General features: G+C 46.1%; 7 protein-coding genes and 1 non-coding gene across 16 annotated transcripts; 4 read left to right on the forward strand and 4 right to left on the reverse strand.

Annotated features, from left to right (window-relative positions):
- Positions 1-40,715: 40,715 nt before the first annotated feature.
- LOC113907569 (hydroxycarboxylic acid receptor 2-like) lies at positions 40,716-43,674 on the reverse strand. The gene has a single exon (XM_027566915.1). It carries the CDS (start codon positions 42,697-42,699, stop codon positions 41,608-41,610), a length of 1,092 nt encoding a protein of 363 aa, XP_027422716.1. The 5' UTR covers positions 42,700-43,674; the 3' UTR covers positions 40,716-41,607.
- A 1,166-nt stretch (positions 43,675-44,840) lies between these two features.
- On the reverse strand, positions 44,841-45,181 carry LOC113907570 (ubiquitin). Its single transcript, XM_027566916.1, has one exon. The coding sequence runs from the start codon at positions 45,087-45,089 to the stop codon at positions 44,856-44,858; it is 234 nt and encodes a 77-aa protein (XP_027422717.1). The 5' UTR covers positions 45,090-45,181; the 3' UTR covers positions 44,841-44,855.
- Positions 45,182-58,387: 13,206 nt separating this feature from the next.
- On the reverse strand, positions 58,388-61,474 carry HCAR1 (hydroxycarboxylic acid receptor 1). The gene has a single exon (XM_027566917.1). It carries the CDS (start codon positions 60,660-60,662, stop codon positions 59,655-59,657), a length of 1,008 nt encoding a protein of 335 aa, XP_027422718.1. The 5' UTR covers positions 60,663-61,474; the 3' UTR covers positions 58,388-59,654.
- Positions 61,475-89,012: 27,538 nt separating this feature from the next.
- DENR (density regulated re-initiation and release factor) lies at positions 89,013-101,902 on the forward strand. The gene is made up of 8 exons (XM_027566919.1): positions 89,013-89,145; positions 89,946-90,059; positions 93,668-93,687; positions 94,370-94,454; positions 96,327-96,410; positions 99,212-99,328; positions 100,062-100,201; positions 100,309-101,902. Exons 2-8 carry the CDS (start codon positions 89,954-89,956, stop codon positions 100,351-100,353), a joined length of 597 nt encoding a protein of 198 aa, XP_027422720.1. The 5' UTR covers positions 89,013-89,145; positions 89,946-89,953; the 3' UTR covers positions 100,354-101,902.
- LOC113875216 lies at positions 98,118-98,248 on the forward strand. Its single transcript, XR_003506212.1, has one exon. It is a non-coding gene; the product is annotated as a small nucleolar RNA SNORA70 (small nucleolar RNA).
- Positions 101,903-105,492: 3,590 nt separating the features above from the next.
- On the forward strand, positions 105,493-147,698 carry CCDC62 (coiled-coil domain containing 62). Of its 5 annotated transcripts, XM_027566923.1 has the most exons (14): positions 105,493-105,660; positions 106,890-106,944; positions 107,946-108,138; positions 110,738-110,904; positions 113,655-113,756; positions 116,132-116,303; positions 118,481-118,582; positions 123,775-123,863; positions 124,209-124,324; positions 126,148-126,873; positions 129,804-129,960; positions 135,474-135,596; positions 146,124-146,217; positions 146,909-147,698. In XM_027566923.1, exons 3-13 carry the CDS (start codon positions 108,048-108,050, stop codon positions 146,175-146,177), a joined length of 1,899 nt encoding a protein of 632 aa, XP_027422724.1. In that variant the 5' UTR covers positions 105,493-105,660; positions 106,890-106,944; positions 107,946-108,047; the 3' UTR covers positions 146,178-146,217; positions 146,909-147,698. The 5 variants fall into 5 exon arrangements, with proteins under 5 accessions (XP_027422724.1, XP_027422721.1, XP_027422722.1 ...); XM_027566920.1 differs by lacking the exon at positions 106,890-106,944 and having other exon boundaries at positions 105,494-105,660; XM_027566921.1 differs by lacking the exon at positions 106,890-106,944 and having other exon boundaries at positions 105,494-105,660; positions 123,778-123,863.
- Positions 147,699-153,762: 6,064 nt separating this feature from the next.
- On the forward strand, positions 153,763-180,693 carry HIP1R (huntingtin interacting protein 1 related). 4 transcript variants are annotated; one of them, XM_027566925.1, is made up of 32 exons: positions 153,763-153,972; positions 168,390-168,453; positions 168,853-168,995; positions 169,266-169,322; positions 170,318-170,398; positions 170,718-170,794; positions 171,034-171,095; positions 172,731-172,871; positions 173,576-173,633; positions 173,753-173,828; positions 173,992-174,132; positions 174,221-174,282; positions 174,495-174,567; positions 174,654-174,837; positions 174,927-175,015; positions 175,098-175,214; positions 175,313-175,414; positions 175,639-175,833; positions 176,046-176,193; positions 176,308-176,394; positions 176,687-176,794; positions 176,929-177,065; positions 177,292-177,402; positions 177,601-177,659; positions 177,920-177,950; positions 178,036-178,098; positions 178,474-178,574; positions 178,706-178,811; positions 178,909-179,032; positions 179,112-179,173; positions 179,286-179,489; positions 179,714-180,693. In XM_027566925.1, exons 1-32 carry the CDS (start codon positions 153,880-153,882, stop codon positions 179,756-179,758), a joined length of 3,201 nt encoding a protein of 1,066 aa, XP_027422726.1. In that variant the 5' UTR covers positions 153,763-153,879; the 3' UTR covers positions 179,759-180,693. The 4 variants fall into 4 exon arrangements, with proteins under 4 accessions (XP_027422726.1, XP_027422727.1, XP_027422728.1 ...); XM_027566926.1 differs by having other exon boundaries at positions 153,771-153,972; positions 179,286-179,476; positions 179,714-180,025; XM_027566927.1 differs by lacking the exon at positions 153,763-153,972 and adding an exon at positions 153,983-154,293 and having other exon boundaries at positions 179,714-180,025.
- Positions 180,694-182,445: 1,752 nt separating this feature from the next.
- VPS37B (VPS37B, ESCRT-I subunit) lies at positions 182,446-213,949 on the reverse strand. Of its 2 annotated transcripts, none has more exons than XM_027566929.1 (4): positions 213,694-213,949; positions 187,051-187,182; positions 185,359-185,441; positions 182,446-184,659 (listed from the first exon to the last, which is right to left on the reverse strand). In XM_027566929.1, the coding sequence occupies exons 1-4, from the start codon at positions 213,932-213,934 to the stop codon at positions 184,156-184,158; spliced, it is 960 nt and encodes a 319-aa protein (XP_027422730.1). In that variant the 5' UTR covers positions 213,935-213,949; the 3' UTR covers positions 182,446-184,155. The 2 variants fall into 2 exon arrangements, with proteins under 2 accessions (XP_027422730.1, XP_027422731.1); XM_027566930.1 differs by having other exon boundaries at positions 187,011-187,182; positions 213,694-213,863.
- Between the last annotated feature and the right edge of the window lie 10,101 nt (positions 213,950-224,050).

Genomic DNA, 224,050 nt, shown 5'->3' on the forward strand with positions numbered 1-224,050 from the left:
AAATACCTCCCAAACCTTGATTGCAATTAAGACTGAAAGAAAGGAGTTATAAAATGAATGATGCCCACCGTCCAGTTCTACAAAAATCAAGTCATTAACTGCTGTAGTCACTGACCTACAACACACCCTGAAAGGAATTCAGGGTGAAGATCAAGCTGAGGCACTTTGTGCTCTGGGAAAAGCAGAACTGGCCCTCAGATTGTTAGATATTTTCAGGAGAGAATTTTGTAAACCCAGTTTCTTGCATCTTCCTGTACTTGGAAAGGCACCAAACCCACTATGGTGTCTGTTCCTGTAACTAACCTCAACCTTCTACCAATATGTCTGATAGATTTCATGTCCCCCTTCACTGAAATCACATTGGAATAGCCCTCAGAGCTCTCTGAGTCACCGTCTCCCAACCTATAATCCTTAGATTGGTTGGAGTAAAAGTTTTCATTTCTTTCTTATACTATTGATTTTTTTCATCAATACTCTCTAGGAAGATTTTCTATTTAAAAAAAGGTTCTTTAAGACTTCCCTGGCAGTTCAATGGTTAAGACTGTGCTTCCACTGCAGGAGGTATGGGTCTGATCCCTGGTCAGGAAATTAAGATCCTGCAGGCTGCTTGATACAGCCAAAAATTAAAAAAAAACAGTTCTCTCAGTAGATCTACCAGGAAAAGGCACCCTTCTTTGGAGGGTCGAATTCTTTTTTCTTAATTTGGCTGTACCAGGTCTTCGCTATGGCATGCAGGATCTTTAGTTGCAGCATGTGAACCCTTAGCGATGTAGTTCCCTGACGAGGGGTGGAACCCAGGCCCCCTGCCTTGGGAGCACAGAGTCCCACCAGGGACTCCAGGTGGACTCTGTACCACCAAGGAAGTCCAGGGTCACATTTTTTAAAGCACAGTGTTTAAAAACTAGATCTCAGTTGCAGCCCAGTATTTCCTGCCCATATACACCAGGACTTACAAGTGGATCCAGTCTACCTGCCTTTCTAGCCTCAATGTTCCCACTCTTCCCTTTTCTCTGGCCAGCCTCTCCCCTTCCCCAGTCACTTACTAGGCCATAACCATATTTACTTCCTTCCCAAAACTATTAAAAGTTACCTTTGTCGCCTTCTCTATTGATCATCTCATATTCATTAATTTGTCTCCAAACCTTAGAACTGTGCCTCATGTAGGAGACTTTTAATATGTTTGTATGAGATAAGTAAATTTTGGCTACCCATTTTTCAGGGTAAAATTCCTTCCTTGAATGTTTCATGGTCACATGCACACATGAAGGCACCTCATTACACATAACAAAAAGAGAAATTTAGCAACAACTAAATAAGTAAAGACACTATATTTAATTTTCGTGACTCATGCACAGTCTTTCATCATCTCTAGCTTTGCATGAAGTGGCTCATTGCCAATCCTTTGACTAGTTGGAGTAAAGAATCTAATTAGTGGGGCACTCTGCTTGCCCTTTTTAAGGATGGAAAAGCTGGTCTGACAAGATGGAAGATATTCAGTCTTTGTACTGTTTCTTCTGGGGCCCAGAGATTTGGAATCTACTTGCTGTGCTTATGTAAGCACATTGGCTCCCTCCCCTGGGTAGTTTTTGACAGAGCTTTAAGAGAATAAGACCAAAGAGTTTGGGTGAAAACGTCCATCCAGATGGGAGTAGCCAAGTAAGCATACAGATGTGCTTAAGATAACCAACGGGTTCTTTTTAGTTGTTGAATGCTGGTGCCCTAGATATAATAGGCTAGTGATCCCCAAACTTTTCTATGGCATGCCCTTCAGTTAAAAATGTTTGAATATGTACTCCCAATGTATATTCCTTTAGTAGAGATTTTGAAAAGAGGAAATATGAACACATTTAGTATCTTCTAATAACCTATCATGGGAAAAAACCTAAAGCTATATACCTGAAACTAACACAATATTGTAAGTCAACTATAGTTAAATTTTAAAAAAGAAGACAAAGAGGGACTTCCCTACTGATCCAGTGGCCAAGACTCCTCACTCCCAATGCAGGGGGCCTAGGTTTGATTCCTGGTCAGGGAACTAGATCTTGTGTGTGACAACTCAGGCCCAACACAGCCAAAAAAATAAATATTTTTTAAAAGAAAAATAAAAAATTGAGATTTTAATACTTTCTGCCTATATCCAATGGGTTGTCCTGCACACTTCATGTTGGAAACCTCTGGCATAGACAACTTTACTTTGCAATACTCTTAATATTGAGGTGTAATTTACGTATGATAAAGCACACAAATCAAAGTTGGGTTACCTTTTCCCTATGTCTACAGCTGTACAATGATAATCCTTATCAAAATGTAGAACATTCTAACACCCCAGAAGACTACCTGGTGCCCCCTCCTAGATAGAGCATATTTCCCCCATTAATAACCATTGTTCTGACCTCTACCATCATAGATTATTAGTTTGACCTGGTTTTGAACCTTCTTCAAGTGGACTGTTACAGCATCTACTCTAGAGTCTGACTTCATTCCTCAACATTTTAAGAGTCACCTATATTATTTTGTATAGCAATATCAGTAGTTCATTCTTTTCCATCCTTGTGAGTATCGTATTGTATTAATGTACCTTAATTTATCTATTCTCTCTCTCTTTTTTTTTTTTTTTGGCCAGACAGCATGTGGGATCTTAGTTCCCCAACCAGGGATCAAACCCGGTCCCCCTTCATTGGAAGCTTGGCGTCTTAGCCACTGGACTGCCAAGGACATCCCTACCCATTCTACTTGCTTTTTTCTTGTTTGTGCTGGGTCTTCATAGCTGTGCGTGGGCTGTCTCTGGTTTGGTGAGCAGGGGCTACTCTTCACTGAAGTGCACGGGCTTCTCATTTCATGGCTTCTAAGGAAACGGCAGCCCACTCCAGTATTCTTGCCTGGAGAATCACATGGACAGAGGACCTGGCAGGCTATAGTCCATGGGGTCGCAAGAGTCAGACATGACTTAGCAACTAAACCTTGTTGTAAAACACAGGCTCTAGGCTCACAGGCTTCAGTAGTTGCAACGTGTAGGCTCCAGGGTGCGTAGGCTTCCATAGTTGCAGCATGCAGGCTCAGCAGCTGCAGCTCTTGGACTCCAGAGCACAGGCTTGGTAGTTGTGGCACACAGGCTTGGTTGCTCCATGGCATGTGGGATCTTCCCGGACCAGGGATCAAACCAGTATCTCCTGAACTGGCAGGTGAATTGTTATCCAGTGTACCACTAGGAAAGTTCCCCATTCTACTCTTGACAGATATCTGGGTTATTACCAGTTTTTGACAATGATGAATGAAGCTGCTCTGAGCACTCCTGTACATGTCTTTGATGGACAGAAGCCCTCATTCAGAGTTTCCCTAATGGCTAGAGAGTAACCCCCACTTGCCACAACTAGAGAAAAGCCCAAGCAGCAATGAAGACCCAGCACAGCCAAAAAATAAATAACATTAAAAAAAGAAGAAGAAGAACACTCACTGATTGTGGGTGTGTTTCCGGGAGTGGAAGTGCTTTAGTAAACATTGCCAAACAGTCTTGCCAAAGTAGTTATACCATCTACACTCCCTCCAGCCATGTGTGAGAGATTACCCCACATCCATGACAAGACTTTGAATCATCAGTCCTTTTAATTTTATTATTTTTATGTATTTTTAAAATGTGTATTGGAGTTTAGTTGATTTACATTGTTGAGTTAGTTTCAGGTGTACAGCAAAGTGTTTCAGTTATACATATGTGCATATTCATTTTTTTCAGATTCTTTTCTCATATACGGTATCAAAGATATTGAATAGAGTTCCCTGAGGTATACAGTAGGTCCTTGTTGGTTATCTATCTTATATATATATATAGTAATGTGTATAGGTTAATCTCAAGCTCCTGATTTATCCCTCTCCTCCCCATTTCCCCTTTGGTAACCAGAAGTTTGGTTTTGATATCTGCTAAGTCTGTTTCTGTTTTGTAAATAAGCTCATTTGTATCATTTTTAAAAATTAGATTCCACATATGGTATCATATATTGTTATTTCTCTGTCTGACTTCACTCTGTATGATAATCTCTAAGTCATCCATCTTGCTACAAATGGCATTATTTTGATCTTTTTTATGGTTGAGTAGTATTCCATTGTGTATCTGTACCATATCTTCTTTATCCATTCATTTGTTGATTGGCATTTAGGTTGCTTCTATGTCTTGGCTGTTGTAAATAGTACTGCAATGAACACTGGGGAGCATGTATATCAGTCCTTTTAATTTTAGCCATCCTGGTGGGAGACCTTACAATACTCTTGATGAAGTGGGAGAAAATGCCAGGACAAACATCTTGTCTTCCAATCTGGTTTATCTCCTCTCACTTTTCCACTTGGGATTTATGGATGAGTTAAATCCACAGTGTATCTGTACATCTCAGAGTCCAGTGGCCATCATTCTATATGATCTCAACTGGGAAGCATGACAAGATTCTAAATCTGAATTCACAACAGCTAAGTCTTACCATAAACTTTAGCAAAGATTAAAGAGCTACTCAGTGGGTTTTTGTTTTATTTCTGGCACTCTTTAAACATCCCAAAGCAACCAGAAAACAAGGGTTTGTGCTTTTCGAACAACCAAGGCTTAGTGTTTTTCAGAGGGAATAAAGACATTCCTAGAGCAATTTCTCATTTTGAATTCTCCTTCCGACATCCATAGGACCAAAGAATACAACCTCTAAACTGACTTTCCCTTGGTAAGTAGTCCTACAGCTTGAGAAAAAAAAGGCTTTTTTGAGATATGGTTCACATACCATACAATTCACCTATTTAAAGTGTACAATCCAACACTTTTGAGTACATCACAAATATGTACAACTATCACTACAGTCTTCCCTGGTGGCTCAGATGGTAAAGAATCTGCCTGCAATGTGGGAGACCTGGCTTCAACCCCTGGGTTGGGAAGATTCCCTGAAAGAGGACATGGCAACCAACTCTAGTATTATTGCCTGGAGAATCCCCATAGACAGAGGAGCCTGGTGGGCTACAATCCATGGGGTTGCAGAGTTGGACATGGCTGAGCAACTAAGCACACATATCACCAACCAATTGTTGAACATTTTCATCACCTCTAAAAGAAACTGCATACCCTTTAGCTATGATCTCTCTATCCCCCTTCCCAATCCACACCTCCCAACCAACTGCTAATCTACCCTATGGGTTTGCCTCTTCTGGACATGTGAATATGTAAATAGAATCATATGATATGTGGCCTTTGCAACCACAAGCTTCAGTCATGTTGTAGCAGATGTATCAATACTTTATTCCTTTTTATGGTGGAATAATATTCCATTGCATAGATAGGTCATGCATGCCTGCTAAGTCGCTTCAGTTGTGAGTCTGACTCTTTGTGACCCAATGGACAGTAGCCTGCCAGGCTCCTCTGTCCATGGGATTCTCTAGGCAAGAATACTGGTGTGGATTGCCATGCAATCTCCTCCAGGGGATCTTCCTGACCCAGGGATCAAACCTGCCTCTCTTACATCTCCTGCATTGGCAGGCGGATTCCTTACCACTAGTGCCACCCGGGAAGCCCTGTAGATAGACCACACTTAGTTTATCCATTGATGGAAATTTGGGTTGTTTCCACCTTTTGGCTATTATAAAACTACTGCTATATTCTGTAGCTTTTTAGTCACCTTGATACTTTTAGGAGCTTTCGTTGTTGTTATTTTCAATATGTACACATATTGACTTACTCATCCTTAAGATATCAGTTAAGACTCTGTGATCAAGAAAAAATCAAAATATGCATAGAAACGAATGAAAATGAAAACGCAACAACCCAAAACCTCTGGGATTCAGTAAAAGCTGTGCTAAGGGGAAGGTTCATAGCAATACAAGCTTACCTCAAGAAACAGTAGAAAAATCAAATAAATAACCTAACTTTATACCTAAAGCAACTAGAAAAAGAAGAAATGAAGAATCCCAGGGTTAGTAGAAGGACAGAAATCATAAAAATTAGGGCAGAAATAAATGAAAAAGAAACAAAGGAGACTGTGGCAAAAATCAACAAAACTAAAAGCTGGTTCTTTTAGGAGATAAATAAAATAGACAAACCATTAGCCAAACTCATCAAGAAAAAAAGGGAGAAGAATCAAATCAACAAAATTAGAAATGAAAATGGAGAAATCACAAGACAAAACAGAAATACAAAGGATCATAAGAGACTACTATCAGCAACTATATGCTAATAAAATGGACAACTTGGAAGAAATGGACGAATTCTTAGAAAAGTATAACCTTCCAAAACTGAACCAGGAAGAAATAGAAAATCTTAACAGACCCATCACAAACATGGAAATTGAAACTGTAATAAAAAATCTTCCAACAAAAAAAAGCCCAGGACCAGATGGCTTCACGGGTGAATTCTACCAAAAATTTAGAGAAAAGCTAATACCTATCCTACTCAAACTCTTCCAGAAAATTGCAGAGAAAGGTAAACTGCCAAATTCATTCTATGAGGCTACCATCACCCTAATACCAAAACCAGACAAAGATGCCATAAAAAAGGAAATCAGGCCAGTATCACTGATGAACATAGATGCAAAAATCCTTAACAAAATTCTAGCAAACAGAATCCAACAACATATTAAAAAAGATCATACATCATGACCAAGTGGCTTTGTCGCAGGGATGCAAGGATTCTTTAGTATTTGCAAATCAGTTAATGTGGTGTGATACACCACATTAACAAATTGAAAGATAAAAAACATGACTATCTCAATAGATGCAGAGAAAGCCTTTGACAAAATTGAACATCCATTTATGATAAAAAGCCCTCCAGAAAGCAGGCATAGAAGGAACATACCTCAACATAATAAAAGCCATATATGATAAACCCACAGCAAACATTATCCTCAATAGTGAAAATTGAAAGCATGTCCCCTAAAGTCAGCAAAAAGACAAGGGTGCCCACTCTCACCACTACCATTCAACATAGTTTTGGCCACAGCAATCAGAAAAGAAAAAGAAATAAAAGGAATCCAGATTGGAAAAGAAGTAAAACTCACTGTTTGCAGATGACATGATCCTTTACATAGAAAACCCTAAAGACACCACCAGAAAATTACTAGAGCTAACCAATGACTATAGTAAATTTGCAGGATATAAAATTAACACACGGAAATTCCTTGCATTCCTATACACTAATAATGAGAAAACAGAAAGAGAAATTAAGGAAACAATTCCATTCACCATTGCAACAAAAAGAATAAAATACTTAGGAATAAATCCACCTAAAGAAACAAAAGACCTATATATAGGAAACTATGAAACACTGCTGAAAGAAATCAAAGGTGACACAAATAGATGGAGAAATATACCATGTTCATGGATTGGAAGAATCAATATAGTGAAAATGAGAATACTACCCAAAGCAATCTATAGATTCAATGCAATCCCTATCAAGCTGCCAACATTATTTTTCAGAGAACTAGAACAAATAATTTCAAAATTTGTATGGAAATACAAAAAAACCTCAAACAGCCAAAGCAATCTTGAGAAAGAAGAATGGAACTGGAGGAATCAACCTACTTGACTTCAGAGTATACTACAAAGCTACAGTCATTAAGACAGTATGGTACTGGCACAAAGACAGAAATATAGATCAATGGAACAAAATAGAAAGCCCAGAGATAAATCTATACACCTATGGACACCTTATCTTTGACAAAGGACACAAGATATATAATAGAGAAATGACAATCTCTAAAAAGTGATGCTTGGAAAACTGGTCAACCACTTGTAAAAGAATGAAACTAGAACACTTTCTAACACCATACACAAAAATAAAATGGATTAAAGATCTAAATGTAAGACCAGAAACTATAAAACTCCTAGAGGAAAACATAGGCAAAACACTCTCTGACATAAATCACAGCAGGATCCTCTATGACCCACCTCCCAGAGTAATGGAAATAAAAGCAAAAATAAACAAATGGGACCTAATTAAAAGCTTTTGCACAATGAAGGAAACTATAAGCAAGGTGAAAAGACAGCCTTCAGAATAGGAGAAAATAATGGCAAATGAAGCAACTGACAAATAATCTCAAAAATATACAAGCAGTTCATGCAGCTCAATTCCAGAAAAATAAACGACCCAACCAAAAAATGGGCCAAAGACCTAAACAGACATTTCTCCAAAGAAGACATACAAATGGCTAACAAACACATGAAAAGATGCTCAACATCACTCATTATCAGAGAAATGCAAATTAAAACCATGAGGTACCATCTCACGCTGATCAGAATGGCTGCTATCAAAAAGTCTACAAACAATAAATGCTGGAGAGGGTGTGGAAAAAAGGGAACCCTCTTACACTGTTGGTGGGAATGCAAACTAGTACAGGCACTATGGAGAACAGTGTGGAGATTCCTTAAAAAACTGGAAACAGAACTCCCATACGGCCCAGCAATCCCACTGCTGGGCATACACACCAAGGAAACCAGAATTGAAAGAGACACGTGTACCCCAATGTTCATCACAGCACTGTTTGCAGTAGCTAGAACATGGAAGCAACCTAGATGTCCATCAGCAGAGAAATGGATAAGAAAGTTGTGGTACATATACACAATGCAATACTACTCAGCTAGTAAAAAGAATGCATTTGGATCAGTTCTGAAGAGGTGGATGAAACTGGAGCCTATTATACAGAGTGAAGTAAGTCAGAAAGAAAAACACCAATACAGTATATTAATGCATACATGTGGAATTTAGAAAGATGGTAATGATGACCCTATGTACAAGACAGCAAAAGAGACACAGATGTAAAGAACAGACTTTTGGACTCTGTGGGAGAAGGCTAGGGTGGGATGATTTGAGAGAATAGCACTGAAACATGTATATTACCTTATGTGAAACAGATAGTCTAGGTTTGATGCATGAGACAGGGTGCTCAGGGCCAGTGCACTGGGATGACCCTGAGGGATGGGATGGGGAGGGAGGTGGGAGGGGGGTTCAGGATGGGGGACACATGTACACCCATGGCTGATTCATGTCAATATATGGCAAAAACCACTACAATATTGTAATTAGCCTCCAATTAAAATAATTAATTAAAAAAAAAAATAAGACTCTGTGATCAGGGAACTTCCCTGGTGGTCCAGTGACTGGGACTTGAGTTCCCAATGCAGGGGGTCAGGGTGTGATCCCTGGTCAAAGAACTAGATCCCACATGCCACAACTAAGACCTGCTGCAGCCAATTAAATAAATATTTTTTAAAATATATGAACAGATTTTTTTCCACTCCCACTCTTATCTCTGGCAGCAATTCTCTACACATACCATGGTATTTCAAGCCGTTGCTCTCATCCCCTCTTTGCCTAGCTAGTTCCCACTCATTTTTATTTTATTATTATTGTTTTTACTTTCTGGTCACACCTTGAGACATGTGGGATCTTTTGTTCTCCAACCAAGGATTGAACCTGCACCCCTGCAATGGAAGTGTGGAGTCTTAACCACTGGACCGCCAGGGAAGTCCCCTTACTCATTCTTTATTCTGTGATGTTTACTCAGTATCCAAGTTCACTGGAACTTCTTCAGAGAATATCTTGTTTATATGACTATGCATCTATGTATGAAGCATTAGGATATTCCTTGCATTCAAATAAATAATACAGTGAACCAGGAGAAATGGCATGTCACCAGGACTATTGCCGACTTATTTTTTTCCAACGTTCTTTATATAGACTTGATTTTTTAAGTCTACAGAGGATGTTACTCATAACCCATACTCTGTTTCATACCTCAGAAGAAGAAGTGGTAATTTACAAAATTTCTTCCTCTTCTTTCCACCTTGTAATACATGCCCTGTGGTTGGTGATTTTTTTGGTCATATGGAGCCAGAATATCTAGGAAAACTTTTGTCATGAAATGATATGAATGCATATGCTGGTGCTTCGATCTCTCTTTCTAAGATGACTCTTAACCAGCCACAGTATACAACATTGATTGTAATAGTTCAATCATACATAGGTTTGCCATGTAAAGATAAGAACTCTGGGGACTTCCCTGATGGTCCTGTGGTTAGGACCCCACACTCTCACTGACAAGGGCCCAGGTCCAATCCTTGGTCAGGGAATTAAGATCCCACAATCTTTAGTGGGATCTTAGTTCCCATGATCTTTTACAGTGTTGTCCCCCCCTAAAAAAAGAAAAAAAAAAGAATTCTACCTGCTAGTATTTTAATGGGTGGCCTTTTCTTGGCAAGTTCCACGCTTTTGGTTCAACCTAGATTACTGGTGGGATTTTTCTATATTTTCATTTTTATTTCTGGGCTTAGCAAGAATAAAAAGAAAATGTGAGTGGTGAGGGTTGAATGGAAGAGGGAAAGGAAGAAAGAACCAGAAGGATGAAAGCCAGTGGCTAAGCTATACCATCACATCATCTTCATCGAGCCTGCTTAGTTAGGTCTCTCGAAAGGCATCGAGAGAATACTCAAGTTTCTCTCCAATTTGCCCCAAATATCTCTATATTCATTTTCTAGGGCTGCCATACCCAATGATCACTAACTGGGTGCATCAGAAACCTATTCTCTCACAGTCCTGGAGGCCAGAGGTCCAAAATAATAGTGTCAGCAGGACCACTCCCTCCAAAGTCTCTAATGGAAAATCCCTCCTTATCTCTTGCAGCTTTTGGTGGTGCTAGGTGTTCTTTGGCTTTGTCAGCATCACTCCAATGTCTGTCTCCATTGTTGCATGGCCCTCACTACGTGTCTCTCTGTCCTTTTATTTTACTTGTTTTATTTGGCCTAACTGTGGCTTGTGAGACCTCAGTTTCATGACCAGGGCCCCTGGCAGTGAATATCGAGTCCTAACCACTGCACTGCCAGGGAATTCCCCTTTTCTGTCTTTCATATGGACACTTGTCATTGGATTTAGGGCCTATCCTATTCTGTAGGATCTTATCTTAGTTCTGACCTTAATTACAAATGCAAAGACACCATTTCCAAGGAAGGTCATGTTCTGAGGTTCCTGGTAGACATGAATATTGTGGTGGGGAGACTATTCAACCCACTCCAAACTCCTTCAAATTCTACTGCTTCTGCCTTTGGATATAGTATATACACCTTGAAGTGACAGTGAGCTGTCTACTTCGCTACTAATAAGAAACAGTTGTCTTACAAATTTAGCAGAAGTAAACTAATGTACTGGGAGCCTTCCTGGTGGCTCAGACGGTAGAGAATCTGCCTGCAATGCAGGAGACGTGGGATTGATCCCTGGGTCAGGAAGATGGCCTGAAGAAGGGAATGGATATCCACTCCAGTATTCTTGCCTGGAGAATCCTATGGTCAGAGGAGCCTGGTGGGCTACAGTCCATGGGGTTGCAAAACACTGGACATGACTGACCAACTAACACACACACAAACTAACAACAGAAGAGTATGGAAATTGCAATGGATTTTTCACAAAGACAACATGCCCATGTAGTGAAACACTCAAATCAAGACATAGAACATTCCTAGTATAGATTAGGAACAATATTCTTTCTTTTTTTTCCATTAAAGAAAAAATTTTAATTGTGGTAAAACACAACAAAATATACCACCTTAACCACTCTAAAGTACAGTTCAGGGACTTCCCTGGTAGTCCAGCAGTTGAGAATTCACCTTGCAATGTAGGAGACTCAGGTTTGATCCCTGGTGGGGGAACTAAGATCCCACATACATTGGAGCTACTAAGTCTGCAAGCCACAACTAGAGAGTCTGAGCGTTGCAATGAAATATTCCCACATGACGCAACAAAGATACCATGTGCTGTAACTAAGACTGGAGGCAGCCAAATAAATAAACATTAAAAATAAACTATACAATTCAGCGGCCTTAAATACATTCACATTGTTGGGCAACCATCCCCACCATCCAGTTTCAGAATTTTCTCTCATGTGAACTAAAGCTCTGTCCCCATTACTCAATAATTCCCCATTTCCGCAGCCCCGGGTAACCACAATTCTTCTTCTGTCTCTCTGAATTTGACTACTCTAGGGACCTCATGGAAGTGGAATCATACAGTATTTGTTGCTTTGTGACTGGCTTATTTCACTCAACATAATGTCCTCTAGGTTCCTCCGTGTTGTAACAAGTCAGAATTTCCTTCCTTTTAGGGCTGAGTACTATAGGAACCATATTCTTCTGAAAGGTGATGAAAACCTCCTCTGGATTTTAATGGCTAAGTCTTTACTTATTTTCATCCCTGATTCTAATTGGTAAATGATGTATGTTTCATTTATGTTTTCCTCTTTGGTGATTATAGGTTTTCAGGGGTTTAAACCAGAACCTAGAGCCCTTTGCTCTGGATCCTGTGGCTTTGACCAAGTTACCCAATCTCATGTGCATTTTAAGGATCTCACTGAATTTATAGAAAAGCTAGAAGAATCAATGGCATCACCGACTCTATGGACAGGAGTTTGAGTAAGCTCCGGGACTTGGTGATGGACAGGGAAGCCTGGTGAGCTGCAGTCCATGGGGTCACAAAGAGTCAGACACAACTGAGCAACTAAACTGAACTGAAAAGAATCAACAGCTTTCAAAAGTGGATGCATGGGTGCTGAGTTGCTTCAGTCATGTCCAACTTTTTGTGACCCTATAGACCGTAGCCTCTGTCCATGGCTCCATCCCGTGGCTCCTCTGTCTGTGGGATTCTCTAGGCAAAAATAGTGGAGTGGATTGCCATGCCCTCCTCCAGGGGATCTTCCCAACTCGGATCAAACCCGTGTCTCTTATGTCTCTTGCATTGGCAGGTGGGTTCTTTACCACTAGCGCCACCTGGGAAGCCCTCAAAAGTAGAGACAAGTAACCCAAAGGGCAAGTCTCAAAACAATTTTTCATTCCTCTTTCCTTTCCCTTTCTTTGCAGTTGGCTCCTAGGCATAGCCCAAAGGACCTTGGCAGTGGTTTAGTCCTCATCCTTCCGCCCATCTGAAAGTCAGTGGGAGTCTGTGTTTTGTTTCCTTTTATTTAAGCACACTCACTCATTGTTTTGGAAATACCTCACATTCCAGGCAATTCAAGACTTTTGGAATAAACAAGTCACCTCTTAAGAGATTAAGACCCATTGAACATACGAATCCCTAGCTGAATGGGAAAAATGAAACAACCAAGATGTGGAGACTGAGGGGAAGGTCATTCTGTATCTTTGTTAGAGATTCTCAGAGGGATAGTTTAAATTCACTTCCGTCATGGCTAAGGCCCTGCTGCATTCACAGACAAATGCAGCACCTTAATTAGCATGGGCCAGGACCTAGCTCTTTCAATCCATCAACTGTGAAACAGGTTTTTTCTGTAGGCGATGTAAGTCATTTATTTTCATAGTTTACACTTTACACAATGACTTAGGACTAAGTGCCGAGAAGTATATAGTAAGAGCAAGATCAAATCCAAACACACTTCAAGTATTAATCTCTAAGGGGGATGTGTGTGTGTCTTAGTTGTTCAGTCATGTCCAGTTCTTTTGCATCCCTGCAGACTGTAGCTCTCCAGGCTCCTCTGTCCATGGAATTCTCCAGACAAGAATACTGGAGTGGGTTTCCATTCCCTTCTCCAGGGGCTCTTCCCAACCCGGGGATCAAACCTGGGTCTCCTGCATTGCAGGAAGATTCTTCACTCTCTGAGCCATCGGGGAAGCCCTTTTAATCTCTAATACTAGCCTTTATATGCCCTTATAAAAGCCCACCCAGTTGCATTATCCTTTTCCTGAAAGCTTTCTATCTGTGGAGTAAAGCAGGAAACATATAGGGTTGTGTATAGTCGGGCCACTCAAGATGGCTGACCTCTTGCTCTTTGTCCATCTCTTGCCTGATGAGCACCTGCTTCACTTAAACTCTACACACAGGACTGACCTTCCTACATACCTGCCCCAGCTGTTGATTGTTCTCATCAAAATGCTGCAGGAAGGAGGACCCCTTCCAGGGTTCTAAAGTGGGCTCTTGTCTAACTCTCAGAAATGAATTGTCTGGGGAGACTCATGTGCTGACAAAGCAGGAGATTTTATTGAGAAGGGGGCACCCAGGTGGAGAGCAGGAGGGCAAGGGAACCCAGGAGGACTGCTCTGCCACCTGGCTCACAGTCTCAGGTTTTATGGTGATGTGAATAATTTCTGGGTTGTCCCTGGCCAATCCCTCTGACTCAGGTTTCTTCCTGGTGGTGCAGGCATGGCTCAGCCAAGATGGATTCCAGCGAGAAGGATTCTGGGAGGGGTGGGACACACGGCGTCTCTTTTTGACTTTTCCCGAATTCTTCCAGTTTGTGGTAACTTGTTAGTTCCGTGTTCCTTACCGTGTTCCTCCTGTCATAAAATGACTCATGAAAATGGTTAGTATTGGTGCCTGGCAAGAGTGGGCAGTTTCAGTCACTGTTTCTTTTAACAAAAGGGGCGGTGAGGGGCGTGTCTCTCTGCTGGTTTCCCTGGTAACTAGTGAACTCTTCTGACCTCAATTCCCCTACAACTGGCAGTCTCCCCTCCCTCTCAGGAGCAAAGACTGTCACCATGTCCCGCCCGCCGTCTACTGCACGTGGTGGGATGTTGCTCCAGGACCGTGCTTCAGACATGTAAGTTCCCTCATCCATTAAACCGTGGATGTCTCTGCTGCTGACTCTGGGCTCTTGAAACTGGGGAAGCATGGGCCTTATTGACCTGTGGAGAGCAGTCCAACAGGTGGCCATTCCAGAACTTTCCAGAACCACAGAGAAGTGAGGGAAAGGGCATGGAGAGGGATCCACTTATCTTCCTCTGCTTTCCCCCAGTCACAGCCTAGTGATGCAAAAGTTCAACTTGACTTTGAAGCGAAAAGTGCTCACCTTTACCATGTAGAATTGACATTTCACACATCCGCAGTGTTCGGGCATGTTTCAGGGTTCAATGCTAATCTGTCAAATCTCAAGAGAAGCCGCACAAACTCAGTGGTGTGCCTAGCAATTCCGTATCGCCAGCAGTACTCAGAGCTGACAACTCTATAATTATTTAAATATTGTACCTAAAGCTAGTCCATCTGGTTTTTGAAATATTCAGTGCTAAGACTGGCTAGAGACAGGGAATATGAGACTGGGGTTCGTCTTTGGGGATCACACACTGACCTGCCTCTTGAGAAATTTGTATGCAGGTCAGGAAGCAACAGTTAGAACTGGACATGGAACAACAGACTGGTTCCAAATAGGAAAAGGAGTACGTCAAGGCTGTATATTGTCACCCCGTTTATTTAACTTATATGCAGAGTACATCATGAGAAACGCTGGACTGGAAGAAACACAAGCTGGAATCAAGATTGCCGGGAGAAATATCAATCACCTCAGATATGCAGATGACACCACCCTTATGGCAGAAAGTGAAGAGGAACTCAAAAGCCTCTTGATGAAAGTGAAAGTGGAGAGTGAAAAAGTTGGCTTAAAGCTCAACATTCAGAAAACGAAGATCATGGCATCCGGTCCCATCACTTCATGGGAAATAGATGGGGAAACAGTGGAAACAGTGTCAGACTTTATTTTTGGGGGCTCCAAAATCACTGCAGATGGTGACTGCCGCCATGAAATTAAAAGACCCTTACTCCTTGGAAGGAAAGTTATGACCAACCTAGATAGCATATTCAAAAGCAGAGATATTACTTTGCCAACAAAGGTTCGTCTAGTCAAGGCTATGGTTTTTCCTGTGGTCATGTATGGGTGAGAGTTGGACTGTGAAGAAGGCTGAGCACCAAAGAATTGATGCTTTTGAACTGTGGTGTTGGAGAAGACTCTTGAGAGTCCCTTGGACTGCAAGGAGATCCAACCAGTCCATTCTGAAGGAGATCAGCCCTGGGATTTCTTTGGAAGGAATGATGCTAAAGCTGAAACTCCAGTCAACTCCAGAGTTGACTCACTGGAAAAGACTGTGATGCTGGGAGGGATTGGGGACAGGAGGAGAAGGGGACAACAGAGGATGAGATGGCTGGATGACATCACTGACTCGATGGACGTGAGTCTGAGTGAACTTTGGGAGTTGGTGATGGACAGGGAGGCCTGGTGTGCTGCGATTCATGGGGTCGCAAAGAGTCGGATATGACTGAACGACTGAACTGAACTGAACTGATACACACACACACTCCTTGCCCAGCTGTGAGACTGACTGCGTTTGAAAATTCTTTTGCTTTTAAGATTTTTTTGATGGGAAAGTGAGTCACTCAGTCGTGTCCTCTTTGTGACCCCATGGATTGTAGCCCACCAGGCTCCTCTCTCCATGGGATTCTCCAGGCAAGAATACTGGAGTGGATTGCCATTTCCTTCTCCAGGGGATCTTCCCAATCCAAGGATCGAACCCAGGTTTCCCACATTGCAGGCAGACTCTTTACTGACTGAACCACCAGGGAAATCATTTTTTGATGTGGACCATTTTAAAAATCTTTATTGAATTTGTTAAAACTCTGCTTATGTTTTCTGAGTTTCGGGCCACGAGGCATGTGGGGTCTTAGTTCCATGACCAGGGATCAAAACTGCACCTCCTGCATTGGAAGGTGAAGCCTTAACCACTGGACAACCAGGGAAGTCCCGAAAATTCTTTGTCATTAGCTATCTACCTACAAGCTGAAAGGGTTTCTTTCTTTCCTTTTAGCTGAGCCACTCATGAGGGTATGTTTTTGCTCCGGGGAGAGACACATGAACATGGTTACCATTAGTCTTGCAATTCTTGCTCCCGGTTGGATAAAATCAATACCTTTGCCTTGTTTTTTCAGAACCTTCCTTGGGGGTTTTGGGGTAGCAAATAATAAAAACCTTGCTGCCAAAACTAGAAATGGCTTTAAGAGGGCATTTACTATCTTGCGTAACCTGAAGTTCAGATACTGAGTTCCCAGAACTTGCCGACGATGTAATCGAACCCACGTTCTTTCCATCTTTCCACTCGGCCATCCTTTACTGTGCTGGTTTGGCCTTCGCTTGTCATCTCACAAAAGGGCTCAGCTGCTCCAAACATTACATCCTTAGGCAAGAATTTCCAAAGTTCCTTTTTTTTTTTTTAAATTGAGGTAAAATTCGCATGACATAAAATCAACATGTTAAAAGTGAGCAACTCAAAGCAACTCATATACTAAAGCATATATATGGAATCTAGAAAGATGGTACTAAAGAGTTTATTTGCAGGGCAGCAATGGAGAAACAGACATAGAGAACAGACTTACGGACATGGGAGAGGGGAGGAGAGGGTGAGATGTATGGAGAGAGTAACAGGGAAACTTACATTACCGTATGTAAAATAGATAGCCAACGGGAATTTGCTGTACGTTTCAGGGAAGTCAAACAGGGGTTCTCTATCAGCCGAGAGGGGTGGGATGGGGAGGAGGGAGGGGAAATATGTATACATATGGCTGATTCATGCTGAGGTTTGACAGAAAGCAACAAAATTCTGTAAAGCAATTATCCTTCAATTAAAAGGATAATAAATAAATAATAAATAAAATATAATAAATAAATAAATAAAATATAAAAAATAATAAATAAATTTTTAAAAGAAAAAAAAGTGAGCAACTCAGTGGCACCTAATCCCTTCACAATGTTGGCAAGCTATCACCTCTACTGAGTTCTAAAATATTTGCATAACCCCCAAAATACTCACTAAACAGGGGCTAACTGCTTATTCCCTCCTCTCCAATTCCTGGGAAACTACTAATATTTCTGCCTCTAAGGATTTGCCTATTCTGGACATTTCATATAGTTGGAATCATATAATACAGGCTTTTCCACTCAGTCTGGTGTGTTTGAGATCCATCCACATTGGAGCATGCAGTAGCCCTTCATTCCTTTTTCTGATAGTCCGTTGCCCGAATATGCCACCTTTTGTTTGTCCATGCAGCTGCTGATGGATATTGGGGTTGTTTCTGTCTTTTGGCTGTTGTGAATAGTGCTGCTGTGAACACGCCTGTGTGTGTATTTATTTGGGTAGCGGATCTTCAGTTCTTTGGGGAATATACCTAGGAATGGAAGTACTAGGAGATTTTCTTTTTTTAATTTTCTTTTTTTTTTTTTGGTGGGGGCACGGGGTGGAGCACTGTGCGTAGCGTGTGGGATCTTAGTTCCCTGACCAGGGATCAAACCCATGTCCCCTGCAGTGGAAGTGCATGGACCACCAGGGAAGTCCCTACCAGGAAATTTTCTGAAAAACATCCCCAGACTTCCCCTCACATCCTATAGATCAGAACTGTGTTATATCTCCATGCCTACAGCAATGTCTTGGCAAGGAGAGTGAGACCACCACTATTGTCCAAAACTAATTGAGACTGACACCATGTAGCTGGGTTGGAACCCAGTCACCTCTGAAGGACACGGTCACTTGGAAGAGGGCCATTTTCAGAAGGTGGTGACCTTGAGCATGAACGCTGCGACACAGGTATGCAAATCCTCTGTCAACCATCCCTCCCCATATTGTTAGAGCAATTTGCTTTGTGTTCAAGGGTGTAAACTTGACTATTCTACCTGGCAAGCAGCCTTTCCTTTGGGGATTATTCATCCTGCAAACATCTGTCTTAAGGAAGAAGTGTGGGGACTAGGGTCTTGACAAACAGCATGTCAGACAATGAAACCTAGGTGAAATGGAAACTCTTAAAAAATACTAGAGGAAGGACCCTGGTGGATTCAGGGTGTGCCTGCTTTGTAGAGACACTGGGAATGTGTTTCAAAGAACTTCCATTAATTATTTATTTTTTAAATTGGAGTGTAATTGCTTTACAATGTTGTATTAGTTACTGCTGTACAACAATGGGAATCACCATAGGTAGATATATATCTCCTCCTTCTTGTGCCTCCCTCCCACCACCCCAACCCACCCCTCTTCAAAGAACTCCCATGAATTTAATATCATCTAGACTCTTCTTTACGTATCCAGATTTGCCTTTCCCTCCACCACCAAGCCATATGGAGTTCATTTTTCGTCTATTTCACAAACATTCCTTGTGCATCTACTATGTGCCAGGCACTGGGAAAGACAGTGGAGAGAGTGTGGTAAGGCAGAGAGCTTAGCTCCTATCCTCATGGAGCTATTACTAACAGTGCGGTAGAGGAGGCTGAGGTTAAATAAATAATTCTGGAGAACATTTTTAAAATTATTTGCCTGTCAGTAATTACTTTTTTCTTTAATTGAAGTATGTTTGCTGTAAGTTACATGTGTACAATATAGTGATTCACAATTTTTAAAGGTTATACTCCTTTTATAGTTATTATCAGATATTGGCAATATTCCCTGTGATGTACAGTATATCCTTGTAGCTTATTTTATACCTAATGTGTGTGTGCTCAGTTGCTTCAGTCAAGTCCGACTCTTTGCAACCCTACAGACTGTAGCCTGCCAGGCTCCTCTGTCCATGGGATTCTCCAGGCAAGGATACTGGAGTGAGTTGCCATGCCATCCTCCAGGAGATCTTCCCAACCCAAGAACTGAGCCGATGTTTCTGCGGCTCCTGCACTGCAGGCAGATTCTTTACTGCTGAGCCACCGGGGAAGCCCTTATACCTAATAGCTTGTACCTTTTGCTACCCTACCCCATATTTCCCCTCCCCTAGGTAACCTCTACTTTGTTCTCTGTATCTGTGGGCCTGCATTATTTTTGTTATATTCACTACTTTGTTGTATTTCTTAGATTTCACATTTAAGTGATACACAGTATTTTTCCCCATCTGACTTATTTCACCTAGAATAGTGCCGTTTAAGTCCATCCATGTGGCTGCAAATAGCAAAATATTGTTCTCTTTATGGCTGAGTAGTATTATGCTGTATCTATATATGCATATATATAGATATGCATATATAAATATGCAGTGGACAGACCATATCTTCTTTATCTGTTCATCTGTTGATGGTCACTTATGTTGCTTCCCTTTCTTTACATTTGTAAGTAATGCTGCTATGAACATTGAGATTATGCAAATTGTTTAAAAACTAATATTGTGATAGATGTGACAAAGAAATGAAAAACCCAGGGCACAGTGAAAGTGTGGAAGAGAGGAAGTATTCTGATTAGACCCTCCCTGACAACAGACACAAGGAAAGATTGCAGACTTCCTGTACTGAGTGGTTAAGGGAAAGCAGTGACTCCAGCCAATGTCACTGAGGTCCCTCAATTAGCCAGCAAGGCCAAGTCCAGGCTCTAGGGACACTACTTAGAGTATAATGGGGACCCATTTGTTTCCAACAGGATGTTTATGGGAAAAATAATACTAGGTTTGAAAATGAAGGATTGTTTAGACCCATAAAGGCCAGAGTGGGGATGTTTCGAAAAATTGAAATGCAATGCCCGTGTCCCTCTGTGCTGTGCTGTAAGAGAAGCCCACGGCCCAGGTGCCATGTCATGTCACCATTTGGGCTTCAGTTGACTAGACCAGCCCAGGGGAGTCATCCATTGGTTGACTGACAGCTGTAATCTGGCCGGGCTCATAAGCTTTGCTCAAAAAGGCACTCTGTATTGTATGTCAGTTTCTTGGGGCTGCTGTAACAAATTACCACCACACTTGGTGCTTTAAAACCATAGAAATTTATTCTCTGACAGTTCTGGGGACCAGACATCTAAAGTCAAGGTGTTGACAGGGCCACATTCCCTGTGAAGGCTCAAGGGGGGACCCTTTCCTGTGGCTTGCAACTCTGGGGGCCCCCCGTGTTCCTTGACCTGTGGCCACCTCACTCCGTTCTCTTCTGTCTCCACATGGTTTTCTCCTCTCTGTGTGTCTCTTATAAGGAGACACTCTTGTCACTGGATTTAGAGCTTATCCAGATAATCCAGGATGATCTTATCTTGGGATCCTAAATTTAATTATATCTGTGAAGAGCCTTTTTCCATATAAGGTAACATTCACCAGTTAAGGTTCTGGGATTAAGCCATGGACATTGAATGGGTTGAGGATCATCATTCAACTCACTCCCATAGGATAGTGACTATTTAGACACGATCATATAGGGGAAGACGCTGAACAGTGACGATCCAGATAGGTCCTCTCTTTATAGAAGTCTGAACATAAGACTCCAGTACTTTTGCCAGGAAAATCCCATGGACAGAGGAGCCTGCTAGGCTACAGTCCATGGGGCTGCTAAGATTCGGACTCGACTGAGCAACTTCACTTTCACTTTTCACTTTCATGCATTGGAGAAGGAAATGGCAACCCACTCCAGTGTTCTTGCCTGGAGAATCCCAGGGACAGGGGAGCCTGGTGGGCTGCCATCTCTGGGGTCGCACAGAGTCAGACACGACTGACGCGACTTAGCAGCAGCAGAACATAAGATATGCAAGAAACAGACACTTTTGTTGGAGTTGGGCACAAGCCAAGAGACCCCGAAAAAAGACAATCAGAAGTCAGAACAATGACCTACTGAGGCCACATCCTAAGAATGGAGATAATTCTAGAGCTTCTTTCTCCTGTCATACCGTTTTCATTGATGTAAACTAAAATGTAGGGCTTCCCTGGTGGCTCAGTGGTAATGAACCCACCTGCCAATGCAGGAGACGTGGGTGTGTTCGATTTCTGGGTCAGGAAGATCCCCTGGAGTAGGAAGTGGCAACCCACTCCAGTATTCTTGTCTGGGAAATCCTATGGACAGAGAAACCTGGAGGGCTTAGTCCATGGGGTCGCAAAAGAGTTGGACACGACTTAGCAACTAAATAACAACAAGCTAAAATGTATCTTTTGTTTTTCATCACATTTTAACATCTTGGGATGTGCCTAACAATAGCTGGCATTTTTTCTTTTTTTTCTTTTGGCTGCACCTGGTGGCAGTTCCCTGATCAGTGATTGAACCACTTAACCACTGGTGTCTTAATTGTTGTGTTTGTGGAGGCAGCAGTCCTGAAGTGATGGACATTGTCTGCCTGCAGGTGAGCACCAAGAGCATGGGGATCGAAAGGCCCACGATGGGTGTCAGTGCCTCAGGGACAGACTCTTCTCGCTCCTGTGAGCCCAGGTGTTGGAGGAGGGGTGAGGCAGGAAGAGGATCAGACACATTTAGCAACATTCCCATTGGAAGATTCAGAAGGAGGCTCCCTGCATGATCCCTGAGTTGGCAGAAGAGCCCAGTGCCAATTGTGGTTCAGTCTGTTAAGAAATGCCGCATCATCAGCATTCTTGAGTCACGGAGGACGATGCTCAGTGAAAAACACAGACCTCAGTGTGACTGTGTTGAAGACTGATCAGAAGAGTCAAATGCTAAAGGAAGGCATTGTATGTGTACCGTCACCAGTTTATTTTCATTTTCCTTTTTAATATATGCTCAAGAGTGACATAGGAAATTAAAAAACCGGGCACTAAAATAATATAAAAAATCCAAGACAAAATACCAGTCGAACATTTTCAAAATGATGTTTTCAAAATTATTTTGCCACAGTGGGTGTACATTCATTTCCGGTCTTCATGGCACATAAAGTAATGATGTGTCTTCTATCAGACGGTATTCAGATGTAACCTGAGACAGTATTATCCAGGGACCTCTCTGGTGGTCCAGAGGTTAAGACCTCACTTTCCAGTGCAGGGGGTGCAAGTCTGATCCATGGTCAGGGAGCTAAGATCCCGCACGTCTCGTGGCCAAAAACCCAAAGCATGAAACAAGAAACATCGTAACACATTCCATAAAGATTTTAAAAATGGTCCACATTGAAAAAATAATCTTAAAAAAAAAAAAAAGACAGTGTGGTCCCAGAGCTCCACAAGGCTTGACGGTTTCCCTAGCAAGCTCATTTCAGGTGCTTATGTAACATTCATTACCTCAGGTAACCCAGAAGTTCCCAAGTAACACAGTTGGCCAAAAGTTGAGCAAGGAACAATGCTTAAACTCAAAGCCTTGTGGGCTGTTAAAGAACACACCCCAAATCCTGGATTAGAAAGAGAAAAGGAGGCTGGCTTACTGCAAGGACTTACAAGATCTCTCACTGTTTTATTTATTTATTTGGTTGTGCTGAGCGTCTTGTGGGATCTTAACTCCCTGTCAGGGACTGAACCTAGGCTACAGCGTGAAAGTTTGGAGTCCTAACCACTGGACTGCAAGGGAAGCCCCTCTCACTGTTTTGTTTTGTTTTGTTTTGTTTTTTAAGGTGAACTGTTTAGGTTTTCCTTGAGGCTGATGATCTTTACTATGCTGAAGCACAGCTGCTGCTGCTAAGTCGCTTCAGTCGTGTCCGACTCTGTGCGACCCCATGGACTGCAGCCTACCAGGCTTCTCCGTCCCTGGGATTCTCCAGGCAAGAACACTGGAGTGGGTTGCCATTTCCTTCTCCAATGCATGAAAGTGAAAAGTGAAAGTGAAGTTGCTCAGTCGTGTCTGACTCTTAGCGACCCCATGGACTGCAGCCCACCAGGCTCCTCCATCCATGGGATTTTCCGGGCAACAGTACTGCAGTGGGGTGCCATTGCCTTCTCCCTGCTGAAGCACAGACTAGTCTCTATTTATTTATTTGGCTGTGCTGGGTCTTAGTTGTGGCCCATGGGATCTTCAGTCTTTGTTGTGGCATGCCAGCAACTCTCAGTTGTGGCTGTGGGATCTAGTTCCCTGACCAGGGATCAAACCCAAGTGCCCACAGTGGGAGCGCAGTCTTAGCCACTGAACCACCAGGGAAGTCCCCGTAGACTAGTCTTTATTCCAGTATTTCTCAACCCCTTTTCCTTTATTGCCCCTTCCCTGGTTACCTTTTCAGACTTTAAAAAATGTTTTTATTAATTGTCCTGCTCTGTGAATTTTTTCTTATTGTGATAAAATATATGTATTTTATTGTGCGCTTGCTCAATTGCTTCAGTTGTCCTATTCTTTGTGATCCTATGAACTGTAGCCCACTAGGCTCCTTTGGCCATGGAATTCTCCAGGCAGGAATACTGGAGTGGGTGGCCATGCCCTTCTCCAGGAGATCTTCTCGACCCAGGGATTGAACCCATGTCTCTTATGTCTCCTGCATGGACAGGCAGGTTCTTTACCGCTAGCACCACCTGGGAAACCCACTTTAACTATTTTAAAACTGCATTAACTGCATTCACAATGTTGTGCAACCAATACCACGATCTCATTCCAGAATTTTTTCATCACCCCAGACAAAAACCCCAAACCCATTTATTAAGCAGGCCTATTGATTGGAAAAGAACCTGATGCTGGGAAAGATTGAAGGCAGGAGGAGAAGGGGACGACAGAGGATGAGATGGCTGGATGGCATCACTGACTCAATGGACATGAGTTTGGGTGAACTCTGGGAGTTGGTGATGGACAGGGAGGCCTGGCGTGCTGCGATTCATGGGGTCTCAAAGAGTTGAACACGACTGAGTGACTGAACTGAACTGAACTGACTGGTCTTTTATGTCTGGCCTCTACCACTCATCATAACCTTTTAAGAAATATTTTACCCATTTATTTTTGGCTGCACTGGGTCTTAGTTGCTGGGTGCAGACTTCTTCTAGTTGTGGGGAGAAGAGGCTACTCTATGGTTGTGGTGCATGGGCTTCTCTTGTTTCAGAGCACAGGCTCTAGGGTGTGAGAGCCTCAGTAGTTGTGGTATACCAGCTGCCCCACGGAATGTACGATCTTCCCAGACCAGGGATAGAACACATGTCCTCTGCTGTGGAAACATGGAACCTTAACAAGAGGACTGCCAGGGAAGTCCCACTTTATTCCTTTTTTATGGCTGAATAATATTCTATTGTATGTTCAGATGGATGGACCACATTTGTTTATCCATTCATCTGCTGATGGACTTTTGAGTTGTTTCCACATTTTGAATACTGTGAATAGTGTTGCTATGACCATTTGTGTTCAAGTGCTTGTTTGAACGTCCATTCAGTTCGTTTGGATATAGTCATAGGAGTGGAATTGCTGGGTTCCTATAGTAACTCTACGTTTAACTTATCAAAGACCCATGAAACTGCTCTCCACAGTGGTAGCACATTTTACATTCATACCAGCAGTATATGAGGGCTCCAGTTTCTCCACATCCTCACCAAGACCTGCCCCCCGGCTTCGCCCCTTAAAAGGGTAATACCTCACATATACCACGCATTTATTTGTGTACTGTGGCCCTTTTAAGGACAGGCTTTGTGTCTAGTGAAAACATTTGCAGGGGGTCCTAGACTCAGAAGCCCGCAGGAGTTTATAAAAACATTGCTGGCTCACCAAAAACACATCTGCCAGGCCTCGGGCCTTGCAGGCTGCCAGGTTGCAGACACTGATCAATTTTATTACAATATATATAGGGTGGGTAGAGCATCATTTATTCCATCATTTCCCTTTTCCTTTTGTGGCCAGTTTCCTACCACACACACAAAAAAACCCCACAATGCTCTAATAAACATCCTTGTCCCTAAGTTTTGGTATTTTTATTTCTTTGGGATGGATTCCCATGAGTGGGATTAATGGGTCAAAGGGTTTAGTTTCCATCTTAACAGATGTTGCCAGATTGCTTTCCCAAATGGTCACGAAACTCTACATGTACCCTTTTCTCCATATTCCTGCCAGCACTTGACAGCATTGCTTGTTTTAGTTACATCAATCCGTCTGATGGATGCACTGTTTCATTGCTTCTTTAATTTCCACTCTTCTGACCACTGTGCAATTTAAAGAGCTTCATATTCATTTGTTGACCGTTTGGTTTTGCTCCTCTATAAGTAATCTGTTCATAATCTAAAGTCCATTTCCGTCTTTGTTGTTTGTCTTGTTCAGGTCAATTTGTAAAAGCTCTTTTTTAAAAAAACATTAATCAATTTAATTTGTACAGAATTGGCTTGCTTTCTTTTTGTAAGATGATGTATCTAGGGACTTCCCTGGCAGTCCAGTGGTTAAGACTTCACCTTCCAATGCAGGGGGTGTGGATTTGGTCCCTGGTCAGGGAACTAAGATCCCACATGCCTTTCCATCAAAAAAAAACAAAACATAACACAGAAGTAGTACTGTAACAAATTCAATAAAGACTTAAAAAATGGCCCACATTAAAAAAATATATATATCTCTGAAAAAAAAAAAAGACGGTGTGTCTAACAGGAGAAAGCAATGGGTATTTATTTATTTGGCTACCCCAGGTCTTAGATGAAGCACACGGGATCCTCTGTCTTTGTTGCAGCAAGTGGGATGTTTCGTTGTATCATGTGGGATCTAGTTTCCTGACCAGGGATCCAACCTGGGCCCCCTGCAGTGGAAGCCCAGATTTTAACCACTGGACCACCAAGGAAGTCTCCATGAAAGCTTTTTAGATAGTATCCATTTGATCTTTGGCTTAATTGCAGAGAAGTGATTAAGACCATCCTTCTCTGGGGCAGGCTGCCAAGGGTCACATCAGAACTTAGCCCCTGACTGGCTGTGTGACCTCTACAAGTCATTCAACTTTGTTATGCCCCAGTTTTCTCATCTATAAAGTAGCAATCATCATCAATATCATAATTCCTACCTCCCACTGTTGTTCTAGACACAAAGGGTCAATACAGGTCAATAAGATGGTGCGTGGCACCCAGTAAGTTAGGCAACCATGGTTGGTGACTATTATTTGTATTACAAATATTTTTCCAGCTCCATCATTTGCACTGGCTTTATTTTTGGTGTCCCTTGTCACATAAAACATTTTAATGTTTACATAATCAAATACCCTTCTTTTCTTTCTTCTGTTCTGAGTTCCCAGGCTTGGTTAAGGAGAGCTCCCCATTTCCTTCATGTGAATTTCCTTGATGTGATCATCAGAGACATATAATTCACCATGTCCCACACTGAGGGGCATGGTCCTCCCAGCTCCTAATCTGTCTCCTCTTCTTCTCCCTCAGCCCTCCCAGATGAGACCTGTAGACCACTTCACTTCCTGTCTTTCCTCCTCTCCTTCTCCATGTTCCCCACTGAGACCTGTGAAACACTTCCCCGCCCACCCCCCCCCCCCACTACTCGCCAATCTCTGAAATTTGGTTGAAATAATTTAGTATTTCTTAGAGTTCCCTTGGGCTTCCCTGGTGGCTCAGTGGTAAAGAATCTGCCTGCCAACGTAGGAGCCACAGGAGACATGAGTTCAAACCTTGGATCAGGAAGATCCCCTGGAGAAGGAAATGGCAATCCACTCCAGGATTTTTGCCTGGAAAATCCATGGACAGAGGAGCCTGGCAGGCTACAGTCCATGGGGTTGCAAAGAGTTGGACACAACTTAGCAACTAAACAACAGAACCCATAGGGGATGTCCATTTGGTTTCAAGAGTCCTTTTCTGTTACACAAATCCCTCTCTGGATCCCCTTAATCTTTTAAGTTTTTTTCTTTTTTTAACATGAACCATTTTTTAAAAATCTATTGAATTTGTTATAATATTGCTTCTGTTTTATGTTTATTTGGTTTTTCGGCCATGAAGCATATTGGATCTTAGCTCCCTGACCAGGGATCAGTCCTTCACCCTCTGCATTAGAAGGTGAATCTTTACCACTGGACCACCAGGGAAGTCCCAGGATCCACTTAGATGTAAGATATCCCATGCCTACGTTCTTAACATTGTTTTCTCTCTTTTTTTTTTCAATTTTCCTTTCAGGTTCAGTTGTAGTTTGGTTAGTCTTTTCTCAAGTTGTTTCCACAGACAGAATCCTGGGAGTTAAAGTCTCTGAATCCTTGACTATTCTCCTTTTGCCACAATAGATGGAAAGTATTTTGGAAACTAGATAGAGGATTCTTGGGTTGACGTCCTTTCTCTCTCTTCTCTGTCATCTTTCCATAGCTTAGATAAAAATCCAATTCCAGTCTGATTTCTTTCTTTCATGAATATCTTCTGCTTTTCACTTGACACTTATCTTTAAGATTTGGGAATTTTACCAGAATGTGACCACATTAGATTTTATCTCATTAGACCAGTCTGGAACTCAGTGAACCTTTTTATAATTACTTTATTTATTATTTACTTATTTTGGCCATGCCACACAGCATACGGGATCTTAGTTCCCGCACCAGAGATCGAACCGGAGCCCCCTGAAATGGATGGGTGGCGTGGTGGTGTTTGTACAAGTTTGTGGATATTCCAAAAAATAGTTGAACTGTACTTTAACAGAATGAATTTATCATTTTGTGGCCTCTTGGCTAAGATCGAGCATCAGTATCTGTTTTTAGTCAATGTCCCTGGTTGAACTGTGGTTGAGGGCTGGAGGGCAGAGACCTCAGGGAGTTGCATGTGCCTTGGTTGGGTGGCTGGGAATCCAGTCTGTGTCAGGAGCCAGCCTATGACCCAGGACACCACGGTCACCACTGCCAGCATGCAGCCACTGACCATGCAGCCAGGGGACCTGCTGAGGCTGCCAGAATCAGCTGCAGACAGTCTCTCTTGGAAGTTTCTCAGGCTTCCCTCTGCCAGCTGGTTCTTTCTCCTAGATTCCATTTTATTTCACTCTATCAGGACTGATCACTACGCTGTTGAGATAGAGGGAAAGTGCTGGCTTTTTCCTCAATGGGAAAGACAGTTGAAGGGTCTGGACAGGAGCTTGAATCATGTGTTCTTGCTGTCCTGTCATTCTCAGGCCTTTTAGGAATGTGTCTGAAAGACAGTCTCTTGACTGTAAGAATATAAGAAAGTACACGAGCTAGTCCACAAAATGTTGGTGGTGGTTTAGTCACTCAATCATGTCTCACTCTTGCGACCCTAAAAACTAACCTTCCAGACTTCTGTCCGTGAGATTTCCCAGGCAAGAATAGTGGAGTGAGTTGCCATTTCCTTAAATGACCTAAAAAAAGAAAAGACTAATTTTATAGCATGAGAAGTATATCTCAGTATAAAATGTATCCATATCTGTAAGGGTTCTAGGCCCAGGACTTCTTTCATGCTCTGCATCCCTAGCACCTAGCCGATGAGTGGGAAAGCTGGAGTGTCAATCCAGGAGCATCTGATTCCAAAGGCTGTTCTCTTTCACCTCCACCTCCAACCTTGTTGGTACCAGGTTGCCTGGCAGCAAAGACTGTGCTGAGTTGAAACTTTATTCTTTTTTTTTTTTTGGCTGTGCCGGGTCTTAGTTGTGGCACACAGGATCTTCATTGCAGCGTGGGGGGATCTAGTTCCTTAACCGAGGATGGAACCCAGCCCCCCTGAATTGGGAGTCTTAGTCACTGGATCACCAGAGAAGCTCCAAACCCTCTTCTTTTGATAATTGAAGACTTTTAAGGTAGGAAAAGAAGGACGATTCAGTTTTTGTTTTAGAAGGATAATTTTTAGGAGTTTTATGTGAATACTCTGTTAGAAATAATAGCAGTAGATAAGACTATTCAGCAGTTTTTTTTCTGGGTGGACTATAGTTATTTTAGTAGCTTTTTAAAAAAATTTTGTGTTTGAAATCATGAATTAAATGTCAGCTTTTATGGGAACCCTAGAGGACAGTGTGATTTTTTTATCTCATTCATTTTTTTAAAAAACATGCATTTTAATGAATTTTGAGATTGGTTTCCATCATTAAACAAAAGATATGTATTAAGACAAAGCAGTTGGATCATGTTTGCCTATGAAAAGTCAACCTGTCTTTAATGCTATTGTTCTGCTTTCTCTATAGTTGAATTTGTCTGCTTTGTAGCACAGCAGGTCTTATGTGAAATCCTATTCAAATTAATAGGAGATAAGCGGTTTTAAATAAACACCTAAGGCATTCCAGCCAAGTTCCAAAACCACTGGCCAACTGAGGCATAGGACAAAGATAATCAGATGCTATGAGCTTGTTTGGGCCACTATAAAACAAAGTTTGTTTGTTTTTTTTAACATTTAAAAAAGGGTTTTTTAAAAAATGTTTCTCACAGTTCTGATGGCCAGAAGTCCAAGGCATTGACAGGGTTATTTGTTCTGAGGCCTCTCCCTAGCTTTGCAGATGGCCATCGTCCCCCAGGTGCTCACATGGTCTTCCCTCTATGCATGTCTGTGTCATAATCTCTTTTTATTTTTTTTTTAATTTTTAAATTTTTTCGCCTACTGGTTATTTATTTTAAATATAGCAATGTGTGCATGTTAATCCCAAACTCTTTATCCCTTCCCCCCATCCTTCCCAGCTGGTAACCATATGTTCATTCTCTAAGTCTGTGAGTATATTTCTGTTTTATAAATAAGTTCACTTGTGTCTTTTTAGATCCTACAGAAGTTGTGGTGCTACGTATATACAGTGGAATGTTACTCAGCCATTAGGAAGAACGAAATAATGCCATTTGCAGCAACACGGATGGACCTGGAGATGATCACACTATGTGAAGTCAGACAGAGAAAGACATATGTGGCATCTCTTAGATGTGGGATCTAAAAACCAAAAGCCTCCCCTTTTTATAAAGACACCAGTCCTATCTGATTAGGGCCCCACCCCTAAAGACCTCCCTTTAATTACCACTTTGAAGACCCCTTGTTCAAATGCAGTCACATTATGAGGTACTGGAGGCTAGGACTTCAACATGGGAATTTGAAGGGGACACAAATCAGCTCATAACAGACACCAGGGTTTGTGTGCTGTCTTGTTTCCTCTTAAGCTTGCTTTGACTCCAGTGTGGTTCACTGAAGGGCCTGAAACAAAACTGGCTTGGCTCTGGAAAGAGGTTGGGATAAGAACAGACTGGAGACAGGAGCTCCCCAGCCAGAGGGACCAGGATTCCCCAGAGATATCACCAGCAAGTTAGAAGCTGCTTGGGAGGCAGTGGGACCACTGGGTTGTTTCTAGGGTGTGAGGACGTCAGCTCCCATCAGTGACAAGGAAAGATGAGGAAATAAAACATGTCCCCTCCAAGCTCTCCGAAAGTCAGAGTCAGAAATTACTCAGTTTTCATTTCAAACACAAAAATGACTCCGAATTTTTCAAATATTCTTTTATGGCATCTCTGAGATCTTGTAAGCAATAACTTCAATGTACAACCATTTTCAGTTTGTGGAAGAGACTTCATTTCAACCTGACAACCACCCTCAAACATGCTTCAAACAGCAGCTGGTGATCTTTCTCCACGGGGTTTTAAGAGTGAGGAAAATGTTTATATGAGAACTACCCAGGCTACAAATGATAAGAAATCACAAAGGATGCTGGCTCAGACCTTGTGTGTGTGTGTGTGTGTGTGTGTGTGTGTTAGCCACTCAGTCGTGTCCAATTCTTTGCAACCCCATGGACTGTGGTTCACCAGGCTTCTCTGTCCGTGGGCTTCTCCAGGCAAGAATACTGGAGTGGGTTGACATACCCTTCTCTGGGGGATCTTCCTGAGCCAGGGATCGAACCTGCGCCTCCCGCATTGCAGGCAGACTCTTTACCATCTGAGTCACCAGGGATGCCCCTCAGACATAGTATCCCACCCTAATTCCATTCTCAGATCACTGCTCCTGGGGTAGGGATCTTGCCTGACCCAAGAGAGGACTGGGGACAGAGAATGACGGATAGGAGACAGGGTGAGCTACAGAAGAGGGACAGTTACTCTATAGATTTGCAGCAGTTCTTCTTTTTTTTAATCACATGAAACTCATATAACATGAAATGAACCATTTTAAAGTGAAAAGTTTAGTGGCATTTAGTACATTTTCAGTGTTGTACAACCAACACCTCTCTCTAATTCCCAAACATTTTCATCGCCCAAAAAAGAAACTACAGGCTGTTTAGCCATTCCGCCTTTGAAGGACATTTGCAGATTGTTCTTCTAAAAAAAATGTAAAACATTACAGAAACAGTTGAGGCCTCCCCTCCATCAAATCTCCCTCCTTCCTTCTACAGAGGTCATCTGTATCCTGCAGTTGCTATGCATCCTCATCCATGATTTTTGTTTTATTACATATCAATGCTTCCAAAATCCATGTTATTTTGTTCAGCATGTTTTAAACATTTACAACAATGTTATCACACTGTACAAATCTTTTGGCAGCTTGCTTTAGGCTCTAGATGTTCTGCTCTAGGTTTAGCTCTGTTGATGAAAGTAACTCTTGTCCACTTTTTTCCTTCCCTGCTATGTAGTATTCTGATGGGTGCCTGTATTGGTGTTTATCTGTTCCCCTCCTAATGGACACTTGGGTTGTCTCCTGCTTTCCACTATTCCAAACGCTGTTGCACTGAACATCCTTGACCTGCCTCCTTGTGAGATGGTACCTTTATTAGAAAGACAAGAAGAATCTTCAACAAGGAAGAAAGAACGCAATGACGTTCTTTCCAACGCTTTGGAAGAAGGGAAACTAATTTATTGATCCCTTTAGTGCCAGGTACTGTGCCTGAAAGCTTAAGTACATGAGCTCAGTCTGGACATGGGAGATCCCTCTTGGTAGGACAACTTGAAAAATTCCAGAAATATTGAGCCCTAATGGGCCAAAGCATTCACCCTACTTTTTACAGTTTATATTGCTCATCTCTCACTTTGTGTTTTTCTAGAACTTTTAAAGGCAAAGACTCTGAAGTCAGATTGCCTACATTTGTTCCCTCAAACATTGTGCCCTCACACATGCCTACGTTTGGCTCATCTCTTACAGGTTGTATGACCATGGGCAAATTATTCAGACTCCCTGGGCCTCAGTTCCCTTATCTGTGAAATGAAATAGCACCTACCCTATGAAGTTATTGAAAGAATGAAATGAGATCATCCATGGAAAATAGAGTAGTGTCTGGCAGACGGCATGGAGCAAATCTTAGATATAATAATTTATGGCGATCAAATGATGATGAATGGGGGACTTACCTGGTGGTCCAGTGGTAAAGGCTTCATGCTGCCAATGCAAGAGGTGTGGGTTCGATCCCTGGTCAGGGAACTAAAACCCCTCTCTGACTGAGTCTCTTTGCCTTGTGTTCTTTGACTGAAATAAAAAATTGAATCAATACCATTTTCCTGACCGAAGCGTTGTATTCCAAAGAAGGGATGTTCTGTAAGCTTGCTGAAAAGAAACCCTCTGTTTTTCAATCTGTTAACATCAGTCCAGTTCAGTTCAGTTCAGTTCAGTCGCTCAGTCGTGTCCGACTTTTTGCGACCCCATGGACTGCAGCATGCCAGGCCTCCCTGTCCATCACCAACTCCCAGAGAGTTTACCCAAACTCATGTCCATTGAGTTGGTGATGCCATCCAACCATCTCATCTTCTGTCATCCCCTTCTCCTCCCGCCTTCAATCTTTCCCAGCATCAGGGTCTTTTCCAGTGAGTCAGTTCTTCACACAGGTGGCCAAAGTGTTGGAGTTTCAGCTTCAGCATCAGTCCTCCCAATGATTTCCTCCCTGATTTCCTTCAGGATGGACTGGTTGGATCTCTTTGCAGTCCAAGGGACTCTCAAGAGTCTTATTCAACACCACAGCTCAAAAACATCAATTCTTTGGCACTCAGCTTTCTTTATAGTCCAACTCTCACATCCATACATGACTACTAGAAAAACCTTAGCTTTGACTAGATGGACCTTTGTTGGCAAAGTAATGTCTCTGCTTTTTAATATGCTATCTAGATTGGTCATAACTTTTCTTCCAAGGAGCAAGCATCTTTTAATTTCATGGCTGCACTCACCATCTGCAGTGATTTTGGAATCCCCAAAAATAAAGTCTGTCACTGTTTCCATTGTTTCCCCATCTATTTGCCATGAAGTGATGGGACCAGATGCCATGATCTTAGTTTTCTGAAAGTTGAGTTTTAAGCCAACTTTTTCACTCTCCTCTTTCACTTTCATCAAGAAGCTCTTTAGTTCTTCTTCACTTTGTGCCATGAGGGTGATGTCATCTGTATATCTGAGGTGATTGATATTTCTCCCGGCAATCTTAATTCCAGCTTGTGCTTAACCCAGCCCAGCATTTCTCATGATGTTAACATCAGTATGCAATTGTTTTCTCTTCTTTGCAGTTGCATTGGGAATGTCATGTACTGTTCCCAATGCCCACTCATGCCTGTGAATCCCTCTCAGGGTGTGGCCAGAACACCCAGTATATCAATATTTGTTAAGAGCCTAGAAGTGCTTGCCTTTCATAGGACAGGATCGTGAGATTGTGATCAGGCCTGATGTTTGTAATGCCACATGCAAACCTCTTCTCACTGAAGAGACAGAGAATGACCAAGTCTTAAATTTGAGCCCCAAGAGAAGCCAGCACTGGCTGCACAATAGCCACATTTCAGCTGTCATGGAAGATGCAAAACAGTGAACAGAGTGTCACGGCCAGGTATTCACCACAGCTGAGCCTGCCAAAGGATATTTCTTGGACTTAAGTTTATTAAGTAACATATAACATTACAAAGATTTTAAATTTCTGGGAAGGCCTTAAGAAAGGCTCTAGAACTCATCTGGATATCCGTATCTGTTTGGGTTTGGGACAATGTGAACTGTTATTTCTTCCTCAAGGTTGGCTGATTACCTCTGTGTTCCCCAGAAATTTTGGAAGCAAGAGAACCGAGATCGACTTTGCTGAAGGCATAAACATGCTTTTTAAATGAGTGACCTAGATGGCGGTCTGAAATGTTATTGTAGGAACAGTTGCCAAAAACCATGTCTTAACATAAACAGTAGTTTTAAAATACCCCTTTGGGCCTTCCCAGGTGGTCCAGCGACTAAGACGCCATGCTCCCAATGCACAGGTCCTGGGTCCCATCCCTGGTCAAGGAACTAGGTCCTACATGTTTTAACTACAAGTTCACATGCCACAACTAAAGATCCTGCGTGCTGCAGGTGGGACCTGGCGCAGCCAAATAAATAAATAAAAATATTTTTCAGCAATAATGATAAATAAAAATACCCTTTAGTGGTTACTAGAGGTAGGGGTCGGAGAAGGCAATGGCACCCCACTCCAGTACTCATGCCTGGAAAATCCCATGGATGGAGGGGCCTGGTGGGCTGCAGTCCATGGGGTCGCTAGGAGTCAGACACAACTGAGCGACTTCACTTTATTTTTTCACTTTCCTGCATTGGAGAAGGAAATGGCAACCAACTCCAGTGTTCTTGCCTGGAGAATCCCAGGGACAGGGGAGCCTGGTGGGCTGCCATCTCTGGGGTCGCACAGAGTTGGACACGACTGAAGAGACTTAGCAAACATAGTAAATAAGTAGTTTGTATCTGATAATCCCAAATTCCTAGTTTATCCCTCCCCCATCTCTTTTCTGCCTTGGTAACTATACGTTTGTTTGCTATGTCTGTGAGTCTGTTTCTGTTTCATAAATAAGTTCATCTGTGTCATATTTCAGACTCCACATATGTTATCCACAGTATCTGTCTTTCTCACTTCACTTCATATAATAATCTCTAGGTCCATCCATGTTGCTGCAGGTGGCATTATTTCGTTATTTTTTATGGCTGAGTAATATAAATCAAATCCCTTATGATTATACAGTGGAAGTGAGAAATAGATTTAAGGGACTAGATCTGATAGACAGAGTGCCTGATGAACTATGGAATGAGGTTCATGACATTGTACAGGAGACAGGGATCAGGACCGTTCCCATAGAAAAGAAATGCAAAAAAGCAAAATGGCTGTCTGGGGAGGCCTTACAAATAGCTGTGAAAAGAAGAGAAGTGAAAAGCAAAGGAGAAAAGGAAAGATATAAACATCTGAATGCAGAGTTCCAAAGAATAGCAAGAAGAGATAAGAAAGCCTTCTTCAGCGATCAGTGCAAAGAAATAGAGGAAAACAACAGAATGGGAAAGACTAGGGATTTCTTCAAGAAAATCAGAGATACCAAAGGAACATTTCATGCAAAGATGAGCTCGATAAAGGACAGAAATGGTAGGGACCTAACAGAAGCAGAAAATATTAAGAAGAGATGGCAACAATACACAGAAGAACTGTACAAAAAAGATCTTCACGACCCAGATAATCATGATGATGTGATCACTGACCTAGAGCCAGACATCCTGGAATGTGAAGTCAAGTGGGCCTTAGAAAGCATCACTACAAACAAAGCTAGTGGAGGTGATGGAATTCCAGTTGAGCTATTCCAAATCCTGAAAGATGATGCTGTGAAAGTGCTGCACTCAATATGCCAGCAAATTTGGAAAACAGTGGCCACAGGACTGGAAAAGGTCCGTTTTCATTCCAATCCCAAAGAAAGGCAATGCCAAAGAATGCTCAAACTACTGCACAATTGCACTCATCTCAAATGCTAGTAAAGTAATGCTCAAAATTCTCCAAACCAGGCTTCAGCAATATATGAACCATGAACTTCTTGATGTTCAAGCTGGTTTTAGAAACGGCAGAGGAACCAGAGATCAAATTGTCAACATCCACTGGATCATCAAAAAAGCAAGAGAGTTCCAGAAAAACATCTATTTCTGCTTTATCGACTATGCCGAAGCCTTTGACTGTGTGGATCACAATAAACTGTGGAAAATTCTGAAAGAGATGGGAATACCAGACCACCTGACCTGCCTCTTGAGAAATCTGTATGCAGGTCAGGAAGCAACAGTTAGAACTGGACATGGAACAACAGACTGGTTCCAAATAGGAAAAGGAGTACGTCAAGGCTGTATATTGTCACCCCGTTTATTTAACTTATATGCAGAGTACATCATGAGAAACGCTGGACTGGAAGAAACACAAGCTGGAATCAAGATTGCCGGGAGAAATATCAATCACCTCAGATATGCAGATGACACCACCCTTATGGCAGAAAGTGAAGAGGAACTCAAAAGCCTCTTGATGAAAGTGAAAGTGGAGAGTGAAAAAGTTGGCTTAAAGCTCAACATTCAGAAAACGAAGATCATGGCATCTGGTCCCACCACTTCATGGGAAATAGATGGGGAAAGAGTGGAAACAGTGTCAGACTTTATTTTTCTGGGCTCCAAAATCACTACAGATGGTGATTGCAGCCATGAAATTAAAAGACCCTTACTCCTTGGAAGGAAAGTTATGACCAACCTAGATAGCATATTAAAAAGCAGAGACATTACTTTGCCAGCAAAGGTTCGTCTAGTCAAGGCTATGCTTTTTCCTGTGGTCATGCATGGATGTGAGAGTTGGACTGTGAAGAAGGCTGAGCACCAAAGAATTGATGCTTTTGAACTGTGGTGTTGGAGAAGACTCTTGAGAGTCCCTTGGACTGCAAGGAGATCCAAGCAGTCCATTCTGAAGGAGATCAGCCCTGGGATTTCTTTGGAAGGAATGATGCTAAAGCTGAAACTCCAGTACTTTGGCCACCTCATGCGAAGAGTTGATTCATTGGAAAAGACTCTGATGCTGGGAGGGATTGGGGGCAGGAGGAGAAGGGGATGACAGAGGATGAGATGGCTGGATGGCATCACTGACTCGATGGACGTGGGTCTGAGTGAACTCCGGGAGTTGGTGATGGACAGGGAGGCCTGGTGTGCTGGGATTCATGGGGTTGCAAAGAGTCGGACACGACTGAGCAACTGATCTGATCTGAATATTCCATTGTATACAGCACATTGAATTGTATATTCATCTGTGGGTGGACACTTAGATTGCTTCCATGTCTTAGCTATTGTGAATAGTGGTGAACATTAGGGTGCATGTGTCTTTCCAAATTTGAGTCTCCTCCGATATATGCCGAGAGTGGGATATTTTAGTTCCTCTTCACTTTCTGCCATAAGGGTGGTGTCATCTGCATATCTGAGGTGATTGATATTTCTCCCGGCAATCTTGATTCCAGCTTGTGTTTCTTCCAGTCCAGCGTTTCTCATGATGTACTCTGCATAGAAGTTAAATAAGCAGGGTGACAATATACAGCCTTGACGTACTCCTTTTCCTATTTGGAACCAGTCTGTTCCGTGTCCAGTTCTAACTGTTGCTTCCTGACCTGCACATAGGTTTCTCAAGATGCAGGTCAGGTGGTCTGGTATTCCCATCTCTTTCAGAATTTTCCACAGTTTATTGTGATCCACACAGTCAAAGGCTTTGGCATAGTCAATAAAGCAGAAATAGATGTTTTTCTGGAACTCTCTTGCTTTTTCGATGATCCAGCGGATGTTGGCAATTTGATCTCTGGTTCCTCTGCCGTTTCTAAAACCAGCTTGAACATCAGGAAGTTCACGGTTCATATATTGCTGAAGCCCAGCTTGGAGAATTTTGAGCATTACTTTACTAGTGTTTGGGATGAGTGCAATTGTGCGGTAGTTTGAGCATTCTTTGGCATTGGCTTTCTTAGGTATTGGAATGAAAACGGACCTTTTCCAGTCCTGTGGCCACTGCTGAGTTTTCCAAATTTGCTGGCATATTGAGTGCAGCACTTTCACAGCATCATCTTTCAGGATTTGGAATAGCTCAACTGGAATTCCATCACCTCCAATAGCTTTGTTCTTAGTGATGCTTTCTAAGGCATCTTCTGAAGAGGTGGGATCAAAAGCAGGGTGCTGTGCATGCCCCCTGCACACATCACCATGAAAGGGATTGCAAACCATCTAAGCCACTCCTCTGGAATGACCCCTGATCACACCCTACCTTCACCCCATATAAGGAACAAGGTCACCCCTCTTCAAGGAGCAAGCCAGCAAGAGAACCTGTTACTTGCTCTCACTCCCCACCTTGTGCCACAAGGGCCCTCATAAAGCCTTGCCTGAATTTCTTGTCTGGCCACTTATCAATTTCTGTTGATTAAGAAGGCCAAGAATCCTGGTCCGTAACAATGTGAAGATGGAGGCAGAGACTGGAGTGATGTGTCTGCAGACCCAGGAATGTTAAGGACATTCCTGATAGCCCATAGAAGCTAGGAGTGAGGCATGAGGTGGATTCTCCTCGGAGCATCCAGAAGTAATCAATCCTGCTGACCCCCTGATGTGGACTCCCGGGCTCCAGAACTGTCTGAGAATGCTATTTTGCCTTTTTTCCCCAAGTATTTATCTATTTTCATTTTCAGCTGTGTCGGGTCTTAGTTGTGGTGCACGGGCTTCTCTCTAGTTGCAGAGTGTGGGCTTAGTTGCCCGGTGGCACATGGGATCTTACTTTCCCAACCAGGAATTAAATCCTTCATGTCCCCTGAATTGGACGGTGGATTCTTAACAACTGGACCACCAGGGAAATCTCAAGTTTTTTTTTTTTTTAAGCCACCAAATTTGTGTTACTTTGTTATGGCAGTTCTGGGAGACTAGCAGACTCACACACTGAGGGCCTCTGCATTTACCATCCCCTCTGCCTAGAATGCCCTTCCTCCAGATTCTCACGTTGTTTGCTCCGTCTCATCATTCATGGCTCAGCTCTTGGTCACGTCCCAGTCATCCCAGCACCACGCCTTTTTTAGCCTTTCATCCTGCTTTTTTGGCTTCGTGGTCCTCACAGTCATCCCAGGCTTCCTTTCCATTTATTTGTTCACCTCTTGTCTGGCCACCTCCCCAGTGCAAATGTAAGTTCTAGGAGAAGAGGGTCCCAGGGAACGTGTTCCTTGCTCTGTTTCCACAACCACTCAGAATGCCACAGCACACTGTTGGTGCTTAATACATAAAAATTTGATGCCAAGCAGGGCCCTCTGGGGCTCCTGGGCACAAGGACTTTCTGTTTCCCCCATTTCCTTGATTATAGAAAACAGCTTTCATTCAGCCTCCACAAACTTCCCTGAGTTCCGATGAGCAGACTCAAGCAGTTGTTAACTAGAGAAGGAAGGAGATGCCACACCAGGCAGAAACAGTCAAGAGCAGCCTTGGGGCAAGGTCCTGTTTCCCCATCGCAGAAACACATGACAATATCTTTGAGCCATTTTGCTGATACTGAGACCCCCTCCAGGTGGGAGAAGTTAACGATTAATGATGTTATGGTGCCCACCATCATGTAGACACCATACTTGAAGGCTGATGGTGCTGACTCCCACTTACTTCACCACCAACCCATCAGAAGAATGTCCACAAGCTGATCACGCCCTCCTCTTTGAATAATTACTGTAAAACTTCTCACTATCTTCCCCAAGTGGGGACACACAGTTTTGAAATCATTAGCCCGCTTTTAGCCCCCTTTGCCCAGCAAAACAATAAAGCTATTCTTTTCTTCTTCACCCAAATCTCTGTCTCCAAGATTTGATTCGGCACTGGTGTACAGAGAAACTGAGCTTTCAGCATCAAGCTGATGGGATGAATGAACAAAAGGACAAATGTGAGTTGTTTGGTTGTTCTGAACAAATAGGAGTTTCACAAACGGGTTCCCTGCTGACTCATGCATCTGAGGCTGGGGGAATCCCTGCTTTCCTCTGAGCTTCTCTGATCATCTCTTCCTCTTTAAGAAAGATGATCTCTGCTTTTAACTTTCAGTCTCTAGGAGTTAATTGAAAAATCAGACAAGCAAACTGCTCAGAAAGCACTTCAGAACCTCAAAATATCCATCTTTCTTCCTTTTCTGCCATTCCACTGGGGCCAGGAGTCTGAGTATCTGCCTTCCTTATCGGCATCCAAGTCACTATGTCAAAGCAAGCCTCATCTTGCTAAAGAACAATGAGTGGAAATGAGCATATAACAGAAACTTGAACTGATCACCACCTCAAACCAGTACATCTCCTTTCCTTCCCAGCATTGGGAACTGAAACTATTCTATAGGAAGGTCTCTCTTCCCACTCCTATGCAAAAATCCCAGCCTGGCCAGATTCCTTTATTTGATACACAAATACTAATAGCAGCATTCACCATACCATTAGCAGTATTCGCCACCCCCTAAATAAAAGCAAAGTGCTCTTGCAATCCTGTCTGTACTGCCCTTCCAGGTTAAATCACTTCTATTTATTCCCAACTCTTTCCCATCCTTGTTCTAACGCATATGTAATTTTTGACTTAACTACCTCATGTTGCGGCTCAGATTCCACATCCCTTTCTTACACTTTACAGTATGTGGTATTTTTTTTTTCTTCCAGGGCACAGTTAACAACCCATAAAGGTCTCCGCTTAAGTAAGAAGTCCGTGTCTGTGAACCATCACCCAGACACATGCAACACCAGACTGTGTGTCTCATATCAAAGTTTATTGAAGGGGTAGATTTCTTATAAGAACAGAAACACAAGCAAATGAACCAGAAGAAAATCTTTCCCCCCTCTAACCATAGGGCAGCGTTTCCCTTTGAGTGATAAAAGCAAACAGAGGTGGGAAGCTGCTTTCTCCCTGGAGCCTTTTTAACTGCTCAGCCTTCAAATTAGTGTAAACAGAAGAGGAATGGATTGGCTGAAGGTTGTAACATAAATGCCATTTCCTTTTGCTTAGTAACACTGTTCTGCTCAGACCCTCCTGGGGCGAAGCCCCTTCTTACCACCACCGGAAACTCAGATACTAACGGAAGCTCATGAATCTCTCTATCTGGTCCGTTTCTGCCAAATCATGGCTGAAAGAAGGATTGGTTCCACCGAACCCAGGTGACCTGGGTTGTTTCATGATGCCTGGGCTCCCTTCAGATGTAATAATTCCTCTCCAGTCACAGCTTTCCTTATCCCAGTGGGAGCCCACAAGAAGCTAGACATTGCCCCAGGAGCTGAGAACCAAACAAGTCTCAGGCAGGTGACAGGAAGAGGCCAGCTGAGTCCCAGGTGCCAGTGGGCCTCTCTGTGGCTCCAACACTCCAGCAGCAGAAATGTGGACAGTTTTGCCATCTTCAGTTCTGCAAGTGTCCAAGATTGAACAGAAGTCTTAGACACCTGGAAGCTTCATTCCCCAAGGTTCCTGTGGAGACACTCTATAGGCAAACAGCCCACACTGCCACACCGATGCCCTAAATCTGCTTCTCCGAATCTGCAAGTTCTGGGAAACCACAGACCAAGGCTCTGTTACTCCGTGCACCAGCCAAACGGCTTCTCCAGAGATCCTGGTGCTTGATGATCATCTCCCTTCTTTGCTTGGCTTTTTTAACTGGAGACTGGATTCAGATAAGAGGGGCTCTGCGGCTCACTGGGATTGGCCATCAAAGCCTCGGGAACGTTCTTGGTAGTGCTCAGATCCCCAGTGAGCTCGACGCTGGTGCTGCGGTTGTTATCCGACTCATCCGGCCCCTTCCTCTTCAGGCAGCGGTTGATCAAGGTGGAGAAGAAGTTGGGGAAAGATGGGCTGGAGAAGTAGTACACCAAAGGGTCCAGCATGCTGTTCATGTAGGTGAAGCTGAGGGTGATGTAAAACGCCAGGTCCACTGAACGATAGATGTCACAGTTTTCCGTGCCAGCCTTGCGCAAGAGCCAGAAAATATGTATGCGCACGGCCACGCTGGGCAGGAAGCAGATGATGAAGACAATGGCTACCACCATGATGAAGTTGATAGCCCGCTTGATCTTGGCGTGTTTGTTCATTTGCCGCTGCCGCAGGCTCCAGACAATTCTGACTGAGCAGAACAGGATGATGCCCAGGGGCACGAAGAACTCCAGGAGGAACATGGCATCATGCCAGCGGAAGGCATCACAGATGCTGAAGCTGCTGCACAGTTTCGAACCCTGATTCTCGATCAACCTCGTTCTGTGTAGGAGATGGACCGTCAGGCCGATGGTGATGCCCCACAAGAGGCAGGAGATGATGCCCGCTGTCCGATTGGAGATCTTGTTCAGGGTGTGGTGGGGATGGACCACCCGGAAGTACCTATCCACGGCCACCACGGTGAGGAAAATGATGCTGCCCTGGCGGTTCATGGCCAACATGAAGAGCATGAGCCGGCAGGGGATCTCCCCAAACTTCCAGTCCCACCTCCGCACGTAGTTGTCCGCCAGGAACGGCAGGCAGATGATCAGGAGAAAGTCAGCCACGGCCAAGTTGAACAGGAAAACCCGGCTGGCTTTCCAGGACTTGAGGTGGAAGCAGAAGATCCACAGGGCAAGGCCATTGCCCAGGAGCCCGAACACGAACTCCAGCCCCACGACCGGCGGCAGCACTTTGGCAATGAAGTCATCGCGGAACACACAGCAGTTCTTCTCGCCTATTTTCAGAAAATGATTCTGCAGTTGGGAAGGGTTCATGAGTGAATCGCGTTGGCGCCAGGGAGCAGCTCACCTAGCCAAGGTTCGGGGAACGAGGTGCGGCTCTGAGTGGCGAACCCGTGGTTCAGCGCTCGCCTTTATGTCATGTCAGAGTGTTGAAACAGATGACTGAATGGTTACCAGGAAACTACGAAATCACTTTAAGAAAAAAAAAAAGAAGCCAGCAAGGCTCTTGTGCAACCTGCTGTTTGCATAAACAAGTAATAATAAAAAAAAAATCCCCCGGGGAGACAGGAACCCACAAAATTTTCTAAATGTAAAGAATATGCTTGGGCAAGCCAACTGTCATTGTGAATTACTGAAATGTGTAAGCCTGCGTGCCCGTATACTGAATACTTAGCACAGGAGAATTAATTCACAGTCATGTGGTTGCCTTGCATAATGAACAAAACAACAACAGCAATATTAACTTACTGTGCTCAACAGAAACATGAAGAATCTGCGTGCAATATCTGCAGGCGTGTGTTTTAAGAAACGGTAGTGTGTGTGTGTGATTTTTGAAGGGGGACAGAAGGCCAAGAGAATAGTAATTGTCTAGTATCTCATGGGCTGCTGTCTATGGGGTCGCACAGAGTTGGACACGACTAAAGCGACTTAGCAGCAGCAGCAGTATTTTATGAGAACAGATGTGTTGCATTTGATGTTTCCAGGCCATCTTCTCCGTATAAGCGTGGATTGCCTTTCTACACCAGAATGCTGCAATTAATTCCCAGCTAAGGGGGGTGGGGGGAAGCTATTTGAGAGCAGCATGCCATTTCATAAGATGCTTGAAAACTTGAACCCAGTTTGGGTTGCCAGTGGTATGTTACAATAAGTTGGGTTTTTCCTTTGTTTATGTTAGATTTTGAGATGCCTCCATGCTCAAGTAAGTAATCGTTAAGGATGTGATTTATTAAAATTAATAAGCTTTATTTTTTAGAGCAGTTTTAAATTCCCAGCAAAACTGAGCAGAAAGTACAGCGAGTTCCTGTTTACCAGCTGTCCCCACATACAACCTCCCTCACAATGTGCATGATATTTTCGATTTATTTTGTTTTATTTATTTATAGATTTATTTTTTAATACATTTTACTTAATTTTAGCTGCGCTGGGTCTTCATTGCTGCTCTGGCTTCTGAGTGCGGGCCGCTCTCTGGTTGTGGTCCTCAGGCTTCTTCTTGCAGTGGCTTCTCTTGTTGCAGAACACAGGCTTTAGGGCACCAGGTTCAGTAGTTGCGGTTCCCAGGCTCTAGTGCACAGGCTCAGTAGTTGTGGCCCATGGGCTTAGTTGGTCTACAGGAAATGGGATCTTCCCAGATCAGAGATCGAATCCACGTCTCCTTCATCGGCAAGCAGATTCTTTACCACTGAGCCACCAGCGAAGCCCAATGTGCGTAATATTTTAAAAACCTCCATTTTTACCAAATTAAACTTTGAGGACCTAAGAAGACTTTGAACTCTGCCTTGCAGGAGGTCACCATTTCACACATCATTTTCTTGCTTTTCAGTATAATTGGGTATATAAATCCTAACAGAACATTTCTACCCTGGAATATTTTGGTCCAATGAATTCTTGCTGTGCAAGAGGTTCTCAGTTGTGTTGCTTGTTTATTTCATCTTTGAAAATTTGGCCACATCATGTGGCATGAGGGATCTTAGTTCCTGGACCAGGGATTGAACCTGCTCCCTCTGCGGTGGAAGTGTAGAGTCTTAATCACTGGACTGCCAGGGAAGTCCCAGACATTTGTTTCTTTAGTTTCACACCCAGGTTCTGCCATAGGGGTTTGTAGACTCCTCCCAGTAAACAGGAGTCAAGATGATCTAATGTTGGGCTCACGCAGGGAGCAGTGAACTTGATGATGAAGACGGTGATGAAGAGGATGTGGGCAGTCATGCTAGGGAGAGCTGCCTGCATGTCGGGTGGCAGTCTCAGCGCTGTAAATATATTCGCTTGTTTTCCCCTGACTTCAGTCCATGCGGGAGGGACTACTACTGGCTTTTATTTCTTTTTTTTTTTTTTTGCAACAAAACTTTTATTAACATTTTGAACAGGTTCAGCTATTACTGGAACTGGTAATTTCTAAACTTAAATTGGGGTAAATAGCTAGAGTGCAGAAGGATGTCATCATTGAACATTATGAATAGAAGACTGAAGAATTAACAGCCACCCCTCAGACGGAGGACCAGGTGCAGGGTCAACTCTTTCTGGATGTTGTAATCAAAAAGAGTGCGGCCGTCTTCCAGCTGCTTGCCGGCAAAGATGAGCCTCTGCTGGTCAGGGGGAATGCCTTCCTTATCCTGGATCTTGGCCTTCACGTTCTCGATGGTGTCACTGGGCTCCACCTCCAGGGTGATGGTCTTGCCGGTCAGGGTTTTCACGAAGATCTGCATTTTGACCTGTGAGTGAATGCGAAGATGCCGAAAATTCAATCACGCTGAGTCACCTCCAAGACGACACAGGAACCCAACAATGCCAGCCGCGTCTAAGTGGCTTTTATTTCAAAATGAGGCAAGTGAAGCTCACAGAAGTTGGCCGTATATATAGTCAAGGCTACACAGGTCATAAGATTTGAATCTGGCACTGGCTTCAAAGCCTGCATCCCTAACCAATACACTATACTGCCTCTTATTATATTATTGCCCCATCTGTAAGGCTGCACCAGATTGAGGTCACATTGTGTGGGTGTGGTGAGACTCAAGTGAAATGACTAGCATTTGTTTCCTATCCTTGATGCCTGTCAATACCCTGCTCCCTTCTCAGATGAATGTGGACTTGTCAGTGACATTTAGAAAGTAACCCTAAGGGCCTGTATTAGCTAAGAGTCAGAAAATCCAACTATTCACAATAGTTATTTCCGGGAACTGAAATTTGCAAGTGATCTTCCCTTTGTAAGGTTTTCTTTCTGTTTTGTTTTTAATTTTTGGCAACCCACTCCAGTACTCTTGCCTAGAATATCCCATGGATGGAGGAGCCTGGTGCTCCTCCGTCCATGGGGTCGCAAAGAGTCGGACACGACTGAGCAATTTCACTTCACTTCATAGTTACTTTACAATGTTGTGGTACTTTCTACTGTACAGCAAACTGAATCAGCTATCAAGACGTATATATCCCCTCTGTTTTGGATTTCCTTCGCATTTAGATCACCACAGAGCACTGAGTAGAGTTCTCTGTGCTCTACAGTAGGTTCTCATTAGTTACCTATTTTATACATAGTGTGTATATGCCTTGACTTCCCTGGTGGCTCAGATGGTAAAGCGTCTGCCTACAATGCGGGAGACCTGGGTTCGATCCCTGGGTCGGGAAGATCCCCTGGAGAAGGAAATGGCAACCCACTCCAGTATTCTTGCCTGGAAAATCCCATGGATGGAGGAGCCTGGTTGGCTACACTGTCCATGGTGTCACAAAGAGTTGGACACGACTGAGCAACTTCACTATCTGTCTATATGTCAATTCCAATCCCCTAATTCTTCTTTCCCCTCATAAACTGTTATTTGTTTATTTTTATTTATTACTTAAAAAAATTTTAACTGGAGGCTGATTGCTTTACAAGCTGTGTTAGTTTCTGCTGTACAGCAGTGTGAATCAGCTGTAAGTATAAATATATCCCCTCCCTCTTGAGCCTTCCTCTCGCCCCTCTAGGTCATCACAGAGAACCGAGCTGAGCTCCCTGTGCTTTACAGTGGCTTTTGACCAGCTATCTCCCTCACACTTGGTAGTGTATATATGTTAATGCTACTCTCCCAATTCGTCCCACCCTCCCCTTCCCCAACTCTGTCCACCTTTGAAAGTTTTATAATTTCATAATATTTGGATAAAATTAGGAAAAAACAAGAATAGGAATTGTTTCATTTGGAAAAAAAGAGAGAGAGAAGTTGGAGGCCCTGGATGGTTTTTTCTGGCTCCATCATTGCCCATGAAACCTCTTAACCCCTGAACTTCCCATCTGTAATGTGGAAGATGGGACCATCTTCCAGATCCCTTCCAGCTCTCACATCCTAGGATTCTAAACCCAAGTTCACCACTGCTCAGAAAGAGTGTTAATCCCGGCCTCCCTGGCTCCTGGCCCTGCTGTGGAATTCCCAGTCTTACTACTGTGTCATGGGCATGTTTTATCTTGCTCCTGTCTTCCTTTTATGCATTTTTTTTTCTTACTAGTACATGAGTTGTACAGAAACTTGTTTTAGTGATTCATTTCAACAGCTCAGGCAGTGATTCCACCAAGTTTGGGGGAACTCCACTTAGCATTTATGACTTTCACCATTAACTCAAAGCTCCCTTCTTAGTTCTCTTATCACAACTGGAATGTGCCCCAGAGCAGGATGGAACTACTTTTTAAAATTAAAAATAACAATAGCTTTCATTTATCAACTGCTTGCTTTGTGCCAGGCATGCGGTTAAGAGCTGTACAAACATGATCTCATTTAATCCTCTCAGAAATCCATGAGGAGTTGCCCTGTTATGATCACAGACCAGAAACCTGAGGCTTAGAGAGGTTAAGTAATTCATGGTTTGTCTTTTTTTTTTTTAATTTTTATTGAAGTATAGTTTATTTACAATGTTGTGTTTGGTGTGGCGGTTTAGTCGCTCAGTCGTGTCTGACCCTTTGCGACCCCTCTATCCACGAGATTCTCCAGGCAAGAGTACTGGAACAGGTTGCCACTTCCGTCTCCAGAGGATTTTCCTGACCCAGAGATCGAGCCTGGGTCTCCTGCATTGGCGGGCAGACTCTTTACCGACTGAGCTATGAGGGAAACCCAATGTTGTGTTTAATTTTTGCTGTGTAGCAAAATGACTCAGCTATACATTTACATATACATATATATTCTTCATATTCTCTTCCATTCTGATTGATCACAAGACATTGGGTCTATTCCCCTGTACTGTGCAATAGGGCTTGTTTTATTCATCTGCCCCTGGTGGTCTAGTGCTTAGACTTAGGCACTCTCACTGTGTGTCGTTGAACGTAGCTGAGGTTTCTGTTTCAGTGATCTATTGCTATTTCAAAAACCACCACAAAATTTAGTGGCTTAAAACAGTCACTGTTAAAAAAAAAAAAAGAGTCACCATTGTATTATCATGGCTTGACTGAACTTAGCTAGTCAGTCCTTGTTTGGGGTCTCTTAGATGGCAGGCAGGCTCACGCATGCCACTTGGGATGCCTGGGCATCTCTTCCTCTTCATATGGTCTGGGTCTCTCTCTATGGCATCTGTACACAGCCTCTTCACATATTCTTTCCACTGAGTAGGCTGGACTTCTTCAAGGCTACTCAACATTTCCAAAAGCACACAAGCAGACTCTCTTTATCTCTCTCTCCCTTCTTTCTTCCCTTCCTTCCACAGCACCAGGCTTTAGTTACAGTATGTCAACACCCAGCTGTGACATGTGGGGTCTAGTTCCCTGACCAGGGATCGAACCCGGGCCCCTGGCACTGGGAGCACAGAGATGCAGACCTTCTTAATGCCATGGCTTGGAAATCCCAGAACATCACCTCCACCGCATTCTACTGGCCAGGGCGAGTCGCTGAGTCAGTCCATGTTTTGCAGGGAGGGGCCGCATAAGGGAGGGGCTTCAGGAAGCAGAGTTCACTGGTACTGTTTGGGGGGACCTGGACTCTGTAGGTAGTAAATGACATTGAGTTGGGACATTTGGGAAATGAGAGACCTTTGTACCTCCCGTGAAGAGGATACAGTAGGAGAAATCGAAAGTTAGTGGGCAGAGGAAACTGGCGATACTGACTAGCAGAGACATTAAAAGAAAGAAGAAGGATATTTCAGAGTTTTGAAACCCAGTGTTAAATTTAACTTAAAAAGTCTGAGGGCAAACCAGAATAACCAAATAATCTTGAAAAAGAAGAACAAAGTTGGAGGACTCACATTTTGCAATTAAAAACTTAACTGCAAATCTATAATAATCAAGACAGTGTGATTCTGGCATAAGAATAGATGTATAGATCAATAGAGCAGGATTATTGAGAGTTCAAAAATAAACTCTTGCATTTATGGTCAGATGATTTTCTTCATCTTTTTTTTTTTTTTTTTTTTAGTATCTATTTATTTATTTGGCTGTGCTGAACCTTAGTTGTGGTGCTGGAATTTTCAATCTTCACTGCGGCATGTGGAAACTTTAGTTGTGATGCCTGACCTCTTGGTTGATGCATGTGGGATCTAGTCCCCTGACCAGGAATTGAACCCAGGCCCTCTGCATTAGCCACTGGACCACCAAGGAAGTCCTGTGGTCAGCTGATTCTCAACAAGGGTGCTAAGACAAATCCATGGGAGAAAGAACCATCTGTTCAATAAGTGCTGCTGCTGCTACGTCACTCAGTCGTGTCCGACTCTGTGCAACCCCATAGACGGCAGCCCACCAGGCTCCCCCGTCCCTGGGATTCTCCAGGCAAGAACACTGGAGTGGGTTGCCATTTCTACTAGATGACTAAACAGGCAAATGAATGAAGTTGGGTCCTTTCCTTGAACTGGACACAGAAATGAACTCAAAATGGATTACAAACCTAAACATAAGGCATAAAACTCTTATGAAATCCTAAGAGTAATTCAGCATGACTGTGGCTTAGGCAGAGCCTTTCTAGGTACAACATCAAACACACACACAAACAAAGCTGATAAGCCAGACTTTATCACTTTAAAGAAGTGAAAGTTTTTGTTTGGTTTTTACAAAAAGAAGAAAAAAATATGCTTGTTAAACAAACCAACCAAACAAGGGCCCATTGGCGAGAGTGTGGAAGAAGGCTTTTTCATACACTATCAGGGGAGTCTAAGTTGGTTCAGCCTTTTTGTTGAGTAATTTGGTGGTATCTATCAAGGTTTTTAATAAGAGCTAATACAATATAATAATAAGGATTAATAGAAGTAGAGCTACTCCAGGGACTTCCCTGGTGGTCCAGCGGATAGGACTCTACATTTCTAATGCAGGGGGCGTGGAATTGATCCCTGGTCAGGGCACTACTGTACAGCATGGTCAAAAAGTAAAATAATAATAATAACTTAAAAAAAAAAATAGAGCTACTTCATGTTGGTCGCTCCACCCATCAACAGAAAATTGGATTAAAGAGTTACTGAGCATGGTCCCACCCATCAGATCAAGACCCAGTTTCCCTCTCAGTCAGTCTCTCCCATCAGGAAACTTCCATAAGCCTCTATCCTTCTCCATCAGAGGGCAGACAGACTGAAAACCACAATCACAGAAAACCAACCAATCTGATCACATGGACCACAGCCTTGTCTAACTCAGTGAAACTATGAACCATGCCATATAGGGCCACCCAAGACTGACAGGTCATGGTGGAGAGTTCTGACAAAACGTGGTCCACTGGAGAAGGGAATGGCAAACCACTTCAGTATTCTTGCCTTGAGAACCCCATGACAGTATGAAAAGGCAAAAAGATAGGACACGGAAAGATGAACTCCCCAGGTTGGTAGGTGCCCAATATGCTACTGGAGATCAGTGGAGAAATAACTCCAGAAAGAAAGAAAAGACAGAGGCAAAGCAAAAACAACACCCAGTTGTGGATGTGACTGGTGATAGAAGTAAAGTTCGATGCTGTAAAGAGCAATATTGCATAGGAACCTGAAATGTTAGGTCCATGAATCAAGGCAAATTGAAAGTGGTCAAACAAGAGATGGCAAGAGTGAACATCGGCATTCTAGGAATCAGCGAACTAAAATGGACTGGACTGGGTGAATTTAACTCAGATGACCATTATATCTACTACTGTGGGCAAGAATCCCTTAGAAGAAATGGAGTAGCCATCACAGTCAACAAAAGAGTCTAAAATGCAGTACTTGGATGCAGTCTCAAAAACGACAGAATGATCTCTGTTCGTTTCCAAGGCAAACCATTCAGTATCACGGTAACCCAAGTCTATGCCCCAACCAGTAATGCTGAAGAAAATGAAGTTGAATGGTTCTATGAAGACCTACAAGATCTTCTAGAACTAACACCCCAAAAAACACGTCCTTTTCATTATAGGGGACTGGAATGCAAAAGTAGGAAGTCAAGAAACACCTGGAGTAACAGGCAAATTTGGCCTTGGAATACGGAATGAAGCAGGGCAAAGACTAATAGAGTTTTGCCAAGAGAACACACTGGTCATAGCAAACACCCTCTTCCAACAACACAAGAGAAGACACTACACATGGACATCACCAGATGGTCAATACCGAAATCAGATTGATTATATTCTTTGCAGCCAAAGATGGAGAAGCTCTATACAGTCAGCAAAAACAAGACCGAGAGCTGACTATGGCTCAGGTCATGGACTCCTTATTGCCAAATTCAGACTCAAATTGAAGAAAGTAGAGAAAACCACTAGACCATTCAGGTATGACCTAAATCAAATCCCTTACAATTATACAATGGAAGTGACAAATAGATTCAAGGGATTAGATCTGATAGACAGAGTGCCTGAGGAGCTATGGACAGAGGTTCGTGATATTATATGGAAGACAGAAATCAAGACCATCCCCAAGAAAGAGAAATGCAAAAAGGCAAAATGGCAGTCTGGGGAGGCCTTACAAATAGCTGAGAAAAGAAGCAAAGCAAAAAGCAAAGGAGAAAAGGAAAGACATACCCATCTGAATGCAGAGTTCCAAGGAATAGCAAGGAGAGATAAGAAAGCCTTCCTCAGTCATCAGGGCAAAGAAATAGAGGAAAACAATAGAATGGGAAAGACTAGAGATCTCTTCAAGAAAATTAGAGATACCAAGGGGACATTTCATGCAAAGATAGGCTCAATAAAGGACAGAAATGGTATGGACCTAACAGAAGCAGAAGATAAGAAGAGGTGGCAAGAATACACAGAAGAACTGTACAAAAAAGATCTTCAGGACCCAGATAATCATGATAGTGTGATCACTCACCCAGATGTGATCACATCCTGGAATGTGAAGTCAAGTGGGCCTTAGGAAGCATCACTAGGAACAAAGCTAGTGGAGGTGATGGAATTCCAACTGAACTATTTCAAATAGGAAAAGATGATGCTGCGAAGATGCCAGCAAATTTGGAAAACTCAGCAGTGGCCACAGGATTGCAAAAGGTCAGTTTTCATTCCAATCCCAAAGAATAGCAATGCCAAAGAATGCTCAAACTACCACACAATAACACTCATCTCACACGCTAGTCAAGTAATGCTCAAAATTCTCCAAGCTGGGCTTCAACAGTATGTAAACTGTGAACTTCCAGATGATCAAGCTGGTTTTAGAAAAGGCAGAGGAACCAGAGATCAAATTGCCAACATCTGCTGGATCATCGAAAAAGCAAGATAGTTCCAGAAAAACATCTACTTCTGGTTTCTTGACTATGCCAAAGCCATTGACTGTGTGGATCACAATAAACTGTGGAAAATTCTTCAAGAGATGGGAATACCAGACCACCTGACCTGCCTCTTGAGAAACCTATATGCAGGTCAGGAAGCAACAGTTAGAACTGGACATGGAACAACAGACTGGTTCCAAACCAGGAAAGAAGTACATCAAGGCTGTATATTGTCACCCTGCTAATTTAACTTATATTCAGAGTACATTATGCTAAATGCCGGGCTGGATGAAGCACAAGCTAGAATCAAGATTGCCAGGAGAAATATCAGTAACCTTAGATACGCAGATGACACCACTCTTATGGCAGAAAGTGAAGAAGAACTAAAGAGCCTCTTGATGAAAATGAAAGAGGAGAGTGAAAAAGTTGGCTTAAAATTCAACATTCAGAAAACGAAGATCATGGCATCTGATCCCATCACTTCATAGCAAATAGATGGGGAAACAGTGGAAACAGTGACAGACTTTATTTTTGGGGGCTCCAAAATCACTGCAGATGGTGACTGCAGCCATGAAATTAAAAGATGCTTGCTCCTTGGAAGGAAAGTTACGACCAACCTAGATAGCATATTCAAAAGCAGAGACATTACTTTGCCAACAAAGGTTCGTCTAGGCAAGGCTATGGTTTTTCCTGTGGTCATGTATGGATGTGAGAGTTGGACTGTGAAGAAGGCTGAGCGCCAAAGAATTGATGCTTTTGAACTGTGGTGTTGGAGAAGACTCTTGAGAGTCCCTTGGACTGCAAGGAGATCCAAGCAGTCCATTCTGAAGGAGATCAGCCCTGGGATTTCTTTGGAAGGAATGATGCTAAAGCTGAAACTCCAATACTTTGGCCACCTCATGCAAAGAGTTGACTCATTGGAAAAGACTCTGATGCTGAGGGGGATTGGGGGCAAGAGGAGAAGGGGACGACAGAGGATGAGATGGCTGGATGGCATCACTGATTCGAAGAACGTGAGTATGAGTGAACTCTGGGAGTTGGTGATGGACAGGGAGGCCTGGCGTGCTGGGATTCATGGGGTCGCAAAGAGTTGGACACGACTGAGCAACTGATCTGATCTGATCTGATTGGAGAAGACTCTTGAGAGTCCCTTAGACTGTAAGGAGATCCAACCAGTCCATCCTAAAGGAAGTCAGCCCTCAATATTCATTGGAAGGACTGATGCTGAAGCTGAAACTCCAATACTTTGGCCACCTGATGAGAAGAACTAACTCATTGGAAAAGATCCTGATGCTGGGAAAGATTGAGGGCAGGAGGAGAAGGGGACGACAGAGGATGAGATGGTTGGATGGTATCACCGACTCAATGGACATGAGTTTGAGCAAGCTCCGGGAGCTGGTGATGGACAGGGAGGCCTGGCATGCTGCAGTCCATGGGGTCGCAAAGAGTCGGACACGACTGAGCAACTGAACTGAACTGAATGTTGGTTACTATTGTAGGGGCTTTATACAGCTAAACTCATTTAGTGCTCAGAACAGCTTTAAGAGATAGGTAGTATACATAGGTACTATTCTTTTACAGACAAGGAAAATAAAGCAGTGAGAGGTTAAGTAATTTTCTCAAGGTCACACAGCTAGTAAAAAAAGGAGATAAGATTGGAACGCACAAGATGTAACTCCAAGGGTTCTCCTCTCAGCCACTGTGCACTCGACCTCACCCAGTGTGCCTTTGACTCAGCAATTCCATGTCTAAGAATCTATCTTCCAAAGTCTTTGACACAAACCAAAGATAAATCATTCAGTATGTTCACCATAGCATCCTGACAATAGAGGAAAATTAGAAATAAATGTCTCTTAGTTGAATAAACTACATGTGGCTCATTTACACAATAAGATATAATTTCAAAAAGGAAATTGATCTCTATTCTGACAGGAAGGGCTTCCCAGGTGGCTCAGTGGTGAAGAACCTGCCTGCCAATGCAGAAGATGCAGGAAACCTGGGTTCGATCCCTGAGTCAGGAAGATTCCCTGGAGGAGGGCATGGCACCCTAGGTTGGGAAGATCCCCTGGAGAAGGGCATGGCAACCCACTCCGTTATTCTTGCCTGGGAAATCCCATGGACAGAGGAACCTGGCAGGCTATAGTCCATAGGGTCACAGAGTCAGGCACGACTGAGCATGCGCACACTGATGTAGGAACCTGTCCATGATAAAATATCTTGCAAAACTCTATCTTTCTATCTTCCTTTAACAAGATGAAAGATTCATTACCTTTGTGCAAGTATGTTTGTATTCCAAATGTTAAAAGTCACCACCTCTAGAAATCAGATTAAAGAAAGGAAGACCTTTACTTCTTACTTTATATATCTGTGTGTTCCTTGATTTCTGAATGAAAACATAACATGCTTCTGTAATGAAATACATTGAATTTTTGTCTAAAAAGAAAGAGATCTGCAAGTCTACTCATGACTCTTCTGTCAGGACAGATTGTGAGCAGACCCTTCTCACCCAGGGGGATCTCACAGCTTCCCCTCTTATCAGGTTGTCGTGGCCCAGCCTAGACTTTCCGTTCCGGTCCCATTGATCTTCATGCAGTTCCCTCAACCAGGATTAAGGGCCCCTGGCTTCTCCTGTAGAACCCCAAGTTGACCAGTTTCACTGCAGTTACCCTGGATGGTAAATTTAGTTTTTCCTTGGTTTCTACATTGGAACCCACGGGGTGAGGGCTATGTTTTTCGCTTGGGTTTTCACTGTGCCTGGTACAGAGCTGGTACCTAATGAATGTTCCTTGAAAGAGGGAATGAATGAATGAAACCATATCATCACTGGAAGCTGAATACAGAGTAAGCCCATCTCTGAGCCCATCTGTTTATGCTGCTCCATCACAAACTCTGTCTATATAAAATGTAGGGCCCCAGACTTCCCTTGGAGAAGGAAATGGCAACCCACTCCAGTATTCTTGCCTGGAGAACCCCAGGGACAGAGGAGCCTGATGGGCTGCCATCTATGGGGTTGACACGACTGAAGCAACTTAGCAGCAGCAGACTTCCCTGGTGGTCCAGTGGTTAAAAATACACCTGCCAATGCAGGGGGACATGGATTCAATCCCCAGTCCGGGAAGATCCCACCCATGTCAGCTAAGCCTGTGTGCCAACTACTAAGCCAGTACATTGCCAAAACTCAATCAATCAATTAATTAGTTTTGAAAATGTAGGGCTCCAGCTTCATGGATGAGTTCAGAAGGGTTCTGTGTTTAGTTTATGCCTTGCTGTCACTATCTTGAAATGCTTTATGCTTTTTGAATGAGGGACCTTGCATTTTCTCTTTGCACTGGCCTTTCAAATGAGATAGCTAATCCTGAAGCCATTTATGGACTCACTGAGATGGTGGGGTATGGCGTCATATTGGAAAACTGCGAATGAGAAGGCCCAGGAGGCAGCAAGCTGAGAGTGTGCATCGCAGTGTGTCCACCTCCCACCTCAGAGTTCTAATCCCACCCAGCAGCCCCTGCACTCTGGTGACCTCAGACACCATCCTAACCATGGCAGTTGTAGGAAAGGGTAAGGAAACCCATTCTGAGAATAGTCCAGAATCTTTATTTTCATAGTCAGCACCAATAAAAGGTACTTCTTTTTTTCCATAGAATTTGTGAACAATAATGGTTTACTATCCCTTCTCACTTTTATGTGACTTTTCCTGAAAGACCCTGAGTCAAAGGAGACAACATTTTCTTCTACATCAATGACATTTCCCTATTCCAGGTAGTTTAAACAAAATTTCATCAACAGAGCTATACATCGGTTCCTTACAATTTCTGAAGAAGGCTTCTTGATAACATTTATGTTTCACCACATCCTGTGAATTTGAAAGAAGCAAAATCAGAATCAAGACTGTGGTTGGGGTCTGGATCTGTCTTTTGGTTTGTTCTTGCTGTTTTTTAATGAGAACCTCAGCCTACTAGGGCTTCCCTGGTGGCTCAGATGGGAAAGAATCTGCCTGCAATGCAGGAGACCCAGTTTCTATCCCTGGGTCAGTAAGATCCCCTGGAGAAGGGAAGGGCTACCCACTCCTGTATTCTTGCCTGGAAAATCTCACGGCCAGAGAAGCCTGGTGGGCTCCAGTCCATGGGGTCTGAAAGAGTTGGATAAACACAACTGAGCGACTAACACTTTCAGCCTACCATGAGCTCCTGGATTTTTTGGACTTTTTTTCTCTTGGAGGGTAAAGTCTCATGACTCTTTTGGTATAGGATGACACACAGGATACAGGCTTTGTTTTGGAATCTGTTTTTATTAAGATGGAGCAACAGGGGGGCAGCCCAGGAAAGAGTGAACTAAGAATAAAGTTTAAAGCAGAAGTGCAGGTTTTTCACAGATTTCTGTCTAGAGTTCTTTGAAGCTGATAAGAATCCTTACTTTCACTTCTGCCCTGGAAGCAGGGGAACTAACAGAGTGACAGCAGAGTAGCTCCTTACGGGCTTTGAACGCCAGGGGAAATTGCTTCTGTGCCTCGGTTTCTTTATGTGTAAAGTGTGTTGACATAATACCTCAGAACATTGAGCATGACTGCCAGGCAATGCACTTAATGCTTTACATACACTTCCTCATTCATTCAATTTACTGAGCACCTACGGTGTGCATTCACACTTCTAGACTCCAAGGATTTACGAGTAAACAAAGTACCTGTGCTTCAGGATCTTACATTCAGTGAATTCACCCAACGACCTTCTTTTTTCCTTTTAACCATCTTTTATTTGTCTGCGCCGGGTCTTGGTTGCTTTGCGCAGGGTTTGTCTAGTTGCAGTGAGCAGAGGCTCCTCTCCTTGTGGTGCGCAGGCTTCTCATCGCAGAGGCTTCTCTTGTTGTGAAGCACAGGCTGTAGGCACACAGGCCTCAGTAGTTGCAGCGCACGGGCTCAGTAGTTGTGGTGTGCGGGCTTAGCTGCTCCATGGCATGTGGGATCTTCCCAGATCAGGGATCGAACCCATGTGCCCTGCATTAGCAGGCAGATTCTTTACCAGTACCACTAAGCCACCAATGGAGTCCGCCAAAGACCTTCTGATGTCAATGTTATTGTTACCCCTGTTTGACACATGAGGAAATTAAAGCTAAACATGGTTAAATAAAATCCGCCCCCGGGTCACACGTCTAGTAAGTGGCTAAGCTGGCATTTGAACTTAGATTGATCTACTTTGTACAACCCATATTTTCCATCTCTGGGCTGTGCAGTGCTCCTTAAAAATGAGTTAATAGGAACAATATATATACATATGTGCATAATTAGTCATGTCCAACTCTTTGTGACCCCATGGACCGTAGCCCGCCAGGCTTCTGTCCATGGGATTTCCCAAGCAACAATACTGGAGTGGGTTGCCATTTCCTTCTCCAAGGTCTTCATGACCCAGGGATGGAATCTGGTTCTCCTGCATTGCAGGCAGATTCTTTACCTCTGCGCCATCTGGGAAGGCCAGGGACAGCCTAGATGGGTGTTTTGAGGCCAAAGAATGCAGCACTGGTATCAACATTCAGAAAACGAAGATTATGGCATCCAGTCCCATCACTTCATGGGAAATAGATGGGGAAACAGTGGAAACAGTGTCAGATTTTATTTTTCTGGGCTCCAAAATCACTACAGATGGTGACTGCAGCCATGAAATTAAAAGACCCTTACTCCTTGGAAGGAAAGTTATGACCAACCTAGATAGCATATTCAAAAGCAGAGACATTACTTTGCCAACAAAGGTTCGTCTAGTCAAGGCTATGGTTTTTCCTGTGGTCATGTATGGATATGAGAGTTGGACTGTGAAGAAGGCTGAGCGCCAAAGAATTGATGCTTTTGAACTGTGGTGTTGGAGAAGACTCTTGAGAGTCCCTTGGACTGCAAGGAGATCCAAGCAGTCCATTCTGAAGGAGATCAGCCCTGGGATTTCTTTGGAAGGAATGATGCTAAAGCTGAAACTCCAGTACTTTGGCCACCTCATGCGAAGAGTTGACTCATTGGAAAAGACTCTGATGCTGGGAGGGATTGGGGGCAAGAGGAGGAGGGGACGACAGAGGATGAGATGGCTGGATGGCATCACTGACTCGATGGACGTGAGTCTGAGTGAACTCCGGGAGTTGGTGATGGACTAGGGAGGCCTGGTGTGCTGCGATTCATGGGGTCGCAAAGAGTCAGACACGACTGAGTGACTGATCTGATCTGATCTGAAGGGTCTTAATGGGCTTCCCCAGCGGAAAAGAGTCTGCCTGCAATGCACAAGCCATAGGAGGTACAGGTTCGATCCCTGGGTCAGGAAGATCTCCTGGAGGAGGGCATGGTAGCCCCCTCCAGTATTCTTACCTGGAGACTCCCCATGGACAGAGAAGCCAGGTGAGATACAGACCATAGGATCACAAAGAGTCGGACACAACTGAAGCGACTTAGCATGCATGCAAGGGTTTTAATTGGAGAGAATCCCCTGGGGATTTGAGAACGTGTAAAGAGAGGAGCCAAGAACGTTTTCACTGCTTTGTGACTTGAGAATGGAGCTGAGATCAGCTTGGCATCTCTCCCCCTAATCCAGGGCAGAAGCAGCATGTCATTTCATACAATCGTCTCATTCTGAGACCCCATGGGCATATTGGGAAATTCATGTACGCAAGGCCTACTACCTTTCCCACACTTTGGTGTTTGTATAGAATCCTACAGTAAAAGGAAAACAGCAGTGTTTGTAGAGAACAGGTCTAGAAACTATAGTTATCATAAGGGTGAAGGTCATTAACTTCTCTGTTTGTCCCCTCCCCCAAAACACACAAGTTGACTAAGGACCCTCCAGGTCAAAGGGACACTAGCAAAGTACCTGGCACAGAATATTAATTCAGTAAATACATAGAAAACGAATGAGTGAATAATTTAAACTCGTAGTCACATTACAAGCAGCCAAAGCAATTTCGCTGGACTCAGCACTTCCCAAAGGCTAATAGGACTTTTTCAGGACTTTTCCAGCTTCCACTGGAAAAATCAGGACAGGTAAACATATCCTTCAGTGCCTTCTTTGAAATGCAAATACTTGCAGAACAGCATGGAGCTCCGAAACTCTGGCAGCATATTGTTTTTGCTGTCATTCTTCTTAGGCTCCTAAGAAGTCAGAAAAGTAGAGGGACCCTGGGAAGATGAAAATCTTCAGGGCCAAGACATCCCACTCTAAAGAGCCTCCCTCTGCCTGAAATAAAAATATTGACTTACCCCAGTTTCTATCTTCCAAGAAAAGCAAGGATTTAAGATCAGAGGATGGGTCATTAAATTCACTGACTCCCCCAGGGAGAGAACATGACAGAATGACAGATTCAAACATTAGTACATTTCACCTGAGCCATTTAAAATTTCTCAGGGGCCAAGCTCTTCCCAACACACACACACACACACACACACACACACACACACACACGCACACACACGCACACACACGCCTCTGTCATTAGAATCAAACTATATAAATGCAACCGACTCACTTCTCAAGTGGAACCTTCCAAAAAGGCATAGTGATCCGCATTTCATATCCAACAGAGTGAGGCGTATACAGCTAATAAAGAATGGCATTTTCAAGGCTCACCACCCCTCAGCATGGAGTATTTCTAAGTCACCAATCCATCCTCCTTGATTTTGTCCGTCTGTCTGTCCTGGTGCCATCCGTTACATTTGGAGATCTCACTGCCCCTCAGACTGGCTTTGGAAGCTATTTGCAACACTGATGCAACTCTTGCAACAAAGGTTGGAAGTGGGCATCCCCTCTGGCCTCTTGAAGCATCCCGGACACCTAGGTCTCACACTGCAGATTTTGAGCTTGGTGTAGAATTTGGGGAATGAGGGACTTGAAAAATAATATACCAGGGGGTCCAGCATGCTGTTTATGTAGGTGAAGCTGAGGGTGACGTGGAGGGCCACATGGACAGATGGATTGCAGGCGCTGGAGGGCACCGTCCAGAGGAAATACAGTCTGGCCAACGCGCTGGGCAGGTAGCAGGCAATAAACACCACCGCCACCATCATGATGAAACGAACAGGCTTCTTCATCCGGCTCTGCCTGGCCAGACGCTGCCTCTGCTTGAGGCTCCAAATGATCTTGAAGGAGCAGAACAAGATGATGCCAAGGGGCAGAAAGAACTCCAGCTGGAACATGACATCATGCCAGCCATTGGCCGATACCATGATGAAGCTCTCACAAGCTATGATCTTCTCTTGCACACACAGATGGTTCTCCAACAGAAGATACAGAGTCCCCAAGATGACCAGGGTCCAAAGGACACAGACAATGCCAACCGCAGTCCAGTTGGAGATGGTGTTCACCATGTGGTGGGGGTGGACCACTTTAAAATACCGGTCCACAGCCACCACTGTGAGGAAGACAATGCTCCCCGCCCTGTTCATGGCCAGCATGAAGAGCACCACCCGACAAGGAATATCCTCAAACGCCCATTGCCTCTGTCTGAGGTAGTAGTCTGTCCGAAAGGGCAGGCAGATCATCAGAAGGAAGTCGGCCACGGCCAAGTTGAACAGGTAAATAGTGCTCGGCTTCCAGGTCTTCATGTGAAAGCAGAAACCACAGAGGGCGACGCCGTTGCCCAGGATGCCGAGCACAAAGGCGAGGATTAGCAGCGACGGCATCACCTCGGGCATGTGGTACCCCTGGATGAGACAGCACGACCTGTTGGCCATGGTGGACAGAGGACCAGTGCTCCGTGTGCCGGGCTGTGCCGTTTCCAACTTCTTCACCGTGGGAGGCAGGTACCGCACATGTACGTGGATGCAGGCGCCCCCCGGAGAACAGAAACTTCAGCCAGGAAATGCAGCGCTGCGGTGGAGGCTGGATCACAAGCGGTCCCTCTCCAGCCCCCACCCCCCACCTCCGGGCCCAAGAGCTGAAGCCGGTAGCACCCCAGGGCCTGGAAACACAGGTGACTTCACCAAGTTGTCATTTCTGGGAAGCAGCTGGCTGGTCCAAGGAAATCCATGCGGGAGAGGAGTTGTTGGGACCTGCCCCAGAATGAAATTTTCTTTCCAGCCTCTCTCTTTCTCTTCAGAGCCTCTCCTAGCTGGAGGATTAAGCGAAGCTACCCAAAAGGCACAAAAAACAAAAAAAAAAGCTTGTTTTTCCTCCCTCCCCAGTGGAGAAACACAAACATTTCCTGGAGCTGTTCTGGGTCTCTTCTCGCTAACCTTTGCCTGACTGCCCCAACCTCACCCTCATCCCGTGGGGGCTCTCCCAGGCGGTGCCAGAGAGGGGAGGCTTGGCTCTGCCGCTCCTCAGGGCCACTTCCTGCGCCCAGACCCAAAAATACAGCACTTCAAAATCAGAAGGATCTATGGAGGGGAAAAAAAAAATCCCTAAAATAGCACTTGTTTGGTTGTTTGAAAAATTCTCTGAAGTGAGTCGCCCTTCCTCTCCTTCTCTGGCACCTCCTACCCTGGGCATCCTTCCCTGGACCCCGTGACCAGCTGCACCACTGAGACCATGAAATGAATCTGAAGCCACTTCTCATGTCCCTCTTCATGAAACAGCCTCTCTGGGAGCCGGGTTCTCCCTCTGCTGTTAGCAAAAGAGGATTGGGCTCTGAGTTTCTCAAATCCGCCTGCTTAAAAGAGTGGAGCACCAAGGTCTGTATGTTTTTCATTTTACTTATGTGTTCAGCCCATGGGTGGCGGCAGTTGGTCAAGGAGTTTATCTCCAAAACTGTCATGGGTAAAGTTAGTCTGCTCCAAAGACCTGTGTGTGCTAAGTCGCTTCAGTCATGTCCAACTGTTTGCAACCCCATGGACTGTAGTCCACCAGGCTCCTCCGTCTGTAGGATTTCTCCAGGCAAGAACACTGGAGTAGGTTGCCATGCCCTCCTCTAGGGGATCTTCCCAACCCAGGGGTTGAATCTGGGTCTCCTGCTTTGGCAGGTGGGTTCATAAACTTCCCTGTCCTTTGGGCTTTAGAGATCATCTGTCCACCCTTCAGCTTTCAGTTTAGGGAAGGGTGAGGGGAGAGAGTGTGTGGAAAGGATACATGTGGGGACCTCCTGGGTGGTCTAGTGGTTAAGACTCCAAACTTCCACTGCAAGGGGCCCAGGTTTGATCCCTGGTCAGTGAACTAAAATCCCACATGCCATAAGGTGTGGCCAAACACACACACACACACCCACCTCTGGATTTCCAGCCTCTCTGGGAAACTGGAAGATCTGGCCACACTGGGCCAACCATCCCACCTGATGACCATCTGCTGGACGTGAGACTAGCTTCACCCTTAAGACACAGCAGGAATGCTCCATTTTGCCTCCGTCTGCACTTACCTGGTCAGCTTCACTCATCGACAGGCCTGGTCTCTGTGGGATTTTGAGTTCGTCACTTCTGCTCTAGGTTTGCCAGTTCTGTCCTTCCCAGGTGGCGCAGTGGTAAAGAATCTGCCTCTCAATACAGGAGATGCAGGTTCGATCCCTGGGGTCGGGAAGATTTCCTGGAGGAAGAAATGGCAAGCCACTCCAATATTCCTGCCTGGAGGATCCTATGGACAAAGGAGCCTGGAGGGCTACAGTCCATGGGGTCGCAAAGAGTCAGATATGACTGAAGCGACTTAGCATGCACGCACGCTCCAGGTTAAAGATCACATTCCCTGGATTGGTCTACAAGGCCCTTCACAGATGATTCCCAAACCAGCTTTCCAAGGTCATTCTCCTCTCACTTTCCTCCCCACACCCTACTTGTTAGTCTCCGAACTTCTAATCAATAAGTGTATCCACCAAACATCTACACTTAGCTCCCTCACTAACCTCACTAACCAACAGGTCCTTGAATGTAAAGTCCATGTTCTTGGCAGGAAGGGCCTATAAGAAGGATCTGATGATTAGCTCCTACTTTTCATGAGAGCACGTATCTGCCAGTTACACTCTGTGGATCTTTGTGATTATTATTATTATTTTTTGACCACGCCTTGTGGCAAGTGGGATCTTAGTTCCCCAACCAGGGATTGAACCCAGGCCCCCTGCATTAGAAAGCGTGGAGTCTTAATCACTGGACCACCAAGCAAGTTCCTACTTTGTGATTTTATAAGAAGTTAACTGGCAGGGGGTACCTATGTAGGCTGGAATGCCCCAGGGTGAGGTGGGTGAACCTGAGCACCTTGATATGGTCAGGCTGGATTTTTCAACAAATGGAAAAATTCTTCCTTCTGTGTTAGCAGAGACTATCGAGATTCTCATAAGTACGAAGATGACTGTTTCCCTTTTCCCAAATGACTAATACTTGCCTTTCTTTTTTTAAAAATAATTTTATTGGTTTATTTGGTTTTTGGCTGTGCTGGGTCTTTGTGGCTGCACGCAGGTTTTCTCTCATCGCTTCTCTCTTGTTGAGGAGCTCTAGTAGTCGTAGCTTGTGGGCTCAGAAGCGGCAGCTCCCAGGCTCTAGAGCACAGACTCAGTGTTGTGGGCTTCCGTGTGACACATGTGTGACACATGGGCTTAGTTGCTCCAAGGCTTGTGAGAAACTTCCTGGATCCGGGATCAAACCCATGTCTCCTGTATTGGCAGGCAGGTTCTTTACCACTGAGCCACCGGGAAAGCCCTAACACTTATCCTTCTTTTCCACATCCTTTCAGTTCAGCTTAGTCATGTCTGACTCTTTGTGACCACATGGACTGCAGCATGCCAGGCCTCCCTGTCTGTCACCAACTCCTGGAGTTTACTCAAACTCATGTCCATTGAATCAGTCATGCCATCCAACCATCTCATCCTCTGTCGTCCCCTTCTCCTCCCACCTTCAATCTTTCCCAGCATCAGAATCTTCCAATGAGTCAGTTCTTCACATCATGTGGCCAAAGTATTGGAGTTTCAGCTTCAACATCAGTCCTTCCAATGAATATACAGGACTGATTTCCTTTAGGAAGTACTGATTGAACTCCTCGCAGTCCAAGGGACTCTCAAGAGTCTTCTCCAACACCACAGTTTAAAAGCATCAATTCTTCAGCTCTCAGCTTTCTTTACAGTCCAGCTCTCACATCCATACATGACTACTGGAAAACCATAGCTTTGACTAGACGGACCATTGTCAGCAAAGTAAGTCTCTGCTTTTTAATATGCTGTCTAGGTTGGTCATAACTTTCCTTCCAAGGAGTAAGCGTCTTTTAATTTCATGGCTGCCGTCACCATCTGCAGTGATTTTGAAGTGCCCCAAAATAAAGTCTGTCACTGTTTCCATTGTTTCTCCATCTATTTGGCATGAAGTGATGGGACCGGATGCCATGATCTTCATTTTCTGAATGTTGAACTTTAAGCCAACCTTTTGACTCTCCTCTTTCACTTTGATCAAAAGGCTCTTTAGTTCTTCGCTTTCTGCCATAAGGGTGATGTCATCTGCATATCTGATGTTACTGATATTTCTCCTGGCAATCTTGATTCCAGCTTGTGCTTTATTCAGCCCAGCGTTTCTCATGATGTACTCTGCATAGAAGTTAAATAAACAGGGTGACAGTATACAGCCTTGACATACTCCTTTCCTGATTTGGAACCAGTCTGTTGTTCAGTGTCCAGTTCTAACTGTTGCTTCCTGACCTACATACAGAATTCTCAAGAGGCAGGTCAGGTGGTCTGGTATTCCCATCTCTTGAAGAATTTTCCACAGTTTATTGTGATCCTCACAGTCAAAGGCTTTGGCATAGTCAATAAAGCAGAAGTAGATGTTTTTCAGGAACTCTCTTGCTTTTTCGATGATCCAGCGGATGTTGGCAATTTGATCTCTGGTTCCTCTGCCTTTTCTAAAACCAGCTGGAACATCTGGGAGTTCACAGTTCACGTACTGTTGAAGCCTGGCTTGGAGAATTTTGAGTATTACTTTACTAGCATATGAGATGAGTACAATTGTGTGGTAGTTTGAGCATTCTTTGGCATTGCCTTTCTTTGGGACTGGAATGAAAACTGACATTTTCCAGTCCTGTGGCCAGTGCTGAGTTTTCCAAATTTGCTGGCATCTTGAGTGCAGCACTTTCACAGCATCATATTTTCTGATTTGAAATAGTTCAGCTGGAATTCCATCACCTCCACTAGCTTTGTTCCTAGTGATACTTCCTAAGGCCCACTTGACTTCACATTCCAGGATGTCTGGCTCTAGGTGAGTGGTCACACCATTGTGATTGTCTGGGTGGTCAAGATCTTTTTTGTACATTTCTTCTGTGTATTCTTGCCACCTCTTAATATCTTCTGCTTCTGTCAGATCCATACCATTTATGTCCTTTATTGTGCCCATCTTTACATGAAATGTTCCCTAGATATCTCTAATGTTCTTGAAGAGACCTCTAGTCTTTCCCATTCCCACCCTAAATCTATTCTCAGACCACTGCCAGAAACTGAACGTGCGTTTCTTTCATCTCCTGCATTGGCAGGTGGATTCTTTACCACTGTGCCGCCTGGGAAACTCACCAAATAGCTCATAAGCTTGGTTGCCTCTCCTTTGCTTGCACAATCCCCCATCTACTGATGATTTGCCCTAGATCTCCCTCCACCCACACTGCTACCACTTTGGCTGGCCCAGTCTCTAGAGGAATGCAGCCACCTCATGACTGGGCCTGCTCTCATGCTCCTCCTCCAATCCATTCCCCCAAAACTCAAATCTGATGTCACCCATCACCCACCCAGTTGAATGCTCCAGTGGTTCCCTGTTGTCCTTAGCAGGGAGTTCAAGACACCATAGGAACTGGCCTTGATGCCTTCCGCAGGAACCATAGTAGTGCTTAGTGTCCAAAGCCTGTCTTATACGGACTGCTGAGGACACTGTTCCTTCCCTCCTGGTCATGGATAACCCCTCTTTTTTTGGCTTTAGCATCTTCCACTAGAACTTTCCACAGTGATGGAAATCTTCTGTAATGTACATGTAGCTCCAGAGCACTTGAAACTGGGTCTAGTGGGCACTGAATTTTCAATGTTATTTAATTTTAATTTCCATTCTGAAAGCCACATAGCCACATGTGGATTGTGACTTCCATATAGGCAACCCAGGGGATACCTCTTCCTTCAACCCCCAAGCCTCCAGTGCATCTCCCACACTAGTCTGGGTTAAACCCTCCTCTCTGCCCATATCCACCATGCCCACACTGATTACACAGTATTGTCATGATTTCCCTGTGTGTCTTCCCCTAATCCCCTGTCTTTGTGAAGCCTAGCACTGGCTCTGATTCAGCAATGCATGCCCAGACTGTAGCCTGGCACCAAGGGAAAACTCAGGATAAATGAATGAACTAGTGTCTTGGATAAATGAATGACTCTAGATCTCTGTAGTTTACTTTTCCCCCTGGCTGCGAGGAGACACAGGAAGGGCAGGGCTTTTTTGTTTATTTGTTTTGGGGTTTTGTTTATTTTTTTATTAAAAAATATTGATTCATTTGGCTGTGTCAGGTCTCAGTTGTGGCACACGGGATCTTTGTTGCATGATGTGGGAGCTTTCATTACAGAGCACAGATTCTCTAGTTGTGGCTCACAGGCTTAGTTGCTCCACAGCATGTGGGATCTTAGTTCACCAATCAGGAATCGAACCCATGTCCCCTGCACTGCAAGGCAGATTCTTCACCATTGGACCACCAGGAAAGTCCCTGTTTTTCTTTTTTTTTTTTTTTTAATATGTATTTATTTATTTGGCTATGCCAGGTCTTAGTTTCGACTTGTAGGATATTTAGTTGTGGCATGTGGGATCCAGTTCCCTGACCAGAGATCAAACCCAGGCCCCCTGTGTTGGGAGCTTGGAGTCTTAGCCCCTGGATCACTGAGAAGTCCTAGAAAGGGCAGACTGAAAAGACTAGCAGTCATATCTGCCAGGCTGATCTGGTGTGAGCTTGGAGCTCTTAGGCCCCACAATACCACTTTCCCTGAGGCTTTGAGATAACACGTCACTTTACACGTGACGGGGCAGGCGGTAGACATTTGAGGCAGGAGGAGAGACTGTCCCCGTGGCAGTGTATTGGGAAGGTACTCTCCTCCTGGAGTGTCTTCATTCCTGCACTTTCACCACACTCAAAACACTTCCAATGCCAAGCATGTGGGATTTTTTTCCCCCACACACCACACAGTTCTCTGTGACACCAATTGGGTGTCCTACAATTTGATTCAACGCTGACAGTAACCAGAGTTGGCACAGATGCATTCCGCCCCCCGTTCCCCTGCACCAGGTTAAAGGCTCAGTTCCACGAGACTACCTCCCACTTTGGTTGCTAATTGTGGATTCCCTGGATATCTACAACTTTATGTCTGACGAGGCTGCAGTTTGAGGTGCCCATAACACCGCTCCTCAGATTTGAGCATATGCTAGAACAGCTCACAGAGCTCAGGAAAACAGTTATGTTTTTGTTATTCATTTGTTAAGTCGTGTCTGACTCTTTTTGACCCCATGGACTGTAATACACTAGGTTCCAAGGGATTCTTCAAGCAAGAAAACTGAAGTGGGTTGCCATTTCCTTCTCCAAGGAATCTTTCTGGACCAGGGAATCAAATCTGCATCTCCTGCATAGGCAGGTGGATTCTTTACCACTGAGCCACCAGGGAAGCCCTAGTTATGTTTACCAGTTTATTCTATAATGAAGGGTGTGATAAAGGATAGAGGAAAGCAGCCAGATAAAAGGTATGTAGGACAAGGTCTGGAAGGGTGCATGGGGTTGTGGACCCATGGGGTCTTCATGGGTTTGGGGACCTCCTGATTCATGAAAGTGATCACCAATCCAGAAGCTCCCCAAACCACATAGCACTGGGATTTTTGTGGAGGATTCATCATGTAAGCACAATCACTCATTAACTCCATTTCCAGCCCCTCTCCCTTCTCTGAAGAATAGGAGATTGGGGCTGAAAATTCCAAGCTTCTAATGATGGCTTGGTCTTTGTGGTAACCAGTCCCCAGTAAGCAGTCCATTAAGAGTTGACCTCATTAGAATACAAGACAGAGATTTCCCTAGTGATTTAGTGCCTAAGACTCAGCTCCCAATGCAAGGGGCCCAGGTGTCATCCCTAGTCAGGGAACTACATCCTGCGTGCTGCAACTCAGAGTTTGCACACTGCAACTAAAGATTATACATGCTGCAATGAAGATCAAAGATCCCACGTGCCAAAACTAAGACCTGTTGCAGCTCAATAATACATATTTTTTAAAAATTATTTATTTTTTAATAGAAGGATAATTGCTTTACAGAATTTTGTTGTTTTCTGTCAAACCTCAATATGAACCAGCCATTGGTATACATATGTCCCCTCCTTCTTGAACCTCCCTCCCATCTCCCTCCCCATCCCACCCCTCTAGGTTGACACAGAGCCCCTGTTTGAGTTCCTGGGCCATACAGCAAATTCCCATTGGCTATCTATTTTACATATGCTAATGTAAGTACAGATATGCAGATGACACCACCCTTAGGCAGAAAGTGAAGAACTAAATAACCTCTTGATGAAAGTGAAAGAAGAGAGTGAAAAAGTTGGCTTAAAGCTCAACATTCAGAAAACTAAGATCATGGCATCTGGTCCCATCACTTCATGGCAAATAGATGGGGAAACAGTGGAAACAGTGGCTGACTTTATTTTTGGGGGCTCCAAAATCACTGCAGATGGTGATTGCAGCCATGAAATTAAAAGACACTTACTCTATGGAAGGAAGTTATGACCAACCTAGACAGCATATTAAAAAGCAGAGACATTCCTTTGCCACCAAAGGTCCATCTAGTCAAGGCTATGGTTTTTCCAGTAGTCATGTATGGATGGGAGAGTTGGACTATAAACAAAGCTGAGTACCGAAGAATTGATGCTTTTGAACTGTGGTGTTGGAGAAGACTCTTGAGAGTCCCTTGGACTGCAAGGAGATCCAACCAGTCCACCCTAAAGGAGATCAGTCCTGGGTGTTCATTGGAAGGACTGATGTTGAAGCTGAAACTCCAATACTTTGGCCACCTGATGCAAAGAGCTGACATATTTGAAAAGACTCTGTTGCTAGGAAAGATAGAGAGCAGGAGGAGAAGGGGATGACAGAGGATGAGATGGTTGGATGGCATCACCAACTCAATGGACGTGAGTTTGGGTAAACTCCGGGAGTTGGTAATGGACAGGGAGGCCTGGCGTGCTGCGGTTCATGGGATCACAAAGAGCTGGACAAGACTGAGCAACTAAACTGAATGTAAGTTTCACATTACTCTCTCCATACGTCTCACCCTCTCCTCCCCTCTCCCCATGTCCATAAGTCTGTTCTCTATATCTGTTTATATGTCTATATATAAAAAAAAAGAAAACAAAAAACAAAAAATGAACACAAAACAATCCTATCACCCTAGAAGTTCTGTGTCAGGAACCAGGGGCAGAGACCAACATCTATATTTCTTATTATGTCACAGGTAGAAAGCCAGAGCTCTCCTCCAGATTGCCTTTCCCAGCCAGGGACCTGAGAATATGACTTTATTAGCTTCCTGTGGCTGCTGGAACAAATTACCACCAGCGTGGTGGCTTAAAACAACTGGAATGTGTTCTCTGAGAGTTCTGGAAACTGAAACTGGGATGAAGGTGTCAGGAGGGCTGTGCTCCCACCAGAGGCCCTAGGGAAGAGTTTGTTCCCCACATCTCCCGCTTCTGGGAACTGCTAGCAGTTCTTGGCTTGTAGCCACGTCAGTCTCCGTGTCCTTGGTCACATAGGCTTCCCCTCTGTGTGCCTCTAATATGCACACTTGTCCCTGGATTTAGGGCCCAGATAAGCCAGAATGATCTCAGGATCACTAACTTAATTACTGCAAAGACTCTTTTTCCAAATAGGATCATACTTAATAGTTTTGGGGGATGATGATGTGAGCATATCTTCTTTTTGGAAGGGGGGATATAACCACTCTTCCCACTACAGTGAGCTTTCTTTTTTTTTTAAGGGTCATTTGTTTTCCTTTTCTTCTTAACTTTTTATTTTATATTGGAGTATAGCCAATAAACAACGTTGTGATAGTTTCAGGTGGGCAGCAAAGGGACTCAGCCATACATATACATGTATCCACTCTCCCCCAAACTCCCCTCCCATCCAGGCTGCCAAATAACATTGAGCAGAGCTCCCTGTGCTGTACAGGAGGTCCTTACTGGTTATCCATTTTAAATATAGCCGTGTGTGTGTGTGTCCATCCCAAACTCCCTAACTATCCCTTCCTCCCATCCTTCCTCCTGGCAACCGTAAGTTTGTTTTCTGAATCTAAAAGTCTGTTTCTGTTTTGCAAATAAGTTTGTTTGTGTCGTTTAAAAAGTCCTTTATTTTGGCTACACAGTGCAGCTTGCAGGATCTTAGTTCCCCAACCAGGGATTGAAGCTGGGCCCTTGGCAGTGAAAGCAGAGTCCCAACCACTGGGCTGCCAAGGAAGTCCACACAGTGACATTTTCAACGTCAGTATTTGAGTCCAGAGTTCCTTTCTCTACCGAACTATTTCAAAACACCTTCCCTGGAAGGGAGGAGGAATTACTGACTGAATGGAAGGTGTCAGTGATCTATTGTGTGTTTGATTTTGTTTCCTGCTACAGCCCAGGAGAGAGCTGGGGCCAAAAGTTTACAGGGAGGTTGGAGGATTGCTTCACAGGGTGACCAACAAGGAGGGAGGTTACTCTGACCTCACACAGGATGACAAGGAAGTTCCTTGGCATTTCAACATGACTCTTAAAAATGGCAAACAATGTGCGTTTTTTCCCCCTACGTATAAAGTATAAGAAAAATTAAAAAGGAGGGGGGGAAACAATATATTTAAAGAAATTTAAGAGATATATTCACCAATTGTTTGTACTCTGACAATTCCGGCTGTTAAAAAGCACCAGACAGGGACTCCCCTGGTGGTCCAGTGGTTAAGGTTTGGCCTTCCAATGCAGGCGGTGGGATTTTGATCCCTGGTTGGGGAGCTAAGGTACCTTGCAACCAAAAAAAAAAAAACCCAAAAAGTAAAACAGAAGCCATATTGTAACAAATTCAACAAAGCCTTTAAAAATGGTCCACATAAAAAAAAAAAAAATTTTTTTTTTAAGTACAAGGCATTAGGAGAACTCTGAACATGAACTGGCTAATTATTGTGGGGTGATAATGGGTAATTGTGATTGTTTAAAGAAAGAGCTATTATCTTTTGGAAATAAATTCTGAAATATGTGTAGATGAATTACATATTATTTGGGATGTGATTCAAAGGAGTCCAACAGGAGAAGGGAAAGAAATAGAAAAAGAGAAGTTAGAATTTTTTATTATTGTGGCTGGATTATGAAAACAGGGACCTTCATTGTCCTATTCTGGTTTATGTATATTTTTCATAATAAAAAGTTAAAGTTGAAAGCAGCTTAAATCTTTACCAGTGGGGAATGAGATAAGTGGTGGTGACTCCTTACATACTTAGGGATTCCCTGTTAGTCCAGTGGTTAGGATTCTACCCTTTCACTGCCAAGGGCATGGGTTCAATCCCTGGTTGGAGAACTAAGTTCCCACAAGTTGCATGGAATGGCCAAAACCAACTATATGCTTATTAAAAAGCATTCACTTGCAGGACTTCCCTGGTGGTCTAGTGGCTAAGAGTCTGTGCTCCCAATATAGGGGCCTGGGTGTGATTCCTGGTCAGGGAACAAGATCCCATATCCCACAACTAAGACCTGGGGTAGCCAAATAATTTTTTTTTAAAGCATTCACTTGCATAACACTTTCTTTGGGTCAGGCTCCCAAAACACACAAACATACTGGAGTTTGTGTAGAATAATCCCATTTTTGGAAGCTAAAAGTCTATATACATACATAGTCTTCTATATCACTGGGTGGAAACGTAAAATGGTTCATCCGCTGTGGAAAACGGTTTGGCAGCTCCTCAAAAACTTAAACATAGAATTGCCACATGACCCAGCAACGCCACTCCCAAGTGTATATACCCAAAAGAACTGAAAACAGGACTCAAAAAATACTTGTACACAAATGCTCCTAGCAGCACTAGTCACAGCAGTCAGAGGATGGTATGAAGGTTTATTTCACGTGTCATCACAGCTGGGCCTCGGTGCCCAGACATGTGGTCAACCATTCTTCTGACTGTGTCTCTGAAGGCGTCTATTGGATGAGAGTAACATTTACATTGGTAGACTCTGAGTAAAGCAGAGTGCCCTCTACTTATTTAGTTAGTTATGGCTGCTCTGGGTCTTCTTTGCTGTTCATAGTCTTTCTCTAGTTACAACAAGCAGGGGTTGTTCTTCCCCCTGTCTCCAGCCTGCCAGCCTAACCTGCAGATTTCAACTTACCAGTCTTATGGTCACATATGGTCATCTCTCTGTATACATACACACCCTATCAGTTCTGTTTCTCTGAAGAACCCTAATAGAGATAGAAACAATTCAAATGTTCATCAGTACATGAATGAATAAAAAATTGTGGTAAAAACACACAATGGAGTATATTCCATCATAAAAAGAAGGGAGCACTGATTGATGGTGTAGAATACGTGAGCTTCAAACCCTAAGTGAAAGAAGAGGTATCATTGTGTTGTTCCCTTTATAGGAAACATTCAGAACATATAAGTTATAGAGACAGTGGATTAGCATTTTTCAAAGACTGGAGCTAGAGGAGAAAGGGGAGTGACTGCTTAATGTGTACAGGATTGTTTTGCGGGGGATAATATTTTGGAACTAGACAGATGTGTTTGCACAACAGTGTACCATGCCACTGAATCGAACACTCTAAATGGTCACTTTATGTAAACTGTAACTCAATGAAAAAAAAAAACAAGTATGCATTTTAAAAATCTAGAAGGTAAGACTGTATACTCTGGAGCTCAGTTGTCTGGGCTTAAAGTTAATTCTCTCAATTATTGGCTATGAGATTTTAGGCCATCTTTTTAAAAAATTAATTAATTAATTAATTAGGCTGTGCCAGGTCTTCATTAGCTGCATGCGGGAGCTTTAGTTGTGGCACGTGGGATCTGGTTCCCTGACCAGGGTTCTTGGAGTCTTAGCCACTGGATCATCAGGTAAGTCCCTTTAGGCAATCTCTGTTTTCTTTTAACTTTTATTTTGTATTGGAGGATAGCCAATTAACAATGTTGAGAGAGTTTCAGGTGGACAGTGAAGGGACTCAGCCCTGCATATGCATGTATCCGTTCTCCCCCAAACTCCCCTTCCATCCAGACGGCCACAAGACATTGAGCAGAGTTCCATGTGCTTTGTTGGTTATCCATTTTAAATATAGCAGTGTATATGTGTCCATCCCAAACTCCCTACCTTTAGCGGTCTTTAAAGGTTCAATTTCCTCATGGGTAAAATGGAAATGATATTGCCCCTGTCATTCTAATACGATGGTAAAATTGTAAGAGGAAAGAACCTTTATATTCTACTACAAATCAATCACTAAAGGGATGTTCGCCTATAAACTTAAATTATACATAATCGCCCATCTCTAGGAACCCTGCCTCACACATAAGGAGCATTCAGCTAAAATACCTTTGTTTAGATTGCAGGAAACATCCTGGCCAGGCTTGCCTGTGAACAGCTGCAGGAAGAAAGAAATTAACACATCCCCTCAGGAGTCTGACCCCCATCTAGGATCTAGGACTTTATTCCCTTGTTTAAAAGCAGACTGGGGGGAACTTGCCTGTTGGTCCAGTGGCTAAGACTGTGCACTCCCAATGCAGGGGGCCCAGGTTCTATCCTTGGTTGCAGAACTAGATCCCACATGCCCACTATACCAGTGCAGCCAAATAAATAAAAAATAATAAATATTAAAAAACAAAAAAACCCAACTTAGGAAACATGGCTCTTTGGGACTCTAGTCCACCATCTTCTTGATTGGCTGGCTTTCAGATTAAAATCACTATTCTCTGCCCCCACAACTCATCTTTGATTTATTGGCCTGTTTCGTGGCAAGGAGTACAAGATTGGACATGGTAACAAAATGAATTAATCTATAGAAAGTGCTTAGAGCAGTATGCAAGACAGAGTAAATGGTATCTGTGTTTTAGTTAATATTCCTATTCTTATCACTATATGCACCAAACTGTTAATAGTACTCTGGAGAGGGGGAAATTTTTGTTTTTTATAATAAAAGAGAGAGATGTACTTCAATGTATTATAATAAGACTCTCAGAATATCAGGGGGCTGAGCCCCTTGTACAAGGGCTAAACAAAGACAAGTTTCACTGCAAGCTTAAGTTCCTGCCCCATTAAAATAAAGCATCATCTTTGTAAATCCTCTTCTGTATTTAATATTTATGAGCCTCTGTGGCAGAACTGGTTGTGTCCCTCGTTAGTCCTGTGTGGCAGGTAGAGCAAATGACCTTATGAAACGTCAAGCTCTTCGGAGAAGCAGAACAGGTTGGTTTCCATTAACCACTGTCACGTCTGCTCCTTGCCTATCGTCTCATTGCCCCATCCTTCTTCCTTTGAGTAGGGCTTCTGGGGTCAAGAGCTTGGATGGTCTTGGTGGTCCAGTGGTTAAGAATCTGCCTTGCAAAGCAAGGGACACCAGTTCAATCGCTGGTCTGGGAAGATCCCACATGCGGTGGAGGAACTAAGCTCGTGCGTCACAACTACTGAGCCCACGCTCCACAACAAGAGAAGTCACTGCAGTGAGAAGCCCTCACACCACTAGAGAATAGTCCCTGCTCTCTGCAACTAGAGAAAGCCCAAGTGCAGTGATGAAGACCCACTGCAGCCAAAAATAACATAAATTTAAAAAAAAAAAAAAAGAAAACAACTCAGATGATGGTGTCTTGGTCTTCCCAGTATTTACATGCCCTCTGGTTGGCACTGACACCCTGATTTCCTTCTCTGACTAATCCATCTCTGAGTTATGACCATCTCTGAGGTTTGGGAGGATTTGGCTCCACCCCTGGGCTCTAGGAATGACCATCTGGCAAATCAGATCTTTTCATCCCTACAGCCACTGTGACAGGCTCAGGTAGGCACAGGACTCCAAGGATGAATTTGAGTTCATTTGGGTTGCACTAGCAAAATACCACAACCAGGGCAACTTATAAACAACAGGAACTTATTTCTCACAGTTTAGGAGGCTAGGAAGTCAGAGATCAAGGTGCCAGCAGAATCACTGGTGAGGGGCTGCTTCCTGACTGTTATCTGCTCTTGGTGTCCTCACGTGGCAGAAGGGAAAGGGCACTTTCTGGGGTCTCTCTCTCTTTTTTCTTGCAGTGTGGTGGGGGGAGGGGCAGGCACACCTTGTAGCGTGTGGGAATCTTAGCTCCCCAACCTGGGATCTAACCAGTGCCCCTGCAGGGGAAGCACAGAGCCTTAACCACTAGGCTGCCAGGGAAGTCCCCGATTTGGTTATACATATACATCTTGGTGTGCCATTGCAAGGGACATCAACACAGCAGCCAAGTTCATCAGAATTGAGGTAGGGGTGGCTAGCTCTGGGCTGGAATTCAGGACTGTGTTTGGGAGCCTCATCATCCATTATGCCAAGAACCCTTCTTTGAAGCAACATCTCTCTCCTACACCATTCTGGACTTGGCTCGCTCAGGATCGATGGGGGTCCTCTGGCCTGATAGTGCTCTTTCTCATCCTTTCACCATGAGAAGGGTCTGTCTCCACTTCCCATAGTTCTTTCCCCCATGTCTCTCTGCCCTATTTGTTCCTTTTCCCATGCCTCCCCAGGCAGCCTAGAGAAAGTGCTTGGCTCAGGGTTTGACAGAGACAAGACAAATACTGTATTGATTTAAAAATATATGGGGCTTCCCTGGTGACTCGTTGGTAAAGAGTCCAGTTGCCAATGCAAGTGACATGGGTTCGATCCCTGAGGTGGAAAGATCCCACACACTTCAGAGCAACTAAGCCCATGGATCACAACTACTGAGCCATGCTCTAGAGCCTGGGAGCTGCAAGTACTGAGCCCATGTGCTGCAACTACTGAAGCCTGAGTACCCTGGAGCCTGTATTTCACAAGAGAAGCCCAAGCGCCACACCAAAGAATAGTCCCCACTCACCACAACTAGAGAAAGCCTGCGCAGCCACAAAGACCGAGCACAACAAAAATAGATAAATAAAAAGATACTTTTTTCTCTAAACCAATATGAACATCAAAGATCCAAGAGACATGTACCATCTTCCCCATGAAAAAATAATTCTCGAAGGATATCCATCCTTCAAGAGAGAAAGATGACGAATATAAACTCTTTTCAGAAAAGAATAAATGTTTTTCAATTTAGACCAGAGGTAACAGATGAAAAATATATTCATTTTGAAGATAGCTCATGTAGCTTGGGAGTTAATTGGACCCAGTTCAGTTAGTGGGAGAAGACAATGGCACCCCACTCCAGTACTCTTGCCTGGAAAATCCCATGGACCGAGGAGCCTGGTGGGCTGCAGTCCATGGGGTTGCGAACAGTCGGACACGACTGAGCAAATTCACTTTCACTTTTCATTTTCATGCATTGGAGAAGGAAATGGCAACCCACTCCAGTGTTCTTGCCTGGGGAATCCCAGGGACGGGGGAGCCTGGGGGGCTGCCGTCTATGGGGTCGCACAGAGTCAGACACGACTGAAGCGACGCAGCAGCAGCAGCAGCAGCAGCAGTTCAGTTAGCAGTTCTCACCCATGTGTGTCTCGATCCACCAGTATGTTGAAATCAGTTTTTGTTGGCTTGTTTGTTTGCTTTGGCTGCACCATGCTGCTTGTGGGATCTTAGTTCCCCAAGTGGGGCCCTCTTGCAATGAAAGCACAGAGTCTTAACCATTGGACCACCAGGGAATTCCCAGAATTCAGTTTTATGTATGGCATGTGCTTGGTAATTTATTGCTAATATGAAACTATTAGAGTTTGAAATTTTACTTAGTTAAGCAAATGAGACAGTTTGAAGGTTAGCCCTATGTTTCTCTTTAGACCAGGACTTGTTCTAAGGACTCCAAAATACCTTCTTCTGGGGGGAGAAAGGACTCCAGTGATAACCCATTTAATCTGCCATAGTCCGTGGCCACCTTCCTTATGTGTGCATTGTAATTAATTGCAAAAACTGCAAATCACTGGGACTTCCCTAGTGGTCCAGTGGTTAAGAATCCACCTTCCAATGCAGGGGACAGGGGTTCGATCTCTGGTTGGGGAACTAAGATCCCACATGCCTTGGGGCAACTAAGCCTGTGTGCTGCAACTACTGAGCCCACCAACCACAGCTAGAGTCCATGCAACACAAGGAAAGATCCCGCATGACTCAACAAAGACCCCGAGTGCCACAGGTAAGGCCCTATACGGTCAAATAAATACACATTTTAAAAAAATTACCAAGTATCATAACGCTTTACATCCTTGCAGTGATTTGGAGATGTCATCAAACTGTAGATGTGTTTATGAAATCATGCTCTGCAAAGGCAAAAGATCCACTGGGTATATCACAGTAGGGAGAAAATGTTAGGAAACATTGGGTACAACAGGGCTTAACAAATCCCTGTCAGGGCTGCAGTAGTGCTAACTCCTATGTGTTCATCAGAACTAATTTGCAAATGACATTCCAGGTCAAACTGACTTGAGCAAAAACTGGGAATTTGTTGACTTTTATACAGAATAGTTGGCGTTTGAGGCTGACCTCAGATGTGGCTGGAATCAGGGGTCAAATATTCTCTATTTCTCTGCTCTCCTTCACACTGACTTTATTCTCAAACCACATGTGACATGATGGCTGCCAGCAACTCTAATGTGAATGTCCTGAGACTCAAGTCCAGCAGGAAAGAGAGAGCCTCTTTTCTAGAAGCTCCTTCAAAAGTGTGCTGGCATTCACTCTGACTGATCTACCCTTGAATCAATTAATGGCTGTTACCAGGAGGACTCTATGTACTGATTGCCTTAGACCTGGGTCATATGCTCCATCTCTGAATGAGTTGTAACAGTTCTGTTGAACCACATGGGATAAGTGTGGGGGAGAGATGAACCCTTCCAGTCCAAAATGAACCTGTTACAGAGAGGGGATGCGAGAAAGGCAAACAACAAATATCCACTCAGCCCCAAGTCTCCGTCTTAAAAAATGCCCAGAAAGAACCAGAGGAAGGAACATGTCTGGCCAAGTGCAAAGCCAGCCCCAAGAGTGTAAAAATAAAATCCATAATTTCTTTAAAAAAAAATAGATTGTGTTATGACAAAGTATCGTGTGTGGTAAGACGTCACTTCTCATTCAAGGAGCCCAGGGCAAATGCTTTCATTTTCTTTGACAGAAGTCTTCTCAGAAAGTGACAGAACGATTCTTCCTCCAGGCTTCATCCGAATGACAGGTCTTGCAGTGTTACTTCCCCATCGCCTCTTAGCCACCTCTCACCTTTGTCCCCTTCCTTCACACATGCTTTACTTGAACATCGGTTCCCCTCTTGTGTTAAAGGAAATGACACTGACCAGGGTTCTTGGCCTTCCCCAATCAATAGAAATTGACTAGAGACCAGACAAGAAATTCAGGCAAGGCTTTATTGGGGTCCCTGCTGCAGCAGAGGGAGTGGGAACAAGTAACAGATTCCCTTGCTTGCTCATTTCCTGAGAGAGGGGGGCGATCTGGTTCCTTATGCGTGATGAGGGTAACGGTGTGGTCTGTCCAGAGAGGTACCCGGGGTGTTTTGCTCACCCTTTAGGTGGTGTTGTGTGTAGGGGGCATATGTAGTACCCTATTTTTGCTTCCAACACCCTGTTTTTGCTCCCAGCTATTCAGATGTGGCAATTGGATTTTTTTTGGCCTTTTTGTATCTTTTGTCCAGAATTTGCCCCAACTGCATATGTGCACAGTTATTTTTTAGTCTCTTACAGGTTCTTTGTATTTCATTGTTGGAGGAAAGGTTTGTCCAGGTGCAAACACCCCAGCAGTGCAGCAAAGGGTCCCAAGTTCCAGGCTTGTCTCAGAAATGCTGGGCTTCCTGATAGTATCATTTAGGAATGCATAGAAAACTCTACTGTAGTAAACAGTTGGTGGGGGGGGGGGGTGTGGGGAGGCGGGGAGGCTGTAGGGATGGGGAGTGTTTGTCTTTCATAATAGGAAGCTCTCTAGAGGACAGTCAAAAGCTGATACAATGACTCAACAATGCTATCCAGAACATAGGCTGTTCATATTTCCAGTCCAAGATCTTTTGCCGGGAGCCGGAGAGACATTCCACTCGTGACAAAGGTCATGAGGAAGGAGGCTCGGCATACGCAAAGGCGGGATGGAGCCTCAGGAGTCCCCCTGGATATTCTCGAGCATCTACCCCCAAAAAACCAGAGTCTGCCTGCTTTATTGCTTTGTGCTCTCACCTCTGACTTTACTGGGGGCTGTCCCCTACCACCATCTCGCTCTCTCTGACAAAGAGTTAGCTTACAGCTCCAATTAATAAAGTTCCTGGGCAATTAGGAGTGTTTAACTCCAAACCCCTCAGATGGCTCTCTAACTCGCCTGACAAATTTACCCAGACTCCTACAGCTATGCATACGATTGTTTACAGTCTCCCAGCCTTGAGAGGCACAGGAAGCTTAAGATATTCAAATAGCTTAGAGCCTCTCAGAGAGTTAGAAACTGTCAGAATAAAAGTAGTAAAAGATTTCATTGATGAGCCAATGCTTGCTGCCAAGTTTCCACATCCTCTGTATTGTATCCTTGAATATGTATTAATTAAAATAGTTGGTATGTAGAAAAAATAAGTAGTGGCCTTGATGTTAGTAACTTTAGACCCTTAAGGTAATAAATTCTTTCCTTTGTTGTAAACCCATTACACATCCGCCCTATAGGAATGCAACTTTATCTTCGAAAAATGGTGCCAAACCTTAAAATAATTACTCTTAGGGAAAATAAGTCTTTGTTGATAAGTCTTTGTCAAGAGTCATAAAATGTTAATAAGCCTTCTGGCCAGAAGATGATGTAAATCACCTAAACCATTTGTATACAATAAATTTGCAGGAAAGAAACCCTGGTTTTTGATAAGGATCAAAGACTGCTGACTTTGCATCCCCTATTATCCTCTATGTGTAACTTAGGGTATAAAAGCCCCTGTTGAAAATAAAGCTACGGGCCTTGCTCACCAACGCTTGGTCTCCCCATGTCATTCTTCCCCTTAACTTCCAGCTGAGTCTCCATCTGGAGCGTGGATATCCTCTGCGACCATTTATTTGCCTGGGCTTCTAAGACCCACTCGAGAAGGTGTCTAAGGTGGGGCACCTTCCGCTATTCGAGAGGGCGCCTGCGGCCTCCGTGGTCAGAGCTAACCTGGTGTCACGGGTTATATTGATTTTCCATGTAAACCAAGCTACTCAGCTTCTTTTCTCCACTGAATTTTCCTACTGAGCTATCCTCATTCTATTATTCTTTATATCTTTGATGAATAAATAAATAAATAGTCACCGACGCCGTCTCCCCTTCAAATACCCTGGATCAGCCGGGGCTGGACCCCAGCAATCCTTAGCATATGCACCTTCATTCTCAGGCTTGCAAGATGGTTGTAAGCCATCCTCATGGTTGCAAGATGGCTTATGTTCATGTTTCAGTTGGAAAGAAGACAGAAAATTTGACTTTGTTTTTAAATAAGGAATTGTCTTTTTATTTGAGAATGTTAAGTGATAATTTAAAAAAACAAAAACAAAAACAAAAAACAGAGAATTCCCTGGTAGTCCAGTGGTTCAGTTTGGTTCAGTTCAGTTGCTCTGCTGCTGCTGCTGCTAAGTCGCTTCAGTCGTGTCCAACTCTGTGCGACCCCATACAGGGCAGCCCACCAGGCTCCTCTGTCCCTGGGATTCTCCAGGCAAGAACACTGGAGTGGGTTGCCATTTCCTTCTCCAATGCATGAAAGTGAAAAGTGAAAGTGAAGTCGCTCAGTCGTGTCCGATTCTTAGTGACCCCATAGACTGTAGCCTACCAGGCTCCTCCATCCATGGGAGTTTCCAGGCAAGACTACTGGAGTGGGGTGCCATCAGTTGCTCAGGCGTGTCCAACTCTTTGTGACCCCATGGACTGCAGCATGCCAGGCTTCCCTGTCCATCACCAACTCCCAGAGCTTACTCAAAATCATGTCCACTGAGTCAGTGATGCCATCCAACCATCTTATCGCTGTCGTCTCCTTCTCCTCCTGCCTTCAATCTTTCCCAGCATCAGTGTCTTTTCAAATGAGTCAGCTGTTTGCATCAGGTGGCCAAAGTATTGGAGTTTCAGCTTCAACATCAGTCCTTCCAATGAATATTCAGGACTGATTTCCTTCAGGATGGACTGGTTGGATCTCTTTGCAGTCCAAGGGACTCTCAAGAGTCTTCTCCAACACCACAGTTCAAAAGCATCAATTCTTTGGTGCTCAGCTTTGTTTATAGTCCAACTCTCCCATCCATACATGACTACTGGAAAAACCATGGTTTTAACTAGATGGACATTTGTTGGCAAAGGAATGTCTCTGCTTTTTAATATGCTGTTTAGGTTGGTCGTAACTTTTCTTCCAAGGAGCAAGCATCTTTTAATTTCATGGCTGCAGTCACCATCTGCAGTGATTTTGAAGCCCAAAAAATAAAATCTGTCACTGTTTCCCTGTTTCCCCTTTTATTTGCCATGAAGTGATGGGACCAGATGCCATGATCTTAGTTTTCTGAATGTTGAGCTTTAAGCCAACTTTTTCACCTTCCTCTTTTACTTTCATCAAGAGGTTCTTTAGTTCTTCACTTTCTGCCATAAGGGTGGTGTCATCTGCATATCTGAGGTTATTAATATTTCTCCTGGCAATCTTGATTCCAGCTTGTGTTTCATTCAGCCCAGCATTTCTCATGATGTACTCTGCATATAAGTTTAATAAGCAGGGTGACAATATACAGCCTTGACGGACTCCTTTCCCTATTTGGAACCAGTCTGTTGTTCCATGTCCAGTTCTAACTGTTGCTTCCTGACCTGCATACAGATTTCTCAGGAGACAGGTCAGGTGGTCTGGTACTCCCATCTCTTTCAGAATTTTCCACAGTTTACTGTGATCCACACAGTCAAAGGCGTTGGCATAGTCAAGAAAGCAGAAGTAGGTGCTTTTCTGGAACTCTCTTGCTTTTTCGATGATCCCACGGATTTTGGCAATTTGATCTCTGGTTCATCTGCCTTTTCTAAATCCAGCTTGAACATCAGGAAGTTCACGGTTCACATACTGTTGGAACCTGACTTGGTGAATTTTGAGTATTACTTTACTAGTGTGTGAGATGAGTGCAATTGTGCGGTAGTTTGAGCATTCTTTGGCATTGCCTTTCTTTGGGATTGGAATGAAAACTGACCTTTTCCAGTCCTGTGGCCACTGCTGAGTTTTCCAAATTTGCTGGCATATTGCGTGCAGCACTTTCAAAGCATCATCTTTTCGGATTTGAAATAGCTCAGTTGGAATTCCATCACCTCCACTAGCTTTGTTCCTAGTCATGTTTCCTAAGGCCCACTTGACTTCACATTCCAGGATGCCTGGCCCTAGGTGAGTGATCTCACCATCGTGGTGTCTGGTTCATGAAGATCTTTTTTGTACAGTTTTTCTGTGTATTCTTGCCACCTCTTCTTAATGTCTTCTGCTTCTGTTAGGTCCATACCATTTCTGTCCTTTATTGTGCCCACCTTTGCATGAAATGTTCCCTTGGTATCTCTAATTTTCTTGAAGAGATCTCTAGTCTTTCCCATTCTATTGTTTTCCTCTATTTCTTTGCACTGATCACTGAGGAAGGCTTTCTTATCTCTCCTTGTTATTCTTCGGAACTCTGCATTCAGATGGGTATATCTTTCCTTTTCTCCTTTGCCTTTTGTGTCTTTTCTTTTCTCAGCTATTTGTAAGGCTTCCTCAGACAGCCATTTTGCCTTTTTGCATTTCTTTTTCTTGGAGATGGTCTTGATCCCTGCCTCCTATACAATGTCACGAACCTCTGTCCATAGTTCTTCAGGCACTCTAGCTATCAGATCTAATCCCTTGAATCTATTTGTCACTTCCACTGTATAATCGTAAGGGATTTGAATGGTCTAGTGGTTTTTCCTACTTTCTTCAATTTGAGTCTGAATTTGGCAATAAGGAGTCCATGACCTGAGCCACAGTCAGCTCTCGGTCTTGTTTTTGCTGACTGTATAGAGCTTCTCCATCTTTGACTGCAAAGAATATATCAATCTGATTTAGGTATTGACCATTTGGTGATGTCTATGTGTAGAGTATTCTCTTATGGTGTTGGAAAAGGGTGTTTGCTATGACCAGTGTGTTCTCTTGGCAAAATTCTGTTAGCCTTTGACCTGCTCCGTTTTGTACTCCAAGGTCAAATTTGCCTGTTACTCCAGATATCTCTTGACTTCCTACTTTTGCATTCCAGTACCCTATAATGCGAAGGACATCTGTTTTAGGTCCTTGAGTCCAGTGGTTAAGACTCATGCCTTCACTGCCAAGGGCCCAGGTTCAGTCTCTGGTTGGAGAACTAAGATCCTGTAAGCCACGAGTTCCTGTAAGCCACAAGAAAAAAACAAGCATGACTCTTGTCCAATTATAAGTAAATGTGTCAATATTTTTATTTCATTCTTTAATTAGTATGGGAATCAGGAGATGTGAAAACCAATTCAAAGGAGAATTTAAAAAAACATGCACACATAGGCATTCATATACACCTACATAAGCATCAGAAATGCCGAAATGAATTTACAAGCAGATGGAATACTAGTCAACAGAGAAATAATCAATTACAGCTCCACTAGACAGAAGTGATTTGCATTTCTATGGACAAGAGCAAACTGCATGACTATCCATTTTTAACAACTTACGAAATTATAAAATAGCACAAAGACAAGGAAAGATAACACTGAAGAGAATGCTAAACAGGACACCCAGTATTCTTTTTTGTCCATTTAAAAATCTTTCACAGTGTTTCCCAAGAGAAGAGATGCCCTTCTCAGCACCCACTTACATCTCATTGACCAGAATTGCATCACTTAGCCTCCTTCACTGCAAGGGAGGCTGGGCAATCAAGCATCTTTAGCTGGACACATGGCGACCTCAAGTAAAACAGGATTCTGTTAGTAAGGTAGTCTGCCTTACCTGTACACCCACTTGATATGTTAAGAGCACTAGATTTTTATTTTTAGAAATATTTATTTATTTGGCTGCACCAGATCTTTGTTGCAGCTCATGGGATCTTTCCCTTGTGGGAGATCTTCCTTGCAGCGTGTGTATGTGTGTGTGTGTGTGTGTGTGTGTGTGTTAGTCGCTCAGTCTTGTCTGACTCTTTGAAACACCATGGACTGTAGCCCACCAGGCTCCTCTGTCCATGGAATTCTCCAGGCAAAAATACTGGAGTGGGTAGCCATTCCCTTCTCCAAGGGATCTTCCCAACCCAGGGATCAAACCTGGGTCTCCTGCATTGCAGGTGGATTATTAACCACCTGAGCCACCAGGGAAGCTCTCCTTGTGACATGAGGGATCTTTTTAGTTTTGGCATGCTGGCTCCTAGTTGTGGCATGTGGGACCTACTTCCCTGTCCAGGGATCCAACCTGGACCCCCTGCATTGGGAATGCAGATTCTCAACCACCTGACCACCAGGCAAGTCCCTAAGGGCTTTAGATTTTAATATAATTTTAGCATGCATGAGTATGAGGATGGCTGGAGTAAACTGTTGGTTTTGATACTATTATTGACTATGCCAAAGTCTTTGACTGTGGGTCACAGTAAACTGTGGAAAATTCTGAAAGAGATGGGAATACCAGACCACCTGACCTGCCTCTTGAGAAACCTGTATGCAGGTCAGGAAGCAACAGTTAGAACTGGACATGGAACAACAGACTGGTTCCAAATAGGAGAAGGAGTACGTCAAGGCTGTATATTGTCACCCTGCTTATTTAACTTCTATGCAGAATACATCATGAGAAACGCTGGGCTGGAAGAAGCACAAGCTGGAATCAAGATTGCCAGGAGAAATATCAATCACCTCAGATATGCAGATGACACCACCCTTATGGCAGAAAGTGAAGAAGAACTAAAAAGCCTCTCGTTGAAAGTGAAAGAGGAAAGTGAAAAAGTTGGCTTAAAGCTCAACATTCAGAAAACTAAGGTCATGGCATCTGATCCCATGACTTCATGGGAAATAGATGGGGAAACAGTGGAAACAGTGTCAGACTTTATTTTGGGGGGCTCTAAAATCACTGCAGATGGTGATTTCAGCCATGAAATTAAAAGACACTTACTCCTTGGAAGGAAAGTTATAACCAACCTAGATAGCATATTCAAAAGCAGAGACATTACTTTGCCAACAAAGGTTCGTCTAGTCAAGGCTATGGTTTTTCCTGTGGTCATGTATGGATGAGAGTTGGACTGTGAAGAAGGCTGAATGCCGAAGAATTGATGCTTTTGAACTGTGGTGTTGGAGAAGGCTCTTGAGAGTCCCTTGGACTGCTAGGAGATCCAACCAGTCCCTTCTAAAGGAGATCAGCCCTGGGATTTCTTTGGAAGGACTGATTCTGAATCTGAAACTCCAATACTTTGGCCACGTCATGCAAAGAGTTGACTCATTGGAAAAGACTCTGATGCTGGGAGGGATTGGGGGCAGGAGGAGAAGGGGACGACAGGATGAGATGGCTGGATGGCATCACTGACTTGATGGACGTGAGTCTGAGTGAACACCGAGAGTTGGTGATGGACAGGGAGGCCTAGCATGCTGCAATTCATGGAGTTGCAAAGAGTTGGATACGACTGAGCGACTGAACTGAACTGAACCTGTTTCCGCATTCCAAACACAGTTCCAAAAATGGACACTTGACTCAGAGCTTGACTAGTTATGGTGATTGATTTAGGAATGGATGCAATTGGAAACAAGCCCATCAGATTCAACCTTTGGACTTTCATTGGAAGAAAACTATAACTTACACTAGAAAAATAGTAATACTTAAGGCTGAAAGATATTTAGTCAATTTCCTGACAATGTTTAGTTTTCAGCTGGATTCCTGTATTCTTTGCAATAATTCCCCTGCCTCTCAGAGTCTGTGGCTTCCTGGTGAGAAACCACTGTGCTGTTTCTTTTTTTTTGTTGTTTCTTTATTTAATAGGTTGTTCCTCCTTTTATTACTTGAATGCTGACAGGTTGTGATGAGTGCGTGAGGAAGTACAGCTCTGGGTTTTAATGCCAGCAATGTCAGGCAGAGTTCACCTAGAGAACAGTATTTAAATACTATCTAAGTATTTAAAGCAGAGAGGAATTTCATTCAGGGCTTTAAAAGCTAAACAGAGATGGTAAAGCCACTCAGAAATCAGCAGCAAGAAGCCGTCAATCACCACTGGCAGGCTAGAGACTAGATCTAGGGAAGGAGTGATGTCACAGGAGCCCAGAAGCTGAGATGCCTAAATTATGCAGGGGGAGAACCCACTCGCTACTGCTAGAGATGTGCCCAAGAAGATGGCATGGTCTCATTACTGCCTCCCATTGACTGAACTAGCTGGTAGCTCAGGAAAAAGAAAGCTTGGGAATTCAGTCATAGGAGTCAACACCCCCTTCTCTACAAAGCAGAGCAGGAAAAGTGTGAGGAATGGAACTGAAGACATTAGGTCTACTACACAGGACTGACCACTTATCCATATTTCCTCATGTCTAAGATGCCACTGACTGCAAGATGCACCATAGTTTATGCATCACTAAGAAAGGAAAAATACTGCCAAATTAAAATATGCCACAGTGAAATCCCATAGACAGAGGAGTCTGGCAGGCTACAGTTCATGGGGTCACAAAGAGTCTGACATGACTTAGCAACTAAAACAACAACGCGAAGACTCCATTCCATGCAATACATCTTGATACGAGAGACGTGAAAATGTAAACATATGTATGTCTTAAGATCATTAACATGCTACTAGCTGTGTCTTAAGCATAGGTAAACGATGCATTCCCATCTTTGAGCTTTGATTTTACCCTCTATTTGGAAATTAGAGACAGTCACTACATTGTAAGGATTTTGTAATTCTAAGACTGTTAAGCTCAATAAGATTAGGGACTTTGTCTCTTGTTCACTGTTTCCCCAGCATGTAGCACATAGGGCGTTCTCAGTTATCAGTCGTGTCTGACTCTTTGAGACCCCCATGGACTATAACCTGCCAGTCTCCTCTGTCCATGGAATCTTCCAGACAAGTATACTGGAGCCGATTGCCATTTCCTACTCCAGGGGATCTTCCCGACCCAGGGATTGAACCCGCGTCTGTTTTATCTCCTGCATTGGCAGGTGGCTTCTTTACCACTGTGCTACCTAGGAAGCCCCTGGCACATAGTAAGAACCCAAGTTTTATGAAATGAAGTCACCTGGACTCGATCTCCAAATGAACAGGTTCTTGGCATGTTAAGTGTCAATAAATGGAACCTTTTATTATTGGAATCAAATAGGCTTAGAAACAAGATCTTTAATATCTTTTAGAATTGATGCTCTTTCACGAGAGGGGGAAACCACTCGTTTATATAAGAAAGATATCAGAGTAGAGGTTATAGTCTCTGGTGCAAAAGATTATGCTAGATGGCTTCATACACACAAAGTTCCGAGCAGACAATTTAAGGGTGGTACTGGTGGTGGCAAATGAAGTTGTAGGGAAAGGGGAGAATGAGACAGATGTGAGTGGAGGAAACGGCAAAATAGAACAGAACCACCTCCAACATCTACATAGCACTTTTGGTCTCCATTTCCCTAACCCACATCTCTTCAACTGTTGTAGTGTTATTCCCATTTCCTAAATAGGACTCAGGGTGAAGATGGATATGAAGGGTTTTTCCCAAAATGAAACAACTAGATGGAAGCAAAGCCAAGACATACCGTATGTGAAAACCTGATGAGAAATGGACTATTTCCTGCAGTATCAGTAAACAAAGCATGTCACAGTCATCACCACCACCAAACTGTGAGCTGGTGAACCCTGAGGGAACTCGGGAAGGAAAAAAATACCTGCCATCTAGCAGTCATCAGACTACAGCTACTCCCTACAACGAGCCCTGAGGAAACTCAGGATGGGAAAACACAGGATATTGGCCCCAGGTAGCTGAGGTGTATATTAAAGGAAAGATTTCAGTAAGTCCAGACTACTGCCAGAGAAGGCAATGGCACCCCACTCCAGTACTCTTGCCTGGAAAATCCATGGACAGAGGAGCCTGGTAGGCTGCAGTCCATGGTGCCACTGAGGGTCGGACACGACTGAGCGATTTCACTTTCACTTTTCACTTTCATTCACTGGAGAAGGAAATGGCAACCCACTCCAGTATTCTTGCCTGGAGAATCCCAGGGACAGGGAAGCCTGGTGGGCTTCCATCTCTGGGGTCGCACAGAGTCGGACACGACTGAAGCGACTTAGCAGCAGCAGACTACTGCATCTGCTCATACACAGAAAAATCACTTAATTTCTTTACTTGACATACCTGATTTTCTTTAATTAACAATAATCTTTTGATTTTCAGACTACCTGCTCCTTGCTGCAAAATACCTATATATCCTGGCTTCTGCCCTCCCCAGAACAGTTCTCTCAGGGTTAATTTGAGATGCTGCCTCCTAGGCTTGAAGCCCTAAAATTCCAGCCAAGTAAAACCTAACTCTCAATCTTGAGGTTGTGAATAATTTTTTAGTCTACAGTGACGTGGAGAGTTTAATTCCAATTTAAAACACATATAAGGATCAGTAAACACCAGGAAGCTGTGAAAATAGTTGTTAGGTTGGTGAGATTGCAGTGCAATGAGAAAAATGGAATAGCATTGACACTGTCTTTTTAAAAAGAATTCCGCCAATATAGGGTAGGGTGTTGAAATTAAACCAAACGCTTTTTCCAGTTGCAATCTCCCCGCGGAGGAATGACATCCAATAGGCTGGACGTCAGTCAGGACTGAAGGATGCACTCCAGACCCCAGGGCCACGGCCACGTCCCCGCCTCAGCAGTAAGCAGGAAGGAGTAAGCAGTAAACAGTCTTCGCTTTCCAAAGAGCGCCCCCTTCCGCGCCGCGACCGCGGACCACCCACCCTCTCCCACAGGTAACGAGCACCGCCTACTGGCTGTCAGCCTCTAGGCTGCTTGGCCCCGCCCCTGAGCGAAATGCGCATGCTCTCCAATTCCTCCCCGCCCCAGCCTTCAGGCTTCTCGCGACAGCCGCCCGGCGGCCACTGAATCTCGCGATAAAGGCTTATTGTCTCGCGGGACCGCCGCTGGTAGACGCGCTCTCGGGCGGCTCTGGCTGGGGAAGAGGAATCGCATGTGTCGCTTCAGCTGGCGGTAGTGGCGGGAGCGGAGGCGGCGGAGGCTGTGCGACCGCCTGGGTAATAACCCCTCGTGCCTCTCCCGTCTCGGAGAAGCTTGTAGAGAGCGTGGGGAAGCTGAGGTGCTGTCCGGCGGAAGGGGGCCGGGCCGGGCGTCTCCACACCCCCGCCCACATGGGCCGCTCTGGTGTCCCCGGGGTTGCCCCCTTCGCTTCAGGTCGCGCCCTCACACCTGACTGCTCTTGTCGCCTTAGTCCGCTTACATTCTGCTCCTTTCTGGTCCTTTCGCCCGTATTCTATCTCCTCAGACTCTGGTCTCCCCGCCCTCTCTCACTTCCATCCCCTCTCCCGACTCTAAAGCGTCCCTTTCTTGGCATCCAGCCGCCCCCACACCCGGCACTCTGGGCGCCTCCGGCGACTCACCTCTTCTTCACCCCCTCTTCGTAGGTTTTTCCAGCCTCTTCAGCTGCTTCTTGGCCTTTCTCTGTTGTTGTACTTTGCATCCCTTCCGAATCACCCCCAAACCTTTTGCCTTGTCTCCACCGAGGTCACTATCCCCATCCTTTTTTTCCCATTGCTGCTTCTTCCACCGGTGCCCCCCGCCCCCCTCCGCTGCGTTGTCATGGTCCATTTGCTATGAATCTCAGTGTTGTCGCTCGCTTTCCTGTAGACCTGGAAAATGGTGTGCCCAGAATTACTCATATTTTATGAATCCAGCTTCTTACCTTTCATTCAGCAGAGAATTAAAACAGATTTGGGGTGGGGGGATTTCTAGTGGAAGACAAGGCTACACCTGAACAGTGTTTCTCTCAGGGCCTTGGTCTCAAATAGTAAAGCTGTGTTACTTTCTTTTCTGACAGGTTTTGAAATGGCTGCTGACATTTCTGAATCCGGTGGGCATGATTGCAGAGGAGACCAGAGGGGCAACACCAAGTTAGATGCAGATTACCCACTTCGAGTCCTTTACTGTGGAGGTAAGTGTTGGAAGGCAGAAAATGGCTTTCACTCACCGTATTTTTATACATTATGATCAGTGGCTTCACATTTGGTCCAAGTAATTTTTTCATCTTTGTCATTTGGTGAATCTTTACTTGGGAATTGGGGAAGAGGAGGCATGGATGAACAGATTTTCCCAACCTGTGGGATGTGGGTCTTGCTACTTGGCCTGGAGAAATTTTCAGTCCACTTGGAACAGACATGTGTAAATAGATTATTCCAGCCCAAAGTAACTTTCCAGTCTGGCTGTTAAAATTGGGCTTCTTGTAAGATAATTGACTCTTAAGGGATGACTGGATGAGGGAGTGGGAAAGTGCATTCTAGATCAAGTGAATAGTTGTGTAAGGAAAGCTTGTCTGTGGAGAAATAAGGAGTTTTGTATGAGTGTAGTGTGTAGTGTAGAAATAGTGTAATAATAAGTGGAAGATGATGAGGCTGGAATGATGGGCAGTAGGACAGTTGTGGGAAAGTGTCCTTGGTCTGATTAATAAAATGTGGATCAGGGTTTTTTTTCCCTTTGATTGTGTTTCCTCATTTTCAATTCAGAAATATTTGTTAATTGGAAATAACTAATTTTCCTAGCATCTTGGAAAGGTTCAGAAAAATTTGAAGACATAACGACAGTAAAGTAAAGGGCAAGTAAATATTATCTTTTTTAGTAAATATTTTTGGCCACTTACTATGTGCCTAACTGTTTTGTGTGCTGGAAACTGAATAATGAATAAGTTAGGAGAAGTCATTGTTCTTGTGGACCTTACCTTCTGTGAATGTAATAGAGATTTCTTCTGGAATTTACTATAAAAGGAGAGGTGTTGTCACTGAGTTGAAAAATTGTATCGACTCATCATTTATTTACTATCTTTGATTAAGAAAATAAAATGAGTATAAAATATCCCAGAGAGTAGGCAGGGGAACTTTATGTAAGGTTGACTTTGGCATCATGGACCAGGGTTTGCATCCTTACCTTGGGCATTACCAGCTGCTCCTGCTTTATTCTAGCTCTGTGACCTTGGGCAAGTTACCTGATTTCACTAAGGGTTAGAGATCTGTTTCTTAAGGTCTGTAAAATAAAGATGGTGATTACATCTGAAGTCAGATAATTCCTATAAAGCTGGTTCAGCAATGAATTCAAGAACATGATACAGTAAGTGCTCTTATTAAAAAAGTATACTGGTTTAGTTTATTCATCCTTGCTTGTCAGATGTAGTTACGAGTTACTGTTCTTTGTATCCTAATTCATTGAATCTAAGTCTCCATATGTTATAAGAGGCACCATTATTTTAGGTTCCACTGAGAAAGAAAAATTTGTTAAGATTGACATGCCATAATTATGGGATACATCCCTATAAAAGTGAAAAGAAGAAAGAATTAATGAAATAAGTATGTGAAAGCTATCCTCTTCAATTGCTTATGTCACTCCAGAGATGGCTTTGAATAACCACACTAAGTATGCATCTAACCCAGTGATATTTCACCAGTAGTCACCAGAGGTCCCTAACCTTTTTGAGAAAGGTTTATTTTTATTTCCCTAGTTTGTATTGATACTCCAGGCACTAGGATGGAGACAAGATTACCTTTTCATCAAGGAGTTTAAGGTCTGGTTGTAGGAGAAGGACTTAGGTAATATTCAATGCTAAATTAAAAAGACCAGAGCTATGAATTAGGATTTTAGGAAAAGGAGGGATCTTTGTTTGAAGGGAAGCTGGGAAAGTGAAGTGAGAAACCTTACGTAATAGGTAGAATTTGCAAGGAAAGGTGGAGGAATTCACAAAAACAGTATGGGGGCAAGGTTTAATGTGGTATTTTAGGGTAGGGGGGAAAAAGGAGCTAATTGGTGTAGAATGCTGGTTGAAATATAGTGAGAAACAAGGGTATGTGGATGGGGTCATTTCCAGGGAGACATTTGTCTGCAGGACTGAGACTTCAGAATCTGAAGTCAGTCTGAGTTTGAATCCTGGTTTAGCCAGGATTGGCCAAGCCAGGCCAGTGACCTTGACCAGTTCCTCATCCAGAAAATGGATAACAGAGCCTACCTCAGCAGGCTGTTGAAAAGAATAAATAAAATAATGCTTCCAAAGGCCCCATCTCCTAATAGCACCACATTGTGAATTTTGAGGGGACACAAACATGAAGGCCATAGCAGAAGGTTTCATGGATGATGGACTTTGTTCTTCGTATCTCATCAGCAGGTACATAAGGTCAGGTTGTTAGTGATATAAAGCTGGTGACTGCTCATTATTTTCATTGAAGAGCTATAGTTTACAAATAGTAAATCATCTGTGGAGGAAAATTGACTCAAATAATATGGAACTTGGAAGATTTGTCCAACTTTTTTCATCATATTAGAATTTTGCTGAACTGAATATTATTTGAAATGGTGTACAAAGTTTTATGGTTTTAGGGTTTGCAGTAATGGTATTTAACCTGTAATTATATCCTGAAAGTGTGGCTGAATATCTGTTCCTTCTAGTGATTGAACTTGAACTGTGAAGATCAGAGAGCTCTGGTTAAGCAGACAGAGCTTTAGTAGGAAACTCTAAACTGAAATAGATGGTGCATTTTATCGAATAGTTTCTGCCACATTACCACCTTTGTCATTGGATGAGCTATTTAACCTATTTCAGGGCTTCATCTATAAAAGACCGATAATGGGCTGGTACACTGCTGCATTGCCTTGATAGGTTCTGTGGTTTAATTAAGTAAACGAGCATGAGCTTCAGAAACAGACCAGGGTTCAAATCTTGTTCTAACCAAATGCAAACGAATTACTTGTTCTAAGTCTCATTTTTGTCAATCATAATAAACATGGTAATTCTTACTTATCGGGTTGTGATGATGAAACATGTGCCCAGTAGATGGTAATTGCTGTTACTAGTAATGGTGTACCACCCGTCCTCTCCCTCACAAGCCTCAAGGTGTTGGGCCCACTGTACCAGTCCATTCCTCACCTTAAAAATTAAACAGTTGACCCAGTAATAGAGTCATAGTTAAAACTGAGAAACTTTGAGTCTTTTTTAATCCCTTAGCCTTTGCAGGCTTCTAGTGACAAGACTGAACCAACCTGTCTTTGAAGGAAGGAAATTGAGTTTCATGATCTTGTATAGCATAACGTGAAAAGGAGAGGAAAACTGTATTGCAAAGAAATGGTAGCAGAAGTGCTACTGAAGTCTGTAAATGTGTTCGTATGAACGAAAATTAGCGGCTGTTTTAGTGAAGTTATCAAAAGAAATAACCAGCTCCATTTAAGCTTTGTTGCATGGGTAATTGTTCCCATCCTAGCTTAGTTTCCAACCCATTGAAGTGGTTGTGGTAAAACCGTAAGACATGCCAGATAGTATAGTTTGATGTTTTAGCAACTGAAGGAGACATTGTTCTTTAGATCAAAAAAAGAAATCAAGATAGTATCTCTATTAACCATGTGGCATTAACCTCAAAAAAAGCACATGATGGGGGTAGTATTTGAAAAGTGGTATAGACAAGTTATAGGGAAAAATAGAAATGAAGCATTTTGTCAAATTAAAAATAAGTCCTGTGTGTGTGTACTTATTTATTTATATTTTCAAATCTTTTCTCTCCATCTCCCCAGTCTGTTCATTACCAACAGAGGTAAGTTCTTTTCAAATTCTTTTTTTCTTTTTTAACTTGAGGTCACTGATTTTATAGCTAGCTTGGGAACTTCATTTTGTTATTTTTCATTTTCTGTCATTTGCTGGCAGAGTTTCAACCTTTTATAGAGAACTTCGGTTTAGAATGATTTTATGGTCCTACAGATTGTTTTTTTTAGACTTTGAGTCATATGTGTGCATCTTTTGCACTTGGCTATACATAGTTTGGATTTTTGCACAGAACTCATGGTCAGCCAATAAAACAAGAGTAACCTTAAAGTCAAAGTTTAACATCCAAACAGAGAAGAGAAAGCATAAATTATGTGTAAGGCTTTCTGTTGATAAGCTTCTAAGTCAGGCTCTGTGGGCAGATCATACAAATGAGACGCCTATATGCCCGAAGCAAGAAATGCTTGTGGTTATTTTTGTCTGTTTCCTCCTTTTTCTAATTGCCCTTCTGTTTGTTGGAGAGGAAATAAATTGCTACAGTGAGGAGGTGTGTTTTAATTTTTAATTTCTTATGGGACATTTCCTGATTGAATACAGATTTTCTGTGGATGAGACATTAGGTGGGAGTAGTTGATTTTATCATTCTATAAATAGCAGGCACAGGGAATGATTTTTTAATTAAAATGATTAAAAATATACTGTTGTGACTCAGTTTGTTCTTTTCCCCCCTCCAGTACTGTGAATATATGCCTGATGTTGCTAAATGTAGACAATGGTTAGAGAAGAATTTTCCAAATGAGTTTGCAAAACTTACTGTAGGTATGAACATTTTTTTTTCTTTCATAAAAGCCTGTACACCTGAAACAGATGCATGTAGGGCATTATTTTAAAGATACAAAAGTCCTCTAGTAGGAACAGAATTGTATCACTCTATATATCTATGTCTATTGACTTTAAAACTGTTTTAAGGTCTTCGGTTAATTAAGATTTCTTACATAAAATCGCGGACCACTTCATGAGTCTAATCTGGATAGGATAGGTCAAAATATCAACTTTCTTATATAATGAAGAGTAAATGATTTAGGGACATATATTTTCACTCATTCGCTTAACAAATTATTTCTTGTATGCCTGCTATATGCTACACACTCTTAGATGCTGAGAATAAAGCAGTAAACAAAAGACCTGTTCTTTGGAAATTATAGGGGGAGAGACAAAATAAGTAAAACAAGACAAATGAAATAAATACATTAAATTATGATAATCAGGGAATAGAAAGATAAGAATTTTGGGGGAGAGAATTTGAAATCTTGAAAGATAAAAGATGGCATTTGAACAAAGACCTAAAATAAGTGAGGGAGAGAGTTCTTTGAATATCTGGGTGAAGAATTTTCCAGGCAGATAGCACACCCACTTAGCACATACAGCATATTTAGAAAACAACAAGGAGGCCTTTGGTTTTTTGTGTTTTTTTGGTGGGAGGGTGGTCAGGGGCAGGTAGGAGATGAAGTCAGAGAAGTAACAAAGGACTATGTCTTAAAGAGCGAGTCTCGGCTTTTCTGAGTGAGATGAGAAGCCTTTGGAGCAGTTTGGGCAGAAGAGTGATGATAAGGTGTGACTTTTGTTTCAACAGCATCTTTGGCTGCTATGTTGAAAATAGACTAAAGAGAGACTTCCCTGGTGGTCCAGTGGTTAAGACTGGGCTTCCAGAGCAGGAATGTAGGGGACTCGGATTCAATCCCTGGTCAAAGAACTAAGATCCCACATGCTGCGTGGCATGGCTAAAAAAAAAAAAGACTGAAGAGAGGCATAGGCAGCAAAGCAGGGAGATCAAGTAGGTGGCTCTTGCAGTGATCGGGTCAGGAGGATGACCACCTAGTCCAGGATGGTAGCAGTGGGGTGGTGAGAAGTGGTCAGATTCTGGACATGTTTTGAAGGTAGAGCTGACAGGGTTTCCTGATGTGTTGCATGTGGGATGTGAGGAAAAGCCACAGAGCCAGCTGGACTTCTGACCAAAGCAACTAGAATGGAGTTGCTGTAGCCAAAGGTAAGGAAAACTGCAGAAGGACAGATTTCCTCAATTAGCAAATTGATAGCTTTTCGTACAACACTGGTAAAAATGAAGGCAGTAGCAGAAGAAGGGAAACCCTGGGCCAGAAACAGGGCTATCGAAGTATACCCAGTGTTACCCTGCTATTTGCTGCTTTGATTTTCAGATAGTTTTCCATGAGGCACAACCCCTGAGACAACATGGTCCGTCTGTGATTGGATAAGCACCCTCAAATCTGTTGTAACAGTCAGTCTACCTGGTGGGCCCTGACTTGCCTAGGACGTATCTTCATATTCAGGACCAGGCTTTCTGTTAAGAGAATCAGTATGCTTGATGCTAAACACTCCTGTGGAGTCTTAAGGGTTTTATGCTACTTTAATGTGGCTTATGTCACCATACACTTAAACCATAATGACTTCAGAATCAGGCCTGATAGGAGTCCAGGAATACAATCATTGACTTTATAAATGTTACACTCATTTGTTGGTAAAATACCTTATTTGTCTGTAAAGGTATTATCCTTCAATTAAAAAATAAATTAAAAAAATACCTTATTTGTGTATGAGGTTTCTCAGGGGTAATTTCTTAATGTTAGCATGAAGTGATGTCAGTGCTTTTAAGGGTTTTGTTTTTACATCTAGAAAATTCACCCAAACAAGAAGCTGGAATTAGTGAGGGTCAAGGAACAGCAGGGGAAGAGGAGGAGAAGAAAAAACAAAAGAGAGGTGAGGCATGATTTGACTTATACAAACATACTGCTAGAAGAGGGCTGCCCAGAAAGCTCAGAATCTGCCTGCCGACGCAGGGGATGTGGGGTCAATCCCTGGGTCGAGAAGATCCCCTTGAGAAGGAAATTGCAACCCATCCCAGTATTCTTGCCTGGGAAATCCCATGGACAGAAGAGCCTGGCGGGCTACAGTCCGTGGGGTTGCAAAAGAGTTGGACACGACTTAGCAACTATACAACAACAACCACTAGAAGAAATAAGAAATGAAAGCATTCCCAAACTGAGTAACATCTTCCTGTTACTGCCTTCTATGTGAATACCATACAGAGGGGTACAGGATCGTTCTCAGGATGACTGGGTTTCCTATGATTTGGTCTCTATCAGTAAATTGGACCCAAGGAAACATGCTTCATTTGCCATGTATATACATAAAAAAAGCCAGCCGGCTTGTTTATGACTTAAAAACTTTGTTACCTTATAAAAATATCTTATGTATTCTATTTAATTAGAGTGAGGACATTTATAAAAGATTTTGTTCTCTCCTTATTACTGGCAGCTCAGTTGAATTTTTCTTTTCACAACTGATGAATATACTTGTCTACCTCTCCTCCTCCTAAAATGAATTTCTCGTGCCTTGTATCCTATCCCTGCCTGTTTCTTCTTCCTGAATTAATTCTCCCATGACTAAAATCAGCTTATAAATATTTTCTAGGACTTCTCATTAAAACAAAAAACATTCCCCCAAGAACTCGTGTCTCTCTTTGCCATATTCTCCTTCCCATTCCCTTCTTAGCTAGACTTCTTGCTAAGACTAGACTCAGCTATCCTCCTTTCAGTTCAGTCATTGAGCCTTCACTCCTCAGTCCATCCTTACTTGACTTTGATGCCATTGAAACTCCTCTGACAAGGGTCACAAATGGCTGGGTGGTTGCTCAGTGGTGATAGAGCGTCTGAATACTCCTTTCTGAAGTGTTGTGCTTGCTCCCTCATTCTGCTTGCCTTTCTCCTCAGGCTTCTGTGCAGACTTCTCCCTTCTGTCCCTTTAAAAAATGGTGTTTCCCAGGACTGTGCACTTACTTTCTCATTCTGCATATCCTCCCTGGATGATTCTTCTGCATCCTTAACTTTTGCCCCCACTCTGCGCTTAGAACTCCCAAATCTAGTCCTGGATCATGTCTCTAGACTAGAAATGTGCATAGTCCCATAGGCACTTCAAACACAGCACTTCACTTAAGTCCCGAATCTGCATCTTTTGTTTTGTTCACTTTGATTAATGACAGCACAGTTTATCCAATCATTTGAGCCAAAAACTTGAGACCCATCTTGGCTTCTTTCTTTTTGCCCCTTTCAATCCGTTCTGAATTCTGTGATTTCGTCTCCTTCCTCTGTTTATTCTGTACCTAGTGTCCATTGCTGTTGCTACTGCTTTATTTAGATTTTGATTAATTTCTGCCTGAACTAATGTAGAAGCCTCCCCAGTGGCTGGCCTCTCATTGCTCTTCACAGGCCCACCCTCCACACGGTATGATGATCTTGACAGACCATAAATCAATGGTTTCACTCCTGCATAGTCACTTGTTTGCTGGGTTCTTTTCTTTGCAATATAACAGAGCTTGACGTACTAGTTCTTAAATGACTGGTATATAATCTTTGCCTATCTGGCTTTCTTTCCTACATATCATAAGCTTCCTTCAGACAAGTGTATTTGCAGCCAATTAAGCCAACCATGCTCTTTTCCCCATGGGGGCTCAGTGTGCAATGGTTGTGAACAGTACACTACCTCCTCTGTAGTGTATTCAGCTTGTGGCCTATATGAGTCGCCCTAAGGAGACAGCCCTTTCCAGTGGACACTCGCATCCGCCCTAAGGAGACCAATTGCCTATGGGACCACCCCAGTTTAGGCTCCAGACAGGTATGTGAAGTGCCTTTGGAAAGCCCCAGGACACAGTGGCCAGGGTCCACATTGGTCAAGTTGCTATGTCCATCCATACCAAGCTGCAGAATACGGAGCATGTGATTGAAGCACTCTGTAGGGCTAAGCTCAAGTTCCCTGGATGCCAGATGATCCACATCACCAAGAATTGGGGATTTACTAAGTTTAATGTGGATGAGTTTGAAAACATGGAGGCAGAAAAGTGGCTTGTCCCAGATGGTTGTGGGGTCGAGTACAACCCTAACCGTGGCCCCCTGGACAAGTGGCGGGCCCTGCACTCAAGGGAGCCTTGGCACTGTCTTTTCCTTACTAGGCCAACCAATAAATCCTACTTTCCTGTTACACACACCAAAAGACAAAGCGTAGTTCTCAATTACAGCATCCTTTCTTGTCTGTTTCCTTTTTTATATCTCCACCAGCCCTTCTCCCTTCAAATGGACTTATTCTGCAGGCACTTAGATGCCACTTTCTCTGGGAAACTTTTTCTGTCCTCTGGAAGTAGAGTAGCCATTCCTCTGCAGAGCTTATGGTAGTGCTGTGTTCATGGATCCTATTTCAGTATATACCAGATTGCTGTAATTTAACCTGTTCTCTCCTTGCCCTGGACTGAGAGCCTCTGGAGGACAGGGACTGTGTTTTTGTTCTCTTCGTCTTTGTGTCCTCAGCCCTTAGTGCAGTGCACAGCACATACTACTTACTATGTATTGACTGAATGAATGCTCATGCATGTGTTTATGAATTTTGTATTAGAAAAAGAAACTTTAGAAATGAATATTTTATACCTTTTGAAAATCAGTATATTTAAAGATAGTATTCTCTATTTATGATAAAACAACTAATCCTGAACTGTTTCTTAATAAATAAAGGTGGAAGGGGTCAAATAAAACAGAAAAAGAAAACTGTACCACAAAAGGTTACGATAGCCAAAATTCCCAGAGCAAAGAAGAAATATGTAACAAGAGTGTGTGGCCTTGCAACTTTTGGTGAGTTCAAGCTTAAGTATGTTTAAAATTTGTGAATTTTATTCATTAATTCATTTCATTCTCTCTTTTTAATCTATTATCATGAAAATTTTACAGTTCTGTTTTTTGCTAAGAAGGATACAAAATGAGATTTTGGACTTCTAACTATAGTCAAATTTAAAATTTTAAAAATCTTTTGCAGAGGTGACTGGTTTGACTTTTTCCATTCCAGAATTTCTGCTTGTGCACATGTTATCTAGAATGAGGGCTGGACAGGTTTCCCTGAGCAGGTCTCCCAGCACTGCTCCACTTTGCCTCCCAGTCTTAGTAGCCAAACAGTTGCAAAATGACCTGTCCCCTCTGGATGACAGTAGCAGGGGAGGGAAGGTGGTTAGTGGTGGAGTGTCTTCCTTTGTAAAAAGGGATAACCACAAGAACTTCATTTACTTGGAAGTGTATATGTAATGTTGGAATTCATGTGTTCCTGGATTTTCTTTGGTCTTACTATATGAATCAGGAATAGTATGGATGATCTTATATTTATGTACTGAGGCTTTATCTGATCTTAAAAATATTACATTGTTCAGATGACTGCCTATGGGTAGTTTGTAATTACTGTTCTGAAAGGAACATGAAACCCATTAATATGATCTGTTTTATGAATTTAAAATGCAGATTACATTTCAAAATGGAAAAATATCTTTGACATATGATTCCAATTATAGTCTCACTGTTTCTTTTTTTAAAATAACAGAAATTGATCTTAAAGAAGCACAAAGATTTTTTGCTCAGAAATTCTCCTGTGGTGCCTCAGTAACAGGGGAGGATGAAATCATCATTCAGGGAGACTTTACAGATGATATTATTGATGTCATTCAGGAAAAATGGCCAGAGGTGAGTATTTGGAACCTGCGCATCTATAGAAGTAAGTTACTAAAGCCGTTGCTTCCATGTTAGTTGCTAAGCACAGCTCATGAAATGTAATTATTTGTGTTTTATAGGTGGATGATGATAGCATTGAAGATCTTGGAGAAGTGAAGAAGTGATTTTGAAAATGTGTCTGTATTTAATGATCTGAACTGATTGTTGATGTGGCCAAAGGGAGAGAGGCCTTTTAAAAATATATATATTTATCCTACAGTAAAACTGTAGCCTACCCCTCGCCCTTTGAATTGTCACTGTTCTGTACGAGGCTGCTTGTTTTTGGGTGTTGTTTTTTTTTTTTTAATTGCCAAAGTCTAATAAATAGGAGAGACTGTCATGCTTATGCATGAGATAGAATTTAGTCAAATAAAAAATTTTGGTCGTTTGGTACTGACTTTTCTCTTTCTTTTTAACTTTATTTTTGGAAAAACTAGATTTTCTGTGGAAAGCTTTTCTGTTGATTATTTTAAAATAATCACAATTTAATCAAAAATGATTTTTTTTTATCTGAGTGATATTTTAAAGATTTGAATTTGGCTTTATCACCAGTAATAACTCTCCTTGCTTATTTGGTGTGGTAGTTTTGAGATGCTTGAGTATCTCATGGATCTATGGTTGAATTTGCTTCATGGTCACCAACCAAGTTCACTTTGTGGGCATATTAACATATTGTTGGTAACAGTTGTTTAAGCTGTTGTGGAGATTATTTGGTAAAGTATATTAAAAGCCTTAAAACCATCTGCACTGTTTGACCCACTTCTTTGGCATTATCCTAAAGATATAATGTCTTGCTTAAAACTATGGATGAGGGTGTTCATCACAGTGCTACTCATAATATTTAAAAAATTACAAATGATTATAAATGCACAGTTGGGAAATGGTTAAAGAAATAATGGTATATCATATGGTAGGATATTTGCATATATTTTAAAATACTTTCTAAGAATACTTGGAAAGGTGTTTGATAATGGTAAGTAGGAAGTCAGACACCCAAATCCATGTTATACATTATTTTCATCATCTTGAGTGGACAACCATTCAGAGAGCCTGAGTTCTTGTTCTGGCTGTAAATTTATGTGAGTGAAATTCTGCTAGTCATTTGAAAATAATATACACCATTGCTCAGTATAGTCTGGAAAGCAGCAATTGAAATGTGTTTTTCTCGGAAGAGAAGCAGTGACAATGAATCTTAATGAATATATTAAATGAATTTAAACTGTTTTTATAAAGGTCCTAAGTCTGGTGCTACAAATTGGAAAGAAGACTCAGTGGTATTTTAAGTTGCTGTCAACACCTTTAAGAAAGTTAGAACCCATTGTCTGTTGCCATGCAGAATACCATCTTGAATGAATGAGTGGGTTTTTGAGTAATTGAAACATTAGGAAGAATGTATAAATAAAGATGTAAATTAAGAAAATGAAATTCTGCATTAACTGTGAGTTTAGTTAAAATTATCTAATGAAGCAAATTTATCCATTAAGACCACTTGATATGTGTTATGTATGTATTTTGTTGGTGCTAGAAGATGTCTATGTGCTTGTATCAACACATGTGACTTCATGTAAAGATTCTTAATGTTCACAGTTATTGGCAAATGCAGTTTCAGTCCATTTATAGCCACAGTGGATGTTACTGCAGGAAAATGCAGGATTAAAACTGTCCTTGTGTATATGTGTGAATCTTTTTCTTTGACTTGAAATTTAAAATGCAACTATTTAATCTCTGATTAAAACCTATTGTTCACGGGGAATTCTGTGGCTGTCCAGTGGTTAGGACTCAGCATTTTCACAGCTGTGGCCTGGGTTCAATCCCTTGTCAGGGAACTAAGATCCCACAAGCCTCATGGCATGGCCACATACACACGCACACACACACACACAAAATATATATATATATATATATATATATAGTTCAAGGACTGAGTTGAATTCATACATTCTGTATATACTTTTATTATGTAAATACTTTCACAATCTAGTATTTTTAGCAAAAAGAATACTTTAAACAGCTTTATAATATGTGTAAGAGATTTACAATGATTAAGCTGGCAACTTCAAATACAAATACAGTTTTGGTATGTAGTGTCTTATTTTTAAAAAACATCTGGCAATATATGGTTTTAAATTCCTTTTTAGTTGTTAAATAACATTAAGTCAGCTGTCACTTAGGTATAATCCATGGTAGCTTTCTCATTCTTAAAAATTAATAAATAACAATTTTTTAAAAACAATTTATACCTTTTAGGTTCTGTTATTTACTAAATGTCTTTACTTAGGAAATATGGTAGAGAAACTGGAATGAGTCTGTAGAGTTCATCAGTTTGAATTAATGTATAACTAGATGCTGTTTAATTCTTATATTTTCTCTTTAAAGATTTTTTACCTTAAAATACTAAGATTTTTGATTTGCAACTAGTCATAATAACCCTCTTAACCACATCCAATTGGTACTTAGCAACCATAACTCATAAAAATGAGCCTCATTTCTTACTGCTTCTATACTTGTACTTTTAAAGTGAATATTAGGCATGTGATTGCCTGGTAAAGAATGACATTTTAGGGCTTCCTAAAACTCCCAAATTTTACAAAAGTGAAATTTGAGAAGCATGTGAGTTAAAATGTTCCTCACTTGGAAAATTGACATTCAACCACATTCCTTTTCATCTTTCTCATTCCACCACCACAACTTACTGCATAGTCATCTATTGATAGGTCATTTAACAATTCGTCAGCATTTGCTTTCTTGATTTTTTAACTCTAAGGCATTGCCTTGTTGGTTCTCCTGAACATGAGCCTATCCTAAGGAGACAGGTGTCATCCAAATCAGTAAAGTTTCAAGGTAAGATTTTTTTTTTTTTCTTTTTAAAAATGTTGGCAGTGCTGGATCTTCATTGCTGCAAGAGCTTTTCTGTAGTTGAGAGTGCAGGCTACTTTCTAGTTTTGGTTTGCAGGCTTCTCATTGCGGTGGCTTCTCTTGCTGTGGAGCATGGTCTTCAGTGGTGGTGGCTCCCCAGCTCTATAGCCCAGGGTCGATAGTTGTGCACAGGCTTAGTTGCTCTGCAGCATGTGGGGTCTTCCCCGAACAGGGATCGAACCTGTGTCTCCTGCGTTGGCAGGTGGATTCTTTACCGATTCTTTACCATTGAGCCACCAGGGAAGCTCCAAGGTAAGAAATTTTAAATTTGTTTTTTCCATGTTCAGGTTATCTTTTATGAACACGAGGGCGTGTTTTGCTAATTCACAGTCAACCAAAAGTAAAGTTGAAATACTATTACGAATTTGTCTTGCCAGCACTGCCATCTTATGGGTTAAGCAGTAGGGGTGGGTGACCAGAGATTAAATATAATAAGCATTACTTTTTTATAGTTCAGTTCCTATATGAGTAAAAAGGGGGAAGGAGTGATTATGAACAGGAGAAGAAAATCTTAATCTCAACTCAGAACATGGTAAATATTGTCAAGATAAAGTGCCAAGGGTCTCCCCCCCACAGGGTGCACAACCACCTGCTTCCCAGGGGGCAGGACCCTCAGAGTGTGCACCTCTACCCCATGGGGGTACATCATCATTTAACTTACCCCAGGGAAGTGTATGCCCCTCCCAAGGGGGACAGCACACCCACTGATTCAATCTGCTTTAGTAAATATCAGATCAGATCAGTCGCTCAGTCGTGTCCGACTCTTTGTGACCCCATGAATCGCAGCACGCCAGGCCTCCCTGTCCATCACCAACTCCCGGAGTTCACTCAGACTCACGTCCATCGAGTCAGTGATGCCATCCAGCCATCTCATCCTCTGGTGTCCCCTTCTCCTCCTGCCCCCAATCCCTCCCAGCATCAGTGTCTTTTCCAATGAGTCAACTCTTTGCATGAGGTGGCCAAAGTACTGGAGTTTCAGCTTTAGCATCATTCCTTCCAAAGAAATCCCAGGGCTGATCTCCTTCAGAATGGACTGCTTGGATCTCCTTGCAGTCCAAGGGACTCTCCAGTCTTCTCCAACACCACAGTTCAAAAGCATCAATTCTTCGGCACTCAGCCTTCTTCACAGTCCAACTCTCACATCCATACGTGACCACAGGAAAAACCATAGCCTTGACTAGACGAACCTTTGTTGGCAAAGTAATGTCTCTGCTTTTGAATATGCTATCTAGGTTGGACATAACTTTCCTTCCAAAGAGGAAGCGTCTTTTAATTTCATGGCTGCAGTCACCATCTGTAGTGATTTTAGTGACCCTAATTAAATCAATCTCCTCCTTAATGTGTGTCCCGAGAGTTAAGCAGATTGATTTAATTGGGGGGGGGGTCAGGAAACCTAAAATGTTTCATTGGTTTAATGAACCTTAGGCGATTTAAGGACTCGATTTAACGGGGGTGGGGGTGGGGTTGGGGGTGGGTGACAGTATTTGAGGGAGGTGATTTAATCAGCGGCGACTCACGTGATTTAGGGGTTGGTTTAATATATGAGTCACACAATACAGGGTGTTGACTGAATCAATGGGAATCACCTGACTTAGGACAGGGACTGATTTAACAATAGGAATCAAGTCATCCAGGGGCTGATGAAGTCAGCCCGAGCACCCCTCAAGAGGGACAGCACCCTTCCAGGCTGAGCAGCAGGATGGGTGTACGTCCACCCTGAGGCATCACGTCTACCCCAAAAGGTGCATCTCGTAATTTGATGTACACCAGGGGGTGCACGCCCACCCCAAGGGGTACCTCGTTATTTAACAAAAGAGCTACATCAAGAGTAAAAAACCCGAAACTTTTTACTCTCTTCATCTATGATTCTCAGTTTAGAACTGTCTGCGGGGCTGGTCAGCAATTGACTATCAACTACTACCAGAGGTGGCGTCTGCCTCCATCCATTTGAATGCCAGGTACGGACTGTTCTCCCTACCCGGACGTGCAGGGCAGCTAAGGCGACAGCGCTCACAGTTTAGGAGGGAAAGATGCGAGTCTGTAAGCAGCTGGTCATACATAGGCCAGGACGATGTGGCAGAGACGGCCGTTCATTTGTTCCATCATTCTCTGGGTAGTGGTGAAGGAGCGGTTCTTTGCGGGCCGCGGGTAACGGCTTTTACATCGCCAGACAAACCATTCGAGAGTCTCCAGACTTGCAAGAACAAAACGCCAGGATGGCGGCGCGGCTCGCGCCAGGAGGGAGCCAGCCCCCCGTGGGGTCTCGCGAGAGCCGGGGCGGCCGCTCGGCGACGCCGTAGGCCGAGCGGGCCGGGCGCGCTCCGCTGAGTCGGCGGTTTGGGCGGGCTGGCTTGGGCCGGCGAGGGCGCGGGGCTCCGGGGTTCGGGGCTCGCCCCCCGCCGCTCCGGGCAGGCGCGCCGATGGCGTTTCTAAGGTGACGCTGCGCACACCGACTGTCTCTGGGGGTGGAGGAAACACCTATGAACCCTTCGGCCTCCTTCCTGGCCGGGCGCCAGGTGAGCGGCCGCCCCTCGGCGCCTCCGGTTTCCGCCGGCTCGTCCCAGGGCTAGCGGAGAGCAGTCCTCTGGGACAACGTGCATGGGGGTTACTCAGGAATCGTTCCTGCTTAAAATGTGAAACAATACCCAGGACGCAGGGGAGCGTCACGTCCGTTTCCTTACCTTAATGAAAACGTGTTCAGCCCAGGCGCGGTGCTCACTTTTTAACGATATATCAATGGGCATCTGCAGATTGTTTCTCTATACACCTGCTCGCTTACCTGCCCTTGCTTCCCAGCCACCTGCAAGTGGAGCAGCGCTGTAATCACCAGTTTTCCCAAAACGTCTTGAAAGTAAACTTGCCCAAGATGTGCATGTATCTGGTCCGTATAGGTTGAATGAACGTGTTCTGCACACTTGGTCCATTGTTGTTTCCCGTGTTAGAATCCGTGCTCCTGGCTGGCGAGCTCAATGCCCCAAGCGACTGGTCTGCCCAGAGAATATTGGTTGAGTGAATGAGTGAGTGAAATGGCTTACCAAAGACTGGAATTCAAGTCTTATGGCTTGGAATTCCTTGACTCCAAGTTCCATTTTCTGTGTTTAGTAAGTAAGTAATTAATTCGTCATTATTATTTCTCTACAACTCTTATAATTCAGAAAGCAATAATGATGTACATGGGTCTCTGGTAAACAGTAACCCTTTTTTTAAAATTGGAGTATAATTGGTTTACAATATTGCGTTAGTTTCAGTGTGCAGCATAGTGATTCAGTTTTTTGTTTTTTAGTTCTTCAGTTCATAGATGGGGACAGTGCCATACTTCAGAATGTGACTTACAGCCTAGCTGATAATTTGTTAATAATAGCTAATGTTTGTTGATCGGTTATGATGGAACAAAATTTTATTAAGGCAGGACATGAAAATTTTAACATAAAATTTTCTCTGCACTTTGAGCCACACCCTCCTCATGTGTATTGTGCATCCCCCTTATACATTAACTAGATCCCTTTAGAAGACCTAGGAATGCCTGCTTACAAAAAAAAAAAAGGTGTTTTTTTTTTTTCCTTAGAACTAGCAAGCAACTCCTTAGTAGATAGCATTCCTTTTTCAATCATGTAAGGGGTCACAATGACCCACCACTTGCCTTGTCTGTGCAAATCTGAACTGTGTAAAGGTGAATGTATTATTTTGATGTATTTTCAATGCTTTGTTTTGAAAACATATGTAACTGTGTTTTGACATCTTACAGGCAGAATGGTTCTCAGAGCTTTTTGAAAGACTGTCTCCCAGGTTACAATCCTCAGGTTGGCTGGAAAAAATTTTCCATTTCTCTTTTAGATTTAATTGTTGATTGATTTTTAAAGACACAATAGTGTGTCATTTTAATGACACAATGGGAAGTGCTTTACAGACCTTATCTTGCTTAATCCACATGACTAAGAAATCGAAAATAGTGTTACTACCATTTCACAGCAAAGAAACTAAGGGTTAAGAAAGTTAAGTAACTTGCCCAAGGTCTTGGAGCCACCAAGTGGCTCATTCTGGATTCCCACTTAGCTGAGACCAACTTGACTGCACTAGACTTTGAAATGATGTATGCCTAAAAGAAATTATTGTAGATAATTTTGTTAGGCATGAAAATGGCATCTTGGCTATATAAAAATGTTCATTTTTAGAGAGGCATACCAAAGTATCTAAAAGTAAAATACATTTTTTTATCAACCACAAAAAGAAAAAGGAAGATTGAAACATTGCAAAATTTTTGATAGTAGTAAGACCTAGCTACTGAGCAAATGTGAGTTCATTATACTGTTCTTTTATCTTCTGTGTATGTTTGAAATTTTTCCTTTACAAAATTTGTTTTTAAGTAGGTATGTTGAATTTGGACCAGTTATATTTAAACAATATTTACTTCCTGTTTCCCTTTACTTAATTGTTCTAGAATTGCTAGATGGGGGTATAAGATGGGGGATAATATTGTTGATTGATACAAGGAGGGTTGACAGCAAAGAAAAAAAATGCAGAAATGGGTTTATCTGTGATTAACCAATGGAGGTTTTACAGCTGGTCCTGCTCTTTAAGAGTAGTGTGTTTGGTATGACAGAAAATGATAGAGACAGAGTGTATAGTAGATGTTAGCATATGTTAAATATACATAATTTTGCCACCATGTTGTAATCAAGAAATAAAATTTATTGATTCAAGTTGCTACCTTGAATTGGCAGCAAAAGAAGATACTGAGTTGGCCCTAAAATTCCTTTGGCCAACCCAATATAATTGTTTGGAAATTACTTTCTATATTTAGAACATCGGGTCAGAGGTTGAGATTTCCACTATTGAGAAACAACGGAAAGAGCTGCAGCTGCTCATTGGAGAGTTAAAAGATCGAGACAGAGAGCTCAATGATATGGTTGCAGTACATCAGAGACAACTTCTTTCATGGGAAGAGGATCGGCAGAAAGTGTTGACTTTGGAAGAACGTTGCAGCAAATTAGAAGGTCAGACATACATTCAGCATCATCCATCTAGCGCGGGTACATGCCAACATACTGAAAGCGCTCATGAGAAAAATAGAGAAGGAACATCTCAACACAGTCCCTGCTGTCCTAGAGTTTAATTGAAGATAGGATTTCATGAACATTCACAGCAGGACAGACAAACACAATGTGAATTAAAGTAGGGCAAGCAAAGTATTAACACTTAACTGTAGAAAGAGTGCTGAGACAGCTCCAGTAGACAGGGAGGGTCAAGAGCGAACCTGAAGGAAATCAGTTTTGAGCTAGAATATGAATAAAGATGCCACTGAACTGATCATTCCTTTTGAACTGACTCAAAGATTTTAAACTTTTGATATTGAACTTGATCTCAAGTACTTAAAACAGTCATCTTTTAAAATTACAGTAACCTCAAAAGTGACTTACAAAAATTTCCCTTTGTACCATATTTTAACTGTCATCCTTTTGGTGCTATCCTAAAATCTGACTGTTCTATTGACAGTCAGACTATGTTAATATTACTAGAATGTATTAGAGGAGGAGATACTAGATCTGTTTATAGAAAAGTAGGGACTTGCCTGGTGATCCATTGGTTAAGAATCCAATGCAGGGGATGTGGATTCGATCTCTGGTTGGGTATCTGAGACCCTGCATGCCATGGGGCAACTAAGCCCTCATGCCATGACTACCGAGCTCACATGCCTCCACCAGAGAACCTGGGTTCTGCAACTAAGACCCGACACAGTCAAAAAAAATAAGAGAGATAATCATATATCCCCTTCTTTTTTTTTGCTTTTATTACACAAAGGATTCTGTAAATGTGACAGTCTAAACATGATTAATTTTTCAGTTTCCTGATGACCATCTGATTTTACTCTAACTGTATGCACCCACACATATATACATATAATGCAGTATTTGTTTATTTTTTAAACTTAATTTTGTTTTAATTTTTGACCATGCCATGCGGCATTTGGGATCTAAGTTCCCTGACCAGGGATCAAACCTGTGCCCTCTGCATTGGAAGCACAGAGTCTTAACCAATGGACCACCAGGAAAGTCCCAATAAGGTATTTTTAAATTAAGGTGTACACATTGATTTTTGGAAATAATGCTGTTGCACACTTAATAGAATACAATATACTACCATATAAATATAACTTCTATATGCACTGGAAAACCAAAGTATTTGTGTGATTCACTTTATTATGATATTCCCTTTATTGCAGTGGTTTGGAACTGAACCTACAATATCTCAGAGGTCTGCCTGTATAACCATTAGTATCTGGTTTTAAAATGATCAAGACATTTGAATAGGCATTTCATGGAAAACTGGCCAATAAATTTACAAAAAAGTTCTCACTCGTAAATTAGGGAAATGAAAACGAAAATTAAGACCGTAATGAGACTTCTTACACTTAACAGACTGGCAAAAAATACCAGGTACTGGTAAAATTGTGGAGCAAGGGAAGATTCATTGACTGCTGGTGGGAGAGTCAATTAGTACAACTACTTTGGAAAAATCATGTGACAATTCTGGTAAAGTTGAAGATATACCAAGCTTTGGCTCTGCATTTCCACTTCTGGAAGAATACTCCCACTTCAGTATGCAAGTGAATTACCTAAAAGTGAAGTGAAAGTGTTAGTCACTCAGTCGTGTCGGACTCTTGGCAACCCCATGGACTGTAGCCCACTCGGCTCTTATGTCCATGGAATTGTCCAGATAAGGATACTGGAGTGGGTGGCCATTCCATTCTCCAGGGAATCTTCCTGACCCAGGGATCCAACCCAGGTCTCCTGCATTGCAGGCAGATTCTTACTATCTAAGCCACTAGGGAAGTCCTCGGGATCTTACTAATAAGTAGATTGTGATACAGTAGGTCTGTGGCCTAAGAATCTGCATATTTAACAAGTTCACAGTTGATATTGGTGCTGCTGGTCTGAGGGACCACATTTTATTTAGGAGCTCTTGCAAAAGCATGAAGATGCTTATGCAAGAATATTCAGAGCAACATCGTTCATAATAGCTGTGAAGTGGAAACAGTCCAAATGATCATCAATAGTAGAATGTATAAGTAAATGTTGGCATGATCATATAATGTTATTATGTAGGAATGACAGTGCACAAGGAGGAGTTACACAGCCACATGGACACATCTCAGGATCATCATCTTTATTTTTTGGCCCTGCAGTGCAGCTTGTGGGATCTTAGTAACCGGACCAGGGATCAAACCTGTGCCCTTGGCAGTGAAAGGGCACAGTCCTAACCACTGGACCACTAGAGAATTCACAGAATCATAATCTTAAGTGAAAAACAGCAAACAGAATTCCCACAATTAAACTCTTTAGGGATGTGATCAAAGATAGTGAAACTGTAATAAAAAACAAGGAAATGAGTAAGCTCAGGATGGTGGTTGGAAGGTGGGGAATTGGAGAGACTGTTCAGGAATTGACATACAGGGCTCTGGGTTGCTGCTGGTGTCTTGACTAGAGTACAGTATCGTGCATTTCGTAATAAAAACTTTTCAAAGAAGAATTAACCTTTGAAAGATTCCTTAGCACCCTTACTTTTAAACCATTGCCTGAAAATAATCTCCCTCAGGTGAACTACATAAAAGGACTGAAATAATCAAGTCACTCACAAAGAAGGTAAAAAGCCTTGAATCGAACCAAATTGAATGCCAGAGTACTCTTCAGAAGACTCAACTACAGCTTCAGGAGATGGCCCAGAAGGCAACCCATTCCTCTCTCCTCTCTGAAGACCTTGAGGTTGGTTTTATTTTTTTTTAATTAATTAATTTTTTATTAGAGTGTAATTGCTTTACAATGTTGTGTTTCTGCTGTACGACAAAGTCAACCGGTGAGATTGGTTTTCAGGAAAGCTTCGCTAGCCCAAATTCTGTTTGTGTTTCAGTTATTAAAGTAGTTCATAGACTTAAATATTTCCATTAAATGTGTGTGTGTATAAAAGTGTACCCATCCATTCAGCGTCACAGTTTTATACGGATGGTGAGCTTTGGTTAGCCAGGAAATGGCAACCCACTCCAGTGTTCTTGCCTGGAGAATCCCAGGGACCGGGGAGCCTGGTGGGCTGCCGTCTATGGGGTCGCACAGAGTCGGACACGACTGAAGCGACCTAGCAGCAGCAGTGTTGTTTTGTCTTGAAGATGAAACTTCATTACAGCTCTTTTTTAATCTTTAGGCCATTTGTTTGGTAGCATCCTTCATTTTATCAACAGTGGGTTAATTTTAAAAGTCTTTCTCAAAGTCTGAGATCAGTATCATCACGCAGCTTCAAATTATGTTTCCTGAATAACTGTGTCTAATCTGATGAAACGAATGTTAGTGGCATATTGGGAACAAAATGTCAGAGTGATCTTTCAGTTTTCAGTCCTGGCTGATGAGTCATCAAATATCTTTTGAGCTCATGCTTTTTTGAGAGGCACAGTGAGACAGTCTTTTTAAAAATATTTATTTATCTTTTTTTTTTTTTTTTTTACTGTACTGGGTCTTTGTTGCTGCAAGGGCTTTTCTCTAGTTTCAGAGAGTAGAGGCTACTCTCTCGTTGTGGTATGCGGGCTTCTCATTGTGGTAGCTTCTCTTGTTTCAGCGCAAGGGCTCTAGGGTGGACCGGCTTCAGTAGGTGCAGCTCACGGGCTCAGTAGTTGTGGTGCATGTGGGATCTTCCAGGACCAGGGATCGAATCCATTGGCCGATGGATTTTTACCACTGAGCCTCTAGGGAAGCCTGAGAAAGCCTTTTTTTGCTGTTGTTGTTAACTGCCTTCATTTTCTTGTTTCATAGTGATAGCAGTGTAGATCTTGGTAATATAGTGAATCTTAGTAACTCATAATAATTGTATAGATTTTATGTCTTAAATTTTTTTTTTCAGATTACTCTTCTAGACAGTTTCTAGCTGTAAAATAAGTGAAAACTATCAATGGAATCTCTTGATGTGAAAGTGAACTTTGTCGCTCAGTCCTGTCTGACTCTTTGCGACCCCCATGAACTATAGAGTCCATGGAATTCTCCAGGCCAGGATACTGGAGTGGGTAGCCTTTCCCTTCTCCAGGGGATCTTCCCAACCCAGGGATCGAACCCAGGTCTCCCACATTGCAGGCGGATTCTTTACCAACTGAGCCACAAGGAAAAGCCCAGAATCTCTTGATATGTTAAATTAAAAAATGGAAGTATGTTAGTCAGCTTGGGCTGCCATAACAAAATAGCATAGACTGAGGGAAGGCTTAAAAAACAGAGATTTTCTTCCTCACGGTTCTGCAGGTTAGAAGTTGAAGATCATGGTGCCGGCATGGTTGGTTTCTGGTGAGGGCTCTCTTCTTGACTTGTAAATGGAATGGTCACCTTCTTACCACGTCCTCATGTGACAGGGAGAGAGACAGCACCTGAGCAAGCTCTCTGGTATCTTTTCTTCTGAGGGCTCTGATCCCATCCTGAGGGCCCCACCCTCATGACCTCATCTAAACCTAATTCCCTTTCAAAGGCTCCACCCCCAAACACCATCACATTGGAAGTTAGGGCTTCAGCATATGCATTTGAGGGGGGATGCAGTTCAGTCTGTAGCAGGGAGATTTTTTTCTTTTTTTAAATTAATAAACTTTGTTTTTTTAGAGAAGTTTAGGTTCATAGCAAAATTGGGTGGAATGTATAGAGATTTCTCATAGATACCCCCTCCCCCGCCCCCTCCCCCAGCCAGCCTCCTCCACTATGGACATTGTGCATCCCAGGGGAACTGATACATTTGTTGTAACCAGTGACATGTCATTGCCACATCATTGGGTGAGACATCAAAGTCTATAGTTTACATCAGGGTTCACTCTTGGTGTTGTACATTCTGTGGGTTTTGACAAATAATGACCTGTAACCACCATTGTAATATCATACGAAATATTTTCCCAACCCTAAAAACCCTCTTTGCTCTGTTCTTCTTTATTGCAGTCCCTTGCAACCCCTGATCTCATAGTTTTGCCTTTTCCAGAATGTCATGTAGTTGAAACCATAGAGTATATAGCCTTTTCAGATTGATTTCTTTCTCTTAGTAATATGCATTTAAGTTTCCTCCGTCAAATCTAGATCTATGGTTTAAAAAAATCCCTGATAAGTGAGAATACCTCAATGTGAAGTTATTTCAACATAAAGTAAAAAAAGATGCACAGAAGTTCTTAATGCTACTTTATTTTAGCCAAGGAAATCTCTCACTAATCCAGTTTCTGTTCATTCTTCCCGTTCATGTTCCTCTTTCTCGCCAACCAGAAAGTATACATAAAAGACCATTAGGAAGAAGGCACGTTTATAAACGTAACTGATAGAATTCAGAAGGGAATCATAAGAACTGAGGGGAAATAGATGTTTGTGTTGCTTTTTGATGACTGCTTAAATAGCTCCCTTTGTTACTGAAAAGGTTAAAGAAAAAACAAAAAGAATGAGCACAGATTATGGCTGGTGAGAGTAGTGAAAGCTTTTAAATGACTGGGTTAGTGTTTTGCGTTTTTTCCTTGTAGGCTAGAAATGAAAATCTCAGCAACACGCTAGTGGAACTTTCTGCTCAAGTGGGACAACTGCAGGCTCGTGAACAGGCTCTCACCACCATGATAAAGCTGAAGGTAACGCAGAATAATGATGCCTGCATGTGGCAGGCACCTTGTGGTCGACAAAGTATAGTCATGTACCTTATCTCACTTAAGTCCCACAGCAACCCACAGATAGGGTGAGCTATCAACATTACTCTCTTTTTTTAAAATTCTGGTTTTAGAAATGAGGGAAACAAGTTTAAAATGACGCGCCCAAGGCATTGAGAGGAGGCAGAACTCCACTGTGGGTTTCTGTCTTCAAGGCCTGTTCCACGGTCTAGCATGCCTGAATTAGCTGATTTTCTTCTGAGGTATTCTACTACTAGGTCTCATAAAGTTATTAGCAGTCAGATTACTTGTTAATGTTTTTTAATTGAAAAGAAAACTTAGCAATCAGCAGTTGATATAGTCACTAACATGCCATAAACAGTGGTTGATGAACAGTTATCTTTTTTTTTTTTTTTTGTGGCCACATCGTGCAGCATGTGGGGAATTAGTTCCCTGACCAGGGATCGAACCCATGCTCCCTGCACTGGGAGTGTGGAGTCTTAACCACTGGACCACCAGGGAAGTCCTGATAAACAGTCTCTTCTATTTGATGACACATGTGTTTGACCACAGGTGACTAGAGAAGTGATGCTGGTATAATGTGATTTTTCCACCACATGATCAGGGACAAGGTTTCAGAAAATTAAAGAGAAAGTATTAAAATCTATAGAGTTGTCTTTAATCAAGTAGTGACCAGTTTCCTGGCTTCAGCAACCCCTACAGTTTCCATCGAAGCAAAGTCCTGGTAAAGCTGCCAGTACTGAGATGCTGAAAATGATTGCCTGACTGGTGTGTGTGCGATGGCATTTGCTTAACTGTGTCCATGTACTTAATAGGACTACTGTGAAGTTATCAGACTACTTTGTTATCTGATCACAAAGTTCCATCTGCTGCATCCCAACCCCTGTCGGTTTTTGAATGATCTGCCCCAACCCTATTTTTTCCATAAATCCTCCTAACGTGAGATATGCAAACTGTGAAGTGTTTCAGGAACGCATATATGATGCTACCACAGAAACCTTTGTCCTTAAGCAAAGGTGAAACCTGCTGATAATCGATATTCCCTATGAGTGGTGGGGAGAGTACTTTTACTTATTATTTTCATACCTTCTGGTGTTATTTGAATTGCTTTTCAACAAGCAGATAGATACCTTTTATGTAATTAAAACAACCACTTCAACAATAAGAGGTTCTGGCTTGGGTAGGTTTGGGATGAGGTCTTGGAGTCTGTCGTCTTAAGAAGCTGAAAAGAAGGAAAGGAAGAGAGGGCCTCTGGGATTTATCTGTAATCCAGAAAATACAGCCCACTCCAGGGCCTCCAGTCCTCCTATTGCTATTATAGTTTCATAGGTAATCAAATGTTTGGTTCTAGACTTTCTGAGACTGCAAACTGGTGGTTCATGCATGGTTTTGGGGGCCAGCCAGCCAAGTTCAGATCAAAACTGTCACTAACTTGTGCTATGCTTAGTCACTCAGTCATGTCCGACTCTTTGTGACCCCATGGACTGCATCCCGCCAGGCTCCTCTGTCCATGGGATTCCCCAGGCAAAATACTGGAGTGCGTTGCCATGCCCTCCTCCAGGGGATCTTCCCAACCCAGGGATCAAACCCAGGTCTCCTGCATTGTAGGTGGATTCTTTACCTCCTGAGCCACCAAGGAAACCCAGCTTGTGTAATTGTGGCCAATTTCCTGTCTACTCCTCTGTCATGTGGGTAATAACAATATTTCTTACCTCAGATAGTTACTATGAGGCTTAAATGAGTTAACACATGGAAAGCGCTGGATTGCAACTGGGTACCCAGTTACACAATGTGGTCTTTTTTTTTTTTTTAGTTTTTATTAGTGTACAGTTAGGGCTTCCCTGGTGGCTCAGAGGTAAAGCCTCTGCCTGCAATGTGGGAGACCCAGGTTTGATCCCTGGGTCAGGAAGATCCCCTGGAGAAGGAAATGGCAACCCACTCCAGTACTCTTGCCTGGAAAATTCCGTGGACCACAATCCATGGGGTCGCAAAGAGTTGGACACGACTAAGCGACTTCACTTTTACTTTTCATAGTTCATTTACCATGTTCTGTGTTTTAAGTGTACATCAAAGTAAATCAGTTATATATACACATATACCCACTTCTTTTTAGATTCTTTTCCCAGATAGGCCATTACAGAGTAGTGAGTAGAGTTCCCTGTGCTATACAGCAGGTTCTTACTAGTTATTTATTCTATATATATGTCGGACTATATAGTAGTATGTACCCGTCAATCCCAGTCTCCCAATTTATCCCTGCTCCACAATGAGATTTCAGTAAGTGTCATCTTGTTTAATTGGCATTTTAAAATGTAACAGTTTTCAAATTTGGGTTTTAGGACAAAGATATTATTGAGGCCGTCAATCACATTGCTGACTGTTCGGGTAAATTTAAATTGTTAGAGCATGCCTTACGTGATGCTAAGATGGTGGAGACCTGTATTGTGAAAGAAAAGCAAGATTATAAGCAGAAATTGAAGGCACTTAAGATTGAAGTCAATAAATTAAAAGGTAAGGAAGAGGCCTAAATGGAGGTGTTTTATCTTGGGAATATATTTCTTCATTTGAGTTCACTTAATCTGATAACTGGGAAGAGGTCTGTTGTTAGCATTAGGTCCCATCATGAAATGTTCATTTGTATAGAAGTATGCAGCAGTTTTTGTGTTACAAGATGAATAGCAAGAGTGGGGAAAACTGCCTAATGCATTATATTTAAAAAATAATCCTGCCTTTGCTGTACCAGTTAACTGTTGCTACTATATGCCTTGTGGCAATCAACGATGGTATCTCAGTGGTGTCCTTTGATAAACTCATTTATCTGGAAGCCACTAGGGACTTGGCTGATCTCTGTTGGGCCCACTGGAGCATCTTTTCCCCGGCTGGGTAGTATGGGCATTTCTTCCCATGGTGAAGGCAGAAACTTAAGAGAGGAAGCAGAAAGATAAGAGGGCCTGGCACACCATCACTTGCCCTTCATTCTGTGGCCAAAGTGAATCACATGGGTGAACCCAGAGTCAGGCAATGGAAAAATATCCTCTGTCCTTTTATGGGAGAAACTAAAAAAAAAAAAAAATTGAGGAATGAATGCAGGGAGGGATAAGGAGTTGCCACCTACAACACAGACTACCAGAGTGGCTGTTCAGTGGATGTTCTTTTTTGGGGAGAATTCCTTTTGTGTCCTCCTTTTTCCTTTTTCATTCTCACAGTAACTCCATGGTTTATTCTACTCCTTGAAGTTTTCTAATGAAACAAAGGTTGGGTATGGCAGATAGGTTAGTGCTACATACTTGGAGGTAGATCTAGGTGATAGAGTAAAAATTTGCATTTGTCTACAAAGCCCTGGTGGCTCAGATGGTAAAGCGTCTGTCTACAATGCAGGAGGCCGGGGTTTGAGCCCTGGGTTGGGAAGATCCCCTGGAGACGGAAATGACAATCCACTCCAGTACTGTTGCCTGGAAAATCCCATGGACAGAGGAGCCTGGTAGGCTACAGTCTATGGCGTCACAGAGTCGGACACGACTGAATCTGTATCTATCTATCTACAGAGGGTAAAGGGGGAGGCCCACTTGGCTCTGGCTTTTCCCAACTGTATCACAGAAGAAGCTGTTGGATTCAGGAGCTATCTGGGTCTTAATTCCACACCCAGATGATTGCATTTGTAAGTGGTCATCAGTTGGACCTGAGGACTGACTCTCACAGTGGAACAGGCAGCCTTAGAATGACAAAGTGGTGCAATGGTGTGGTTACTCTGCCTCTGTCCCAGGTGGGGCCCCTTGTGAGGCAGGGAGTTACTGTTGAAATTGGGAAAGGTTATTGTGACAGGTTTAGTTTAAAAGACTCCACCTGCTAAAATCTTGTTCTAATGATGCCCTGACTCCTGGCAAATGATAATTTTGTGTCCATTTGTAGTTTCATCTAAAACCATAATCGTACTATAAGCCCCTTCACAGCAGGGATGGACTCTGATAGCACAGCCCTTGGAGTATATTGCAGGCATTCAGTACATTTATTGAATGTTATGTATACCTAGGTAAGATTAAAAGTAAAAAGAAGTCTGTTTTATCAATTTTTATGCCTTATTTTAGAAATTTAACATTTGTTTAAAAAATATAAAATAAAAACAGGGTCATGGATAGTGGGCCAGAGAGTAAGGGACAGAGACTCATTTAGTTTGAGCGCACTGGAAAGACATCTTCGAAGAGAACATTTGAGCTGAAACTTGGAAGAACTAGTCATGTAAAAATCTGGGCCAAGATCTTCCAGGCAGAAGAAACAGCAAATGCAAAAGCCCTGGGGTGGGTTCGGGGGTTGGGGCAAGTGAAAGGAACAGATTGAAAGGACAGGGCCAGGCTGTACAGGGCTTAAGGGTCTGAGTTTATATTTCATCCTAAATGTAGTATGAGGGCTTTTAGCAGAGAAGTGGTGCCAGCAGATGGCCCTGATGGCTCTGTGGACATCAGGCTGCAATGGAAGAGGCAAGGTTCATGCATGGAGACAGTGGGAGCCTTGGCCAGGATCACTGCCAAGCATGCAGTGAAATGTCAGATACAGGACATTTTAGCTGTAGATCCAACAGGACTTCATATGGATTGGAAGTGGGTGCTAAGGACATGAGAGGTATTTGCAGTGTATATTCCTCTAGAAACTAGTATTTATTTGAGGACTTTCTCCCCCTTCTATTTGTGAAGAGGATCTAAATGAAAAGACAACAGAAAATAATGAACAACGAGAAGAGATCATTCGCCTCAAGCAAGAGAAGAGTTACCTGCATGACGAATTGGTCTTTACTGGTAAAAATAGATTGTTTAAGTGATTGAATAGTTATATATTTTGTAACCTGTACTTTCTTTGGTACTACCATGGTGGGCTAAATGAACTGTGCCTGCCTCAAAATACTATATGTATTTATGTAATTAATTTTAACACTCTTTGAGAAATGAAGAGAGACCATACGGGACATTTTAAAGCTGTCATCATGCTTCCCAGTTAACTCAGTGTTCCCTTCTGTAAAATGAGGAACTGCTGTCCCTTCCAGCTTGAGTATGTGACTATACTTCTTACTAAAAATGTAACACTTGGCTTAAAAATTCATTAAGAAAGAATCTTATGAGCCAAAGAAGGGAGGATGTTCATACTTTTGCAAACACTAGGTAAAAATTAGAAATTCAACATTTTTTCAGTTTTCCAAATAAATCACCTGTAATTATTGCAGTCGGAAAACTTCATGTGTTTTGTTACATCAGTATGACCCCAAAATAATAATATTGGAGATGAATTGTTCATGATTTGAAAGCAAGTTTGTCAATAATGTGCAGTGTAAAAATTGCACACACATCTCTCCACCGGCTGCCATATTCTCCTGCACTTTTAACCCCAACTCACCCCAGTATGTTAGAGTGTAGCCCCTCCTTTCTCTACTCCCAACTGAGAATCACTGAGATATAGATCTGATCCATATATGGCCCTGCCAGCCAGGATTTTTTTGGACTGTAATTCTCGTAGTTTGTATTAAGAAAATCATAGATTTGGAGATAAAATTCAAAATAGAAATTAAATGAACATTTTTGGGTCTACTCATACATACCCTCAATGTTCTTCCTTCTAGGAAGAGAATACATTTCTGTAAGTTAAAGGACAGGATACGGTATTACTTTTTTTTTTTTCAAATAAAGTGGAATTCTTAATTTTAATCTCTTGTGATTAAGATAGGAGAAATGCAGTTTTCTACCACTAGAGGTCACTATTTCTGTTATTTCTAGGATTGCTGTGTTTCAAAGCAATACTCTCCTATACAGCATGCACACAGCTAAAGATACATATATAAAGATATACATATATTTGGATGTATACATAAAGATACATATATTTGTGGCTTTACAGTTGAATTAACACAATCTTTGGATCAGTGTATATTTGCCAGGCACTCTGTTAGTGACCAAGGCCCACAGAGAATTTAGTGTTACACAAATGCTATGAATAAAATGCTATGAAAGGTCAGAAGATGGAGAAAAATTTACAAGATATTTTAATAAATAACCTCCTTTTCTTTTGGTTCATCTATTTCTACTCTTTCTGTTAGGTATTATTAGGTGAAGTATATGTAATTTGTTAGCTAATACTCCAACAAATCCATTTTGTGAAATAATTTTTTTAATCATTTCCTAAGCTGATTTCTTAAACATTTTTTCTGCTCAAACCACTGTCTCAGAACAATTTTTGTACGCTTAAATGATAAAAGTGAATTATGCCTAAAAATAATTTTTAAAGGCTTAACATGATAATATGCTCTCAGGTGCCATGGCTGAAAATTAACACATTTTATTTGAGATTGGAAGATGCCTTAGAAATGTACTTTTAATTCAAAACTTCATTTTCCCTCTTACTGAAGTTTTCACATAGGCTTAGAGACAGGTTTCATTTGTCCATGTTGCTTATAAGAAGTTTTTTTTTTTAAAAAAACATGCTAGTTTACATTTCTGTGGTCCTGGGAGTTCTGTAAGACTGCGTGAAGGTCTTTCAGGCAGTGAAAGGCACACCGGCTTGACCGGAGCTCAGCAGGTCCAGACGGCCAGCGCCCCTTCTTTATGCTGCTGTCCTCAGGCTGCCTTGCTCAGGCAGGTGTCAGCAGAGAGTTCCGTATCTCTTTGTTTTCAGTAACCAACGTGTGAAAATAGGCAGGCCCACTCCACTGTGGTCCCTAGTGATCCAGCCATGGAGGAAAGTGTCAGATCTAAGGAAGCAGTTCTGTTTTATGCAACAGTAGATGATTCTAAAGACAGTTAAGGCAGTACTGAAATACACTTAGCATCGCCCTTTCGATGCCAGATAAAGTCGTTAGCTTTTGTCTAGGGGGCCGTGCTGTGCCCTAAAGAAGTATCTCTAAACACTGGGAAGGCACCAGCATGTTAGATGCTGTTGAAAATGAGAGGTGGGTAGAACAGAGAGCAGCCAGGAGGCCTAGAGGCCGATAGGCATCACTTCCCCTGTGAAAGGAGCTATGGCCCCTCTTTTATTGTTTTCTCTGTGCATAGGATTGAATTCATACAGACTAAATGGGGCTTCATAAATATTGCAAGTGCACTGATGCTTTAGGCTTTTGTTATGGTGTTGACTCATCTAATGCAAGGAAATCAATTCAGAAATGAGGAGACGTAGTAGTTTAAACCCGAGGCAGTAGCTTTCACTGTGCCGTGTCCTCCGTTCTGTGCATGTGGATTACCTTTTTGAAATAAGATGATACTGCAGGCCCGGGTTGGAAGGGCTGAGCATTAAGCGTGTTTGGGTAGGAGGTGGTGGCTTTTCACAGGTCACTCCTCGTGCTTTATTCCACCTGGCCCTGCTCTGATTACCAGCAAGCACTTGGCAGAAAACCTGTCTAGGTAGAGTCTCGTCCCCAGCAAAGCTCATGCCTTTGTCCTTGGATGGTTTCTGTGATGTTCCAAACGTAAAGCAATGATAAAGTAAATATTTGTATTCTTCATCCAATAGAAAAATGACACGTGGAAAAGAACTATTAATAAACCATAGGAGTTGCACATTTCGATTTAGGCTGCATCTGATTGACTCAAAATCCATTCATGTAATAGAGGGCCATTTTGTGCATTTCATTTGAACTTCTTATAAATATAGGAGGTTCTTTTAAGGTTAAACATTTATTGTTGCTCTCTCACTTCTGAGTGAATGAAATGATTTCTCATTAAGCATAATACTAATATTTTTTCCTGGTGCAAGACTTCACATAGCACTTCAGATCTTTCTTTTCTGTGGGTTCTCATTTGCCAAGTTCTGAACCCATTTTAAAAATATTGACTTCGCATCATCTCACATGCTAGTAAAGTAATGCTCAAAATTCTCCAAGCCAGGCTTCAGCAATACGTGAACCGTGAACTTCCTGATGTTCAAGCTGGTTTTAGAAAAGGCAGAGGAACCAGAGATCAAATTGCCAACATCCGCTGGATCGTGGAAAAAGCAAGAGAGTTCCAGAAAAACATCTATTTCTGCTTTATTAACTATGCCAAAGCCTTTGACTGTGTGGATTACAAAAAACTGTGGAAAATTCTGAAAGAGATGGGAGTACCAGACCACCTGATCTACCTCTTGAGAAATCTGTATGCAGGTCAGGAAGCAACAGTTAGAACTGGACATGGAACAACAGACTGGTTCCAAATAGGAAAAGGAGTACGTCAAGGCTGTATATTGTCACCCTGCTTATTTAACTTCTATGCAGAGTACATCATGAGAAACGCTGGGCTGGAAGAAGCACAAGCTGGAATCAAGATTGCCGGAAGAAATATCAATCACCTCAGATATGCAGATGACACCACCCTTATGGCAGAAAGTGAAGAGGAACTAAAAAGCCTCTTGATGAAAGTGAAAGAGGAGAGTGAAAAAGTTGGCTTAAAGCTCAACATTCAGAAAATGAAGATCATGGCATCTGGTCCCATCACTTCATGGGAAATAGATGGGGAAACAGTGTCAGACTCTATTGTTTTGGGCTCCAAAATCACTGCAGATGGTGACTGCAACCATGAAATTAAAAGACGCTTACTCCTTGGAAGGAAATTTATGACCAACCTAGATAGCATATTGAAAAGCAGAGACATTACTTTGCCAACAAAGGTTCGTCTAGTCAAGGCTATGGTTTTTCCTGTGGTCATGTATGGATGTGAGAGTTGGACTGTGAAGAAGGCTGAGCGCCGAAGAATTGATGCTTTTGAACTGTGGTGTTGGAGAAGACTCTTGAGAGTCCCTTGGACTGCAAGGAGATCCAACCAGTCCATTTTGAAGGAGATCAGCCCTGGGATTTCTTTGGAGGGAATGATGCTGAAGCTGAAACTCCAGTACTTTGGCCACCTCATGCGAAGAGTTGACTCATTGGAAAAGACTCTGATGCTGGGAGGGATTGGGGGGCAGGAGGAGAAGGGGACACCAGAGGATGAGATGGCTGGATGGCATCACTGACTCGATGGACGTGAGTCTGAGGGAACTCTGGGAGTTGGTGAGGGACAGGGAGGCCTGGTGTGCTGCGATTCATGGGGTCACAAAGAGTTGGACATGACTGAGCGACTGAACTGACTGACTGATACTCCAACTCTAGTAATAATGAAGTGTCCCCATTTCAGCAGAATATTTATGGTCTTTATAAAAGAATGAATATTTTAAAAAATACCTCTTTTTCTTTCTGAGCTAGGAAATTGAGTGTAATATTCAAGTGTATATTCAAGACAATTCTGAATCTTACTTACCTATCAGGTAAAAAGAGTTCTCAAGAAATAGAAAGTCTGTAAAGGAGTCCTGGGCTTTCATTAAAATGGAAAGACAAGTTTATCTACCTATGGGGTCACCTCATAGGTTCAAGTATCCTAAGTCTTTGGTTTGCAAGATCACATAGGAATAGCCTGATTGTGAGATTATATCAGATTGACTTACATACTGAAGAAAACAGTGATTTTTTTTTCCCCTTGTAATGTTAGTTTTTTTTTTATGTTGATAAAAGTAATATGTTGTTTGGATTTTTATAAGGAAAATGCATTTACAAGTTACCTGTGTAATGTGAATAAATAAGTAAAGAATAAAGTATTAAATTTTAGAGATTTAGAACTCATCCCCTCCCCCCAAAAAAAGGAAAATAATTTTCTTTAATCTTTACATCTAAAAATAACTTATTTTGATATTTCAGTGTGCTTGCCCTCAGCCTTTTTCGATGCATATGTACATACAGACACACACGTCATTTGATCATAGAGTTTGTACAGTTTGGAATACTTTTTTGACTTAGCATTAATTATATTGCAAAAGTTTTCAAATTTAGTTAGAATCACAGATTAAACTTCTTCCTGGACATCCATTTTGCAATTTTAAAATTCAGAAACGAGTGTGAAAAAAAATTGTTAGCCATGTGCACATTCAGTTGTCAGAAATGAAGAGGTGTGTATTGATGTGGCTGGTGAAAAATGTTTTAATAATATTTGTTCTTAAATAGCAGAGAGAGAAAAAAGGAAAGATGAGCTACTTGATATCGCAAAGTCAAAGCAAGAACGCATGAATGCAGAGCTGCATAATCTGAGACAGGTACGTCCCCACTCACTCTTCACTATTAAGTGGGAAACATTTATAAACAGACATCAAATTAGGAAAAGTGTATGCCTGGTGATTTTGTTTATGGTGCTTCTGGAATCCTGACTACTTTAAAGGTGTATCAATCGTATTAACCTCGCAGATAGAGTCTTGCTTATAGTAAAGGAGACTGGTTATACTAACAAATCTTGGTGCTAACATAGGAAAAAGGAAAGCAAACATATTCAGCATATGTCTTTAGCCACTGTCTGATACGTTTTAGCGTCTGAAACACCCAATTGTTGGCTTGCTTTAGCTTTGTCGTTACACTTTGTATTGATTTATCAATATCTACGGCAGATTTACGTAAAACAACAGCGTGATCTGCAGTTTCTTAATTTCAATGTGGAAAATTCTCAGGAATTAATACAGATATATGACTCAAAGATGGAGGAATCAAAGGGCATGGAATCCAGGTAACCTTAGTAAGATGCCATTAATATGATATTGTATTTATTTCCATCATTCATCAATATTTGTTAAGTACCTACTATGGGTCAGTACTTACTACTATTCCCTAGATAGCAGGGAGTAAATGGGAAAAAATATATGTGAGCTAATAATTATCATTTTAATCCTGGGTTGTAGTGAGACTAGATTTAGAATTTAGGCATGATCCTAATTAAACTATTTGATAAATTTCATTAAATACATTATTTGTGTGTGTGTGTTGTATAGAAGGCTTTGAGGTAAAGTAGACATTACAGAGATGAATCATTTATTCAGAACTCTCAGTATTTTAGGCACTGGGCTAGGAATAGAGAGAATAAAGATATACTGGGTATTATGCTTATCTAAAAGAAAGAACATCAAAGAATGGTAGAAATAACTGCAGTAGAAGTTCAGCTGAGGGTGACCTCTGCTCTCAGCTTGATTTTTCCATTTTCCTTATTAATGGAAGAAGATATCTGCTCTTACCTATAACAGGCAGTATGTGAATTAAATTGGTTTCTGTAAAAGTAAAACATAAACATATGAAGAGTGGTTTAATTTAACAAGCATACAACTGTCCCACAGTTCAGTTTAGTCCACATATCCAGCCAAAATAGTAAGGGAGTGGTGGAAAGGAGGGGGCATTCGGGGAACTCCCATTTCTCCACATAAGGGCAGAAGCTGGGCCCAGTGGCATGCTCCTTTCCCTAGGAGGCTGGCGTTCGGGGTCGGGAGTGGTCAGGAGTTGCAGGGTTTTGCTGCAGACAGGAAGACTGGGAACTCACCCCACACTTTGCTGCATTCGCTGTGCTTTTCTTCGGGTCTTTTACTGGGGATTCTAACACCATGGCTCTGTATCCCAGCATCTGCAGCTGCTACTAATAAACATCAGACCAAGCCGGCGATCTCCAGCAGGCAGAAGCCCCTAACCAGTTGTCTCTCTTTCCTTTTTGTACTTCATTTCCTCTGGGAGGCACCTGGGCTAGACGATTGAAGTTATTCTTTAAGAACATAAAGCGGCCTTTCCTATTCTAGAAGGAGAATCAGAATCATATAGATTAGAACACCTGAACACATGTGACATGAGAATTTTAACCTTGTAGTAAAAGGTTTGTCACAGTGAGTTTTATTTTATGCACATGTGTCATTTTTACTTTAGACTGGTTTTCGGTACATAGCTACATAGGTGTAGCAGATAAGTGGGATGTCAGAATACAGTATGGTGCACACATTTGGCACTGTCCAGTTTATCTCTGTACCTTGAATCCCCATTGCCTTTCAGTTCTGGCTTTAGCTCTGTTTACTGTGAAACTAATAGAATTAGGAAAAGAAATAACAGGTCAGTCAACAAGTATTTACAGAACACTGAGTGTGTATTAACGACCGTCCTAGGTGCTAGGGGGATTAAAAATGGCTTCATATGTGAAAAACACCCTTAAGCATCTTTAGACAGGACATTCGTGTGTCTGAAACAGCGAGCCTTACAGTTGTAATAGGAGAGTCTCTCTGATGAATTAGATCATCTATGCAGTAAGATAGTGATTTGCAGTATGGACATATGTATAGTAGACCTTAAGGATGGGACATGGGGGAGTGGGCATGTGGGCTTGGTGATCAGAAAGACTTCCTGGAGGAGGCTGGGCTAAAACTGGGCTCCAAAGAATATAAAATTCCTACCTTCTATTTTCAACTGAGACAAATGGGTCTTATTAGGGTTTAGCTCAACTGATGAGGTTTGAGTGAAATATTTAGAATGATAGTATCAAGTGTATCTTATAACTTCCCGTTTTTTGTAATGCCACCATAGCAGAGACATGTGTTTATCAGACCTTGAAAATAACCACCTAAAAGTCGATTTTAAGAGGGAGAAAAATCAGAAGTCACTGGTTAAGGACCAAAAATTTGAGACCACGTTGGTTCAGCAAACTAGGTCAGACAAGAGCTCTTGTGATGTATGCAAAGAGAAGAAACTACAGGTTAATACTTCATTTGGGGGAAAAAGTGTAATTGCTATCTCATCTCTATTTGCAAAAGACTTAGTGGAGAAACAAAAGTCTTGGTCTCTGGGAGGAAAAATCCAGATTGAACCCGAAAACAAAAGTACATTTTGCAAGATCCACGCAAGATCACACAAAGGGAATGGAATTGGGATTCAGAACGAAGAGAAGCAACCCTCAGAAACATCAACATCTGTATCTGATGATAAATGGCATGACGTCAACGTTTACCTGGGCCTGGCCAGCTGTTCTGATTCAAAGCAGCCAGAAAAGCTGGATGTCGACTATCAGGACCACCTGGAAAGGCCTGGAGTCTCCTGTTGCCACAGAAATGAAGCCTGTGTGGATGAAAGCGACATGTGGGAGTCCAAGTGCTGCCACCCGAGTAACTTCGTAATCGAAGCGCCGGGCCACATGTCTGACGTGGAGTGGATGAGCATCTTCAAGCCTTCCAAAGTGCAGAGGGTCGTGCGCCACAAATCTGTGTGCACTTGTTCAGAAAGCGCCAGCGGGACCAAGTACAACTCTTCGACAAGGTCAGTCTCGTTTCACGTTTGTAAACACCCAGGGAGCCTACTTGGTGGTGTGGTTCAGTTGCTAAGTTGTATCCAACTCTTTTGCACCCCATGGAGTGTAGCCCGCTGGGTACCTCTGTCCATGGGATTCTTCCAGCAAGAATACTAGAGTGGGTTGCCATTTCCTCCTCTAGGGGATCTCCCTGACCCAGGGATTGAACCCACGTCTCTGCATTTTCACGTGGATTCTTTACCGCCGAGCCACCGGGGAAGCCCAGGGAGCCTACTTACTGAGTTTAGAAATAGAAAAGGCCTGCAGGAGCCACTTCATGCCAGCTGTGAAATGCAAGCAGCGTTTGCAACAGACATTGCGTTTGACACACCACTTCCTCTTTTCATCACAGCACAGGCTGTTGAGTTTTTGGTTGCACAGAGACTTGATTCCAGTGAGAATTTGTGCCTAGGACAGCATCTGAGGCAAAGGTTTTGCTTAACAACACAGCCAGTTGTCATGAGCTGAGCAAACATGTTTTATTTTAAAACAAACGGGGAGGTCACTTCACAGAGTAGAATGCTGCTCTGGGGCATTCTCAGCCTGGATCCTTTTGAATCGATAAGCTGTTTCTTTCATGTCCAGATTACATTCCCTAGACCCCAGATAAGACATTCTCCTGGCCTGCATTGGCTTATTGATACATCCGACTGCTTTGGCCTTTGTGTTCAGTTTACATCTCCCAAACTTTCTTACTTTTCAAAATCATGCAGGAGAAAGAATATTTGTATTTAACAAGCTGGTAACAGTTATTGGCCTTTTTCTTTCAGTTTTATTGAGATATAACTGATGTGGAACACCGTCTAAATTTAAGGTGTTTGCCGTAACGATTTAAGTACATCAGGAAATGATGAGCACAGTAAGTTTAGTGAATGGCCATCATCTCATATAGATACAAAAGAAAAAAAAATTATTGTTTCCTTGTGATGAGAACCCTTAGGATTTACCTTCTCAGCAATTTTCGTATATAGCCTACAGCAGTGTAAATGTTATTAATCCTACTGTATGTGAAATCTCTAGTTCTTATAACTGTAAGTTTGTGCCTTTTGACCATTTCTATCTGACTGTATTTTTTATTTTGTTTAAGAGAAGAAAATGCATTCAGTTCAGTTCAGTCGCTCAGTCGTGTCTGACTCTTTGCGACCCCGTGAATCGCAGCACGCCAGGCCTCCCTGTCCATCACCAACTCCCGGAGTTCACTCAGACTCACGTCCATCGAGTCAGTGATGCGATCCAGCCATCTCATCCTCTGGCGTCCCCTTCTCCTCCTGCCCCCAATCCCTCCCAGCATCAGAGTCTTTTCCAATGAGTCAACTCTTCGCATGAGGTGGCCAAAATACTGGAGTTTCAGCTTCAGCATCATTCCCTCCAAAGAAATCCCAGGGCTGATCTCCTTTAGAATGGACTGGTTGGATCTCCTTGCAGTCCAAGGGACTCTCAAGAGTCTTCTCCAACACCACAGTTCAAAAGCATCAATTCTTCGGCACTCAGCCTTCTTCTTAGTTGTTAGCAAATGCTGCCCTTTCAGGCTCATCCCACTGTCCGTTGCTGAATCCTGTAGGTAGTTGTGGGGCACTATCCTAACTTGTGCTATTTTTAAAGAAAACCTTGCTCTTTGACCTTAAATTATAGAAAGAATAAAGTTTCTCTATTGAGAGCCTTATCTGAATCATCACATTGCCTTTCATAGGACTTTATAGTTAAAAATTCCTTTTGGGGATTTTCATTGTTTGGGTTTTCATTTGGCCTGTTTAGAAGCCTGAGTCATTTAAAAATCATATACTGATTCTGTCAGTTGCAAAAGCTTTTTAAAAAATTGGTTGTTACACTAAATGTTACCTGTTCATATTTGGTTTTAATAAAAGATTGCCTTAAGTAATCACAAATCCCAGTAGGACACAACTTCCTGTTTTTCACTACTGAACAAAAACACGCATATATTAAGGGAAAAATTTTGTGTTAGACAGTTTTAAGAGTACAGTGGACATATATTAAATTTAAGGCATGAAAGAAATTCCAAAGCAACTTCTGAGTTTTCTTTCCAGGCCCTTTTGACCTCCCTGGCTTGAAATAATTCAAGTGACTTCTTGTTCTTCCAGCAGAGGCACATGCCAAGGCATCGCATGACAAATGCATGATTAAGTAGAAAAGATAATCATGTTTTCCCATTCTTCCTTAGATTATAAGAACTTGTGTGCACACTTCATCATCTGACCAAAATGTTCTTCACATTTATACCTCCATTCCATTTGACAGCCAGGGGTGTATCTGTGGACAGAGAAGCCATAGCAGCTGCCCTGACTGATCCAGAAGGTCCGTGGGAGAAGGAGGTTTCCAGGGCCTGTTTCCAGGCTCTCTGCTTTGAGCCCAGACTTTAATAACCTGCCCAGAAACTTAGCTACATGTGTCTGTTCTCTAATTACTGAGATCCTGTAGAAGAATTAAGGACCCATAACAGTGCCATTCAACTTTCAGAAAAGAACTTTTAAAAAACTATTAGCAAAAATCAATCTCACGCTGAAAACCTAAAATCTACACGTTTAACCTTATACTGTATTCATTTCTTTCCCCTGTCTCTCTTGGATGATCCTATCCCTCAAACCTTCTTTTCTTTGCTGTTTTTTCCAGAAGGTGTAGAGAGGAGGACAATTCTCTCTTCTGTAGTTACCCTTTAACAAAGAACTTTGTTTTCTTGCTGTGAAGGGTGTGCATTAATTTATAATATCCTATATAAATATTCTATTCGAATCTATACATTCTATTCAAACTTCAGCTTCTTCATGAAAAAGGAAAAATCTCTCTTTTTGTCCTGTTGAGATGCTTTTCTGTATGAGTATTGGTGTCATATGTTTGTTATTGTTTCAAGATGCCTGTTTTTGTTTGGTTTTATTATTCACAGTGAGCTGATCGCCATCCAGCAGTCCCACTGTTTGGATTCTTCAAAATCTGCCTTAAGAGAGGATGAGAAGTTGATAGAGACAGAATCCTCTTCGGCTAAAAAGAACTCATCTAAGATTTTGTTAGTCAACAAAGACGCAGCCCTGCCCAGTGAAAAGGTTTGTATTTCGCTTAGAAATACTCAGCTTAGGGACTTTTCTGGCAGTCCAGTGGTTGGGACTTAGCCTTCCGATGCAGGGGACTGTGGGCTTGATCCCTGGTCGGGGAGCTAAGACCCCACATGCCTCATGGCCAAAAAACAAAGAACAAAAGAAGAATATTTTAACAAATTCAATAAAGACTTTTAAAATGGTCCATATTTTTAAAAAAAATCTTTAAAGAAAGAAAGAAATACCCAGCTTATTCAAGCACGATTTCTCCCCAGTACACTTTTAATTCTCCTGTAGCAATATTGTTAGCATGCTTATGTTAGCGTGCTTAATTTTGGCTGTTCTTCAGGTTTTATTTTAACCATAGGACTTTACCTGCATTATTGAACTGAAGTCATACTTATTTCCCTTCTGTTTTCTTTAAACATACTGTAGGTTAGCTTCAGGCAAAATGTCCCTCAGGCCCTCCAAGTGATTGCTGTATCTATTTTTAGTAAATAGCTTAAAGACACAAAATGAAGAGTACAAGAAGCAACTGTGTACCTACATTCAGATTTAACATGTTTACATTTTGCTGTATTTGCTGTATTTTTCAAGGTTAAAGAAATAGAATGTTACAGATAAAGAGTAAACCCCGTGTGTCATTCTGCCCCGTCCACCCCCTGCCACCAGTCAACCACTACCATGAAGTTGTGTCCACATTGTTTTTATGCTTTTATGTTTTTTGTAAAAGTGTACACTTAAACATCACATACTGTTCAGTTCAGTTCAGTCGCTCAGTCGTGTCCAACTCTTTGCGACCCCATGAATCGCAGCACGCCAGGCCTCCCTGTCCATCACCAACTCCCGGAGTTCACTCAGACCCACGTCCATCGAGTCAGTGATGCCATCCAGCCATCTCATCCTCTGGTGTCCCCTTCTCCTCCTGCCCCCAATCCCTCCCAGCATCAGAGTCTTTTCCAATGAGTCAACTCTTCGCATGAGGTGGCCAAAATACTGGAGTTTCAGCTTTAGCATCATTCCTTCCAAAGAAATCCCAGGGCTGATCTCCTTCAGAATGGACTGCTTGGATCTCCTTGCAGACCAAGGGACTCTCAAGAGGCTTCTCCAACACCACAGTTCAAAAGCATCAATTCTTCGGCGCTCAGCCTTCTTCACAGTCCAACTCTCACATCCATACATGACCACAGGAAAAACCATAGCCTTGACTAGACGGACCTTTGTTGGCAAAGTAATGTATCTGCTTTTGAATATACTATCTAGGTTGGTCATAACTTTCCTTCCAAGGAGTAAGCGTCTTTTAATTTCATGGCTGCAGTCACTATCTGCAGTGATTTTGGAGCCCCAAAAAGATAAAGTCTGACACTGTTTCCACTGTTTCCCCATCTATTTCCCATGAAGTGATGGGACCGGATGCCATGATCTTCGTTTTCTGAATGTTGAGCTTTAAGCCAACTTTTTCGCTCTCCACTTTTACTTTTTCATCAAGAGGCTTTTTAGTTACTCTTCACTTTCTGCCTTAAGGGTGGTGTCATCTGCATATCTGAGGTTATTGAGATTTCTCCCGGCAATCTTGATTCCAGCTTGTGCTTCTTCCAGCCTAGCGTTTCTCATGATGTACTCTGCATAGAAGTTAAATAAGCAGGGTGACAATATACAGCCTTGACGTACTCCTTTTCCTCTTTGGAACCAGTCTGGTGTTCAGTGTCCAGTTCTAACTGTTGCTCCCTGACCTGCATACAGATTTCTCAAGAGGCAGGTCAGGTGGTCTGGTATTCCCATCTCTTTCAGAATTTTCCACACTTTATTGTGATCCACACAGTCAAAGGCTTTGGCATAGTCAAGAAACCAGAAATAGATGTTTTTCTGGAACTCTCTTGCTTTTTCGATGATCCAGTGGATGTTGGCAATTTGATCTCTGGTTCCTCTGCCTTTTCTAAAACCAGCTTGAACATTAGGAAGTTCACGGTTCACGTATTGCTGAAGCCTGGCTTGGAGAATTTTGAGCATTACTTTACTTGCATGTGAAATGAGTGCAATTGTGCAGTAGTTTGAGCATTCTTTGGCATTGCCTTTCTTTGGGATTGGAATGAAAACTGACCTTTTCCAGTCCTGTGGCCACTGCTGAGTTTTCCAAATTTGCTGGCATATTGAGTGCAGCACTTTCACAGCATCATCTTTCAGGATTTGAAATAGCTCCACTGGAATTCCATCACCTCCACTAGCTTTGTTCGTAGTGATGCTTTCTAAGGCCCACTTGACTTCACGTTCCAGGATGTGTGGCTCTAGGTCAGTGATCACATCATCGTGATTATCTGGGTCCTGAAGATCTTTTTTGTACAGTTCTTCTGTGTATTCTTGCCACCTCTTCTTAATATCTTCTGCTTCTGTTAGGTCCATACCATTTCTGTCCTTTATCGAGCCCATCTTTGCGTGAAATGTTTCCTTGGTATCTCTAATTTTCTTGAAGAGATCTCTAGTCTTTCCCATTCTGTTGTTTTCCTCTATTTCTTTGCACTGATCGCTGAGGAAGGCTTTCTTATCTCTTCTTCTATTCTTTGGAACTCTGCATTCAGATGCTTATATCTTTCCTTTTCTCCTTTGCTTTTCGCTTCTCTTCTTTTCACAGCTATTTGTAAGGCCTCCCCAGACAGCCATTTTGCTTTTTTGCATTTCTTTTCCATGGGAATGGTCTTGATCCCTGTCTCCTGTACAATGTCACGAACCTCATTCCACAGTTTATCAGGCACTCTATCTATCAGATCTAGGCCCTTAAATCTATTTCTCACTTCCACTGTATAATCATAAGGGATTTGATTTAGGTCATACCTGAATGGTCTAGTGGTTTTCCCTACTTTCTTCAATTTAAGTCTGAATTTGGTAATAAGGAATTCATGATCTGAGCCACAGTCAGCTCCCGGTCTTGTTTTTGTTGACTGTATAGAGCTTTTCCATCTTTGGCTGCAAAGAACATAATCAGTCTGATTGTGGTATTGACCATCTGGTGATGTCCATGTGTAGAGTCTTCTCTTGTGTTGTTGGAAGAAGGTGTTTGCTATGACCAGTGCATTTTCTTGGCAAAGTTCTATTAGTCTGCCCTGCTTCATTCCGTATTCCAAGGCCAAATTTGCCTGTTCCTCCAGGTGTTTCTTGACTTCCTACTTTTTCATTCCAGTCCCCTATAATGAAAAGGACATCATTTTTGGGTGTTAGTTCTAAAAGGTCTTGTAGGTCTTCATAGAACCGTTCAACTTCAGCTTCTTCAGTGTTACTGGTTGGGGCATAGACTCTTTGTTTAAAATGTACACAAATGTCTTTTGCAGTGTGATTTTCCAGCTGTCAGTATTTGGTGACCCTCATCAGTGTTGACATTGTGGACCTGGCCTCTTCATTCTGATGGTTGCTCAGTGTGCTGTCCAGTGACCGAATACACCGCAGTCTGTCTGTTCACACCCCGACATGCAGACAGTGAGATTATTTCCGTGTGGGTGTGTGTTTAGTTGCTCAGTCGTGTCCGACTCTTTTCGACTCCATGGACTGTAGTTCACCAAGCTCCTCTGTCCATGGAATTCTCCAGGCAAGAATACTGGACTGGGCTACCATTTCCTACTCCAGGGGATCTTTCCCACCCAGGGATGGAGTCCACTTTTCCTGCGCTCCTGGATTGGCAGGCTGATTCTTCATGACTGAGCCACCTGGGAAGCCCTGGGGTTGTTTCTACACTCACTGTTGTGGATGAGCCAGTGTCTTTATCATGAACAGGCTTCTGATCGCAGCTGTATCATAAAGAAAATTAGTTCAAGTAAACTTAGTCATTTTGGGGGTTATTTTGGGAAGATATCTGGCCTTGAAAGCATCTGATCTGAGTTCAAATCCCCAGTTTGCTTTGTCTTAGCTCAGTGACCTTAGTACAGTTATTTAACTTCTTTGAGCCTCAATTTCTTCACCTACAAATATATAATTAAAGCATCACAGTTGGGGCTTCCTTCATAGCTCAGATGATAAAGCATCTGCCTCCTATGCAGGAGACCTGGGTTTGATCCCTGAGTTGGGAAGATCCATTGCAGAAGGAAATGGCAAGCCACTCCAGTATCCTTGCCTGGAAAACCTCATGGACACACAAGCCTGGTGGGCTGCAGTCCATGGGGTTGCAAAGAGTCAGACACGACTGAGCCACTAACACACACACACAGCATCACAGTTCCTTGGTTTCAAGGGGATGTCGTAGGGCTTGGCCGCTAATGTGTGTTTTGATGAGTGTTGGTTCTCTTTGTTATGAATTGATGGTCCTAAGTGTTGACTAGAATCAGGAGCATCTGGGCTGTGCATTCACTGATGGCGGGAATGTAAATGGCAGAGCCACTTTGGAAAACACTTGGGTACTTTCTATTAAAATAACTGCTTAAAAAAAAAAGTTAAAAATACACCTACCATATGACCCAGCTATTCTACTCCTGGAGAAATGGAAACATATGTCCACATAAATATTCAAGCAGCTTTATTTTCACTAGTTAAACAAAACTGGGAACAGCCTGAGTATGCTACAGAGGGTGGTTTATCCATACAATGGAGTACTTCTCAGCAATAAAAAGGAATGAACTATTTATACACATACAGCATGGGTGTACCCCAAGATAATTATGCTGAGATAAGAAGCCAGACAGACAAGAGTATGTAATGCATTTATACAAAATTCTAGAAGATGCAAACTAATCTCCTGTGAGAGAAAGCAGATCAGTAGTTGTCTGGGAATGGGAAGGAGGGACTCTGAGAGGCAGGATTTCCCCAGGGACACAGGCATGGCAAATGTGACCTGCATTCATCATGGGAATGGTTTCATGGGTGTGTACATGTGCCAGAACTCACCAGATGTTAATTGTATATAGTTAGTTGTGTGTTTACTATGGAAAACTCACAGGTTGTACATACGTTATATACTGTGAAAAACTTTTAACACAAAGTAGAAAATTAAACAAGAATGAACAAACTAAGGTATATTTCCACATATTTTTGAAAGCTAACAGAGGACTTCCCTGGCAGTCCAGTGGTTAAGACTCTGTGCTCCCAATGCAAAGGACCTAGGTTTGATCCCTGGTCAGGGATCTAACCTACATGCTCTATGGTGTGACCAAAAAATAAAAAATTAAACAATTTAAAAGCTAGCAAGCCTTAAGTGTTAAAGTTGCATTTTGTAAGTGTTTTGACTTGATAATTACACCCTTGACAAGTTGATTTAAGAGAGGTAAACAATGCCTACGATTCTTTTATCACATGGGTGTTACTTAATTAGTTGTAGTAAGTTCTGTTGAAGTCAAATTATCTGGTCAAATAGGTTTTAAGAAAGAACTGAGATTTGGTTCTTTTAGTATTTAGTGTTCTGCTTTGGCATGTAACAAACACCTAAAGTCAAAGAACTAGTCATGAATAGTTGATGTTCGTGTCTGTTAGATTGTTCTTGTAGACATAAACGGTGGAAAGCGTTTCTTGATTTCATCAGTGCTTGAACTGTGTTGTGTTCCCAGGATGATTTTTCTCCCACGAGCAAGCTTCAGCGTTTGCTGGCAGAATCCCGTCAGATGGTCACGGACCTGGAGCTGAGCACCCTGCTTCCCATCAGCTCTGAGAATCTCAGCACCAGCAAAAGTGTACGTGCTTCCTTTTCTTTTGACCCCACCTGTAGTATCTGAACATTTTCCGTCATTGTGTGCGAACGTCACTTTCTGTTAGAATGATGGTGTCTTCGTGTCTGGGGGAAGGGGTTAGCAGCCTGGGTTTAAGGAGGAACAGAATGTTGCCACAGATGTCACCACACCCAGACTTCCTCTTTCCAATTACCTGGGCACATGCACGTACATTCTGGGGGATTTTTAAAAGACATTTTATTATAGAAAATTTCAAGTACAGATGTAGAAAGACTACTTCTAATCCCAGAGTTCCAGTAACCATCAGCTTTCTGCCGCCTTTGTTTCATCTTCCCCCATCGGTCCTGTTTTTTCCTGAAACATTTTAAAGCAAACCCTAGACATAATGTCAGGTTTCTCTGGTGGCTCAGTGGTAAAGAATCCACCTGCCAATGCAGGAGATGCAAGAGACATCTTGCATCTTGCATTCAATCCCTAGGTCAGGAAGATCCCCTGGAGTAGGAAATGGCAAGCCACTCTAGTATTCTTGCCTGGAAAATCCCATGGACAGAGGAGCCTGGCGGGTAGCTACAATCCATGGGGTCACACAGAGTTGAACATGACTTAGCAAAAACAACAGACATCATGTCTTTTCACGCATATGTACTTCATTCTGTAGCTCTAACAGATAAGGACTTTTATTAGACCCAGCCAAATTCACAGTAACTTTTTAATATTGTCTAATGACTACACCACCTTAAGGTCTCCCTGTTTGTCTCAAAAGTGTATTTTTACTATTTGTTCAAATTAATACTCAATCAAGGTCCATATTTTGCACTTCAGTGAATCCCTAAGGTCTCTCTTCATCACTAACAGTTCCTTCTCCTTCCTTTCCTCCCTCTCTCCTTCCTTCCTCCTCTCTTCTTTCTCTTGTGTTTCATTTTTTAAAAAATATTTATTCGTTTGACTGTGCTGGGTCTTTAGTTCCTCAACCAGAGATCGAACCTGGGCCCCCTCCATTGAGTGTAGAGTCTTAGCCACTAGACCGCCAGAGAAGTCCCTTCTGTCTTTGTCTTTTGATGCCACTTATCTGTGGGAGAAGCACTGGGTCATTGTCCCGTAGATTTGCCCAGAGACTGAGATAGGCTGGATGGCTCCATCCTCGCTGTTGCGTCACACATACCTCTCGCCTCCAGATTCCTGTAAGCTAGTATTTCTCTCCAGTGACTTGTTTAGACTTGGGGTCAGTTTGGGTTCTTTTTGTTGCTTTGGCGCCACGCCCTCATGGTGACACCCAGTCTGCTGCCTGGTGCGTCGTATCGGGGGATCCTCCTGTCTGGTTGCCCCACGTTTGGATGTCAGACTTAATGGGGAGATTGTCAGCCTAAGCTTTTTTATTATAGAGTTTCCCTAAAGTTCACTTAATGACTTTCGTGTTTCTTGATTGTTGTGCTTTAGATCTGTTGTTTCATTAGGGATTGCAAAGTAGTCATTTTCTAAATCTATCCTTCTTTGAGGAGTGTGTCACACATTAATTCTAAACGCTTTCTCTGAGCACAGGAACATTGCAGTAGCAGTGATATAAGTTGCTTTGTAGATTTTATAGCCTGACATAAATAGTGAAAAGAACATTGAACTTGAAATCAGGACACTTGAGTCCCAGTTTCCCAGTCTGTAAAATACAAGCTTGAGATGGGTGCTATAAGATTCCAGGTCCATTAGTTGGATGTGCTGTGGACATAGTTCAAGATACTTGAAAGCCATTGAGTTAAACTTTTTTGTATCCCTGACAAAATAAAATTAGAAAGATCTGCAAGACATTGAAATACCATTTGTTAAAAATTTTTTTTAATTTATTTTTGGCCGCACCATGTCTTAGTTGCAGCAGGCAGGATCTTTGCGTAACAGACGGGATCTTTCATTTCAGCGCCCCGGCTTCTCTCCAGTTGTGGCGTAAGAGCTCAGGTGCCCTTCTGTCTGTGGGATTTTAGTTCACCAAAATCCCACAGATTTTTTTTTTTAACTTTTTTACTTTGTATTGGGGTATAGCTGATTAACAATGTTGTGATAATTTGAGGTGAACAGGGAAGGGACTCAGTCATACATATACATGTATCCATTTCCCCCCAAAACTCCCCTCCCATTCAGGCTATGGAAGACGGATTCTTACCACTGGACCACTAGGGAAATCCCTGAAATACCTCTTTTTTTTTCATCATTTATTTATTTATTTACGGCTGCGCTGGGTCTTCATCGCTGCACCTGGGGCTTTCTCCAGTTTTGGTGAGCGGGGGCTACTCTGGCTACAGTGCGTGGGCTCCACGTCGCAGTGGTTGCTCTTGTTGCAGAGCACGAGCCCTATGCACAGGCTAAGTAGCTGCGGTGCACAGGCTGGGTTGCTCTGCAGCATGTGGGATCTTCCTGGACCAGGGATTGAACCTGCGTCTCCTGCATTGGTAGGCAGATTCTTAACCACTGAGCCACCAGGAAAGCCCTTAATGCCTACATGCAGGCGTGCATGTGTGCGAAGTTGCTTCAGTCGTGTCCAACTCTTTGTGACCCACTGGACTACAGCCCACTAGGCTCCTCTGCCCATGAGATTCTTCAGATAAGAATGTTGGAGGGTTGCCAGTCCCTTCTTTAGGGGATCTTCCCAACCCTGGGATCAAACCCACATCTCTTATGTCTCCTGCATTGGTAGGTGAGTTCTTGACCACTAGTGTCACCTGGGAAACACTAGACTCAGTGGTAAAGAATCTGCCTGCCAAGCAAGAGACGTGGGTTCAATCCCTGGGTTGGGAAGATCCCCTGGAGGAGGAAATGGCAACCCACTCTAGCATCCCTGCCTGGGAAATCCCGTGGACAGAGGATCCTGGCGGGCTACAGTCCATGGGGTCAAAAAAGAATTGGAACCAACTTAGCTACTGAACAACCACCACCAACATCCCTCTCAAGATATAGAACATCTCCATCACCCCAGAAAGTTCCCTCATGGTCTTTGGAGTGAATCTTTCCCTACCTCCACCCTAGGCAACTACTGATTTGACTTTTATCATTAGAGAATAGTTTTGCCTGTTCTAGAACTTCATATAAATGCACTGATACAGGTTTTACTGTTATTTTATGACCAACCTAGACAGCATATTCGGAGAAGGCAATGGCAACCCACTCCAGTACTCTTGCCTAGAAAATCCCATGGACAGAGGAACCTGGTGGGCTGCAGTCCACGGGGTCGCTAGGAGTCAGACATGACTGAGCGACGTCACTTTCACTTTTCACTTCCATGCATTGGAGAAGGAAATGGCAACCCACTCCAGTGTTCTTGCCTGGAGAATCCCAGGGACGGGGGAGCCTGGTGGGCTGACGTCTCTGGGGTCACACAGAGACGACTGAAGTGACTTAGCAGCAGCAGCAGACAGCATATTAAAAAACAGAGACATTACTTTGCCAACAAAGGTCCATCTAGTCAAAGCTATGATTTTTCCAGGAGTCATGTATGGATGTAAGAGCTGAACTATAAAGAAAGCTGAGTGCTGAAGAATTGATGCTTTTAAACTGTGGTGTTACGGAGAAGACTCTTGAGAGTCCCTTAGACTGCAAGAACATCCAACCAGTCCATCCTAAAGGAAAGCAGTCCTAAATATTCATTGCAAGGACTGATGCTGAAGCTGAAACTCCAATACTTTGGCCACCTGATGCAAAGAACTGACTCATTGGAAAAGACCCTGATGCTGGGAAAGATTGAAAGCAGGAGGAGGAGGGGACAACAGAGGATGAGATGGCTGGATGGCATCACCGACTCGATGGACATGAGTTTGAGTAAACTCCGGGAGTTAGTGATGGACAGGGAGGCCTGGCGTGCTGCAGTCCATGCGGTCACAAAGAGTCGGACACGACTAAGCGACCAAAGTAACTGACTGACTTAGAGGTTGTACTCCTTATCTAGCCTCTTTCAGTAGAATTATTTTGAGATTCATACGTTGAATTCATTCATTCATTCATATGTTGCTGTTTATCAGTATTTCACTCTTTTTTATTGCTGATTAGCATTCCATTGTATGAAAAGACCACAGTTTGTTTATTTGCCTGTTGATGGGCTATTTGGGTTGTTTCCAGTTTTGGACTATCAGAAGTAAAGCTGTGAACATTTCACACACACAAGCCTTTTTTTTAAATTGACATATATCTTCATTTTTCTAAGGGTAAATACCTAGAATTGCTAGTTATAGCATTTAAATTTTTAATAAACTGCCAAGTCATTTTTCAGAGTGGTTGGTACCATTTTATGTCCCTCCCAGCCCTGTATGAAAGACCTAGGTTCTCCACAGCCTCACACAACCGTGGTTTTTTTTTTAATTATTAATTTTTGGCTGCACTGGGTCTTCGTTGCTGCTCACGGGCTTTCTCTAGTTGTGGTGAGTGGGGGGCTACTCTCTGTTTGTGGGGTGCCGGCTTCTCATTGTGGTGGCTTCTCTTGCTGCAGAGCAGAGGCTCTCGTGTACTGGCTCAGTAGTCGAGGCTCAGTAGTAGTTACTCCGTGGCATATGGAGTCCTCCTGGACCCAGCAATCAAGTCATCGTCCCCTGCTTTGGAAGGCAGAGTGTTAACCACTGGACCACCAGGGAAGTCCCTGACCTCAGTGTTGTCAGTCCATTTGATTTTAGCCATTCTAGTATATTTGACATAGCATCTCACTGCCATTGACTAATTTGCATTTTCCTGATAACCTAACGACAAGCATCTTCATGCACTCCTTGGCCCTTCAGGTGTCTTCCCCTTCTCCTATGTACTCTGTTTTCCCGGCATCTCTAGAATCAGTGAATCCGTTCAGTTCAGTTCCGTAGCTCAGTTATGTCCGACTCTTTGTGACTCCATGAACCACATAATGCCAGGCCTCCCTGTCCGTCACCAACTCCTGGAGTCCACCCAAACTCATGTCCATCAAGTTGGTGATGCCATCCAACCATCTAATCCTCTGTCGTCCCCTTCTCCTCCTGCCCTCAATCTTTCCAAGCATCAGGGTATTATCTAATGAGTCAGCTCTTTGCATGAGGTGGCCAAAGTATTGGAGTTTCAGCTTCAACATCAGCCATTCCAATAAACACCCAGGACTGATCTCCTTTAGGATGGACTGGTTGGATCTCCTTGCAGTCCAAGGGACTCTCAAGAGTCTTCTCCAACACCACAGTTCAAAAGCATCAATTCTTCTGTGCTCAGCTTTCTTTATAGTCCAACTCTCACATCCATACATGACCATTGGAAAAACCATAGCTTTGACTAGATGGACCTTTGTTGGCAAAGTAATGTCTCTGCTTTTTAATATGCTATCTAGGTTGGTCATAACTTTCCTTCCAAGGAGTAAGCTTCTTTTAATTTCATGGCTGCAGTCACCATCTGCAGTGATTTTGGAGCTCCCCAAAATAAAGTCAGCCACTGTTTCCACTGTTTCCCCATCTATTTGCCATGAAGTGATGGGACCGGATGCCATGATCTTAGTTTCTGAATGTTGAGCTTTAAGCCAACTTTTTCGCTCTCCTCTTTCACTTTCATCAAGAGGCTCTTTAGTTCTTCTTCACTTTCTGCAATAAGGGTGGTGTCATCTGCATATCCGAGGTTATTGATATTTCTCCCGGCGATCTTGATTCCAGCTTGTGCTTCCTCCAGCCCAGCGTTTCTCATGATGTACTCTGCATAGAAGTTAAATAAGCAGGGTGACAATATATATCTCCTTAATGTATTCCTTTTCCTATTTGGAACTAGTCTGTTGTTCCATGTCCAGTTCTAACTGTTGCTTCCTGACCTGCATACAAATTTCAGGAGGCAGGTCAGGTGATCTGGTATTTCCATCTCTTGAAGAATTTCCCACAGTTTATTGTGATCCACACAGTCAAAGGCTTTGGCATAGTCAATAAAGCAGAAATAGATGTTTTTCTGGAACTCTCTTCCTTTTTCGATGATCCAGCGGATGTTGGCAATTTGATCTCTGGTTCCTCTGCCTTTTCTAAAACCAGCTTGAACATCAGGAAGTTCACGATTCATGTATTGCTGAAGCCTGGCTTGGAGAATTTTAAGTATTACTTTACTAGCATGTGAGATGAGTGCAATTGTAAGGTAGTTTGAGCATTCTTTCGCATTGGCTTTCTTAGGTATTGGAATGAAAACTGACCTTTTCCAGTCCTGTGGCCACTGCTGAGTTTTCCAAATTTGCTGGCATATTGAGTGCAGCACTTTCACAGCATCATCTTTCAGGATTTGAAATAGCTCCACTGGAATTCCATCACCTCCACTAGAATCAGTGAATAATACATTGGAAAGTATATGACATCTGAAGGCAGTATTTTTGCCAACTTAATGATTATCTGATTCTAGCTGTGGGATGTTAAGCAAGAGATTTAATCACTTTCCCTCTCCTGTGAAAGGAATGTTGCAATGAGATCTCTCTTCTGGATCTTTCCAGCTCAAAAATTCTTTTAAACCAAGTTTTCAGTAACCTTTTCACTAACCTGAAGTGTCTTTAAGTCCTTTGCCCATTTTAAATATGAGTTGTTGGTATTTCCTAGGAGGATTTTTTTCTTGACAAAATCTTTGCAGCATCAGTGAAGTTGTTTATTTACATTGGGGTAGAACATTTTTGCGTATTGGTAAGAGTTTTTAAAGTTTTTAACAGCGTTTATTGAGGTATAGTTCACCTATCCATAACCTTCCCCCTTGTAGAAGTGTACAGTTCAGTGGTTTAGTATATTTACAAAGTTGTGCAACTGTCAGCATGATCCAGCTTTAGAACCTTTTCATCATTCCAGAAGGACCTTGCACCCACTGGCAGTTACTCCCCATTTTACTTCCCCCTGCTTCGGGCCGATGTTCATCTACTTTCTGTCCTTGCGGGTTTGTTGGGCAGAGATTTTTCATCAGAGTTTGTTGAATAGAATTCAGAAGATCCATACATTTTGATGGAGGGGTAAAAATTACACATTAGGTTATTTTTGTTAATCTCTAATTGAAATAGAGCATGTCCTTCAATTATGATATAGAAATGAGCCATCTTCGCACCTGCTACTTATGATCTTGTCATTAGTAGAAATAACAAATAATTCTACCACATTGCAGTTATTACTGGTGTCTTGAAATATCATTTACACTAAGTATTGTATCAGAATTACAGACCACTAGGCCTGCTGCTAGACCTTATTATTTAATGCCCTAGTAAAGAAGGCTATATACTATTGTATCACAGTCTTATTTAGTATTTTGATAACCACAGTTATAGCTGCCATAATGCAACATATGGGTTCCTAAAAATCACCACACAGTGCAAAACTGCACAATAAAAACCATACAATTTATGGGGAAAATGGGATTTGGAACGTAGCCTCAAAACCTTTATCAGCGACACATCTTGAAAAGGACATTTAAATGGTAGGACAGCTTTATGCTTGTGTTAAGAAACACACAAATATTGCCATAAATGTGGCACTTGACTCTGAAAAAGCCCTGAAGTTTGCAGGTAGAATTGGGTGTCGGAGAGGCTGCAGTCTGTGACTCCCTGGAAAGTGGCAGAAGGAAGGCGATTGGATGGAAAGTCGTAGCAGCGGGTGTGGATGTGTTTCATGACACCCCCGGGGCGAGAGCTGGTGGGCGTTGGAGAGGTCTGGAAGTAGGGGTGGGTATATTCCTAAATGACCCAGCCCAGTTCACCTAGGGTTTCTTGTGGACAAAAATTAGGCATTAACAAACGCAAACAACTCAAGTCATTCTTAGATATAGCAGATGAATTGGAACAAATATGTGTTTTCAAAACAAGTGTCATAGCAGAACCAGCTATGCTTCAGAATCATCCTTCTGACAGCTCCTACTCACCCTCATGGCCTCGGGTTCTTCTCTTAACCTCCTCTTTGGGGTTTCGTGTTAATTCCTAAGATGTAATCAGGAGCTCTCACTTTTGTCCTCATAGCACTGCTTGAGGGTGGGGGGGGGTGTGTGTCAGAGTGCGTGTCCCAGCACATGACAGCTGGGAACATCCATGGGTCTCTGCTCCCGCTTTAGCACCTTTAGGAGCCTCAATCACTCATGCTGGCCCCCACGCCCTGGTGTAGCACAGGCCATACCTGCTACAGAGTATGCTTGGTAAATACTGTGAATGGAGCTGATAGGAGTTCAGGAAGAATGCAGAAGGGTGACCACAGGTGTAGATGGAAAAAATGCTACAGCTATTCAAGTTTGGTGAAAACTTGGTTTAAGAGAATTTTTTTTTTTTTTGGTTTAAGAGAATTTTTGAGCTAGAAAGATCCAGAAGAGAGATCTCATCACAACCATTCCTTTTACAGGAGAGGGAAAGTGATTAAATCTCTTGCTTAACATCCCAGCTAGAATCAGATAATCATTTAGTTGGCAAAAATACTGCTTTCAGATGTAATATATTTTCCAATGGATTATTCACTGATTCTAGAGATGTTGGGAAAGTAAAATTTAACTAACAGAAATCTACTTGGCAATGCACTTTGCAAATTCTGCCCCTCTGGCGCTTTGAGTGGAGTATTGCTGGTAACAGAAAAAGTAAATAATTTTGTAAAAAATTCTTAATTTTTGCAGCAAGGAAGCAGGATAAATTTTGAGCAGCTTGTCTGCTTCCCCAGGATTTTGCCATCTGTCGCTAAAGACAAAGGTCTTAATTGAAAGCCTGTCTCTGAAATAGGCATTCTCACATTGCTGGGGAAGCACAAAGTACTTCTGTCCTTCTGGCAAGGAACCTGTCGATGTTGTCTAAAACTTGCCCTGGCAGCATCACTTTGTGACTCTCTCATTCACATACAGCTGTGTGTATGTAAAATGGTATATGGACAAGTTTTTCACGGCAGCCTTGCTTTATTTTTATATTATTATTTTTAAAATATTTATTTTTACTTATTCATTTATTTGGCTGCACCAGGTCTTAGTTGTGGCATACGAACTCTTAGTTGCAGCTTGTGGGATCTAGATTCCCCGCTGAGGGATCGAACCTAGGCCCCCTGCATTGGGAGCGTGGAGTCTTAGCCACTGGACCACCAGGGAAGTCCCATGGCAGCATTGCTTTATAACAGCCAAAGTTAGGAACTGATCTGAGTGTCCAGCAAGAAGAATCTGAGTGAATAGCTGTGGCCTGTCCACCAACGGAATATTACCCTGAGACAGAACAGGAAGGTCGTAGGTGCGGAGATGTTTCCAGGATGTTCAGTTCAGTCGCTCAGTCGTGTCTGACTCTTTGCGACCCTGTGGACTGTAGCACACCAGACTTCCCTGTCCATCACCAACTCTGAGAGCTTGCTCAAACTCATGTCCATTGAGTTGGTGATGCCATCTAACCGTCTCATCCTCTGTCATCCCCTTCTCCTCGGCTCTCAATCTTGCCCAGCATCAGGGTCTTTTTCAGCATGTACTAGTGAGTGAGAGGAGACAGGATCCTGAAAGCTTCATGTGGTATTCTACACATGAGGTGGGAACAGGAATCTGTCTATGTATATATGTTCAAACCATGCTCTTTAAAAAACATTAATTTAAAAATAGAGGAAAAACAGGAATGAGTGAGACAGCACAGCTGCCGCACCATCAGCAGCAGGCCTCCTGCGGGGTGGGGTGGGTTTCAGTTTCAGCCTGAAACTGAAGTTGGAGTTTTGACCTGAACACAGGACTCAGTCTCCTCATCAGTGGTTGGCAGCTGTTGGGATTATCTGTCAAGGTTCTTAACTTTTTCTGTGGCAGGCTGGTAAAGCCTATGGATCCCTTTTAGAATCATCTTTTAAATTTTATTTTAGTATCATTAAAAAAAATTTACTTATTTATTTTTGGCTGTGCCATGAGGCATGGAAGTGTGGAGTCTTAACCACTGGACCACCAGCGAAGTCCCCCCTAGAAAAATGAAGTAAAATACATCATATTGTAAAATACATAGGAAGGCTATCCCAGTAGAGAGGAAAGCAGCGTGATTAAGAGCCCAGGGGCCTGGAAGCACCGAGAAGAATCCCAGCGTGGCTCAAAGGCTGGCCCCGTGGGAAGATGAGGCGGCTGAGCAAGCTCAGGTTCGCCACTGGAGTCTACCAGTGTCTTTCCAAGTATCCTCCTCCTCCTCTTTCCTTCTTCTTTTTTAATATCTCCCCAAAACCTAACCATGTTACGCCCTCAGTAGGCACCGTGCTGAATTAAAGCGTTGCTCAGAGTTGTGGAGTCTTCTTGATGACCCTTGTCCTCACTGCAGGCTCACCGCAGAGTCTATATTAAGGCTGACAGAGAGCCAGTTATATTTGGGCGTTAGCTGACTCCCAGGGTTTAACCATAACACGCATACGGTAAAGCAAATAGAACATTCCAACTGCAGGCTTAGAGACAGAGGGGCCCCACACATGAGCAGGAAATCAGTCCATCTTTGCTGGCTGGCTGGCTGATGGTTGTATGAAATTGCTTCATTGTATTTCATTAATTCCCTAAGGTCTTTTAAAGGCATTTCTGCTGTATTTGTGTATTGTCCTCCTAAGTATTTTCTTGTTCCATCCTGGGTACTCATTGGGAGTTGTTTTGTAGAATATGGAAGTCTCAGAAGAGTCAGCTGAAAAAAATACCCCTCTCGGTAACTGAAGAAAACAAAAGTTAACTTCAGTGTTCATCGTGATCATGGGTAAGTCACCTTTCCTTATCTCACCTTATATTTATATTTAATAAGTAACTTGGGAACATTGATAATCTAGAAGCACAGCAATGAGTTTGACCTCTAGTCCTTTCTCTCTTGCCTGACCTATTTATACACACCTTCTAAATTTAATCAGAGTCAAATGTCAGTTACTTATAAGAGAAATGCAGATTCAAAAGTTCTTGTTCTCAGTACCTAGAATTTTAAGCCTAAAGAAGTGAATGCATATAGCTTTCAAACTCCCATGTCAGCATTTCATCCGAATGTCTGTCTGAAAAGAAGTCTTTCCATGGGGTTTCAAGTATTCTAAAAAAGGCTTATTGACCCAGGAAGCACTTTCTTGATTTGTGTTTCCTTCTATCGAACCTTCATTTCCTATGCCAAGTTTCTTTAGAAGCCAGTTTGATAAGTTAAAATATAAAATCATCTCAGTTGTTTTCCACTTAAGCATAAGAACATTTTTTACAATTGTGAACGCACCAAGCGTAAGCAGCCCTCTCTCCCTGTCTTTTTTCTCTTTCCTGAGAAGTCTTCATGTTTATAATAGTTTGCATGACCTTATGTTGTTGAGAATCAAGACTGTATAGTTCATTTTTTTTTTTTTAGAAGCTGGGAGCTTATCGCACACCATCCAGTGCTCATTGATTTTGATTTGATTAACTCTGTTTCCTTCCCACAGAAGCTGATTTCTCATCCATGTGGAAGGCAGGAAGCAGACATTCATACCTAATACTTAGCCTTGAAAACAAAAAGCGGATGGTAATCCTTTGTAAGCAGCATCTAATACCAAAGGGGAGCTGAAACCGAAAGTTAATTTTTAAACATCTGTATCTTGTTTGTCTTCAGGTTAGCCATTTTCATGTGGAAGAAATATTTTTCATGTGTAAGAAATGAGACCTAATTGTATATTATATGTAATATGCCAACTTGGAATTTATGCTGACAGAGAAAAAGCCTTCTCTATAAAGACGCTGACTCTGGTTAAATACTCCAGAAGCTCTTTAAAAGTGTGAACATCAAATGGAGAATCCATGCATAAAAAATGCTGTTTTAGCCATCTGATTTTTTTAAACCTGTGCATACATTTACATTATAGCCAGTAGCTTATCAGTGTCAGCTCCAAATATATGAGAAATAGTGTTCCCTTGTGGTTTTAGCCCTGAACTTGGCTGTGTAAATAGCCATAAAGTGATATGATATAAAACCTTTTTAACTGCAAACTATCTCTTGGGCTACTGACAGTCGAGGTCCTTCAGTCCCAAAAGCCGAGCAGAGCTCCCTCTTGTCTGGATCAGTAGTAGTCCCATCAGCTTATACAAACCAAAGCTCGCTGGAAGATCAAGTTTTATATGCATTTTTTTTTAATCCTTGAAGACTGAAACTTCTGTTTTAACCTGTAAAGTAATTTAATTTTTTAAAGAATATAATGATCAGCTTCAGTCAATAAAAAATATTTTTAATAATAAAAATAGTTTTTTGGGGTTTCTTTTTCTGACACAGGAGCGAAATAAGGACGGTTACTCTCTTCAAACCAAACCTGGCAAGTTAATTTCCTGAGGAATGGGAATGCAGTTTTTTTAAGCATTGCTGATATCAAAGTTCTATTGTGCTGTATCAATGCCCCTTTGTTAAAAGGTTTCAGTGCTACTTCAGAGATGATTTTCATGAGAGTGGAGGAGCCACCCCATTTAGCCTTTTTAATGAGGGTGCTGAAAAGAGAAATTGGGTGAAGTTTGGCTATGCTCTTTATAAACACTTGCTTTCTCCCCCAGGCTAGGCTGGTTTATACAGGGCAAAACTGAGAAAGGTCCTGTGTATAGTCGATTGTGAACCATTGCCTCCAAGTTAGAAACCCAAAATGTCCCTGGAGAGGCCGACTTTCTGAGAAACAAAATATTAAATTTTCTCCTTCTCTTCATGATAGGTTCACGGCTGCACGTCAACTTACCTAGTGAAAAGAGAGAACACTGATGAGATGCTAAGAACACTTTCAGGGACCTGAAGGATTTGAAAAAAGTCCAGTTGTTTTGTAACTAAATGTCTTTTAGCTCATAGAGTTATAGTATCTACCCATGCCTATTCTTACCCATCCATATTATTGTGTATTACAGTACATGCATTTCAAAAATGGAAACCTTAGTATTATCAATTTCTCTCTCTCAACCCTAGTTATTTAAGTCCATAAGCAATTTCTGTGAAAGAGAGGCAGCCTTTGGTTACAAGATAAAACTAGATTTCAGCCTTTATATTTTGTCATCAACATTTTTCATCTTGAAAGGGGAATTCCCTGGCAGTCCAGTGGGTAGGACTCTCTGTTTTCACGGCCAAGGGTGAGGGTTTGGTTCCTGGTTGGGGAAGTGGTTTTTCCGGTAGTCATGTATGGATGTGAGAGTTGGACTATAAAAAAAAGCTCAGTGCCGAAGAATTGAAGATTTTGAACTGTGGTGTTGGAGAAGACTCTTGAGAGTCCTTTGGACTGCAAGGAGATCCAACCAGTCAATCCTAAATGAAATCAGTTCTGAATATTCATTGGCAGGACTGATGCTGAAGCTGAAACTCCAATACTTTGGCCACGTGATGTGAAGAACTGACTCATTTGAAAAGACCCTGATGCTGGGAAAGATGGAAGGCAGGAGGAAAAGGGGACGACAGAGGATGAGATGGTTGGATGGTATCACTGACTCGATGGACTTGAGTTTGAGCAAGCTCCGGGAGTTGGTGATGGACAGGGAAGCCTGGCGTGCTGCAGTCCATGGGGTCACAAAGAGTCGGACACGACTGAGCGACTGAACTGAACTGGGGAAGTAGGATCCCATAGGCCATTCAGTGGCCAAAAAAGGAGGCAACTGAATTGTACTATAATTTGCCTGCCAGAAATTATCTCAGCCTTCAAAAGAGACTGATGGAAGTGTATTTTTAGAGTTTGTGAACAGATCTATTAAATAGAAATAACCCAAAAGAAAGAAATTCTGAATAAAGATAATGCCGAAATTCTGAATATAAGATAATACTTAACAGTTTTACCTTAAAAGTGCTGATAGAATGCAAAGGATTGAGGGTCACTATGGGGTAAGCTTGGTTTATTTCAGGAAACGTGGCTGAGGTTTAGAACCTTGTGTGTGTGTGAATCGCTCAGTCGTGTCTGACTCCTTGTGATAATATGGACTGTAGCCCACCAGGCCCCTCTGTCCATGGGATTTCCCAGGCAAGAATACTGGAGTGGGTGGCCATTTCATCCTCCAGGGCATCTTCCCCACCCAGAGATTGAACCTGGTGCTTCTGCATTCACAGGCAGGTTCTTTGCCATCTAAGCCACAGGGAAGCCCCAGAACTTTGTGTATACCATTGATCCTGGATTGATCTGGAGTTGTTCTTGGTGACCTTGACCTGAGATTTTCCTTCTCTGGTTAGATACCAGTAGCTACAGTGGCTGTTTCAAAGCCATGCATCTTTGTTTCTCTTGAGCCATGAGATGACAACTCTGTTGGGGTCCATTTCAAAAAGGTTCATCATTCTGGGCCAAACAGAATCATCATAGTAACCACTACATACGTGATACAGAACAATGAATACAATCAGATTAAGAAACCAGACGCATTAATCAGAACCACAGCTGACAAGGTAGGTTAAAAACCAGAATGGTCTTTGAGAGAACTTCATCAAATGAGGGCACATTAGTCAGTCCTGTAAATGATGATTTCTGGGTCCTCAGCCAAATGCAAGCTTAAGAGGTCTAGCAAAGAGACAAAATAATTTGAGCTCGCATTAAATATTGTTTTGCTGCTCACTGCAGACACAACAGGGAGCAAAGCAGACTCAATCTTTGTTTACAGTCTAGTGAAGTTGTTTAGTTGTTAAGTCATGTCCAACTCTTGTGTGACCCCATGGGCTGTAGCCCCCCAGGATCCTCTGTCCATGGGATTTCCAGGCAAGAATACTGGAGTGGGTTCTCCATTTCCTTTTCCAGGGGATCTTCCTGACTCAGGGAGCAAACCCATGTCTCCTGATTTGGCAGATGGGTTCTTTACCACTGAGCCACCAGGGATGCCCATCTAATGGAAGCGACAGATCTTAATCAAATCACAAATAGGTTGTGAAAACCTGGTAAGTGCTACAAAAAATAAAGCTTTGAACTACTGTGTCAGCATACAATAGGAGCATAGGTCAAGAGTGGAGGGTTCAGGGAAGGCTTCCCTGAGGAAGTGGCATCTGAACTAAGCCTAAAGATAAGTAGATGCTGACTGGCAAACAGGAAGAAAAAGAGCATTCCAGATAAATGGTAACAGCATGTGCAAAGGCCCTGAGGTAGAAAGGAGCGTGATACATTTTCTGACCTGATGGACTAGGATGGAGCAAGATGAAGCAGGAAAGAGAGGCTGGGACACCAGATCAGACACACGTCAATGAGGCAGCATGGGAATTACAATACCATCATTTACTAAGTCCAATGATGTAAACTCTACTGTTTGCTTTCTTGGTTTTCCTTGTAATCAGGTCTAAGTTATCCAGTTGTCCTAAATGCTCCTAAATATCCAATATCCTAAATGCTTTGCCCTTGTAATGGCCCAGGGGAAGCATTAAACAGCACTGGAGATATGCAACAAAAAGCAGAATCTCAGCAGAATAGTCACAGAGCCAGTTCTAGAATCAGGTCTCCTGCCTGAAGTGTTCTCACGAGGAAAACCTGACAGATTGAGGGTGGGGAAGATTATGTCCTTGTGTCCATAGGAATGCTCTTTCATAAAACTAAGCTGTTTGTTGATGTGCCAAAGTACGGGGGACTCTGTATTCACTTTTACAGCTCCTTCATTCCACACATATTTTTGTTGGATGTTGCTAATGCACCAGACACCCTGCTAGGCACCACCAGGATAAAACTGAGTAAGGCAGGGAACCCCCTGCTGGTCCAGTGATCAGGGAACTCAGATTGCACAGTCTGTACTGTGTGACAAAAAATTACTAAAAAAAACTTAGTAAGACAGTGTGGTCCTTGCCCTCCAGCTGCTCAAATATCTTTCTTACAAACAGATCAATCATAATTCATTAGAGATGTCTTTAACAAAGTATTCTGGGATCCCGACAGTATTGAGCACAGCTCCTGGCACAGTTACCAACCCTTTATTATTGATAGGAGTGGTAGTTGGTTGCTGATGTTAAGTCCCTGTGGCAGACATTGCTTTTTTTTTTTTTTTTTTAATTTATTTTTGGCTGTGCCACGTGGCGCATGGGATCTTAGTTCCCTGGCCAGGGACTGAACCCATGCCCCCTGCATTGGGAGCTCAGAGTCTTAACCACTAGGCCTCCAGGGAAGTCCCAAGTCCCTGTGGCAGACATTCTAAACCCAGAGGGGGTGTTGCCTGGTTTAAAAGAAGATGCGTGAAGGTCACATAATACGTGCTTTTGTTGAATGTGGAAAAAGGTGTTTGACAAACAGCTGGTTTGGAGCCTGCAAATCCCTTTCCTGCAGGCCTTCTTCCCCTACAGCTGTTGACTAGGGGCTGAGGGTTAAAATGAAACAATACATGCAGAGGGTTTTACCTAGTGCCTAGCAAATACTAAGCATTCAGTAAATATTAGCTGTGTTTAGTGCTCAGTTGTGTCCTATTGTATGCAACCCCATGGACTGCAGCCCGCCAGGCTCCTCTGTCCACGGGGATTCTCCAGGCGAGACTCCTGGAGTGGGTTGCCACGCCCTCCTTCAGGGGACCTTCGCAACCCAGGGATGGAACCCAGGTTTCCTGCATTGCAGGCAGATTCTTCACTGTATGAACCACCAGGGAAGCCCAAATATTAGCTATTGTTATTTTCTTGTAAAGAAGATTTTCGGTGATTAGAATTAGATTAAAGCAGAGTTATTTCCTCTTTATAGGGGAGCAAGAGGAAAGCCTTCTTAAATACATCTTTCAAGTTCCCAGTGTCAGCTCTGGGACTAGACAGTGAGGAACCAGTGAGGTTACAGAAGGGGTCCAGCAAACAACATTCAGGGTTATGTAGGTATCATCTTCCCACTTCAAGGGGTGTCCTTAGTATTGGGTGATTTCACACCTATACTCTGAAAGGAAAGCTGAGGCTAGCAGAAACAAAATAACCATTTGAGAGCATACCTGTGATTTAAAAAGAAAAAAAATACTCTAATTTTGTGACTGGTAATTTTAGAAGCAAACCAGTAATAATATTAAAAAAGGAAGAAAAAAAAAAGACTCACATCACCTCCTGTGGCATCTGCTGCATGCTCTCTGATGAATCAGCTCTGAGTTGGTCCAGAGCTGTCTCCAGGCTGTCCCAGCCCTGCCTCTTCCCGGTCAGGTTCTTAGCCCTAGGAGGGTCTCTGAAAAGTCATCCCACAGTCCCGCGTAGATTACAGCTGTGATAACACTCCTGCCAATGCAGAAGTAAGAGACAGCGATTTGATCCCTGGTTGGGAAGATCCCCCAGAACAGGGCATGGCAACCCACTCCAGTATTCTTGCCTGGAGAATCCCATGGACAGAGGAGCCTAACGGCTCTCAGTCCAGAGGGTCCTGCAGAGTCGGACACGACTGAGCGAGCACACACGCAGTTACATTAGAGATGCACAGAGTGGACAGCCAAATTTTATGCCTTTGACACATAAAGAGAGTCCCTTGGACATCAAGGAGATCCAACCAGTCCATCCTAAAGGAAATCAGTCCTGAATATTCATTGGAAGGACTGATGGTAAAACTGAAACTCCAATACTTTTGGCCACCTGATACGAAGAGCTGACTCATTTGAAAAGACCCGGATGCTGGGAAAGATTGAAGGTAGGAGGAGAAGGAGATGACAGAGGATGAGATGGTTGGATGGCATCACCGACTTAATGGACATGAGTTTGAGTAAACTCCGGGAGTTGAAGGGCAGGGTGGCCTGGCGGGCTGCAATCCATGAGGTCGCAAAGAGTCAGAGACGACTGAGCGACTGAACTGAACCGACACATAAAAGTAATAGCTGCTGCTGCTGCTAAGTCGCTTCAGTCGTGTCCGACTCTGTGCGACCCCATAGACAGCAGCCCACTAGGCTCCTCTGTCCCTGGGATTCTCCAGGCAAGAACACTGGAGTGGGTTGCCATTTCCTTCTCCAATGCAGGAAAGTGAAAAGTGAAAGGGAAATCGCTCAGCTGTGCCCAGCTCTTAGCGACCCCATGGACTGCAGCCCACCAGGCTCCTCTGTCCATGGGATTTTCCAAGCAAGAGTACTGGAGTGGGGTGCCATTGCCTTCTCCGTAAAAGTAATAGAGGCCTGTTTAAAATCAAAGAAAGTGTCTAGATGTGCTCCCCTTGGTCAGGTTTCATTGAGGCCAGGTTTTCTCCAGTTAACCAGATCTTGGCCTGGTGCGGACAGGGCTCAATGAGTCGGGGAGGAGGCTGTGTGTGCAGACAGAGGAGAGACGGGTGTTTCCGCTCCTACACTTGAGGCGTGGAGGGGCTGGGGGCCCCGGGCGCAGCGGCCTGTGCCAGCGCACCCCACCGGGGCGGGGCAGGGGGCGGGGCAGGGGCGGGACGACAGCAAAGCTCCTCCCCCGAAGGGCGGGCGTTGCCGTGCGGCGGGCGGCCTCGCGGTGCCTAGGCTTGGGCGGCCGGCCTGGGTCGCTTAGTCGCGCGGAGCCCGGCCCGGGAGCGCAGGCGGCGGCAGGATGAACAGCATCAAGAACGTGCCGGCGCGGGTGCTGAACCGCAGGCCTGGCCACAGCCTGGAGGCCGAGCGCGAGCAGTTCGACAAGACCCAGGCGAGCGGCGGGGCCGCGGGCGGGCGGGCTGGCGGACGGCGCCCTCTCCCCTTCCCCTCACACACGTCCTTCGAGCCCGGCCTGCGCCCGTCCCCGGGGCGCCCCAGGCCCCTCTCTCCCGGCCGCCTGTGTTCCCCTGGCTGCATCTCGGTCACGGCCACCCCAGCTCCCCGGCCTCCGCCGCCCCGGGCGCAGGTGAACCGGAAGCGCGCGCCGGCGCCCGGGCCGGAGGCAGCGCGGGGGGCTGGGGTGGCCGGGACTGAGATGCCGCCGGGGACTGAGACGCAACTGAGGGGCCCAGGTGGTCCGGGAACCGGCCAGGTATTCAGGGACTGAGATGCGGTCGGGGGCCGAGATGGCTAGGGGACAGCGGTGTCCAGGGACCGAGAGGCGGCCGGGGACCTCGGGTTCCCAGGGACCGAGAGGCGGCTGGACACCTCAGATGGCCAGGGCACCAAAGTGTCCAGGGACTGAGGCGGGTGGGGACCGAGGTGGCCGGGAGCCCAGGTGGCGGAAGGGGATCCAGCTGGAGGGGGCCGAGACGCCGCGGTGGGCCAGGTGGGTCAAGGTACGTCCTGGGCCCGGGTGCGTCCAGCCCGGGTTGGCCCGAGTGGATTTCTCCACCCTGAGCGCCTCCCCTCCCGGGCTCCGGCCACCTTTTTCCACGCCTTAAAAGAATGCCCCCTCTTCAGAGAAGCAGTGCATTTCCTTCAAGGAAACTCAGTGCTTCCTTTCCTCCTGAGTTGTTTTCCAGGGCCGCACAATATCTTATTATCTGCTTGGTGAAAAGTTTCACGTATGTAGCCAGACTTGTTTGCCCGAGCCATTGGCCCACATGTAAACAGGTTCACACCCCCTTATTAAATGCCGGCGCCTGACAGAAACTACCTAGGGTTCCCTTCCTGCACTTCCCACGCTCAGGCATCTCTTCCTGAGGGTGGCCTATCCCGGGAAGGTTATTTTAACAATGAAACAATGACAGGGGGTGTGTATTTGTCCGTGTGTTCCTGCTGAGACCACACTGATGAGGGCTGAGACCACACTGATGAGGGCTGAGACCACACAGATGAGGGCGTTGCTGTTTCTGGTTTTCTGTTCCTTTTTATTTTACAAACACTGAGGTGGTGTTCTGCCTGGGTGGGGGTGGGGGGAGCTTACTTGTTTATTTGCCAAAGTAAGTCAACCAGGACTGACACAACAGAAAGTTTTTCTTTAGAAATAAGCCGTGGACTTCCCTGGCGGTCCAGTGGTTAATACTGTGCCCTGCATGCCGGGGGCAGGGGTTCCATCCCTAGCTGGAGGACTAAGATCCTCCAAGGGTAGGCCAGAAAAAGAAAGGAGCTAGAAGGACCGAACTTACCACTGTCTGAAGCCAGGCGGTGACATTTGTGTCTGCCATTATTAGCAAGGTTCTCCCTGTAGGAGCAACAACTTCTGAGGTGTCTTTCAAATCAAGTTAGTACATGCAGCCTACAACAACTTTCGCTTTGAAGTAAGAGAAAATGCAGAGGAAACAGCTAACCTTTGTGCTTGAGATTAACAAGGAAAATGATAATAAAACCTTGGCTCTAGGAAAGCCTAGCCACAAATTATTAATTTATCCTTGTGATCATCACCATCCGGCCCCTGGTATATTTTCAGCCCAGATAGCCCATCATAAAAACAAACGTGGCATTTAATTTAAAGTCATTAATGCATAATTAACTGTGCCAGGAACTTGCAGAAGGATGGGGAGAAAAATTTAATTGGCAGAGAAAATCTGGATGTTGTCAGATGTTATTCAGTCTCTGATTTTTAGTTTCTTTCATGCTTTTGAGAAGGTATAGAGAGGCCGGATTGCTACATAGAAGAGACGAAATTAAAGGGCTGAGTTCATTGATCTTACTCTTAAATTATGATAAATCAAGGGCAAGCTTCCCGAATGTCAAAGAGAGTTCCCGATACAGCACCGCATATTTTGATGGTTGGTTTGGTAAACAAGAGGGTGTTTTGTTCTTGCTGCTTGGTTTTTTCTCAGAGGCCGAGAGGGTTACTTACAATGAATAATTCTTTCTAATAGGTGAATCTCATAGGCTTTACCCATTCTGGGGCTCTTTTTTTTTTTTTTGGAAAGATGGAGTTCAGGTTCAGTGTCTCGATTTGTCTTCAGAATGACTTATTGAGAGATGCAGGAATAAGGTTTTGTGCATGGTTAATATTTAATTAGCTCGCTCCCAGAAATATCTAGTGAGCTGCCAGCCAGGCCCCATTGGAGGAAAGGACGTGGAGAACCGAAGCTGCTGCCTACAGGTCTCCTTCTGAACAGAAAATAGTGCATCCAGCCCTTGGACACTCCTCGCCTTGGGAATGCACTGTGCGGGTCTCCTCGTTGACCACAGCACCCTGTATATCAGAGGGGCACTTTGGCTTCCTTAGAACACGTGTCCCCATTGTCCTGCCAGCCTTGCTATTCCTCCTGGGCTTATGGGTCAAGAAGAGGAAAAATGTGACTGACCACACCCTGTTTTGCAAAAGGGTTTCTAACCCTGCCCGGGTCAGGAAAGTGGAGGGAGGGCAGTCTTGCATCCTTCACATTGCAGGTACTGGTGGTGGTTACGTGATGTCAGTGCGTGAGTGCCTGTATATTAATCCCCAGGGCGCCGTGCAGAAAGCTGGTCTGTTCTTCCCCAAGACTTTATGGTCCCTTTGGTGATAAAGCCCCTTTTTAAAATGGAAGTGACAAAACTGTAATGGCGTTTTGTTATTGTAGTATTCTGAATACAGAATATTGTGGAATACAGCATACCCGTGTTCTGAACATGAAAATCACCTGTCTTGTTTCGAAGGTGGTGCGATATCACCGAAAGTCGGTGCACCTGTGTCCCTGGGCAAGGTGCTTAACTCCTGTTTCCTGTAAAAATAGAGATAATTCCATCTACTTCCTTGGGCTGTTTTAAGGTCTAGAAACGATGGGGTGGGCTAAAGAGGCCCCCAGCCCCACACCAAAGATGTCCATGTCCTAATTCCTGGAACCCGTGAATATCTTAGCAGTCCTGGGTAAGAAAAATGCTAATCAGGGGACCTTAAAAATAGGGGGCGTGGCCTGGGTTAGCCAGGTGGTCCCAGGGTAATTACAGTACCTTTAAATGTGGAAGAGGTCATGCGGAGGTCAGGGTGGTGTGCGGTGAGGGGGACGCCAAGGGACATTGTTGGCTTTAAAGCTGAAGGAATGTGAGTGTCCTCTAGAGGCTGAAGAAGGCCAAGAAATGGATTTTTTCACAGAACTTCTAGAAAGAACGCAGCCCTGCGGGCACCTTGATTTCAGCCCCTAAGATCCATTTTGGACTTCTGACCTCCAGAACTCTAAGATGATACGTTTGTGTTGTTTTAAACCACTGAGCCCACTGTGGTCATTTGTTAACAGGAGGAATATTCAGCGAATACCATCAGAACGCGAAACATGTAGTATGGAGCTCTGCAAGTGGTCAGCGATAGCCTTCTTTCTCCCTGCCCCCACCTCCCCGAAAAGCTTTACAATTTGAGAACTATTTCAGACCTTCCACTAGCGAGGAGACCCATCTTTGAGGCCTAGCATGGGTGACGGCTCAGCAGATGGAGTCCTAGAAATGCTAAACCCCAAGCTTGTTCTCTTCCTTGTCTATGAGCACATTGGCTGTCTGGGCCTCTGTTTCCCATGCAGGAAATGGAATCAGAGCCCCAAAGCTTCTTTAAGATCAGGACGAGAGAGGGGCCCCACTGCTCAGTGAGCCGTGCCGGCGGGGGAAGAAGAGCATCACGCCTGGGTGGAAGGGTCAGGAGTTAGGGGCTTTCTGGGAGGGGTGGGAGCTGTGGAGGGGGAGCAGCAGGCGGTAAACTGTTCATAAGTTCAATTTTTCAGGTCAGTGACATACTGCCTCTGTGGAAATGAAATCTTACAAAGATTAACATTTATTGACACTTAGGCTTTTCACCCTGGCTAGTCCAATAGAGACAGAATAGGAGCCACCTGTATCACTTTTAGATTACTTAGCCACCCTAAAGACATGAGCAGGTGAGATTCATTTTCATCGTATATTTTATTTAGCCCAGTGGATCCAAACTACGGGGCTTCCCCAGTGGCTCAGCGGTAAAGAATCTGCCTGTAGTGCAGGGGACCAGGGATTGATCCCTGGGTCGGGAAGATCCCCTGGAGAAGGGAATGAGAGCCCACTCCAGAACTCGTGCCTGGATAATCCCATGGACAGAGAAGACTGGCGGGCTGCAGTCCATGGGGCCACAAAGAGTTGGACACGCCTGAGCACGCACATCCAAAATATAACGATCCCAGCACGTAATCACTGTGGAAATTATGAATGAGGTATTTTACATTCTTTTCCTCCTCCTGAGTCTTCAGACTCGTTTTGTGTTTGATTCAGCACATCTCAATTTGGGCTCACATTTCAGGTGTTCAGTAACTTGGCCGGCAGCTACTGGATTGGTTGACCAGGTGTTAGAATCACCTGGGGGCGTTTTTATACTTGTCAGTGTCTAAATCCTGGTGACTGGGAGTGATTTGACTTGGATTGGAGTCCTGCGCACATGGTCTATTAAAGTTCCCTAGCCAGGAATTCTGTAGAACCTCAGTATCAAAGGCAAGCCCCAGCACACGGACAGGTGTTTGGGCACTTCACTTGAATTTCTGGTTTGAAGGCCGTTCCCAAATTGGCAGTAGGCTTTTGGACTTCCGATTTCCCCTGTCCTGACTTGCCCACCCTTGAGTGTCATCACCCGTCTCCGCCGGGCAGGCAGACTTACACACTCTCCCTTTTAAAAAACATTTTATAGTTGATTTGCAATGTCTAATTTCTGTTTTACAGCAAAGTGACTCAGTTATACATACATATATATATATATAGTCTTTTCATACTCTTCTCCACTATGGTTTATCACGGGAATACAGCTCCCTGCGCTATACGGAAGGGCCTTGTTGCTTATCCATCCGGCGTGTAATAGTTTGCATCTGCTAACCCCAGACTCCGAGTCCTTCCATCCCCTGGTCACCCACCCCCTTGGCAATCACACATCTGTTCTCTATGTTGTAAGTCTGTTTTTGTTGTGTCGATGCATTCACTTGTGTCATATTTTAGATTCCATGTAGAAGTGACATCACAGGGCCTCACTCTTTGACTCATTTCACGTAGAATATGATCATCTCTAGGTCCCTCCGTGTTGCTGCAAATGGCGTGACTTACTCTTTTAGTGGCTGCGTTGTATTCCATTGTGTATATGTACCGCATCTTTATCCATCCACCTGTTGATGGATAGGTTGTTGCCATGCCTTGGCTGTTGTAAATAATTATACATGCTCCCTTTCCGTCTTCTGTATTCCTTATAGATACCGTGGTATTACAACACTGTAAGTCACCAACCCCCTTCTGGGCCTCATTTAAATGTTTATTTTTAAAAAGTTCCCCTACCTCTGAGTCTAGAAGGAAACCTCAACCATATGGTGGAAGTCAGAAAGCCCCCAGTTCCACCCACGTCTGTCGGCTCCCGGAAGGCTGGGGCAAAGGAAGGGGCCTGGCACCCAGTGTAGGCTGATTGAAAGGCTAAAGAGAGGTGAGCCCGAGGTTTTCTGAAAAGGAAGGGAGAAGCAACCCGGCTCACAACCCCCTGGGATGCTGCCCGCAAAGCCACACCTGAGCTGCCCTAGCAGCAGTGGTCTTCCTCCCCGGCCCCCAGGGGTGGGCAGCTGGGGTGGGTGGGGGGTGGTGAGCCGTACCCTTCCTTCCAATGGCGCTGCCGTTTCACGCCCCGAGACACCCTCCACCTGGTCCTGCCCCATCAGACCACTTGGTGATGCTCAGGACAGCTGCTGACTTCCGGGTTCCTGCGTTTTTTTCCCCCCAGAATCCCCCTGGGCTCCCCATGTGTCTAGTGACCTCTTGGTCCAGGCTGGGGTGAGGCTGTGGCTGCTCATCCTTCCCCACCCTCTTCCCACCTTTGCTGTGCGTTTGTCCCATGCGTTCATGAGGGACCACTGACTGTGTCTGTTGGCTTGGTTCCGGTGCCCTGGGATGTGTCTCTTCCGAGGGTGTTCACTTTGGTGAAGGAGATGGGAGATGGGCAGGGGGGCTGTGACAGAGCTATCTGAGAGTGGGGCTCTGTGCCTCACACCCCATCTGCAAAATGGAGCTAATCCTAGCGCCCAAGTCATGGAGTAGGTGTGAGGCTTTGTGGGACGTCCCAGCGCCTGGTGCAGAGCCGGTGCTCGACCGAGCAGCTGTTGGCCGTTAGGCTGTGCATGGGAACACAGGCTGGACCAAAGAAATAGAAGTAGCGCCCTCCTGGCTTCTGTCCCTGTGTCCCCAGGTGAGCCTCTGTAAGTGGGGAGCTGGGGCGGTCAGGGAGGGCTGCCACGGAAGGTAGGGAGCCACCCATTCCTGGCAGGGTGATCCTGCGGTGCCACCTTCTCAGGTATGGCAGGCCCTGTTCCTGGGTGACGCTGTGCCCTGGAAGATGCCCCAGGGGGACCCCCCAGAGAGGTCGGGGGAGGCCAGCTGGGACTTCTTGGCAGAAAGGCCTGCCCTCCTGACCTTGCCCCCAGGTCAGCGTCCCGTTTGTGAATGAAACCCGCCTGGGCACTGAGTCCAGCTGCGCGAGGTGGAAACTCTTTGGAATCGAGTCTAGGCCTGCTTGGCTGGGGTGGTGGGAGGGGAGGGGCAGGGAAACCCAGCCAGCTAACCTGAGCTGGGTCCCAGAGAGCGTTTGCCAGGAGCGCCTCTGCCAGCCAGGCCGACAGCAGTACCCTTCCCCCGCTCCACCTGGCTCCAGGGTGGACTCAGATATCACCTTGTTTGCAAAGCCTTCCTGTGCTGGCCTAGTTCTCGCGATGCTATCCCCACTTGCTTCCCCGTCTCCCGAAACCCTGCAGCCAAACCAGCAGGAGTGGGAGGACCTGAGGCTGGGCATGTGTTTGGATCCAGAGTCACTCAAGGAGGAGAGATCGCATAGCCTCCCTCCCAGCCCCTAAGCACCATCCCCTGAACCCCAGGGTCCTCAGGCAGGACACCCTTGACTCCTCCTGTGTCCTGGCACCCAGGAGTGCCTGGCTCAGGACCCAATTGGTGAGTGTGCGCCGAATGAATGGGTGCCCTGGGACCCGTGGGTCTCCCTTCTTTGATGCTGCTGCTGCTCGGTGAAGCCTAAAAGGCCCTGGCACCCACTGCAGGGAAAGACTGAGCCCTTGGAGAAAAGTTTAGTAGAGGCAGGGTTGTTTTTCCTCCTGCTGAAACAAACACAATCTCAAGTTGCAATAGGTTCTCCCGCCAGAGAGTGACTCAGCCCCCTAGCTTGTGGGCCAGACAGGTCTGGGGAGTGATGTCAGCAGGGCCCAGGAAGGAACCTGCCCCGGGTCTGGCTCCCTGTCCGTCCTGGAGGCGGGACTCAGACCACATCCTCCTGTACCACTTCCTCCTCATGTGTCACCTGCAGAGCCCAGGGGTGGTGGTGGGGGGCGGGGAAGTGGCAGTGCCCACCCCCGCTGAGCCTCATCCGGGGGAATGGGAGGAGCCCGCCTGGGGCTCATGCCCTCCCCTCCCCTATCCAGTTTCATAAGGTCAAATGATTGAGGGGCTCAGACCAAGCGGAGACTGGGGGGTGGGAATGGAGGGAAAAGACGGTTGAATGGGCAGGACGGTGTTGCTCTACAGACTTCCCATCTGCTGAAATGACCAAGCTGCCGACCTCTGACCCCGAGTTCCCACCGCTTTGCCTGTGACAACATCCAGCCGCCTCTCCGGCTACAGAAACCCTGTGTTTGCTTCATCAGTGGCCATCGAGGTGGCAAAAGCATTTGAATGCGGTCTCTCTTTGCTCTTTGGAAACACTAAAGCAGGATAACCCACCTCTCTGCCAGCCCCCGTGCCCCGGCTCTTTGAAGGACTTTTTTTTTTTTTTTTTTGGTCCCTGCCAAGTGCCACCACAAAGTGTCAAGATAACAGGACGAGGAAGATTAAGTCTGATTCATTTCAGGGTTGGTTTTAAAAATAGAAATGGTTTTATAGTTGCCTTTGGTATTTAGTGGTTAAATCATTAGCTGGAGAAAGAGACACACACTACCCTGAATTTAACCAGCATTTAATTTTGAAAGAGCTTTTGTTCATTCAAGTTTTCACCCTTTCACTCATCCAATAAAGATTTACTGACCACGGGTTTGAGGACTAGAGGTACAGCAGGGAGCAAGACCAGCCAGGTTCCTCATGCCAAGTTCAAGTTCAGGGCTGGGAGGTAGAATAAATGGTAAACACATGGTTTCAGAGAATAAATACCCTGGGTGAAAGTGACCGAGAGAGTGCTCTCTGTGTGGAGGAGGGGGCTGCTCTAGAGGGGGCTTGGAGGAAAATTCCTGGGAGGGGCATCTTAGAGCAGAGCAGGGTGACCCCAGAAGCACCGCTGGGCCTGGGGGTGGAATCAGACTTGCCCTGTTTGAGGACCAGAAGGAAGGCAGTGTGGCTAGAACAGAGCAAGATGTCCCACCCCTCCCACGAAGATGTCCTTCATTTTCGTATGTGTTTGTGTCCTCCAAGACCCAAGGGTTTTTTATTCCTGCTTCCCAGATGGGAAAGAGGAGGTTTCTAAAGTGGAGGTTCCCCAGTGAGTCGGGGTGTGCAGGCCTGGGGTCTCCGGGCCAGGGTGCCGTGGGTGGAGCCGGGCGAGCTGACCTATATTTATCCCCATGCACGTGGGCTAATGGGGAAAGGGTCTCCCCGAGTCTGCATTCCTCTGCTGTGCAGAGCCCCCCATAGCCTGGCTCGGAGGTCAGACCTCACAGAGAACAGTCAGGGCTGCAGCCTCTGCAGTCACTGGGCTCTGACCCCTTGCTGGGGTTTCCAGAACAGTGGCTCTGTGAGCAGTTGCATACTCGGTGACCGTGCTCCCCTGAGGTGCTCCCTGGGCCCCCTCTGCCTGGTGTGCAGTCCCGTGGCGATGGGGCAGGTGGAAGGTCTTGAGTTCTGTCTCGAGTCCACAGCAGGTGCCCAGGTGGCAAGCCTCGGGGAATATCACCTGTGGGGTCTACTCCCCACCCCCGCCCCGCCTCACCGGGTGCCCTCCTGACTGCACAGAGATGCTCCCTCTGTGTTCCTGGGGGTCACCCATCCGGGGCCAAGTGCCCCTGGAGGCTCTGTCCACCCTGGTCCTGGGATTGTCGCCCCGGGCTTGACTCCCAGGCCTCTGCTGGCACCAGACGGGGTTTTATTTGACAAACAAGAACGAGACTGTTCCTGGAAGCAGGGCAGGTGTGTTCTGGGGTCCCACAGACCCAGTGGAGCCCACATAAGAGGCCTTCCTAGAGGTCCCCAGCTCGGCGGCCAGACAGGAGCCGCCCCAGGAGGAGCCGGAGGGAGCCAAAATGAAGTCAGGCAACCTTCCTTGCCCGCAGGAATGGGGAGCCTTGGGAGACCGCCCCCAGCTCCTTGCCACCGCCCAGTTGCTGTTATTCCCTGTGGTTTGCACAAATCCCGGATCCGGAATCCGCATCATGACTTGGGGTCAGGCCAGGTCCTCCCTGGGCGACAGCAGGTCTGGGGAGCCAGGTCCCCGCAGTGGGACAGAGGGGCCAGAAGGACGTGCGGGCCCCCAGCCCCCCAGCCCCTCCTGCTGTGAGACCCAGGACCGGCGGTGTCTAAGGGGACTGTCTGCAGAGCCAGCAGCCTGAGTCCCAGTGCTACCCGGCCACCCTGGGGACTGCTCGCCCTGGGTTAGCGGGGAGGGTCACGGGAGGCTTGTCTGGGGGGACAGCGCCTGGAGTAGTGCCCAGTGGGGTGTGGGTGCTGGGGCTGTGTTTCCTCATTATGACCTTGAGCAAGTGACTTAACCTTCTCGAGCTCTGATTTCTTCATCCACCTGCTTCCAGGGTTACTCAAGAGACTAAATGAGATAATGCTGGTAAGGCGCTCGGCACGGTGCCTGGCACATGGCTGAACTTGATAAAAATAATTTTATTAGTCATTTATTGAGGCCAGCTCGCTGGCCCTTCAGCATGAAGTATGCCTCCTGCCAGCTTCCCTGGGGCCAGTGATTCCGAGTGCGTCTCCAGAGCCTGCTGGAGGCCTCCCAGCCCTCAGCCTGGTCCCCCCTGTCTGGAAGGGCAGGCCCCTTGCCACGAGGAGGTCTGTGGGCCTAGGCTTGGAGTTCTCCAGCAGAGAAGGAGCAGCCGTGGTCTGAATGCTCGGGACGTGGTGTAGTCACCCAGCCTCAGGGTCCAAGAAGTGCACCTCTGCCTGCCCTCCCCTGTCTCTGCAGAACCCCCTCAGCTTCTTCCCCCGGAGTCCCCCTACCATCACCCGGCATATCTGGGGGTCTCACAGACCCACCGTTCCTGCTCTTGTCTTGCTCTCCCACCCTGGTTCAGAAGTGGGCACAGCTGCTCCCTGCCCTCCCCTGCCGCGCACCGCCCCCCGCCCCGCCGTCCCCAGCCACTCAAAGATTGAGTGGGAAGTCAGATAAACAGACCCCCAGGACGGTGGCCACCCGCCCCTTGCCACTCCCCGCCCCCTCCCTGGACCCTCTCTTCAGTTTGGGCTCTTCTATCTCCACACCCAGTGAAAAAGTGAAAGTATTAGTCACTCGGTCATGTCCAACTCTTTGCGACCCCATGGACTGTATGTAGCCCATCAGGCTCCTCTGTCCATGGGATTCTCCAGGATACTGGAATGGGTTGCTGTTTCCCTTCTCCAGGGGATCTTCCTGACTTTCGGATTGAACCCATGTCTCCTGCATTGGCAGGCGGGTTCTTTATCACTTGTGCCATCTGGGAAGCCGGTCTCCACACCCAGGCTTCTAATCAACCCATTCTGCTTGAAGTTTCTGCTGTCTCCCGGAGGGAAAGGCTCTCTCCATGGCAGTTGATCCTGCCCGTCCTGAGAGATTGTACTCTGTTGGCAGAACTGCCCCGCTTGTTGGACCAGGGCGGAAGGCAGCCTCTTTCAGTCCCTGGTGCCCCTCTGACTGCCCCCCACCCCTCGGTCTCCCCACAGGCACTGGGGGGCTGGTGGAGGACGTCGTGCTGTGTGGGCAGGACCGGGTGTCGTAGTCAGAGCTGCCCTGGACTGGAAGCCCGGGAGCAGAGCCATGGCGGAGTCGGCCGGCACAGATTCCTGGGCTGAGGAGAGGAATCCCGGTGTTCCCCACCCCCCGATTCTGCGGCACATGCAGGACAGTCTAGGGAGGCGATGGGCACCCTGGGACCTGCTGTCCTGTCCTGGGACGGGGCTTGGCTGCCGCGCCTGGCAGGAACAGCAGGCCTGTGAGCGTCCACAGACCCCCTCTGTGTGAGCGCTGTGCCTCCTTGGGAGGCTTCCCGGCCCACACATCTGCCGCTGCACACAACGGGGCCTGTTCCCTCCGGGAGGGACCCTGTTCCCGCAGCCTGTGGCTCGGGGAGCGGGTGGCACCAGGAGGCGGGGCTTGTGGGGGGACGGGAGGGGCCTGGTGCCCAGACTGTGCCGCGGGCCTGAGTCACCCACATCTCGCTGGGTCCCCAGAGCCTCCCTCACTGCTTCTGGAAACTTTCCATGTGCACCCCACGGCACTGACATGGACTTGGGGGAAGGGGGTGGGGGGTGAGTAAGGACACTGTCAGGGGTGCTGAACGCGTGGAGAAGCGTAAATCAGGAGAGACTGAAACAGTGGGAGGAAGCGGGAAGGCCGGGTGCACTTCCTGGGGGTCCAGGCCCAGCCATGAGAGGGCGCTTACATCTGGACTGACGCTGCGGGAGGGCGGGGAGGTGGGCCCAGCTCCCGGCTCCCCTGCTGGGCCCCAGCCGGCCCACTGGGGCAGGGTGGGTCTCTGCTGCAGGCTGGGGGAAGAGGGGTGGGGAGCTGGCCTCCAGGAGGAAGGGGGTCTGGGGTCGGCCCCAGGACAGCGGGAGGGCAGGGCGCCTGCTGAGCCTGACTGCAGGTGACGTTTTGGTGTCCCCCAGCCTTCGGGGCAGCCTGCTTTGCACGTGTGGCCCTCCTCTGCGCTGGCCCATGGTCTTGCAGGCCAGGTGGCAGTCAGAGCTAGCTCAAGTGTCAGGGCAGCTGGGGGATGGGGTTACACACCCCGGAGGCGGCCCACTCCCACCTTATGGGCTGGTGTGCCCGCCCCGCCAGCTCTCTACCTGTGCTGGAAGGAGGGGCCTGGGAGCCGGACCGCAGGATTGTTAAGGACACAGCCAGACCTGCCTGCGCCCTTATTGGCTGCACAGATACCCAAGCTCCCGGAGCCTCAGTTTCCTCATCAGGAAAGTGGGCTCATGCCCACTGGGAGCGTGTTGCCCGGACCTGGCGCAGGGGAGTGCCCGGGCGTTGCTGGTTGTTGATCTCCATCCTCAGCCTCTGTGGGCCGAGTTCTCTGCCTGGTGGGGCATGATGTTGGCGAGCGGGCAGCAGTACACCCGGGCCGGCTCCTCTCACAGTTGATGCCTATGGAACGCGGGCAAGCGCTGGGGCCTCGGGGAGGCCGAGCTGGCAGAGGACCAGTAAACACAGAACAGATGGCCAGGGAGCCTTCCGTGTCTGGCTCGCCGAGGCTTCTCACGTAAGGGGAGCCAGAACCAGCCTGTGTCCTCTCAGGACCCTGGTCCACAGTGAGGCCAGAGCTGCACCTCCAGCCTGGCCCTTGATGCTGGAGGAGCCGCCCCCCCGGGGTCCAGCGTGCTGTGTGCCGCTGCCCAGCTCTCCCCAAGCCCCCAAGAACAGCCACAATGGGTGCTGTGTGTGAAAGGAGGTCAGCCGGCCTGGCTGGGGTGGGTGCGAGGGGCCCGGCCGGCCCAGCCCCAGCCGCTCCCAGGTCCGGGAGCCGGAGCAGAAAGCACGGCCGTGGCTCTTGGGGTTGTTCTCCTAGCAGAGCAGGCCTCCAGTCGGTCACAACAGGACCACAGATGAGTGAGATCGCCTCGTGCCTGGCAGGGCCAGGTCCTGTTGTCCCCGCTCCAGAGACGGAGAGCAGAGTGGCCTCCGGGTTAGAAAGAAAGGAAGCGCCCACTGCCCCTCGGGGCTCTCTCTCCATCCTGTCTTGCTCCCATCACAGCTGGGCCCGCTCCAGACAAGTCAGGGCAGGACCGGGCTGCAGGGGGAGTAGGGAACCCCTTGCCCAGCTTTGGGAGCTCCCTGGATGGCCTGAGGCCACGTGGGGTCTGGGGCCGCACTTGTGGGGGACTTGGGAGAATCGCTGAGCTGGAGAGGTGTCTACACTGGGCAGGGACCCCATCCAACCCTCCCACTAACCAGCAGCTCTTCTCACTCGATCCACAAGCTCGGGGCTAGGTGGGTGGACAGAGGCTTACAAGACCTGTCACCAGGTGGAGAATTAAAACATATCCATGAGCAAGCCCAGGGCCAGTGGTGGTTCCTGGGTGAGTGGGGTGGGGGTGACAGTTAGTGCCCTGAGCCTTTGGTGAGGGAACAGTCATATCCAGGAAGACTTCTCGGAAGAGGAGGCACTGTGCTCAGGGGGTCAAGACTCCAGCAGGTGGAGGAGGGAGGGGACCTGAGGCTGCCACCTCGCTCGGAGCCTGAGTGGGGGCAGCACGTGTGTAGGTGGGTCCCCCCTTCCTGCCACCCTTGGTGGGTTGCAGTCACTGTTTGGGTCAGTGGGGCTGGGAGCTGAGTCAGGACTCACCCACCCAGGATGCACACAGACAGGCTGTGGGACCTGGTGTCTCCTGGTTTGCCACGTAGTGGCTGTGGGGGCCTCATCTCTCTAGGCCAGGCCCCGGGGTAAAGTGGGGGTGACATGCATCTCCCGGTGGAGTCCTGGAAGGCTCAGGCCACAGCAGTCTCTCCAAGAGGCGGGACCCTTGGAAGCTGTCAGGAGGGGACTGGCCTTGCCCGCAGGGTCCCGGGGGCCACACCTTCTGGGGAGAAGGAACCGCCTGCAGTTTTCAGATCAGAGTTGTTCTCCTGCAGCACAAGCTGGCCCTTGGCCTTATTTCCCAGACCCCAGATGCTCTCTGTGGCGGCGGCATCGAGAGTTAGTTGTAGTTTGAGTTGCACGTATCAAGTGAAAGAAGAGTCCCGAGTGGTCTGGTTTGCTTAGGTTAGAGAATTTCTTTTTTTAAAATCATATTTATTTAATTTTTGGCTGCGTTGGGTCTTAGTTGTGGCGGGCAGGATCTCACCTTGTGGCTCTCAGGCTCAGGAGTTGCAGTGGGCAGGCTTGGTTGCCCCGCGGCACGGGGACTCTTGGTTCCCAGCCAGGGGTCAAACCCGCGTCCCCGGCATTGGAAGGTGGATTCTTCACCACTGGAACACCAGGGAAGTCCCTCAGAATTTCTGTTCTCCCCTCATCTCTCCCCTCGCCTCTAACCAGCGGGAAGGATCCATCCTGTCTGTGTGTCCCCTCCGTTGGCTGCTCTCTCCGGGGAAGGCTGCCGGGTGGGTCTCTGACCTCCGTCTCCTCTGTCCCCTCCCAGGCCATCAGCATCAGCAAAGCCATCAACACCCAGGAGGCCCCCGTGAAGGAGAAGCATGCCCGGCGTATCCTCCCTGCGGCCGTTCCTCTGGCCCCTGGGGGAGGTGGGGAGTGTGAGGCGCGCATGGGGGAGATGGATGTGGGGAGCAGCGGGCACTGCGGACGGCCCGGTGACGCGTGGCTCCCACGGCCTGGTGCCAGCCTCGCTCGGCCCCTTCCAGACTCTGAGTCCCGCCTGGGGAAGGCCACCTATTGTCTTGGGCCGTTGGGCCTGGCATGGGACGTGGGGCATGACCGTGCCTTGCTTAGCTGAGAACCACAGTGCTCATAGGGGCCAGCGGGGGGCGGGGAGGGGGCGGGTGGCCCGCCACCCCCGTCTGCGGTCAGTCTCCTGCTTGGCTGCACCCGCCGAGCCCTCACCCACACTGGGGCCCTGCCGTGTGCACTTGGCCTTGACCTGGCAGGCATCATCCTGGGCACTCACCACGAGAAGGGGGCCTTCACCTTCTGGTCCTACGCCATCGGGCTCCCGCTGCCCAGCAGCGCCATCCTCAGCTGGAAGTTCTGCCACGTGCTCCACAAGGTCCTCCGGGACGGGCACCCCAATGTGAGTAGCTGCCGCCCGCTGGTCCAGGGGCCCTGGCCCTCCGTCTGCCGCCCCCCACCCCTGCGAGCACCCCCGAGCCGCGTCCTCTGAAATGAGTGAGGGACCGTCCCCAAGTCTGGGTCCCTCAGCTCTGGGCTGGCCTCTCGTCCTGCCTGCTGCCCTCCCTCTGCCCCGCCTCGAGGGAGCACGTGTCACCCCCTGCCCCCGGCCTCATGCCCCGGAAGGCACCGGCTCCTTCATCCTTCCCCCTTTGTCCCCGCCTCGAGGCAGGTGCTACACGACTGCCAGCGGTACCGGAGCAACATTCGGGAGATCGGAGACCTGTGGGTAGGTGCGGGGAGCGGGCGCAGGGGCGTGGGGGCACACGGGGCCTGGAGAACGCAGCCCCGGTGGTGGTGTCCTCCCAGTAGAGTCAGAGCCACGTTCTCGGGGGCCGCGGTTGGGGAGAAGAGCATCAGTACCTGAACCTGAGCCTTGTTCTTAAGACCTGGCGCAGGAAGCCCCAGACGCACCGCTGGTGGGCCCGCCAGCTCCAGAATTCACCCTTCAGTCCCTGGAGGTCGAGTGCCCCACACTGAGTCTAGGTGAGGGGTGCAGACTCTGGGCCCCCCAGGACCGTTGGCAGCTGTCGAATCTTGGGAATCTGCGTTTTCAGCAGGCTCCCCAAAGATTCTCATCCACAATGAGGTCTCAGAGCCCCAGGAGTGTGTGTTCTAGGTCTGCTCCACAATCAGGAATCAGGGGCATCCCCCAGCAGAGAGAGGGCCCCTGGCCTTATTTGTCCTCCAGGAGCATGGCTGGGGCTGCATCAGCCATGCAGGGGGCCGGGCGGGGCTCTGGAACTGACCAACCTGCAGTGGGGAGGCCCCTAGAAGGAAAACGGCGTCCCTGCTGCCATCTGCAGACGTGGGCCCAGCTGCTGTGGCCACGGGGGACGTGGTGTTGGGAGGAGGTGGCGGGGAGGGTGTGTGTACACACCCATAGGAATGTAGCTCCTTGGCTGCCACCAGCATTTTAATATAGTGTCCCGGCTCAGAACTGGCCTCTTGCCTGGACAAAGAGCTCTTTTGTCACAAGAGTCTCTCTGGCAAGACCGATAAGGAGAGAGCAATAGGCAGGGAGGGAGCTGGCAGAGAAACTCTTCAGGGAAAGAAGGTCAGCCACCTCTGGTGAGCTGAGCGGTGTTTTTTGAATGAATAAGGGACCGGGTGGGTGGGCGCAGGACCGACACCCAACTCATGGCCTTGCTTCTTGCAGCCTCAGCTTCCTTGCTGGGCCCAAGGGGTTCCCGGGCACGTCCTCACCCCAGGCTTTCTCCACAGGGCCACTTGCACGACCGATACGGGCAGCTGGTGAATATTTACACCAAACTCTTGCTGACCAAGATCGCCTTTCACCTCAAGGTAGCTTCCTCAGGGGAGTCTGGGGCTCTTACCCCCGCTCCACCGCCACGACATCAAGGAGGGTTGGGGGGTGTCGGACACTCCAGACAGACAGCAGGGAAGTCAGAAGGCCTAGGGGTGGCTCCCAACGTGGGGCTCTGGCTGGACCTTTCATCCTCTCCACCTCAGTGTCCGCAGGCAGTGCCCAGGGCGGGTGGTGGCTCCACAGGCTAGGGGATGGGGGCTGCTTGTCCAGCCCCCTCCCTCCCTCAGAGACTGGAGGCAGCACTGGGCCAGAGCCGAGGGGGGCTGAGGTTGCATGGGGGTGTCCTCTCCATAGCACCCGCAGTTTCCTGCGGGCCTGGAGGTGACAGACGAGGTGCTGGAGAAGGCGGCTGGGACCGACGTCAACAACATGTGAGTCCCCCGGCTCCCCCAGGGTGGGGGTCGTGCCCTGTCCCAGGGCCAAAGGTCACGGGTACCCAGGAGATGAGGCTGAAGCTAAAGGGATGGGCTTACGTGGAACTGGGTGTTTCGGCTGAAGGACCGCCGTCTGGGTATCATGCGAGGGTGTAGCCACGAGCATCCTTCCTGCCTGGGGGGTTGGGGGCGCGCCCTGCACCCCTCCCACCCAGCTCTTCCTCCTTCCCCTGTAGCTTCCAGCTCACCGTGGAGATGTTCGATTACATGGACTGCGAGCTGAAGCTCTCTGAATCAGGTGAGCCGCCGGGGGGACCCTGGGTGTGTAGTCCTTGGTCATGGGGCCTCCAGGTGCCCCAAAGCGCAGGGAGGAGAGGCCTTTTCACCCCTGCAGGATGCCAGGCCACCGGTGGGCATGTCCAGGGCGAGGTCTGGCAGAAGGAGCCCCGCTGTGTTGGCCCCGAGGTAGGAGAGGGGAGGGCAGGCCGTGGAGGACCCCAGGAGCCATGTCTTCAGGTTTCCGACCACCTCCTCCTACCCAGGGCAGTTAGTTTGGGACAGTCCCACCCATTCTCTGCCGTGAAAGGCCTCTGAGTCACTTCAGATCTCCCTGCCCAGGAACCCAACAGCCTTAGGACAGGAAATCTCAGCTCCCCCACCTCCCCACACTGCCACCAGGGCTGCAGAGGTGACGGTTTTGAGTGGCAGCTTCGAGACAACTTGTGGGTGACTTGGTGCGCTCCATAGGAGAGTGAGAGGCAGATACCTTTTTAAGGGGAAGCCAGGAGTTAGAAAGAGTGGGTCCCGGCAGCCTCCTGGCGCCGGTGTCTGGACCCTGAGGCCGGGTGGTCTGGGGTTGGGGGCAGCTGTCCGGAGGCGTGCCTCTCCCCGAGGGCACCCCCACCCCACGTGCCAGCATCTCCTGGAGAAACAGCCTGAGGGGGAGTGGGCGTTCCCCACCCTGAGCTTTCTAACAGCCCCAAATGGAAACGTCCTGAACGCCCCCCAGATGAGAAGTGACTGCGTTAATACAACCCCAAGTCGTGTTTTATGTGTATTTAGATTTTTTTACAAGGAAAACACACTTGGTGTGACACGTAACTAAGAATCAAGGCTTGAGCAGGTGCTGTGCCTCCCCCACGGCCCTTCCCTCCCGGGCGTCCTCGTGTCACTTTGGAGGCTTGCAGTTGGCCCCACCCCAGGCAAGGCGGGAGGAGGCCCGGGGTGAGGCCCCCCGTCTGGAACAGTGTCCCCCGTGGGCCGCCCTGGGTGTCACCTACTCACGTCTCTCTCTGCCCCAGAGAGGGGCCCGGCCTGGGGCAGCAGTACATCTGTCTCTTTCCCTCCTGCTTGGTCCATCAGATGAAAGGATGATTCTCAGGGGCAGGGAAGATTGACCCCGGGAGCAAGTGAGGTTTTGGGGTCCCTTGGGGTTTGCAGAACCACATCCTGAATCTGCTGCTATGAGACTGGCCAAGCCTGGGCTGTTCCACGTCTGCGCAACCTTAGGTCTCTCAGATTCAGAGTGAGGGGGGAGCCTGTGGGTACAGGACTGTCGAAGTCTCCCGGATCCTCGGGCCCGCTGCCTGGAGGCTCTCGGGAGACGAGAGTCGCTGGCCGAGCTGAGCTGGGGTTCGTGTGCCCCCGCCTTGCTGTCATCCTCATTGGTGGGAGGGCTGGGCCTCAGTCTGCGGCAGCTTCAGAGCCTGGGGTCCATCCTTGCCTCGAGGAGCGCGCCAGTTCCCAAGAGGCTGGGGTCGAGTCCCACTGCCCAGCAGGACTGGCAAGACCAGTAACCCAGGCCATTGCCCTGTCTTCGGGTGACAGCCAGCTGTCCTCACCGTGGTCATTCCTACTCCTGTGACCAGAGTAGGCTCCACACTGGTGTCTCCGGGTCCCCCGTTCAGGCTCCTCCCGCCCCTCTTTTCTGCAGTTTTCCGGCAGCTCAACACGGCCATCGCTGTGTCCCAGATGTCCTCAGGCCAGTGCCGCCTGGCCCCCCTCATCCAGGTCATCCAGGACTGCAGCCACCTCTACCACTACACGGTCAAGCTTATGTTCAAGCTGCACTCCTGTGAGTCCCCATGCCCTGAACCCTGCCTGCCTCGGCCCTGAGGGTCAGCTAAAGCCCCAGAGGGCTGTGTGGACAGCCTGTGTTAGGGATGGGAATTGAGCAATCTTTAAGATATTCATTTATTATAAATATATTTTTATATATTATTTATTTATTGCTTATATATTATTTATATAATGAGAAATAAGCCAATTACCCATTAATAGAAATAACATTTGTTATGGAAAAAAAATAACTATTTTCCAAAAACGAAGATTTAGCAGGGAGAGCTGCAGAGATTTACATGTTTGCAGTTCTCTTGACCGCCTGGCCTCGGAGGCCGCAGTGGGGCCTCTCCTGTGCCGCTGGGGAGGACCAGGAGGTCCCGTGGTGGCTCATTAGTGTTCAGAAGGGGTCTGTGCGCTGTTCACCGTCAGCCGTGGGCAGACTCCAGTCCTGACGCACCAGCAGAGCCTGGCGGGCAGTGGGGTGTGCTTGAGGTTCCGCCCATCCTTCGCTCACTCAGTTGAAAGCCTGACCCCCTCACAGGGGTTCCTGGGGCCTCCTGATGGTGGGTGGGACCCAACCAGGTGGCAGGAGGTCTTGTCTCTAGTCTCCGATGGTTTCTAGAAGGGGGAGGGGCAAGGAGGGGCCAGGGAGGGAGCCCTTTGAAGTCTCAGAGCGGTGAGCAGAGAGGAAGCCCCCTCCAACCTTGCTGCCCCCAGGTCTCCCAGCGGACACCCTGCAAGGTCACAGGGACCGGTTCCACGAACAGTTTCACAGGTACCGGCCCGGGCGGGGTTGAGGATGGCAAGAACGGGGCTCCTCGGCTCTCGCCACAGCGCGCTGGGGCTGCGGGCCGGGTCCTGGCTCCTGATCTCCTGCCTCCCTCCTTCCCGCAGCCTCAGGAACTTCTTCCGCAGAGCCTCAGACATGCTCTACTTCAAGCGGCTCATCCAGATCCCCCGGCTGCCCGAGGTACCTGCGCCCTCCAGTGGCTGCCGCCGGGGGCTGCAGCCCTCCCTGTCCCTGCGCTGGGATGGGGTTGGGGGGGCGTGTGGCTGAGGGGTCGGCAGAGGGAGGGGCTTCCTGGTTGTTGGGGCGGGGAGCGCCCGGCAGCTTTCACCCACTGCCTCCGCAGGGACCCCCCAACTTCCTGCGGGCCTCGGCGCTGGCCGAGCACATCAAGCCGGTGGTGGTGATCCCCGAGGAGGCCCCCGAGGACGAGGAACCTGAGAACCTCATCGAGATCAGCACGGGGCCCCCCGCGGGGGAACCAGCGGTGAGCGGCGCCCCCTCCCTTCCTCCTCCCTCGGTCTCCTGGGGGAGCGGGGCGGAACTCACCGAGCAGGCATTGTTGCCCGTGGCAGGTGGTGGCAGACCTCTTCGAGCAGACCTTTGGACCCCCCAATGGCTCCATGAAGGACGACAGGTGAGGGCCTGGGGAGCCCACTGCAGTGCGGGGCGGTGGGGATGGGGAACAACAGCCTTCAGGGAGCTGTGATCCTGAAAGACCACGGGTGGGGGACACAAGCAGGAGATGCCCACATCCACTGAAGATAAGACCGGTGGCTGTGTCCCAGTCCCCCAGGGGCCCTGGGTGACTGAGCTTGAGCGTCAGGGCCCGCTGACCTCTGTCCCCAGGGACCTCCAGATCGAGGCCTTGAAACGGGAGGTGGAGATGCTCCGCAGCGAGCTGGACAAGATCAAGCTAGAGGTGAGGGGCACGGGCAGTGGGGCTGGGCCCGGGGCTGGCCGGCCTGCGGACCCCACACCCACACCCGCGCTCCTCCCGCCGCCCAGGCCCAACGGTTCATCTCGCAGCTGAAGGGCCAGGTGAACGCGCTGGAGGCCGAGCTGGAGGAGCAGCGGAAGCAGAAGCAGAAGGCCCTGGTGGACAACGAGCAGCTCCGCCATGAGCTGGCCCAGCTGCGCGCCGCCCAAGTAGAGGGCGAGCGGAACCAGGGGCTGCGCGAGGAGGCCGAGAGTATGTGGGCAGGGCCGGGGGGTGGGGCAGATGGGGGGAGCTGATCCTGAGTGGGGGGGTCACGGCCACGGCTTCTTCCGCCCCCACAGAGAAGGCCAGCGCTACGGAGGCACGCTACAACAAGCTGAAGGAAAAGCACAGCGAGCTTGTCAACACGCATGCCGAGCTGCTCAGGAAGGTAGGCCGGTACACAGAGGGGCGGGAGGGGAGCCCCGAGCGTGGCGGAGCCTGAACCGAACCCGTCCCTTCTGTCCGTGCAGAACGCGGACACGGCCAAGCAGCTGACTGTGACGCAGCAGAGCCAGGAGGAGGTGGCGCGGGTGAAGGAGCAGCTGGTCTTCCAGGTGGAGCAGGTGAAGCGGGAGTCAGAGATGAAGGTGCGTCTTGGAGCCCCCGCCCCCACCCCCACCATGCTCAGAGCACCCCACCCCCCGTCTCCACTGCCCCCTGTAACATCCTGTCCCACCACGTCCAGCTGGAGGAGCAGAGTGACCAGCTGGAGAAGCTCAAGAGGGAGCTGGAGGCCAAGGCGGGAGAGCTGGTGCGCGTGCAGGAGGCGCTGAGCCGCACGGAGCAGGTGTGGGGCCTCCCCAGCTAGGAGCATGGGGTTCAGAGGGGCCCTTGGTTTGGGGTGCAGCTGGGACCAGCACCAGGGGACACTCGGGAAGCGGGATCTGGTCCTCGCTCAGCCCTCAGTCCCTACCCCCTAGTCTCGTGGGCCCCTAGGAACTGTCTCTGAATTCAGGTGGGAATGGGGCGGGCAGGCACCCGGCAGCCCACTCACACGCTGGGTGTTCACAGAGCGGGTCGGAGCTGAGCTCCAGGCTGGATGCACTGAGTGCAGACAGGGACGAGCTGAGCAGGGTCGTGCAGCAGCGAGAGGCTGACCTGCTGGCAGCCCAGAGCCTGGCTCGGGAGAAGGAGGCGGCGCTGAGCCAGGAGCGGCAGCGCATCTCCCGGGAGAGGGACGAGCTGCAGGGGCGGCTGGCGGACAAGGTAGGAGAAGGTATCGGGGCTCGCCCTTCCTGTTTGACAGCCGCCTGGGGACAGGAGCCCTTCTTAGCACTGAGCTGGCTGCCCTGCTCTGGCAGGAGCCGCCCAGGCACTGAGGGGTGGAGCAGGACCTCTCTCCAGAGCCCCCTCCCCAGCGAGGGTCTTGGGCACCTGGCCGGGGTCTCTGCCACCCCTCTGTCTCCCCCGCCCTCCAGGAGTCTCAGGAGCAGGGGCTGCAGCAGAGGCTGCTGGACGAGCAGTTCGCGATGCTCCGGGCTACTGCCGCGGAGGCTGAACGCATCCTGCAGGACGCGGTGGGCAAGCTGGACGACCCCCTGCACCTGCGCTGCACCAGCTCCCCCGGTAGGGCCGCCCGCCTGCCCACTGTCCCTCCCGCCCTACACCCTGAGAGAGGTGGGCTGCGTGCTGGGGCCTCAGCCCAGGCCCCACCCCTGACCTGGCCTCCTTGTCTGGCAGATTACCTAGTGAGCAGGGCCCAGGCCGCCCTGGACGCGGTGAGCGCCCTGGAGAAGGGCCATGCCCAGTACCTGACCTCCAGGGCAGGTGAGTGCCATGTGCATGGGACAGGGCAGAGGCTGCAGGCCGTGGTGCCCACCGGCCATTGCCGCCTGCGAGGAGCCACACCCTGGAGCCCACCCACCCTGCGGGCCTGGGGTCCCACAGACCCCGGTTTGATTCCTGCTCTGCTGCTTTGTAGCTGTGTGCCCTGGGCCTGCCCCGCTCCCCGCTGCGCTCTGGGAGCTGGGCTGCTGGGGCCCTTGGGGCTCTTGGGCGGGGAGGCAGCACCAGGCCTCGCTCCGAGGCAGCTTGAGGGTGTGTCGTCCTCCCCGAGCAGACGCCTCCGGCCTCGTGGCGGCCCTGACCCGGTTCTCGCACCTGACTGCGGACACCATCGTCCATGGCAGCGCCACCTCCCACCTGGCCCCCACCGACCCTGCTGACCGTAAGTGGGCCCCAGGCACATGTCACATGTGGTCCTTGTGGACCTGGGAAGGGGGCGGCTGCAGAGAGGTCCTGGCGTCAGGCCGGGCCAGGGTCGTCCAGGGCTCCCCTCTTACAGCCCTCTTCCCGCCCCAGGCCTGATCGACACTTGCAGGGAGTGTGGGGCCCGGGCGCTGGAGCTCATGGGGCAGCTGCAGGAACAGCAGGCCCTGCTGCAGGCCCGGCCTGGCCTGGTGCGGACCCCACTGCAGGGCATCCTCCAGCTGGGCCAGGTGAGGCGGGCAGCGGAGCGTGGGCCAGGAGGAGGGCGGTGGGGCCGGGGTCCCGTTTCTCCATATCTCCTTCCAGCTTGGGCTGAGCAGGGGCTCAAGTGCAGGGCCTGCCACTGCGGGGCACAGGTTGGGGAAAGAGCACTGCCCGTCTGGCCCCCAGGCTCTGTGGGGCAGCCAGGGCAGAATCCATCCACCCTGCCTGACTCCCGGATGCCTCGTCCCCCAGGAGCTGAAGCCTAAGAGCCTGGACGTGCGTGAGGAGGAGCTCGGGGCTATGGTGGACAAGGAGATGGCGGCCACATCCGCGGCCATCGAGGATGCCGTGCGGAGGATCGAGGTGAGGACTCCTGGGGGCAGGAGTCCCGGGTGCGCCTCCCTCTGCGGGAGGGCCAGATGGCCTCTGCAGGTCAGAGGCGAGGGGGCGGCTGAGGCGCTGTGGCTGATGAGGTGGTAGGGGCTGACCAGCACCAGTGCCCCCCTTCGTCGCATGCTGCCCTCCTCCCAGCCCACTCAAAGCTCTTGTCGTCGGGTGTAGGACATGATGAACCAGGCCCGCCATGCCAGCTCTGGGGTGAAGCTGGAGGTGAACGAGAGGTGAGCCCCACTTGTGCCTCCCGGTCTCCCCGGGGCGGGTTCCTCAGTTTTCCCGGATCTGGGGAGGTGGGTTCTGCCCCTCTGACTGCTTAGCCCTCCAGTAAGAAGGGCTGGGAACTGGCAGAGCACACCCTGCCCTGTGGGCCCACCTGCTGCGTGCCCACGAGGCCGCAGCTCCCTGGCTCCGCGGCTCCCCGTGGCTTCCAGGGCCACAGTGCAGACCCTTTTCACTCGTTCCCCGTCCCTCCTGCTCCTCCCAGGATCCTCAACTCCTGCACGGATTTGATGAAGGTGAGTGGCCGGCTGAGACCCAGGCTGGGTGGGCTCTGTACCTGGCAGGGCTGCCCAAGGGTGACTTGTGTCTTGATCTTGGCAGGCCATCCGGCTCCTGGTGACAGCATCCACCAGCCTGCAGAAGGAGATCGTGGAGAGTGGCAGGGTGAGCTGGGCTGCTGGTGGGATGGGGCATCCCTGGCTGGGCCAGGTGGGGCCCCCTCCTTAGTGGGCAGGCTGCACAGCTGGGCCATCGAGGACAGATTCCTGCAAGGGGCCTGACCCCAGAACCCTCTTTGTCCCAAATCTCCCCGTGGTTTAAGATTCCCTCCAGGGCTCCTTTTAGGCGTGAAACCCCTGAAGCGTGCAGAGTGGCAGCAGCAGGCCCTCCCCCAGGGCCTGCAGCATGCCTGGGAACCACAGCCCAGGGGTGCGCCCCTGTGGCTGGGTGACGGGAGAGGGGAAGGGCTCGCCCCTGGGGATCTGGTGTCCCCCTGGTGACATCCTTGACTGGTCCGCCCTGTCATCCTGTCACCACTAGGGGGCAGCCACGCAGCAGGAATTTTATGCCAAGAACTCGAGGTGGACGGAAGGCCTCATCTCTGCCTCCAAGGCGGTGGGCTGGGGAGCCACCCAACTGGTGTATGTTGCCCCAGGTCTGGGGGTGGGGTGGAGGGGGCAGGGTGGGGGTGCTCAGGGTTTGGGGAGGGTGCGTGGGGGTGCCTGGCTGTCCAGGGGGTCGGAGACCCAGGCCCCACCCGTTCTGCCCCCAGGGAGTCAGCGGACAAAGTGGTGCTGCACACGGGCAAGTACGAGGAGCTCATCGTCTGCTCGCACGAGATCGCAGCCAGCACGGCCCAGCTGGTGGCGGCCTCCAAGGTGAGGCTCCTCGGCCTCCCCGGGAGGGAGACCGCGGGGCAGTGGTGCACGCGGTGGGCCCGTCCCTGAGCCGTCCCCGCGCCACCCACGCCCCCAGGTGAAGGCCGACAAGCACAGCCCCCACCTGAGTCGCCTGCAGGAGTGCTCGCGCACCGTCAATGAGATGGCCGCCAACGTGGTGGCCTCCACCAAGTCGGGCCAGGAGCAGGTCGAAGACAGAGGTGGGCACTGGCGTCCCCATGGGCTGGGGCGGGGGTGGGGAAGGCACGCAGACGCTGACCCACCCGGCTCTGCCCGCAGACACCATGGACTTCTCCGGCCTCTCCCTCATCAAGCTGAAGAAGCAGGAGATGGAGACCCAGGTAGCTGCCCTCCCGACCCCCTTCCTGTCCCGTTCTGCACCCCCCTGCTCCTGTGCAGTCCCCTCTCCCTGGGGCGAGGCCCAGCCTGCTGAGCTGCTGTACGGGGCTGCAGGTGCGGGCCCTGGAGCTGGAGAAGACGCTGGAGGTGGAGCGTGTGCGGCTCGGGGAGCTGCGGAGGCAGCACTACCTGCTGGCTGGGGCTGTGGGGACACCGGGCGAGGAGGAGCCCAGCCAGCCCAGCGCCACCCCCCACAGCGGGACCAAGAAGCCGCCCTTGGCCCAGAAGCCCACTGTGGCCCCAAGGCAGGACCACCAGGTGCCCAGCCAGTGGGGGGGGGGGGGTGATGGGAGGGGCCCTGGGGTGCTGGCCCTTGGGGACAGACACCACTGACCGGGGGGAGCAGACACATTGCCCAGCATCCCAGGGAGCACGGCAGGGGCCCAGGGCTCATCCCACGGGAGGTGCGGGGGGCCCTGACCCAGGGTGTGTTCTGCACTCCCAGCCGTGGCCACTGAGCCCCTCACCTTTGACTCTTGCAGCTCGACAAGAAGGATGGAAGCTACGCAGCTCAAGTCGTGAACTAAGCCCCCTCCAAGGGGTCCGGCAGGGAGGCTGACGGGAGACCTGGGCCTCATGGCTGAGGCGCCTCCGAGGCCCGGCCGCCCCCCAGGTGCCCAAGCCCCTGGCCCCCAGCCCTCACTGAGGGCTGACCACACGCCCAGGACTGACCGAGGCTGTCCTCCTGGACGAGAGCCTGTTTATCTGCAACAGGGACCGCTGAGAGCAGCCAGGCCCTGGTGGCCTGAGACACAGCTCCTCGGGAAATACACAGAGCGTTTCGAATATTTTGAGCTAGACCTTTTGTGAGTTTGTGTTCAGCACACCGGAAGGCAGGGCCGCTCCCTGCCCTCTGGACCTGCGGTCTCAGGTTAGAGATGAAGGGCAGAGTCCGTGCTGGCTGCTGGGGACGGGTGAGAGGTCACTTGTTTGTAGCCCTCTTGGGGCGTGGGCTCCAGGGAGACAGGACTGGTGTGGCCCCAGGCAAAGCAGGATCGGGCCTCGCCCTAGGGCGTCACTGATGCCTAGGGAGCGCCGAGCACAGGGAGGTGACCTTTACCTGGGAGAGGTGGGCCCCGCGCCCACCGGGCACAGGTGCTGCCACCCTCCCGGAGTCTGCGGTGAGCCTCCTCCTTCCTGTTCTTCGCTCCCCGGATCTGCCAGCCCTGCCCGGGAGCCCTCTCCCCTTGCCCACCGCCTTCCTCCCTGTGCCACCCCCACCCCTGGGAGGCTTCCAGCCTTCCGGGAGGCCTCCCCACCCCAGCCACAAAAGGCCCAGAAGCAGGAGCTGCCTGCCCACTCTGTGGATCAAAAGTACCTCCGGCTCCCCGGGAAGGGGCGTGTTTGGATGAACGTGCTCCCCCACCGCCCCCTCGTCCTGGGAAAGGGGGAGACCCCGGGTCTGCGTGTAGTCTCCTTGTGTTGACGGTCCTCCTGGCAATAAACGCACTGACCGATGTCACCCTTGGCCCCGTGAGGAGCCGCGCCTGGTGCTTCACCTCTGCAGCCAGGACGCTCGGCGGGGAAGGGGCCCACTGTCTGTACAGTGGCGCACTGGGGCTACAGAAAGCCTTGCTGGTGCTTTTTCTGCCAAGAAGTGTCCGGCTTGTTTCCCAAGGGGAGGGCTGTGACTCTGGGGCGCCTGTTTGCCCCAGCCAGAGGCCCCCACCCTAGCGCTGTGGGAAGCTGTACCCCTTTCAGAAAGGGAGGGGTGAGGCCGATTCCTGGCAGTTAAGACTTTCACCTGAATGTCACACGTCTGAGCACGGTGGCAAGCCAGACTCTTGGCTGCAGCTGACTGTAGTGGCAACACGGAGTCGGAGTCTTTAGGGAACTTACCGGGCGCCGAGGCTCCTCAGAGCGCAGTGGGCTGCACCGCACCCACCTTCCCCAGCAGCACCCTGGGCACAGCCTTGGCCGGCTGCCTCAGAAACCGCGCCCTCCCTGCTGGTCGCCAGCACTTGGGGAACCCAAGGACGATGCAGGTCGGGGGAGAAGCAGGTCACCTTGGGTGGCTCTGCCCTGTGGCATCCTGCAAGCATCCCGCTCTGGGGCTGTGGTTTCCTGACCATGAGGTGGGGCCCCGCCGCCTCCAGGGTGGTTGGCGAGGGGCGGATGAGGTCAGGTGAGAAAGGGCTCCTTGAGCTGGAAGGGCACGGGGAGGGAGCAGCGTCTGCTCGTCTGCTAGAGAGACGGTTTCAGCCAACAGACCGACGCACCTGGTTCTTGCACCAAATCCAAACCAGTGCAGAAGCATGTGCGCTGACTACACTCACGACCCCAGCGGACACACCTTTCCATGGAGCCCCCATCAGTGAGCACACCATCTACCACTCTGGCTGGGGCTGGGGCTTCCTGGACGGGTCCTGAGCAGCGTGGCCCAGAGGAGGGGGGAGAGCTCAGATCGGGCTGTGAGGAGCCAAGCGCACTTCCAGCCCCCTGGGGGTAGACTACAGATCTGCCTGTAAGCTTCCTAGCAGCCACTGGGAAAAGACAAAACTGTCAGACATTCTTGTAAACAAAAGCAAGTTGCTTTCTCAGCAGAAGCCCCCCACCCCCACAGGAAAACCAGAGCGTCTGGACACCCTCAGCACCCTGAAAGGAACGCGGCCATCTGTTTTGAGCAGACAGCGACGGGGAAGCTTCCGCAGGGCGGCTCCAGCCTCGTGCTCCTGAGAGCTCCTCCCGGGGGCACAGAAGCCACGGCCCAGCTCAGCTGGGGGCCGCGGCCCAAGGTTCCCCTTTCCACCCTCCAGCAGCACGCGATGCTGCCACGGGTCCTCTCTGAACACCTGTGGGCGAGCCTCCGGAGCAGAAGGCCAGCCACTGGATCTAGTCTACCTGAAATCAGCAGAGAACGTCCTCACCAGAGCTCCCATTGGCTGGCCTGAACCCAAAGGGCACCCTGAGTGCCCTGCTCTGAGGTGCTGGCAGGGCAGCCCAGACCCCAAAGGCACCTTCTGATGGAGGAGGGAATGTGCTATCTTCTTGTACCTTGAGAAGCTGATTAAAAAACAACGCTGCTGTGAGGGCTGGGGCTCCTGGGCCAGGCGGACACCTCAGCCACCTCCATGGCCTTCATGTCTGAACCTTCATGTCAGGCCATGTCTGAACTTCAACCACCTTACTGGTCCGCTTCACTGTTGGAACGCTGACTGCTGAGACGCCAGAACCAGACACATCACAAGGCTCCCCAGGCAAATGAAGGGTGGGCTGTTATTAACAATTCTCTATTTATTAAAAAGGATGTTACAGCTTTACAGCCACAGCTCAGATGTGGCCCTGGAGAGACGGCGAGGCCAGCTTGGTGGCCCCTTCCCCCCATCAACACCAACTGAGCTCACGTGTTTGGCTGTGCCCCTGGCAGGGGGCGGGCACCCCCAACGGCGGGGTGGACGGCAGAGGTACGGGGTGGCGGCACCACTCTCGAGGTTCAGACATGGCAGGCCCACCTGATTGGCAGGGCAGGAAGTCGACCTGTACAGTTGTTCTCTTAAAAACAGTTAATGATACAGCAGAGTTCAAGTCCAGGAGGAGAAATGTAGTCATCCAGGACAAAGGGTGGTGGCTTTGCCCACGGCCTGCTGGGCCAGACCCGTCTGAGCGCTGCCTGGATTCTGTCCTCTGGGCCGTGGCCTGCTGGCGAGTCATGGGTCCGAGTTCCACCACTCAGCACGGCTTTTTCCATCAGCAGGTGGAGGGGGCACCACCACCCCCAACTCCCTGCCCCAGCTGGGCCCTGGGAGCCCGGCACACATGGCACATGCAGACGAGCGCCCGGGGGGTGGGAGAAGCCGGGGTGCGGCCAGGGCCTCAGAGCTCGTCGGCCCCCCTCCACGCCGAGGGGCTGCTGGCGGCCGTCGCACCCCTGCCCCACGCCCAGCCAGAGGCAGAGAATATTGGCTACGAGTAAGTATCCTGGTTCAAGCTGGGTGGACTTTCCTGCCACCTGCAACACGACAAGGAACGGATGCAGACGAGACCCCCGGCCTGGCCGGCCCCCCAGGCCCCGGGTGAAGCTAAGGCACAGCACGGGCACAGCACGGCCCGCAGGCGCGACCGTGCGCTGCTTGCACCAAACGACACTGCGTCACTTCACCTGCATCTCAACCTGCGCAGAACTGGATGTGCATTTTTCCGAAAGTTTCCCTGAATGGTCTTGTGAGTGTCAAAAAAAAACGTTTTCTTCCCCAATATAAAACAGGAAAAGTACACACGTAGTAAAAACACCGGAGGAGTAGGTCTTCACAGAAGCCTGGGCTGGCTCGAGGAGCAGCAGCAGCTGGGGACGGCCTCCGTGTGCCAAGCCCAGCTCCCACCCGCCGCCTCACCCGGCCATGACTCGCCGGCCTCTGGACGTGGCTGGGGGCCAAGTGCAAACTCTGTGGGCGGCTGTGAAGCGTCCAGGGTCGGGGAGGGAGGGACTGGGAGGACTGCCCGCCCCACACAGGTCCAGGGAGCACCTTCCGGGCTGGCTCACCCGACCAACCCCCACTGGCGGCTGCAGTGGATGGCGGGCTGGGATGCACAGAACCGTCTTGAAAATGAAGAAATGATGAACCGTGCTTATTAAATAAAGTTACAACAGGAAGACGATGATCCTACGTGGGAACAGAGGGGGGGGGGAGGCTTTTTTCCCCCAAACTCAGGGGCTCATCAACACAGAACAAGGAACCATACTGAGCACACACACCAGCTCGACCACAGCCACGCCCGGCCGAGCCCTCGCACACAGCTGCCTCGGTGTCCAGAACCAGGGCTCTACGTCTATCGCCACTGACCTACGGCTCTAAAACCAGCCGGACGCCCTGCCCTGGGCACCAGAGACCCTGGCAAAGCAGCCGGTGCCCACAGTCTCCATCTGTGTGTGTGGAGCCCCGGCCGGCAGGCAGCGAGGGAGCCTCCCGGGGAGGACAAGGGCCGCTCACTGGAGGATGAAGCCTGGCTGGTGCGGGGGCAGCCGGGGCGGGGGTCTCTGGGGCAGCGCTGGCGGGTACGGTGGTGACACAAACTGCTGCGTGGAGAAGCCCTGCTGGGCAGGGAGGCCCCCTCGGGGGGGCAGGGGCGGGCACTGCGCGACCGGGTATGGGAGGGCCTGTCCTGAGCCCATGGCGGCGGTGAACGGCGTGGCTAAGCGTCCTGCAGGCACCGGGGGCGGAAGGGGTGGCATGCGCCGAGGAACCACGGAGGGGGGCCCACTGGCCTCCGGGGCAGGGTAGGGCAGGGGGGCGGCGGGGGCTGGCTCGGGCACCCTGGGTGGCAGCGGGGCGGGCGCGGGGACCTGCGGCAGTCTCTGCCCCTTCAGCACCATCTCCTGGAGCTTCTCGATTTTAACCCTTCGCATGTGGGCCAGCTTCCGCTTGCTCTGATAGACGTCGATGAAAGAATCCAGAGGGAGTTCTCCATCGAGAAACTTCTCGGCCATGTTCTGAAGGAGCAGGAGAAACTCGGTCATGGGCCGGGCGGGTCAGCCGTTAGGGGAGGAAGACCCACTCACAGACCGGGGCAAGGGGAGACGGGGCGAGCTTCCTCCCCACAACCGTCCCCTCCTCACTGCAGACCGTGGCCCACCCAGGACACGGGCCAAGAAGAGAGGAGGGCCGGTCCTATCCACCTCCCGAACTGCAAACTGGACGGGCAGCAGGCCCTGCGAGAGCAGCCTTCAGGCGACGGGGCCCAAGACCTGCGTTTCCTTCCCTCCGCTGGCTGCGACCTGACACGCTCGCCCCAAGCAGGCCGGCGGGACAGGAACCTGCTCGTGCCCACGAGGGCCACCCTGCCCAGTGGGTCATCAGACCACACGGCCCAGTTTGGCACCGTGCTGCCCGCCCCAGTGTGCCACAGCGGCTCAACTTTTGACCCCGATTCGTTTCCTTATCACTGAGCAGGCTCGAGCTTCAGGTACTCGGCGGGCCGTGCCCACAGGCTCCGCCCAGCCAGCTGACTCGGACAGATGGTAACTCAGCCGCCAGCACCCACAGGCTAGGTGCTGAGTCTCAGTGCAGCACGCGCCCCTCACGGGAAGACCTGGCCGCCCCGCTGCTCCCCTGGACCCCTGCCCGGTGCGCTCCTCAGCCCACAGGCCTGCCTGCCCCAACCTGGGGTGTCCCCCGGGGCTGCCAGTTACCTCGGTATCTTCCTCAATCTTGGCCCCTTCCGCCTGCAGGAGCGCTAAGAGGGTCTCCAAGGAAGCACTGCTGGACTGTTTATCTGGAAGAAGCAGGAGGCACGATGGGGTCAGGGGGCACCAGCACCCCATCAGATATCACCTCGGCCCCCAGCCCCTTGGAGCGACACGCCCCACCCCATGCCCTCAAAGAAAGAGTGCACTTTAGCTGGAGAGGAGACAGGGGAGGAGCACCTAGTGAGCGGACTCTCCAAGAAGCAGAAGGGAATGCGGGAACGTGCAGGAGAGGAAGGAGGGCACGCAACCAGCGGGGTCGGTGGAGGGGGGGGGCTCTGTGCCCGAGCTAGAGCAGCCATGTCACCACCCACCCCACGATAAGCCTGCAACCACCCTGTTACTTCCTTAGGATTTCTGAAGGATGATTTACATAAACACCTAAAGTAGACACATCTCCAGTGTATGTGTATAAACCGCCCCCCAACCCAGACTGAGACAGAACGTCTGCAGAGGCTCCAGCCCCGCTCCCAGAGGTGCTGCCGTCCACTCCCCAGGAACGCTGCCTGGTTCTGAGCTTCACCCAAGTGGACTCACACAGGGTGCTCTGTGCTGGCCTCTCTCGCTCAACATGTCTCTGAGACCATCCATGTGGCGGCACGAATGGGTAGCTGGTGCCTTTCGACGCCGTGTGGCACGAAAAGCTGCGTATCACGACTTACCCATCAGTCCAGATATGGGTGTTTAGACTGCATCCAAATTTAGCTCTTACAAATAAAGCTACAACGAGCCCTCTTGCATGTATCTCTTGGTAGACGTGAACATCCGCTTTTGTGGGGGAGACGCCCACCAGTGAGACAGGAATCAGAGCGCGCGGCTCCACTGCACTCCAGGTGCTGACAAACAGCATCTCCAGTTCTCACTCCTCCCAGCAATGCAAGAGCCCCGCGTGCCCGCCAGCACCACCGTTACCAGTCTTTTCGCCTCTGCTCAGTCTGGTCAGGCGTGTTACAGCACACGTTTTTTACAGTTACAGAGATACAGGGACCACGGTATTGGACGGTACTGAAACGTGACTGCAGAGAGTGATTTTTAGCCTTCTCTTTCTATCCGGCCACGCTGCACGATACATGGGGTCTTAGTTCCCTGCTCAGGACCTGAACCTGGGGCCGTGGCAGCGGAAGCACCACGTCCTAACGCTGCCCCACCAGCGAAGGCCCTTTTTAACCTTCTGTGAATCTCAGAGTTCCCTGGAAAGCTACTTAGGCCTCAATGCTAGTCAACTCCTGCGTCACTTCATAATGGCTGCAAATTAAAGTGTGACATTAAAATAAAGTATCCCAGTGATCAATCTCTTTCAGCATTAACTGTGAGGGCCCAACCTCACAGGATAAAACATAAGTTGCATTATCATAATTCAGGATATTGCTTTTCCTATGCTGTTTGGAAAAGGTGCAATCTTGTTGAAAAGGCAATCAAGTCTCTTTCTCTAAACTGGTGACACAATCCTATATACAGATGGTTTTTGGCAGCAGTGATCCCTGTCTTAATCTGAAATTGTTCCCTAAATAACATTTCTTTCCTGGTTAGTGAAACAGCTTGAAAATGTACCCTTGCATCAGCTCCTTATTCTTGAAAGATCACCCTAAAAGAGTTACCTAGCTTGGTCTTCTTTATCTGATAGGCTTCAAAGAGCACCTGGAGTTCCTGGTATTTCTGAGTCAAACGAGCCTTCCGAGAGTCCAGCTGGGGCTGGTAGAGGAGGTTTCCTTCTGCCAGGCTCCGGTTGCTGGCCAGCGTCATCTCCTTGTTGAGCTGAACGTTCTGTGTCTGAAAGGACCATGCAGGGTGATGAGAAGCAGCGTGTTAACCCCCGAGCGCCATCCCCGGGGCCATGGCACCAAGAGTGTATGTTTGGCTGGGCGGCTGCCCCCACCCCACCTCCAGCCCCAATCTTGAACACTGCTGTCTGTTCTTAAAGAGCAAGGCCATTTCCTCTCCCTCTGGCCCACAGGCTGGGCTTTGTCCTGGGACCTGTGAGGCTTTTGTGCCCAGAGCTTTGCTGTGACCAGAATTCCTTACTGCTGCCACTGTGCTCTTAGAAGTGACTGGCTCTAAACATTCAGAGCTAGGCTTTTCTTAAACAAGCTGCTGCTGCTCTAGAGAAGTGGAAGAATCACTTCTTATCAGAGGAGGATTGGCATGGTGTCAATTCAGGCTTAGTCACCAGGATCTGAGACCAAACCTGAAAGCCCGAGACCCCGGGAAGGAGCCCGCTCAGGGACCGTGTTCTACTCCGTCCCCACGCCCACCGCGTCTGAGCAGAGGCCGGGCTCCTGGTCACTGGTGCACCACTGCCGCTGGCCCAGAGACGGGGGCAGGGGATTTATCTGCCCAGGGGTTCTGGGCATCCAGGGGGCGACGGACTGTCTGGGGGTGGAGAAGCCCAGCTGGACCTCAGTGAGAGGGGTAGTGGGAAGTCTGAGAAAAGGTGAGGAAGTCCTAAGGAAACATAACCCAAAAGTGCACCTGAATAAAAAGGCAAAAATGCAGCGTCATGCGTCTAGTCCAGTTCCCTTTCCCCTCGCTCGCTGGGCGGTTCTCCACGGCCCGCAGCCCCCTCGCTCCTGGATGTGAAGACTACTCCTTTGCCCCGACCTCGCTCAGAAGTGCTCCTTCAGCCCCACACCAGCCATCCCGTGGTCCACCCCGTAGTAATACTGTCTACACCCCACCCTACCCCACCCCACCCAGGCTATTTTCGCTGCTACTTCCTTCCTCCTGCTCCTCTGACTGTAGATTCCTCGCTGCCTTGCCTCGGCTCTGACCCTCCCCCTCCAGCCATACCGTTTGGTGCTTGTGTACAGTTCTTAACGCGGACATGTGTGCACACACGCGCGCACACACACGTGTGAGAACAAAGAAAGATCTTGGGAGGCCCTGACCACTGAGGGGTGGGGGGGGATGATCCTCTCCTTCAGTTCAGTCGCTCAGTTGTGCCCGACTCTCTGCAACCCCATGGACTGCAGCACGCCAGGCTTCCCTGTCCATCACCAACTCCCAGAGTTTACTCAAACTCAAGTCAATCAAGTTGGTAATGACATCCAACCATCTCATTCTCTGTCGTCCCTTTCTCCTCCTGTCTTCAATCTTTCCCAGCATTTTCCCCAGATTCTCTCCTTTGCAGACACCTAATCTGCATCTCTCCACCTAGATCACTTCATGGCAAATAGATGGAGAAAAAATGCAAACAGGGAGACTTTATTTTCTTGGGATCCAAAATCACTGCAGATGGTCTGCAGCCATGAAATTAAAACATGCTTGCTCCTTGGAAGAAAAGCTATGACAAACCTAGATAGCATATTAAAAAGCAGAGACATTACTTTACCAACAAAGGTCCCTACAGTCAAAGCTATGGTTTTTCCATGTATGGATGTGACAGTTGGACCATAAAGAAAGCTAAGCTGCCGAAGAATTGATGCTTTTGAACTGTGGTGTTGGAGAAGACTCTTGAGGGTCCCTCAGACTCCAAGGAGATCCAACCAGTCCATCCTAAAGGAAATCAATCCTGAATATTCATTGGAAGGACTGATGCTGAAACTCCAATACTTTGGCCATCTGATGAGAAGAAGTGACTCACTGGAAAAGACCCTGATCCTGGGAAAGACTGAAGGTGGGAAGAGAAGGGGACAACAGAGGATGAGATGGTTGGATGGCATCACCAACTTGATGGACAAGAGTTTGAGCAAAAGCTCCGGGAGTTGCTGATGGACAGGGAAGCCTGGCATGCTGCAGTCCATGGGGTTGCAAAGAGTCGGACACAACTGAGTGACTGATCCACCTGGATGACAGGGCAGGGCCCTCAAGATTAGGTTCAATTTAAAGCAGAATTTAATTTAAAGTAGAAAATTAAGCCTATAGCTTAATATAGTTCAACACTATAAATCTGTGCAGTAGAAACACTCTCCTCTCTTGCTGCTGTTTTTAGCCAGCAAGGAAAATGGGGGCTGGCAAGACAACCGGGGGAAACAGAGACTCCAGTCTTGAAGGGCACAAACAAAACTTTGCCCACACCAAGACCCAGAGGAAAGGAGCAGTGACCCCTACAGGAGACTGAGCCAAAACTGCCTGCTAGAGCTGGAGCCCCTGGAGGCGGCTTGGCAGGGGCTCCATGGGGACGGGGGCACTGGAGGGTCCCCCTTGGCGTAAACCCTCTTGGAATTCACCATCAACCCCACCATAAAGCCTGGAGACCCCAGGGCTGAGTGGCTTCAGGCCAAACAACTAGCAGGGAGGGAATGCAGCCACACCCATCAGCAGAAAACTGGATTAAAGCTTTACTGAGCAAGGCCCTGCCCACCAAAGCAAGACCCAGTTTTTCCCATCACCAGTCCCTCCCATCAAGAAGCTTACACAAGCCTCTTAGCCTTATTCATCAAAGGGCAGACAGAAGAAGCACAGTCTCAGAGTGCCTAAAACAAGCCCTGTTACAGAAGGTTAATCATGATGAAAAAGCAGAAAGTGATGTCTGAGATGAAGGGACAAGATAAAATCTCAGAAAAACAACTAAATGAGGTGGAAATAGGCAACCTTCCAGAAAAAGAATTCAGAATAATGATAGTGAAGATGATCCAGGATCTCAGGAAAAGAATGGAGGCAAATATTGAGAAGATGCAAGAAGTGTTTACCAAAGACCTGCAAGAACTAAAGAACAAACAGAGCTGAATACTACACTAGAAGGAATCAACGGCATAATAACTGAGGCAGAAGAATGGATAAATGACCTGGAGGACAGAATCATGGAGATCACTGTCACAGCCAAGAATACAGAAAAAAGGATGATAAGAAATGAAGACAGCCTAAGAAACCTCTGGGACATTAAACGCACCAACATTCACATTATAGGGGTCCCGGAAGGAGGAGAGAAAGAGAAAGGAGCTGAGAAAATACTTGAAGAGATAATAGCTGAAAACTTCCTGAACATGGGAAAGGGCTTCCTCAACCAAGTCCAGGAGGTACAGAGAGTCCCAGGAAGGATAAACCCAAGAAGGAACACACTGAGACATATGGTAATCAAACTGACAAAAATTAAAAGACAGAGATAAAATATTAAAAGCAACAAGGGGAAAATGACAAATAACAAGGGAACTCTCATCAGGCTATCAGCTGACTTCTCAACAGAAACTGCACACCAGAAGGGAATGGCATGACATATCTAAAGTAATGAAAGGGGAAAACCTACAACCAAGAATACTCTACCCAGCAAGACTTGCATTCAGATTTGACGGAGAAATCAAAAGCTTTCCAGACAAGCAAAAGTTAGAGAATTCAGCACCACCAAACCAGCTTTACAACAAATGCTAAAGGAACTTCTCTAGGCAAGAAACACAAGAGAAGGCAAAGACCTACAGAAAATAAACCTAAAACAATTAAGAAAATAGTAATAGGATCACACATATTGATAATTACCTTAAATGTAAATGGATTAAATACACCAACCAAAAGACACAGACTGCTGGGTGGATGAAAACATGCATGTATGCACTTCCACTTTCCACATTGCTGCCTGACCCCGCAAATTGTATATAATTATTTTATATTGTTAATCATGTTCCCATTATGGCTTGCAATTGTAATTATCTTTTATTGTTTGTTTGGCTATTGATTGTGAAAACTGATGAACACCTTTTACTATTGTGATTATATAACTATTACTCACTTAATACCATTGTATCATGACTGGTCAATAGAAAAATAACAGAACTCTATATATCACCAAAACTAGGATCCAACAAAAAAGCCTGTAATCACTTTTTAAAATCCAGATGCATATCAGAATCATCTTGAAATTTTCTGGAAAATTAAAACACTCAGGTATTGCTTTTTTTTTTCCTCCAGAGCTCCAGATATGTTTCTAATGAGCAGTCATGTTTAAAAACAACCAGAATACATGATGATCTTTTACTTTTATCTAGTTTGTTTCACTTTTTCTATTTCATATTCAGTACTCCCATATCATTTAGTTTATGTTTTCCAATTTCTCCATCTCTTTTTTTTTTTTTTGATGTTCTTTCTTAAGCCTTTATCAAGAGCAGTAGAAAAGCTTTTGTATACATATCAGTTCAGTTCAGTTCTGTCGCTCAGTCGTGTCCGACTCTTTGCGACCCCATGAATTGCAGCACGCCAGGCCTCCCTGTCCATCGCCAACTCCCGGAGTTCACTCAGACTCACGTACAACAAGTCAGTGATGCCATCCAACCATCACGTCCTCTGTTGTCCCCTTCTCCTCCTGTCCCCAATCCCTCCCAGCATCAAGAGTCTTTTCCAATGAGTCAACTCTTTGCATGAGGTGGCCAAAGTACCGGAGTTTCAGCTTTAGCATCATTCCTTCCAAAGAAATCCCAGGGCTGATCTCCTTCAGAATGGACTGCTTGGATCTCCTTGCAGTCCAAGGGACTCTCCAGTCTTCTCCAACACCACAGTTCAAAAGCATCAATTCTTCGGTGCTCAGCCTTCTTCACAGTCCAACTCTCACATCCATACATGACCACTGGAAAAACCATAGCCTTGACTAGATGGACCTTTGTTGGCAAAGTAATGTCTCTGCTTTTGAATATGCTATCTAGGTTGGTCATAACTTTCCTTCCAAGGAGTAAGTGTCTTTTAATTTCATGGCTGCAGTCACCATCTGCAGTGATTTTGGAGGTCAGAAAAATAAAGTCTGACACTTTCCCCATCTATTTCCCACGAAGTGATGGGACCAGATGCCATGATCTTCGTTTTCTGAATGTTGAGCTTTAAGCCAACTTTTTCACTCTCCACTTTCACCTTCATCAAGAGGCTTTTTTAGTTCCTCTTTACTTTCTGCCATAAGGGTGGTGTCATCTGCATATCTGATGTATACATATAAATATGTATAATACATATATTTTAGAAAACTTACGAATTTTTGCCTAACTAAAAAAATTATGGCATTTTGATTCCACTTGTTTGACTTAGTATGAATAGACTGCCAGATTTTTGATTAAAACACAGATATGCAACAAGCAACAAAGGTTCACTGTGCAACACAGGGAACTACAGTCGCTATCTTGTAATAACCTCGATGGAAAATAATTTCAGAAATATCGTATGTGTATTTATGTAACTGAATCACCTTGCTGTGCACCTGAAACACTGTAAGCCAACTGTACTTCAATAAAATACATTTTTTTAAAAACAAAACAAAAATAAACCACTGTACACCCTGGAAAACAGCTCAGAAACTCCTTTTAAACAAAATAGGCAACTACCATACCATCCAGAAGTTGTGTGCTTTGGCATTTATTCCAGAAAGGTGAAAGTTTATGTTCACAAAAAAACCCTACACATCAGTGACCAGAATGGCCTGCTACATAATCAAAACCTTGACGCCACCCAGGTGTCCTTCAGCAGGCGAAGGGCTTCATCACAGCCGCCACCCACAGCAGGAGCGGGGCGCAGCCCTGGGAGAGGACAAGCTGCCGAGACACGTGGACGCCCGGGTGAAGACCCGCGCCACTCGGCCGAGCAGGGGGAAATACAACTCACAGGGGCGCAGACTCCATGATTCGATGCATACAACACTTCCTGAAATGACAGAACTACAGAAACGGAGACTGATTCACGGCTAGGGGGAGGGACGCAGCTGTCAGAGGCAGCAGGAAGCTCCTCATGGCCGTGGTTCCCTGCTCTGTTATCAGTGTCAAAAGCCTGGTTTGCTGTCACTGGGGGAACCTGGGTGAAAGGGCGCACAGGATCTCTGTGTTATCTCTTACAACTGCACGTGAATCTACAATCACCTCTCAATTTAAAGTGTGGAAGGGAAGTGAAAGTGAAGTGGCTCAGTCGTGTCCGATTCTTTGCGACCCCATGGACTATAGCCTACCAGGCTCCTCCGTCCATTGGATTTTCCAGGCAAGAGTACTAGAGTGGGGTGCCATTCCCTTCTCCAGGAGATCTTCCCGACCCAGGGATTGAACCGGGGTCTCCAGCATTGTAGGCAGACGCTTTACCATCTGAGCCACCACGGAAGTCCAAATTTAAAGTTTCAGTTCAATTCAGTCGCTCAGTCGTGTCTGACTCTTTGCGACCCCAAGAACTGCAGCATGCCAGGCCTCCCTGCCCATCACCAACTCCCGGAGTTCACTCAGACTCATGTCCATCAAGTCAGTGATGCCATCCAGCCATCTCATCCTCTGTCATCCCCTTCTCCTCCTGTCCCCAAGCCCTCCCAGCATCAGGGTCTTTTCCAATGAGTCAACTCTTCGCATGAGGTGGCCAAAGTACTGGAGTTTCAGCTTTAGCATCATTCCTTCCAAAGAAATCCCAGGGCTGATCTCCTTCAGAATGGACTGCTTGGATCTCCTTGCAGTCCAAGGGACTCTCAAGAGGCTTCTCCAATACCACAGTTCAAAAGCATCAATTCTTCGGCACTCAACTTTCTTCACAGTTCAACTCTCACATCCATACACGACCACTGGAAAAACCATAGCCTTGACTAGATGGACCTTTGTTGGCAAAGTAATGTCTCTGCTTTTCAATATGCTATCTAGGTTGGTCATAACTTTCCTTCCAAGGAGTAAGTGTCTTTTAATTTCATGGCTGCAGTCACCATCTGCAGTAATTTTGGAGCCCCGAAAAATAAAGTCTGACATTGTTTCCACTGTTTCCCCATCTATAGGGGCTTCCCTAGTGGTCCAGGGTAAGAATCCGCCGGCCAGTGCAGGGGACGTGGGTTCAATCCCTGGTCTGGGAAGACCCCACATGCTGCAAAGCAACCAAGCCTGTGTGCCACAACTACTGAGCCCAAGCTCCAGAGCCCATGTGCCGCGATGACTGAGCATGCCTACCCTGGAGCCTGGGCTCAGCAGCTAGAGAAACCACAGCAACGAGAGAGTAGCCCCTGCTCACCGCAACTAGAGAAAGCCCAAGTGCAGCAATGAAGACCCAGCATGGCAAAACATCATACATCTTTTTTTTAAAACAAAAAATACAAATAAACTGTTGGTGAGATCTTCTGCTCCTACTGGTCTCATCTGATGGACAAGAAAGGAGCAAAGGGGTTCAAGGTCACAGTCCAGACCCACCTCCCCGGGCAAACTGTCATTCTGACTCAATCAGCTCTGTGTGTAATAAACTCTGAGAGGAACAGGCATGTTTCTGTCCTCAGATCACTGAAAATGGAACAGAACTCGTCGTGCCCTGAGCTCTGAGCCCTGGGGTGACTGGCCCTCACTCACCCTGTCCCGCTAGTTCCGAGAGCCAACCAAGCTCTGCCCACGAGCCCCAGCTTAGCGCCTTGTCCACAGAGGCCCCCCCAACTGTCCTCTCTGCCACCCCCTGTCCCAGTGCCTTGTTTCTTCCCTATCTCTAGTGAAAGTCAGCGAGCACTATGTCCATGTCCCCACTTGCTGTCAACCCCTCTAGAGCACTGACAGGTCCTGTCGTCCGTGGTGGGCCAAGCACCCAGCGCACAGCGCCACTCAGCAAGGATCTGCTGAATGAAGCAGGGAGACGCTCTCACCCCCTAAAAGGCCAGTCACGTGAGGCCAGGTCTGGCAAACGAAAAAAAGAGCTGTGCTTGATGCCCCAAATCCTTTATGCAACAGATGGGCTCCCTTAAAAGAGCTCTTTAGACTTTGTGGGTCCCAAGACCCTCTGCGGATGGTCTCACTCAGCCTGGATCTAAGGGTGATCAGATCAGGAATTTTCCCATCTTCAGAGCACTGTCAAGCGCCACCACCTCCAAGGGCTACCCTACAGCGGGGCTGTCTGTGTCAACCGAGTCCCCAGATGGGGAATGTGCATGCTCATTCATATCTGACTCTTTGCGACCCCATGGACTGAAGTCGGCCAGGTTCCTCTGTCCATAGGATTCTCCAGCAAGAATACTGGAGTGAGTTGCCGTTTCCTTCTCCAGGACATCTTCCCAACCCAGGAATCGAACCCACGTCTCCTGGATCTCCTGCACTGGCAGGCAGATTCTTTACCACTAAACCACCTAGGAGGGAAGGGGGGTGTTCACAAATCCCCCATACCCAGACCAGTTCTGGAGTGTCTTCAAAGCCCCTGGGTGATCCCAATATCCAGCAAAGCATCCGGCCTCACAGCTTTGCCCTAAAGTATGTCTATGAATAAAGCGTATTTTCCTGGGACCCAAGTCAGGTCAGACTCACGGCTACAAGTCACACACAGGATGCACGGAGGCAAACTAAAACTTCAACCCGCAGGGACGGCTGTTAAGCTGGCTGTTTTCTCTCCATCCCCAAGTGTTCAGATGTTTTTACATGAACATCAGGAAAATCTCCAGTGGCCTCCAAGGCACACCTGCAGTGCTCTCTGGGGTGGGGGTGGGCAGTACTGTGGAGACTGGTGGCGAGGACAGTGGCTGAGGTGGGGAGAAGCCCCTTTCTTCAGCCTCTGACAAAGCTCTTCCAATACAACCGTGGGTAGGGAAAGACCTTCCTCCCTGATGTTCTTCTTCATCATCCCAGTTGAGGAAAGCTGGGAGGAAGCGGCCAGCCTTATTCTATCATTTGCAAAGCAAAGGTGGGGACAGGACTCGGGGGACCGGACAAGCCACACTCGGCAAGGCTGAAGCAGCAGCACCCTGGGTGATGGGACGATCCAACTCTCAACCTCCTGTCCTACAGACCCGAGGACACCGGGAGAGGCCCACCGCGCAGAGCCACAGACCCTGAAATTGAAAACAGGCTCTCCAACCTCTTGATGGTTTCTCATGATCCTTTTTCTTAACCATAGAGAAATCTTTTCAGGAAATAATCTCTCTGTGGTAACAAAACATTTTTATATGTCTGCTCAGTTTCACTTCAGTTTCCTTTTCCTTTTCTGTTCAAAATCAAAGAAAACTGAGATGTGTGATGGCAGCATTTACAGTTAAGTTCGATTTATACAGTGACTTCTGCCCATCGGTTCATCTGTGAGCAGGGCTGTCGGAAAGGATGGTCAGCCGCAGCCTACAGCGACCTCTCAAGGGTGTGACTTTTTTTTTCAACTTTCCTCTTTCTACTTGTAAACAATGTGTGAATCACTGCAATAAGTATGTATAAATTAACAGTAAGTTATGCTTTAATTAAAAAAAAAAGCTGTTAGATATTAATAGAACCAGAGGGGCAGAGGCTCTAGAGAGAGAAGCTGCCTTTGTTTAAAACAAATAAAACAACGAAGGTCTTTCCCACACGCTTGTCCAGGCCGAGTGGTGCTCCCCTCTCGTGGGGGCTCACACATCACCACAGGACATTCTCACAGAATCCACCCGCCACCTCAGATGCTCAGGTCATTATTTATCTGAAGGAGTGTGGTAAAAAATGAAGTTGGTTAAGAAAGAAAACAGATCTAAACTCCCCTCTGGGCGACAAGAGTGGTATTACAGACGAGAGGCGTTGGGGGCAGCCCGGGAACCGGCCTGTGCCCCGCTGTCCTGCGCTGGGTCAGGGCTCGGGGGTGCAGTGAGGCCACATCTTCTAAACCAGATGCTTCTCCTGTGGGAAGTTTGGATTCCAGCTGGCTGGTCGGCCCCTTCAACTACACCTGCTCCTTCCTGAACACTCGGTGGGTACACCTGCTGATGTTTCCAAGCTAAACCTTTTTATGGAAAAATACTCACAGAGTGGTCCTTCCTCCCACTTTATATAATCCTTATCGTAACAAAGTCAATGACATTATTGAATTATGTTAGCAAATTTCAACGAAATGGATGGAAATCCTTAGTCGTATTAGAAGTCCTTTAAATGCTCAAAAGCCAGGAAGGACTCAGAATCTGTGCTGGGAACTAAGATAACAACACAGGTTTGGGATAAACCTGGTGGTCCAGTGGTTAAGAATTCGCCTTCCAACGCAGGGGACGGGGGTTCAGTCCCTGGTCAGGGAACCAAGACCCCACACGCTCTGGGGCAACTAAGCCTGTGAGCCGCAGCTACTGAGCCCGTGTCACAGCTAGAAGCCCACGCGCCACAACGAAGCTCTCTCGTGGGGCCAGTAAGGCCTGACCAGGCAAAGTAAATAAGTAAATATTTAAAACACACACCTGCCTTCTTACTTACCGCCACGCTCAGAAGGCCTAGTATTTATGCAATCAATGATCCCATTTTATTTAACGAGCAAACGTCTTGTCTGGCAGATAAAACGCTCCCTGCCAACAATTTTGCTCACGCTGCTCCCAGCCTGGCGCCCCCTTCTCCTCAGACCCCTGCTCTGGCCATGGCTTTCAGCCTCTTTTTGGCCTCAAAAAGCCACACTCTCACTCTCGGATCGCCAGGCATGAGGCATAACCTACACGCCACTCAATCCATCCACTTAAAAGTGTGAGACCCCACGGTGAACTGCACCAGCCCCGGGGGGTCTACACCCACTACCTCCTTGTAAAGAACCCCTTTATTAAACACCCCTGGAGTCCCCTAAGCCGAGTGCCCCCTGTCCTGCCAGAGGCCCAGCTGGTACACCTGAACTGGCTTTCCCCGTAACATGCAGTGACATCTGGGCTCCTTCCTGTGGCCTCACTGAGCGCACCTCTGGTTTTACTCTGCGTTGCAGTTCGCTGTGCTTATTTATCTGTTTATTCATTCACCTGAAAAAGCATTTTATGAGGCACTGTTCCACGCTGGCTCTGGGCAGGGTAGGCGATGGACATGGGTGAACAAGCAGGCAGAGACCCTGCCCTCACAGAGCGCCAACTGACTGAAGACAAATGAAACCAAGTCACGCTAACACTACCACTGAGTCACAACTCCCGGGAGTGACGGGCTTGTGTGGGCTGAACGGTGGTCCCCAAGAAGAAATGTCACATTCTAATGCCTGGAGCCTGGGGATGTGACCTGATTCAGGGAAAAGGTGTTTGCAGATGTAATTAAGTAAAGGATCTGAAGATAAAGAGACCACCTTGGATTATGTGGGAGGTCCGAAATCCAATGACAAATGTCCTTGTAGGAAACACATACAGGAGAAGATGTAGAGGGGAGAAGGCCAAGAGAAGACAGAGACGGGGATGAGTGATGCGGCCACAAGCCAAGGAGCCAGCAACACCAGGAGCGGGAAGAGGCTAAGCGTGGATTCTCCCCTAGAGACTCTGCAGGGAGCGTGGACACCCCTGATTTTGGACTTCCAGCCTCCAGAATTGTGAGAGTGTAAGTTTTCTTGTTTTAAGCCACCGAGTTTGTGTGATGTGTTATGGCGTCCACAGGAAATGACTCCAGGGCTGGAAACTTCTATTTCCCCTCAAGATCCACTCTCCGTCCTGCTCTGGGTCCCAGGGGGCTGCCTGGCTGAACCACAGCCACCACGTGCCTTCTGGTTGCAGCTGGACTCAGCGATGGGAACTGAGGGTGCGAGGAGCCTGAGAGGAGGAGGGGTTCTCTGGGCTCCCTCCCTCTGGGGTGGCTGTAGGTGACCTCAGCCACCACCCTCATCCAAAGCAGCCCTCTCGCTCCTTCCCTCATTCTCCACAGGCTGCTCCATCCCTCAGGCCTGGAGGTGGGACGGCACACCTGTGGCCAGTCTCTCACCGGCCCTGGGGGGTCTACATCCCCGCCCCCCAAGCTGAGTGCCCCATCTTGCCAAAGGCCCGACACACAGAAGTGGAATGGCTTTTCCCGAGATGTACACCATCTCGGGAAAAGCACATGCTCAGCCTTCTGATGAGAACATCAGGCCCCTGAAGAGAACTGTGTCGTGTTCACGCCCTCTTGCCCAGAACGTGGCACGGCACCCAGCTCACCACCACCTAGCACTAAATGCTTGTGCTGCTCGATCTGGAAGACTCCTGACTGCTGTGGCCTTGGGCCACTGCCCGTCAGCTGTTAAAACCTTGCCAAACTGTTCTGAAAATTAGCTTCTTTGAATGTTTATAATACATTTTTAAACAGTTAATGTCACAGATAAATGCTCATTATTACAAACAACCAGGCGAAACTATGTGTGCCAGGAGTGTAACAGTTTGGGAGGGAGACACAAAGGGAGGACGCTGAGATGACGACGGTGAAGAAAAACCCCTGCCACGGCGCAGACGTCAGACACGCAACACGCATCTGCAGATTCATCAGACCCCGGCCAGCTTCACACAACCCCTTCTCTTCAGCTCAAAGTCAGCCCTCCTGGAAACCCTATTAAAATGTGGGAGTAACGTTATGATTGTGATGGCCTGCTACTGCTGCTAAGTCGCTTCAGTCGTGTCCGACTCTGTGCGACCCCATAGACGGCAGCCCACCAGGCTCCCCCGTCCCTGGGGCTCTCCAGGCAAGAACACTGGAGTGGGTTGCCATTGAAGCCACTTATTTCACATATCTTTTTTTTTTTAGTCACTCACAAACTCCAGTACCTAGACTATGAATCATGAGAGCCACCAAAACATGTTTCAACACAGTGGTTGGCTCATTTCATTCATTCATTCAAAAAATACTTAAGAAGCACCATTACGTGCCAAGCTTGGGAGAGACGACAACCAGAATACAGTCTGTCCTCTTGAGCATCAGTCTCCGCATCAAGACCCCCTTGGAGAGAGGCCATGGGAGCTGAACACCACCCAACTCCAGAGGGCACCATTCACTCTGCATTGCAGCCCCGGCTGCATTTGCTCTCCAAATAAAAGGCCCCGGGGAGGAAAAGTGGGGGGTGGGGGGGAGTCAAACAGATGTGAATTTAAAGATTTAAGATGAGTTATCGGTGGTGACAGGAAAGCTTCACTCGCCAGCACCTGTTCAATGTGCAACCAACATTCACTGAGCACCCACTGCACGCTGGGCGCTGTGCCACCTTCTCGTCACGTATTATCTCCATTTAACCCTCTTGGTGAGGGTGAGACAAATCTGTTCCCATTTTACTTGGGAAAAAGGAAATTCAGTCTTAGGAAGGTTGAAGAGACCACCGCAGACAAAAGTTCCGGGAAGGAGCTCCAGACCTGCAACCTTCAGTGTGAGGATGTTCAGCCCCAGCGTCTCCTGCATGATCGGGCCATCGACTGCGCCACAGAATCCACCCTCCCACACAGAGGCCAGTCTATACGTCTACCACCACGTCTCTAAGTGCCAATAACCATCTAAATTCCCCTCCTATTTATGTCTATTTATTTTTTTTATATTTTCAAACACAAAGCAAAGCAAAGGCTAAATATAATGAATCCCTGGGTGCCATTCTCCCGGGTTCGACAATCAGCAACATTTACCGATTGCGTTCCATCTGCCTGTACTCCTCACTTTAGGGAATGTATTTTAAAGCAAATCTCGGCATAGTATCATTTCACCCTTAAAATGGCACAAGAACTTTTATTAACTCTAACTACAATGCCATAACTACACTTACTAAAAATTCTTTAATTTCACCTTCTGTATGGATCGGCCTGCATTCCTCTATGAGCATTCTGCCTCATCTGTTTGAGTACTTGAAATAACTGATATAGGAAAAGCAGGATGAATGTGTGATTTCACCACCCCTCCACTTTTAAAACCACTTTTAGAAGGCTGAGTTAGTGCTCCAGTAAACTCTAAAAACAACCAGTAGGCTTTTTTTCTGGAGGTACCATTATTAGGTAACAGATTTTTAACCAGCTGTCGTCATTAATCTTTCTAGTGCTCAAGTTGTTCACGGCCAGTGGGAGACACCTCGAGCCGGCTCTCAGGCTGACACCCCCCCGGGCCCTGACAGCTGCCCTGCTCTCTGCTGAAACAAGATGTCCCAGACCCATCTGTACTCATGGGGCCCCCAACCCAGACTGATCCTTCTCAAAGACATACTGGTTCCTTCTGGTGGGAAATTAATTTTGATTTGGATCTTTTCCTCTATAAATAAAATTCAGTAGAGAATTATTTTTAATACAAAGATATAGAACGGAAGAAATCTCAGCCTTTGTACTTCCTACTAGGAATGTTCAGGTTGCATTAAGACTTTAAACACAGCAGGCTTAGGGATTAGGTGATAAAAGGTCAGCGTGCATTCAGCCAGGTTAACCTCATTTCCTTTAGCTGTGCTATACTTGATCTAGTTCACCGATTAAGTTTAGGGTGGATTTCACCAAAGTTGTATGCAACTTGAGTTTAGGCTTATATACTAAAGGTTATCAGAACACCCAAATTCATCTTCCATTCAGTGAAAAGATGTTCCCAGTGATACAATCACTTTATCAGAGTCTTCCAATTAGAGACAGCCTCTCAGGAGGAGCCTGTAATCCAAGCCTACAATATCCCAGAGGAGACTTGCAAACGCAACCCAATGTGGCTTGATTTAACCCAAGTATTCCTTGAGTTTTTATGAAAAAACTTAACAGCTGCTGAGTTGGACTGTTTAACATGCTAACAAAATTAAAAACCTGAAAAAACAAAAAATACAGTTAAAGAACTGGAGAACATTCTGAAACTGTTCTAAAATACAACAGTCTCGTGGGCTGTGTGAAACCATCTCCAAGGCTACAGCCTACTCGGGAAAGGACATTTGCCAGCTGCTTATCAAATGTTCCACCAAAACAACCACTCAAACAGAATGTATTAGACCAAAAAAGACAGCTATTTCTGATGGCAGATACCAAAATCCTTCTTGCTGACAGAAACTTGCTGTCCTTAGAAAGCAGCAGATGACGGATGCAGACTCGACCAATCCTTTCCACATGGAGCTGGCTCGCACCTTAAAAATTGAGTGTTATTCACTTTAAATGCAAAAATGAACACAGAAATGCAAAAAACTAGCTCCAGGGAAGAAGTTAGTGGTCTCAGCGACACACAACTCGATTGTTTTCTATTTCTGGCAGGCACAACATACCAGGGTGTTCTGTTGGGCTTTTTTTTTCCCCCAGAAGACTTACTTCCTAATATTTAGAGGAAAACTAAACAAGATCTCCCCACTTCCTGGACTTGTGTGGACAGCTGTGCCAATAACAAGCGTTATTCCTGGCATCAGGGGCCTTGCAATTCCTGGGGACTCAGGGTGGAGACAGAGAGGGGTGAGGAGCAGAAGGCAAGATGGGACCCAAACAGACCACAATGTTACCTGTCTCTGACCCTCATCTCCTAAAAGCAAGGGGCTTGTCACACCTGGACCCACCCTACTCCTACGGAATCAGAACCTCACTGCAGGTGAACCAGGAAACAGAGAAGCCCTCATTTCATACTATCAGAACCAGTCAGCTCAGCTGCTGGTTAACTGAGCAGTTTGGTTAAAGTGGTGACTCACGAAACACTTAGAATTTTACAGATCTTATCCATGTTTTTCATTTAAGGCAAAGGTCTTTTCTTAGAAATAAGGTCCACTAGCTCAAGTTTCAAAAGTTCCTCATCCAGACCACAACCTCTCTGTGGGGGAACTTAAAAAAAGACACTGGACAAGCAAGATGAGAGCAGAATCCTTCTGGAATCTTCAATCTCCCCCTATCAAGTCCATACCTAATTTACTAGCTTTTTCCCCTCTAGTGAATCACCTGTTAGCCCTCAGCTTACAGGTTTTTTTTTTAAGATTTTTCTGATGTGGACCATTTAAAGCCTTTATTGAATTCGTTACAACAGGGTTTCTATTTTATGTTTTTGCTTTTTGGCCATGGAGGCATGTGGGAGCTTAGCTCGCTGACTAGGGATTGAACACTCATGCCCTGTACTGGAAGGCAAAGTCTCAACCCTTGGACCGCCAGGGAAGTCCCAGCTTACAGCTGTCACACACGGTTCATCAGTCGCCATAGTATTTAATGAAATCATGTGATTACGATAACAAATAAAATCAGTGAACAGGTCTGAGAGCCAACACACTTGACTCTGGGTAATTACTCAGTGTCGGAGCCGAAATGCCCAGGGGATCTGACCATGATGGGGGGAGGCATCAATCATTGTACCTGATGAAGGGCCTGGAGAGCGCCAATTACTGGGACACTTTAGTTAAGTGGAGGGAGGTCAACTAATAGCTTCTACTGTAATTTTAAAGTCCAGATCCCTCCTCCCTTTCCCAAAAGAAAGCAGTCTATGGAAGACAGAACTTCTAAACTTTGCTTTTCTTATTAGTAGTTCCTTGCCAGCACAACCAACCAAAGTGTTCACTTGTTTAGTGACAGCTTCGGGGTTTTCCCCTCTTCGTCTCCTCTTAACCACAACCTACAAGGAAAGAATGTATGAGAATTTTCTGGGATGGTCTTTACACAGGTGCAGGTGAGAAAACGCCTCTCCAGGAAGATCTGGGTGTGTGTTAAGACTACATCTTTAGAAGATTTTGCTTTTACATGTAAAATATATCATGACATGAACTTCCAACACCTGACTCAAACATTCAGTTCACTAGATAACGTTTACTCTCACATGACTGAAATTATTCATCTCTGTTCAGTATGAGAAAATGCTATTCTAATAACGAGGTTTTTTTTTTTTTCTAGTCTGTGGATAGAGAAAGGGATTAGTCAAAGGAGAATCAGTTACTCTAAGTTATTCTACTTAAATTTCATACACACACAAAACTGCAATTTTAACTGATGCAGGGAATAAAATTTCTAACAAAAAGAATCACCAGATAATTTTTTGAAAATAAGTCATTCTTAAGTGTTGATATTTTAATAGATTTATGTTCAAAGATGTTAACTGCAATATAAATTATGAAAGCAAAAAAACAAAAACAAAAACAAAAACCCAGTACCTAAGGGACTAGTCACATAACTGTAGCATCAGTTCAGTCGCTCAGTCATGTCAGACTCTTTGTGACCCCACAGACTGCTGCACGCCAGGCCTCCCTGACCATCACCAACTCCCGGAGTTTACTCAAACTCATGTCCATTGAGTCGCTGATGCCATCCAGTCATCCCATCCCCTGTCGTCCCCTTCTCCTCCCACCTTCAATCTTTCCCAGCATCAGGGTCTTTTCAAATGCATCAATTCTTCCCATCCATCAGGTGGCCAAAGTATTGGAATTTCAGCTTCAGCATCAGTCCTTCCCGGAGAAGGCAATGGCACCCCACTCCAGTACTTTTGCCTAGAAAATCCCATGGACAGAGGAGCCTGGTAGGCTGCAGTCCATGGGGTCGCTAGAGTTGGACACGACTGAGCGACTTCACTTTCACTTTTCACTTTCATGTACTGGAGAAGGAAATGGCAACCCACTCCAGTGTTCTTGCCTGGAGAATCCCAGGGACGGGGAAGCCTGGTGGGCTGCCGTCTATGGGGTTGCACAGAGTCAGACATCAGTCCTTCCAATGAATATTCAGGACTGATTTACTTTAGGATGGACTAGTTGGATCTCCTTGCTGTCCAAGTTGCAGCATACCCACATGATTAAAATATAAGTCGCTAAAAATCATGTCATTGAAGAATCTTCTGACAAAAAATAAAGTGTTCAGGGCATAACTTCACAGATAAAAAACAAGACAAAAACTACATGCAAAATTATCCCAGTGGCAGAAAACATAAAGAAAACATATAAAATGTTTAACAGTGTTTATCTCTGAGTGGTGGTATCACACGTGACTACGTATTTCTTCTTCATAGTTCTGTATTTTTTAGTTTTTCTATAATATGAATGTTAAAAATGCAATTTTTAAAGGTTTGATCAATTGGGATCAGAAATTTTATACACTATATAGACTTCCTTGCCTTCTCAAACAGAGAGATGAAAATAGGACAGCCTCTGATGGGACAGAATTGTCAGTACCAAGTAACCATAGAGCCCTCTGTGATAAAAACATACTCCTGGGCCACGGAAGCAGATGGCTACATTTATGACCTTAAATAAGCAGTTGCCGAAGTATGCCCCAGGGAACCTAGCCCCACCAGACTGATTAAGTGTGGGAAATATTGCAATACATGCTATTAATAGCTGTAAGAGAGAAACCAAACAAGGAAAGCAAAAATAAAACCCCTCTTATTTAACCAGATTCCCCAAATTTCTTCACCATGGAACCCTTTTAATGTAATCACCATCAAAAGCCATCGAATCAAATAGCCCCAACCACTTCATTAACAACTGCTGAAGCTTTACTTACTGGGCATTTCTTAAACTGTCATGCACTGTGTTCCAGTTTACAAACACCGTCTTATTTCATCCTCCAAATGTCTCTCAAGGATGCTATCTTAATCCTCCCATTTTAAAGATGGGGAAGCCAATACTTAGGAAGGTTCATCCCTGTCCAAAGTCTCCTAGCAACCCAAATCCTGTCTTAACCACTATGCTTAACAGCTGATCTTCCATTTTTTGAGCAGCTTCATTTATTTCTTGATGGTGTATAATCGGGTCTACTAGTTATCTCCTACACCCTGTAAAAAATCTGCCACTGACAAGCCGAGAAGACCAAGCGCGTCGTTACCTGAGTTGTGTGCAAAGCAAGATTCAGCAGACTGGGCACTGGGTTCAGCGTTCCCTGCTAAGAGATTCTGACTGACTGAAAAAAATTTTTTTCTTCCAAATTCTTTCAGCCTTCTGACTGATCCCTCTGCTTTCTGGTCTTACCCCCTCAAATCCATCCCCCTCTGGCTGCCTGAATCATTTGTATGAATCACCAAGTGTGACTGCGCCACTCCCAGGCTTAAAACCCTCCCTATGACTGGACAGTGAAGCCCGAGCCCTTTCCACAAGCTTGGGACCGTCGGGTTTCTACCGGCCTCTCTGACCCCGTCCTCTCATGCCCTGCCCTGGTCCCTCCAGCGAGGCCTGCAACAGTCCTGTGCACCCGCTGTTTCTTTTTCGTGTCTCTCTTTGTGGGGCCCGGAAACCCTTCTCCCTCCTTACCTGGCTAACTCACCTTTGCAATCACAGCTCCTGAGTCATCACCAGGAAACACTCCTGAGGATCACCCCCAGCCCTGCAAAGGCTCTCCGGGTCTCCCTCCCACTAGGGCGTGCCCTCACCCCTACTGCGTCAGGTACATTGGGATCGGCTTACGTGTACCAGCGCGATCCTCAAAGATGAAAATTCTGTGGCTTAGTGGTTTCACATCCCCAAGGTGCTCCATGAAGGTTGAGTAAACGCATAAACTTCCTCGACATCAGCTGTGCTCGCGTTAAGGAAAGCCGCTTTCTGATGGCAAACGTTAATTAGCACTTACTCTGTCCCCCTGCCAACAACGGCCCTGGGCTACAGTATGAAAATAACCTCAGGGCGCCATTAGCTAACCTTGGAGACAATAGAAAATTTGATTGGAAAGGAACATTAACTATGGCACTGCTTGTAATGTAACAACTATCTGACTATCTGCTTTTCACATACACTCTTTGGTATGACGGACCATATTGCTCACAGTTTAAATGCTTTCCCCCGTGCACTGCAAGGTAACCTACTGACCAGACAGCTCCACCCATGGCTCTCTTTTCCCTCTTCCCTGTGAAGAAACTAGAATTTTCCTCCGTCTTTGTACCATTGGGTAGGATGGTTTTCCTGAATGATGATGGGATGTAAAAACCCCCTGGAGCCGAGGAAGGAGATAAACCAGCTAGAACTCTTGCCCCAGCGTGTTCCGAGCCTCAGCAATCACACCCATGAGCAGAGGCTGACGCACAGGTCGTTACAGACACCAGGCACTGTGGCCTGGCACGGTCCCCTGAGCACCAACCTGCCAAACGCTGTGATAAAGCCGAATCTACGACCGAGCTGACTGGGCTCAAGAGCACCTCGATTCTGCACGTGTCCTGAGGCTCCTCTTGACCAGTCTGTACAGCACAAGCAGCTCAAAAGGATGCTGACTTGTCTGTAAAGTCGAGTCATCAGACCCGTTTCTCCTTGCGCCTCCATGGCACCTCTTTCCTTCTCCCAACCCACCGACGATAAGCCCATTGGCCTTTTAAACTTTTATGTTCGCCTTGATTTCAACAAGTGCTTGGGAGAGGTTACTTAGCTCTCACATTTGTATCCCTGAGCTCCAGAACCGCACAGTCAACTGCCCACTGCACGAGGCCACGTAACTGCCGTGCCTGTCCCCCTGCCGGGCTCCACGGCCCCAGGGACCGCCCCCCCCTCCAGGCTTGCTCTGGGCCCTCCTTTTACTCACTTTCGCTTAAAGCCCATCTAGCTCCACTCACTCAGGAGCATGAACTGGGCACAGCCTATGTGCCAGGCCTGTGCTAGGGCGCCCGGGACACAAAGAATGGAACTCCGGGGCCAGGCAGGGACACAGGGAAGCAAAGGACTTACAAAATGTGTGTCAAGTGCCACCAAGGAGGCACAAAAGAGGCTAAGGGGCCGTGTGTCTGTGACTGAGCGGGAAGAGTGTTTGGAAGGCAAAGCTGATGGGCCCCTCAGTGGGCAGCGGAGCGGGGTACAGCTCCACGAGGGTGGGAAGTAGGAAGGGGCTCAGCCAGCTGGTCTGCATCTCCCCCCCCAGAACTCTGGCTCGAATCCTAAGCTCTTCTCGCCTGGTCTTCCGGAACCCCCTACGCCAACCCAGCCCACACTGCGGCCAGCACGGCCTTCCTGCGGCGCTCCTCCGATCACACCGCGGCCCCGCTCCAGAGTCACGGAAACTCAGTGCTACCAAGTGAGTTGCCACGCAGCTCCTGCCCGGGCTCTCGGCCTCGTCAGCTTTCTTTCTTGTCACTTCCCTTCACACGAGCAAACCTGACCTGGTAACTCACGAGTCATGAAACCTGCCCTGAGCTTTCCTGCTCGGTGCCCGGGCTCAGCCGCCTTCCTGAGCCCCCACTTCTGTCAATATACAATTTAGAGAAATAAATACCTAATTCAAGACAGTGGCTCCCTGGCGGGGTGGGGGTGGCAATCACGCTCGGGATGGAGCACAGGGTTTGCTCTGGCTCGGTCGCGTTTTCTTCCTAAGCTGCTGGCAGGTACACAGATGTTCCTTGTGTCATTCCACACCCTTACAGGAATTACTGTATTTCATCATTTATTTTCTTAAAGCTTGCCGGCCTATCAAAGTCCATCTCTTGCAGTAGGAACCTAACCTAGCCAGAAAGCCCCTCTTCATCTGACATTCAATGTTATTTACAATTCATGTGTGGCCTTTCTCTTATTCTTCCTCTAAAGAAAATAAACAAACGACTGTGGTAAAATATACACAACATGGGCCTTTCCTGGCGGCTGGGTGGTGAAGAACCAGTTTGCCAATGCAGGGGATGTGGGTTTGATGCCTGGGCTGGGAAGATCCCCTGGAAAAGAAAACGGCAACCCACTCCACTATTCTTACCCGGGAAATCCCATGGACAGAGGAGCCTGATGGGCTACACCCCACGGGCTCACAAAGAGTCAGACACGACTTTCCGACTAAAACAGCACACGCAACATAAGACTGGCTGCTGCCACCACTTTCCAGGGCGCACTCGCCCGCCAACTGCGTGAGTTTGCTGTGCGGCCACACCATCATCTGTCTCATCTCCCCGATCCGAAGCCCCCCACCTCCCATTCTCTCTGGTGCTGTGGATGTCTGTGCACTGAATCTCTCCCCTAAGTTATAATACAGCGATTATACGCTATTCATGTTTCTACCCTTTACACTGCCTCACAGGTGGGTGCTGCACAGACGTGGACCAGACACGGAATCGGCTTGAAATGGCAGCCAGGACATTATGCCTTTTAGTTTTAGCAATAACAGCCGATATCAACAGTCTACTCAGTGTTCACTCTGTGCCAGGTACCGTGATAAGTATCCCAACAACTTCTCTGATTTAGCCCACCTGCAACCCTATGGAGGCGCTTGCTGTTATTGTCGCCTCGTTGAAAAACGAGGAAACCGCAACTGGAAAGACAGAATGTTTGCCAAAGGTCACATCGCCGGTAACAAAAGCCGGCTCTGTGCTGTGCCGCCCCCACTGCGCTTTTAATCAATACAGAGGAAGTAGACAGCAATTAAGTAAAATAAGGGATCGGATTTCACGTAAGCCAGCCTAAACAATTCTGAAAATCTCGTCAAAGAAAGGGAGCCACCCTCCACCAGCTTCACCTGCGATGCCACTTAGCCTCACAAGAACCCTAAGAGGAAGGCACGGTCACTGTCCTCACTTTCCAGGGGACGCACTGAGCTGGAAAACAATGAAATAAGTCACCAAAGTCGCAGCTATAGTCTTTCCACGAAATCCAGATGCCTTCTTTGAAAAAGAAAGAGTCAGCCAATATTGGATTCCAGAAAATATTCTGGGACACAGTAATGTTTTACTCAAGAGTTAAAGTCATAGGTCCATGGAAGAGAAGATTTAAACATAAAAGTTGCCGCCTTTATATATATTAATGACTGGCTGACAGGAATAGAAACATACTCCAGTAGTAGCCACTCAAAAGGGTTTCACATCTCAGCCTCTAAAAACCAGTCCCACCAGCGTTCAGAGCTCGTTTGAGGAAGCAGTCCCTGGTCCGTACGCTTCAAAGAGCCATTATGATTCATGCAGTAGCTTCGCAGCCCCACACAAACCACCCCAGAACACGCCTTAGGGAAACAGCTTCTTCCAGACCAGGCTCTTGAGTTTCCACAGAACTGTTTCTCAGATCCTCAGTTTTTGCATGTGGGCAGTTTCACCTGCCACAGGAGCAGAGTTTCTGAGTTTGAATTCTTAGTGAATCCTCAGCTAACACCAACTCGTCAGCATTTCCTCAGAAAGCACACTGGGAAGAATGACCCAAGAGGTCCGGTTTAGCTGCCTAATCCCCTGAGCGATGGTTCCTTTTAAGGGAGTGCCCTGCAAGTCCAATGGGGTTAATGTGGACAGACAGACAAAGGCGCATTCCACCGCCAAGTAAAAATAACTTGACATAAAAATAAAAACGTGTGCATAAGAAATATCAGCCCAGAGCAAAAGGAAAGAGCTGCCCATCAGTAGGGACACACCACATTTTAGAGAACTGCATGCAGACAAGAGGAACAGGAAAAGAGAAACCCACGGGCAGGGAAAATGAGAATGTGTGCCGCTCCAACATTTTTGACTCTAGTTTCCAGCTGGACTACAGCTCAGAAGCCACAATTAAAACAATGTAAGTGAAGCACAATACACAGCTTATTTAAACCTAACAGTGAATGCCTTCAAAACCTAGCCACACTTTGCAGTCGCCACAAAATAGCCCCTCAGGCTTGAAGAAGCCTTACTCTACAATTTAAAACACTTCCTTCTGCCAATTAAAAAAAAAAAAAAAAAGGCCTCAGTTTAGGGTAAGAGATCTCCGCCTGAAAGTCCTGTTCTATTTACTGTCTCATTCTAGAGCTACTGAGACAATCACTAACCACAGAAAGCTAAAAAAAAAATTTAGGCTAATAACAAATAAAAATCTACTTTAGATTCTTGAAATAAGACCCTGTTATGTGGTTGGGCTGACCTTATATGCATGATTGTCAGTAACTGTTCCAAAAGAGAACTACAAATTACTCCTGCAATTACTCTTTATTGAACACCATTAATATGTACCATGTTAAGGACCTAACCCTGGAGAAGGAAATGGCAACCCACTCCAGTATTCCTGCCTGGAAAATTCCATGAACAGAGGAGACTGGTGGGTTACAGTTCATGGGGTCCCAAAGAACTGGACATGACTAAGCACTCACACAAGCACCTAACACGCACTCTCTAATATAATCCCCAAGTCAACTCTGAGAAGTATTTTCACTGAACTTTCCTGGTGGTCCAGTGGTTAAGAATCTGTCTCATCAATGCAGAGGATACAAGTTCGATCCCCGGTCCCGAAAGATCCCACAGGCCACAGGGCAGCTGAGCCCCTGTGCCATAACTACTGAAGCCCGAGTGCCCTAAAGTCTGTGCCCCATGAGAGAAGCACGTGGGCAGCTTCTCTGCAACGAGAAGTCCAATCACTGCAAGTGGAATAGCCCCGCTCACCACAACTAGAGAAAACCCACATGTGTAAACCAAGACCCAGCGCGGCCAAAAATAAAACTAGGAAGTATATTTTCTTTCCCACATACCCTTCCCCAGTGGCGGCTCACAGAGGTGAGGTGACCTGCCTGCAGTCACACAGCTGGGCAGTGGCCAGGCCTGGCCCGGAATGTATAATTCCAGAGCCCGAATGTTCTTTAACACCAGATCATAAACATGCCATCTGGTCAAAGCTATTTCACAAATATTTCCTTCTGTCTCACAGCCACCCCCAAATAAACCAACACGCAACATCAGCAGCTGAGTGAAACTGCCAGGGCCAGAATGCTGGTTGTTCACATCACAGCCCTTCCCTCAGAAACCCACCACACACGTCCAGGGCAACAGGACTTTCGAAGGGTCACCATGGCTGGGTGAGCTGCCTGGCTAAGGCAGTCTGGTTTTCACGTTCAATTTCCTTGTTTTAATAAAAGCACTATACCCTGAAGACCAAACCTCTGCTGAGTAATTTAACTTAATCACGTGGCCTAATCAAGAGAGGTTGGTCCTCAGTATTTGTATGAGGTACTCTGGCATGAAGATCACCTGTACTAAAAAAAAAACAAAAACAAAAACAAACCCTGCTAGATTAATCTGCCTCTCCCTTTAAATAGTAACTTACGGTGTGTCTCAGATAGAGGAACAGGTAAAGCTGTCCTAACAGCCTGAGTCAGCAGACTGACTTGACTCCACAGTCTTCCCTCCACTAAAAGGCACTTTACTTCTATTAATGTTCTACTAATATAACTACAGTACTCTGTCCTGAAACTGAGGAGTCACATATAATAAAATTAACTTGTAGGCAGTGTTACACATTAGAAATACATACCTATCATTTTATTATTAAACTAGAAAGATGCCTGCAGGCAGTCAACAAAAGGTCTCCCGGCAACTGACAAGCAGAGTTAACTAAGCAAAGATTTTCTTTCTTTGGAGACATGAAACTCTCATTCAGTCAAGAAAGATGGATTTTGTCACTTATTCTTCTCTTAAAAGGAAAGCGCCACATGGAGACCATAAATGGGGTGAATTGCATCTCAGAGCAATGTTATATGTGCCAAGTTACAAAGCCTGTGAATACAAGGGGTGGATTAATGGAAAGACTGATACCATCTTACTACAGTGGCCTCTCTGTAGCTCCGGACAATGATCTGTTGAGGGTTTTCCAGTGATTTTGAATGTGCAACCTCCATACTAAGCCCCCTTTTAAGGGGGCTGGCTCAGTGCTGAACAGTCAATCCCTTTGCAGAAAGCAAGCCAAAAGCCCCCACACAAGCTTCTGGGTGAGAAGCTTGGCCCTGTAGGCGTGGGAAGGCTCAGACTTCAGAGACAAAGGAGCAAAAGCAGGAGGTGGGCTGGGGAGAGCTGGCTGGGCCTGGGTCTACCAGCCTGGAGAGGACCCAGATTCACAGGGCTGGACTTTCGGGGAAAGAGTTCAAAAGGGCTGGGGGAGAAGGACAGAAGAAAGCACACCAGGAGCGAAGTCAGTTACCCCTGAGAACAAACCCTGCTACAAGGGATGGAGGGAGATCTCCAGAAACAGCAGGGGGCACACCTTGCAGAGACCAGGCAGCCTGTCTACTATCAGAGGTTGGGGTGGGCTGTCAGCCCCTGACCTCCAGTTTATCTCCTAAAAAACAACTTCAGGGATCCTCCTTGGCCCCAGCTAGGAAGGACACTGTGGGGCAGAGCCACCATGCTAGAATTACCACATTCCCTTCTTCTACGTAGCGGGGCATGGCATCCTGCCAATCCACAAGACCGGAGGTGAGCCCCCGGGACAACACTGGTTAAGACGCCTTCCAAATGAAGTCAGACCCAGAACAGGCCCTCTGACCCTAAGGATCCCTCAGATAAACGGCCAAATCAGATCTTAACCTAGGTAAGTCCGCTGCCCCGTGTCTCCCAGCCTTGGAGACGCCTGCCCACCCCTAAGGCCCATCTCAGAACCACCTCTCAGATTTAGCTAGACACTGCCCCCACATCCATCTTGGAACCCCCGATCCTTTCCTAAGATTCCTATCTAGCTAATCCACTCAGCCCCTCAAAGCCTATCCTCAGATTCCAGTAATTATTTCCCTGTACCCGTCAACCCTTCCCTCAACACCAACCCCTGCCCAGACCTAACCTTCCGCCCCCTCAGTCCCGTCTCAGGCATCCCCAATCCTCGATTACCGTCCCCTCGACCCATTCCAACCCAGTTTCGGTCCCTCAGTTTCCTCCTCGCCTCCCCAAACTCGGCCACAGCCCTCCACGACCCCGAATGCCCCTTCCAGGCTCCCTAATCCGCGTTCCACTCCGCCTCAGGACCCCTCCAGCCCCCGCAAGCTCTGTCCCACCCAAGAGCTTTTCCCAGCTCCGCCCCAGCCTCGGTCTCCTCATCCCCAACCCCACCTCAAGCCCCCCTCCCCAGTTTCTCGTCCCAGTCTCCTCAACCCAACATGAAGCACCGCGACCGTCTCCGCCTCGGGCCACCTCCAGCCCGCCGCGGGCCCCCGGCCCCGCGCGCCCCCCTCGAGGCCCCGCCACCGCCGCTTTGAACTGCCGCTCGGCTCACCTCCTCCATCTTCTGCACCATCTCTGTCAGCTGCCCCTCGTCCTCCAACAGCTCGTTGAGCTGCACCAGCGACAACCCGGCGAACCGAGCTTCGCTCACACCGCCCGCCATCGTCCCGTCTCGGCCGCCGCCGCCGCCGCCGCAGCTCTGGCCGCCAGGCTCCACGGACCGGAAGCGCCGCCCTCAAGGCCCGCCCCCAGCGGGGGGGGCACGTGACGCCAGCCGTGGGCCCTGACGTCATCGCCTCGCGGGCGGGAGGACATGACGTCGCAGTGTGGGCTCTTGGCAGAGAGAGTGTTAGGGGCTGGGGTTGTCTCTGAGAAGGATGGGGGCTTCTAAGGGAAGGGACCTGGAGACAGGCTTGGGACGCAGTGGTCAGCGGTAATGATGTCACTGCAGCATGACATCAGGAGGGTGTCAGAAGAGCCTTTTCCTCGAGGAAGAGAAGAGCCTTCTGACATCAGGATGTCAGAAGAACCTTTTCCTCGAGGAAAAAAAAGGCGTGGATCTGAAGAAAGCAGGCAGTGGGACGGAAGTTTGTGCAGCCTAAGCCCAGCCTGACCGAGGGAACCCCAAAGAAGGGGATTTATGGGAAAACAACTCTAGATGCCTTGGTTTTTCGTAATTGTGGAACTGCCAAGTCATTCATTTGACAAAATTTAGACCTACTATGTGGACTAGGAATTGGGTATGTCAGTTCAGTTCAGTTGCTCAGTCGTGTCCAACTCTTTGCGACCCCATGAATTGCAGCACACCAGGCCTCCCTGTCCATCACCAGCTCCCGGAGTTCACTCAAACTCATGTCCATCGAGTCGGTGATGCCATCCAGCCATCTCATCCTCTGTCATCCCCTTCTCCTCCTGCCCCCAATCCCTCCCAGCATCAGAGCCTTTTCCAATGAGTCAACTCTTTACATGAGGTGGCCAGAGTATTGGAGTTTCAGCTTTAGCATCATTCCTTCCAATGAACACCCAGGACTGATCTCCTTTAGGATGGACTGGTTGGATCTCCTTGCAATTCAAGGGACTCTCAAGAGTCTTCTCCAACACCACAGTTCAAAAGCATGAATTCTTTGGTGCTCAGCTTTCTTCACAGTCCAACTGTCACATCCATACATGACCACAGGAAAAACCATAGCCTTGACTAGACGAACCTTTGTTGGCAAAGTAATGTCTCTGCTTTTGAATATGCTATCTAGGTTGGTCATAACTTTCCTTCCAAGGAGTAAGCATCTTTTAATTTCATGGCTGCAATCACCATCTGCAGTGATTTTGGAGCCCCCAAAAATAAAGTCTGACACTGTTTCCACTGCTTCCCCATCTATTTGCCATGAAGTGATGGGACCAGATGCCATGATCTTCATTTTCTGAATGTTGAGCTTTAAGCCAACTTTTTCACTCTCCACTTTCATCAAGAGGCTTTTTAGTTCCTCTTCACTTTCTGCCATAAGGGTGGTATCATCTGCATATCTGAGGTTATTGAGATTTCTCCTGGCAATCTTGATTCCAGCTTGTGCTTCCTCCAGCCCAGCGTTTCTCATGATGTACTCTGCGTAGAAGTTAAATAAGCACAGTGACAATATACAGCCTTGACATACTCCTTTTCCTATTTGGAACCAGTCTGTTGTTCCATGTCCAGTTCTAACTGTTGCTTCTTGACCTACATATAGGTTTCTCAAGAGGCAGGTCAGGTGGTCTGGTATTCCCATCTCTTTCAGAATTTTCCACAGTTTATTGTGATCCACACAGTCAAAGGCTTTGGCATAGTCAATAAAGCAGAAATAGATATTTTCCTGGAACTCTCTTGCTTTTTTGATGATCCAGCGGATGTTGGCAATTTGGTCTCTGGTTCCTCTGCCTTTTCTAAAACCAGCTTGAACATCTGGACATTCACGGTTCACGTATTGCTGAAGCCTGGCTTGGAGAATTTTGAGCATTATTTTACTAGCGTGTGAGATGAGTGCAATTGTGCGGTAGTTTGAGCATTCTTTGGCATTGCCTTTCTTTGGGATTGGAATGAAAACTGACCTTTTCCAGTCCTGTGGCCACTGCTGAGTTTTCCAAATTTGCTGGCATATTGAGTGCAGCACTTTCACAGCATCATCTTCCAGGATTTGAAACAGCTCAACTGGAATTCCATCACTTCCACTAGCTTTGTTCGTAGTGATGCTTTCTAAGGCCCACTTGACGTCACATTCCAGAATGTCTGGCTCTAATTGGGTATATAGTTCTGAATAAAATAAAAAGGACCCCCGCTGACATGGAGCTAACAGACAGGGAGGCAAACAAAAAATAAACGAAGTGATTACAAATTGGGAGCAAAGAAGGAAATGAATGTTGAAATAAAGAGAGTAATGGGGATACCTTTAAAGAGAGTAATAAAAGGTGGTCCTCTCAGGGAAGATGACATCTGAGGAGATCTGAAGGGTGAGAAGGGCAGAACCACCCAGCATTCCTATAGGAAGCCCAAGCCTGCAAGACCAGCATGTACAGAAGCCCCGAGTCAGTTCTAGCTTGGTACATTCAAGGAAGGGCAGAAAACCAGTATGACTGGAGCATCAGAGCAGGGACCCATGTTAGTGCCGTGTGCCTCAACTCAGAGGAAGGTACCTAGACATTTAGATGGGCCAAGCTGTGCTCTTTCAGAGAGATTATTGCCGGTGCCATTGTGCAGTCTCCCCACCCCTAGAAGCGTTTCAAGATCCAGGAATTCTGGGAACTTGTTATCCTGCTTTGGAATCTTCCACAGTTCTAGCTGAATGAAACCAACATCTGAGGATAACCACAAAAGCCTCCTAATTTTACACATAAGGAAACTGAGGCCCTTGGAGGAGGAAGTTGTCTTTTTTCAAAATCAAGTAATTGGCACATCTCCTGGCTCCCAGACTGGCATTGGCCACGCTGGCATCCTACCACACTGATCTCGGCGCATAACTCAGCACTGAGCACAGTCCAGACATTCAGTAAACACTTGTTGGCTGACTAATGAGCTTTGTGCATGAGGCTGATGTTTCTGCTCCCCCATCCGTAGAACATAAGGTCTGAGTTGTCTGCCCATACATTAGACTGGGCTCCAGTGACCATTCTCTTTCCTCCTAGCCCCTGTGACTAAGGGCACACATTAATAGGAGATGAGTAAAACTAGCAGAAGCATTTCATACTATCTGTAAACAAAAGATTTTTATTGAGTTCTAAAAGGGCCCTCGATTGTTTTCTTCCTTTGAGCTTGTCCAAAAAGATGGCTTTAAGAAAGACCATAATAAAGAAGAAGGGGATGGAGAAAGTCAAGTTTATAACCAGAGTAGGCACTCAGTTTAATTTCATTATTTTCCCTTTTCTCTCCAGGAAAAGTATAAACCTGCCAAATTGAGAATAGTAGCTGTACTTCCAGGAAATCCTCACCCATGAGGCTTAAGATGATGTCCAGAAGTTTCTCAAATTCCCCACAGAAGGTAAGAACAAGGTTGGAGGTCAGAGCACTCCAGAACATAGAGGGGTGACGTGACTCATCCAAGGCACACCAAGAGCAAACTTGGTCCTGAATGGCATACCTGTGTACAATGGTCCCTAGAATTCTTAGTCCAAACCAGGTTCACAGCAGCCCTGCCTGGTCCTTATAAACCTTCTCAAACCTGCTTTCTGCCACTGACCTAGTCGAGTCACACACCACTTCCTTTGTCAAACAGAGCAAACCACAGAAAGGTCTTGTTTTCTGCTGCTCTAAAAACTTCTCGTCGCTCTTAAAAGTGGTTGAGAGAAGAAAAGAAACATAAGAAGATCCTGGCATTGGTGTCAAACCTGTTGATTTAAATGCGTGGGTGAGCTGGTACATCTCCCCCCCCAGCTTTGTGTTAAACTAAGGTCGGGGTTTCTCTGCAAACTTACACCTGCCTGCAGTATTTCTGGGTTAACTAAAATTTTGCACTGGTGAATTAAGGGCAATGTATGTAGGTGCCAGGGCTTCTGTCTCAATAGGAGCATTGTTACTGCCTAGAAATGGATCTCCTGTTACATAACATGGGGAAATGGTTTGGAAGGCATACTTCCCCACCACCTGATAAAAAAAGAAAAATATATAAGGTTCAACTAGGTAGAAGTTACGGTCTTCTAGCCTTGAGGTTAGAATTCTTTCTCTCTGATGGAAGTAAAGAGAATTACAGATAGATATTTTCCAGTTTGAGAAGCTGGAAGAAAATCTGGACCTGATGATGCCATATCCATAGCACATGCTGTCAGCTATGTATGGGCAGCAGAGGAATGATTCCCTAAGGCAGCAGGTGGAAGAGCCACGCTCCTCGGGACGTGTTGCTCCTCCTGATGTCACCGCTGTGGTCACTGTCATCTACTAATATCCAAATAGCCCACGTGACCTAAGTACTAGTCATCAAGAAGGGGGGAAAAAACTCATTTTGGACAAAGTCCCTACTTTGGCGAGTGTAAGGAAGATATAGAAATAGAGAGCAGTATTTTTTTAAATTATATTTAAGGTTGGTGTTATTTGGGTGTGTTAGGAAGGTAGAGAATGTAGAAAGCTTGGGTATTTTGATTTGAGGTTTGTGTTTTCTTGGTTTGGGGATTTTTCTCTTATTTTTTGTTCCCTTGTGTGGTTTATTTAATCAACTATTTCAGTCCCCCCACAAAAAAGAAGAAGAGGGAGAGGGAAAATATAACAAACCCTCACGTAACTCACCAAGTTAAGGACTAAACATCACAGGCACAGTTAAAGCCCTTAATATCCTTTCTCCCTCTCTAGAGGATAGCTACTGTCCTATTTATTTTACCTTACATGTATATATCCATAATCTTGATTTTAAAACATACACATTATATGTATATATGCATATATAAGGGGCTTCCCAGGTGGCGCTATTGGTAAAGAACCTGCCTGCCAATGCAGGAGACATAAGAGATTCGGGTTCAATCCCTGGCTCAGGAAGATCCCCTAGAGGAGGGCATGGCAACCCACTCCAGTATTCTTCCCTGGAGAATTCCATAGATAGAGAAGCCTGGCAGGCTGTAGTCCATTGGGCTGCAAAGAGTCAGACACGACTGAAGCGACTCAGCACAGTGCAGCACAGCACACATACATATATACACAAACAGGTCTTTCTGCTACTTGCTTTTTAGGATCAATGGTGAGTTTTTTGCTTTTTAGTTTTTTTTTTTTGGCCACACTGGATGGTTGTGGAATCTTCGTTCCCCAACCAGGGATCGAACTCCAGGCCCACAGCAGTGAAAGCACGGAGTCCTAACCACTGGACCACCATGGAATTCCCAATAGTGGGTTTCTGAGATGTATCCTTGTTGATTCAGGCTTCCCAGCTGGCTCAGCGGTAAAGAATCCACCTACTGCAGGAGATGCAGAAGAGGTAGGTTTGATCTCTGGGTTGTGAAGATCCCCTGGAGGAGGAAATGGCAACCCATTCCAGTATTGTTGCCTTAAAAAAAAAAAACAAACAACTCACGGACAGAGAAGCCTAGCATGCTGCAATCCACGGGGTCACAAACAATCGGACATGACTAAGCACACACACATCCTTGCTGATTCATACAGTTTGGAATGCTTTTTCCACGGCTGTATGGTGTGCCATTGTATACATACATGGCAGTTTTTAAACTCCTTTCTTCTGTTGTTGGGGTCATAGGGTATTCACATCTTCAACATTATGGGATGTTGCTAAATTGCTTTCCAAATCATTGTACCAGTAGTGCTTGTTTTATTGTGATCAAATATATGTAAAATTTACCATTTTGAATATTTTAAGTGCCCAGTTCAGTGGCATCAAGTACATTCACATTGTTGTGGGACCATCGCCACCATCCGTCTCCATAAGTGAAACTCTGTATCCATGAAGCAGTAATTCCTATTTCCCCCTTCACCCTCTGGAAACCATTATTCTATTTTCTGTCTCTATGAATTTGACTCTACTAGAGGCCTCACCAAAAAGGCAATGGCACCCCACTCCAGTACTCTTGCCTGGAAAATCCCATGGGCGGAGGAGCCTGGTAGGCTGCAGTCCATGAGGTCGCTAAGAGTCAGACACGACTGAGCAACTTCACTTTCACTTTTCACTTTCACTTTTCACTTTCATGCATTGGAGAAGGAAATGGCAACCCACTCCAGTGTTCTTGCCTGGAGAATCCCAGGGATGGGGGAGCCTGGTGGGCTGCCGTCTATGGGGTCGCACAGAGTCAGACACGACTGAAGCGACTTAGCAGCAGCAGCAGCAGCAGCAGAGGCCTCACATAAATGGAATCATAAAATACTTTTCATTTTGTCTTCCCTGGTGGTCCAGTGGTTAAGACTTCTTCCTTCCAATGTAGGGGGTGCAGGTTCTATCCCTGCTCGGGAAAGCTAGGATACCACATGCCTCTCGGCCAAATAAACACCAAAACATAAAACAGAGGCCATATTGTAACAAATTCAAGGACTTTAAAAAACTTTGTCCTTTTGTGACTACCTTATTTTACTTAAAATAATGTCTTCAGGGTTCATCCTTGTTGTAGCATGTGTCAGAATTTCATTCCTTTTAAAGGATGAATAATATCCCATTGTGTGTACCTACCACATTTTGTTTATCTGTCAATGGATATTTGGGCTGTTTCTACCTTTTGTGTTGTGAATAATGCCACTATGAACACTGGTATACAGTTATCTGTTTGAGTCCTTCATTTCAGCCCTTTTGGATGTACACCCAGAAGTAGAATTTTTGGACTATATGGTATTTTTATCTTTTGGGGGGACCGCCATATTGTTTAACAACATATATTGGTGCACATAGCAACTGCACCATTTCACATTCCCACCAGTCACACACAAGGACTCCAGTTTCTCTGCATCCATGTCAAACTCATTTTCTGGAGGGTTTTTCCTTTTCTTTTCTTAAGTATATAAACAGCCATTCCAGACTCTTCGTTGGCTTTGCTTCTGTGACAAAAAAAAAAAAAAAAAAAGAATAAAAAAACTTGTGCCAAAAAAAGTGATCTCTGAAAGATTTGTGTCACCTCATCTCTCACCCAGTGTAGGGCAGATGTAGGAGTGTCTAAAAAGTTCCAGAAACTGACTATCATCTAAAAAGATAACTCTACAAGCCAGGAAGTAAGATGTAAACCAGTCCTGGATGAGTAGAGAAATGAATGTTTCTGTATGTAAAGGATGTGGCTAGTTTTGAGAGTGAGAACTTGAAAATGATGAAGGGAATGGGAGACAGATGGCTGTTAGATATCGGAAAGGTGCCTGGGGTAGCCAGCCTCCCGATACGCACACCTGTGAGTAGCCCTCTATTGTCTGCTAACAGAGCTGGGCTGTGTGATCGGGGGAATAAGGCAGTGATGGGCATCACTTCCAAGATTAGGCTTCTATTTCACACTCCTCTTTCACCTGATGAACTCTGGGGTGAGCCAGCTGTCATATCAGGAGGACATTCAAGACGGACACATGATGGGGCTTCCCTGGTGGTCCAGTGGTTAAGGCTGGGCCAATGCAAGGGACACGGATTCGATCCCTGGTCCAGGAGGATCCCACTTGCTACGGAGCAACTGAGCCCATGCACCACACTGCTGAGCCAGCGCTCTAGAGCCCGAGATCTGCTACTACTGAGCCTACACACTGCGCTTAGAGCCTGTGCTCCACAACAAGAGAAGCCCTCGCAATGAGAAGCCTGCAAACTGCAACTAGAGAAAGCCTGAGTGCAGCACCGAAGACCCACAACAGCCAAAAATAAATAAAACAAATCTTAAAAAAAAAAAAGAAGTCGTACACATGATGAATTACATGCTACCAACAACCATCCTCAGCTGAACCTCAGGTGACCATAGCCTCAAGAGAGACCCTGAGCCAGAACCACCCAGCTACGCTGCTCCAGGGCTCCTGACCCTCAGAGACTATGAGAGATAATAACTGTTGTTGTTAAACTGCTAAGTTCTGGTGTAATTTGTTCTGCAGTAAAAGATAACTAATGCTGCACCTGGAGAGGGGTCATAAGAGATAAGGATGAATAAAGAACCATATTATGATGACTTCTGGAGTAGGAAATGGCAACCTGCTCTAGTATCCTTGCCTGGAAAATTGCATGGAGAGGGGAGCCTGGTGGGCTACAGTTCGTGGGGTCACAAAGAGTTAGACATGACCGAGTGACTGAGCACGCGCGCGCACACGTTATGAAACTTAAAATGATCAACATTAAGAGAACGGATAAATCTGGGTGGTAAATCTGACATGGTATATTTAATAGCCATGCAAATAAGAAGCAGACTATCAAACAACATGGAAAAACCAACAGGAGTTAGTATCAAGGTACAAAGGCAAAATATAATCACATATTGTGATTATAACTATGAACAAGTCATGCTTGTATATAAACAAAGACTAGAAAGTCTTTTTAAATTGTTGGTGGATAGGACAGTAGATTAAAATTTTTCTTGTATGAGAGTTATGTTAAGGTGACAACTTGCTTGTAGTTTTTAGTTTTTTAACAACAACAAAAAGAAAAATGATGCTGTTTCCTTTTAGCAGCTCCTGACAACCTCAGAAAAACCTTTATTGAACATCAGTGCAAAGACCAAAATAATCACCAAAGACATAATGAAGTCCTCAAACCCCAGACTTCTATGCGAAGCCAACCCACAAGAATTAAAAACGCGTTGACTCATACTCCAGTTTTTACAGTCTGATCTCCTTTCAACTCCCTACTTTAGTGTTGCTGAAATTTTACTCTTCTCACTATTTTAAAGAGTTTTTGTTTTTTTTTTTAAATCGGCTTTGCTTTTTGTACCTCTCACCAGAAACTATTCTGTTCTGCACCATTATTTCAAATTAAATCAAGCAGCAGATTTCCCTGATGGCCCAATGGGGAAGAGTCTGCCTGCCAATGCAGGGGACGCAGGTCTGATCCCTGGTCTAGGAAGACTCCTCCTGCCGCGGAGCCACTGAGCCTGTGTGCCACCATTACTGAAGTCTGCAGGCCTAGGAAGACTCCTCCTGCCGCGGAGCCACTGAGCCTGTGTGCCACCATTACTGAAGTCTGCAAGCCTAGAGCTTGTGCTTCACCACGAGAGAAGCCGCCGCAGTGAGTAGCCCGCACCCCCGACGAAGAGCAGCGCCTGCTCAGTGCAACTGGAGAGAGCTCATGCGCAGCCAAAAAAAATTAATTTTTTTTAAAAAGAGCCAATAAAGCTATTCACTCTTCTGTTCAACCTTCCCCTCCTGCTCAACGAATCCATTCCACAGGGAAGATCATCTGTAAGATTACTTAACTTTTGCTCCCCCGAAGAACAGTTTCACAGATTGTCCCTGGAGAGGACTCTAAATGTTTTCAAATTCCAGAACTTTGTTTTCCTCACCAAAATGGCCTTCAGAAAGTGTTCAATATTTTGGCCTGTCTTTCCTTGACCCTGCAGCTAAACCAGAGGCAATAAACAGTCTGTGCTGTGTATATACATACTGCAGTAAGCTTGACAATGTCAAGAATATGAAGTTCATGCACCAAGAAATTAATTCGGCTCTAAATTTCACTTCCAGTCCTCACAAGGTTTGAAAAACCTAACATATGAGCAATGGTTACAACATTTAAGTTGATTTACATGTAGGTAAAACTAGAAAGACAAGATTTCCAGGCAATGTACTTGCAAACTCTCTAGGGAGAAACTGAAACTTTCTCAAGGTGGTACTTTCAAAAGAACCTTTATAGGGTTTGGGTTTGGGGTTTTTTTAAGTTATAAAAGTAATTTGCATCTTTCATTTCTTAACTGGGTGATGGGTTTATTTTTCTCTGTCTCGTTTGGGTAAATTTGAAGTACTTCACAACAAAAATACACAGATTAACATTCAGAAACTTAAATATTTACTGTGAAAACTACTCCAAGTAGTTAAGATGTAAACTGTAATTTTAAAAAGAAATCCTAATCTCTTATCCTAGAGGTAACTATAATAAGCAGATTTGTGTTTTTCTTTCTAGAATTTTTCTAAATCTAGGCAAACACATACACATGTAACATTTCATTTAGCAGAAGTAGGATTTTACGACATACCCTGCAGTTGGAAGTTTAGTAATTTTAGTTAACACCACATTCTTTTTAATGGTTGTATAGTATTCCAGAGGACCTGCTATGGGCCTCTGGGTTTCTAGTTGTCCATACACTATGACGCAATGAACTCTCTCATATATATATCTTTGCATACTTCTGTGAGTATATAGGTAGGAGAATTTCCACTCAGTTGAAATGGAACTTCTTAATTTTTTAATAGATTTTTAAAGAACAGTTTCAGATTTACAGAAAAAAAAAATGAAATGATAGTTCAAAAGTTCCCATATTGTCCCTCACCCAGTTTTCCATTTTTAACATTTTATATTAGTAAG

The sequence above is a fragment of the Bos indicus x Bos taurus genome, chromosome 17 (assembly GCF_003369695.1).
Source record: "Bos indicus x Bos taurus breed Angus x Brahman F1 hybrid chromosome 17, Bos_hybrid_MaternalHap_v2.0, whole genome shotgun sequence".
NCBI classification, from domain to species: domain Eukaryota; kingdom Metazoa; phylum Chordata; class Mammalia; order Artiodactyla; family Bovidae; genus Bos; species Bos indicus x Bos taurus.

What these genes read in the sequence shown, in the direction of transcription:
- LOC113907569 (XM_027566915.1), bottom strand. Translation starts at nt 42,699, where the DNA reads ATGAACCCTTCCCAACTGCAGAATCATTTTCTGAAAATAGGCGAGAAG.
- LOC113907570 (XM_027566916.1), bottom strand. Translation starts at nt 45,089, where the DNA reads ATGCAGATCTTCGTGAAAACCCTGACCGGCAAGACCATCACCCTGGAG.
- HCAR1 (XM_027566917.1), bottom strand. Translation starts at nt 60,662, where the DNA reads ATGGCCAACAGGTCGTGCTGTCTCATCCAGGGGTACCACATGCCCGAG.
- DENR (XM_027566919.1), top strand. Translation starts at nt 89,954, where the DNA reads ATGGCTGCTGACATTTCTGAATCCGGTGGGCATGATTGCAGAGGAGAC. An exon ending in TCTGTTCATTACCAACAGAG is followed by an intron (nt 93,688 to 94,369) that starts GTAAGTTCTTTT and finishes TCCCCCCTCCAG; the next exon opens with TACTGTGAATATATGCCTGA. An exon ending in GTTTGCAAAACTTACTGTAG is followed by an intron (nt 94,455 to 96,326) that starts GTATGAACATTT and finishes TTTTACATCTAG; the next exon opens with AAAATTCACCCAAACAAGAA.
- CCDC62 (XM_027566920.1), top strand. Translation starts at nt 105,625, where the DNA reads ATGAACCCTTCGGCCTCCTTCCTGGCCGGGCGCCAG. An exon ending in TGAAGTCAATAAATTAAAAG is followed by an intron (nt 116,304 to 118,480) that starts GTAAGGAAGAGG and finishes CTATTTGTGAAG; the next exon opens with AGGATCTAAATGAAAAGACA. An exon ending in TGACGAATTGGTCTTTACTG is followed by an intron (nt 118,583 to 123,774) that starts GTAAAAATAGAT and finishes GTTCTTAAATAG; the next exon opens with CAGAGAGAGAAAAAAGGAAA.
- HIP1R (XM_027566925.1), top strand. Translation starts at nt 153,880, where the DNA reads ATGAACAGCATCAAGAACGTGCCGGCGCGGGTGCTGAACCGCAGGCCT. An exon ending in GCGCTGCACCAGCTCCCCCG is followed by an intron (nt 176,194 to 176,307) that starts GTAGGGCCGCCC and finishes CTTGTCTGGCAG; the next exon opens with ATTACCTAGTGAGCAGGGCC. An exon ending in AGATCGTGGAGAGTGGCAGG is followed by an intron (nt 178,099 to 178,473) that starts GTGAGCTGGGCT and finishes TGTCACCACTAG; the next exon opens with GGGGCAGCCACGCAGCAGGA.
- VPS37B (XM_027566929.1), bottom strand. Translation starts at nt 213,934, where the DNA reads ATGACGTCAGGGCCCACGGCTGGCGTCACGTGCCCCCCCCGCTGGGGG. An exon ending in AGAAATACCAGGAACTCCAG is followed by an intron (nt 185,442 to 187,050) that starts GTGCTCTTTGAA and finishes TGCTTCTTCCAG; the next exon opens with ATAAACAGTCCAGCAGTGCT. An exon ending in AGATTGAGGAAGATACCGAG is followed by an intron (nt 184,660 to 185,358) that starts GTAACTGGCAGC and finishes CTGCTCCTTCAG; the next exon opens with AACATGGCCGAGAAGTTTCT.